The sequence below is a fragment of the Anabrus simplex genome, chromosome 1 (genome assembly GCF_040414725.1).
Source record: "Anabrus simplex isolate iqAnaSimp1 chromosome 1, ASM4041472v1, whole genome shotgun sequence".
NCBI lineage: Eukaryota > Metazoa > Arthropoda > Insecta > Orthoptera > Tettigoniidae > Anabrus > Anabrus simplex.
Window position 1 is genome coordinate 541,980,640 of NC_090265.1, and position 288,358 is coordinate 542,268,997.

At 40.6% G+C, this 288,358-nt stretch overlaps 1 protein-coding gene across 1 annotated transcript; it reads left to right on the forward strand.

The window, feature by feature from the left end:
- The first annotated feature begins 5,795 nt into the window (after window positions 1-5,795).
- LOC136869171 (trace amine-associated receptor 8c) lies at window positions 5,796-226,535 on the forward strand. The gene is made up of 8 exons (XM_068227116.1): window positions 5,796-6,014; window positions 40,121-40,246; window positions 88,397-88,513; window positions 144,679-144,696; window positions 158,436-158,729; window positions 191,240-191,368; window positions 201,103-201,228; window positions 225,837-226,535. Exons 1-8 carry the CDS (start codon window positions 5,796-5,798, stop codon window positions 226,119-226,121), a joined length of 1,314 nt encoding a protein of 437 aa, XP_068083217.1. The 3' UTR covers window positions 226,122-226,535.
- The last annotated feature ends 61,823 nt before the right edge of the window (window positions 226,536-288,358 follow it).

The following is a 288,358-nucleotide window of genomic DNA, read 5'->3' on the forward strand; positions in this document are numbered from 1 at the left end:
CTCCATGCGGTACTGGATCGTGACGTCACAGCGCGCCGCTTACGTCAGAGGCCGTTTCACTCGCCTTGCGGAAAGGCACTATTAAATATTTTTTTAATGGTAGAAAACAAGGCAACATACCACAATGTAATACGTTTACGTACTATTTCATTGGTGTACTTTTCAAAAAAAAATATTTTTGAAAATGATGCATGTTCCCAATTACTGTTTCAAAATGAAACCAAATCGTAGACACAGTTACCCTCAAAATCACAGTGCATATACAGGGACATATTACCCATGCAACTAAGCCATTAGGAAGGAAACGTTTACAGCAATACAGACCGTGACTCAAAAGGAAAGGAGGCGAATCACCAGCACTCCTGAAGAATATTATAGAGAAAGTAGAACTTAAGCCGGCTTAAGGCCCAATGTTAAAAGAGTGACTAAAACGTAATACATTAAATGCCGAGAACGGGTTTGAAAATTTAGAGTTTAAGAAACTTTAGTCACCAAATTCAAGTATAAGGGGATGATTCCGATGTTAACCACTCGTGCTCCCTTACGTTAAATTAATTTCCCAGTAGAGAATATAAATTGGACTCCGTAGACTGCTCATAAGGTCCTGCATTACAGCGAAAATGAAAAGCCTACCTATTATATTACACTGACTGACAGAGCAAATGCAACACCAACAAGGAGTGTTTCGAAAGGGATGAAAGTTGGGGAAAAAACAGAGACGGCACGGACGAATAATTGATGTTTATTTCAAACCGATATGCAGGTTACACAATGCGCACGACATCGACTCAGTAGGATGTAGGACCACCGCGAGCGGCGATGCACGCAGAAACACGTCGAGGTACAGAGTCAACAAGAGTGCGGATGGTGTCCTGAGGGATGGTTCTCCATTCTCTGTCAACCATTTGCCACAGTTGGTCGTCCGTACGAGGCTGGGGCAGAGTTTGCAAACGGCGTCCAATGAGATCCCACACGTGTTCGATTGGTGAGAGATTCGGAGAGTACGCTGGCCACGGAAGCATCTGTACACCTCGTAGAGCCTGTTGGGAGATGCGAGCAGTGTGTGGGCGGGCATTATCCTGCTGAAACAGAGCATTGGGCAGCCCCTGAAGGTACGGGAGTGCCACCGGCCGCAGCACATGCTGCACGTAGCGGTGGGCATTTAACGTGCCTTGAATACGCACTAGAGGTGACGTGGAATCATACGTAATAGCGCCCCAAACCATGATGCCGCGTTGTCTAGCGGTAGGGCGCTCCACAGTTACTGCCGGATTTGACCTTTCTCCACGCCGACGCCACACTCGTCTGCGGTGACTATCACTAACAGAACAGAAGCGTGACTCATCGGAGAACACGACGTTCCGCCATTCCCTCATCCAAGTCGCTCTAGCCCGGCACCATGCCAGGCGTGCACGTCTATGCTGTGGAGTCAATGGTAGTCTTCTGAGCGGACGCCGGGAGTACAGGCCTCCTTCAACCAATCGACGGGAAATTGTTCTGGTCGATATTGGAACAGCCAGGGTGTCTTGCACATGCTGAAGAATGGCGGTTGACGTGGCGTGCGGGGCTGCCACCGCTTGGCGGCGAATGCGCCGATCCTCGCGTGCTGACGTCACTCGGGCTGCGCCTGGACCCCTCGCACGTGCCACATGTCCCTGCGCCAACCATCTTCGTCACAGGCGCTGCACCGTGGACACATCCCTATGGGTATCGGCTGCGATTTGACGAAGCGACCAACCTGCCCTTCTCAGCCCGATCACCATACCCCTCGTAAAGTCGTCTGTCTGCTGGAAATGCCTCCGTTGACGGCGGCCTGGCATTCTTAGCTATACACGTGTCCTGTGGCACACGACAACAAGTTCTACAATGACTGTCGGCTGAGAAATCACGGTACGAAGTGGGCCATTCGCCAACGCCGTGTCCCATTTATCGTTCGCTACGTGCGCAGCACAGCGGCGCATTTCACATCATGAGCATACCTCAGTGACGTCAGTCTACCCTGCAATTGGCATAAAGTTCTGACCACTCCTTCTTGGTGTTGCATTTGCTCTGTCAGTCAGTGTATAAAGAAAACCCCAGAAATCTTCCCTGCATTTCATACGGTGGCACAATTACACATTAAGATTTATTCTGCCATACCTGTTAGTTCTTATTCTTCTTCATCAAGATGGCCATCCCTCCCTCCTTCTCTCTCCAACCTCCGTCAAGTCGCGCGCAAAATAACCGGAGCAATATCAGACAAGACGGCCCGAATGCGCTCGGCTTATACAGATCCCCAGGAGAACGTTCTAGACTATTTTAGAATCCAGAGCACTGACAGGCTAAAATCCATTCAATAATCCGAATTGGCTAGAAAATTTCCTAACTGGCATGTGATAGGCAGTCAGCATCAGAGGAGGAACCCGGGGTAGAGTTGACAACTTCGCCACATTAAAGAAAAAATCACAAAAACTAGGTTTACCATCTACAACAAATTAAATGTCTCCGTGTATTAACTGGGGCTTAGCTCTCCAGAGAACGCTCGAAAACAGATGCCAGCGCCATCTAACCACCGAAGAAACATTGTTTACAAAGTCTTAAAAGTTCTTAATCACTGTCAGAGATGGCCATAGTTGAGAAGGCGCAGAACTTAAATAGCCGGGGAAAGTGTGCCCCTAGTACAATTATTATTATTATTATTATTATTATTATTATTATTATTATTATTATTATTATTATTATTATTATTATTATTGTACCGGGCGGTACACCTCCACTCCGCTAATTTAAAATGTGCGCCTGTTGAAACTCCTCTGCTGGAGGAAGTCTGAACCTTATTGACGGTATTAATTTTCTACCTTCTCAGAAGATGTCACTACCTGTAAATTTTGGAGTTTTAGAACTGTGTCATTTTTGATGTGTTTTTGTTTCGCTTGAAGTAAGAAGTGTGAACTTTCTCTTCTAGAGGACACTACTGAAGATCTACGATAGTGCAACCTAGTGCGGAGTCAAAGAACTATTTTGTTGGAGAAAATTTAATTTCAAGAGTTTGTTCTTTGTTAAATTTCTTTCTGTCGTTGTTTAAGTTGGCAAGATTTACCCCCTTTTCCCCTTGTTATGAATGTATCCAATCCCGAAATTCTTCTATTAATTTCTGACCAATCTGGTGTATCTTCCCCCAACTTGTATCGGTTGCGGGGTCCTACCCAATAAAGAATTTGTGGGAGGGTGTTTTCTTTCCCCTAACGACTAGAACCTTCCACGAGAGGATATAAACTGCTGATTTTTGGGTCTCTGCGCCACTTCTGTTCCATCTTTCAGTGTGTTAAGTACATAGCAGGGGGCGGGAAGCGCCTCTTTCTTCGGCAGCGGTCAACAACAAGGTAATGGCCGTTTTATAACTTCTTTCTTTGCTAGCTCAGCAGTTTAACTTTCGGGGCGGGTTCTAAGCGTTCAACCATGTAACCTTTTCCTAAAATGTAACTACTCTTTTCATATATTCTCTTTTAAAGCTTCATACTGGGATAGAGAGTGCTAACCCTCTCGAGCTCCCACTCATATTGTTGTGAGGTGAACTTAGTTTTCTCAACCTATTCTTCGTTAACGTAAAACAAATTGTTCTCTTCTTAAGTCACCTCTTTAGTATGGGATTAGCCCTTGTATTAACGGCCTAGGGCCAAGTAGGTCTTAAGCAAAGTGTATTGGGAGTGCAAGTTCGCCTCCTCTCAAATTGTATTTTAGAGGTCATGCATTAACCTTCTTGTCATTTAACAGACCTCAGTAGGTTGGGTATTTTACCCCTGTGTATATGTCCTTGGAGGACAGCTTAAAAGTGGAGTTCGGAGTGGCCTATGATAGGCTTGTATTTTAAGGGGAAGTTGCCCTTTATTGAAAATTGTGTCTCTGCCTCAAGGAGGCTTTTGGGTGTAATTGGAAGCAAATGTTTCTGGCATGTTTGGGGGTTTTCGGCCCCTTTGTTGTATGGTGTTCATTGTAAGGTTGGGCTCTTTGCTCAAGAATTATGTTTCTGACTTGTGAAGCCCCAAATGGGGTACCTATGTAAATGTATTTTTCAATCGTGTTTCGGCTACTAAGTACCTGTTCTATTTGTTGTTACCTAATTTTGCAAAGAAAATATAACCTTGTTAAATTTTAAAATTAATTTCACTTTAGTAGCTTGAGACCTATTCACCACCCAGCACCTTCTTTCATGCATAACTACCACAAAAACACGGTAACAATTATTATTATTATTATTATTATTATTATTATTATTATTATTATTATTATATGACACATGGGCCCCTAGCGTGTCATATGGAAGTGGAACTCCATTTATTACATAGGTCTAAACCTCGCTAAATGCCATGATAGTTGCGGCAGTGTAAGAGAGGTAGAGTTGTTTTACACTCTTATTCTTGTTTTGTATACTGTTTGTCGGATGTGTGATTCGCGATAAGAACATTACTGTTAGTTGTGTCTTTTCATTGCCAGCTCGGAGCAGAATTCTAGATAATATACGTTTTAATTTATACTACCCATGATTATGATTTTATCCATTCAATCGTGGTCGACTCTTGGACACATTTTGGATCATGATTCGCCAGGTTCTCCGTTTCCTTCAGCTTCCTTGAGAAGATTACATTGGCATTTTGATGTCTGTTCTGATGGTGCCAAGCCAACGGATTTTTGGGTGGCCTGCTGTTCATTCACTACTTCCTGCTCCAAGTATAATAGATTATTCCAAGGAACCAAGGTGACCAAAATATGAGAGGTAATCTTTGATAATTTTGCCTTCTAGTTACATCCTTGGTCTAATGCAATCAAAGAAGGCTCTATTAGTGACTTTTGTGGTCCATCGAACGCACAGGAATTTCTCCGGCGCCGTAATCCAAAGGCATCCGGTCAGTTTCCTTTAGTATTCAGGTTTCACAAGAGCAGGTTGTGATGGGAAATAGCATAGCACTTGATATTCGTAATTTTGTTTTAATACAGATGTTGTTGCTTTGACGTACTATTTATACTATTTATTTCTTATTTTCAGGTTGTGGACTGCAGAAGGAGCATGATAAGATGAGGCCTGCTAGAAATTTACCAGAACATCTTCAACATAAAAAATATCTCCAAACTTTAAACGTAAACCTCATGAACTACGTACCCGTCCCGAGGGACTAGTATCACTGCAGTAATTAAGAGCGTTACGGTATTTGATTGGCACTGTGCCAGTGTTAAGAGGAACGTAATTAATATTTTTGTTGAAACCCACGTAGTTTTTCTTGTTTTTATTTAATGAAGACTGCAGTCATATAGGCCAAATGGGGAGCTACAGTAAATGTGTTAACTTTAGAGAGTGGATGTAATTGGTGAGAAAATAAATCATTTTCGGAAAGATATTCAGCTTACACGCAGTTTGATATCATAGTATATTATAAGTTTAACAGTAATCATTGTTCTGAATACAGTGACAAAACTGGTGTTTGATGTTTTGAAATGTGCGTGTGTGAGAAATACTTCTACTGTCTTTTTAGCGAAAACTCTTGTTCCGCATGAGTCTCCAGTTGTTGAAGAGTATTTCTTACTTAAGTTAATAGTAAAGTTGAACATGAAATAAATGTATTATAAAGCCACAATAGAATGAATTTGATATGGAACATCATGTGATAGTTCCGAAAGCAGGCTAGATAAAAGGCAACGTCATCAAATTCCATCGAAATTTCAGTACGTTTATGCTCAGTTTAGGACGAAGTATGAAGTAAACAAAGTACAAAGTGATGATAAAGGATAACTGGTGGTCTGAAGCGTGATAGGAAAAGACAATGGACCAGAAAGTGACGTGGCTCACTCCACCCCCTTTCCATAACAGCAGTTGCTCTCATCCACGATACTTATCGGAAAGTTACGTCCACACCGTGACTCTGTGGGATCTTACTCAGGCGCTGCTCATCCTTCTTCTGTCAGCGGGAATCCTGGGAGCCAATCTGTTGGTGATACTAGTCATCAACAGCCGGAGATACTCCAAGTATATTCATGCTCAGGTAAGAGTTCGTGTAATGAAAACTGTTACTCATATTTCTTTTGTGCAGACCTGCCAACTTTCAAAACCCAACCTTCAGGAGATATTTTTTGAGGTATATCCCGACATATTACGACACATTATTGATGACATAACTTTGAAGAACCTTTAACACATTATACTACTCAGTTACGTAATTTATCTTATTTTTCAATTTTTTGAATAAATAATGAAATACTTCATGTATCTGAACTTTAGAACACATTACTCTTCAATGTAACTGCCTTAGGACTCTTCATAAATTTCTGAACTAGATTTATGCTCAAAGCGCTGGCCTTGTTGAACGCGTTTTAAGGTTAATATTTTTCCATAATTACTTTTCCGGAAACTTTGATCTGAATTTAGTGTATGTCCTTGTAACTATGCTAAAAAGTAGACTCATAGTCGGTATTGCTATGTTGAAATGGTAAAATATAAAGTATTACGTTAGAGATTCTGTCACATTTAAGAACATCACCAGCTGATTGAATCTATCTTGCCAGTGCCCACAGAACATCAGTTCTCTCCAGTTACTTAAAGAACGAGAAAAACATTGAATTTTCAAAAAAATACAGGAATACTAAATCTGCTCTCAAAATCGGGAGGTAAGTCTCTACGATCAGGAGAGAGGAGGTAGGACCAATAATATGGAGTCTCCCGCTTAGACCGGGGGAGTTAGCATGTCTGTATTTTTTGTTCACTGATACCCCCAGTTTAGTCGGCTTCTTCTTCTGCTTCTTTTCTTCATGGGGCCTCTAAATATTAGGTCCTAATCCTCATTGACCTCTAAGATCTTATACTACCATGTTTTTCCTTCATTCCCACCTAGATATACCTGCTCCCTTCACAAAGCTGCCGGTTGTTATTCTTGGGTCTTCTTGGATTTTTTCTCTCTCTTCACCTGGTAGTCCTAGAGTGGAGAGTCTGATTCCACCCAGCGCCTCACATTCGAAAGGTATGTGTTCAGCTGATTCCTCTGCTTCATTGCATTTCCTACACATATTGTCTCTTATTACTCCAATTCTATGTAGGTGTTTTTTGAGATGGCAGTGTCCTGTCAACAGTCCTACTTCTCATCTTATATTTTCCCTGCTGAGTTTCAACAGTTCTTGTTTGGTCCTTTTATTAGTTCCTTTGCAGACCTGCATCCTGGCGTATTTTTCCAATTCTCCATTTGTTTCTTTTGTACCCATTTTCCTATGTAGTGTCGAGCTTGTCCATAGGAAATCCCGCATACAGGTTTTGGGCCTACAAAATCTGTTTCTGCCCCTTTTATGGCCAGTTTATCTGCCTTTTCATTTCCTTCTATACCTGCATGCCCTGGTACCCATATTATTTTGACAATGTTGTTTGTGAGAGGTTAGGAGAAGTGAATGGCAATACCAGACAAGTCTGGGTATTATCCGGACTGCTTCAAATGTTTAATGGCCGCGTGGCTGTCCGTAAAAATGAAAATGTTCTTATTCCTCTAGTTCATTTTCAGATTCTCTACAAGGCATGTTGTGATAGCTATCACTGCTGCTTGAAAACTGTAGTGTGTTTGCCCAGGCTCATCTGGATTGATCTCTCAGGTCTTCCCCCGCTGATCCCTCCTTCTGTGCCATCCTGTTTAGTTAGCTTCTGAGATATTTTCAATATCAATAATTATAAGACGTAATTCATATATAGAGCAGATGTAGGATGAAGTAGTTACGTAGAAATGAGAAGTAGAGCAGCATAGGATGGCATGGAAAGCTGCATCGATCCATTCTATGGACTGATGACCCAAACAGCAATATATATACCGGGTGGACAAATTAAATTGGCCCGGAAAGTATTTATAAGACTGACACGGAACTGACCCTTGTTAATGAAAAGGAAATGCTAAAAACCATGATTTCGATGCACCAATCAGTTGCTGTGACATGCCTGCGCGTGCGAATCTCCCGCACGCTCTGCCAGTACGGCCCTGTGTCATTACGTATGACTGAGTGTGAGGAACAGACGTTTAGTGACCACTTGAATAAAACACAAAATGATTCTCACGATAAAAAAGCAGCGCATGTTCATTGTCGAAGGACTGCCTGGCCGAGACGGTAAAGGTGTGCTCGGTTCACACGGAAGGACGTGGGTTCGATTCCAGTCAGGAAGTCGTAAAATTTAAGAAACGAGATTTCCACTTCCGGACGTGCACATGGCCCTGAGTTTCACTAAGCCTACACCAAAAATGAGTACCAGATTAATTCCTGGGGGCAAAGGCGGCCGGGCGTAGAGCTAACCACTCTACCCCACACCCCCTGCGGATGGGGGACGCACATGTAGAATACACCCGCGGTATCCCCTGCCTGTCGTAAGAGGCGACTAAAAGGGGCGACCAAGGGCTGACTGAATTAGAACCATGAAACTAATTTTGAATCGTACCATCACGCGGGGAACACCATAGGTTGCCTGTACTTGCGAGTAGTACCACTAAATTCGGTACGAAATAGGTTCGTGATTAGTAGCAGTAAAAGCCTGGCCTGGTGGATTCCAGTACCCGTGCGTCGTACCCATGTGTGCAACACCGCGGGTCTGGGCGTAGCCTGTGAGTTGTACCACTATATGAGCAGCACCGTGGGTCTGCGTTGCCTGTGATTAGTACCCACTATGTGAGGAACACCACGGGAATACCGGCGCCCGTGTTTAGTACACCTAGGTGGGGAACCTTCTCGGTTTGCGTTGACTCTGAGTTGGGCCATTGTGTGAGACAAACCATAGGTCTGCGTTACTTGTACGTATTGCAATACTTGTGAGTAGCACCATCTTTTGTGGAACACCGTGAGTCTTCGCTACTTCTGATTAATACCCCAACATAACACATACCATGGTTCTATTTTACTCGCGACATGTACCATTCTGTGGGGCCTTAGACGTGGATTTTGCACCCCCTTTAGACACCAAGCATCATTGTGCTTTATAAGTGGTTCCTTGGTCGGTAATAATGTTATTTTCGATCTGTATTGAGTCCGATCCACTGGTTTTTGTTTGTTTGTTTTGTGTTTTGTTGAGTTCCTGTCCATCCATTCATTCTTCATGCCATATTTTATTTTTATTTTGGTCAGTGGATGCCTTTGCAATTTTTGTTCTTTCATTTCGTACCATTAGGGGCCAATGACCTTCGATGTTAGGCCCCTTATAACAAGCTGCATCATCATCATCAACTCTACCCCACAAAGTGCCGAGGTTATGGATGGTGGAAGCCTTTACTTTCCACCCCTCCGGGGGCCTTCATTGCATGTGCGGAGATTGCCTTGCTTTGCTTTGCTTGTTCATTGTCGAGTATTATGTGAAGCACGATTCGTGGAAAACCTGTGCGGAACTGTTTGCGCAAGAGTTTAACACTGGAAGTGTTTCGACAAAAACTCCAGCAAAGTCTGCAGTGCAAAACTTAGTGGCAAACTCGTGCAAATCGGACTCTGTAGCGAATAAAATTGTAACTGTCCGAAAAGCGTTCGAACACCAGAAATCATTGCTCGAGTGAAGGAAAACCTGGAACGAAATCCAATGAAATCTCAACGCCGTTTACCTGTGCAAGCGGGAATTAAGACATTATCGTGTGGAAACATTATCAGAATGGTCCTACATCTGTGACCTTACAAATTTACTCTTGTGCATGCAGTAAAGCGTCCAGACGAACCTTCGCGTGTCGAGTTCTGTCCATGGTTTCTGAGTGCATTGGAGTCAGGACTTTAGGTTCCTCAGTTTTTCATTTCTTCAGATGAAGCCTGGTTCAGCCTGTCAGGATTAGTGAATTCACATGAACACTCGCCATTGTGCATCAGATAATCCACCATCAGTACGTCAAAAGGCCGCGACATAATCTCAAGATTGGTTTGTGGTGCGCTGGTTCGACGTCAACGGTGGCCATTTCCTGCATCTTCTGTGATGTTCATTAACAAGAGCAAATCTCGCGTCCGCTCTATTGTAAATATTTTCCGAGGCAGTTGTATTTTGCCCACTCGGTATATGCATGGTTTCGGTGTTCAGTCTGCAAGCTTAAGTGAACTAACTGAACGCCTCTACAATCCTATTGCAACTAGCTCTGTGACCCCATTTAGAACCACCTCTTGTCATTCTAATTCCTGACCTCTTCGCTACTTTGCATTGATTTAGTCCATTTTCACTGTCGGATTCCTTTCCTGATCCGCCCTCACTGTGTACGGGTAGCGTGCCTGCCTCTCTCCCGCAGGCCCCGGGTTCGCTTCCCGGTTAGGTCAGACAATATATCTAGATCTGAGGGCTGGTTCGAGGGACTCAGCCTACGTGATTACAGTTGAGGAGCCATCTGATGGTTAAATGACGGCCTCGGCCTAGAAAGCCAAGAATAACAGCCGAGAGGATTCGTCGTGCTGACCACATGACACCTCATAAGCTGCAGCCTTTCAGGCTGAATAGCGGTTGATTGGTAGTCCATGGCCCTTCGGGGCTGTTGTGCCATGGAGTTTTGTTTTTATGACTTTCCTGAGGGCAACACAACGTAGAGGGGATATTACCTATTTCTGGTATCTGTGGTGATTTGTAGTAAATGGTGTAATCATCATTATCATTAAATAATTAAAACTTGAGTCTAACCTTAACCACCTTGGTTTTCCTCGACTTCTCTTACCCTCCATGGCCGAGTTCGGTGTGGGTTACTGTAGTCACATCATAAAACATAGACAATGGCTGAGGAGCTTGTAAGAGATTGTGAGAGGCAGATGCCAGTTGCTATGCGATAAGAAAGGGAATATCGAACATGTTGTGTGTCATGGCCTGTTAACTTGCATTCGGAAGATGGTGAGTTCAACCCCACTGTCGGCAGCCCTGAATATGGCATCCGTGGTTTTCTATTTTCACATCAGGCAGATTCGGGGCTGTACCTTAAATGGGGCACATTCACTTCATTCCCATTCCTAACTCCTTCCTATCCCATCGTTGGCATAAGACGTATTTTTGTCAGTGGAACGCGAAAACGTAACTGTAATGAAAAAAGAAAAGACATGCCTGTTCTGTAGTGTTGAACTCAATCCTGTCTCCTTTCGGGTCTTTGAGTCTAGCAGTGGTGTAAGAAAATTTAATTAACTCAATGAACTAGACTAGTCTGTGATAATCATATTGTTTAATTTTCACAAATGATCTTTTAACATTGATTGCTAGGGTACATCTACATTGTGCACTTATCTTATGGGTCCAATATATAGCCTATAAAAATGAATGTATGTATTGTACCCTAAAGCCACGTGGGAAAATAAAATCAAGATGGGTTGGTACAGAGAGTGGCAAACTTACCTACCGTTCCTGTTCTTTTATCACTGGGCTAGGTCATCGGCGAATGCGTGTACAGTTCGATGTCTAGATCAAGTATAACCAAGGAGGATCGAAAGGTCTAACAGGACAGGAAATGATAATGTGTGAGTAAATGAAATGAAATGAAATGGCGTATGGCTTTTAGTGCCGGGAGTGTCCGATGACAGTGTGAGTAAATGAGGAACGAGATAAAATACACTAGATTTTAATAAACGAAATTATCAACAAAAAATAAAAAGAAACACGGATAACACAGATACGTACAGTACATACATACGAATTCCAGTCGTTGGCCATGAGGTGGCAACGAAACAATTAATCTACATGAAGTCCACGTGGTGATTGCTTTAGTATCTTAATTAAATTGGCGACACTTTTGAACAGGTTTTTCTCGAGAAACGCCTTGGCACTACGTTTGAAGCTTAGGATGTTAGGAACAGAAATTCTTCGCAGATCTTGTAAATTAAACCTAACATAAATTCCCTCACATACGGGATATAACTACACATAAACATAAAAATGCAGGACAATTGGTTGCCCCCAAAATAACCCTGAAGTAAATGGTGAGCCCGTTACTCATTGTCAAGGATGGGACTAGAACCCACGACCCCTAGTTAGCGTACGTGCTACGGCACTTTCTAACAAAAACACATGACAAGTCAACAAGTAAGAACAACACAAAATAGCACACAATAAAGCAACAAACACTGCAGCGCCTGAAAATAATTTACAAACCAAAGGAAACAAAACACTTCATGCTAGGCTGCGACAATGACAGCTCGTGACGAGGGGTTGGGACATCCGTATATTATATTTCTTTGTCCCTGAGTCTCCGGTTTAAATCGAGTGCACAGTTGTGGGAAAACCCCACGGGCAAAATTTTGATAACCCTCACTGTTTCGATGTTGATCACACATGCTCCTCTGCTTCGCCACTTCCTGTGAAATTTATGCTCACCGATAAGCATGCAAACACTGACCCTAAGTAGCCCACTACACAATAATAAGTTCCCACTCAACAATATAAGGCGGCATATCCTTATGTTTTAAAGCCCCGACACTGCAACTAAGTACGTTATCAAACACAAAGGAAAAAATCAACTATTTACATGACAACGAACCTAGATCTGACCTATCTAAAACACTGGCTATACATGCATTAGTCTTTATATCAACACTTGGTTGCCAAAAGGGCTTAAATAAAGATTTAAATTGAAAGCAAAATATCTGCGAAAATTGCTGTCCCTAACTCATGCCAAAACACCTATTCGACTTATCTTAATGCTGAAGACCTCATGGCCCCTCCATGCCGGACTCGGTTATTGAGTCTAGCCCATCATCAAGCCATCGTCATCCTGGATTGACAGTCCTGGTCTCAGCTCCTGGAATGGCCTCATCGTGATGCTGTCTTCTTGAATATGAGTGTTGGAAGGTCTCGGGCTATGGGCAGCTCTTGTAGCTTTCCACCGTCCTAACTGCTATTAGACACCCAGTTAATCGTCTGCAACGCACTCCGAAATTCTCCTACTCCCTCTTACTTACATTAGGGCAGAAATTAGTGCTGTATCAAGCCAAATGTACTTAGTGAATGCTCAGTGCTTAACCACACGCGAACTCATGTTAGAAATCTGACTTTTACGTCAATTCAAAGATTGTGGCCTAGCTATCCGAAATAAACGTAGCAAATGCCTCGTGTTCAACCGCACAGAATATCCGCCTTTACGTTAAGGCTAAAGTTGCGGCCGAGCTAGCCAAAATGTACTCAGTGAATGCCTAGTGCTTAACCGCTCACGAACTTAAGTTTGAAGTCTGTAACTCTTCCCGTTCTAGTTCAGGCTCTAGCTCTATCTCGAATTGCACACTGTTCGCCTGTTCATCATCTACAACGAAGTCTTTGTTCTGTTGTAAGTTCACGGCGCAGTCACCTGCTGGACTGACACACACGCGACCGCACTGAATAAAATGTTAGAATGGAATGAGCCCCTCTCCACACATCTCTCTCTATTTATTAGGACAGCCAGTGTCGCCACGCTAGAGACTTCACCAAGATACACACTTGAGTTCTTTGTGTAGCGAGTCGTTTAGTTCCCACGGTACTCGCGCAAATGTTGTATTACGAAAAACAGTGCTCATTAACATCTCAAGACACAACATGTCATTCAGTAAATTATGAGGAATATAACTGTAGTTTTAATTTCTCAAATGTCCTTCCAGGAGAGTAGATATTGCCCTGATTTCCAAACCCGTCAGGCCTGGTTCTTGCCGCTTTAATTATTAGCAGGGTGGTAGATGTAGTTCCCCGAACAGCATCCGAGTATCGCCATCCTTTACCTGCTATATTCTTTCCCGCTCACTCCCTGCGCCACGCCCGTCGCTGCGAGCTTCGCCTCCCGAAGACACTCAGCTCGACTTCGCGCCTTTCGTGAATTCAATCCTCTGACGCTATATTATTGCTGCGTTAAATATCAATTTCTGTTACCATGAACGACACGGTTCAGTATGTCTGAATGTATGTAACTGACACATGTCTTCCTAAACCACTGGAGAAAAATCATCGAAACTTGGTACACTTATATGTTACTATCTCGATACGAGCACTATAGGGGTAAGCCATCCCTAGCACCCTTAGGGGTGGGGTTCAGGGAGGCTATATAATCAATGGAAAATCGTGTCCAGTACATAGTTTTCGGTTTCGCTGAGATTAATAGTGACACTCCCGATTTTTTTGAAGTCCAAGTTAAGCCCCCTTTGGATGGAGGGTGAGGGGGAAGTGATATAAAAATTGTCGAATCCATATATTTAGGGGTAACTGAGATGATTAGTGATACTCCAGTACTGTTTAAAGTCCAACTTCATCTCCCTTTGGGGAGGGGGGCGAAGGGAGGGTGATATATAACAATAATCGAAAGTAGTGTCGAATCCATAATTTTCGGAGTTGCTGAGATGAATAGTGACGCTCAGGATTCTTTCAAAGTATAAGTTCGACCACTTTAGGGTGGGGGCGTAGAAATCTTACCTGCTATCTGGAAAAAATACTGTGGGAGCAAGACGCTCCTAGAACACCTAGAGAAGGGGGTGAAATATAATCTATATTAATAAAGGGAAGTCGGTTTGGAACGACAAAGTACTGTACTATATATACTAGCTGATGTACCCGTGCTCCGCTACGGAATTCTACATTGTATACAGAATTCTAAGTTAGGTAGTGTACACCTTGTGAGCAAGATTGTATTATATTGTATAGCTCTTAACGTTACCCTAGAAACGCGACAGGGAAGTCACCAAACGTCTTTTCTCATTTGAAGATAGGATTAGGCAATTTTCATTGTAAAGGTAGGCCCGCTTGCCTACCATCAGTCACAATCAGGTTGGGAAATTTTCATTATAATGGCAGACACTCACACTCCACCTTTTTTTACATCCTCAGAAAGACTGTCATAGTGGTTTTCGTAAGTGAAATGAACATAGGTCATTACAAAGACGTCGGTAGAAATGGCGTGATTTAAAGCAATATGAAATACTCCATCAAATGAAAAACCACACATTTTCTCACTTTTATCGAACAGTACTACGCTGCCGATCTAACAGTCCAAAGTTCCAGAGCCGGAAAGACCAAGCCGCAGACAGCCGTGATCCGTGAAAACTCTTCGCCTTTTTTCGGCGGGGGGTTGGGGGTCGAATAGTGGAGAGTCTCAGTGCAAATCTATGTCCTTTCACTAATCTGTTTCCTAGGAGTACCCGATCAGTCGGAAAAATCTCATTTCACTACACTGGCGGCGGAAAGATCTGACTAGGAGGCAAATTTTTCCTCCAAGCCAGAAGAGAAAACCCCTGTTCGCTGCTAATTTGGAATAAAATGAATGTAGAATTTAATAAAAGTGAAGAGGAAGACGCTTTTCTTAAGAAACGGCTCCTTTCAGGGTTGAATTTTGAATTATTTAGTGAATTTAGTGCTATAATTTGGAATAGGCCTATATTGTAATTCTAGACCAGGTCATACTACTATTACTAAGTGAGCCTCTGCCAAATGTGCACACTGCTCATTCAAAACAGCGCGTTAGAATAGGAATCGAATAGCTGGAATACTATGATGAACCAGTGTGTTACGTACCAGCAGTATCGTGAAATGTATGAAGCAGAGGAATGGCATGCTAAAGAAAAAAGTTTTCTACCTCCCCAGCTATTTCCCGACAATATTCAGTCAGGCTGTTTTACGTGGTATGCAACAGTCCCATCAATCGGTGTTAAGTGGCAGCATAACAAACAAAGAACATCACAACAAGCAATGGTCAATGTAATGTTATTGTTGATCAATGTTATGCGCTTTCGATATTCTAGGCCTTCACATTTAGTTTTCTTCCGACTCTGATATGCTACTCTTATCATAGTCGGTACGGTAAAACTGAATAAAACATAAATGATCGGAAATTGTATTCTCTATAACTATTGTTATGTAGTACTTTTCTATAGGACCAATAACAGAGGTAGGGTATTTAAAAATTAAATTTTAGTTGCTGTCCCTAAACTACAATTTAATCCAGGGTCAGTAAAATTGTTTATAGCTTAGGCTATAGTTTCTTCTTTCTCAACTCTATATACCGATTTTCATTAAATTCTGTTCACCCATTTTCTCGTGGCTCAGCGTTGATGCGGACTTAGCAACAAAAATCGAAATTCATGAATATCTCGGTTATCGTAACCGGTACGGTAAAAATGTATAAGACATAAATGATCGAAAATTATTTAATACTATGTAACTTTAGTTATGTAGTATTTATCAATAGGACCACTAATAATATAAATATTTGAGAATTGAATTTTAGGCCTTCCCCTAAACTACCATTTCACTCAGCGTGAATAAAATAATTTATAGCCTAGATTGTAGTGGCTCATCCCCCGACTTTACATACCGATTTTCATGAAGTTCTCTTCAGCCGTTTTCTCGTGATGCGTGTACATACATACAGACGGAAAGACAGACAGACAGAAATTACGGAAAAGTAAAAAATGCATTTCCTTGTTACTGTGGATATGACTGATACAGAAATACCATTATTTTCAAATTCTGAGCAATGTACAGACAAAACTCTTATTTTATATATATATATAGATATACTAGCGAATGTACCCGTGCTTCGCTACGGTACGCTAAATTGTATAGGGATATCGAAGTAAATTACTGTACATGCAGTGAATGAGGTTTTCTACATTGCATGTCTCTTGGCGTTATCCAAGACGGATAAACATGAGCACGTTTACTGGTCAAACCTCCATTTCGAGATCCACTACTCCTAAATAGCGCATGATATAAACAAACAGTTTTCGCCATCAGACGCCCCTTTTCTACTTCTACATGTTTGTTTCTAAACCATTTCTTCGCATCTCCCATATTTAGGGGGTAAATTGATTTTTTTTTGCTAGGAGCTTTACGTCGCACCGACACAGATAGGTCTTATGGCGACGATGGGATAGGAAAGGCCTAGGAGTTGGAAGGAAGCGGCCGTGGCCTTATTTAAGGTACAGCCCCAGCATTTGCCTGGTGTGAAAATGGGAAACCATGGAAAACCATTTTCAGGGCTACCGATAGTGGGATTCGAACCTACTATCTCCCGGATGTAAGCTCACAGCCGCGCGCCTCTACACGCACGGCCAACTCGCCCGGTTGGGGTAAATTGAATTCGAACATTTTAATAACGCGAAATTTGGGTACATTTTCAACGCTTTACATTGTTTTTTGCATACTTATGTATAAGCTAGAATCATGAAATTTGGTCTATGTGCCAATGTGCGCACCAAACTTGATGAGCCTATCTTTCATATAAGTGTGTCAAGCAATGAAATATACGTGTAAAAAAAATTACGAACAGTCCAGAAATACGGCCAAATCTTACGTATAAGGGAGAAAGATACAAGAAAATGTCATAGGACCGAAGTTGTAGATCACTCCAAATTGAACCGAGATTGCGCCATCCGTTTTATGATACGACTTACCGTTTAGCCAACAAATAACACAAAAAGAATGTGTGCAAAGTCATTAAAATTGCCACCATATTTCGATACCTTTGGGGGTAAAAGTGAAAAATTTGAACATCTTGGAATTTTTCCGTCGGTTACAGGCTAAAAGCTATAATTTCGCCAAATTTCAAGTTTCTAGCTCGTCTGGCAGATTTTGCCACCATCTTGATTTTTAATCCCACGAAACCTATAGGTTGTCCCTTTGGATAAATTATACGACTGCGTTCTTATGCTTAGCCCAAAAATGTGAAACCCCCAGCATGCCCCTTTACGGAATTTTGAGAATTTTAGATTTTTCTAGGAATTCTGGGATCATCAGCTTCTCCGGTACCAAATTTAAAATGTCTGTGGTTTCTGGAAGTGCCTCATTAATTCACGTCTATTTTCAATTTTACATATTTATATATACATCCCTCCCGACCGACTTGCTTTTATATATAAACTTGCTGATGTACCCGTGCTTCGCTACGGGATTCTCAGAAAGACTGGCTTTGTGGTTTTCCTAACTGAAGTCAATATAGGTCAGTAGGAATGCAGCGATTAAAACCAATGCTGTCACATGAAATACTCGATCAAATGAAAAACTGCACATTTTCTCACTTTTAACGAACAGCACTACGCTGCCGATCTAACAGTCCAAAGTTCCAGAGCTGGAATGACCAGGCCGCAGACAGCCGTGAACACTCCTCTGCCAATATTCCGTTAAATATGCACACTTCTCATTCCAATCAGTGCCTCAGTATGGATTGAATAGCTTGAATGCTATGATGAACCAGTGTGTTGACGTGCCAGTATTGCCGGAAAATTTATGAAACAGAGGAATGGCATGCTAAAGAAGAAAGTTACCTAATTCCACAGCTACTTCCCGCCAATATTTAGGCAGACTGTTACACTCATACGACTGGGAGAGTTGGCCGTGTGGTTACGGGCGGGCAGCTGTGAGCTTGCATCCGAGAGATAGTGGATTCAAACCCCACTGTCGGCATCCCTTAAAATGTTATTCCGTGGATTCCCATTTTCACACCAGGCAAATGCTGCGGCTGTACCTTAATTAAGGCCAAGGTTGCTTCCTTCACACTCATAGCCCTTTCCTATCCCATCATCGCCATAAGACCTAACTGTGTCTGTGCGACGTAAGACAAATTTTTAAAGAATACTCGGTACGCAGCAGTAACCCTATCTATCGGAGATGAGTGGTAACAGAAGACAAAGCACATCACAACAAACAATGGTCAATGCAATGTTAATTGTTGATCAATTGTATGAGTTTTCTATATTGTAGGACTTCACATTTAGTTTTCTTTCGACTCTGTAATATTAGGGCGTCTTATAAAATTATTTATAGCGAAGACTGTAGTTCTTTATACTCCGACTTTACATACCGATTTTCATTAAACCCCTTTTACCCATTTTCTCGTGACTCGGCGCTGATAAGGACTTAGTAACAAAAATCCAAATTCATGAATATCTCTGATCATAGCCGCTATGATAACAATGTATAATACATAAATGTTCGGAAATATAATAGTAACTAAAATGTTATGTAGTCTTTATCGATACGAACACTAATAACATAATTATTTGGGAATTAAATTTTAGGCGTCAAGGGCTGTAGCCGTGTTGAAACACCGGATCCCGTGAAATCTCCGAAGTTAAGCAAGATTGGGCGTGGTCAAGAAGTGGATGGGTTGCCACGCGCTGTTGGTGGGCGGTAAGGGAATGGAGGAGCGGAAAGGAACTGGTCACCTTACCGTACGTAAACTCTGGCTCAGGCACACCTCTGCGGAGGTTCGGACCTGCCTTCGGACAGAACACACCCTTACCTTACCTTATTTTTTTTTTTCTATGGGCTTTACGTCGCACCGACACAGATAGGTCTTATGGCGACGATGGGATAGGAAAGACCTAGGAGTTGGAAGGAAGCGGCCGTGGCCTTAATTAAGGTACAGCCCCAGCATTTGCCTGGTGTGAAAATGGGAAACCACGGAAAACCATTTTCAGGGCTGCCGATAGTGGGATTCGAACCTACTATCTCCCGGATGCAAGCTCACAACCGTGCGCCTCTACGCGCACGGCCAACTCGCCCGGTACCTTAAATTTTAGGCCTACCCCTAAACTACCATTTCAGTCAGCGTGAATAAAATGATTTATGGCCTAGATTGTAGCGACTTATTACCCGACTTTGTATACCGATTTTCATTAAATTCTCTTCAGCCGTTTCATCGTGATGCGTGTACGTACATACATACAGACAGACAGACAGACAGACAGACAGAAATTACGTAAAAGTAAAAAGTGCATTTCCTTGTTACTGTGGATACGACTGATACAGAAATACCACCATTTTTAAATTCTGAGCAATGTACAGACAAAACTCTTATTTTATATATAGAGATTAAGGTACAAAAATGAAAATAGACGTGAATTAATGAGGCACTTTCAGGCATCTTAGAAACTTAAAACATGGTACTAATGAAGCTGATGACTTCAGGAACCCTACAAAAATCGAAAATTCACAAAATCCCCTGAGGGGGCCTCGCTGGGTTCTCAAATTTGGGGCTCAGTATAATAATGCAGTCGGATATCCAAAACAATAACATATAGGTTTTATGGGCTTAAAGGTTTTCTGAATGTCCTACTTTTTAACCCCCTCCCCCAAATTAAGATGGCGGCACAATCTGCCAGACAAACTAGAAAAGTGAAATTAGGCAACCCGACGGAAATATTGCGAAATGTTTACATTTTTAATTTTTAGCCCCGAAAAATATCGAAATGTGGAGGCAATTTTCATGACGGTTCAGACCTTTTCGAGGTATTTGGTGGCTAAACGGTAAATCGTATCACAAAACTGATGTCACAATCTCGGTTCAATTTGGAGTGATCCACAACTTTGTTCCTATGATTTTTTCTCTCTCTCCCTTATACGTTAGATTTGGCTGTATTTCTCGATTGTACGTAAGTTTTTCTGCATTTCGCATGTGTATTTCATAGTTTGACGCATCAAATTTGATACACATATTCACACGACTGATGGCCATATGCGAGCCAAATTTCATGATTCTAGCTTCCACATAAGTATACGAAAAATAATGTAATATGTTACAAATTTACCCAAATTTCGCCCTATTCAAAGTTTCTAACTCAATCTCACCTATATAAATAAAGGAGATACGAGAAAATGTTATAGGACCAACCATGAAGAACGATAAAAGGAGAGTCTGATGGTGCAATCCGTTTTTCGATATGTTGTACCGGTTAGGAGCAGTAAATATCTAAATTAGGTCTGCACTTAAAAACATGCCTATTCCTATATATCACCTACCTTCTATCTACATATAAATAAATTCATATATGTTTGTTTCTATGTATGTATGTATGTATGTATGTATGTATGTATGTATGTATGTATGTATGTAATTGACACATTTTCTCCTAAACCACTGGAGCAAAATCAACGAAACTGGGTACACTCATAAGTTACTATCAGGAGACGAGCAATATGGGGTAAGCCATTCCACGCACCCTTAGGTGTAGGGGGTCAGGGGGTTACATATAAAATTAATCGAAAATGGTGTCCAGCACATAATTTTCGGTTTCGCTGAGACGAATAGTGACACTCCCGATTTTTTGAAGTCCAAGTTAAGCGCACTTCGGTATTGGAGGCGAGGGGGGAGAGACATATGAAAGTAATCGAAAATAGTGTCGAATCCATAGATTTCAGGGTCACTGAGATGAGTAGTGACACACTAGAACTTTTTAAAATCCAACTTCATCCCCCTTTGGGGTGAGGCGAGGGGGGAGTGAAGTATAAATATAATCGAAAATAGTGTCGAATCCATACTTCTCGGGGTTCCTGAGGTGAATAGTGACGCTCCGGATATTTTTAAAGTATAAGTTCGACCCCCTTTGGGGTGGGGGCGTACAAATCTTACCTACTATCTGGAAAAAATACTGTGGGGGCAAGACGCCCCCAAAACACCTAGGGAAGGGGGTGAAATATAATCTATATTAATAAATGGAAGTCGGTTTGGAATGACAAAATACTGTACTGTATATATATATATATATATACTGTATATTAAGGTATAAAAATGAAAATAGACGTGAATTAATGAGGCACTTCCAGGCATCTTAGAAACTTAAAACTTGGTACTAGAGAAGGTGATGACTTCAGAATCCCTACAAAAATCGAAAATTCTCAAAATACCCTGAGGGGGCCTCGCTGGGGGTCTCAAATTTGGGGATCAGCATGAGAACGCAGTCGGATGTCCAAAACGATAACCTATAGGTTTTGTAGGCTTAAACGTTTTCTGAAAGTCCTAATTTTTAACCCCCTCCCCCAAATTAAGATGGCGGCACAATCTGCCAGACGAGCTAGAAATGTGAAATTAGGTAAAATTATAGATTTTAGCCTGTAACCGACGGAAATATTACGAGACGTTTACATATTTCATTTTTTGCCCCGAAAAATATCGAAATATGGAGGCAATTTTGATGACGGTTCAGACCTTCTTTTCGAGGTATTTGGTGGCTAAACGGTAAATCGTATCACAAAACGGATGTCACAATCTCGGTTCAATTTGGAGTGATCTACAACTTTGACCCTATGACTTTGTCGTATCTCTATCCCTTATACGAAGTTTGGCTGTATTTCTGGATTGTACGTATATTTTGCACTTTTCATACGAATAACTGATGGTTTGAATTACTTATAGGAAAGATAGTATCATTAAATTCTACTCGAACATTGGCCCACCCAGTAGCTATATGTGAGCCAAATTCTGTTTTTTGCTGTCACATAAGTATCTGAAATGTGATGGAATGTGAAGAAACCTTACCCATATTTCTCCCTATTCAACATTTCTAATTGAATATTACCCTTAAATAGATGAGATACGAGAGTATACCATAGCAGCAACCATTTAAACCGCTAAATGTGGCGTCTTATTTTACAACCCGTTTGTCGATATGATATACGGTTTAGCATCATTTAAATTTGACATGCACATACTGTAGTTTCTTATGTCGATCTTTATTTATTCATTGAAGTCGATTTGTAGCGATCTAGAAAGGGCGTGTGTGCCATTGTAATTAGTACTTTACAAATCGGTAATGACTGTCAGCATGAGGGTGTCTGCTATTTTGATCAGTACTCCCCACTTCAACTTTTACTGGCAGTAGTAATGGGGTCCTTCTCCAACTCCTATGTACCATTGTAATGAATTATTCCCATCTCGATTTGACTGGAAGAAGGCTAGGGAGCATGGATTTTTCTCGAAACTCCTTTATCCGATGTGTTTGCCAGTAGGCAAGCGTGCCAGCCATTATAAAAATATTTACCCATCTAAAACGTGACTGACCTTAGGCATACTGGCCTGCTATTATAATGGAAATTTACCAAATCGGTGTGACTGTCAGTAAGCTGACTGGCATTAGGAAAATGTGCCTGTGATTATAATAACAGCAAAACTCAATTCTGACGGTCAGTAGGGAATGTACCTGCTATTACACTAAATGTTACTCAACTGTTATCTGTCTAGAAGTAGGCAATGGGGCCTGCCATTGCAACGAAAACTCCCCAAATCGATTGTGAACGCGCAGTAGGCAATGGGGCCTGCCATTGTAATGAAAATTCCCAACTCGATTGTGAATGGCAGTAGGCAAGTGGACCTGCCGTTATCATCACAACTCTTCAACTCGCACTTTGCATTGGAAAAAACATGTAGAGCTCCCTATGCTTTTTCTCGGATAACGCTAAGAGACATGGAATTTAAAGAAAATCTTATTCACTGCATGGACTGTAATTTACTTCGATATCCGTATGCAATACAGAATACCATAGCGAATCACGGGTATATTTACTAGTCTTTGTATAAACGAAACTGTTGGTTTATGGGTAAAAGTAAACGCTGTTCTCATAATTACCTATATAAATGAAATCGTAACGACTGTGTGTCTGTACATTGAATATTTGGTGAAATTTCCGTACAGTTATCCGTTTCAGGTATAATAATGACTGTCTGTCGTGTCTGTATGTCTGTTTGAGTTCTTATAACATAGAAACTGCGGGATATATTTCTACTAGAGCAATATTATTTCTGACACCTAAATTTACTGGGGGTTTATCCAAAAGAGAAACCATAATTATGCCCTCCCACAAAAAAAGCACATCCAAAATTAATGAAAATCTACCATCCTGAATGGAAATCAATTCCTAAAACATTTTTCTCATGTGCATCATCTCGATAGGAGGATTAATAAGGGTGATATCATTAACTGACGGTTTTTCAGCACAAGTCCCAACGGACTTAACTCAATAACTGTAAAGCGTATTTCTTATAACTTGAAAACTACTGAAGGTATTTCAACCAAACTTTATATTTAGAATCCACCTGTCCAAAGGTAGGTTTTAAATTCCCGGAAGGAACTGAGATTTTATAGGGAACCGAAACAGTGATTTTTACTCTCTCACAATAAGACCAACTAAACGGTAACTAAACGGTAAATCCTGTCACAAAACGGGTGGCACAATCTCGGTTCAATTTAGAGTGATCTACAACTTTGTTCCTATGACTTCTTGTCGTTTCTCCATCTCTTATACGTTAGATTGGTCTATATTCCTCGATTGTAGGTAAGTTTTGCAAATTTTACACACATAATTCATACATTGAAAGACTTATATGAAAGATACAATCATCAAATTCTACACGGACATTCGCCCACTCAGTAGCCATATGTGAGCCAAATCTTATGTTTGTGGCGTCACATAATTATCCGAAAAATAACGCACTGTGAGACAATCGTATCCAAATTTCACCCTATTCAACGTTTCTAACTCAATGTTACCCATGAATACATGAGATACAAGAAAATATCATACAACTAGCCATTCATACCTTTAAATACGATGTCTTATAATACAATCCGTTTGTCGATATGACCTACCGTTTAGGAGCAGTTAATCTGTAAATGAAGGTCTGCAATACTCTAAACATGTATATACTTTCGTATGTCGATCTATATATATTCACTGATGTCGATTTTTAGCGATCGAGAAAGGGTGTGCCTGCTATGGTAATCAGTACTCCCCCGAATTTTGACTGGCAGTAGTAATGGGGTCCTTTTCCAACTCCTGTGTAACTGGCATTAGTAAGGAAGGCCTACCATTGTAATGTGTGATTCCCTTCTCGATTTGACGTGCAGAGGGTATGGAAGCATGCAATTTTATTCAAAACTCGCCTACCCAATTGTGCTTGGGTGTAGGCAAGGGTGCCCGCCATTATGAACAAATGCACCCATCTAAAATTTGACTGGCATTAGGCATACTGGCCTATTTTTTAATGAAATCTCACTAACTCGGTGTGACTGGCAGTAAGGTGGCTGGCAGTAGGAAAGGTGGCCTGTCATTATGATAACAGCACAACCCAATTTTGACTGGCAGTAGGGAAGTTGCCTGACATTATAATAAACGCTCCTCAACTGTAATTCGTCTGAAAGTAGGAAAGGAAGCCTCCCATTGCAACAAAAACTCCCCAAATCGATTGTGACCGCGCAGTAGGCAATGGGGCCTGCCACTATATTATAAACTTACCAAATCGATTGTGAATGGCAGTGGGCAAGTGAGCCTGTCGTTATCATCACAACTTCGCAACTCACACTTTACAATGGAAACGGCGTATGGGGACCTGCCCATGCTGTTTCTCGAATAACGCTAAGAGAATGCAATTTTTAAAAAACATCTTATTCGCTGCATGTACAGTAATTTACTTCGATGTGTGTATACGATGTGGAATACCGTAGCGAAGCAAGGGTACATTTGCTAGTACTTAATACAAATACTTAAACACAATTAGCCGAGTAATAGAGACACCTGAATTAAGCCTCTACAGTCACGTAATAATTAATTATTGATAGTTACTACTACTACTACTGTTCGTTTCATGTTTCATTAATAGTGTCTATAGTATTTAGAAACACCGGGTTGAGTGGCTTAGACGATTCAGACGCTGGCCTTCTGATCCCAACTTGGCAGGTTCGATCCTGGCTCAGTCCGGTAGTACTTGAAGGTGCTCAAATACATCATCCTCGTATCGGTAGATTTACTGGCGCGTCAAAGTACTCCTGCAGGTCTAAAAAATCCCGGCACCTCGGCGTCTCCTGAAACCGTTAAAGTAGTTAGTGGGATGTAAAGTCAATAAAATTATTTTTTTTTTTTTTGGCTAGTTGTTTTACGTCGCACCGACACAGATAGGTCTTACGGCGACGATGGGACAGGAAAGGGCTAGGAGTGGGAAGGAAGCGGCCGTGGCCTTAATTAAGGTACAGCCCCAGCATTTGCCTGGTGGGAAAATGGGAAACCACGGAAAACCATTTTCAGGGCTGCCGACAGTGGGGTTCGAACCTACTATCTCCCGAATACTGGATACTGGCCGCACTTAAGCGACTGCAGCTATCGAGCTCGGTATTATTATTATTATTATTATTATTATTATTATTATTATTATTATTATTATTATAAAAATAAGTTTTGTTTGGCTAATGCTAGCCGGGTGCAGCCCTTTTAAGGAAGACCCTCCGATGAGAGTCGGCGGTATCTGCCATGTGTAGGTAACTGCGTGTTATTGTGGTGGGGTATAGCGTTATGTGTGGTGTGAGAGTTGCAGGGTTGTTAGGGAAAGCATAAATACCCAGCCCCGAGCCACTGGAATTAACCAATTAAGGTTAAAAATCTCCGATCAGGCCGGGAATTGAACCCAGGGCCCTCTGAACCGAAGGCCAGTACACTGACCATTCAGCCAACGAGTCGGACATTATTATTATTATTATTATTATTATTATTATTATTATTATGTAGTTAGAAACGTCTGAGGCCTACATATTCCTATCTGACATTAAATTATTTAGCAGAAGGTTTATACTATATCTATGAACACTATAGTCTATAGTTCTAGAATAAGATCCTACTTTCGACATGTCTATACCAGTTGCGGCGAACATTACATTACTTACAAAAACAAAACTAAGAATAAGAAGATATATCACGTAATCTTTGATAGACCCATAATAAAAATACACGTGATACCACGATATGAATGCGTTAGGGCAAGATTTACCTTAATGTGGACAGATGATTATTAACTGAACATAAGTGGAAATCCATTCTGCTCGTTTTTCCTTGTGTTCACAACATGACAGCTTAATGTGCTAAAGCTCCGGGACCGAGAATTAATGATACCCTCTGATGACATTGATAGATAAGACTTTCTGTACATACATATGTACAGAATTAGCCTATCACCACTCTTGTCGTCTAAAAATATTCGACTGTCAAACTATCCGAATTCCAGTTTCACAAGCCGGTTTGCTGCCTGAACGACGAGTCTCAAATATACGAATTTCCAATAGTGGTACTATTTTAAAATAACCTACATATATAATATATTATAATATACGCAAAATGATATAAAAATCTGCTAAATGGTTCATTGTTAGCACCAGCCGGGACTGCATGCCCTCTTTTGAAAACGGTAACACACAAAGATATACAACACAGGATCAGAGGACCCATGGACGGCACGAACCCGCGCAAAGGACGCATAGTCCCATTAAAAAAAAAATGCAACTGCTGCTTTGTCATATATACGATCTTATGGCCTGCAAAGTTAGGCCTAGTTTCATTTTTTATATGCAACTACTACTTTGTCACATATGCACAAGCTTAATTATTTACAATTATTTCGTGTGAACGTTGGTACAGGTTTCAGATCATTTTGATGACGTAATAGACTGTTCTCAGTTTTTAATGTTTCCAGTTTCTTCATATTTAACTGTAGATTCCTTGATTCTTTCGTCTAAAATGCAATATTTCTTTCTTTTCGATGAACCTTCGAGGTTCATATCCATCCTGCCTATTTGAAAATCAGATGTTTCAGCTTCTTTCTTCAAAGAAGATACCAACTTGTTAAAGCGGGGATGAATCAGTCGATTGAACTTAGAATTTCATTCTTCAACGGGATTTTTGTTGGGTGTCGTTTTCGGCATCAATTTCGCAGCTTAAGTGGTATTTGTGGATTGTCCAGCCGCTGGTTGACGAAGTTGTCGAAACAATTCTTCCGAATGTTCTGCCGCAGGAGCTTGACTGTGTAATGTACATGAATTCATTCTTCTTCGACTTCTGCCGGCCTGAAGAAAACCAATGTTACACATAATCTGATGCATTGCCTTACGTCTCCATTTGTTTTATATGTTTGGTAGAGGACAACATCCTGAATCGTTCTTCAAAGGTATTGCGAAAAATGGAAAAATATGCCGTTGACTTGAGCCGCTGGAAACAAGACTCAGACAGCTGAAAGAGCCGCTGCCTTTTAAAAACCAAACCCAAACCCCATGGCGCAAGAGCCCCGAAGGGCCATGGCCTACCAAGTGACCGCTGCTAAGCCGGAAGGCCTGCAGATTATGAGGTGTCGTGTGGTCAGCAGGTTGAATCCCCTCAGCCATTATTCTTGGCTTCCTACACTGGGGCCGCCATCTCACCGTCAGATAGCTCCTCAATTGTAATCACGTAGCCTGAGTGGACCTCAAACCAGCCATCACAAGCAGGTAAAAATCCCTGACCTGGCCGGGAATCGAACCCGGGGCAAGATGCAGGCACGTTAGTCCTACACCGCGCGGTCGGTGCTGCGTTTTAATTTAATATTTATTAATTGTTGCAGGATTCAATTCTGGTACTGTTTTACTGATAGCTCTGAATAATCTGATGAAAGTTTGTGATATTATTTGAAGAATTGTAAAAATGTTTTTTGCTAGTTGCTTTACGTCGCACCGACACAGATAAGTTTAATGGCGACGATGGGAGAGGAAAGGCATATGAGTGGGAAGGAAGCGGCCTTAGCCTTAATTACGGTACAGCCCCAGCATTTGCCTGGTGTGAAAATGGGAAACCACGGAAAACCATCTTCAGGGCTGCCGGCAGTGGAATTTGAACCCACTATCTCCCGGATGCAAGCTCACAGCCACGTGCCCCTGACCGCACGACCAACTCGCCCGGTGTAGAAACGTTTGGCGTTGCATTATTTCTTCGCTGGTACTTATTAAATCTGCAGGGGTCGTATAGATTTGATAACACTGATTTCTGTTAGTTTCAAAGAATTGTATCTAACACCTTCTATTAAGTTCCCAGAGTGCATTGTTACGAATAAAACATTCTTTTATCGATCTCATTCAGGATGACTAAATTAGTACACACACACATATATATTCAACCATGAATGACCATACTCCACTAAATGCTGGCTATTTACAAGTGTCTCAGAGCAGGACTATAGCTGAGCAGTCTCTACGCTATAATCCTTATTGACAGGCTTCACCGTTCCCTTTCACCTCGTATATTCAGTTCCTTCAACAGCAGCAGCATGCAGACAGGTTTGAACACATGCCTGCTGACCACTACAACATTGGCTTAACTCCAGACAGTCCGACACTCACACAGTCAACACAGACAATTCATGTGGCCGCTCCACAGACTGAACTAAACAGCGGTCACGTAACATCAACAACTCAACAGTGCTAACGACCACTACGATGATCCTTACAGCAACGTCAATAAACCCCGTTCCAACTCTATTTACACTGCTGTTCCGCACACTGACTCTGGTAAAACACCCACCACACACTCGACACTCCAGTACAACAGCACTGACGACAGCCAGCCAGCCAGCTCAAACTACTTCTCACTGTTCGCGGCTATCCTCCTTTTTATATCCTGATCATAGAATACTAGAAACTTCGGGGTTCCGCCGGAATGGGAAGGTTCTCGTTTCATGTTTCAGAAGTCGCAGGGGAAAACCAAATGAAAGTACACTAGAACGAGAAGCCTCAATGCTTATTCATCTACTCAAGGAAATACCGAACGGGGCTACGACAGCGTTGCCACGTAACGACATCTTAGGATCGATGAATCAGGAAATTTACTGCCACGGACGAGGGTGGTTGTTCTTATTGTTGTTCTTGACCCGACCACATACACCTATGTAGCAATCTGCAGTTCTCGAATACCTTGAGTCTCATTAGCTTATTCGTTTCGGCTTCATATTTCTTACGGATGATTTTACTATGATATTTGTCAATTTTGTGTTCAGATATTTTTTGCGCTGCACCTTACTAATTGCTCTGATGACGTCCATCTCATCGAGAGAGTAGTCACCGAGCTCGATAGCTGCAGTGGCTTAAGTGCGGTCAGTATCCAGTATTCGGGAGATAGTAGGTTCGAACCCCACTGTCGGCAGCCCTGAAAATGGAATTCCGTGGTTTCCCATTTTCACACCAGGCAAATGCTGGGGCTGTACCTTAATTAAGGCCACGGCCGCTTCCTTTCCACTCCTAGCCTTTTCCTGTCCCATCGTCGCCGTAAGACCTATCTGTGTCGGTGCGACGTAAAACTACTCTCTCGATTTTTTTTTGCTAGTTGTCACATTTCAAAATAGGAAAGATGTCGGGTTCCTTGGATGAGTGGTCAGCTTTTCTTTGGTACGCGGGTCTCCGGCTTCGGTTTCTGGTTGGGTCGTCGGATTGAAATCTTAATCGGTTAATTTCCTTCGTCGGATGGTCCACAAGAACTGCACCAGATTAGCAGTAGTCACACGAAGTTATTATTATTATTATTATTATTATTATTATTATTATTATTATTATTATTATTATTATTATTATTATTATTATTATTATTATTGTTACGGATTTATCCGTGGTAGTTAGAGGTGGAAGAAGGTGCTGGGATGAATAGGTCTCAATCTACGAAATTAAAGTTAATTTAAAATTTTACAAGGTTATATTTTCTTTTCAAGATCAAGAAATAACAAATATAACAGGTACTCAGTAGCCTAACAACAAATCGAGAATGTACAATTACAGAGTTACAGGATTTGGGCTCCGAGAGCCAGACACACAATTCTTGAACAGTAAGCCCAACTTTACCCGAATGCAAGATTCAACCAAGGAGCAGAAGACCCCAATCATGCTCAAGAGCACTTGCTCCCAATTACATAGTAAAAGCCTCCTCGAGGCACACAGAAACGAAATATTTTTTGGGAAGTGCAACCCGCTCTCAAAGTTCCAGCCTATCAAAGGCCACACCAAACTCAACTTTCAAGTTGACCTCCAAACACATGGAAACAGGGGTAACAATACCCAACCTACTGAGGCCTATTCATTAAAGAAACAGGAAAATTACATGGCCTCCAAAATACCAACTTGAGAGGAGGCGAAACTGCACTCCTAATACATTTCATTTAAAACCTACTTGGCACTAGGCCGTTAATGCAAGGGCTAATCCCATCCTATAGAGGTGAGATATATATAAGAAAATGATTTACATTACATTAAAAGAGAAGAAACGGTTGTGAAAATAAGTTCACCTCAAAGCAATATGAGTGGGAGCTCGAGAGGGTTAAGCACTCTCTGTCCCAATATGTAGTTTAAAGAGATAGAATTGTTTGCCAAGAGCCTATTACATTTTAGAGGAAAATTACATGGTAAAAGGTTTCGAACCCGCCCCGAGGGTTAAACTGCTGAGCTAGCAAGAAAGAAGTTATTAAAAGTCCATTACCTTATGGTTGAACTGCTGCCCGAAGAAAGAGGCGCTTCCCGCCCCCTGCTACACAATTTACACACTGATAGATATTACTGAAGTGGTGCAGAGACCCGAAAATCAGCAGTTTATATACCCTCGCGGAACATTCGAGACCTTTCATGAATGAGAACACCCGCCCGCAAGCCTTTTATTGGACGACCAAAAGATTACATGTCAGAATTGAAGAAGAAAACCAGGATTGGTGGAAAATTAATTACAGAAATTTATGATTGGCCAATTTCAAAACTGGCAGAAAGAAAGGGTTAACGTTGCCAACTTAAACACAAGCTGAAAGAAATTTAATAAGGAACAAACTTATGCATACTAAAATTCTTCAAAAAAAGTTCTTTCACTTCGCACTAGGGTGCACCGTTTTATTTCTTCAGTAGTGCCATCTAGAAGAGAATGTTCACACTTCTCACTACAGAGAAAACAAAACTAAATCGAAAAAGACACAGTTAGGAACTCTTCAAAATTTACAGAGAGCGACATCTTCTGATCACCTTTAGAATTAACATGGTTGTTAGAGTTCAGGCTTCCTCCAGTAGAGGAGTTTCAACTGGCGCAAGGTTTGAATTAGCGGCGCGGAGGTGTACCGCCCGGTACAATTATTATTATTATTATTATTATTATTATTATTATTATTATTATTATTATTATTATTATTATTATTATTATTATTATTATTATTATTATTATTATTGGGAGCATACACTGTTTTGTTAAGAAATCACTACATTGAATCTCAATTATGATGGATGGATGGACGGACGGACGGACGGACGGACGCACGGACGGAGGGATGGATGGATGGATGGATGGATGGATGGATGGATGGATGGATGGATGGATGGATGGATGGATGGATGGATGGATGGATGGATGGATGGATGGATTTATTTTTCGCGAAACTCTTATCATAATCACTTTCCTGAACGTTTTAGTAGCATAATATAGCCGAGACCATACCAAGTATTATAAAGCCTCATTAGAGTATGACCTTGGAGCGAACTGCATTGGTGTGGTTAGAAATTTCGTGATAAATTATTTTATAGAGACATAGATGGATACATTTACCACCGAGCAAGCGGCTGCGTGGTTTGCGTCACGTTGCTAGCAGCTTGCATTCGGGAGATAGTGGGTTCGGCAGCCACGACAGTGGTTTTCCGTTGTTTTCCATTTTCACATTATCCTATGTACACGAATTAAGACCACGTTCGCCTCCTTCCCACTCCTAGCCCTTTCCTATCCCGTCGTCGTCATGAAAAATGAAATGGCGTATGGCTTTTAGTTCCGGGATATGTCCGAGAACTTCGGCTCGCCAGGTGCAGGTCTTTTGATTTGACACCCGTAGGAGACCTGCGTGTCGTGATGATGATGATGAAGTGATGATGAAGACGACACATACACTAGTGGTGGGGACGGAGCGGTTCAGTTTGGAGCGAGTACTGTGACGTTATTACTCTGTTAAACTTAAGACCTATATGTCTCGGTGCGACGTAAAGCCCCTAGCAAAAAAAAAAAAAAAAAAAAAAAGAAATACCCTCCTAGAAATGGCATCCAAAATTTGTCTTTGGAACTCGAGCGCCAATTCAGTGAGCGGCCTCGTCTCCGAGACCTGAAGAAACAGTCCGTGAACTAACGGACTGATTTGAGAGGAAGTTATAAACCGAGTTGCTGACAGAACAACAGTCATATTTTTTTGTTAGTGGGTTTGCGTCGCACTGACACACTGACACACTGTCTTACGGCGACAATGGGATAGGAAAGGTCTAGGAGATGGAAGGAAGCGGCCGTGGCCTTAATTAAGGTACAGCCCCAGCATTTGCCTGGTGTAAAAATGGGGAACCACGGAAAACCATCTTCAGGACTGCCGAGAGTGGGATTCAAACCCATTATCTCCCGGATGCAAGCTCACAGCCGCGCGTCCCTAACCGCACGGCCAACTCGCTCGGTAGTCATACTTTGCATAGGGTGCAGGATTGATGTTACTTCCTTCATGATTTGCCATTCCTCGGATTTCAGGGCCTTGAGGTGCATTCAGTAGTTCATACTGAGCAAGAATAAGTTGTTCCTTAACTTCCAGCAGTCTACTTATCATATTAATATTGCTGTTCCATCTTGTAGGGCACTGTTGAATTAATCGCAATTCTTGGACGCCTGCCGCACGTTGAAAGGTTTTAAGTTTTTTATATGCCGTGTGGCTGTGCTTAAAAAATGTGACAACTCTGGTTCAAAGATTCAAGATATCTTCAATAGGAGGCGTACTTCTGACCCCGTCGTTAACCACCAAATGTGAGGTATGCGCCACACAGGGCACATGCCGTAGATTTAGCTCTTTTATTGCAGCGACCATGTTTGGTACATTGTCAGTGGTTATGGCTGGCCCTTTTTATGTTAACACCCATCGACATATGATTTCAGATAGACGATCGGCAATATTATCTGCTGAGTGATGTCCTGTCAATTGAGCTGACTCCAGACAAGCATATTTTAATGTCCCATTTGACACAAAATGTCCTGTAACTGTAATGTAGGCATCCCGACACTTGGCAGTCAGTAGTGAGAGCAACGTGTTTCGCTATGCTGAGTTCTGCCTCTTCGTCAGTTGAGGAATTAACACCTGAAAATAAGTAGCACGTGTAAAAGCAGAAACAAATATTGGATTCTTTACGTAGGTTGTGTCATATGAACAGATAATATATTGTGTTTACTTACATCTGAAAGAGTGCGGCGCGATGGAAGGTCGTAACGTGGATTTAAGTCCCAGACGAACTTCTTAAATCCTCTATCCTCTACACCCCTCAGAGACTGCCTGTCTTCCCATACAAAGGTAGTAAACCTCCTCTCCAACTAATTGTTTTCTGCACTGTCTGTTCCATACGTAGGAATGGAATTAATTTTACGATGTGTAACTGCATCTTGTACCAGGTCCTCATGTGCCCGTTTTGTGTGACGTTCCTCCACCTGTACAATAGCTATGATTGCAAATTTTACAAGTAGCGGATTTTCTACTTGGACTGTTAGTAAAATACTGCCATGCTTGGGAGAACTTTCGTGGCATTATTGCTTCTTTCTTATTACAAATATCGATTGAAAATATAGCGCAACAACTTTAAACAGAGATACATGTATCAGGAAACATACAAATAGAACGGACGGAACAACAGCACAGTGGTGTTGCGGGTGTAGCCTGGCTGGAAGGTGTACTGAAGCACCCGCAGCGCTGTACGGAGTATTCGAATTGAATCGGTGCTCCGCTGTGACGTCACGTAAACCTGAAGAACCGAGTTACTCTACAGTTCTACTCGCTCCGTCTCCACCACTAACAAACACCCAGACCCGTGCTAGGGGAATTAGCCAATTATGGTTTATTTCCCGACCCTGCCAGGAATCGACCCCGGGACCCCTGTGACCAAAGGCCAGCACGCGAACCATTTAGCCATGCAGCCGGACAACGTCGCCATAAGACCTATCTATGTCGCTGCGACGTAAAGCAAATAGTAAAAAAATATAGGTTAATTTTACCTTTATATCACAGGAAATTAATTTCCCATTAACCCCAGTCACCATTTAATTTGACAAAAATAATAAACTTTAGTGAACGGAAATATTTCATCTAAGTTCATTTTGTGTTTATACACTGCCGAAAAAAAAAAAGTACACCTGGAAAGACGACATCGATTTTGACCCGATGACGGCAGATGCTACCTGGGGGATAGTAGATGTACTCATAATTGTTTCAACGTTGTCCGCCAACAGATAGCGTAGTGACATAGCTGCCAGAGAGCCTTCTGCGTGAACCCTTTAACAGGAAATGTTTACAGCCATAGGGCTCAGTGCGATGTAAACGTGTGGACAAACAGACGCAATGGTCACGTGTACATTCTCACACCCGTAGACGAGGTTCTGGACGTCCATGCAGCACAGACGTCCGCCAAGATCGTCGTATTGTAAGGGCAGCAGTTGCAGATCGTACAGCTACCACAGCGCAGATAAGAGGGTTTGTGAGCCTAGAAGTGTCACCACGAACTGTTACCAACTGGTTACTAGCACAGGGACTACGGACACGCACATCTCTAGCCCGTCTTCCACTCACGCCACAGCATCGACGCGCACGTCTCGACTGGTGCTGCCAGATAGGGTTGGGCACTATGTCCCTGTTTCGGCACAAGGTGCCGGTGCACAGTTATGTTCCGCTGTTCCAGAACACCGAGTGTCAATTGTTCCGAAACATTCTCAAGCGAGCCGGAGACACTGACTCGTTGTCCCATCAGAAGCGCCACCATGCACTGCCCTTCGCCTACTAACTGAACTGTGCAGCGGGCGCACGGGACGCGGGACTGTAACTGCGCAGTGTAGAGAGAACTTCGAGAGGCAACATTACATGCTCCGCGCCAGTGGGAACTGGGAATGTGCCTGTACGGAACGTGCTGTGTGGTGTGTGCCTGTGTGTAGTTATGGCCATGGTCCAGCATAAAGCTGCAGGGAACGTGAACGAACAGTCGGAACACTGAAATTCGCGCCCACGTTAAAGGCTGCTTTTAGGTTAAGATTTTTCCGGTCAATATAAAATACACATAACACGGTTACAATGGCAGTGCAGGTGTTTAAAAGTAACCAATTCAAGAATATTTTCACCAGTTGAATGTATTGGCCTGTATTGTAAGTAATTAGTGAGTAATTAATATCTCGAAAATTTCCCTCAACACTTTCTCGGGGATTGACGTTAAACATTAATTTGGACTTTAAGGAAACTTTTAAGCCCAAGAAAAATATGGGTCGTCGCTTTGGAATTAAAAATATAGCTGGATGAATACATTGTTGTACTTTCGTGCTGTTAGGACGGGCGCACATTGAGAAGCAGTTGGCCGCAGAGCAGGGAAGAGCAGAGCAGAACAGCGCGAAGCTTACGAAACTGCGAAGTGGACGTGAGCGCACATTGCCACGCAGGGTCTCGTCGGTTTTCAGAAATAACATGTTTTCTTTAGACTCTGTGATACTGGGGCATCCAGTATAGAGAGGCTCTTTTTTCTTTTTCTTCAAGCATTCGCGATTTTTCTCATTTTGTTAGTCATCTTCACAATTTCCCTTGTGGTGATGGCAACGCGGTTATTAAGCTTAAGACAATCGCAATAAAAACAACCACCTTCGCCAGTTTACAAGACTGAACAATATTTCTATGTTACCGATGTTCGGCGTTCATATGGACTAAGCAAAGAATTTAATTCATGATTATTTTTTATATTTTTTACGTCGCACCGACACAGATAGGTCTTATGGCAACGATGGAATAGGAAAGGGCTAGGAATGGGAAGTAAGCGACCGAGACCTTAATTAAGGTACATCCCCCCCCCAGCATTAGCCTGGTGTGAAAATGGGAAACCACGGAAAACTATCTTCATGGTTGCCGACAGTGGGGTTCGAACCCCCTATCTCCTGAATGCAAGCTCATAGCAAGGCGATCCTAACCGCACGACCAACTTGCATGGTAAATTCATTAATAGGATCACAGTGGGGGAGAGGGAAAAATATGCATTTACAAATGTACTGCTAAATTTCCATCTAGTTGTCACAAGACATAAGATACTAAAATCAATCAACATTGACAATCTGTTGTGAACGCGTTTGCATTTATATTTGACAAGACATGATAAATGATTTTCCGTATTTATCTCTTCACATAAATGTGATGATGGATGACGGCGACGGAGTCGGCGATGATGCTCTCCATAATCAGCATTAGATCTTTGTCTTAAATTCTATATGTTGCGAGAACTTGGATCACGGATTGTTTCATAGATATGAGGATTACATTCTTTTTTTTGCTGTTTGTTTAACGTCGCACGAACATATCGAAGGTTTTCGGCGACGGAAGAAGGGTGGAAGATTGGTTAGGTAGCGGGCGTGACCTTAATTAAGGTACAGCCCCAGCATTTGCCTAGTGTGAAAATAGGAAACCACGGAAAACCATCTTCAGGGCTGCCGACAGTGGGTGTTCGAACCCACTATCTCCCGAATGCAAGCTCACAGATGCGCGACCCTAACCGCAGGGCCACTTGCTCGGTGGATTACATTTTAGGCCTTTCTCTAAACTACCTTGTTACGCAGCGTGAATAAAATGATTTATAGCCTAGACTGTAGTGCCTTATTCCCCGAATTTACATACCGATTTTCATTAAATTCTGTTCAGCCATTTTCTCACGAACATACATACATACATACATACATACATACATACATATGTACATACTGCATTGCAGTCCACATGATTCACATAGTACCTACAAAAACATGGTGAGACTGAATGGCTGTGGTAATTTTCTCCTCCATTTCTTAACTAACTGCGTGACACGTGCGCAGTAAACTGTGTTTCGAAGACTGCGCGTGGTAGGCGGAAGTAGGTGCAGAACCGGCCTGCTCTGCTCTGCTCTGCTCTGCTCTGCTCTACTCTGCTCTGTCCTGCCCTGTCTGTCAACTTGCGATGGTGCAATGATTTGTGTGGATTACAAAAATCTGCTCTGCGCTGCACTGCTTTAGCTGCTTCGCCTGCGTCCCAATGCTCTCTGCACTTGAATTCCTTCCCTCTCAACTTCCATTTACTTTCTTCAATATCTCGAAAATTTCCCTCAACACTTTCTCGGGGATTGATGTTAAAAATTAATTTGGACTTTAAGGAAACTTTTAAGTCCAAAAAAATATGGGTCATCGCTTTGGAATTAAAGATATAACTGGATGAAAAAATGTTGACACTCCAACACAGGGCGGCACACAGCCGGTATCGACAGGCAGACACAGCCAAGGCCAACTAATCTATCTAGTGCGGCCTTGGCACAGCACGTTCGGTTCAGGCACATTCCAGCTGAAGCGGAGCATGTCCTGTTGCCTCTCGAAGTTCTCTCTAGGACGCAGTTACAGTCCTGTGTCCCGTGTCTCGGCACTCTGTACCGAAACACTCCGCCTCAAGTTCCTAATGTTGCGGAACAAGTGAATGTTCCGGTCTGCCCAACCCTACTGCCAGAGGATCACTTGGAAGATGGAATGGCGGGCCGTGGTCTTCAGCGATGAAAGCAGATTCCACCTGCACTCAAGTGATGGTCGTTTGCGCGTACGACGTAGACCCGGTGAGCGCTGTCGCGTAGAGTGCATTCGTCCAAGCCACACTGGCCCCGCCCTAGGCCTAATGGTCTGTGGTGCGGTAAGCTACAATTCTCGTTCACCTTTGGCGTTCGTGTGGGGAACGCTGACCAGCGTTCTGTACGTGCATAATGTTGTAAGACCCGTTCTTTTGCCATTCTTGCAAGAGGAAGGTGATGTGTTGTTCCAACAGGATAATTCTCGCCCACACACTGCGCGTGAAACTCAACGTGTTCTGCAAGATGTGCAGCAACTTCCCTGGCCAGCAGATCTCCGGACTTGTCTCACATCGAGCACGTGTGGGATATGATAGGACGACAACTGATATGTGCGATTCGTCAACCCATAACTCTTGCAGAACTACGTGAACAGGTCGAACAAGTGTGGAATAATGTATCCAAAGTCAGTATTCGCCATGAATGGATGCCAGAATCAGCTCCTTGAATTGCCCCGCGTGGAGTATACACCACGTACTAATATGGGTGTTTCAGCATGGATCGACACCTGGTACCTCAGTACCGCTTGAGCTATTGATCTGTAAATGTAATCATTTCATGTACTCCATATGCATTGCTTCAGCAATAAACCTTGAGTGAATTGTAAACTCTAAGAGGGTGTACTATTTATTTTTCCGGCAGTGTATTTGGAAGGGAACTCGTTTCCTTGTAAATCAGATTAAAATATAATTCTCTAAACGATTAGCGTTCATTTATTACGACAAAGGAAATATAAGTAAAACGTTAGATATATTTATTTTTTGCTAGGGGCTTTACGTCGCACCGATACAGATAGGTCTTATGGCGACGATGAGATAGGAAAGGCCTAGGAGTTGGGAAGGAAGCGGCCGTGGCCTTAATTAAGGTACAGCCCCAGCATTTGCCTGGTGTGAAAATGGGAAACCACGGAAAACCATCTTCAGGGCTGCCGATGGTGGGATTCGAACCTACTATCTCCCGGATGCAAGCTCACAGCCGCGCGCCTCTACGCGCACGGCCAACTCGCCCGGTTTAGATATAATTAGCCCCCTTTGTGGTACATACAACCTAAGGTCCTTGGTGATATTCAGGTGGCCTGCAGGAGTGCCTACAGCGTGGTGCTTAATGGGGCAAGAGGTAAGATGCTACCCTACCTGTACGCCACGGGAAAGTTTCAATTAAATCGTATGCCACCATCACTATTGTTGTCAGGTTCTGTAAGACATGATACTACAATCATCATCTTGATATTTAATTAGACTACTACTAAATTATTTTCAATTTCTCCTTAATGTCGTGTAATAAAATTTCAATATGTGTAAAAGTATACTTTGTATATTCTTCTTAAATTTCTGTGATGAAACGTGAGGTCGTATGATATATCAACGTCAGGACATGTGGAGCCTTTCTAGAGTTAGAGCAAGAAGACTTAATCTGCACCCATTGTGAAGACTTTAATCAGTCAAAAGAAATAGTGATGTGATTTCTTGACAGACCAAACATAACGACCAATGTTATTTTTTGCTAGTGGCTTTACGTCGCACCGACACAGGTAGGTCTTATGGCGACGATGGGATAGGAAAGACCTAGGAGTTAGAAGGAAGTGACCGTGGCCTTAATTAAGGTACAACCCCACCATTTGCCTGGTGTGAAAATGGGAAACCACGGAAAACCATCTTCAGGGCTGCCGATGGTGGGATTTGAACCCACTACCTCCCTGTTGCAAGCTCACAGCCGCGCGCCTCTGACTGCACGGCCATCTAGCCCGGTGATCAATGTTTTATTGCCCAAAGTAATTACAGAAGTACTTACCTTAAACAGGCATAACTGGTACCGTAAAAATACGTTCGTTGTTTGAGGTCTCGACATAAAGACCTATCCCTGACGGTGCGACGTAAAACAAATTGTTAGAAAAACACAACAGCTTACTGCGTTTAGGGCATACATTCTCATAAACATCCACTACTTTTAGGTATATGGTATTAATATGCCTCTAATTCAAATTTAAACACATGTGTTTTATTATTTCCAGCCGCGATATCTTCTAACATCCCTGGCCAGCAACGATCTCGCCATTGGTCTCTTCGTGACTCCTTTCGGCTTCCTTCCAGCTGTTTACCATTGCTGGCCTTACGGAGAAATTTTCTGCCAAATACAGGTATTTATATCGTTGTTTGTACTGATAAACTCACATATCTTTTAAGATATTGATTATTTTAGGAAGAATATTTTATGTCCTCTTCCCAAGTAATGTTTCGCATAGACATATTTAATATGATTTTTGAGCTCTTTATTTCCAATCCTTGAGTGAAATGATAGTCGCAATTCCTAGACATGAAGCTACTGTTATGCACTGCGTATTGAAGATGAAATCATCATTCTTTTTTATCAGTAGTTAATTATGGCGTTGTTGATAAGAGGTAGGCCTAGACTGTTCAACTCATGATCGTTACCCCACGGGTTCGTCCAGAGCAAGGTATTTAAATACTGAAGAATAGAGAATATTGAAGCCCTAATTTGTAATTTGATAAGGACGCTTGTGTGGGCGTACTGCTATCGGACACCGGGTACAACTGAAAGACGGAAATCAAATGCATTTTAGATCAGGTGTTACTGAAGTGTGTTGAAGATACCTTGATGGAACAATTACAAATGAAGTGGTACTTAATAATATTACAGAAAACGCATGACTACTTAGAATTTTAAAGAAAAAAGAATCTGCTGGAATGGTTATATCATGATGGATATGTTCACACCATTCTAGAGAGATCAATAGAGGGAATTGTAGAGAAAAACCCAAATTTGATTATATCGTGCAGCTGAATCTCAATTGTCGTCCAAGCACATAATAAGGAAGAAAGATTTACCCGAGATAGAAACAGACAGAGAACTGGCGAAAACCATTCCTATGACTATAAAAGAGACATTTTATGGTTGCCCATATGAAAATAAGGTAAAAATAACCGCCACACAAGGTCCTGATCCTGCAATTAGACTTGACATCTTTATACACTGGGACTGTATGAATAGCTACAATTTAAACTCCAAGCGCTACATGCTCATATCATTGAGAAATGTTCTTGAGGATGACTGTCTTTCTAATTTTACATACAAAATGTACAATCATTCCAGTTAACGTTCTTGGAACATTTTATAAAAACTTTTCCATTGTATTACCATAGCTGAAAGTGATGCTGGAAACAGGAAGCCGATATACTGTATATCTGACGGAATATTACACCATGTCTTACTCAATGAACATACTGCTACCTGTAAATTTTTAACAGCTAACTCAGGTGGAAATAATCCACTTCCTGGTACAGGGTCAGGGATGAGCTGAGATGAATTTTTTACAGTATGTTTATTACGACTGATGTAGTGAAAATAATCCACATATTCCTTCAAATTAATGACAGCTCGCGTTCTGATTATCCAATAAAACATTTTCAGAACAATACGGAACTATAAACGAAGGTAATAGTGTTTTAAAGGCAACCATCTTCTTTTAACTCTAACTGGAACGAGAAAAGAGAAGAGGTCCAACACATTAAAGAAAGAAAATATTAAGAAACCGTGTGGAAATGAAAGATAGCCTATACGCCGCAACTTAATACCATTCTGGTCGAAAAAGAAACACGAGTTGGCCATGGAAGGTGAGATAGGAAACATAACGAGGAGCCAAGATCAAATAAGTGGAAGCACAGTCAGACTCAGCTACGGACTCCGTCATCACCGAACCAGGCTCCTAAATTGAGAACGCCTGGGGAACTGTGAACTGTGTAACATACTGCACATTCTAAAGATCATAGGCTTTTCGGTACTGTCGATTGTCGATTGATTCATGTTATAGGATATAATATCTGAATTATTAGCACGTTAATATGGACGTGGAAATTATATATTCCTTGGAATAATCTTGTGCGATCCCACGAAGAGAACTTTTATGGCTATGATGTCGGTAGTAGCAGCTATCACACGTGACGTTCTATGGTAGTCACCTCATTGAATTATTCCCCAACAAGGAACAGGTTTCATGTACCATGTCGTATAAGCTTTAAACTATACATTCGTCTGGCGTGTACTTACAATTAAATGAACAAACAGTTGAATACATTCCTTCTTGAAAAAATAGCCTGTTAAGTGCATTCTCTTTTTTTTTTTGCTAGGGGCTTTACGTCGCACCGACACAGATAGGTCTTATGGCGACGATGGGATAGGAAAGGCCTAGGAGTTGGAAGGAAGCGGCCGTGGCCTTAAGGTACAGCCCCAGCATTTGCCTGGTGTGAAAATGGGAAACCACGGAAAACCATTTTCAGGGCTGCCGATAGTGGGATTCGAACCTACTATCTCCCGGATGCAAGCTCACAGCCGCGCGCCTCTACGCGCACGGCCAACTCGCCCGGTAAGTGCATTCTCTAATCACCCTGTAACTTTCATCTTTTGATTGTCGCTCAGTCTACGGGTTACGAAGGGTAAAATGATCTTATATATATTTTAATCAAGGAGGGTGTTCTAATCATTGAGGGCATTGCAGAGCTACTGGAATATACACATAATTGAGGTAAAATACTACAGAACGACTCATCATCCGGAGATTTCCACTTACTCTTCTTCATCTAATTCATCTTGCTAGTTGCTTTACGTCGCACCGACACAGGTAGGTCTTATGGCGACGATGGGACAGGAAAGGGCTAGGAGTGGGAAGGAAGCGGTCGTGGCCTTAATTAAGGTACAGCCCCAGCATTTTCCTGGTGTGAAAATGGGAAACCACGGAAAACCATCTTCAGGGCTGCCGACAGTGGGGTTCGAACCTCTAATTCATCTTGGCGACATTTATATTATAATGTATTAGTTAACGAACATATAGCATACAAGCTTCAATACTGATGTCTCTGATGTCACTTTATCTCTGCGCGTTTGTATTCTGGTCATAATTTATGTAAGATGTTCAAATCCCCTGTTTCATTGATAAAACAACGGAATCATTCTTGTCCTATCTTACGACTGAATAATGCTTATCATAAATACAAGTTTTACTACTGCTACTACTACTACTACTACTACATGTCTATGAAGTGAATATTCTCCCTAAAAGGGGTTCTTTAACGTGGCCTTTACATATTATTAGGTATACTACGCACTTGCTAGAGATCTTGTTTTTATCGGCTATTACTAAAACCAAGATGTAAACCCGAAGGATAAAAAAATAAAGACTTTGGCGTGACTGAGCTGCTGCTTTCAGGAAATGACAGTAAGAACGTTAGTCCCTCTTTTTGATATTTGAAGACAAAGGATGTGTTAAAACCGATGGGGGCATACTATTATTATTATTATTATTATTATTATTATTATTACAATAATTTGCTTTATGTCACACCGGCATAGATAGGCCTTAAGGCGACGATGGGATAGGAAAGGGCTAAGACTGGGAAGGAAGTGACCGTGGCATTGATTGAGGTACAGCTCCAGCATTTGCCTGGTGTAAAAATGGGAAACCACTGAAAAGCATCTTCAGGGCTACTGATAGAGGGTATCGAACCCACGATCTGCTGAATGGAAACTAATTATTCATATTATTAGAAATTTAATATTAAAGCAAGATGAAGGTTGATGAAACCTGCCATGTAAAATAAGCAGTTTCCTAGTTCATTGCCCCCACAGTGTGATGGTCGTCCTTCCGATAATCACCGCTGTCGTCTTTGTGTGTCCTCAGTGTGCATGATGTATGGTGCTTTGATTACAGAGTGAGCGAACTAGACGGAATACAAATTGCTACAGCTAGAGGATTACACATTCTACATTATGTATTTGTGCTAAAGAGGGACCTATTTCTCAGGTACAGTACATCCCCGGCATTTCAGTATGTATGCAAACTCGGATATATCGAATAATCTAATGTTAAAGTATATCAAACCGCACTGGCATTTTCAGTGAAATTAATGTTATATATGTTGTTCCCAGCGTTTACTAACACTGAAGGATTTACTTCACATGTTAACAGAGAAAACCTTCTCTGAGTATTTACAGCAACAAATTTCCATTTATTGTCACACCAACTCAGACAGGGTTTTTTGTGACAATGTGGTAGTAGAAGGCTAGTACATAGGAGGAAGCTACTGTGGCCCAACATTTGAATGATGGGAAAAGGGAAAACCACAGAAAAGTCGTCTTTAGTGTTGCTGATTGTGGGGTTTGTACCTATCATCTCCCGAATGCAAATTAACAGCTACACGGCCTCAACCACATACCCAGCTTCTTCGGTGAAATACAACCAATTTATAGCCCTCTGAATGGTTTATGTTTTCGCTGAGTAGTGAAAGCTAGAGTGTAGAAAAGAAGCTCGAAATAAGTCGTCACATATTTCAGTTGGTTACCTAAAAATATTTAAATTACATTCCACAACTAAGGATGTATCTTCTTCTTCTTTCTTCGTTTCGGCCTGCTGTGGACCACGTTATTTCAACCGTTTGCATCCTTGAGCTTTAATTCTTCCCCAGTACTCACGCATTCTCGTTCTGTGAGCCTCCTTTCTTTCATCAGTCCACTTCTTGCCTGTTTTCAACTTTGGCCTTTCTTGGAACCTCTTGTATCCCTGGAGCTTTTTCTGGAGAGGAGCACGTTTCTGGATGTCTTCGAGTGTGATTCCTATTTCCTGAAGGTCTTTTTCAACTTCGATAAACCAGGGTCCCTTGGTTTTCTTATTAAGAAAGTAGGAAAATATCCTATTGGTCTGTCTCTGTGTGCTCATGCGTGCCATATGGCCATAAAAATTAATCCTCCTTTTCCGAATCGTGTCCGTTATCCTCTCCATATGCTGGTACAGATCGCTGGTGTGTCGTCTCCTGTACTCACCATTTTCTTTGATTGGTCCAAGAATCTTTCTCAGGATTTTTCTTTCTTTAGCTTCTAGCTTCTCCATCGGACCTCTTCTGTTCATTGCAAGGCATTCTGCTGCGTACAGTGCTTCCGGGCGTACAACCGAACAATAATGCCTAAGCTTGGCGTTGATGGACACTGATCTTTTGTTGTAGACATCCCTAGTCAGCTGATATGCCATCTCCATCTTGTTGATTCTGTACATGATTGCTTCTTTCTCAGAGTTGTTAGGTACTATCCACTCACCTAAGTACTTAAACTTTTCCACCTGCTTGATTTTTCCCTGTTCCACAATGAGCTCTCTGGGAGCTGGCTTGATGTTGGTTATAAACTCTGTTTTTTGGAAAGAGATTTGAAGGCCAGCTTTTGCTGCTTGGATTCTCAGTTGGTTAATTTGTTTTTCAGCAGTATCTAGGGAATCAGAAAAGATCGCTAGGTCATCTGCAAAAGCTAGGCAGTCTATGATAAGATCATCTTTCTTATATCCTATTCTAAGGCCATTCTCAACCTCTTCCTTGCACATCTCTTTGCGCCATTCCCGAATGATTTTCTCCAGAATAATAATAATAATAATAATAATGCCGGGCTGAGTGGCTCGTACAGTTGAGGCGCTGGCCTTCTGACCGCAACTTGGCAGGTTCTATTCTGGTTCAGGCGGTGATATTTGAAGGTGTCAGATACGTCAGTCTCATGTCGGTAGATATACTGAAACGTAAAAGAACTCCTGCGGGACTAAATTCTGGCACCTCAGTGTCTCGGAAACCTTAAAAAGCAGTTAGAGGGATGCAAAAGGCAATAATATTATAATTAAATTAATAATAATAATAATAATAATAATAATAATAATAATAATAATAATAATAATAATAATAATAGTGATACGTTGTAGTACCCGGCGCTGCCCGGCTACTATTTTGAAAGTTTACTTTTGGGATATGTATTATCTGTTCATTGTGTATGAAATGAATGTTTTACATTTCTTTATTGTGATGTTGATTGATTATTACGAAGTATTTTGTTGTTCTACAGTTATTGTTTTGTGTTTGATTTAAATTCGGATTGTATATTATTTTGTTTCGCGTCCAACTTTGTCCTTATGGTAGCCCTAACTCTCTGGGAAGTAGCTGATACTTTCAAATACATAATGCAAATAAGTGAGAACTGTACGTTGAAAGTGTGGTTGTGGATACAACACTAATCTGGGTCTTTTTGGACTTTTTTTTTACCCCTTCCTAACCCTATGACGATGGGAACTGAACTTGGACTTAAAAGGCATCCGAAGTGACACTATTCATCCCAGCGATTCCAATAACTATGGACTCGACAATAACGTAGGTCGTTTTCTATTATTTTTACAGTCCACCCTCTCTTCAACTCCCACCCCTAGGGTTGCTAGGAGTGCCTTATCTCCACAGTAATTTTTTCCAGATAGTAAGTCCTATGTATACGTACACACATGCATACAGTTTCATGCCAGCCCCGTGGTAGCTCCTTTCGGTACTTCCGGGAAGGGGCTGGTGACTCAGTCGACCTGGAATCTCCCAGCCGGCCTGTGGGGTGGGACCACCCTTTCCGTGTATTGTTCTCGTCAGCCGGTTTATCTGTGAGTTCCTTGGAGATTCAAAGGAAATGTTCTGCACGTAGTGACCGCGAAATTTCTGGGCCAAATCACGCGACCTATAAAAAGGGAGGCTTGCAGCGAACAGTTAGTGTGTGTTGGAAAAAATGCTATTTGTTTTGCGTCGCACCGACGCAGATATGTTTCATGGCGACGGTGGGAAGGAAAGGCCTAGGAATGGGAAAGAAGTGGCCGCGGCATTAATTAAGGTACAGCCCCAGCATTTGCCTGGTGTGAAAATGGGACCACGGAAAACCATCGTCAGGGCTGCCGACAGTGGGGTTCCAACCCACTATCTCCCGATTACTGGATACTGGTTGCACTTAAGCGACTGCAGCTATCGAGCTCGCTGTGTATGTTGGACTCGGAGTGACTGTTGGGCTCCGAGGTGGAGTCAGTGTGACACTCAGTGAGTTTGTGGCTGGGCTGAGGGTGACAGAAGTGTTGGCTATCGCCAGTGTCCCACCGAGGTCTGAACCAGGAGCTGTTGTTGTGGTGTCGGAGAGACCAATGTATAGATGCAGGCGACAGAACGAAAGACTACTGTGTGTTCGTGTAACGTTGTGGACTGAGGATCGGCGTGAGCCAGCGAGGAAACAAGCTATCGTGAGTGCGAGGATAAATGGGCCTGTGTTAATGTTCGCTGTTGTGATTATCGTCCTGTTGTTGAATACTGTTGGGCTGTTTAGTTGTTCACTGCATGGGACTGTGTGAACAACTGGACCATAAGTGGAGTCTAACCAACGAACAGTCGTCGTGTGTTGTATAGCCAGTTTTCAAATCCGGCTATCTACGAAAGCGGAGGTGACTGGACTTTGGCAAAGTGAAAGTAAGGATTATAGACGTTCCCAGATAGAAACCGGCCGGGACTCCCTGGTGTGTACAGTAGTAATTAGTGTGGCCATTAATAACTGGTTAGAGTTGTTTGTGTTTAAACATATGTGTGTGTGTTTATTTTTGTGTGTGTGTGTGTGTGTGTGTGTGTGCATGTATTAGGCCATCCTGAAATAAATTACAGTAATGAAACAGATGAGGTTTTATATTCGTAACAATACATACACATAGGCAATATTTGATCTTTTGATCACTCAAAGTCAACTGAACTTAGAGACCTATCAATGCTTGACGGCGCATCTTCAAGCAATTTAGTAGAGAATTTAGGAAATGAAGCAAAATGGTACAGTAAAACGGCCGGATGTACTGTACACAGCTGTTTTGGTATTTTTAAATACATAAATTATAATAATAAATAATAATAATGATAATAAAAGTATGTCCTCATCAACCAAGTTGCAGTCATCCTGAAGAGGTGGCATTTAGGCAGGCTGCATACCAATTTAGACATTCCGATTGTGGTGCTATATTATAGCAACGAAAGCAGAATTGCACTGGATGAATACCAATGTCCGAGTTAATTTAGTTTTTGTATGGTACCATGGAGTGCTCCTCCAGAGATCTGTAATATGCCGGCAAAAATGACATGAAGTATAAAAACTCATGCGTTGGGCACTGTTTATAACTGATCCACCCACACCTATTTTTATAGTACATCGTCTTCTGCTCATCTAGTTGGAAGATCCAGTACTACTCTAATAAAATAAACAGTACTTGGTCTGCATATGACGTCACCACGGCTTAGTAATCAAATTATTAGTGCACACTCCGCCTATTCCTGAACTTACATACCGAGTTTCGGGGAATTCTATTGGCTGGTTTCCATAATAAATTAAATAAATGAATAAATAAGTAAATAAATAAATGACAGACAAATAATGAAGAGAACCAACCTTTGTACAACCAATTCGAGAAGAAAACAAAGTTTGGGGGAACAATTTGAAGTGTACAGACAAAATTATATAATTTTTAAATGTGGATTGAAGTCTAACTTATGCCAGGATCCAGTATTTCCATTTCACACGTTATGCGAATTGGAACAAAGTGCTATGTAGTTAGGGGGAAAATCCATCTTGAATACAGGAAGTGTAATCTTAAGTACCATTAACAACACCGCTTGAAAGTCCCGTCATGTTCCTCAAAGTTTGAGGTTTTCTCTACTCCTCTTAATGGGCTCTGTCACAGCACATTGCGAGGAGGGAAGAGCTCCCTGACCGCTAATTTCCGCCCTCATGAACATCATTGTCCTAGTTCAGGAAAATGAATTAAGTCACTATCTGGTAACTCTGTTACGTGATCTCTACAAACTTTTGTTTGAAATTATCTCTGTGACTTCGTTGTTGTCTGGCTCCATGCTTGAATTGTCAGCGTCTCAAGCTACGGTACTCGGGTCCGGGGTTGGAATCTTAGCTTGGTCAAGGGATCTTAATCATAAGCGGGTAATTCCCTTGGCTCTAGAACTGGATGTTCATATTCTCCCCAACATTCGCACAACACACATGAAACTGCCCTCCACGACGAACATCCAGGTTCTTTTCATTGCAGCCTCCACCCACCCTCGTCAAACAGGACTAGCTAGCAAAAGTCACGTGAAGTTATCTTTATTTAATGAATTTATTAAACACAATATGTACAATCAATTTTTTCACCACTCTGTCCTTTCTGTGATTAGAGCTTGTCTGTTTACACATTCCACTAAATGGTATTTAGAGCATGTATTATTGCATTTCTTGCAGAAGCAATCCTCCTTGGGTCAATGGAATGCCTCATTCTGGCAGATCCTTCCATGAAACCCGTGGACAGCGAATCGTGTATATAGATGTCGAAGCTTGAAATACGGTCCCTTCCAAATTTCTGACTTCATTGCATCAGTCTCCATTATTTCTTGGGGTATCTCGTCGGCTTTTTTTCCCGTCTCTCCTCGATGATAGCCAATGGCCATAGCCGTGTTGAAACACCGGATCCCGTGAGATCTCCGAAGTTAAGCAACATTGGGCGTGATCAGGAATTGGATGGGTTGCCACGCGCTGTTGGTGGGGGGTAAGGGAATGGAGGAGCGGAAAGGAACTGGCCACCCTACCGCACGTAAACTCCGGCTCAGGAACACCTCTACGGAGGTTCGGACCTGCCTTCGGGCAGAATAACCCTTACCTTACCTTACCTCGATGATAGTTTTATATGCATGCGTTTCCGGCAGATCAAAAATGTGCCTTATGTCTTCCATGAAGAAGGTTTCGTGCGCTATTTTATAGGCGTAGCTATTTCTTGAGAATTTTTATATTGAGAGAGCTCTCTTAATAAATCTCGCTTTGACGCTTTCTAGCTTCCTAAGGTTGTTTACCGACAAGTAAGGCCAAATTAATTGAATACCATATGTGGCAGTCGGCATAACTTTAATTTTGAATAGTTTCATTGCTGTTGATAGGGACAGACTTTCTTTAAATGATCGAAAATGGGTCTAACTATCCTCACCTTGAACTCCTACTTCTATGACCATAAGCCATGGGTCATAAATTTTAGAAAGAATTTGAATTACAGATGCGCTATTTTCCATTCCAAAAAATATTGTTTAATCTATATATCAATTAATCATTGTTAGGGATGTCATCAAGGTGTCAGATTTCCTATCAATTGCTTACCTAACGTTTTCTTAAACGTTTTCAGAGAAATTGGAAATTTATCGAACATTTCCATTGATAAATTATTCCAATCTCTTACTTCTCGTCCTGTAGATGAATATTCGCTCCAACGTGTCCTCTTGAATTCCCACTTTATCTTCATATTATGATCCTTCCTACTTTCAAAAGCTCCGCTCAAGCTCAATGTCATTCCACGTCATATATTCATTGACAGTTCGAAACATACCACTTAGTCGAGCATCTCGTCTCCTTACTCCCGAGTCTTCTCAGCACTAAGTTTGCAACATTTTCGTAACAGTAATTCTTTGTCGGAAACCACCCGGAAAATGTCGTGCTGCTTTCATTTGGACTTTTTCCAGTTCTCGTATAAAGTTGTCCCGGTTTAGGTCCCATAAGTAGATGGTAACCATACCCTAATTAGGAGACTTATACGCCTTCTCCTTTACCTCCTTACCACAACCCCTAAATAGCCTCATAACCATGTAAAGAGATCTATAAGTTTTCGTAAAATCCCCATTAATATGTTTACCCCAGTGAAGATCATTCCTTATACTAACACCTAGGTTTTTACAGTGATCCCTATGAGGTACTATCACCCGATCAGCACAGTAATTAAAACTGAGAGGCCTTTTCCTCTTGGTGAAATTTACAACGTGGCTTTTCATCCCTTTCACCATCATACCATTGCCTGCTGTCCACCTCTATTATCTAGGTCAATATATATCGTACATCGGAACGAATAGTGATATTAGGTTACTGACATGCCCTTGAACAGACTGACTATATTGACAAAACCCTCTCGAGGTATGCTTGGCTTCACGGTAGGTGCTATTTTCGTCCGCCGATATGGTGTAGTGGTTGGTGTGATTAGCTTCCACCCCCGGAGGCCCGGGTTCGATTTCCGGCTCTGCCACGAAATTTGAAAAGTGGTACGATGGCTGGAATGGGGTTCTCTCAGCCTCGGGAGGTCAACTGAGTAGAAGTGGGTTCGATTCCCACCTCAGCCATCTTGGAAGTGGTTTTCCATGGTTTCCCACTTCTTCTCCAGGCAAATGCCGGGATGGTACCTAACTTAAGGCCACGGCCGCTTCCTTTCCTCTTCCTTGTCTATCCCTATCTTGCAAGGCCTCTGTTCAGCATAGCAGGTGAGGCCGCCTGGTCATCCTCCCCAGTTATATCCCCGGCCCAGAGTCTGAAGCTCCAGGACACTGTGCTTGAGGCGGTAGAGGTGGGATCCCTCGCTGAGTCCGAGGGGAAAACCGACCCTGGAGGGTAAACAGATAAAGAAGCAGGTGCTATTTTCGCTTGTGCTACCTGGATCACACGTTTTACTGCCAAGCTCTCTCCCAGTCGCGTCCTTCATCCTCTGAAAAGAGCTGTGAAGAGTAAGCGTTTCAACACCGTTTCCTCACGTTGTGCAAGAGTAGTTCCAACATGAATTGACGTCCTTCATTTTGGAGCGTACACAGGGTGTGTTCAAATATTATTTTATTCCTGAGAACAAAACCAGAAAACCTGTCTGTACGAATATATTATGTCCGACAAAGCCTTTGGGAGTAAGGGAGGCGTAAAACATGGCCGCTACCATACTCATATTTTTGTCGCTCGTCGTCCGTTTTGTTCACCGACGAGGCCACATTTGGACGAGCTGGCATCATACACTTGTATCTCTCTCTCTCTCTCTCTCTCTCTCTCTCTCTCTCTCTTTCACACACACACACACACACACACGCACGCACATGTACAGAGTTGAAAATCGCCATAGCACGGTTGACGCTAATCTACAACAGCGCTTTGTCTGGCTCCGTGGTTAAATGGTTAGCGTACTGGCCTCTGGTCACAGGGATCCCTGGTTCGATTCCCGGCAGGGTCGAGAATTTTAACCATAATTGGTTAATTCCCCTGGCACGGGGTTTGATCGTCTACGGCAAAAGACCTGCAGTAGGGCTCTCCGGAGGGCCATTTTTAACAGTGCTTTGGACGCAGTGTTTGGTGTGGTATTATCCATGATGAAACTCATCGACCCATACACGATATCCCGACGACTGAATAGGCCAGAGTATCTGACCTTCTTGAGGGTCACGCTACTGGAACACGAGCCCCTAGCAGTTCGCTGCGACATGTGGTTCATGCATGATGGAGCTTCAGCACACTTCAGCTTACAAGTACGCCTGTTTTTGGATAACACCTTCAACGACAATGGATCGGGCTTCGAGGTCCAGTGCATTGGCCTGCCCAATCTCCTGACCTTTATTCACGGGAAATGTGTTTTGTTCACTACTCCGGTTAACGTCATAGTCGACCTGGAACAGCGTGTGAATAACGCATTTGGAGCTGTTTGACAGGGGCCAGGTATCTTGGAGCGGCTTCACCAGCCGCTGTGGAGGTTGCTCATGGCAGACACTTTGAGCACTTCCTATGATGTGGCCAATGTACGTCCTGTAACACCGTCGCTTGTAATTCAGTAACAACGCATTACAGGGCATGTGTTCATACCGACATTTGTTCTTATTTTTGCCCAAGAATCACTCCCAGACGTTTGTTACAATTGTCTAGGTGCGTCTATATAGAAACTTGTTCATATTTGGGTCAGGTGTCTGAACGGTGGGGGTTCATCTGTAGACTCTCGAACTACCATCAGAATGCTAACGTGTAGATATGGTGTAAAAGTCCAATGGGCCTATATATTATGTAAATTTGGGGCATTTCCTAACACTTTTCCTAACTCACCCTTCTCCTAAAATATAAATTCATTTTTTTCCTCGTTCATTCCTAACATACGTTTCCTAATACAAATATCCTGATCAGTGTTCATAAATTTATGAATTCCTAAAAACTGATGTTTTGGAATATATTTTTAAGATAGCCCATTCTTCTTTTCTGTATCCGACTGTTATTTTTGTAGTTAGAGTGGTGTAAATATTGGGATGATTCCTACCACGACATTATTAAATTTATTGTGCCAAACTTTACTAACATTGTGGGCTCTGCCCGTTCTACATTGTTGCTCCGTACTGGTTCCACAGTTGTGGAGGGTACCGAAGTAGCCAGCCTTCGCTAATATTGTTGACTCTGTGTCAGTTCTGCATTGTTGCCCCGTACTGATTCCACACTTGTGGAGGGTGTCGAAGTAGCCAGTCTTCGCTAACATTGTTGGCTCTGTGTCCGCTCTGCATTGTTGCTTCAAACTTAGCGGTTTATCTCAGCTTTACGAATACCCTCCTATCGTGGCTCCAGCCTATCCATACCAGTAATCATTCTCACTAATTTCATACCTCTTGCTTTCATTTCACAAGGAAGAAACCTAAGTCCACCCAGTTTTCCCTCCCGCATAGGAAATTTGGTTTGAAATTTAACCGACGTGAAGATAACTTCACCAAGGCCATCACGATTTGAATCCCGGTTACCAAACGTTGGACTTTTGAAATGAAAAAGTCATTTCTCCGTAGTCAGGATTCCACGTAAAACGTGAGTTACCGAGGCTATGATCCCGATATCTAATCACGCGCCGGGCTGAGTGGCTCAGACGGTATAAACTACGTCGTTATGAGCCCAAGAGGGTGGGTTTCATCCCGACTCAGTCCGGCGCAATTTGAAGATTCGGACATAGGCCAGTCTCGTTTGCGTGCATATACAGTAGTGGTACGTAAAAGTACTCTTGCGGAACGAAATTCCGGCACGTCGGCGCCTTTGTAAGCCGTAAATGTCATTGCTTAGACGTAAAACATGTCACACTGTTATTAACAAACCACGTAAAACTAAAATCTTATTTTACTAATTGAGATAACGACAAAAGTGCAGCATAGTCGAACATTCTCAACTTTTACTTACTGTATTATTATTCCAGAATCATAAAATAAACTACTGTGCCCTACAGGACTCAGTGGTTCCGGCCAGGCGAATGCCGGTCTCGAACCAAGAGCACAGTAGTGAAAATACTCCCACAAACGTGAGCTTGTGCACATAGTCTTACCTGAACACACATCCTCGCACAGCAACTCAGTCAAGCACGTCTCTGCGTGTGAATAGCTATATCTGCAGTATACCGGATGTACCGGCACCATGTCTAACACCTCCAGCCATGCTAACCTGTGCAAGTCAAGGAATCAGTCTCCAGTTTAAAAACTTATGTACAAAAACCAATGAAATAAAAATCCTCTGCTACTGTAATTCCCGTGTCTGGCTAAAAGACCTAGCTAACGTGACCAATGCATAAAAGATGCCACGAACAGAAACAAACATAATACAAGGGGAAAATATAAAAATATACAACAATATCTACCGTCCAGAGTTCGAGGTCTGTGCATACCTATCCTATACAAACCATTATTTACATAACTATCGTGGCTGACGCCACCTTGAATTGTACTATTAATCTAGCCCATGCTAAAGGTAAATTGGATTTGTCTGACCTGGGAGTACCGATGACATTGTGAGGCGGCTCTCTATGGAACCTTGAAGTTTAGTTCATGTTGACAGATGACCCTGCCAACTGCAAAGTTATGTAGATCACCGGATTCATGCTGGCTGGTGAATGATTCTTCGACAGCTTCCGTGAAGGTCGTCCAGTGTCTCCTGGTATTGTGGTGAGCTCCACCTTCTTGGAGTCTCCGCGTCGATGCTCGGTTGTCTCGATAGCTGTTCCGTTGCTACAGCTTGCTGTTCTTCTCTCTCGTTCTCTGCGATGTTTCTCACGTTGTATACGTGAAGGGAAACTGTAAAAGAGACATATGTTACCAAGAGTTCTGCTACACAGTCAGTCTCCACTCACGCCCCTTTCACACGTTTTAAAGCTCCCTTTTAGAACGACGTCAAGTACATCCCTCATTCATATTTTCACCTATTGGGCCTAGATTCAGTTCTTCTATCACAGAAATATTTTTCCAAACGGCCAGAAATCATCTGAGCTATAATAATATTACGAACCTCGTTTCTAATACTTGGCCCTAAAAGCTATTCGAATTACAAGTGAGATAGTGGAGTTATTGGCAGTACATTTCCATGACAGGCAAACAAACACATGTAGTCTGAAAGATTCAACTTGATTATACAGATTATTTACTTACTTCTATTCCCAAGTAGATTGTACTGGATGTTAACAGCTCGCCGCTTAGATCTGATTCACGATGTCCTCCTGGAGTAGTATCACACTGTCGCAGTCGCGAGACAGTCAAAGAGTACCCTCTCGAGTGCTCTATCGCTACATATTTATAACACGTCTCGCGTGCCCAAGCTAAGGATTTCCCGCGATATATTCCCTCCGCCGGTCTCCTTGCAAGAAGCGCGCTAAGTACTTATCTCGCATATGCACTTTTAGTTATGTCCAAGTCGCATATCAAAATTTTGCTCATATTATGGGGGTTGCAATTTTCTTCTCAGATTAAATGCATTTCTTCTGTGCTTTATTATATAGATTAATTTCCTTTTCGCTCCAAATCTTTGTTGACACGCCACCCTTTGTAAAGGGTTTAGCGTCCTGCGTCTAAATTAACGCGCTTGGCTTGGGGTCATAAATTTGTCTTATGAGATTCCAGAGATTTCCTAATTATTTAGCTGTTCCATTCCCACGAGCACTGCACCACTCAACTTCTCCCAGGCAATAAATTAAAATACAAGGATCTCTAAGGTTATTCAGGGTGGTCTTGAAGGTACATGATACCATAGGCTAAAATCATGCCTCTATAACAATGACCGATAGGGTTCACTACTCAGATCATTTTACGCCCTTCGAAAAATGAAGGTATCGGCAAAATAAGTCGCAGGATCTCGAAGTGCGTATGAAAGACTCTTGGGGCCTTACAAACTTAATACCATCGGAATCGGAAGGGAATAAGAATTGTCCAAGGAAGGCCAGACTGCAAGTATGAAAGTGAGGATTCTGACACTACTAAGACTCAGCTTACGGAACCGTGGTCACCAGCCCACACACTCAAACCATCTGTGGGTGGGGGCAGTAGAATAACACCCACGGTACTCCCTGCCTGTCTTAAGAGGTGACTAAACGGGGCCCTAGGGGCTCTTAACATGGGAACGTGGGTTGGCGACTACTGGGTCCTTTGCTGAGTCCTGGCATTGCTTCCACTTACTTGTGCCAGGCTCCTCACTTTCATCTATCCTATCCGACCTTCCTTGGTCAACTCTTGCTATTTTCCGACCCCAACGGTATTCGGTTTGCGAATCGTAGGGAGTCTTTCATTCTCACGCCCTTCGTGGCCCTTGTCTTTATTCTCTGATTAGTCCTATGTAGAGGGTGGTTGCCTAGTTGTACTTCCTCTTAAAACAATAATCACCACCAACACCACACACTCAAGCTGGGAGCCTCTGGTCCCTTTTTAAGTCATCTCTTGTGACAGGCGGGGGATACCGTGAGTATATTTTATTGCCCCACACCCAGTGGATAATGCAACGTCATTTTCCGAAAGCAGAAGGAAAACGCTTAACTGGCCGCATCATCAAGATCAGCCTTCATTGAGATTTATAACGGAATATGTAACTTGTGAAATAAACAAATCAGATATATGTTGACATTATTATACACATAACATTATGTTCAAGTGGACCGATTCGACCGGCATTAATGTAGAGTTAATTGATAAATGGCCTGGCATCTTGCAGTCATAATTCTAAGAGCTAATATACTCAAATATTAATCCTCAATAAACTTACGAAATTTGCTTTATGCGTAAGTAGTCGTCCCATCTGGTTAGATATTATTCCCCATAAAGTTTATTGCTCGTCGTAAATGGCGTTACTCTCCATTAAGCCGTCGTTTGCTTGTGTCGTCTACAGATAGTGTAAATGTCTGTCTTATACTTCATGTAATTTACTATCCCATTACTCTCTCTAAGGTCACTAACGACACATGTAATATCCCAATTAAATTCACCCCTCCTATCATGCATGTAAGTAAATAAGTATCGGTCCCCAATTTTTCTGCCAGGGTGTGTTATTTTGCGATGTTCGTTTCTTAGAGTCAGCAGATCTGTGACGTCCAGAATATTCTGAATACGTAGGTGTAGCTTACCTTCCATAGACTTTCTAGATTATAACAATAAAGTTGCTAAGAGTGTACACTTCCTGACACCGAATGCCGGGCTGAATGGCGCATACGGTAGAGTCTGCCCAAGGTTGCAAGTTTCATCCCGGCTCAGAACTGTGGTATTTAAAGGTGTACAAATACATCGACCTGATATAAAACTGACATCTTTCTTTGATTGGACTGAATTCCAAGACATTAAGAATTATATTTAATTTGTTATAAAAGTAATAATTTTTGCACAGTGGGTAACTGTGTAGTTTGGATCACGCAGTTGTAAGTCTGCATTCGGGAGATAGTGGGTTCGAACCGAGTGTTGGCAGACCTGAAGATTGTTTTCAGTGGTTTCCCATTTTTACATCAGCTTCTTTCGCATTCCTACACCTTCCCACCGTCGCCTTAAGACCTTTCTATGCCGGTGCGACGTAAAGCAACTTCAAAAAAAAAAAAAAAATGAAAAATCTATTGTATGGAACCAGCGGGAAAATGAGGGAAGTGTTGTTTCATTTACAAAGACTGTCTATGTTCGGCAAATCGAGGAGATGCGACTCCTGCCTTGTCTCAAATTGATTAATTCTCAGCTTTAAGAATATATAGACCAGTCAAGAAAGCCAAGCAATGCAGCCGAGTAAGTGTTTCCTATTATGTGTCACTCCAATATCTGAACACTGTGTAGTTCTCCAGTCGTCTTGCCAGGTTAAGTTTCCCAATGGGCTGTATTCACAAAGTAAATTTAGGTTACTTGAATAATAATAATAATAATAATAATGTGCCAGCCCCGTGGTGTAGGGGTAGCGTGCCTCTCTCTTACCCGGAGGCCCCGGGTTCGATTCCCGGCCAGGCCAGGGATTTTTACCTGGACCTGAGGGCTGGTTCGAGGTCCACTCAGCCTACGTGATTAGAACTGAGAAGCTATCTGACGGTGAGATAGCAGCCCCGGTCTAGAAAGCCAAGAATAACGGCCGAAAGGATCCGTCGTGCTGACCACACAACACCTCGTAATCTGCAGGCCTTCGGGCTGAGCAGCGGTCGCTTGGTAGGCCAAGGCCCTTCAAGGGCTGTAGTGCCATAGGGTTTGAATAATAATAATAATAATAATAATAATAATAATAATAATAATAATAATAAATAATAATGAGACGAAGAAGAATATGGCTTTTACGTTCCACAAAAGTGGCTGCGCGATTTGGGTCACCTAGCTGTCAGCTTACATTCTGCAGAGAGAAAAATGTTGGGACTGTACCGTATTTAATGTCACTGGCACTTCCTTCCCACTCTTACCTATTTCCTATCCTGTCGTCCCCATAAGACCTGTCTGTGTCGGTGTGTCGTAAAGCAAATTGTAAAAAGTACGTCCCACTAACGATTTTACCTTTCAGCGATGCTTTCCGTATAACTTATTTCACGCAAATTAACCGACACGAGCTTATATGGTACCTATTCATCATATTGTACAGTCTTGGGTTGGAAATATTCCATTGTCTACACTGAGATGGTTTTCTTGGTTTTTCATTTCCTAGAGTGACATATTTGCTGTTTACTGGAAGAAAAAAAAAAAGAGAGTTCTGGTTATTCTGTCATCTGGTGGTGGAAGAACGGAGCAGCAAGTAACACATCGGCAACCAAAATGGAATAAAATAAAATCCTGCAGAGGTTAGCTATGGCCATACGATTATTAATTTACTGTTATTATTACTACGTCCGCCTCTGTGGTGTAGTGTTTAGTGTGATTAGCTGCCACTCCCGGAGGCCCGGCTTCGTTTCCCGGCTCTGCCACGAAATTTGAAAAGTGGTACGAGGGCTCGAACAGAGTCAACTGAGCCTCGGGTGGTCAACTGAGTAGAGGTGGGTTCGACTTCCACCTCAGCCATCCTGGAAGTGGTTTTCCGTGGTTTCCAACTTCTCTTCCAGGCAAATGACGGGATAGTCCATAACTTACGGCCACGGCCGCTTCCTTCCCTCTTCCTTGTCTATCCCTTCCAATCATCCCCCCCCCCGCAAGGCCCCTGTTCAGCATAGCAGGTGAGGCCGCCTGGGGGAGGTACTGGTCATCCTCCCCATTTGTATCCCCGACCCAGAGTCTGAAGCTCCAGGACACTGCCCTTGAGGTGGTAGAGGTGGGATCCCTCGCTCAGTCCGAGGGAAAAACCGACCCTGGAGGGTAAACAGATTAAGAAGAAGAATAAGAATAAGAAGATTACTACCAGAACATGCGGGGTTTGTTCTTCAATTTTCGGCTTCAATAACTTCCTTGCCATTCCTAGTCCCTTCTTCTCGCAGTGCTTCTATCTAACGTTAATCAGGCGCACAAGAGGAAAATACCGTATATGCTATGTGTTGCACAAGTACAAATTTTCTTGCCAACAATAGTTTTTTGAGTGTAAAACACCACCAGTAGAAATGCACCCAAAACACCCCTTCAAGCACAATCTCTCACCAAGTCCACTTTCAACCACAAGAGAAGAATATTTCTTCGCACCAGACGTTAATGATTTTCGCTGCTGGCAACATTCTCTGTCTCCCTTTGTGGATCTCTTTCCATACACAGTTATAATCGCCTCCCGAGCTAGGAGCTGTTCATGCCCTTGCTCGTGCCTGGTGACAGATCTTCATGTCTGGACAACAAATCGCCAGGAAATAAATTCTACTAACTTCCACGTTATTGCCTTGGTTTATATGAAGCTGTTCTGGGTGACGTAGATGGTAGAGCACTGGCCTTCTGATCCCAAGGCGCCCGGTTTGATTCCGGCTTAGTCTGTTGGGGTGTGAAGGTGCTCAAATCATGATCCTCCTGTCGGTTACTGGCACGTAAACGAACTCCTGCGGAACAAGATCCGAGGACTGTCAACAAAGTTAATGGAGTGTAAAATCTGCATTATTATTATTATTATTATTATTATTATTATTATTATTATTATTATTATTATTATTATTATTATTATTATTATTATTATTAACCGAGATTATAGCTGAGTGACATCTCAACAAGGCCACTTTTCGAACACGTCGGGATATAGCATACGTGGGTATTTCAAAGGGAAAGATCACGTACCTGTTGTACGGATTCCACGTTAAACTGAACGTACCGTGGCTATGTTTCCTGTATCAAGATTCGTACAATCCTGAAAGCTTGCTTTTGCTCAGAGTTCCTGTTCTCCATCCGGTTGGGAACATCGATTCCGCTGGGATATTGGATGCATAAGACGCTGAGGATATGTGCAAGACAAGAATGTCATTAGTATGAAAGTACTGGACGGTACGCTGTAGCAACTGTGTCGGAAAATTACTAAATTACAATTTAGTCCTTGTTCTGTAGACATCTGTTTGTGTGTTGAATATCTGAATGAGATCATCTCGAGTCTTCAGTGGAGAAATGGGCAATTTCTAATAGTTTATGGAATCTGGTTCACTTCTCGCACATTTTCATTTGTTCGACCTCACGTACAGTAAGTAACATATCCCTTTCCTTCAGTTTTCATACAGAGAGAGTGCTGAGTTATGAATCCTGATTTTTATGGAGTGCCGTATAATTTACGAAGTATAAGGTATAGGACAAAGCATACATTTTCAGGAATATAATACAAATGGCGACTAGAAACCACTTGACCACTGGTTTAGAGCCAGATAGTGTTATACATTGCTCCGCCTTCCGCGGTAACGCAGCATTATTAACTTCTCTACGCCTAACTTCGGCTGTAGTTACTCATTATCTGAAAAAATATAATTCTCTTTACGATCCCCATGAAATCAGCGTGAAATCAGCTGTTAATAATTATTTGGGTGGCTGAAAATCAACAATATCTTGGCCATTATGCCGAAACGATGGAATATAGATTTGTTATATTTCCACTCAGTATACAGGTACTCAACATACAGTATGTCCAATGTTAATCGTGATTAACTCAGCTTTTTGGGACCAACTAAGGAGCTGCCAGTCATGATAGCCAAGAAGAAAGCTAAGGATATCGTCACACTGAATAATCTACCGGCCACCTACAAGTCATCTTGGGAGGCCAATTGGTCGTGTGTCGAGGAATTACAACGGAGTATTCCCAGAGTCAAGTAACTGGATTACATTCGCACTCTCGACCAAACTAAACAAATATTTGTTATTAGTCTCTCACTTCAAATTCATCTCCCCAAGAAATTTAACACTGCTGTGCTGACGGTGGAAGGACCTGCGTAGTTCCACCTTCAGTAAAAGACGAAGTAACCATCGACAACTCCATTACTAATAATGAGAGAAACATATTGTTTAACGATCTCTCTAAAGCCATATAATGTACCTTCCCCTGTCCCTACTTGGCATAGCTCAGCGGAGACGCTGCGTGGTACGTTCGGAAATAAAGACGTGGATCGAAAGGTCTATCTAAACTTTACTTAAAATCATAGGAAAGGTTCTGGAATACATATTCGTAAATGAGAACTCGAAGAAATAAATGGGTGGAAAAGTTTATTACCAATAAATCCTCAAGTGAAAATAGTAATCTTTCCAAATACAATAAATTAATTGAGAGAAATATATAACAATATAACATTTGCGTCACTGATTCAAATCTAAATACGGGTTTCGAACCCAAATTACAATCATTGTGTGGAATGCGGTCATGTTATTGAATTTTGACGGGAGTACAATAAATTAAACTCCACATGGCACATACCATCGCACTGAATCCTTCCTTAACATGAAATTATAATTATAGATTCACACATCTCGGCCTGATTAAATTAATCTGAACTAGTCGTTAAACAAATACAACAAACACTTGCTTGGGACTGGAATATACCCACTAAAATACACTGAATTTACAATCACGGGGTCAACCCTGAACAAATTGGAGAGGGATAAAATCTCGCAACCTCAAAATCGGCTTGTGCTGTAATCCCCTTAAACAACGACGCACAAATAACAGCAGACAAATACACAAATTGAACAAACACGCACAAGGTAAAAGTAAATTCAGCTTGAAAAAGAACAGATATATGCATTTGATGGTATCTCCTGGGTTTAGGTCTTGAACCCAAGACCTCTTTGGCTATGGACATAAACGGTCGTGCATACAACAGCGGAGTGTTGCCAGTTAAAATTAGCAAGTCCTTATCAGCCGTGGAGAGAACGTCAAAAACTATTTTACACGTGAACAGACTAACCTTCCTTGGGCGGGATATCGGGTTTTGTGTGTACACTAGGTTCATTCATTTGTGGCTCAGTCACCCTTGACCGAGTATATACCTGCATGAAAACGTCATTGAGTCAACAGCCCATTTCTCCACACTGCTTTCGGAAACAAGACTCACCTTTCAAAACACATGTTCAGGCCGGAGGCTTTCTGACATAAGCATGCATCTTGTTACAACACACCAAATTGTGTCCCAATATTCCGAATCTAGGCCACTCATCAACCTGTACACAAAGACATATTTCTCCTCTCTCATGAGGATGGCATACCCTCTTTACGGCTCCTCATGGCTTCGTATCTAGAATACCTAGCTTTGCATCCTTCACTTGGCCTGTTCTCACATATAAGCTTCGAGAGGCTATTTTTACAAATATCTTACTGCGGTCTCACGCACATATTTCCGCACTTCATAGCGACGTGTCTATCCTTTCTAGGTTCACATCCCCTACACGGCTATGGTTTAGTCTGTCGCGAGATTATATAAAAATCCCTCTCTGAGTTACAACTGTGTCAATATCTCTCTGCTCTCGCTGCAAGCTAGAGAACATTCCCCCTGCGTAAATATGCACATACCTACGTTGTTAATTACGTCTTCTTCGATACGAGTTCCCAGTTCGAATCTCTAGAGGTAAGTTGAACTCCAACTCATTCTGAAGATTTTGACATCAACATAAAACTTGCATCATTAAGTGGCGGATAACAAATTACATTCAAAATCACCCACTAACCACTAAACTATATCATTACTATCATACCAGCTAGTGAAAAGCTAATAAAACACATGGCTAGTGCAGGCGGTCAGCTCCAAGCTAAATTTACTTAACCTACACTTGAAATAAATATGCCTATGGCATTGAAAGTTACATATTTAATATTTACATTATTGAAAAGGCCCTGAGTCAAATCTATAGCTACAAGTTATGCTTATATGCAGTTCAATTAACGTGAATCCTTCCGTCATTGCCTCAGCGCGCCGTCCAGTACATTCTAGCGCTGTGTATACTGGATCCTGAAGTCTGGCACTCGACTCTTGAGAAAGCCATTACAGATACCGTTTTCTTCGATCCTCGGCAGGTCCTGAAAACTGGATGATGAGGTGTTACACACCTCTTCACTACCTTGTATGTATTCGCATACAATGCGGCGATCTGAGTAGATACAATTGGATATATCTGCTACTTATGATATCAGCCCGACTATGAGTAGCGCCTATTACGGGTCTGATACCCAGTCACAAGTTCGTATGGCAGTTAACTCACGCGAACCGCACTAAATTGAAGAAATCGATCTAGTTACTTTATTTATCCACTCACTGTAAATGCTCGGGCGAGCTAATTTACTCCCTAAAAGCGAATTTCTAATAAATTTGTTAGAGGCACTTTGTCTAGAGATTTGATACGAACGACACGCAATATGCAACGGTCTGCCAGCAACTAGCTTCCAGCTCTTTCTTAAGCCTTCCCTTTATTGTATTGACAGTTTCCGTTGGGTTCGGTACATCCCCGCGTTCACAATATATGTTCTTTGTGTACCGGTCGCGTCTGTCCAACGGCTGTTTGAATTCAATCAAGGAAATCCTTTAGCATGCCTACCTGCCACCGGTAGGGTGCACATAGTGCTCCATAATTTCAATAAATATTTTCCAGTGTTTTACATTCGCTGAAAATAGCACTCGCGTGGAAACATCTCAAATCAGCATGATACTAGGCTTGGAGTGCTCAGATTTCGATACGCGTTGTTGCCACTATTGGCTCCACGTGACAAATTTAGACATCTTCGTCTGTTTCTCGCGATCTTCCTTCTCTTTCTCTGACTTGCTTAGGAAAGCTATCTCTGGGGTCTTCATGAGTAAGTTCAAAATAAAACTTCCTTCTCACTGGGGCTTACATGAGTAACCGCAGGGACTACAGCTTGTGCTACGGGGTTCGCCGCCCGTTGAGACACGGAGTTCGGGCTCCGCCTGGTGCTATACTCAAATATTCCTGTAACGTAAAATGGTGATATTTGGGCCGTAATATAGTGGTACGGTACAATAAGAACACAAAAAAGAATGTTGATTTCTTTAACGGATCTGGAAATATTTCAGATGGACTTTCTTATTGACTGACCCTATATATTAACACAGACTTGTAGACAATGTTGACTAAAGTACAAAATAAATGGAAGCCATTTCATAAAACGACCATACTGAGCCCTCTGTGCGGATACCGCCACCGCGGTGTAGGGGTAACGTGCTTGTTGCTTACTCGGAGGCCCCGAATTCGATTACCGTCAAGGTCAGGAAGGGCTGGTTCGGAATCCAATCAGTGTATGTGATTACAGTTGAGTAGCTATCTGACGATGGGATAGCGGCCCCGATATAGAAAGCTCGAATAACGATCGAGAGGATTCGTCGAGTCGACCACACGATACCTCCTAATCAGCAGGACTTACGGGTAGGCAGCGGTCACTTGGTAGCCAAAGACTCCTTGGAGCTTTTGTACCATGGGCTTTGTTTGGTATTACCCTCTGTAGATCAGTGATAGTGTATGGGCCTCCGGAACCCAAGATCGTCGTAGTCGGATTTTTGAAGTACAGTGATCTGCGGAGACACACTTGGTGTGTGCCTGGAAAAAGTATTTTAAACTTTGCCACAGTACGCCTAACTGAGTTTCAGTATCTTTGCCATGAATTACATTAAAGGAGAACGTTGAAACTAGCATACAGACAACCTAAATGGCTTCAAACCAATTAACTTATTGCACACAGTATCAGAGGCCGTACGATAAAGATGATGATGATGATGATAATTGTTATTAGCATGGAAGCTGTTTATTGTGCACAAGTGTACATCATGAAAGAATATCACATCTTACATTAGTAGCTGATTAAGTTTGTTCATTTTTTACATTTGGCAATATGATATCTGTCCCACGGCGGGTTGCAGAGATCACATACGCAGTCCTGTTGAGGTTCATGGAATGTTTTATTTTAACATATTCTGTGGCGGTCACCATGCACTACCAATCCCGTTGTCAAATGACGAAGGTCTTGTTTAAGTCCTGTTCATGACTGTTCTAGCATTGCATTATTATTTCTTTTTTCAGGGTTTTCCGTTGCTCACAGACGGATAAGAAGCACCTGGATTGAATGGGTGGACAAAGACTTAACTAGAGCATATAGGCTTAACACAACAAATTTTAAAATTTTACTTCTTCCTTCTTTTTCTATTTTAAAAATTGATAAATAGAAAATCTGAACGAATAAGAAAAATATTTATGAACTCGCCAGCTATAGCGATAACGGAGGAAGTCCGAAAATCAGGTACAAAATTTACAATTGTTATCAGTTTGGTTGATTTACATAGGAAAGAGCGTTAGTGCTCTTGACAGGAGCAATATTTTACAAAGAGCATTATGCTCCGATCATTTACTTTACATAGGAGTCTGCACTCCAAAAGGTACCATAGTCCAGCCTCGCAGAGGCATCAGTTATTTCATATGGCGCACTTAAGTTCTACCTGACAACCTATCGGTTGTCCTCCATTGAAGTATTTACACCAGGTTTCCCCGAGGTGGGATTATCTATTGCTCAACAGTTTATAGTTCACTCTTCCCAAAGGGAACTAACACCAGAATGAATTACCTAATAAACAGGGGCATGATTGCCCATACTAAATGGCCTTAATGAAAAAAAGAAAGGGTTGGTTGTAACTGACCACAAACAAAATGCTAGGAGGCAAAACACCTGCACTGCTTCTAGAAATAGTTAAAATCCTAAGTAGGCTTATGGCTCTAAGATAGGGAGGCTAGTCCTATACAGCACTTGGGTGACTAAATGAGAAAGGGTAATGCCAAATAAGTAAAAATACATGTACAGGTTTTGGAAACTTTAGTCACCTCATGGCAAGCTGAATGTGAACCGACAGAGGGTAATCACTCTTTGTTCTCTTATATTACATATTTCCCAGTAGGGAATAGAACAGAATCCTCAGACTTGGCGAAAATTCTACATTTAAACCCCCATATTTAGAAATTTACATTAAATGACATATCTATAAAAGTCCGCCATTTCCTTGTGTCACTGGGCCTTCCTTACGCAGGCCGCTTCCCTGCTTCCTGGTTCACGTCAATTCACCCTCCTCACACTGAAGTAATTCAGACAATACGGCTCTAAAACGCCCTGCTTTTAGAGTATTTTAAGGTGAAGCTTCCAGGCTCTTTACTGATAAGCTGGATTCCTGTACACCCCAACTCCCAATTTTAATTGGCTAGAGAAAATATTTACAAGTTTCTGATAGGTTAGTTACGATTGAAGAAGGAACCAGCTGAAATGTTGACGATACAAAAACAAAACAATCCTCAAAACATAAGATTTGCCAAACTGCAAAAAATAAACATTCCTTTATGAAATAAGTAGAGTTCATCCTGCTAGAGGGAGCAATTAACCCGATGGTAGAGACAACGAAGAGTTGAAGACCAAAGTATCGTGTAGTACACCAGTTCAAGTTTGTTTACATAGATGGCCTTATAGAAGTTGCGCAGTTTAACTGGCACGGCTATTATTATTATTATTATTATTATTATTATTATTATTATTATTATTATTATTATTATTAGGCTATTATTATTTGTTACTAGAACGTCCGGATCCATGACAGAATGGTCAGTGCCGTGGCTTTCGGTTCAGAGGTTCCTGGGTTCCATTTCAACCATGTCTGGTTGATTCCTATGGTTCAGGGACTGGCGGTTTGTGTTTCTTCATATGCATCTTTTCACACACGCACACCAAAACACACACACACATACAACACTCTACCAACTACCACAGAAACATGCTATCGTGAAGACATCCTTCCACAAAATTGTTGCCATTAGGAAGGTCATTCGGCCGTAAAACTGGGCCAAGTTCATATGGGCGCCACAACTCACATCCATACCCCCACCAAACGGCGGGAAAAGTGGTAGCAGTAGTAGAAGAAGGTGTTACTAGAACAGTCTTAGTACATTTCCCCGGAAGCCGAGCAAGGTCTTGGTCAAACGTCAGATTTCCCTGCAGGAAGTCACGTTGGTAATGGCATGGGCTGAACTGACTCCCATGCCTATTATTCCAGGCCGTAAACATTTGAAATTAAGCCTTATTGAAATAAATACGTATATTCACCTTTACGTCTACAACTTTAACTGGCAGAAAATAAAATACAATGTTATCGATGTCGAAGCGTCCACAGTATATGCATAGTGTCAGCGTCAATCATTTGATGACTTCGAGGTGAACTCATTTTCTTCTGTGCTTCCTGGTATTTTTCCTTATCTGTTGAGTTCGGCACTTAATGTGGATTGGGACCAGTTATACGGCCCGATACCTTTCCCGCCACCAATCCTATGTGAATGGATGTGTTCTTTACTGCATGTTTCTGTAGAGGTTGATATTGATGTGTCCTGTGTAATATCCGAACATAAACACTCAGTCTCCGAGCATAGCAGTTAACTATATGTAGTTAAAATTACCGGCCAGGTCAGGAATCGAATCGGGGCCCTCTGAACTGAAGACTACTACGCTGACCATTCAGCCATCTGATCTGATTACAAAAATATAAGATCTACTAACCAAATGTCACTAGCTGTTTTTTTACAACACTATGTATCAAGTTTAAATGTTTTATTGACTTCAGTGTTTATTACTTTCTTTAGAGTTCGTGTGATGAAGAGCTCCTGCCAGGAGCAGACGGAAAATAGATCATACTCAAGTTTTGATTGAAGACGAGATGATACACAAGGACGGAGCATCCACCCATCTGAAAAAGAACTTCCTCGAGACCAGTATTTTATTTCTTTAACGAATTCAGTACCTTACCAGAGGTCCGAGGTTCTTCTGAAAGACAGAGATGACACTCGTATAACATTTTTTGCTCTCTCCTAACATCAACTTTCCTTTTGGTGTCTTATATCATTACTATATTTGACCCTCCTTTATTTATCACCAAACTTCCACCACACTTCTTACTTCTCTCATTCATTCTCACTTAGTTCTTTCTATTCCTATACCTGATATCAAGTAGAACGAAAGAAGTCCTAGAAGATGAAATGTTCTGTGCTAACGTATGTAGTACTAGCAAGATACCCGTGCTTCGCTACGGTATTATAATGAAATCTATAATTGAATGCTTAACGTTGTGTATATAATCCGTCAAAATTCGTGATCTGACTCGTTTTCTGCGAGATTACGTCAAAATTCCTGCCATTTTTCAATCTTTCTTTCCAGCAATCGATTTCATACTTCCCGGGCTAGGTTCAGCTATTCCACTCGGTCAGTTGGGTCCCTAAATCTTTGCCATCTTTTCCTATAAGCATTTTTAATATGGATCAAATCGTTGAGGAGATCGGGCGCGGTGTCGTCTTGGGTGCCTTGGCGGTACTGAATCCGCGGCCGGACTGCAATCGTAGTCATTACCCGGCCAGAATCCGTTTCCAGCGCGGTCCGCACATTTTAACGGCGGTCCAAGATATTATCATCATCATTATTATTATTATTGTTACGGAGTTTTTCCGTGGTAGGTAGAGGTGAAAGAAGGTGCGGGTGTGAATAGGTCTCCAGCTACGAAAGCAAAATTAATTTAAAATTTAACAAGGTTATATTTTCTTTTCAAAAACAAGAAATAACAAGCATGGCAGGTACAAAGTAGCAAGTCAAAAAGGGTAGTTACAATATTTACAGGAATTGGGCTTCGCGCCCTGATTTTACACAGCTTGGGCAATCAGCTCAGTTTTACCCCAAACACGAGTTTTAACAGAGGGGCAGAAAACCCCATTCATACCTAGGAGCCCTTGCTCCAAATTACACAGAAAAGCCTCCACGAGGCATACAACACTTAATTTTCAAAAGAGCCACTCGCTCTCAAAATTTAAGCCTCTCCCAGGCCACACCAAACTCCACCTTCAAGTTGTCCTTACTGGACATAGACACAGGGGTAAAATACCCAACCTACTGAGGTCTATTAAATAAAAATGGGCAATTACATGACCTCTAAAATAACAATTTGAGAGGAGGCGATCTTGCACTCCTAATACACTTATTTTTAAAAACCTAATCTGGCTCTAGGCCACTAATGCAAGGGCTAATCCCATACTACCGAGGTGACTTTAGAAAAGAGCAATTTGTTTTACATTAACGAAGAATAGGTTGAGAAAATAAGTTCACCTCAAGACAATGTGAGTGGGAGCTCGAGAGGGTTAGCACTCTCTATCCCAATATGCAGCTTAAAAGAGAATAGAAGAAAAGATCGTTACATTTAGGAAAAGGTTACATGGAGGAACGCTTCGCACCCGCCCCGAGAGTTAAACTGCTGAGCTAGCAAAGAAAGAATTTATTAATCGGCCATTACCTTATTGATGACCGCTGCCGAGGAAAGAGGCGCTTCCCGCCTCCTGCTATGTACTTTATACACTGAAAGATGGAACAGAAGTGGCCCGGAGACCCTAAAATCAGCAGTTTAAATCCTCTCGCGGAAGTTTCTAGGCGTTAGGGGAATGAAAACACCCGCCCACAATTACTTTATTGGCTAGGGTACAGAAACATATCCAAGATGGGGGAAGATACATCGGATTGGTCGGAAATTACTAAAAGAAATTCGGGATTGGATAAATCTAAAACAAGGGGGAAAAGAGGGGTATACAGCCAACTTAAACAATAACAGAAAGAAATTTAGCAAGAAACAAACATTTGAAATAAAAATTTCTCCAACAAAATAGTTCTTTGACTCCGCACTAGGGTGCACTATTGTTGATCTTCAGTAGTGTCCTCTAGAAGAGAAAGTTCACACTTCTTACTTCAAGCGAAACAAAAACACATCAAAAATGACACAGTTCAAAAACTCAAAATTTTCCACGTGGTGACATCTTCTGAGAAGGTAAAGAATTAATAGCGTAGATAAAGTTCAGACTTCCTCCAGCAGAGGAGTTTCAACTGGCGCACATTTTAAATTAGCGGAGTGGAGGTGTACCGCCCGGTACAGACCTCCCCCCCCCAAAAGTTCCTCCCGGGGTGACACATGAAATTGTTTGAAAACAAGGTCCAAGTTTTGATGTAGATATGGAGATTAATTGCCAAAAAAATTTATAAGATTTTCTTAATTTGGTTTGATTTAGTTTCAAAATTTTGTTGTTGCAGATGAAGTAAAGTTTTTAAGTTTGTAGAAGTAGAATTCCGAAGATAGACTTTTAATACTTAAAAGTGATGAAAAATTTTGCAATGTCCACCAAATATTGCTGTTGAATTCCCGAGTGTAGTCATTGCTTATCGTAACTGTCCATGTAGTTGAGGTTGATGAAGTTGGATGGCCAGACCGGCCGTTGCAGCTTGCGTCCAAAGGAGGCCACTCGGACCCCTCAAGTACCCTGAGATACCGCTCGCCCGCACTATGAGGGAAGCAGAGGTGTAGAAGCACGCCGCGCCCGCGGTGAAGGTATACAGGCTGCGGGCAAGTAGTAGGTCGTGCGCCGCACATCAGCCATGGCCGGGAGGAGAGCTCCGGCTCGCCGTGCACATGTCGTCCTCGCTGGGGCCGAGGGGGCCCGTCCTCGAACCCAGTCGCGGCACAGCGCCGCGCGGCTGCGGGGGCACTGAAAAATTAAAGCTAGGCGGCAGAATTGTGTTGGACCATCATGTTTCTTTTGAGGGCACAGGCATGTAGAGAGATTGAGGGGCCAGCGGCGTGCAGATATCCATGGCATTTCATCTATGCCAGCCACTGTGTGTAATGGAGCAGGAGACGGGAGCGTGGTAATGGCCGTGGCAAGGACAGGATGGCAGTTTAACAAATCGGGGGAGGTTTCACAGAAATGCTTACATATAAAATAAAATAGAAGGAGCAGAATGCCTTAAGAGTGGAACTCAAAAAAAAAAATATAACCTTAATATTCCTATCAAATTATATGAAGCAAGTTGACACAAAATTTACACCGGTTTCACCTGGGACAGGTGAACCCTAAATAACCTCTCGGTGGCTGGATTGCTTACTAACAATGTAACCGGCGTAAGAAAATCGAGAATGATGCATGGCCCATGGAATCTGGGGGCAAGCTTGCCCGCGGGAACAAAATTCTTGACCATCATCTGGTCACCTACCTTCAAAGTGGTGGGTCTCCGTCCACGATCATACTTTTCCCTAACCTTTTCATGAGATAACTTAAGATTGGCTTTAGCCTTCTTCCAAAGATCTTTAATATTATCCGGATCTATTGTCTCGGGTAGAATGTCACTCAGAGACCAAAGGTTAGAGAGCGGCGTGTTGGGAACAAACTTGAACATCAAGGAAGCTGGAGTGAACTTATGAGATTCATGAACCGCCGAATTCAAAGCAAAAGCTAACCAATGCAGGGACGTGTCCCACCTGGAATGATCTTCATGATGATAGGCAATAAGTGCGGACCTGAGATTACGATTAACCCGTTCAGCCAGAGATGGTTGAGGGTAATAAGCAGAAGTAGTTACATGAGAGATGGATAAGTCAAAACAGAATTTACGAAATAAGTTAGATGTAAAAGCCTTCGCATTATCAGATACAATATATTGGCACGGACCAAAAGAAGCAAAAATAGAATTTAAGCAAGTAATGGTAGACTGAGCGGTAGCCAGCTTAGTCGGAAATAACCAAGAAAATCTGGTAAAACCATCTACACACACAAGGATGAACTTGTTGGCATTACCCTTTGACTGGGGGAATGGTCCTACATAATCAATATACAGGCGTTCCATGGGGCGCGACGCTTGCTGAGAAGACAAGAGGCCTACCTTGGTGGACATGGTCGGTTTACTAAGCAAACAGGATTTACAAGCCTTTACTAGTTCACGGATTTCACCGTCCATACCTTTCCAGATGAACATTTCACGAATCTTTTCACGAGTTTTAAAGATTCCAAGATGCCCTCCTAATGGGGTCTCATGATAATACTTGAAGATCATAGGTACAAGAACAGCTGGAACGACAACTTTCATCATCTTATCATGCCTCGAAGGGCAACATAGAACACCATTCCTCAGAACATAAGGGACAACGTGTTCCCCAGAACAAAGGGTTTCCATTATCGGAGCCAGCGTCGGATCTTCACGTTGGTATTTCTCGATATCCCTAAAGAGCATGGGAGCATCTGTTAGGATGGCATTAACCTTAGATAGTATGGACTCGGAAGGTGATGAACTGTCGACCGGTTCGTGGGTCTCGACGTCGTTAGAAAACATACGGCTGAGTCCATCAGCAACAACATTTTCGGTACCTCTGATATGTCTAACATCAAACTGGAAGGCAGAAATACGGATGGCCCAGCGGGCTATACGAACAGTACGACGCGGCCTACCTAAGACCCAGCTTAAGGCTTGATTATCTGTCTCCAGGTCGAATTTGACATGTTCCAAATAGAGACGGAACTTCTCTAAGGCGAATAAGACTGCCAAACCTTCGAGCTCATAGATGGAATACTTGGCTTCTTGAGCCGACAATATCCTAGACGCATAGGCGATGGGGCGCCTCCCTAGTTCAGTCTCTTGAAGAAGGACTGCAGCTACCGCTGACGACGATGCGTCGGTTTGGACAATGAATTTCTTCGAGAAATCAGGCATAGCAAGTACAGGGGCATTACAAAGAGCTAATTTAAGGTCTTCAAAAGCGGCTTGTTGAGAAGGTCCCCACTCGAATTTGATGCCTTTCCTACGAAGGAGGTTTAAGGGCGCCGCTCTATTAGCGAAGTTAGGAATAAACTTCCTGAAGAAATTCACCATACCAATGAACCTGGCGATACCTTTAATGTCCTTGGGAGGTTTAAAATCACGGATGGCCTGTGTTCTAGAATGATCGACTGCTACACCATCCGGTGACACAATATGCCCTAGGAAAGACATAGAGGGCTTAGCAAAGGCAACCTTGGACAACTTAACAGTTAACCCAGCCTTACGAAGGCGATCGAGAACTTCTCGCAGATGATCTAGATGTTCTTCAAAAGTCTCTGAAAATACGACGACATCGTCCAAGTAGTGGTATAAGTACTCAAATTTGATGTCGGAGAAGACCCTATCTAGTAGCCTAGTGAGTACAGCTGCTCCCGTGGGGAGCCCGAAAGGCACGCGGTTGTATTCGTATAAATTCCAGTCCGTGGCAAACGCTGTAAGATGTTTAGACTCTTCGGCAAGGGGAATTTGATTATAGGCCTGATTCAAGTCCAAGATAGTAAAGAACTTGGCCTTACGAAACCATGAAAAACAAGAATGAAGGTCGGGAAGGGGCACAGATTGTAACACCACCTTCCGATTGAGAGCCCTGTAATCAATGACAGGCCTGAAGCCCCCTTGGGGTTTCGGGACTAAAAAAATAGGCGAAGAATACGCTGACTTAGAGGGCCTAATAATACCGTCCTTCAACATCTGATCGATGATTTCTTTTAGAGCCTTCATTTTAGGTGGAGATAGCCTATAAGGTGGAAAACGGACAGGAATCGAATCCGTGACCTCAATTTTGTATTCAATAAGGTCAGTAACACCAAGAGTATCAGAGAACACCTCGGGAAACGACTGACACAATTTGCGAATACTATCAGCCTGCTCCTCAGGTAGATGCCTAAGGTCTAACAACATCTCATCCTGGGTAGGCGAAATAGAAGAACATGATGCAGAATTACACTTTAATAGAGGGATATTACAATTAGAGGCAAATTTGAAAGTGCAAGACCTACTCTGAAGATCGAGCACAAGACCAGTGTGAGAAATAAAGTCCGCTCCCAATATAATGGGGCAAGACAAATGCTTGGCCACAAACAATTTAACTTTCCATGTGAATTGAAAAATACGAATTTTGACATATAAGGAACCGAGAATTTCTAATGGAGAGGAATTAGCCGAAACGTATTGGATCGCCGACAAACAATAGTTAGGAAGCTTACAAACAGATTTCAATTTTGAATACCAATCAGCCGAAATAATAGAACAAACACTACCTGAATCTAAGAGAGCTGTTATAGGCTCGTTATTTAACTCAATTTTGAGAAAGGGGACCGGTGCGGGGGTATCCGCCGCAATCCTAAGACACTCTTTGGGACCTTCAAAAGATGAATTTGAAAATTGCTCGTTCCCTGAATTTACAATCTGTTTACCCGGGGCTGAGTGTCGGGAAGATGGATTAGTCGACTCAGCCGAAGCCACTAGTCACTTTTTATTATTGACATAGGTGGAATTTGCACCAGAAGTTGAGCAGGAGGGGGTGCTATTCGAATTGGGACAATTCTTGGCGATATGTGAGAAAGCCCCACATTTAAAACAGCCTTGTGATGACCCGGCTCCATTCCTTGTCCCACTTGACTTGATCAGTGGACACTTGTTGCGCAGATGGTCAGGCGACCCGCAAGCATAACATTTACGGGGATTGACTGGTCGGCGAGGTGGAGGCCGAGTATTACTAAAGGAAGGCGGGGTTTCTTTCGCGACACGCAAAGAATCGGCGTATCTAACTCCTTCCGCTGAGACGGCCAATGCTTCAAGTTCAGAGAAAGTTTGCGGGCACGCCGCGAAACACAAATATGACCTGTAGGGTGGTGAAATCCCTTCCACAATAGCTTGTACAATCTGATCCTCAGGGAAATGAAGAGCAAACACCCTAGTATAAAACTTAATGTCCTGTATGAAATCAGCCAAGTTTTCATCCAAGCGTTGTACACGGTAATAGTACTTCTGAATAAGGGAGGACCTGGCCCTAGCCGGGATGAAGTTAGCTAGCAAATGGGCATGGAAATCCTCAATAGATGATTGCTCGGCAATGGCTCTTACGATTTTATCTGAGAGAATACCAATAGCATACGGATAGATAATTTGCAAAATTTGACATGGAGAAAGAGAAAACACAAGGGCATGATCCTGAAATTCAACTAGAAATCTTAAAAAAGAAATTACATCACTGGTGGTATTAACGGAAAACTTAGAGATACCTCTGAGCAACATTGCCAATGGATGAGGCAAGCTGCTAAACCCGGGTGACATAGTAGGTAAAGGTTTCAATGGCAAGGAAGTTAATTCAGAACGGATGTTACTCAATGATGCGCGACGTTCAGATTCGTTGTCCAATGGGGCAGGGATAGTTTGAGCAGCAACGGTTATCCTATTAACTTCTCCCTTGGGAGGCGCTTCCTCACTACCTGCATTCACTGTGGTGGGTAGATCGCTTTTGGGAGGAACCTCCCCTGTTAACAATTGAGTGACCTTGCTAGATAATTCAGACATATTTTCAAGCAGCGTACTAGCTTCCTTCTTCTGAACGTCATTCAACTTTAGAGACAACAGATCGTTAACCCTATTCGAAAAATGATATAGCCTAGCTTGCACACGCTTAATTTGATTAGGAGAAGGATCATTTTCATCAAAAAACTAACTACAGAAGCTAGCCCAGTAATATTCTCCGTGATCGTGGAAAGAGAGTCGTCAATTTCTTTCTCTCCCAAATTGGGGATGGAAATGGGCAAATCTATGGACTCTCTAAGCTTGTTTATGTCTACTGCAACCGTGCCTCCAGATTGTACATTTCTAATAGTCAGATCATAGATCAACTCCTCCTTGCGCAAATAGTTAAGATGGAGAACATCGCGAGGGCAGGGCATGGTGACGGAACAATTTTGAAAAACTCAAAAAATTCCAGCAACTGGGAAAATAGTTAGAGTTCGGAACAAACAATGTTTAGCCGTCAAAAGGGGCTAAACTGAGACCCATTCAACCACGCTCTGCTACCACTTGTTACGGAGTTTTTCCGTGGTAGGTAGAGGTGAAAGAAGGTGCGGGTGTGAATAGGTCTCCAGCTACGAAAGCAAAATTAATTTAAAATTTAACAGGGTTATATTTTCTTTTCAAAAACAAGAAATAACAAGCATGGCAGGTACAAAGTAGCAAGTCAAAAAGAGTAGTTACAATATTTACAGGAATTGGGCTTCGCGCCCTGATTTTACACAGCCTGGGCAATCAGCTCAGTTTTACCCCAAACACGAGTTTTAACAGAGGGGCAGAAAACCCCATTCATACCTAGGAGCCCTTGCTCCAAATTACACAGAAAAGCCTCCATGAGGCATACAACACTTAATTTTCAAAAGAGCCACTCGCTCTCAAAATTTAAGCCTCTCCCAGGCCACACCAAACTCCACCTTCAAGTTGTCCTTACTGGACATAGACACAGGGGTAAAATACCCAACCTACTGAGGTCTATTAAATAAAAATGGGCAATTACATGACCTCTAAAATAACAATTTGAGAGGAGGCGATCTTGCACTCCTAATACACTTATTTTTAAAAACCTAATCTGGCTCTAGGCCACTAATGCAAGGGCTAATCCCATACTACCGAGGTGACTTTAGAAAAGAGCAATTTGTTTTACATTAACGAAGAATAGGTTGAGAAAATAAGTTCACCTCAAGACAATGTGAGTGGGAGCTCGAGAGGGTTAGCACTCTCTATCCCAATATGCAGCTTAAAAGAGAATAGAAGAAAAGATCGTTACATTTAGGAAAAGGTTACATGGAGGAACGCTTCGCACCCGCCCCGAGAGTTAAACTGCTGAGCTAGCAAAGAAAGAATTTATTAATCGGCCATTACCTTATTGATGACCGCTGCCGAGGAAAGAGGCGCTTCCCGCCTCCTGCTATGTACTTTATACACTGAAAGATGGAACAGAAGTGGCCCGGAGACCCTAGAATCAGCAGTTTAAATCCTCTCGCGGAAGTTTCTAGGCGTTAGGGGAATGAAAACACCCGCCCACAATTACTTTATTGGCTAGGGTACAGAAACATATCCAAGATGGGGGAAGATACATCGGATTGGTCGGAAATTACTAAAAGAAATTCGGGATTGGATAAATCTAAAACAAGGGGGAAAAGAAGGGTATACAGCCAACTTAAACAATAACAGAAAGAAATTTAGCAAGAAACAAACATTTGAAATAAAAATTTCTCCAACAAAATAGTTCTTTGACTCCGCACTAGGGTGCACTATTGTTGATCTTCAGTAGTGTCCTCTAGAAGAGAAAGTTCACACTTCTTACTTCAAGCGAAACAAAAACACATCAAAAATGACACAGTTCAAAAACTCAAAATTTTCCACGTGGTGACATCTTCTGAGAAGGTAAAGAATTAATGGCGTAGATAAAGTTCAGACTTCCTCCAGCAGAGGAGTTTCAACTGGCGCACATTTTAAATTAGCGGAGTGGAGGTGTACCGCCCGGTACAATTATTATTATTATTATTATTATTATTATTATTATTATTATTATTATTATTATTATTATTATTATTATTATTATTATTATTATTCTGGACCCCACAGCAAGATGCAAGACCGCTACTTGGCGGTAAATTACATCTGCTGCCATTGTCATTGCGTAGGCAAGTGCGCGGGTTTTCTGGCGATACGAATGATATACTTCCATGCATTATTGACCTTATTATAGAGGTGAGCAACTGCACGGTCAAGTCATTCCTATCGTTTATTTCAAATATGTTTAAATTTGTATTTATATGCCAGAAGAATCTACTGAAAACTAACTTCAAAGGAAAAGATGACTCTTGAAAACGAACCCAGGAAAGATTAAGAATGATCGGTTTATGATCAGAATAAGTACATTATGAACAGTAAAACCAATTGGTCTCAAATCATTTTTCACCCCATCGCCGTTAAGTTCATTTATTCCCTCACCCCCCCCCCCAAAAAAAAAGAAAGCGTGTTTCTTTATGTTTAAAGGAGATTCCAAATACCAATGTTCACGTCCGTTACCTTCAGTTCTGCGATATAAGTGTCCCCATAAAAATAATTCACTTTTATTTACTTCCTTTCACACTCTCCCACGCCCCCGTCTTAAGTGAATTTTCCGACAAAAAATGCTTGTTTCTTTAATAGTAAAGGATAATCTAAATACCAATTATCACGACTCTAACATTTTCAATTTTTGAGATATGTGTCCTGATAAAAGGAATTCAACTAATTTTCACCCCCGCCCCCCAAGATGATCTCCCCCCAAAAACGCGTTTTTCTTCGTTTTTAAAGAAGATCCAAATACCAATTTTCTCGTCTGTAACAACTATACTTTTTATTAGATGTAAGTATCCTCATACAATTAATTAATTTTTCAATTCTTTCACCTCCCCCCCCCCCCTTCATTGGATTTTTCGGGAATAGGTGTTTCATTACTTATTTTAAGAAGATTCCATATACCAATTTACACGTCTGCAAAATCTTTCGTTTTTTAGATAATAGTATCTGCATACAAATAATTCAAACAATTTTTCAGTTCCTCGCCCCGTTTTAAGTGGATTTCCGAAAACAAAAAATACGTATTTATTTGTTTTTAAAGGAGATTCCAAATACCAAGTTTCACGTCTGTAAAATCTTCAGTTTTTGAGATATCAGTATCCTAATTAAAAGATCCAACCCCATTTTCATTCACTTTTCCCCACCACCCAAGTGGTTTTTCAGAAAACAAAAAATATATGTTTCTTTATTTTCAATAGAGATAACAAATACCATTTTTCACTTCGGTAACATATTAAGTTTTTGATATTTATTGTAGAAATGCTCATTTTAAAATTTCACCCCCTTTTTAGTTCCCCTTAATCGGAGTTACCAAAAACAAATCACCTATGTTTCTTTACTTCTAGGAGATTCCAAATACCAATTTTTACGTCTATAACATTGTTACTTTTCTGAGATATACTGTAATACAGTCTTTCTAAAAATTTAACCCAATTTCTCACTCCTGTTTAACCCCATTAATTGTATTTTCCCAAAACAAGTAAATACGCGTTTCTTTATTTTTAAAGGAGATCCCAAATACCAATTTTCAGGTCTGTAATTTCTTCATTACTGAGATATAAGTATCCTCATTAAAGGCATTCACCCCTTTTCACCCCTTTTCACCCTTTTTCACCCCTCCTAATGGGATTTTCCGAAAACAAAATATACGTGTTTCTTTTTTTTTTAAAGTAGATTCTAAATACCAATTTGTACACCTGTAAATTTTTAAAGTTTTGAGATATAGATACACTCATTTTAAAATTGCATCCCCCTTTTCACCCCCTTAGCGAAGGAATACCCAAAAATCCTACCTTAGCGAGCACCTACATTGTACTATAAATGTATCCTCAAAATTTAATTTCTTTATGTCCAGTAGTTTAGGCTCGGCGATGATGAATCAGTCAGTCAGTCAGTCAGTCAGGACATGTTGTTTTATATATATGAATATATATATATAGAGAGAGAGATTATTTCTGCCTGGATTAAAGTGGTGACTTATGTATTACGTAGGGGCTACCTGGCCGAGGCGGTAAAGGCGTGCTCGGTTCACCCGGGAGGAAGTGGGTTCCATTTCCCGTCAGGAAGTCGAAAAATTCAAGAAACGGGATTTCCACTTCCGGATGTGCACATGATCCTGAGTTTCACTCAGCCTACACCAAAAATGAGTACCTGATTAATTCCTTGGGTCAAAGGCTGCCAGGCGTAGAGCTAACCACTCTATCCTATCAAGTGCCGAGATTACGGATAGTGAACGCCTTTACCTCCCCCTCCAAGGGCCTTCATGGCCTGTACGGAGATGGCTTTGCTTTGCTTTGCTTTGCTTTGCTTTGCTTTAGCGTATTACGAGAGACGATGGCTGAACAACAGTGAGATTTTGAAATTAGTATGGCTTCTGTAATATTTTATTTAGACCAACGAAATGTTGCACGCACCCTTTCTTCTTCTTCTTCTTCTTCTTCTTCTTCTTCTTAATCTGCTTACCCTCCTGGGTCGGTTTTTCCCTCGGACTCAGCGAGGGATCCCACCTCTACCGCCTCAAGGGCAGTGTCCTGGAGCTTCAGACTCTGGGTCGGCGATACAACTGGGGAGGATGACCAGTACCGCACTCAGGCGGCCCCACCTGCTATGCTGAAAAGGGCCTTGTGGGGGATGGGAAGATTGGAAGGGATAGATAAGGAAGATGGAAGGAAGCGGCCGTGGCCTTAAGTTAGGTACCATCCCGGCATTCGTCTGGAGGAGAAGTGTGAAACCACGGATAACCACTTCCAGGATGGCTGAGGTGGGAATCGAACCCACCTCTACTCATTTGACCTCCCGAGGCTGAGTGGACCCCGTTCCAGCCTTTTCAAATTTCGTGGCAGAGCCGGGAATCGAACCCGCGCCTAGGGGGTGGCAGCTAATCACACTAAGTACTACACCACAGAGGCGGACACGCACCCTTTCACTAAAGTTTAAAGACTGTGGTTGAACCTCTCTGACATTTTACTTGACGTTGTAACAGTTCATATAATTTTCATTAATTTCACTTTTCACACCACTCAGCTACGTTTTCAAAAACTTAGAAAATTTGTGTACATTGCTTATGACACCAATACTTAGCTAGAACAGTTTCTTTATATTTAAATTACTGTACTTGAACCCTAACAGTTTAATTATTATTACACATTTCTTTCCATAAAATTTCCACTCCATTGTCCGGCTCCATGGCTAAATGATTAGCGTTCTGGTCTTTGGTCACAGGGGTCCCGAGTTAGATTCCCGGTAGTGTCGGGAATTTTAACCATAATTGGTTAATTTCACTGGCACGGGCGCTGGGTGTATGTGTCGTCCTCATCATCAATTCATCCTCATCACGACGCGCAGGTCGCCTATGGGAGTCACACCAAAAGACCGGCATCTGGCGAGCCGAACTTGTCCTCGGACACTCCCGGCACTAAAAGCCATACGCCATTTCATTTTCCACTCCAGTTACCTAATTCATAAAGTGGGTGGCCAATTTCACTAACATCCTGTGAATAGTTCTCGAAAAAGTTATATCTATACTATGAAAAGTACAAAACTTAGAAAAACAATAACGAAGAAGAGGATCAACAGCGGAGTTTGCAGATTGTGAAGAAGAGGAAGATACAGTATTCACAATTCCCGCTTCACAAGCATTGCACTGGAAAGCTGACCTAATTGTTTCCCTCAGCAACGACAAATCTATTGTTTAAATCCCTGTAGTGTCGTTTTATTTTCTTGAACACCATACCATGCCTTGCCATCCTGAACAATCTGATTCAAATTCATTCTAAGTGAGATAAAGGTTTTAGTACTTTTTTCACAAGGAATAAATAATAAATATCAAAAACAAACTGAATACTTGGCTCCAACAAACAACCATTGCCTTCCATTACACGGACGGAAGCACGTCATTCGAATAGGCAAATATCAGACATCTTGAACCTGCTACATACCAGGCCGTCTGTCAGAATTGTTCTGAATACTGAACTCAGGAAATGTAATTTGACAGAACAGCAGGCATGGCTCCTGCAACACGTTGAGTTTTAGATTAATTAATACATTAATAATTTTAATTCAAGAATGACATGTTTGGAATTTGTCCTGGAAGCACAGACTTTATGTATAAAATATATTTGAATGCATTTTCCAATTTGTTTCTGCTATCGTCTCCCCTTAAATACCATAAACAGTATTCACATGTATAAAACAGAATAGAATACAATACTCCCATCCCCTTAGTTCCGGATCATCTGAAACTGAAGTGAGAGTAATAATTTATTGCAATTAATATTATTTTGATACAGACATGCCTTCCTAGTTACAGATAAATTTATCTCCTACAGCCTTAAACATTACATTTACACCTAATTACTATTTGCACACAATCTCTAAACTGTAGTTTAAAAAAATTGTCTTAGACATTAAAATTGTTTTATAGTCAAGGACAGGCCTTTCCAACTCGAGCACTTAGTGCTGGGGCGCACCAGAGCTGCACTCAGCAGCACCTTCCCCTCCTTCCCCAAGCAGTGGTCAGTTCATGCGTACGTAAGAGACAGTACATTCATTCTCATTCTGTGTGTGTGTGTGTGTGTCATTCTCAGTAGAATCTATTCGATAGAACAGACAGTGGAGCAGTTGGTTTCTTCTTCGTTAAAAATGTCGTTTAATCCTTCATGGGTGGATTAATATTTTGTTCTCAATACCGAAGGGAAAGCTCAGTGTTTAATTTGTCATGTCATTTTAAGCGTAAGGTCTTCAACCGTGCGACGACACTACCACAATAAACATGTTTCCACCTATGATGACATTGTTGGCGCAGCAAGAACCGAACAAATTGCTAAGTTAAAATCGGAATTGCTAAGTTCTTCAGAGATACGTAACAACTTACTCATTAGGAATTTATTGTTTTACATGCAATTTAGGAGATTTGTTTCTCGTTTTTGGTTTTGTATTATTAAGAACTGTTTAGAATTAGACTTAGATGTGCTGCGAAGAAAACACACCGGGCGATTTGGCGACGCGGTTAGGGGCGCTCATCTGTGAGTTTGCATCCGGGAGATAGTGGGTTCGAACCCCACTGTCGGCAGCGCTGAAGATGGTTTTCCGTGGTTTCCCATTTTCAAACCAAGAAAATCCTGGGACTGTTCTTTAATTAAGGCCACGGCCGCTTCCTTCCCATTCCTAGCCTTTTCTTGTCCCATCATCGCCATAAGACCTATTGCAAAAAAGAACCCACAAAGATAATTTTAATTATTTTATCTCCCTGCCCCACAGATACTTGAACCCAACACTATAAAAGGCGCAGTTCGAGCACGTTAGGGGCTATTGTTGCTCTGAAAATGGCAAAAAACAAACCAGATGTTTTCAATTCTGAATTTAAATATATGGAGAACTAGGACTTCTCTGTCTGATGCGGACTTAGAGGCTGTACTTAGAATTTCTACTGCCAAATCGATTGTACCCATTATTGGTAAATTAGTTGCCGCAAAACGATGTCAGCAATCGACTTAAACGCTAAATGTAGATTAAGGCAAGTGCAAAGTATGTACAGAATAAATTGTGTGTTTATGTGTTCACAGAACTGTCATAAATAATAATTGTTTTCATAAGCTGCGCGCTGACTTGGCGACCTGTGGTTCTGCTTCTGCCACTTCCCCTCCTTCCCGCTCCACCTCAACGGTGCTATAGCACATCACCGGGGCTGCTGTCGGGGCGGGCCGGGGCCGTGGGAGCACCTCAGTTGGAATCGCTTGGTCTAGGACAACATGTATCTTACTCTTATTATTAATTAGTGCAGGTATTTGTTTTGTTACGATTCCGAACAGATTTCTTCTTAGCTTACAATAGGCATTGTGAACTATAATATATTACCAACTAACTAGCAGGAGACTTAATTACACACACCTCACTTTTAGATTAATTACGACATTTGACACCTACAAAACCATCTGGCCAGGTCCTAAGAAAAGGAGCTCACAGAACTGTAAACAATGATGAGCTGCTCATGCATGTGTGAATGAATAAACACTCCTCTCTTTCTATCTTAGATGTGAAGCTTCCAGGGTGTGTAGAATTATTTAGTTTATCTTCCGGATTGAACCGTGTTGTTGTTTTCTGTACATTACGCACAGTTTACCGACATTTCGAACACATTGCAGTATTCTTTGTCAAGGCGACTGAAATACCCCTACCTCGGATGTATTCAAGTCGTCGCCAAACTGTGCGTAATGTACAGAAAACAACAACACGGTTCAACCCGGAAAATAAACTAACTTACTCCTCTCTTTCAATTACGGATAGCCCTGAACTGGGGAGGGAACATTTATAAGTAAATGAGTGATTGGATGATTGACTGAATTGAATGTTCTCAGCCTACAATATTCACATGTCTTGAAGGAAATGTTAACCAGGTTCTGACAATTGGTGAGGTGGGAATAGGGACCACCAGCCACCAGCCTCCTGGCGGGTTTCAAGTTGCTTCCCAGCCTTGTAGCTTTTCATCCATTATATTCTACTCACCTTGGTCAAACTTCGTTCACTTCCTAACCCGGCATCATCAAGTTAGTAAGACCTAGAAAATCTTTCATTTTCACACTTTCAATGGCCCGTTCTTGTATGTAGCCAATGTTAAACTCTTACTGCATTTTTACTGTAGAATACGTCCATCGTACAGAGTCCCTCGATAAAAAGTGTGTCCCACGAAAGTGTACATCAGAGTTCCTTCAATCATGTAAAAGCTGTAACAGCTACAGGGCGAGTCCTGCAGGGGTTGCCGTTCATCTTGTAGGCCAAGTGTCGGTAAACATGAACGTGGTGACCGTCACACCGTTCCCATATGCCTCTAGAAAACCCATCAATTTCGATAAATGGAAAATCATATTCAAAAACAACAAAACTTTCCCCATTACAGAAGCGCTTCAAATGACCTCCCTTAGCCTGTAGACAAGCGTTGTAGTGTGCGATGATGTTCTGGTCCACACTCTGCAATTCAGCTTCATGAACAAAATTCCATTCCAGTTGCTTTCTTCGTTTCTTATATGGTGCGAGGATTAATTCTGTACACTCTTATCTTTCAAGATAACCCGCAAATGGAAGTCACAAGACGTTAAATCGGAACAGCGAGCTAGAAATAAACATACTGTATACTAATTATTATTTCCCAGAAAACATGAAGAACTGCATTCATTGAATTACGAGTAGTATGTGCTGTAGTCCCATCTTGTTGAAAATATCTGATCGAACTTTCCTACACAGTCAGTTGAGGAAGAATCTCGTGTTAGAAAATAGCCTTACAATAATTCTTTTACCGCTAATAGCTCACCAAATTAGAATTTTAAAGTCGTGAAGCGGAGTTTCACGAATTATTCTTGGATTCTCACCTGACCGATATATCGATTATTTTGCAAATTTACACATCCATGCAAATAAAACCACGCCTCATCAGAAAACAGCTCTGAGTCAGGATTTAATTAACCTCTGTTGATAGACTGTAAATACAAAGAAGAATATGAAACCTCACTTTGCTGAGCCAGTTTCGGTGAAGTTTTTCGGGAAGATCGTCCAATCTTATCCTATTTCTTTTCGTTAGTTAAGACAGTAGGCTGTTCAACTCATTTTGTTTAGCACTGAACCCAGAGTATTCAATTTATTCATACTTTTCTTAATTCCATAATGTGCTAGAACTTCAGGAAATTGTTAGCGGAATTCTCTTCTCATTAACCAAGTAGATTCGTGATTCAAAAATCTACAGTGCACATAATTCCTAAGGCAAGAAACGCATTAAATCATATAACAATCTGTGTATAAGAAGCAATCACGCTCTACGGGAGCTTATCGCTGCTATATGGGTCAGACGGCTAAACAGTAGCATCGTCCACAAACCCAGACACAGCAGAGGAAATAATTGACAACGCGACTGAACCTCGCACTGTAACAAACAATGTAATACCTGACTTGGAGAGAGTAACGTCCAGAGTTTCTACATAAATAGCTTTCAAGGTCAAATTGCACAATGCCTCGCCACCACTTTACTGTGAATTTAGAGATTGGTGCATGCAGAAAATGTGGTTAAACTCGGGACGTGATTGCACGTACCGATATATTGTAGTTTATTACCTTCATTAGCCCCATACTGATAGTTCCAACAATCACAATTATAAAGCTGGATTTAACCACACAACCAATATGTATTTATTTTGATGTATTTAATACATTTTGCAGTATCGGTTTCAGCCTCTATTATAGGCCATTCTAGGTGCTGAAGAACATCGATTTGATAAAATAACATACAATGATGTTAAAACACTATACTTATTTCTAAGTTTAAACACCACCGGTACTTATTTCTAAGTTTAAATGATACAATTTGTAAAATTTCCTTCAAACTGGAGTTATAAAGGTCTGCCGGAAAAAATAACGAAACACAAAGAAGGGGTTGTGCTAGATTATTAACGAACGTTGGTAGGAGTGTTTATACATCTGAGAGATGTATTTGATTCAAATTTCCCGAAAATCGTATTAACGTGGCGCTAGTAGTGGCCTCATGACTTTGCACATCAGGTTTGTTAATACGGGCTGTACTGTGCGAGAGTGTTAGTTACCTGTGAGGTTGGACGGAGTGACTGAGATTGGGTCAAGAATTCCTTTAGGACGAAGACGCCAGTATTAACAGCTCACAGCGGTTGAACGAAGCCGTATAATACGGTTATGTGAAGGTGGATTTTCCTTCCGCGCTATTGCAGAACTACTTGGCAGGAATGTCTCCACTGTGCATGCGTGATGGCAGCAGTGGTCACAAGAAGGTACGCTCGCAAGAAGACCGGGGTCCGGACGTCCCCGTGGCACCACCGAGAGGAAGGACCGCCGTATTCGGCGTATGGCTGTGGCGCAGCGGACTGCGTCTCCAGCAGCAATTCGAGTGACAGTTGGCACCACAGTGATGCAACGAACTGTTCGAAATCGGTTACTTGAAGGACAGCTCCGAGCCAGACGCCCTGCGGCATGTATTCCACTTACCCCAAACCACCGCCGTCTGCGACTTCAGTGGTGTCAAGCGAGACCTCATTGGAGGATGGAGTGTAGGTCCGTTGTGTTTTCCTATTAAATCCGATTCTGCCTTGGTGCCAGTGATGGCCGTGTGTTGGTTAGATAGAGGTCAAGTGAGCGCTGCATCCCACCTGTCTGTGGCGTCGACACACTGGACCTATACAAAGAGTTCTGGTCTGGGGAGCAATTTCTTATGACAGCAGGAGCACTCTCGTCGTTATGTTACGCACCCTGACTGCAGATGTGTAGGTCCGTCTGCTGCTTCGACCTGTTGTGCTGCCATTCATTAGCAGCTTCCCCGGGGATGCTTCCCAACAGGATAATGCACGTCTCCATGCCGCTGATGTAACGCAACGTGCTCTACAGAGTGTCGACATGTTACCTCGGCCTACTCGATCCCCGATCTGTCCCCATTCGAGCAGGTATGGGACATCATAGGACGACTACTCCAGCGTCATCCACAAGCGGTATTTACCGTCCCTGTATTGATGGACCAAGTGCAACAGGTATGGAACTCCATCCCACAAGCTGACATCCGACATCTGTACGACGCAATGCATGCACGTTTGCATGACTGCATTCAATATGGCACATTTGCGATGGCTCTTTTCGCGCGGATATTAACGCGTAGTCTTGTATCTTTAATCAATTAATATGTTACCTCGACAAATATAGGGCCTATTGCCAAAATGTCTGCATTCTACATTCCTTATTTCGTGTTGATAGGGTTTTTTTTAGACCTTTATAACTCCAATTTGCTGCAAGTTTTACAAATTGTATAATTTAAAATTAGAAATAAGTAGTGTTTAAAATTGGAAACAAGTAGTGTTTTAACATTATTATATGTTATTTTATCAAATTAATGTTCTACAGTAACTGAAGATGGCCTATAATAGAGACTGAAACTGGTAATGCAAAATGTATTAAATACATAATAAATACAAAGTATTGATTAGGTGGGAAATCCAGCTTTATTTTGTTTGACGCACCGATATAGTAATAATATTGTGAGAAAACGTGACTAGGTGCGTGAAAAATTGAGAAATATATGAGCAGATTGAAAAATTTCCTAAATGTCCCGATATCTTAATTTAAAGTCTAAGCCTACCATAAACGGAAACAAGAAGTGAATGAGTAAGTGAGGATCGAAAAAGCCCAAAAGGTTCTGCCTTCCTCCGTCCTGGTTATGAGTCCCGGTCTATGCAATATATCCTTTGTATCATCTATTGTATCCTTTTTTATACAGTGTTTGCAGTTTACTAATTATTGTACGTATCCTCCAGCATCCTCACTCCACCACAAGCCAATAAATACGTCTTGAGATTTTTGTTTCTCAAATTTTCAGTCTCATAACATCAGTTTTAGATAAAATCCATGTTTCATTTTCACACATTAATATGGTTTTCATCACTGCTAAATTAATGTGCAATATTTCAGTACTTTCATATTGCACGTAGAAGTAATTGTATTTTATACAGTCACTGGAACTCAGCAGCGTACTGTATTTTTACTATAACTACAGCTGATTTTCTTACAAATAATTTACTTATTTTTGTCACTACTATATTGGAGCGAGCAGCGAACTGTTTAGTACAAAAGGCTCAGTACTTCTAGGTTCTGTTGCTGAACAGTTGGATGTTGACCTGGCCAAATGGTCAAAAACGCATTATTTACTTCAGGTACGGAAAAGTGCACATCATATGAATATACGGGTCACTTCTACTTGTTTCAGTCTTTACTACGCGGTGCTCTCAGTCAACAAAGTGCTGTGATCCTCATCTGTATGGCGATAGACCGCTATATGTGTATGTTACATCCAGCCCGGTACCATAGGCATTCGAGCAAGAAGGTAAGACGCACGATTCCACTTAGATCCTCCTCCGAAGGGACCGATTGTCCTAGATTTAGACCTTGTTGGCCAATAATAATAAATTTTTCTCCCAATGACCATGCAAAAAATGTGCAGGGTGAACCCGAACTCCACCCTCAAACTTTCGGAGGTTGTTCACGGATACCTTCTGAGAATGTTGGTAAAAGGGAGCAATGGTCTCCGGTGAGTCGTTACAGAGTAATAATGTTTGTTACCCCAATCATCCTTGTTTCTGTGAAAATACCTTCATGCCAGTGAAAAAACCCGTAAGATGCAATAACCGAAACGTACAACAGGAAACACAGAGTAATGCAACAACCGTCTGACGAAACACGTCCACTTTTGTCACAGTGTGTTCACTCTGTTCTCTCAGGGTATTGTTTAAAATGTCGACTACCATGATCACGGCATCATTGGCTTCTGGTAAGTTAAAGAACTCTTACGGGACAAAATTCCGAAACCTTGGCGTTTGTCAAGAACTAGCATTTATTATTGTCAGTGCAATACAGGTACAAAGCTAACTGGGGCAACAAACCAAGCGAAATACAATTACTCTGTAGCGAGCCACCGAAGACCACGGGTCCCTTATACCAATATACTCATAAGGTATCCCTGAACAACCTTCGGAAGTCTGTCGGTGGAGTTCGGCTTTAGCCTGTATAATGTAGCATAAGACAGTTCATTACCATCGGTTCACAATTTTCACGTTGTTCGCCATCATTTGGAAACCATCCGATGAAATCGTGTAAAGATAATTACCACCATTCTTCTTCTGAGCTGTGTCACAAATGTTAACTTAACCCTGTTTTACGGTTGGATGTCCTTCCTGACGCCAACCCTATATGGAGGGATGTGTTCACTATTATTTCTTAGGTGGTCGGCGGTGTGTTGTCTGAATATGATAAGGGAAGTGTTGGGATAAACTCGAACACCTAGTCCCCGAGCCTGAATAATTAATCACACGCGACTAAAATCACTGACCCGGCCGAGAATCAAACTCTGAACCTTCTAAATCGAAGGCCTCAACTCTGACAATTCAGCCAATGAGGCGGGTCCCATTCATCTCTCGTTATACTCATATCATTACTAAGTTATTTCTCTAATGAGTAAGTCCAACTCCTTGTCTGTAAACTGAACTGCTGTCCAGAGTGTCCTGGGTACGATTCTCGGCCGGGTAGGGAATTTTAACTGCGTGTGGTTAGTTCTTCTAGCTCGTTGATTGGGTGTTTGTGTTCGTCTTAATACATAAATATAACACAGCATGCTACCAACCGCTACAGAAACACGCAATAGTGGCAAGATATATGTCAGGCAGGGCATCTGGCCATAACATTGTACCAAATTTAATTCAATGTCGACCCAAGTAAACTGATAAATAAGGTCGGGGTAAAGAATAATGTTGTCCCAGATTTGTATAAGGAAATAATCTGTTGTTTCTGCTACTGTGGTCTTGCATACTTTCTAGTATTCATTCTCAGTATTTCTCTTGAATTACTGATTTATGGTTTCATGTTAGGCCCATACATCCTTGAACAGTAACCAATCAAAACTCACAAAGGTAACTCTTCTACTCCTTTACACGGTAGTGATATTAACAAGTGATTAGAATTGGACACAAACACGTTAATAATAGATAAAAGTATAATTAATTTATATAAATGATTTTATATCTGAGCAAAACAAACTATGCCACTTTCAACTTTCATTGATGGATTTAACGTTATCCAAGAGCTCAGTCATTTGTCCCATTCTGTAGTTAAAACAAACTAAATGTCTATATGTTATCATGAACAAAGCTGAAAGTTTATTTATGATTTGTGGTTATTATAGACGTACCTTGTAAATGGAAAATATCACATTTGTAAGCAAAGGTCTCGTTGAAATTGACCTAGTGAATTACCTAAGCGGTACGAGTCGGGTACCTGTGATAATATATTTCGTATGTGGTGAATTCAAACTCAACCATTGGCAGACTTGTAGATAACTGTCCACAGTTTTCATACAAATTCTGCGGATATACCTTCACTAAGGTTAGGCTGCTACCTTCCTCTGTTTCCAACCCAGCATCACCGGAAACACCTACGTGTCAACGCGACGTTCAACCACATGCAAATCAAACCGTAATGAAATGTGTTTAGTTTACCATTTCACTATCTATTTGATAGTCATTTAAAAGGACATGTCTAAATGTATTCGTCCCTGCTTAATTGTACAATGATGACGCCGGATGAAATAATCGTATGACTGTACAAAACTATAATTCCAATGTAATTTTTTCTTCTGCTCGCTTCTAGTCTCAATCCCAAATTTGTGGGGTTGGTACAAACATATGATTTCAGTATTAACCCTTAACTACTGGCGATGACATTTTGTGCATGGTTATTGATTTGAGGTCCCAGAGATTGCTGTTTAAAATCTGGGTTTGAAAATGCCAAAGTTTTAATTTCGGCCAATGAATAATTTATTTTAATGAAACACAACTTATTGCATTAGCATCAAAATAGAATGAATTTTCAAGATTGGAGTTTTTATGGTAGTAAACAAGATTCTTAAAAAAGTAATGATATTCGCAGATATTAACACACACTTACTTAATGCATAAACGCATTCTCCACATAATGAAATGTATAAAAAATACTTGGAATATTGTCCGGCTCCATGGCTAAATGGTTAGCGTGCTGGCCTTTGGCCACAGGGGTCCCGGGTTCGATTCCCGGTAGGTTCGGGAATTTTAACCTCAATTGGTTAATTTCGCTGGCACGGGGCTGGGTGTATGTGTCGTATTCATCATCATTTCATCCTCATCACGACGCGCAGGTCACCTACGGGTGTCAAATCAAAAGACCTGCATCTGGCGAGCCGAACTTGTCTTCGGACACTCCCGGCACTAAAAGCCATACGCCATTTCATTTCACTTGGAATATTAACTAATTCCAACAAAATAATCATGAATACTATCTTTCACCATATGTTTCTTTGGTTCATGCAGTTCAGGGACATTTTGTGGTGTATTAAAAAAGACCAGACTTTTACATAAATGATTCGGAGAGTTGATTTTCCTTTGTTTCGAGGTGCAAAATGGAAGCAAGTCTCTATAAAGACTCTTGAAAATTTTACATTAGGGGCAACTAAAGGTTGTAAATCGAGTTCCGATTTATGGTCTCGGTAGATATAATCTTCATCCTCATTTTCCGAGTATGATACTTATACAAAACAGTCTGCATCACTCCTGTGTGTGTCAGTTAACTGTGTTACTACCTTGGCCTGTCCTATACATACCCGAAAGACGATCCTTAAGATGTTTGTAAACATACTTGCAACTGTACCTACCCCTACCCACTAGCAAACCAGCAAGCTCCATTTGGGGGTAGTATTTAAGTTGAGGTTGTAGCACTAGTGTGGGAGCATTAGAAGTGTGTTCTAAACACTATGGCGAGCATCTAGTATGTCAGGACGTGCAGTGTTGGCATGTGAACATGTACACATTATCGCATTATGTAAAGAAAGATGGTCAACAAGGACACATGCTGGACTTGCGGATCATAAACAATGTGATGCGGTTCGAACGTGGAAGCAGTACAGGGAGACAGAAACTGATGATGACTTGCCTCAGACAGGTCGTCCAAGGGCTACGATTGCAACTGATAATCTTTACGTTCGAGTTTTATCCCTAAGAAAGCCTGAACGAAATGCCACCATGCTGATTAATGATCTTCTCGTAGCAACAAGTCACTGTGTTTCGGTTCAAACTGTGAGGAACAGGTTTGCACGAGGCACAACTTCACTCTTCACGCTCATGGCGAGATCCAGCTCTAAAAACCTAGAAACAATGGGGCGCTGTACAGATGGGCCCAACATAATGCTGAATAGTCTCTTCAGAATTGGTATAAAGTCCTGTTCACCGATGAGTGCGCATAAGTCTTTTTATTGACGATCGTCGGCAACGTATGTGGGGGCAATCTAGTTTCAGATACATTGTCCAACACGTGCAGCCAGGTGGTGGCTACCTGATGTTTGGGGATGGCATTAGGTGAGGACACCGTACGCCACACCAAGTCATGCAGGGCACTGTCACGGAATTACGATGCAGGGACATCCTCCGACCCATAGTTACACCGCATCGCCAGAATTTTGGAAGATAATTTGCCTTAAATGATGGTAATGTGCGCATTCATCGTGCGGTTCTTGTTAATAACTTCCGCCGTCATAATAAATTGAGGAAGGCTGCATATGGACGTCATGACCCACCAAACACTTTGCGAGATCTAGGCCGTTTCACCATTGAGTAGTGGGACTATTTGGACCAACATACTCTTGATGAACTAGTGGACAATATGCCAATACCAAGACGAATTCAGGTATGCACTAATGCAAGGGGACGTGTTATCTGCAATTAAAGGTACCGGTGTGTGCTCTATTCAGTAACTCAAATTAACAAAAACAAAGCTGTATTTTATAAATGATCTCGTTTGTCGTTGATTATTGGACAATATAACGCTGATATATTAGCTCTGTATGTTTCTCTTCAGTTCTTTTTAATTGGTAAAGATTCATTAATGGTCCGTGGTGATGTAAAACTTATTTGTGTAGACAGATGTATAATATATTCTTCCTTTTTCTATTTGTCTTCTGTACTCGACTTCATAACTTTTGATCCAACTTACAGTGTGACAAGACCCAACCGGTGATCTTAAAGAATTCCTACCTAAACCTAAAGTTAACATGTAAAATAACGTTAACCTGCTGCTTGGGAGTCATTACTTTCCTTATCATCAGCCAATGCTAACATAAATAATGTTGAAAATTGTATCCTACCGGGCGAGCTGGCCGTGCGCGTAGAGGCGTGCGGCTGTGAGCTTGCATCCGGGAGACAGTAGGTTCGAATCCCACTATCGGCAGCCCTGAAAATGGTTTTCCGTGGTTTCCCATTTTCACACCAGGCAAATGTTGGGGCTGTACCTTAATTAAGGCCACGGCCGCTTCCTTCCAACTCCTAGGCCTTTCCTATCCCATCGTCGCCATCAGACCTATCTGTGTCGGTGCGACGTAAAGCCCCTAGCAAAGAAAAAAAATGTATCCTTGCTTTGTTCCTTTATCTATTCACCCGTATGACTCCCAACACTATTCCACATTAATATCTTACCACTATATCAACAAAGAAAGCCTAATTTTTTTATGACACAGATACATTTACTATCCTTGCAGATAAAATATTTTTGTTATTTTAATGTTTTATTTCCTATGTGATGATATCTTTCTACATTGGAGTACGCGTGATAGCATGGGCTGTATATATTATATAACCTAATCTTAATATAAGTTGCAAAATAAAACATTTTTTTAAATTTAGCAATTCATAAACGTGTCAAAGTTTTTCTCAATTTTCTTTACGTCGCACCAACAAAGATTGGTCTTATTGCGACGATGGGATAGGCGATGGCTAGGAGTGGGAAGGAAGTAACCGCGGCATTAATTAAAATACAGGTATAGCATTTATTTGGTGTGAAAATGAGAAACTACGGAAACCATCTTCAGGTCTTCCGACATCTTCCGAATGTAAACGGATAGCTACGTGACTCAAACACTGCAGCCACGTACTCGGTACACAAATACTGTGCTCAAAATGTCTAACGGGATTTCGGGGATTAGTAATGCCAATTTTGTTTATGGTCTTCGTAATATTCTGAGTTATACTGGTATATTCTCCAATTTGGATGCAATGCATTGATTTTCTTGCGGTGAAATTTAGACTTCATGAGATATCACTATACATAAAGCTGTGTATAAGTTCCATAATTACTTTTCACTTCAATCACTTCATAATTTTTTTTCACGTAATAAAACATAGATGTCAGGTCGTGAAATGAACTTCATCATCATCATCATCATCTGTTTACCCTCCAGGTTCGGTTTTTCCCTCGGACTTAGCGAGGGATCCTACCTCTACCTCCTCAAGGGCAGTGTCCTGGAGCTTCAGACTCTTGGTCGGGGGATACAACTGGGGAGTATGATCAGTACCTCGCCCAGGCGGCCTCACCTGCTATGCTGAACAGGGGCCTTGTGGAGGGATGGGAAGATTGGAAGGGATAGGCAAGGAAGAGGGAAGGAAGCGGCCGTGGCCTTAAGTTAGGTACCATCCCGGCATTCGCCTGGAGGAGAAGTGGGAAACCACGGAAAACCACTTCCAGGATGGCTGAGGTGGGAATCGAACCCACCTCTACTCAGTTGACCTCCCGAGGCTGAGTGGACCCCGTTCCAGCCCTCGTACCACTTTTCAAATTTCGTGGCATAGCCGGGAATCGAACCCGGGCCTCCGGGGGTGGCAGCTAATCACGCTAACCACTACACCACAGAGGCGGACGTGAAATGAACTTACTTGAGTAAATCATAGTGTAGGTGATATATTTGTAGAAAATTTATACCGTAATTTTATAATAATCCCCAGTTTGTTTTCGGCTCTCCTTTCTGTTATCGTTTACATGACCCACTTTCCAGTGTTCCACATTGTTAAAGGAGGAAGATATATATATCTGCTGCATATAACTAACGCTACATTAACTTTTAATGATGATGTTATTTTTTGTGGGGTGTGGTAGGAAGCAGTATTGCTCCAGCTATAAACTTAACCTACGTGGAAATGTGTTAGTAGTCACTGTCAGAGCGAAGAGAAACAAGAGTATTTTATGACAATAATTACAGGAAATCCAATAAAATATGTAGTAAAGTCAGTTTTCCATCCTGTAACCATTATTTGTATGCGCAGACTTCCAAGTAATTTGTTTGTTTCAGGTATGTTTCATTTTATACGGCTTCCAAAGTTCAAAATTAGATTAAATCTAGTATACTCTGGACTTGCCAACATTATTAATGGAAAACTCAAAAATAACTTTCTTTAATTGGAATAATCGTTAGTGAAAGCAGACAATGATTTGCTGTGATTTAGAACGTATTTATGCGCCAACCTTCCAGTTTAACTCCTATATTAATGAATAATTAAATACTGTGTAATAAGTTGCTGAATATTGATTCTGTTCAAGTTTCACAGTTTACTGTACCACAAGAAAGCACAATAATAAGTTTTGTTTGTTTTTGGTATATATAAATGAATTCATGTCGGACACAATTTTCGAAATTTGATTAGGCCATGTGTACTCTGGAATTTCCAGGAATAGTAATGGAAAACTCTAAAGAACTACCTCACAAACTATTTTCCTTTATTGGCGTAATAGTTTATTAAAACCCAACAGATAGTGATACAAGTCTGATGTAATTCAGAATTCACTTATGTGGCTACGTTCCTTTCAACAGAGCTGGGCTGAGTAGCTCAGCTGGTAGAAACCTTAGCATTCCATGCACAAGCTGGCAGGTTGGATCCCCGCAGAATCTACTGGCACCGACCAAGTTGTCTGCGCGGTTCGTGGCGTCTAACGGTTAGCTAACGGCTGATTGTGGGTTCGAACCCCATTGAGTACGATTTTAACGTGTTTTCCCATTTTCATACGGAGTAAATACCAAGGCTGTAATCTTAATCAGGGCCTCAGTCGCAACGTTTCCAATCCTAGCCCAGTGCTGTCCAATCCTCGATATAAGATCTGTTTGAGTTGGTGAACAAAATAAACAAACAATGCGTTATTACGTTCATACGAGGAACAGAGGAACTATTTAAAGTCGGAATAATAAGTATGTACATTTTCGTGCAAGAGAGTATTTATGTCAATGAATTGAAGATTTCTGCCGCTTGCTGGGATCTTCAAAACTTTAAAAACCGAGCAAGTGGCTGTGCGGTTTGGGTCACGTAGCTATCAGCTTGCATTCGGGAGATAGTGGGTTCAAATCCCCCTGCCGGCAGCCCTGAAGATGGTTTACCGTGCTTTGCCGGGGCTGCACCCTAATTGAAGCCACGGTCGCTTCCTTCTCACTCCCAGCTCCTTCCTATCCCATCGTCACCTATCTGTGTCAGTGCGACGTAAAGCAAATTGAAACATAAGCCATAAAACTGTAGCTGAACTGAATTTGCGAAAGGGCGAAGTTCAACATTATTGAAGCATTCCTTCCAGCCTTGTACAGTGTAGATAGCATAAGCAATGGTTAATGTTTAGTGGCGAAGGTGAAGAGGTGTTAAGCATCGAGTAGACTCTTGACTATTGCTTGTGCTAATGTTTGCTTCACGTCTACAATCCCAGGTTTAATTGTCAAGAGTAGTAAAATATTGCATTAGTTGTTTATGCGGTATTCCATTCATGTAACTTAACATACATTTTTTTTTTTTTTGCTAGTTGTTTTACGTCTCACCGACACGGATAGGTCTTATGGCGACGACGGGACAGGGAAGAGCTAGGAGTTGGAAGGAAGTGGCCGTGGCCTTAATTAAGGTACAGCCCCAGCATTTGCCTGGTGTGAAAGTGGGAAACCATGGAAAACCATCTTCAGGGCTGCCGACAGTGGGGTTCGAACCTACTATCTCCCGAATACTGGATACTGGCCGCACTTAAGCGACTGCAGCTATCGAGCTCGGTAACATACATTTCAGTGAAATAAGTTCGATTAAAAATATAAAGAATGTACCTTTTTTAAATGGAACATGAATTCTTATGATGTCCAAGGAAACATGCGTGTGTTTGATATGCTCGAAATATTTTCTTGAAGTTGTTCATACAGCAAAAAAATTCGGAACTCAGACTGGAAAAGAGTAGTAGGCTCAAAATGAAGACAGTATCATAACATTTTTCGGGTCTAAGTATGTAATTATTCCAGAAGTGGGTATAACACATTCTACGTAATGATATTCTTTTCTTTAGAACCTATGAACTCTTCAGGCTGCCACTCTCCAGTCTTCTTCTCTTCCGGATTGATTTACTCAGGCAATAGAATCACTGGCCTTCTGAGCCCAAGTTGGTGGATTTGATCCCGGCTAAACTCGATGATGTTTACTCCAATATGTCAGCCTAATTTCAGTAGATTTAATGACACGTAAAAGGACTCATGCGGGGCAAAACTTCGGCACCTCGGCGTTTCCAAAATGTAACTACCTCGAGGCTCACTCAATTCATGTCGCAATAGAGACATTTCGGAAACATAAAATTATTATTATTATTATTATTATTATTATTATTATTATTATTATTATTATTATTATTATTATTAGGTTTCTCTGTGGTTGAAATCCAAACGTCATTTTGGAATTCGAATTACGAACGGGGATATTATACACATAGATAGCAACTACCGAAATATTTACGTACTGTACAAAGCAGTTAAGAAGAATGTAGTCACATTAATATGAATTCCGTTCTATCCACTGGTGTGCTTCCTAGGACAAATGAAACACTGCTCGTAATGAATCCTGTGGTTCTGTATTACTGAGAGAATATCTCCCCTCACTATTTACGACTGCAGAGACGCGTTCATTCAATCAATTAGATTCTCTAATTATTGACCTGGTTAATATTCAACAGAAGATATAGTCAATTGTCCAGCCCAGTTACAATCCAAGCTCTTTGATAAGACCAACATCAATGTATCTTTGTCGATGCTGCCATCAATTCTGCGAGAGAGAATATTTATTGAACAAGTGTACACAGTGCTAGTGACCATTATGTAAGCAGAGGAACAATGAAATACCTCCTTTATTCTAAATTAAAAAAATTATCAATAGAGAAAAAATGTCCATATAGCAAGACAATTCTATATATTTCACATTCTAATGTTGTGAATATGAGGTATTTTCAACAATATTATTGTTATTAATTATTATTATTATTATTATTATTACAACCAGCTTTACGTCGCACCGACACAGATCGGTTTTATGACGACAATGGGATAGGAAAAGCTAGGAGTGGGAAGGAAGCGACCCTGGCCTTAATTAAAGTATATCCGCAGCATTTGCCTGGTGTGAAAATGGGAAACCCCGTAACACCATTCTCAGGGCTGCCTTCAATTTTTGTCTGTTTATCTTTCTGGATGTTTGTCTCAACATCGCGGAAAAACGGCTTGGCAGAATTTCCTGAAATTCGATATCTAACCCGAAATCGGTCCCGCTGTTAGAATAAACTCTAACATTGGTAGCGTTTTCTTTGCTATATTGTCTACGCCTAGATCAGCGGGTAGATCTCTGTGGAATGCTTTCTGCTCTTCCTTACAGACGTCATATCGTTCATTTCAGGTATGTATGGATTGTACATGACTTTTTAGAACATTTTGAAGCGAACACCACCCATAATGTTGTTCACATCTAGCCGCGGGACTGATTACGTCAATGCTACGTTAGATTGTTTCTAACGACGCAACCTACGACGTCAATTTTTTTCTGTTTACATTGTAGTGACCTATGTGTAAACGTGGGATGTATATGAATGCTATGAAATCACAAGAGGAACTATTTATAAATCAGATGGAAGATGATGATGCAATTTCGATTCGTGATGGGGTCTACTCTTGACGATAGTGATGTAAGTGAAAAGAGAATATTCCGCATTCTTCTTCGGGCATTAAGATCTGAAGAGAAGAATTCACGTCTGTCAAAGACGAAGACTCCTAGCTGATTCTGTTTTCGAAAGTGATTTTTTTACATTACTTTGGGGGAGTTTTATGTATTAATGGGTTGTGTTAATTTTATAAAAAAATATGAACATGAAATTACGAAATGTTTAGTAACCGAGCGAGTTGGCCTTGCGGTTAGGGGCGCGAAGCTGTGAACTTGCATTCGGGAGATAGTGGCTTCGAATCCCGGCGTCGGCAGCCCTGAAGATGGTTTTCTGTAGTTTCGAAATTTCACACCAGGCAAATGTCGGGGCTGTAATTGTCACGGCCGCTTCCTTCATACCCCTATCCCTTTCCTGTCCCATCGTCGCTTTAAGACCTATCTGTGTCGGTGCGCCGTAAAGCTAATTGTAATAAAAGAAAATAGTATTTTTTAGAATGTGTATACTTGTATTTAATTAATTAATTAATTAATTAATTTATTTATTTATTTATTTATTTATTTATTTATTTATTTATTTATTTATTTATTTATTTATTTATTTATTTATTTATTTATTTATTTATTTATTTATTTATTTATTTATTTATTTATTTATTTATTTATTTATTTATTTATTTATTTATTTATTTACAAGTGGAGAATTCAAGGCTCTTGGCCCTCTCTTACACTTAACCGCATTCTATGCTATAGGTTAAATTGTCTATTCTTCAAATGAATAAGATGATGATTATGACACTGATGGTGATAGGGGAGAGGAGCTTTCAACAAACAATCTGCAGAAAAAAACGAGGTGTGTGAGATAACATATAATTGATAAACTCCTGTATGTAACTCCAAGACAGTGGGTAATAATGGTGATCAATCAATACTGATCTGCATTTAGGGCAGTCGCCCAGGTGGCAGATTCCCTATCTGTTGCTTTCCTAGCCTTTTTCTAAATGATTTCAAAGAAATTGGAAATTTATTGAACATCTCCCTTGGTAAGTTATTCCAATCCCTAACTCCCCTTCCTATAAATGAATATTTGCCCCAGTTTGTCCTCTTGAATTCCAACTTTATCTTCATATTGTGATCTTTCCTACTTTTATAAACGCCATTCAAACTTATTCGTCTACTAATGTCATTTCACGCCATCTCTCCGCTGACAGCTCGGAACATACCACTTAGTCGAGCAGCTCTTCTTCTTTCTCTCAGCTCTTCCCAACCCAAACATTGCAACATTTTTGTAACGCTACTCTTTTGTCGGAAATCACCCAGAACAAATCGAGCTGCTTTTCTTTGGATTTTTTCCAGTTCTTGAATCAGGTAATCCTGGTGAGGGTCCCATACACTGGAACCATACTCTAGTTGGGGTCTTACCAGAGACTTATATGCACTCTCCTTTACATCCTTACTACAACCCCTAAACACCCTCATAACCATGTGCAGAGATCTGTACCCTTTATTTACAATCTCATTTCTGTGATTACCCCAATGAAGATCTTTCCTTATATTAACACCTAGATACCTACAATGATCCCCAAAAGGAACTTTCACCCCATCAACGCAGTAATTAAAACTGAGAGGACTTTTCCTATTTGTGAAACTCACAACCTGACTTTTAACCCCGTTTATCATCATACCATTGCCTGCTGTCCATCTCACAACATTTTCGAGGTCACGTTGCAGTTGCTCACAATCTTGTAACTTATTTATCACTCTACAGAGAATAACATCATCCGCAAAAAGCCTTACCTCCGATTCCACTCCTTTACTCATATCATCTATATATATAAAATAGCTTGTCCTGACTGACTGACTGACTGACTGACTGACTGACTGACTGACTGACTGATTCATCATCGCCGAGCCAAAACTACTGGACATAATGAAATTAAATTTTGGGGATACATTCATACTAAGATGTAGGTGGTCGCTAAGAGAGGATTTTTGGATATTCCGTCGCTAAGGGGGTGAAAAGGGGGGTGAAATTTTAAAATGAGTGAATCTATATCTCAAAACTTTAAAAGCTTACAAATGTAAAAATTGGTATTTAGAATCTTCTTTAAAAATCCCAATAGGAGGGGTGTAAAAGGGTGAATAATGGGTTGAATGCCTTTAATGAGGATACATATATCTCAGAAACTGAAGATATTACAGAACTAAAAATTTGTATATGAGCTCTCCTTTAAAAATAAAGAAACCCGTATTTTTTGTTTTTGGAAAATCCAATTAATGGCGGTTAAACAGGAGTGACATATTTGGGTGAATTTTTTGAAAGACAGTATCTACAGAATATTTGAGAAACGTAGAATGTTACAGACGTAAAAAGTGATATTTGGAATCTCCTGTAAATGTAAAGAAACATAGGCGATTTGTTTTTGGAAACTCCTCTTAAGGGGAACTAAAAAGGGGGTTAAATTTTAAAATGAGAATTTATACAGCATATCTCAAGAAACTTAACATGTGACAGAAGTGAAAAATGGTATTTTTATCTCTATAAAAATAAGGAAACGTGTATTTTTAGTTTTCGGATATAGCACTTGGGTGGAGGGGGGGGGGGGTAAAAGTGACTGAAAATGTTGAATTCTTTTAACTAGGCTACTGTTATCTCAAAAATGAAGATGTTACAGACGTGAAATTTGATATTTGGAATCTGCTTTAAAAGTAAAAAAGCACGAATTCTCGGAAAATCCAATGAATGGGGAGGGGGGGGGGGTGAAAGAATTGAAAAATTAATTGACTTAATTGTATGAGAATACTTACATCTAATAAAAACTAAAGTTGCTAGGGCCTACAGACGTGAAAATTGGTATTTGGATCTCCTTTAAAGACAAAGAAAAGCCCGTTTTGTGGGAGGGGGGGGGGAGTGGATCATCTTCGGAGGCTTGAGTGAAAAGGAGTTGAATTCTTTTCATGAGGACACATAAATCAAAAACTGAAGAAGTTACAGTCGTGATAATTGGTATTTAGAAGATCCTTTACTATTAAAGAAACAAGTATTTTTTGCCGGAAAATTCACTTGAGGGGGGGGGGGGGAGGAGTGTGAAAGTGAAAAAGTGAATTATTTTAATCTGAAAACTGAAGGTAATAGACGTAAACAATGGTGTTTGGAATCTCCTTTAAACATAAAGAAACACGCCTTCTTTTAGTTTTTTGGGGGGGGCGGGGTAAATAAACATAATGGCGATGGGGTGTAAAAGGAGTTCAGACCAATTGATTTTACTGTTCATAATTTATTTATAAGGAGCCTCCGTTGCTCAGGCGGCAGCCTCTCACAGCTGGGTTCCGTGGTTCAAATCCCGGTCTCTCCATGTGACATTCGTGCTGGACAAAACGGAGGTGGGACAGGTTTTTCTCCGGGTACTCCGGTTTTCCCTGTCATCATTCATTCCAGCAACACTGTCCAATATAATTTCATTTCATTTGTCATCCATTAATCATTGCCCCAGAGGAGTGCGACAGGTTTCGGCTACCGGCACAATTCCTATTGTCGCCGCTAGATGGGGGCTTTATTCATTCCATTCCTGACCCTGTCGAATGACTGGAAACAGGCTGTAGATTTTCGATGTACTTATTCTGATCATAAACCGATCATTTCTAATCTTTCCTGGGTTCGTTTTCAAGAGCCATCTTTCCCTTCGGAGAACGTTCTTAGATTACAGTACCTTCTCCTGGCATACAAATAAAAATTTAAACACATTTGAAATAAACGGTAGGAATGAGATTGACCGTCCATTTTTTCACCTCTATAATAAGGCCAATCATGCACGGAAGTATGTCATTCGTATGGCCAGAAATACCCCACACTACGCGCGACAATGGTGCTGGTCACATTCTCAGCAATGACAATGGCAACAGATGTAATTTACCGCCAAGTAGCGGTCTTGCATCTTGCTGTTGGGTCCAGAACATCTACAATAATAATAATAATAATAATAATAATAATAATAATAATAATAATAATAATAATAATAATAATAATAATAATAATAATGTTCTGGACCGTCGTCAAATGTGCGGACCGCGCTGGAAACGGGTCCTGGACGGGTAATGACTAAGAATGCAGTCTGGCTGCGGGTTCGGAACCGCCAAGGCACCCAAGACGACACCACGCCGGATCTCTTGAAAGATTTGATCCATATTAAAAATGCTTATAGGAAAAGATGGCGAAGATTTAGGGACGGAACTGACCGGGTGGAATACTTGGACCTAGCCCGGGAAGTACGAAATCGCTTGCTGGAAAGAAAGATCAAACCGGGCGAGTTGGCCGTGCGCGTAGAGGCGCGCGGCTGTGAGCTTGCATCCGGGAGATAGTAGGTTCGAATCCCACTATCGGCAGCCCTGAAGATGGTTTTCCGTGGTTTCCCATTTTCACACCAGGCAAATGCTGGGGCTGTACCTTAATTAAGGCCACGGCCGCTTCCTTCCAACTCCTAGGCCTTTCCTATCCCACCGTCGCCATAAGACCTATCTGTGTCGGTGCGACGTAAAGCCCCTAGCAAAAAAAAAAGAAAGATCAAAAAATGGAGGGAGAATTGCCGTAATCTATTAGAAAACGAGTCAGATCGCGAATTTTGGCGGATTCTCGCAGAAAACGAGTCAGATCGCGAATTTCGGCGGATTATATATCTAAAACAATCAACATTCAATTATAAATTTCAGTATAATACCGTAGCGAAGCACGGGTATCTTGCTAGTTTATATATATAAGAAAACATAAACGTCCAATAATACTGCCTTGAGGAATTCCCCTCTTAATTATTACAGGGTCAGATAAAGCTTTGCCTACTCTAATTCTCTGAGATCTATTTTCTAGAAATACAGCAATCCATTCAGTCACTCTTTTGTCTAGTCCAATTGCACTCATTTTTGCCAGTAGTCTCCCATGATCCACCCTATCAAATGCTTTAGACAGGTCAATCGCGATACAGTCCATTTGACCTCCAGAATCCAAGATATCTGCTATATCTTGCTGGAATCCTACAAGTTGAGCTTCAGTGGAATAACCCTTCCTAAAACCGAATTGCCTTCTATCGAACCAGTTATTAATTTCACAAACATGTCTAATATAATCAGAAAGAATGCCTTCCCAAAGCTTACATACAATGCATGTCAAACTTACTGGCCTGTAATTTTCAGCTTTATGTCTATCACCCTTTCCTTTATACACCGGGGCTACAATAGCAACTCTCCATTCATCTGGTATAGCTCCTTCGACCAAACAATAATCAAATAAGTACTTCAGATATGGTACTATATCCCAACCCATTGTCTTTAGTATATCCCCAGAAATCTGATCAATTCCAGCCGCTTTTCTAGTTTTCAACTTTTGTATCTTATTGTAAATGTCATTTAATTTAAATTAAATAATTTAAAAACAAAGAAGCAAGTTATAATACCATTGGTTCTGGGGTTAGATAGGAAAATATTGATCTACGTGTCTTACAACATCTTAAAATACAAGAATGAATTTATGTAAATAATTTAGTCTGCGTCAATCATTCTCACATTCACCCATGCATTCATACTATAATAAATGGGTGTTGAAGGAAGTTATAAATAATCATAGGAAAACTAATTGCATATTTTAAAGTATATGAAAATATCGAAAGTAAACAGAATTAGTTCAGTAATTCAGTGATCAGGCCAGAAATTTTCATCAGCCGGGTGGCAGGAATGAGTAGCCTGGCGGGGAATTCTACTTAAAAAAAGAATATGATAAAATCTCAATTCATCCCCCTCAGGCTATATCATACATTAACTGCAAAATTGAACTATTTTACTGTTATCACGAACAAGACATAAGAACATGAACTGCTCGTTCATAATCATGTAACTCCTGGACTTACCACTCGGTTGTCGTGGAGTGCCATATGGATTTGTAACGTCATGCGGAATGGAGTGCTCGTATGCGATTCCATGCTAATCCATTCACCGCCTGCGAACGACACTCCGCGACAGTCAAGCTAAAGATTTAAACTCCGATGTAATTGATACAATTTTGCTGACAATAATAAAGATTATTAAATAAACAGTTTTACAGTATTTACGTTCAAAAATGTGGAGCAACCAACGAGTCAGATATGTATTAATATTATGTAACTATCATATGTCTATGTTAGCCGGGCGGTCTGTAAAACTTGTAGGGCGGTGCGCCCATTAAAAAGGTCCTAGGAAGAACACTGATTATATTTTAAAAATACCGTGTTAGGTAAAATTTATATGCACGACCTGTCGCGTGACGACAGGCCAACGGCTTGCGGGTTATGCTCAAGGATATCTAGAGACTGTTCTACGCGTCATGTTATTTCATTAGTATACAGTGGCGTAGAAAGAGGATCAAAACAGAAATTATCAAATTTCTCCGATAATATTAACTATAGACCTGCCAAAAACCTGTGCATTTGAAAGTAGCGTAAAACATAATTTCCAATCTTTTATGCTTCATACCCTTTTACCGCACGACGAGTAGTAAAGGAGATATTGATAATTATTACATTTTCACAAACTTCCAAATACTCGTATCTTAGTAAGAAGTAGTTCTATCAGTGGATAACAATATTCCTATAGGACATTTGTTTTTAGTCGTTTATGCCTGATACTAGCCTCCGTGGCTCAGACGGCAGCGCGTCGGCCTCTCACCGCTGGATACCGTGGTTCAAATCCCGGTCACTCCATGTGAGATTTGTGCTGGACAAAGCGGAGGCGGGACAGGTTTTTCTCCGGGTACTCCGGTTTTCCCTGTCATCTTTCATTCCAGCAACACTCTCCATTCTCATTTCATAGCATCTATCAGTCATTAATAAATCACTTTGGGAGTGGCGACCCCATCGTACTAATAGCCTATATCTGCTTCATTCATTCCATCCCTGACCCGGTCAATGACTGGAAAACAGGTTGTAGGTTTTTTAATGCCTGATACTGTTTTGATAATGATGATGATGCTTGTTGTTTAAAGGGGCCTAACATCGAAGGTCATCGGCCCCTGATACTGTTTTACAATACACATTATAACAATGAAGACAATAATGCATTTCGGTTGTTATTACAAAGTACACCAATGGCGAGCATCGCTGACGCAGAAACGTTATTAATTCGTCATGGTAACGAAATTGCCGGCGATGGTGGTGCTTGTTGGGATTCTTATAAGTAGAACATCCGCGTGGTCATGAGGCCGTATTGATCAGTAAGATTCCGGGATGAGTGGCTCAGACGGTTGAGGCGCTGGCCTCTGACCCCAACTTAGCAGGTTCGATCCTGGCCAAGTTCGGTGGTATTTGAAGGTGCTCATATACGTCAGCCTCGTGTCAGTAGATTTACTAGCACGTAAAAGAACTCCTGCGTGACGAAGTTCCGGCACCTCGGCGTCTCCGAAAACCGTAAAAGTTGTTAGTGGGACGTAAAGCAAGTAACATTATTATTATTATTATTATTATTATTATTATTATTATTATTATTATTATTATTATTATTATTATTAAGAAAATAAAAGGTGGCCATGGACATGAGTTGAGAACATAAGCTATCATTCAAAGAATGAGGAAGAACGGAATCATAATCGCCTGGCTAAGTAGCTCAGACTGTAGAGCGCTGGCCTTCTGATCCTAACTTGGCAGATTCGATTCTGGCTCAGTTCGGTGGTATTTGAACCAGTCAGTCCGTTGTGGCCTTATTTAAGGTACACCTACAGTGTACGCCTGGTGTTAGAATAATGTACCGCAGGCAACCACCTTCAAGGCAGACAATAGTTCGATTCGAACCAGTGGTCTCCTGAATGCAAAATTGTAGCTATAGGGCCCATACTGTTAATACACTTGACACAAAGACGTTTGCGTTGAGGAAGTTCTACCCATTCACTTCACTTAGGTCTGATGACCACACTTATCATTTGAATGGAAATTTTTTAGATTGTGTATAATCCTTAATGCAAACCACAAGGTATTAAAGATAATGTTTAGACTTACATTCGCGAATGGTCAACAGAGAATTTAAACACACATAGAACTCACTTAAATATTTAACTCGTCCGATATCACTGGTTTACAAAAAAATTCTCTATCATGAACAAAAGTAATCAATTCCAACCTACTTGAGTTCGAAGAACAAGAATATAACACCAGAAAATTTTGGTTGGTTCTTTGTTCAAAGATATGTATATATATTTACATATTTACTCGTAGGCTATACATGTACAGTATGTATGGAACTTGTCCCTATGTATTCACTCTGAACGTTTCTGTATTTTAGGTTTTCGTTTGTAATCTTCATCTGGGGTATCTCTCATGACATTCCAGCAATAGTCTGCAAGCATACAGTAGATGAGTTCCATTTGCCCTGATACCTTCTTTCCATTGCTGAAATGTCCTGATGGAAGCGCTCCCCGTGCTCATCATTCAGAGCGCCACAATTGCTTGGAAAGAAGTCGAGATATGAGTCCAAAAAGTGTATTTTGAGCGACATGTTACAGCCTAGCTCTTGGGCAGCTAAGTTTTAATTTTCAGTTCTTCGATTTTCCAAGAGACAACATTTTTGAAGGTTTCCACGCTGCTTTCTTTTTCCCTTCAATTACTCTGTTAAATGTTCTATCCGTCAATAGCTCGCGAATTTGTGGTCCAATGAAGATTCCATCTTTGATCTTTGTATCACTGAGATGTGGGAATTTCATCTTTAAATACTTGAAAGCTTCTCCTTCTCGATTCATCGCTTTCACTAAATACTTCATAAGTCAGAGGTTTTTCTGTATAAAGGTGGCAATACGATTTTATCACGGGAAACTAAGGGAGTGTACTGTATATTCTTTTTTCCCAGGTTCCATCATTTTCCTTTCATGCCAATTTCTTTGTACGTAATGTAATTTCCTGTCGCGACTATCCCACTCGCAAAGGAAGCAGCAATACTTTGTACATCGTAACTGCATTCCGAGTATGATAGCAATAACCTTCAGATCGCCACATATCTGCCATTGATAGACTTTATAATTTATTTTCTTAAGAACCAATTTTACATTTTCATAGCTCTCTTTCATATGTTCAGCGTGACCTATTGGAACAGATGGTAATGCGTTTCCGTTGTGTAGCAAAACAGTTTTCAAGCTTAACTTAGAACAGTCAATGAAAAGTATCCAGTGTACGGGATTATGTTCAAATATAAAAGATGCCATCAGACCATTTACGTAATTACAGGGAACAATATTGTTTTCCATTTCCAAGAATGGCGCGAAGTCTATTTCCGGTGTCTATATACACACTTTCAAATTTTTCTCCGGGAGATTCCACTGCTGAAGCCTGGAGGCAAGAAGTTCGACCTTGCTTTTTGGTAACTGCAAATCACGAATTAAATGATTAAGTTCTTTTTGATTAATTTTATGTGGTCTATTGGGCGAGATCGATTCTGGTGTATAATCTGGGTATTGATGTAAAGACTCAGGCTGTTGTTCGTATTCTAGGACATAATGTACCCGAGGGATAAGAACAGGCAGACCTTCTTTATGTGATACGGTCGTGTAGCCGATGTCGAAGTTGGATATGTGGTGGTCCATGTTTTCCTTTCTTGACATTCTATATTTAAGAGGTGGTACCGTACATAAACAAAAATCACTGACTTGATTTGTAGGTTCTCGCCATGTCATGGGAACTGCGTATGGCATTGACTTCACTGTTTTCTTTAACCAACAACGGAGGGTTACTGCACATGAAATACAGCAAATATTTGGTGCCCAAGGTTTATCCTCATCTATTTTGTAGTCAAAGCAGCATGCTGCCTTTATTAATGGAGTAAATGCACGTTTCTGAGAAGCAAAAGTCACTTCACCACACACATAGCACAAGTTATTTACGTGGCATCTTGAAGTGGAATTAACCTGAAATATAAACAAAATAAAGTTGGTTAAGAAAATTTAGATTGTGAATTTGTATTTTTCACCCAAGAAGATAAATAAAAGGCTTACACTTGATTTCTTAATTTACCTGTGAAAATTAAACTCCAACACAGAAAATTACTCAGAATTAAGAGCCCATAGATTCTATGAGCACAGCATTGGACATTTATATAAACAAAATACTTTGTCCAGAAACAAAACAACATATGGCATAACCAGTGTTAACAGCCTTCATTTGTAAACAAAAATTACCAACATTGCAAAACTTCCTGTTTATCAAGAAAAGGAGATCTAAGTAAATACTGTATTTTAAACATCATATTCGTTTATTTCACATCGAAATTAATAGGAATTGCCTATTTCAACTCGGATAGATTTTGAGTATAGACCAGTGTATACTTTGAACTAAGTTAATCGAGGCTCGACAAGTCGGACTGAGTAGCTTAAGTGATGGAGCTCCGGCCTGAGTTCATGTTGGAGGGTTCAATCCCGGCTAAGTCCTATGTAGTTTGAAAGTGCTCAGATACGTTAGCCTCATGTCCTTAGATTTAATGGCATGTTAAGAGATTCCCGTAGACAAAATTCTGGCACTTCCGCGTCTTCGAAAATCGTAAAAGTGTTTAGTGGAGCATAAAACTAATGGCATTAATATCATGGGCCTATTTTTAGTTATGATTACCGAAAGAAATGCAGTGAAGAAGATAATTGAAATAAAATTAGAAGGAAGACAAAGACAAATATTATAACTGACTGATTATGTAGAAGTCGTCCTGATGATCAGTTACTTGGAATTAAGGCAAGCAGACAGAAGAGAATAATGAGCATCGACCGTAAAGGAACCCAAGGGGCGAAGAGTTACAAGAAGACAAAGGATAAGAAGAAGAAGAAGAAGAAAAAAATCCATTTTGGTATATTAATAGATGCATCGCCCCTGCAAATGTGTACTATCCAAATATCTATTAACTCCTCCCTCCACGCCTGGCACATCTGGCACATACCCGTAAACCACAACGGTGTTTTCCTTTCCACAACGTTCCGCATTTACCAAAGTAACACCCAACTCAACCCAGCCCTTACTGCTTCTCTCTGCTGGCTTGGAATAAATGTGAAGAAAAAATCTATGAAGCATTGAGCGATGTTACATTAGCTGTAAAACGAAGAACGTGTCAGAAATAACCTCCATCAGTGAAATTTGCTGTGATTGGCGTAAATAAGGACAGCTTTGTTGGCCCGATGCAGTATAATTAGAGACTCGGTCTTGAAGAAGAAGGAAAAGAAGAAGTGAGTATTACCCTCCACTGATCCTTTGAGGGCAGACAAGTAACTAGTCGAGTATGTTACTAGAAACATTCAGGAGGGAAAAGGAGACGGACACTGTAGAAGGCAGGGTTGTTGGGCATTTGATTACCAACTAAATCATCGTGTCTATATGGGTCAAATTATCGCTTACAAGTGTACATATTGAGGTATTTTGCAGCGTCGTACAGAGCCACGTAAGTCACTTTTATCCGTTTACTTCGTAAGTCCGCATGATGGTGATTTTTGCCTTACGGGCCTGATCAACACAGAGCAGCCTATACTATTCACGAGGGAGAATATTTTCAACATATGGCTACAACGATAAATATTATCACTGTGAATGTTTGACTGGAACAGTAAACTTTGCTTTATCATTAAACGTATACGGATTTGACGACCAAAGCAAATATAAGTACGTTGTCATTTTCATTAAATGAAAAGAAGTCGTATTTGTTTCAAACAGAATTTAGCTGATATATTCCATTATTCTTTGACGTCTGCCAGTCAGGGCGTAAAAAAACGGATTGTTCCAAATATTACCATTGTCTATTGAAAAAAAACACCAGTTTTGTTCACTCAACACAAGATATGGAAACGTCAAGATTAATTCCATTAGATATCATCTTTGTGTTTCCAAGGTTGCAGGTTTGATTTCTGTTAAATTTGGTGGTATTTGAGGATATTTAAATACGACAATCTCTTGCCATGGGCTCCCAATATACTCATATAGGATAAAATCCCTAAACATCGGTAAGTTTTAAAATATGCAGTCACTGAAATGGTCTTGCGCAAATAAAATAACGTATCCATACCATTTTAATCGTGAAATTACCAGCATTTCGCCTCAGTTTGGCAGTGGGATTGTCTGTTGGATTGCCACACTTTCCCAAGAAGCTGTGAGCCGTGAGGAGGTGGAGAGGGCCACCTAACACAGTTCTCCTTTGCAGGACAAATTGGTGATAATGTTCTTGGGATATATGTATTTCTACTTATATAAATGCCTGCCTTTGGACTTTACATAAAAAACTAGCCGTAATTTAATTTCATCCATTGCGAATATTAAAACCAGCCAAATGCCCACTTCTTTTTAAGACGTCGTCTCCGAGCGGAGGTTGATGAACCACACGGCCAGCTCTGATCTTGACATTGCAGCACGAAAGATCTCCTCCGATATATAACAATGCCATGTGCGGATATCCTTCAACCACGAGTTTCTTCGTCTTTTACTGTGAGTTTTCCCTTCAATAATTAATTGTAGTAACTGGTATTTATCGCCTCACATAATATATCCCAAGTATCTTGTTTTTCGTTGTTTTATAACAAGCAATAGTTCTTTTTGCTTTTCCATCCGGCGAAGGACCTCAATATTCGAAACTTTCAGTATGCGTGGTATACGCAGAATACATCTGTAGAAATACCTCAATGCCTCAATTCGTTTGGGTCCAAGGTCCAACGTAAAGGAGGACAGTGAATATGTAACAGATCATTCAGATTCTCAGTGAAGCTGAGGTCTGATCGTATTATGAATTTTCTCATATCAATAAACTTTTTCTGGGCTTGTTCTATTTTGGATTTAACCTCTTCCTTAGAGTCGCATTGACTGTCCAAAATAGTGCCTAAATATCTGAAGGAGGATACTTGCTCAACCGTTTTTCTATTTATTGTGAGGGTTATTGGGTTTTTCCTTTTAGAGAATACATAACCTTGGTTTTGGAAGTGTTAATAAATAGGCCGTATTCCTCACTGCATTGAACTAGGTGTTTTATCTCGCGTTGAAGGGCAGGTAGCTCATTTGCTGTGACGACAGTGTCATCAGCATATCTAATGTTGTTCCCTCCATAATCATCCGCCAATGCTTCCTTGAAGATTTCCTCAAAATATTGAACAGAAGAGGAGATAATACACAAACTTGACGTACACCTTTTCTGATTGAAGTTGTTATTCTCTCATCAGGTGTGGGGGAATCATCCTTATCATCTTGAAAAAGAGATATGATGTATTCCTGCCATCTTTTGAGCTTCCCTTCTACACCTGAGATTATTTCATTGTTGTCATTTCCGTTGCAAACCATTAAGCTCTTTTATCTTTTTATGTAGATTGAAAAATCATGCTTCTCTTGAAGGATCTCAATTTCTTTGCGTTTGTCGGACATCCACATTTCTTTGCATTTTCTACGTATGGTTTTGTTCAATTCTTTGCTGGAGCATGTATTTGATTGTGTGGAAGTGGCACCAACACTGCTTATGTAGTCTTACTTTGCACTTTACGCACATGGTCTGGTTCCGCTATGACAATGACCGGCTCTCCTAGGTCGGCGGTTGCAGAGTAGGCTTCGGCCCACAAGTGGCCTAGGTTGGTCGGTCGGAATGCAGAGCTGTCGGACCATAGACCATAGAGTACGAGTCGCCATGTCTCTACCGTGGCTCTACGCTTCTACATTTGGGAGACGGAGAGGGGTTGGTCCTCAACGTCGGCTCTCCTGAGAATGGCCTTCCGTGGTTTTCCATTCTCCTGCACTGAGGCGAATTCCGGGACAGTTCCTAGTATAGGCAACGGACGCTAACCCCTCACCTTCTCCGAGCATCTCCTTCACCGTAACAAATATCCTGGCATGAGAGACAGCGTTGCCGTCTAGAAGGCCCACCTCCTCTTCAGGGTAGCAATTGAAAGAATTTAGTATTAGTGTCTTCTGTGGGCAGAGTCGTTCTTTTACTGATGAGTAACATCAGGAAGCAACCGCACTTTAACCAGTCCATCAGCCCTGGTTATCCGTATGAGCCATCTATCTCCGGAGAGATAAGTGTTTTGTGAAGTACCGATACCGGTGCGCTTCATTGAGCTTCTCTGTCGGTCATTATATAGCTTTATTCATTAAAGATATTTTAATATTTTAGGTGTATTTACTTAATTTGAATGAATTGTTGGTTTGACCTTAAACGTTAGAGGTGTGAAAATATTTTGGGAATGGTTTACCAAATCGAAGGCGCATTGCTCGTTGTCCAGGGTGGCACAGTGAACAATGTGATTCGGTATGTGGCAGCCTCTGGTGGTCGCCCATCCTGGTACTGACTACGCCCAATGCCCCTTCGATATGGCAATTGGACTGTACCGGTGGTATTTTCGCAGTAACTGGCACATTTATGTATTAATGTGAGAGTGCGGATGTTAAATTTTGAAAAAGCAGTATAATTCTGAATGAGCAGCGTTTTTATCGGCATCTTGCCTCCTCGGCTCCAAGAACGAGTGCTTCATTTGGTGTTTATGGCATATGAATGGCGAATTTAGAAGGGCGTGGGGTATGAAATTTAAGGAAGTGAGATTTTCTTGGTAATCTTGGAGGGTATTGTTTATCGGGAGGATTACTGTTTAGGTTTTTCAGGGACTCGGCTACTCGATCCACTGAGGGGAGTCCTGGGTTTGGACCAGCCTACCAGCGTCCATTTGTATACCAACAAATTGTACCCGCTCGTTTTCCATAAAGTCCGCAATACATCTGAACGACAATTCTTCTGAATTGACAGTAAGTTAAATCTTTTCCATTCTCACACGCTTTGCACCTACACCAAATACAAAAAGTGGGAACCACAATTTCTTTCCCATCAACCCTACCCTGAGAAAATCCACATATGTTCATCGGGCCAGTCGACATCTCGCATATACAGTGTGCAGCAAAATAAACGACACTGAAATATTGTTTACACTGCCTGACAACAAAAAATTTGAAGCACCCAGAAGGGGAGGAGTAAACGAAGTGAAACTCCGTGAGTTGAGAGGCTATGTGATGTTATTTCAGTGATTACAAAATCGAGTCAAATTTACAAAGAAGTTCGTACTACGAACCCACTTGCACCTTGCACCCCGTCAGGCCTGGATTCATGCACTGATTCGATTGGGAAGGGTATCAGAAATTCGTTGTATCCTCATATGAGGCAAGCTGGCCTAGAAGTTGTAACTCGTCCTTGATATTCTGGATACTGGCACTGGAAAAGATTTGACGTTCGAGCCGGTCGCACATATGTTCTATCGGGGAGAGATACTAGGATCCTGCTGGACACGGGAGTACCTCAACATCACCCAGACAGTTCATAGAGACACGTGCCATGTGTGCACGAGCATTGTCCTGTCGAAAACTGGCACCACTATACTGTCGCATGAGGACGCGGGATGTGCGTGACGTACCGCTGTGCCGACAGAGTTCCCCCAATCACTAGCAGCCGTCACCTGAAGCCATACCCGATTACTCACCACACCACGATGCCAGGAGTAACAACGCTTGCCTCTCCAAAACATTGAAAGAATGGGACATCTTCACAGGTTGCCGTCATACTCCTAGACGATGGTCATCCGGGATAGAGCAGAACGGCGCTTCATTTCTCAGCGCAAAGCGACGCCATTAATCAAGAGTCCATGCTTACCGGTCACGGCACCACTCCAAATGCAACGGATTGTGTTGTGGTATTAACGGCAGCCTATACATGGGACAGTAATTCCCTAGTCCAACTGCTGCTGGACTCCGACCAATGGTGCGGGATGACAAAGAATGTTGCAGGGAGTCCATTACTTGTTCTCGGATGCCAAGTGAAGATGTGAAGGGGTTACGATGTGCTTGGTGCACAATACGGCGGTCCTCCCTTGTGCTAGTCAGGCGTGGTCGACCGGAACATTGACGACGAGCATGCCTACCGTCACGTTCCCATGCTATCCATCATCGGGCCACTGTCTAATCCGACTGTCCTATAAATCCGATATTGCATGAATCGACCATCCGTCCAAATGGAGACTCACAAAGAGGCCCCTTTGAAACTCTGACTTTGCTGTTAATCCAGCGTCGCACTGGCCCGTTTACTTCGGATAAACGAGACTTACCTGTATTTCTACTAATGGACCTGGTCGTTGGCTGAATGGTCAGTATAGTCACCTTCGGTTCAGAGGGCCCCGGATTTGTTTTCTGACCGCGTTCGGAGATTTTAACCTTAAATGGTTATATACCATATCTCGGGGCTGGGATCTGTCCTCAACATTCCTGAAACTTACACACAACACTAAGGAAAGCGCAGTTCCCATACAGGTACGGCAGATGCCACCCACCCTTGTTGGAGGGTCCACCTTACAAGGGCTACACCAGGTGGACACTCCCGGTACTAAAAAGCATACGATAAATAAATTCTACTAATGAAATCAGGGTTAGCCCCACTAAAGCCTGTTCTGTTTAGGTCCACTCAATTCTGCGCATTACCCATGGAATTACTTAGTCTTCAACCACCACTTTGTTCTTAATAAATGATAATGTGTACATTAGGCATTGAGCTTACTATTGTATTGCAGAGTATTGTATAGCACCACCGTTCGCGGAATAATCCAGCCAGCTGACTCAACTTGAACCACTTTATTGTTTTAGCAGATTACGTTATTATTTGAGTAGTCCTTTCCAACACACTCACATTCACAACCCCTCGTGTCTCTCCTTGTTCATCGCTCTGTTCCTTGTTAATGGAGAAATTTTAATTACCTACACATGGACTAGCAGTGAGCTGTTAACTTAACCTTTAGCCAGTTTAAAATATAACTGTTTAATTTATTTAATACCGCCTCGTTTGATTGAACTAACCACTCTAAATCGAGTACATTCAACAAATATGGTTTGTATCACATCATGTCGATGAATAACATAAGGAACTCATCAAAAGAGTATAGAATATATGAAGTCATGATGCATCTTCATCTCTATGGCATACTTTAAGAGAGTAACTTAGATTCTTTTTAATAATCATCATCATTAGTCGGTTTGCTCATTGCTGAGCGTCAAGACCTTATAAATCATTTCTGCGTTGCAGCCTTTACGAGATGCCTCCATCCAGAGTGGTTTTCAGCTTTCCTTAACATGATCTGAAGAGCCAGTGATCTTCTTCGCCTGATCTAACCATGTATTTGCTGTTCTTCCTCGTGGTCTACTGCCTTCAGCTTTTCCTTCCAAGAGGGTCTTTTCCAAGTTCTCTCCTTCTCTTATGAAACTATAGCAAAGGAACTGGAGGTAACATTCACTCACACGGGAAGATAGATGTTTCTTGATGCTCAGTTCGTTCAGAATGGAAACATAGGTTTTTCTTTCCGTCCAGGGTGCACGAAGCATTTTCCGCCAATAATAATAATAATAATAATAATAAGAAGAAGAAGAACTGGGTCTACAAGCAGAAGATGCACAAGGCCTACATCTTTTTAGAGCAGTCATAAAGGCTTTTGGGACTTTTCCGGACGAAATACGGGCATCTGGTGCTAAATGGACAAAAGAACGTCCTGCTAAACACAGTGAGTTGATGAAGACATTGTGGATCAAGCGAAAAATGAACAAATTCCAGAATGTAAAGTGAGGCTTATCGTGGTCCCTGGTTGGACGATTAGCGAAGTTGAATAATAATAACATATTCTCCTGGAACTGCAATATCCAACACTATATGACAGTAATCAAACAGAAGTTACCCGAAAAACGTGGTGAGAGACCCAACAGTCATGAGGGACTCGTACCGATACATTGCAATGGGAATGGCTGCCAAACGCAAGAAACTATCCATCATGTTACTTCTGGATACTCGCACTCCTCAGGAAGGGAGTATAGGAACGCCACGATTCGGTTGCCAAGATTTTGCACCAAGAACTTGCCATTCAATGAAGACTGGTTCGTGAAAGACTTTCCTATTTTAAGTATAGCCCTCAAACTGTACTCGAAAATGATGAGATTAAACTGTACTGGGACAGAACAGTTATCACGGATAAGACGACTATTCACAACAGACCGCAATAAAACGTGCCGCTCTGATCGACATAGCTGTCCCGAACACCGGGAACCTCCATAAAAAGTATACTGAGAAAATCAACAAGGATACACCACTGGCCGAACATATTCAAAGAATGTGGCATTGTGAAGAGGTGATAATTTTACCAACCATCTTTGCGAGTACAGCTGCTATACCTGAAACTCTGGTGGAAGGATTGAAGAAGTTGGATCTCAACACCAAAATTTACAAGACCATGCAGTCATTGCCACGACTAGAATTGTACGGAAATTTATGGGTTTGATTTCTAGTGTAAGTAAAAATGTAGTGTAAATTAAGGTTTATTGTGCTTTGATTGCCTAAAATATGTACAGTTGCTTCAATATCATTACCACAAAAGTGTGTAAAATACATAATAATAGAAGGAGAAGAAAAAGAATAGAAGTAAAATGAACAATAATTACTGCGGTGTAAAAGAACGTTAGGTAAAGCAGTCTTTGATAGATTCCCTTCCGGTATCAAATCGTTTAAGAAGATCATTAGTGCTAGTGCATAGTGAAAAGCAAAAGCTCTAAACGACGGACACTGAATTTGTAATATTCTGCTGGATTTAGAATGTTAAACTAATAGTATTTCTCGTAATATTTTTTCTCCATGGGATTGCTTGTTGTACTCTTGTTGTTGTTGTGGGGTAATTATGTTTAACCTTATTTTATTATAACTTGTCATGTTAAGTTAGTAGTAAGCCGTAGTGTTAAGTATTGGAAATTATTAAGTTGTGTATGGAATTATATATAACGATGCTGGATTTAGAATGTTAAACTAGTAGTATTTCTTGTAATACTTTCTTTTCGTGGAACTGCTTGTTGTACTCTTGTTGTCGTTTGTTGTTGTTGTTGTTGGGTAATTATGTTAACTTTACTTTGAAATGAAATGTCGTATGGCTTTTAGTGCCGGGATATCCCAGGACGGGTTCGGCTCGCCAGGTGCAGGTCTTTCTATTTGACTCCCGTAGGCGACCTGCGCGTCGTGATGAGGATGAAATGATGATGAAAACGACACATACACCCAGCCCCCGTGGCGTAGGAATTAACCAATTAAGGTTAAAATCCCCGACCCGGCCGGGAATCGAACCCGGGACCCTCTGAAGGCCAGTACGCTGACCGTTCAGCCAACGAGTCGGACAACTTTACTTTACTATTACACCACTGTAAGTGACTATTGCCACCGGGATATTTCCCATTAGCGTTATATTTATTAATGAAATAAAAATATAAAAGTAAAGAGGGAATCTGAGTTGGGTATTATTTCTTTCACAAATTCCAGAATAAAGAATTAATCGATGTTAGTGCCACATTATGCAACGTAACAGTGTGTTCAATAGAAAGTGCCGGGAGTGTTCGAAGACATGTTCGGCTCACCAGGTGTAGGTCTTTTGATTTGAATCCCGTAGGCGACCTGCGCGTAGTGATGAAGATGACACATACACTTAGACCCCGTGCCAGGGTAATCAACCAATGGTGATTAACATTCCCGACCCTGACGGGAATCGAACCCGGGTCTTCTGTGACCAAAGGCCAGCACACTAACCATTTAGCCATGGAGTCGGACACTCTTGTGATGATATCCCTTTAATGTTCATTTAAGTCATGTAGCTGTCAACCTGCATTCTGGAGATAGTGGGTTTGTGCCCCGCTGTCAGCCGGGCTGAATGGCTCAGACGGTTAAGGCGCTGACTTTCTGACCCCAGTCGACCCTGGCTGAAATACATCAGCCCTGTGTTGGTAGATTTGCCGGCACGTAAAAGAACTCACGTGGGACAAAATTTCTACACCTCGGCGTCTCCATAAACCGTAAAAGTAGTTAGTGGGACGTAAAAAAATAACATTATTATTTACTCCACTGTTCTCAGTCCTGAATATGGTTTTCGGTGGTTTCCCATTTACATACCAGGAAAATTTTGGGGCTGTACCCTAATTAAGGCCACCGTCGCTTCCATCCCACTCCTCACCCTTTCCCATACCGTCGTCGCTGTAAGACATAACTGTGTCGGCGCGATGTAAAGCAAACAGTAAATAACAATAATAATAACAATAATAATAATAATAATAATAATAATAATAATAATAATAATTTATATACATAATGCAGTTTTCGGGGGCCGAAAACTCGCCTTCATACTTTCCCTTTAGGGCTAGGATCTGTAGGTTGCGTAAGTTAACATTAACTCACAACTAAAACAACTATTTAACAGAAATGCATACTCGAAATGATACCCCGCCTGAGACTCAAAAATGTCAATTTATTCTCCTCATTTCTTAACCAGGCTTGTAGCTAGCTATGGTAGAGCTACCCTACTACTCTGAGAAATTGTTATTGAGTATTATGTCATCGAGAACGGAATATTCTTGACAACATTTTCGGGAATATCCCACATGATGACTAACACTCGGCGAAACATAGACATAACGCGTATAATGAGCGAAAATTGAAACAGAGATTAAAAATACAGAGAATTTTACTGTATGCACATTCGTATGTAAGATCACGTGTGTGACCAAGAACAACTTTTAATACCGAACTGTCCGGTAGTTTGTCAGTCAGAAGAACCAAAACTCGCAGGATGGAATATATTTCGAAATACCTGGAACGATTAGGACTAGTGGAATATTACTAGTGAAGAGCAAACACCAGTAGATGAAATTTCACTAGACAGCGTCCGTTGTGCTTCCTTAAGGAAAGTGTGTCATCGCCGAGAAATTTTTTTACAACTGAATAATTTTCTTTCAAATAAAAAATATTTAAAATAATTAGTGCAGTCATCCTTGCAGCGTAAGTTAATACTGTGTCAAAATGTAGGATAGATAAATAAAGTGAATGAAATGGCGTATGGCTTTTAGTGCCGGGAGTGTCCGAGGACAAGTTCGGCTCGCCAGGTCTTTTGATTTGACGCTCGTAGGCGACCTGCGCATCGTGATGAGGATGAAATGATGATGAAGACGACACATACACCAAGCCCCAGTGTCAGCGAAATTAACCAATTATGGTTAAAATTCCCGACCCTGTCGGGAATCGAACACAGGACCTCTGTGACCAAAGGCCAGCACGCTAACCATTTAGCCATGGAGCCGGACAATAAAGTGAATAAGAACTCATAAAGAAATGTATCTTGTCAAAAAAAAACATATATAGGTAGGTTAGGATTATACTAAGAATATAAAGAGTACCTAGATTTAATGAGAAAGAATACTAAAAGAAATATTCCAACGAGAACAAAATATTTGAATAATAATTATAATACAGGCAAACGTAAAATTCATATATTATTGGAGAAGACGCGCTGCAAGGTAATGAAACCGAGCGAGTTGTCCGTGCTGTTAGGGGGTGCGCAGGCAGCTGAGAACTTGCATCGGAGAGAGTGGGGTCGAACACCAATGTCGGCAGCCCTGAAGATGGTGTCCCCGTGGTTTCCCATTTTCACCACCTTAAAATGTTGGGGCTGTACCTTAATTAATACCAGGGCTGTTTCCTTCCTACTGCTAGCCCTTTCGTATCCCATCGTCGCCATTAGACCTATCTGTGTCGGTGCGAGGTAAAGCAACTTGAAAAAAGCACAAGGTTGTAAAGTAAATAATATTTAAAAATTCATGAATAAGCGCTTCAGTGTTTCAATAAATTACCAAGAGCTTATGGAGGAAATCCATAAAAAGGAAACTTTTTTCAAGGCCCCATTAAAGGAGCTATGTGTCAGAACAAGACATAAAGGCACTTGGAGGAATGGAAGGTAAAGGCATACCCTCGACACTAAATGGTATAAAGTAGTTAGCTCTGAATCCAGCCGACATTGTCGTAAGGAATTAACCTTGTACTCAGATATGATATAGGCTGAGTGAACGTTATGTGGATATCGTAATTCTTATTTTTTCTACTTCCTAACGGGATATCAAAGTCACATCATTCTGGTGAACCAAGCAGGCTTTTACCACCTTTGCAGGGTACCCTCTTTTCGGGAAGGATAAATATCTATGTCTGAAACGTAACGGTCAAATCTAAAGTGGTTTTTAACCCGTTGTGAACTTGTTTTTACTGAATGTCCCTTGTTGTGAATTTTCGTTGTGTGTATTTCCTATAATACTAAATGAGTTGGTGAATAAGAAGATATTGAAGATATTAAAGAAGATATTAAAGTCATTCCTCCTCGGCACTATCAGAAATGTTTTAATATCTCAGTTCGCGTCGGTTATGTATTCACTGTTGGCTACATATTATATGGTAAGTTCACACTGCACCTGTTAACGAACATATTTGCCTTAAACCTAACATACTACTTCGTTCATGATGACTTCATCACACTGTGGAGATATTAGATTGCGATGTCAGATACAATCCTACAATTCAATCCCACACTGGATGTAGCACAACACAATAATCTGATGAGATGGCATTCACCAACGACGATCTAATTTCCTGCCCCAGGATTATGTGCTGACGGGAAGCCTTCACCAATAATTTCAAAGCTTAGGGTTCAGATATTATCATGAATGCTGTATACTGGATTATCTAACTTCACCAAGAGGTATTTTTTCCCCGGAGTTCCTATAAGCCTAATCTGTGCTTTTCTAAAATCCTGAAACAATGTAATCACTACCCTCCGGGAAAGAGATACGTACGATACCTAGGGGTGTAAAATTGATACAATCTGTAAACACTCCAGCTGAAATCAATTAGTAATTTTAAACATATTTTGCACTATTATCATAGTTATAAATAAAGAAATATTTGTTTAACAGAAATGTGAAGTCGAACAATAATGCAGTTCCTATCAATATTGCTCTGTTTGCGGAAAAGTTACTGGAAAGGTACTACATTGCTTAAACTGAGTGTAATGTGCTTTGTCCAGTGAGTTCTACAGTCTTTTAAGTAGGCCTACAGTGAATTATTACGTATTTTTAAAATAATTTTCCACAAAATATTCACATTATCGACTGTCAGACGGTTTATTTGTAGTTTAAGTTGTAAGTACCAAAGATATTTCTTTTTTCATGACTTTAGTTTCCATTAGATCTGCTTACGTAGTCAAGTTTAGTAAATATAATGAATGTAATAAGAACAAAAGAAATTGTAGTTTACAGGCAGTGTATTGATATGGGAGCCCTCAGTAAAATGTTTGGGTGCAGAAGTAATGTAAATAATCACGAATGGCATGCGTGTAAGATTGAGATGAACTAATTAAAATCTATATACAACAAGTCTTGCGTACGCTAGGCCTATGCCATTTTTCTGAGGCTCAGAACTTACCTTATGAGTGTGCTTGAGAAATTCAGATTGATTTACATTCTATAATAATCCAAAATGTATCTGAGAGATTGTTAGAATTTATTTTACCGAGCGAGCTGGCTGTGCGAAACGGGTCGCGTAGTTGCGAACTTGCATTCGGGAGATGGTGGGTTCGAATCCCTCTGTCGACAGCCCTGAAGGTGGATTTCCGTGGTTTCCCATTTTAACACCAGGCAAATGCTGGAGCTGTTCCTTAAGTAAGGCCATTGCCTTTACCTTCACATTCCTAGCCCTTTTATATCCTTCCGTCACCTAAAACCTTAGATCTGTTAATGCGACGTTAAGCCACTAGCAAAAAGAAAGAAAAAAAAAAGATAGTTTCATCCGCGAGCGGTCACGTTGTGTGTCGCACGTAAATTTTTTATCTAACACCCTTTTTTATTTAAATAATGATATAATTCTGTCTAGTTTTAATATTTTTGTATTTTAAAATGCATTAGCTATTCTAGCATTATTTATAACTTTTACTGGGTGAGTTTGCCGTGCGGTTAGGGGCGCGCAGGTGTGAGCTTGCATCTGGGAGATAGTGGGTTCGAACCACACTGTTGGCAGCCCTGAAGATGGTTTTCCGTGGTTTCCTGTTTTCACACCAGGCTGTAGCCTACCTTAAGGTCACGGCCGCTTCCTTCGCACTCCTAGGCCTTTCCTATCCCATCGTCGCGGTAAGGCCTATCTCTGTCGGTGCGACGTAAAACAAATTCAATAATATTATTATTATTATTAATAATAATAATAATAATAACAATAATAATAATAACACATTTCTTTCACACACCTTTTTATAAATAAAAGTATACACATTCTGAAAATAAATTTCTAAATGTTTCATAGAATAATAATTCATTAGATTCATAAAATTAACACATCCTATTATTGAAATAAAGTCCCAGACTAGAGTAGAAAGTCAAAATGAGGGCCTTCATTTTTGATAGTCATGAAATATTATCTTCAGATCGTAGTACCCGCAGAAGATTGTGGAATAGTCTTTTGTCACTTACTTCACTATCGCCAAAATTAGGCCCCATCAGAAATCGCACTTTCATGATCTTCTTCCATCCGATTTATAGTTAGATCTTCCTATGAGTTCAGATATACGCCCCACTTTTACACATACGTCACTTCAATGTAAACAGAAAAATGTCGACGCCGTAGGTTAGAAATAATCTAACGCCGGGCTGAGTGGCTCAGACGGTTGAGGCGCTGGTCTTCTGACCCCAACTTGGCAAGTTCGATCCTGGCTCAGTCCGGTGGTATACTCAGGTGCTCAAATACTCAGCCTCGTGTCGGTTGATTTACTGGCACGTAAAATAACTCCTGTGGAACTAAATTTCGGTACCTCAGCGTCTTCGAAAAACCTTCAAATTAGTTGGTGGGACGTAAAGCCAATAACATTACTTTTATTATTTAAATAATCTAACACAGCACTAACGTGAGAAGTCCCGCGCCTAGATGTGAACAACATATGGCTGGTGTCCACTTCAGAATGTTCTAAACAGTCACGTGCAACGACTACACCCCTGAAAATAACGACATAGCGTCTGTAAGGGAAAGAGAGAAATACCCGCTGATCTAGGCGTAGACAATATAGTAATGAAAGGACTACCAATGTTAGATTTTATCTAACAAGGGTCCGACCCCGAGAAATAATGCAATAATGCAGCCTGATAGACCATGCCCAAGCAAATTCGATCGGTACGATTATTTTATTCGAGGTGGTATAGGATGATATATTCGTCCCTTGTTTGTCGTTCAAAGGAAGAGAAGGGCATGAATGACATGGACGTAACAGACTCCTTAAACTTAGCTACACAAATAATAATAATAATAATAAACAACGGCACTCATTTGATCTGACGCGTGCGTGTTAATATCAGCATTCAGTTTTACTCCCTTAACTCTCAGAAAACCGAAACTTTGTTAGGCGATGTGTCTAATTTCTAATTATTTTCGTCGGGTAACACACCGAGTCTGGCATGTCCGGCTCCATGGCTAAATGGTTAGCGTGCTGGTCTTTGGTCACAGGGGTCCCGGGTTCGATTTCCGAAATTTTAACCATAATTGATTAATTTCGCTGGCACCGGGACTGGGTGTATTGTATCGTCTTCATCATCATTTCACCCCCATCACGACGCGCAGATCGCCTAAGGGCGTCAAATCAAAAGTCCTGCATCTGGCGAGGTGAATTTGTCTTCCGACACTCCCGGCACTAAAAGCCATACGCCATTTCATTTCACAGTCTGGCATCAAAGATCTCTTACATGCAAATATCATACGTAGTGGAGTGCTGAATTAAACATTTTTCCGCCCTGAAAAATTACCATATTTTTGCCTAATTTTAACTCGCAACTTTGCAATCTGGCGGTTAATATACTGCCATTGATCCATAAAGTGAGGCGATAAAAGTGTGTTCGACTCACCCAAAAGGATGTGTGTTCGATTTTTCGTCAGAATATTTAAACATTCAGAAACGGTATTTCCACCTTCAGACAGACACATGATGCTGAGCTTCACTCAGCCTACAACAGAAATGAGTACCAGGTTAATTCCTTTGGGCAAAATTAGCTTGACTTGTAGCTATCTACGTAGTGGCGTCTCCAGAAATGCAGGTAGTGTGAATAAAACTAAGTACATTATTATATATTTATTTTCATCTAAATTTTGCTTGGAAGTTCCTCTTTTGAAAATTACCGCTATGGACAGGTAATAGCAGTATAACAAACATTGTTTATACCTGGACATTCTCCTGATACAATACTGTACTAATATCTGCTAGATACTTTGTGAACATCCTTATGAGATGAATACAAGGATAATGAAAATGAAAATTCACAGCCTGTTTCCAGTCATTCGACTGGGTCAGGGATGGAATGAATGAAGCCTCCATCTAGCGGCCAGGATAGAAATTGTGTCGGCTGCCGAAGCCTGTCGCACTCCTCTGCGGCAATGATTAATGAATGACAGATGAAATGAAATGATATTGGAGATTGTTGCTGGGAAGGACAGGGAAAACAGGAGTACCCGGATAAAACCTATCCCGCCTCCGCTTTGTCCAGCAGAAAACTCACATAGAGTGACCGGGATTTGAACCACGCAACCCAGCGGTGAGAGGCCAGCGTGCTGCCGTCTGAGCCACAGAGGATCTAATACAAGGCTAATATAATAATAAAATCTGCATGATCTGCAATGGAAATATCCTGAATGGGTTATTATCAAAATATGTCAAATATAAGAATGGCTTTATAAGTGAACATAATGGATAATTCAACAAGGAATGACTCAAGAAGCTCATTCACGAAAATCAGAATATTCTTCCTTCAGTTCAAGAAAAATTTAACAAATTGAACTAAATCTTATTGAACACATAAAATCAAGTGTGTTCATTGTATCTAAAGTACAATTTCTGCTTCCAAAGAATTGAATTTCCAAGAAGCTTATCCTAAAGAGCTGTGACACGACTAGCTCTCACAATGCCCGGATATAGAATTGAAATATAAACCACAAATCTTAGAGAACGTCCATTTAGTTTCTTCAATCTACTTTCGTAACAATTTTCGCTCAGAGTTCATCCGACAGACGGGAAGCTGGTGATAAAAGGATAAGCGATAGCTGTTGCGAGTTCTGGAGTAATCTAACCCGAGGAAATACCAAAGAGCTCGTACTTCATCGCACTCTCAAATGAGACAGCCATTTCTAAGATGGTAGTGCTTAGGTTTTTCAGCTTTTTTTTTCTGAAATTCTCAAGCTTCATCTGTTATAAAATCTTTCAAGAGGTTAGCCTGATGTCCCGCATAAATAAATGTGACGTCTATGTCAGTACGACCGCCTCTCTGAGAAAGAGGATTTCGTTAAAATGTTACTAAGTCAGAATTAGAATATTTATAATGTATGCACGGAAAAGTAATAACGTGTGAGAATATTTTGAAGTTGAAACTGTTTCACTTCACTGATCACTAGTGAAAAGAGTTAATACTTCTGACCAGGACGACTTCTGGGGAGAATTCTTTTCCGACTTTACATCATCAAGTGTACGGTATTGTGTGAAGAAAATTACGTTTAGGAACTAGATCCAAGAGTACTATGGCAACTGATGACTCCTGCAAAGCACATCATGACAAGCCTTCAAAAGTAAAATAAAACAGTATTTTATTTGAGTATCACTCTTTTTATAGTCCGCAACAGGCATCACTCCATAGACTAACCTTACTTGCTTACTTACTGACCCATGACACTACTGCTGTTGAAGGGCCTTGACTTCCCTCACTCGTACCCCTTCCTTCTCTGTTGCCAGCCTTCTGTCTTAAAAGGCTCATATATTTCCCCACATCTTGGAATCATCTCTTCTTGGGTCTCCCCTTCTTTCTCGTTATTCATCGTTTTCCTGAAAACACTTTCTTCGCCGCCATTTTCTCATCCATTCTCTCCACAATAGCCACCCTATTCTCGCAGTTTTTATTTTAATTTCCGTAAAGTGTACCTGCTCAGTGTTTGTTCCTATCCCCCAATCACCATTTTCCTTTCTTCATAAGTACATCCCTTTCCCAAGTATTTAGGTCTGATTAATCTCCATCGTCAAACACCAACATTATGCTCTATATAGGTATACCCTAACTACGTTACAGATTTTCATTGAGGAACTTATGTCCAGAAACGTTTCGTTTGGTAGTTAGGAGCCTTTTCATACTCCATAATGAACTTTAAATATACATCACAATATTCAAATATCAGCACGGCACTAGTTACAGCAAATGTTCAAAATGTCTTTCACCAACATCAAGACATGCAACGCAGTGAATTATGACATGGAATATGTCTTTCGTTTCGTTGGTGGTATTCTGAGTTCCGCGTAGAATTTCAAGGATCACAGGGGAGAGAAGAGAGGGCCTACTATAGTGTCGTTGCACAGTGTTGCCACATTCTTACATTCCTTTCTCCTTCTCGCTGTCGTGTTCGTTCAGACCTCTGTACTCTGCTGTAGCGTGCGGCAAGATCCAACTGAGCAATGGAAGGTTTGGCAACTGCAAGCAACGCCAGGCAGGCATCAAAAATGTCCCCATGGCAACCGCAGTGGGTTCGCCCATGTTTCCTAAGCAACCGTACCTCTACTCCCTTCTGTCTAGCTAGGCAGGTAGTAACCGGACCCTCCCTGCCCTAGCTGTCAGAACGCTTCTTTCAGTATCAGGACTATAAGCGGTTAATGTGCGCTTAAAAAGGTGAAGGTTGAAAACATTCTTTGATATTAGTTTCGATAATCTGTGACGTCATAACGAGTGCTGTTGTTGTTGTTGTTGGTGGTGGTGGTGGTGGTGGTGGTGGTGGTGGTGGTGGCGGCGGCGGTGGTGGCATCCGCCAATTTTGTGTTGAAATCGAGAGTATCGTTTCACAGTATATAGCTTGTTACTGAGAAGTGCAAGATTGTTGCAAGTGATATGATTATTGCCTCGTGTAACTCTTATCATACTACCAACTTTGGTCACCACTTCCATAACGTTGCAACCAAGCCAGTCTCCATCTCGCTGTCAAAATTGTATTAAATTTGCAAAATGTCCACATGTCTTCGGTCTAAATGGAGTTAACCCAATAAATCGGCAGCAGAACTTGTCAGAAGGTACCACCAGAGCAAGAAATTGGAGACCTCTGTTCAACAGACCGTACAACCCAACATATGCACAGCGCCAGTGGATCCTCTTCATTGTTACATCTAATTCGATTTACTGTTAGAAAGACGTATTCCTTGCGGTCGAGCCACCGACATAGCCCGTCCGTAATTCGAAGAACATTTACGGGCACCTGCTTCACCTTTTCACTAATAGGCCTATTATCGTTTAACAGAGTTTATTCCATTGGTGGCATGCTTTTGTGATTGAATTGGTTCCCTCAGCTGAAATGATTATGATATGTTCACAGACGTTACCATGACAACATCACGCCCCGCATTAAGAATGTAAACTGATTTTTTCCAAAGCCCGTAACGTATTGATTTCCTATTTTCCTTCCTAATGGTATATGTGGTACAAAAAAGTGCTACAGAAAGCGATAAAGTGAAAACTCCTAACTACTAAATAGAACGTGCCGTTCATGGGTTCCTGTATGAAAATTGTTCATATTGATCCTCTCTATCATCCCTGAAATTTTGTAACATTGTCACGGGTACACCTTATAAAATATCACTGGTCTTATCAAGGTTCGCTACATCTTACATCACAGTTCACCGAGCTCGATTGCTGCAGTCGCTTAAGTGCAGCCAGTATCCAGTATTCGGGAGATAGTGGGTTCGAACCCCACTGTCGGCAGCCCTGAAGATGGTTTTCCGTGGTTTCACATTTTCACACCAGGCAAATGTTGGGGCTGTACCTTAATTAAGGCCACGGCAGCTTCCTTCCCACTCCCAGACCTTTCCTGTCCAATCGTCGCCATAAGACCTACCTGTGTCGGTGGGACGAAAAAAAAAAAAAACTAACTCACAGTTCACGCGGTTAAAGACATAAGGTGTTTATACTATATATAATGCCATTTTTTACAGACCGCTATTCTTTCCTTCATTTCCACATTCTTTTCTGTGGCCGAAGAGACTGGATATTTAAATTCGGAGACTTTCTTAATACAACTTGAGTTTTTGATAAGGTCTACAAGGAAAATGAGGATAGACGTATTTTCCTTTTGCTTTCCTCACGGTTCCAGACTGATCTTTTATATAAGTGCGACGAGCCCTGAGAAATATGTACACAACTAATCCTACTAGAGACATCTTTTAATTATTAATCATAAGGACAGTCTGCAGGAGCAATGATGCATCTATTGTCACTGATATTTAAGTCTTTTACTAAAGCCAAAGTTCAGGATGAGATCCAAAGTAACAAAAATGTTCTGGCCCATATAAGGGGATATAGTATATTACAGTCACTGTATCTCACCACAGAAGACTGCGGGTTGTTTATTTCCACACACGACTCTATGACTGTGTTGTATGGCCCATTAAAACAATTACTTTCATCACTTTGAATTTCAGTATTAGTTGTTAAATCTAATAATTCGATAAAAAGTGATATATTAAATATCCTATTGACTGAATATCTTCTTGTATATTTGAATAATCCTCGTATCATGTGTCCCAGGGTTCGTAATTAACAAAATAAATTATCTTCTTGACTGCTCATTTACAAAATGATATTTATATTATAATAAATAGATAGCAATTGGGAAATACCTCGATGGAAATGAGTCCTTACAGTAGTGTAGCGACGAAATTAAATTAAAACGTAATTACAAAACTACAACAAAAATAAAAAAACCAAACCCCATGGCACTACAGCCCTTGAAGGGGTTTGGCCTACCAAGTGACCGATGCTCAGCCCGAAGGCCTGCAGGTTGCGAAGTGTCGTGTGGTCCTCTCGGCCGTTAATCTTGGCTTTCGAGACCGCGGCCGCTATCTCACCGTCAGATGGATCCTCAATTCTAATCACGTAGACTGAGTGGACCTCGAACCAGCCCTCAGGTCCAGGTAAAAATCCCTGACCTGGCCGGGAATCGAATCCGGGGCCTCCGGGTAAGAGGCAGGCACGTACCCCTATACCACGGACAACAAAAATACAGCAAACAATTACTTCAAAACAATATCTTACAAGGAATTATACGCAAACAAGGAATTTCATGATAACAATAGAGAAGAATAAAGAAAGGAATACAGTTAAACAAGAAGGAAATACGAGGGATGAAGAAAGAAATACAGTAACATAAGAAAGGAGGAAGAAGAATAAAGAACTTCAATACAACACGAACGGAAGAATTGGAAAGAAATACAAGAAAACAATGGTGAAATGAGAATAAAGAAGCACGGTAAAACAGGAATGAAAGATGAGGTATCAAGAAAGAAATAAGTTAATTAAGCAAGAACGAAGAATAAGAAAGAAAGAAACACAGTTAAACAAGAATGAACGACGAGGGATGAAGAAAGAAACACAGTAAAATAAGAACGAAAGAAGAATAATGAGAAAGAAATATAGCAAAACAAGACCGAAAGATGTATGGACAAACAAGAACGAAACCGAATAAAGAAAGGAAAATAATTTCAACGAAAACGAAGAAGAATGACATGCAGCAAAACAATAGTGGAAGGAGAAAGGTCAATAAAGAAATACAGTACAACAAGAACGAAAAAAGAAGAATAAAGAAAGAATTACATTGAAACTGTACCGGGCGGTACACCTCCACGCCGCTAATTTAAAAATTGCGCCAGGTGAAACTCCTCTGCTGGAGGAAGTCTGAACTTTATCTACGCTGTTAATTCTTTACCTTCTCAGAAGATGTCACCACGTGGAAAATTTTGAGTTTTTGAACTGTGTCATTTTTGATGTGTTTTTGTTTCGCTTGAAGTAAGAAGTGTAAACTTTCTCTCCTAGAGGACACTACTGAAGATCAACAATAGTGCAACCTAGTGCGGAGTCAAAGAACTATTTTGTTGGAGAAAATTTAATTTCAAGAGTTTGTTTTTTGTTAAATTTCTTTCAGTCATTGTTTAAGTTGGCAATATTCACCCCTTCTTTCCCCTTGTGTTGAACCTAACCAATCCCGAATTTCTTAAATTAATTTCTATCCAATCAGATGTATCTTCCCCCAACTTGAATCTGTTGCGGGGTCCTACCCAATAAAGAGTTTGTGGGAGGGTGTTTTCTTTCCCCTAACGCCTAGAACCTTCCACGAGAGGATATAAACTGCTAATTTTTGGGTCTCTGCGCCACTTCTGTTCCATCTTTCAGTGTATTAAGTAGGCCTACATAGCAGGAGGCGGGAAGCGCCTCTTTCCTCGGCAGCGGTCAACAACAAGGTAATGGCCGATTAATAAATTCTTTCTTTGCTAGCTCAGCAGTTTAACTTTCGGGGCGGGTTCTAAGCGTTCCGCTATGTAACCTTTTCCTAAAATGTAACTTCTCTTTTCATCCATTCTCTTGTAAAGCTACATACTGGGATAGAGAGTGCTAACCCTCTCGAGCTCCCACTCACATTGTCTTGAGGTGAACTTATTTTCTCAACCAATTCTTCCGTTATGTAATGTAAATTGTTATTTTCTTAAGTCACCTCTGTAGTATGGGATTAGCCCTTGCACTAACGGCCTAAGGCCAAGTAGGTCTTAAACAAAGTGTATTAGGAGTGCAAGTTCGCCTCCCCTCAAATTGTATTTTAGAGGTCATGTATTAACCTTCTTGTCATTTAATAGACCTCAGTAGGTTGGGTATTTTACCCCTGTGTATATGTCCTTTGAGGACAGCTTAAAGGTGGAGTTTGGTGTGGCCTGGGAGAGGCTTAAATTTGAGAGCGAGTGGCTCTTTTGAAAATTGTATGTTGTATGCCTCGAGGAGGCTTTTCAGTGTAATGTGGAGCAAGGGCTCCTAGGTATGAATGGGGTTTTCTGCCCCTCTGTTAAAATTGTGTTTGGGGTAAAACTGAGCTGATTGCCCAAGAATTATGTTTCTGACTTTTGAAGCCCCAAATGGGGTACATATGTAAATGTATTTTTCAATCGTGTTTCGGCTACTAAGTACCTGTTCTATTTGTTGTTACCTAATTTTGCAAAGAAAATATAACCTTGTTAAATTTTAAAATTAATTTCACTTTAGTAGCTTGAGACCTATTCACCACCCAGCACCTTCTTTCTTGCATAACTACCACCAAAACACGGTAACAAGTGGTAGCAGAGCGTGGTTGAATGGGTCTCAATTTAGCCCCTTTTGACGGCTAGACATTGTTTAGATCCGAACTCTAACCATTTTCTCAGTTGCTGGAATTTTTTTTTTGACTTTTCAAAATTGTTCGGTCATCATGCCCGGCCCTCGCGATGTTCTCCTTCTTAACTATTTGCGCAAGGAGGAGTTGATCTATGAATTAACTATCAGAAATGTGCAATCTGGAGGCACGGTTGCAGTAGACACTAACAAGCTTAGAGAGTCCCTTGATTTGCCCATTTCCATCCCCAATTTGGGAGAGAAAGAAATTGACGATTCTCTTTCCACGATCACGGAGAATGTGACTGGGCTAGCTTCTGTAGTTAGTTTTTTTGATGAAAATGATCCGTCTCCGAATCAAATTAAGCGTGTGCAAGGTAGGCTATATCATTTTTCGAATAGGGTTAACGATCTGTTGTCTCTAAAACTGAATGATGTTCAGAGGAAGGAAGCTAGTACGCTCCTGGAAAATATTTCCGAATTATCTAGTAAGGTCACTCAATTGTTAACTGGGGAAGTTCCTCCCAAATCTGATCAACCCACCATAGTAAATGCAGGTAGTGAGGAAGCGCCTCCCAAGGGAGAAGTTAATAGAATAACCGTTGCTGCTCAAACTATCCCTGCCCCATTGGACAACGAATCTGAACGTCGTGCATCATTGAGTAACATCCGTTCTGAATTAACTTCATTACCATTGAAACCTTTACCTACTATGTCACCCGGGTTTAGCAGCTTGCCTCATCCATTGGCAATGTTGCTCAGAGGTATCTCTAAGTTTTCCGTTAATACCACCAGTGATGTAATTTCATTTTTAAGATTTCTAGTGGAATTTCAGGATCATGCCCTTGTTTTTTCTCTTTCTCCATGTCAAATCTTGCAAATTATCTATCCGTATGCTATTGGTATTCTCTCTGATAAAATAGTAAGAGCCATTGCCGAGCAATCATCTATTGAGGATTTCCATGCCCACTTGCTAGCTAACTTCATCCCTGCTAGGGCCAGGTCCTCCCTTATTCAGAAGTACTATTATCGTGTACAGCGCTTGGATGAAAACTTGGCTGATTTCATACAGGACATTAAGTTTTATACTAGGGTGTTTGCCCTTCATTTTCCTGAAGATCAGATTGTACAGGCTATTGTAGAGGGAATTTCACCTCCCTATAGGTCATATTTGTGTTTCGCGGCGTGCCCGCAAACTTTCTCGGAACTTGAAGCATTGGCCGTCTCAGCGGAAGGAGTTAGATACGCCGATTCTTTGCGTGTCGCGAAAGAACCCCCGCCTTCCTTTAGTAACACTCAGCCTCCACCTCGCCGACCAGTCAATCCCCGTAAATGTTATGCTTGCGGGTCGCCTGACCATCTGCGCGACAAGTGTCCACTGATCAAGTCAAGTGGGACAAGGAATGGAGCCGGGTCATCACAAGGCTGTTTTAAGTGTGGGGCCTTCTCACATATCGCCAAGAATTGCCCAAACTCAAATAGCACCCCCTCCTGCTCAACTTCTGGTGCAAATTCCAGCTATGCCAATAATAAAAAGTGACTAGTGACTAGTGGCTTCGGCTGAGTCGACTAATCCATCTTCCCGAGACCCAGCCCCTAGTAAACAGGTTGTAAATGCAGAGGACGATCAGCCTTCAAATTCATCTTTTGAATGCCCTAAAGAATGTCTTAGGATTGCGGCGGATACCCCCGCACCTGTTCCTTTTCTTAAGATTGAGTTAAATAACGAGCCTATAACAGCTCTCTTAGATTCAGGCAGTGTTTGTTCGATTATTTCGGCTGAATGGTATTCTAAATTGAAATCGGTTTGTAAACTTCCTGACTATGTCTCTTCTCCTGTTCAATACGTTTCGGCTAATTCATCTCCATTAGAAATTCTAGGTTCCGTACCGGTCAAAATTCGTATTTTTAAATTTACATGGAAAATTAAATTGTTTGTGGCTAAGCACTTGTCTTGCCCCATCATACTGGGAGCGGACTTTATTTCTCACACTGGTCTTGTGCTCGATCTTCAGAGTAAGTCGTGCACATTCAAATTTGCGTCCAATTGTAAAATTCCCTTGTTTAAGTGTAATTCTGTGTCATGTTCATCTATTTCGCCTACCCAGGATGAGATGTTGTTAGACCTTAGACATCTACCTGAGGAGCAGGCTGATAGTATTCGTAAATTATGTCAGTCATTTCCAGAGGTGTTCTCTGATACTCTTGGTGTTACTGACCTTATTGAATACAAAATTGAGGTCACGGATTCGATTCCTGTCCGTTTTCCACCGTATAGGCTATCTCCACCTAAAATGAAGGCTCTGAAAGAAATTATCGACCAGATGTTGAAGGATGGTATTATTAGGCCCTCTAAGTCGGCGTATTCATCGCCTATTTTTCTAGTCCCGAAACCCCAAGGAGGCTTCAGGCCTGTCATTGATTACAGGGCTCTCAATCGGAAGGTGGTGTTGCAATCTGTGCCCCTTCCTGACCTTCATTCTTGTTTTTCATGGTTTCGTAAGGCCAAGTTCTTCACTATCTTGGACTTGAATCAGGCCTATAATCAAATTCCCCTTGCCGAAGAGTCTAAACACCTTACAGCGTTTGCCACGGACTGGAATTTATACGAATACAACCGCGTGCCTTTCGGGCTCCCCACGGGGGCAGCTGTGCTCACTAGGCTACTAGATAGGGTCTTCTCCGACATCAAATTTGAGTACTTATATCACTACTTGGATGATGTCGTCGTATTTTCAGAGACTTTTGAAGAACATCTAGATCATCTGCGAGAAGTTCTCGATCGCCTTCGTAAGGCTGGGTTAACTGTTAAGTTGTCCAAGGTTGCCTTTGCTAAGCCCTCTATGTCATTCCTAGGGCATATTGTGTCACCCGATGGTGTAGCAGTCGATCATTCTAGAACACAGGCCATCCGTGATTTTAAACCTCCCAAGGACATTAAAGGTATCGCCAGGTTCATTGGTATGGTGAATTTCTTCAGAAAGTTCATTCCTAACTTTGCTAATAGAGCGGCGCCCTTAAACCTTCTTCGTAGGAAAGGCATCAAATTCGAGTGGGGACCTTCTCAACAAGCCGCTTTTGAAGATCTTAAATTAGCGCTTTGTAATGCCCCTGTCCTTGCTATGCCTGATTTCTCGAAGAACATTGTCCAAACCGACGCATCGTCGTCAGCAGTAGCTGCAGTCCTTCTTCAAGAGACTGAACTAGGGAGGCGACCCATCGCCTATGCGTCTAGGACATTGTCGGCTCAAGAAGCCAAGTATTCCATCTATGAGCTCGAAGGTTTGGCAGTCTTATTCGCCTTAGAAAAGTTCCGTCTCTATCTGGAACACGTCAAATTCGACCTGGAGACAGATAATCAAGCATTAAGCTGGGTCTTAGGTAGGCCGCGTCGTACTGGTCGTATAGCCCGTTGGGCCATCCGTATTTCTGCCTTCCAATTCAATGTCAGGCATATCAGAGGTACCGAAAATGTTGTCGCTGATGGACTCAGCCGTATGTTTTCAGATGACGTTGAGAACCATGAACAGGTCGACAGTTCATCACCTCCCGAGTCCATGCTATCTGAGGTTAATGCCATCTTAACAGATGCTCCCATGCTTTTTAGGGATATTGAGAAATACCAACGTGAAGATCCGACGCTGGCTCCGATAATGGAAACCCTTTCTTCTGGGGAACATGCTGTCCCTTATGTTCTGAGGAATGGTGTTTTATGTTGCCCTTCGAGGCATGACAAGATGATGAAAGTTGTCGTTCCAGCTGTTCTGGTACCTATGATCTTCAAGTATTATCATGAGACCCCATTAGGAGGGCATCTTGGAATCTTTAAAACCCGTGAAAAGATTCGTGAAATGTTCATCTGGAAAGGTATGGACGGCGAAATTCGTGAACTTGTAAAAGCTTGTAAATCTTGTTTGCTCAGTAAACCCACCATGTCCACCAAGGTAGGCCTTTTGTCTTCGCATCAAGCGTCGTGCCCCATGGAACGCCTGTATATCGATTATGCAGGACCCTTCCCCCAGTCAAAGGGTAATGCCAACAAGTTCATCTTTGTATGCGTAGATGGTTTTACAAGATTTTCGTGGTTATTTCCGACTAAGCTGGCTACCGCTCAGTCTACAATTACTTGCTTAAATTCTATTTTTGCTTCTTTTGGTCCGTGCCAATATATTGTATCTGATAATGCTAAGGCTTTTACATCTAATTTATTTCGTAAATTCTGTTTTGACTTATCCATCTCTCATGTAACTACTTCTGCTTATTACCCTCAACCATCTCTGGCTGAACGGGTTAATCGTAATCTCAGGTCCGCACTTATTGCCTATCATCATGAAGATCATTCCAGGTGGGACACGTCCCTGCATTGGTTAGCTTTTGCTTTGAATTCGGCGGTTCATGAAGCCCATAAATTCACTCCAGCTTCTTTGATGTTCATGTTTGTTCCCAACTCGCCGCTCTCTAACCTCTGGTCTCTGAGTGACATTCTACCCGAGACAATAGATCCGGACAACATTAAAGATCTTTGGAAGAAGGCTAAAGCCAATCTTAGAGTGTCTCATGAAAAGGTTAGGGAAAGGTATGATCGTGGACGGAGATCCACCCCTTTGAAGGTAGGTGACCAAGTTATGGTCAAGAACTTTGTTCCCGCGGGTAAGCTTGCCCCCAGATTTCATGGGCCTTGTATCATTCTCGATTTTCTTACGCCGGTTACATTGTTAGTAAGCAATCCAGCCACGGAGAGGATATTTAGGGTTCACCTGTCACAGGTGAAACCGGTGTAAATTCCGTGTTAACTTGCTTCATATTATTTTGAAAGGAATATGAAGGTTATATTTTTTTTTAAAGTTTCACTTTTAAGGCTTTCTGCCCCTTCTATAATATTTTGTTTTATATGTAAGCATTTGTGTGAAACCTCAGTAGTATAATACAGGGATTCGGCCGCCACCGCCACCTCCGGCTCCCAGTGGCCACCTCCACCTCAGCCAGTGGCCTCTTCCAGTACTGCCAACTTAACCTAACTAGCGCGACAGTACTGCCAACTTAACCTAACTAGCGCGAAATTTGAATTTGTAAACAAAGCCACGTGCTTTTTGACAGCTGTCATCGACAACAACGCATCGCTAACCTCAGTACTGCCATCTTGACGGGCCTAAACCTCAGTAGTGCCAACTTAACCTAACTAGCGTGAGGTAAACAAACCCACGTGTTTTTTGACAGCCACGTGCATTTTTGACAGCTGTCATCCGCCATCTTTGAGCACTGTGCTGCCCTCTATATCGCAGTAGCTGCAAATTCATCACCTGTCATCGGCAGTGCTGCCATCTTGACGGGTCTAAACCTTAGTGCTACCAACTTAACCTCACTAGCGTGAGATAAACAAAGCCACGTGCAGATGTCATCCACCATCTTTGAGCATCGTGCTGCCCTCTTTAGCTACTTACCTTTGAAATGTGGTACGTTATCCGCCATCTTGCATCCGAAACCTCAGTGCTGCGCTCTATGTAGTGGCGGCAAATTCCATGCGCTCTTGTTTGGAAACAAAGCCACGTGCAGCTGTCATCCACCATCTTTGAGCATCGTGCTGCCCTCTTTAGCTACTTACCTTTGAAATGTGGTACGTTATCCGCCATCTTGCATCCGAAACCTCAGTGCTGCGCTCTATGTAGTGGCGGCAAATTCCACGTGCTCTTGTTTTGGAAACAAAGCCACGTGCAGCTGTCATCCGCCATCTTTGAGCACCGTGCTGCCCTCTTTAGCTACTTACCTTTGAAATGTGGTACGTTATCCGCCATCTTGCATCCGAAACCTCAGTGCTGCGCTCTATGTAGTGGCGGCAAATTCCATGTGCTCTTGTTTGGAAACAAAGCCACGTGCAGCTGTCATCCACCATCTTTAATCACCGTGCTGCCCTCTTTAGCTACTTACCTTTGACAGTTGTCATCCGCCATCTTGCCTCGCCAACCTCAGTGCCGCACTCTATGTAGTGGCGGCTCTTGTTTGGAAACAAATTCACGTGCTTTTTTGACAGCTGTCATCCGCCATCTTTGAGCACCGTGCTGCTATCATGCGGGCAATTTCGTTAGCTGTCATCCGCCATCTTTAATCCAGAGAGAACAGTGCTGCACTCTATGTGGTGGCGGTAAATTCCATGTGCTTTACAAACCTATGTGCTTTTCTGACAGCTGTCATCCGCCATCTTTAATCACCGTGCTGCCATCTATGTGGTGGTGGTAAATTCTACACGCTTTACAAACCCATGTGCTTTTCTGACAGCTGTCATCCGCCATCTTTAATCCAGAGAGAACAGTGCTACCCGGTGGCGGCAAATTCCACGTGCTCTTGTTTGGAAACAAAGCCATGTGCAGCTGTCATCCGCCATCTTTGAGCACCGTGCTGCGAGCAATTTCGTCAGTTGTCATCCGCCATCTTTAATCTACAGAACACCGTGCTGCCCTCTTTATGGCTACTACCTTAAGCACGTAGTAGCGGGCAATTTGAAAAGTTCTGTTAGCTATCATCCGTCATCTTTGAGCGCCGTGCTGCCATCTTTAGTTGAAATGTGGTGGCGGATAATTTGAAAAATGCTTTTTTGACAGCAGCTATCTTTGAGCACCGTGCTACCCTCTATGTGGTGGCGGCAAATTCTACATGCTTTACAAACCCACGCGCAGCTGTCATCCACCATCTTACATCGCAAACCTCAGTGCTACACTCTATGTGGTAGCGGATAATTTTAAAAAGAAAAATTCTACAGCAGCCATCTCTCGACGCTAATTGCACAAGATGGTAGCTATACATGACTCCTTAAAGGTGCTCATGCAAGATGATCGCTATACATAGACTCCCTTGGGATGCTTGCGCAAGATGGCGGTTATACAAGGCTCCTTATGAGGGATGCTTGCGCGAGATGGTGGTTGCTCTTATGAGGCGGCTCAAGGATCCATGGCTAGAGACGCCCTAAGGATGCTTGCGCAAGATGGCGGATGCAAGATGGCGGCTATACATAGCTCCTTATGAGACAGCCAGTACAACATGTGATCAGAACATTGATTGATGTGTTCAGAACACAAAATAAGTAGAATCGAACATTGTACTCGATACAACATGTGATTAAAACATTGTGTGGTGTGTTCAGAACACTAATCGAACGCTGTATTAGGGGATAACTTTGTTTAGATTGAAACATAACAAGACTAGAATTGAACACTGCACATTGATTGATGTGTTCAGAACACAAAATAAGTAGAATCGAACACTGTACTCGATGTCGTTAACTTCAACATGTGATTAAAACATTGGCTGGTGTGTTCAGAACACTACATAAGTAGAATCGAACGCTGTATTAGGGGATACCTTTGTTTAGATTGAAACATAACAAGACTAGAATTGAACACTGCACTCGATGTCGGAAGATCAGATTGAAAACATAACAAGACTAGAATTGAACACTGTACATTGATTGATGTGTTCAGAACACAAAATAAGTAGAATCGAACACTGTACTCGATGTCGTTAACTTCAACATGTGATTAAAACATTGTCTGGTGTGTTTTGAACACTACATAAGTAGAATCGAACGCTGTACTCGATGTCGTTACATGTGACCCGATACAACATGTTAGGGGATACCTTTATCCTAAGAACCGAACACTGTACAACATGTTAGGGGATACCTTTGTTTAGATTGAAACTAACAAGACTAGAATCGAACACTGCACTCGATGTCGTTACATGTGATCCGATACAACATGTTAGGGGATACCTTTGTTTAGATTGAAACATAGCAAGCCTAGAATCGAACATTGTTTGATGTGTTCAGTACAACTTCAATGATTAACATACACACTGTGCACATATCGCATAGCTAAAAACACACTGTACACATATCGCATACCTAACACTTCAAATGATTTGCTTAGTACGAAAATAAAAATAAAAAATCTATACCGCGTAGCTAACTCGTTCATCACACTGCTAAGACGCTTAGTAATTGTGAATACACTCATACGAAAATCAAGAAAGCACACTGCGTAGCCAACTCGCTCGGCACGAAAAAAAATCTATACCGCGTAGCTAACTCGTTCATCACACTGCTAAGACGCTTAGTAATTGTGAATACACTCATACGAAAATCAAGAAAGCACACTGCGTAGCCAACTCGCTCGGCTCACTCGCTTAGTAATTGCAACACACACACGGATAAGAATGTTCCGAGATACTTACATGTTTTTTAAGGGGGGGTGAAAGATCATAAATTATATGTACACACATGTTGTCTCCTCCAAGTTGTAAGATGAAATAGACGCAGTAATGCGAGTTTCCACTCTAGCTGGTGAACGGAAGTAGCATGATATCTCAGCAAAAAATAAAAATACGCGTGAGCTTGCAAGTCAGACACAATGATGGATACCGCGATTCAAATCCTGGTAACTTATGCCGTCGGGAAGGGCATCCGGTGAGCATCTAGCTGTAAATCCCCGATTCTCGACAGATTCTTAATCCGAGTTCTTTGACCTCAGGAAGGGCAGCCGGTTAACAACAATTATCGAACACGCATCGCGAAGGTAGGAGTGTGCAGCGATATGCATGTTTAGACTTGCAGATTACGAAAGAAACATAACAAGACTTGAGTCTTAAAACAAATTCTTGCGATTTAAAATCTTAGTCGGGAAGGGCATCCGGCAGTAAAACAATAGTTCGTGATTTAAAATCTAAGAAGAGCATCTAGCTGAAAAACCCCCCGATTCTCGACAGATTCTTAATCCGAGTTCTTTGACGTCAGGAAGGGCAGCCGATTAACAACAATTATCGAACACGCATCGCGAAGGCAGGAGTGTGCAGCGATATGCATGTTTAGACTTGCAGATTATGAAAGAAACATAACAAGACTTGAGTCTTAAAACAAAATTCTTGCGATTTAAAATCTTAGTCGGGAAGGGCATCCGGCAGTAAAACAATAGTTCGTGATTTAAAATCTAAGAAGAGCATCTAGCTGAAAAACCCCCCGATTCTCGACAGATTCTTAATCCGAGTTCTTTGACGTCAGGAAGGGCAGCCGGTTAACAACAATTATCGAACACACATCGCGAAGGCAGGAGTGTGCAGCGATATGCATGTTTAGACTTGCAGATTACGAAAGAAACATAACAAGACTTGAGTCTTAAAACAAAATTCTTGCGATTTAAAATCTTAGTCGGGAAGGGCATCCGGCAGTAAAACAATAGTTCGTGATTTAAAATCTAAGAAGAGCATCTAGCTGAAAAACCCCCCGATTCTCGACAGATTCTTAATCCGAGTTCTTTGACGTCAGGAAGGGTAGCCGGTTAACAACAATTATCGAACACGCATCGCGAAGGCAGGAGTGTGGAGTGATATGCATGTTTAGACTTGCAGATTATGAAAGAAACATAACAAGACTTGAGTCTTAAAACAAAATTCTTGCGATTTAAAATCTTAGTCGGGAAGGGCATCCGGCAGTAAAACAATAGTTCGTGATTTAAAATCTAAGAAGAGCATCTAGCTGAAAAACCCCCCGATTCTCGACAGATTCTTAATCCGAGTTCTTTGACGTCAGGAAGGGCAGCCGGTTAACAACAATTATCGAACACGCATCGCGAAGGCAGGAGTGTGCAGCGATATGCATGTTTAGACTTGCAGATTATGAAAGAAACATAACAAGACTTGAGTCTTAAAACAAAATTCTTGCGATTTAAAATCTTAGTCGGGAAGGGCATCCGGCAGTAAACCAATAGTTCGTGATTTAAAATCTAAGAAGAGCATCTAGCTGAAAAACCCCCCGATTCTCGACAGATTCTTAATCCGAGTTCTTTGACGTCAGGAAGGGTAGCCGGTTAACAACAATTATCGAACACGCATCGCGAAGGCAGGAGTGTGCAGTGATATGCATGTTTAGACTTGCAGATTACGAAAGAAACATAACAAGACTTGAGTCTTAAAACAAAATTCTTGCGATTTAAAATCTTAGTCGGGAAGGGCATCCGGCAGTAAAACAATAGTTCGTGATTTAAAATCTAAGAAGAGCATCTAGCTGAAAAACCCCCCGATTCTCGACAGATTCTTAATCCGAGTTCTTTGACGTCAGGAAGGGCAGCCGGTTAACAACAATTATCGAACACGCATCGCGAAGCCAGGAGTGTGCAGCGATATGCATGTTTAGACTTGCAGATTACGAAAGAAACATAACAAGACTTGAGTCTTAAAACAAAATTCTTGCGATTTAAAATCTTAGTCGGGAAGGGCATCCGGCAGTAAAACAATAGTTCGTGATTTAAAATCTAAGAAGAGCATCTAGCTGAAAAACCCCCCGATTCTCGACAGATTCTTAATCCGAGTTCTTTGACGTCAGGAAGGGCAGCCGGTTAACAACAATAGCGTATGATGTAAGAGCTTAGATACTACCAGTTTTGCGTCAGGAAGGACAACTAGTCTTAAAACAAAACAGATTCTTAATCCGAGTTGTCAGGAAGGGCAACCGGTTAAAACTATAGTGTATGAGGTTAGATACTGCTAGTTTTACGTTAGGAAGGACAACTCAACAAATTCATGCGATTTAAACACATTTTATTCCCAAGAGAATCGAACCCGAGACTACCGGGTGAGAGGCATGCATACTGTAGGCTATAGGTTTGTTCTACAGTCCTTGAAGTATCGGCACAGTCATTCTGAGCGAGCAGCGGAATGCGTGTGTTAGCTGAAATTGTACACGTATCTTCCGGCTCAACCTTGAGCGAGGACACTGATAAGCGACTTGTAACTCGCGAACGTCTTCTTAGCTGAGTGTAAGCTCTTAAAACACAGTACTAATTAAGGTTGTAAAATATTCTGAAATTGTCCTCCTCTGTGGTGTGATTAGCTGCTACCCCCGGAGGTCCGAGTTCGATTCCCGGCTCTGCCACGGAATGTGTAGCATTTAGCCTATGTAAGTTCCTAACGTAAAATATCATGATTGTACGGAGAGGTTAAAACACACACAGTGCCTACTCCTATCGAAAGAACCTGCACGGTACCGGCATGTAGGCTTCTCCTGGTGAAGGAGCCTGCACATAGTTTAACGCCTCCTATCAACAGCCCTTACTTAATGCTGGCTTTTTTTTTTGCACACCCCGCCTCACACCATAGTTTTTTACGACCGGCTGCCCTTCCTGACTAGGATTTTAAATCGCAGTATACGCGATAAATTTGTTGTAGCGGGTTTTATAACTAGATATCCTGGTACCGATACATAGCCTACTCCACTGAAGAAGCCTGCACAAGGCTTATTGCCTCCATCCGACAAATGAATCAGCATCAACACTCTTGTACTCAAAAAATAATCTTCGACCGAGTTCGATTCCCGGCTCTGCCACGGAATGTGTAGCATTTAGCCTATGTAAGTTCCTAACGTAAACTATCATGATTGTACGGAGAGGTTAACACACACACAGTGCCTACTCCTATCGAAAGAACCTGCACGGTACCGGTATGTAGGCTTCTCCTGGTGAAGGAGCTTGCACATGGTTTAACGCCTCCTATCGACAGCCCTTACTTAATGCTGGCTTTTTTGCACACCCCGCCTCACACCATAGTTTTATACGACCGGCTGCCCTTCCTGACTAGGATTTTAAATCGCAGTATACGCGATAAATTTGTTGTAGCGGGTTTTATAACTAGATATCCCGGTACCGATACATAGCCTACTCCACTGAAGAAGCCTGCACAAGGCTTATTGCCTCCATCCGACAAATGAATCAGCATCAACACACTTGTACTCAAAAAATAATTTTCGAAGGAGTCTGCACAAGGTTTAACGTCCCCATCAACAGCCCTTACTTATTGCTAGCTTTTTTTTGCACACCCCGCCTCACACCATAGTTTTACGACCGGCTGCCCTTCCTGCCTAGGATTTTAAATCGATATCCCGACATAGCCTACTCCTACCGAAGAAGGCAGCTTAACGCCTCCATCCAACAAATGAATCACACTAAAACACTCTTCAATCATTCTCGCTACTTCGGATAATAGCGGGTTCGAACTGGAAGCTGTAAATGCTAGGCGTGGGACCTGTGCGAACATCATTACATGATCTAGCCGGATGCCCTTCCCGACGGCATAAGTTACCAGGATTTGAATCGCGGTATCCATCATTGTGTCTGACTTGCAAGCTCACGCGTATTTTTATTTTTTGCTGAGATATCATGCTACTTCCGTTCACCAGCTAGAGTGGAAACTCGCATGACTGCGTCTATTTCATCTTACAACTTGGAGGAGACAACATGTGTGTACATATAATTTATGATCTTTCACCCCCCTTAAAAAACATGTAAGTATCTCGGAACATTCTTATCCGTGTGTGTGTTGCAATTACTAAGCGAGTGAGCCGAGCGAGTTGGCTACGCAGTGTGCTTTCTTGATTTTCGTATGAGTGTATTCACAATTACTAAGCGTCTTAGCAGTGTGATGAACGAGTTAGCTACGCGGTATAGATTTTTTTCGTGCCGAGCGAGTTGGCTACGCAGTGTGCTTTCTTGATTTTCGTATGAGTGTATTCACAATTACTAAGCGTCTTAGCAGTGTGATGAACGAGTTAGCTACGCGGTATAGATTTTTTATTTTTATTTTCGTACTAAGCAAATCATTTGAAGTGTTAGGTATGCGATATGTGTACAGTGTGTTTTTAGCTATGCGATATGTGCACAGTGTGTATGTTAATCATTGAAGTTGTACTGAACACATCAAACAATGTTCGATTCTAGGCTTGCTATGTTTCAGTCTAAACAAAGGTATCCCCTAACATGTTGTATCGGATCACATGTAACGACATCGAGTGCAGTGTTCGATTCTAGTCTTGTTAGTTTCAATCTAAACAAAGGTATCCCCTAACATGTTGTACAGTGTTCGGTTCTTAGGATAAAGGTATCCCCTAACATGTTGTATCGGGTCACATGTAACGACATCGAGTACAGCGTTCGATTCTACTTATGTAGTGTTCAGAACACACCAGACAATGTTTTAATCACATGTTGAAGTTAACGACATCGAGTACAGTGTTCGATTCTACTTATTTTGTGTTCTGAACACATCAATCAATGTACAGTGTTCAATTCTAGTCTTGTTATGTTTTCAATCTGATCTTCCGACATCGAGTGCAGTGTTCAATTCTAGTCTTGTTATGTTTCAATCTAAACAAAGGTATCCCCTAATACAGCGTTCGATTAGTGTTCTGAACACACCACACAATGTTTTAATCACATGTTGTATCGAGTACAGTGTTCGATTCTACTTATTTTGTGTTCTGAACACATCAATCAATGTTCTGATCACATGTTGTACTGGCTGTCTCATAAGGAGCTATGTATAGCCGCCATCTTGCATCCGCCATCTTGCGCAAGCATCCTTAGGGCGTCTCTAGCCATGGATCCTTGAGCCGCCTCATAAGAGCAACCACCATCTCGCGCAAGCATCCCTCATAAGGAGCCTTGTATAACCGCCATCTTGCGCAAGCATCCCAAGGGAGTCTATGTATAGCGATCATCTTGCATGAGCACCTTTAAGGAGTCATGTATAGCTACCATCTTGTGCAATTAGCGTCGAGAGAGGACTGCTGTAGAAATTTTCTTTTTAAAATTATCCGCTACCACATAGAGTGTAGCACTGAGGTTTGCGATGTAAGATGGTGGATGACAGCTGCGCGTGGGTTTGTAAAGCATGTAGAATTTGCCGCCACCACATAGAGGGTAGCACGGTGCTCAAAGATAGCTGCTGTCAAAAAAGCATTTTTCAAATTATCCGCCACCACATTTCAACTAAAGATGGCAGCACGGCGCTCAAAGATGACGGATGATAGCTAACAGAACTTTTCAAATTGCCCGCTACTACGTGCTTAAGGTAGTAGCCATAAAGAGGGCAGCACGGTGTTCTGTAGATTAAAGATGGCGGATGACAACTGACGAAATTGCTCGCAGCACGGTGCTCAAAGATGGCGGATGACAGCTGCACATGGCTTTGTTTCCAAACAAGAGCACGTGGAATTTGCCGCCACCGGGTAGCACTGTTCTCTCTGGATTAAAGATGGCGGATGACAGCTGTCAGAAAAGCACATGGGTTTGTAAAGCGTGTAGAATTTACCACCACCACATAGATGGCAGCACGGTGATTAAAGATGGCGGATGACAGCTGTCAGAAAAGCACATAGGTTTGTAAAGCAGATGGAATTTACCGCCACCACATAGAGTGCAGCACTGTTCTCTCTGGATTAAAGATGGCCCGCATGATAGCAGCACGGTGCTCAAAGATGGCGGATGACAGCTGTCAAAAAAGCACGTGAATTTGTTTCCAAACAAGAGCCGCCACTACATAGAGTGCGGCACTGAGGTTGGCGAGGCAAGATGGCGGATGACAACTGTCAAAGGTAAGTAGCTAAAGAGGGCAGCACGGTGATTAAAGATGGTGGATGACAGCTGCACGTGGCTTTGTTTCCAAACAAGAGCACATGGAATTTGCCGCCACTACATAGAGCGCAGCACTGAGGTTTCGGATGCAAGATGGCGGATAACGTACCACATTTCAAAGGTAAGTAGCTAAAGAGGGCAGCGCGGTGCTCAAAGATGGCGGATGACAGCTGCACGTGGCTTTGTTTCCAAAACAAGAGCACGTGGAATTTGCCGCCACTACATAGAGCGCAGCACTGAGGTTTCGGATGCAAGATGGCGGATAACGTACCACATTTCAAAGGTAAGTAGCTAAAGAGGGCAGCACGATGCTCAAAGATGGTGGATGACAGCTGCACGTGGCTTTGTTTCCAAACAAGAGCGCATGGAATTTGCCGCCACTACATAGAGCGCAGCACTGAGGTTTCGGATGCAAGATGGCGGATAACGTACCACATTTCAAAGGTAAGTAGCTAAAGAGGGCAGCACGATGCTCAAAGATGGTGGATGACATCTGCACGTTGCTCTGTTTATCTCACGCTAGTGAGGTTAAGTTGGTAGCACTAAGGTTTAGACCCGTGAAGATGGCAGCACTGCCGATGACAGGTGACGAATTTTGCAGCTACTGCGATATAGAGGGCAGCACAGTGCTTTGTGGTTTAAAGATGGCGGATGACAGCTGTCAAAAAAGCACGTGGCTGTCAAAAAGCACGTGGCTTTCTTTACCTCGCGCTAGTTAGGTTAAGTTGGTATCACTAAGGTTTAGGTCCGTCAAGATGGCAGTACTGAGGTTAGCGATGCGTTGTTGTCTGTCAAAAAGCACGTGGCTTTGTTTACAAATCTGTCAAAAAGCACGTGGCTGTCAAAAAACACGTGGCTTTGTTTACCTCATGCTAGTTAGGTTAAGTTGGCACTACTGAGGTTTAGGCCCGTCAAGATGGCAGTACTGAGGTTAGCGATGCGTTGTTGTCTGTCAAAAAGCACGTGGCTTTGTTTACAAATCTGTCAAAAAGCACGTGGCTGTCAAAAAGCACGTGGCTTTGTTTATCTCGAGCTAGTTAGGTTAAGTTGGCACTACTGAGGTTTAGGCCCGTCAAGATGGCAGTACTGAGGTTAGCGATGCGTTGTTGTCGATGACAGCTGTCAAAAAGCACGTGGCTTTGTTTACAAATTCAAATTTCGCGCTAGTTAGGTTAAGTTGGCAGTACTGTCGCGCTAGTTAGGTTAAGTTGGCAGTACTGGAAGAGGCCTCTGGCTGAGGTGGAGGTGGCCACTGGGAGCCGGAGGTGGCGGTGGCGGCCGAATCCCTGTATTATACTACTAACCTCCCCCGATTTGTTAAACCGCCATCCTGTCCTTGCCTCGGCCATTACCACGCTCCCGTCTCCTGCTCCAATACACACTGTGGCTGAATTATATTAAATGCCATGGACATCTGCACGCCGCTGACCCCTCAACCTCTTCACCAAGCCTGTGCCCTCAAAAAGATGATGGTCCAACACAATTCTGCCGCCTAGCTTTAATGTTTCAGTGCCCCCGCAGCCGCGCGGCGCCGTGCAGCAACTGGGTCCGAGGACGGGCCCCCTCGGCCCCAGCGAGGGCGACGTGTGCACGGCGAGCCGGAGCTCTCCTCCCGGCCAAGGCTGATGTGCGGCGCACGACCTGCTACTTGCCCGCAGCCTGTATATGTTCACCGCGGGCGCGGCGTGCTTCAACACCTCTGCTCCCCTCATAGTGCGGGCGAGCGGTATCTCAGGGTACTTGAGGGGTCCGAGCGGCCTCCTTTGGACGCAAGCCGCAACGGCCGGACTGGCCATCCCACTTCATCACCATCTACTACATGAACAGTTACTATAAGTAATGACTACACTTGGGAATTCAACTGCAATATTTGGTGGACTTTGAAAATTTTTTTTTCCTTCACTTTCAAGTATAAAAAGTTATCTTCAGAAATTCAACTTCTACAAATATAAAGACTTTACTTCATCTGCAACAACAAAAATTTTGAAACTCAATCAAACCAAATTAAGAAATCTTATAAATGCTTCTGCAATCAATCTTCATATCCACAGCATAACTTGGACCTTGTTTCAAACAGATTTCATGTGTCACCCCTGGAGGAACTTTTGGGGGGGGGGGAGGTCTGTACCGGGCGGTACACCTCCACGCCGCTAATTTAAAAATTGCGCCAGGTGAAACTCCTCTGCTGGAGGAAGTCTGAACTTTATCTACGCTGTTAATTCTTTACCTTCTCAGAAGATGTCACCACGTGGAAAATTTTGAGTTTTTGAACTGTGTCATTTTTGATGTGTTTTTGTTTCGCTTGAAGTAAGAAGTGTAAACTTTCTCTCCTAGAGGACACTACTGAAGATCAACAATAGTGCAACCTAGTGCGGAGTCAAAGAACTATTTTGTTGGAGAAAATTTAATTTCAAGAGTTTGTTTTTTGTTAAATTTCTTTCAGTCATTGTTTAAGTTGGCAATATTCACCCCTTCTTTCCCCTTGTGTTGAACCTAACCAATCCCGAATTTCTTAAATTAATTTCTATCCAATCAGATGTATCTTCCCCCAACTTGAATCTGTTGCGGGGTCCTACCCAATAAAGAGTTTGTGGGAGGGTGTTTTCTTTCCCCTAACGCCTAGAACCTTTCACGAGAGGATATAAACTGCTAATTTTTGGGTCTCTGCGCCACTTCTGTTCCATCTTTCAGTGTATTAAGTAGGCCTACATAGCAGGAGGCGGGAAGCGCCTCTTTCCTCGGCAGCGGTCAACAACAAGGTAATGGCCGATTAATAAATTCTTTCTTTGCTAGCTCAGCAGTTTAACTTTCGGGGCGGGTTCTAAGCGTTCCGCTATGTAACCTTTTCCTAAAATGTAACTTCTATTTCATCCATTCTCTTGTAAAGCTACATACTGGGATAGAGAGTGCTAACCCTCTCGAGCTCCCACTCACATTGTCTTGAGGTGAACTTATTTTCTCAACCAATTCTTCCGTTATGTAATGTAAATTGTTATTTTCTTAAGTCACCTCTGTAGTATGGGATTAGCCCTTGCACTAACGGCCTAAGGCCAAGTAGGTCTTAAACAAAGTGTATTAGGAGTGCAAGTTCGCCTCCCCTCAAATTGTATTTTAGAGGTCATGTATTAACCTTCTTGTCATTTAATAGACCTCAGTAGGTTGGGTATTTTACCCCTGTGTATATGTCCTTTGAGGACAGCTTAAAGGTGGAGTTTGGTGTGGCCTGGGAGAGGCTTAAATTTGAGAGCGAGTGGCTCTTTTGAAAATTGTATGTTGTATGCCTCGAGGAGGCTTTTCAGTGTAATGTGGAGCAAGGGCTCCTAGGTATGAATGGGGTTTTCTGCCCCTCTGTTAAAATTGTGTTTGGGGTAAAACTGAGCTGATTGCCCAAGAATTATGTTTCTGACTTTTGAAGCCCCAAATGGGGTACCTATGTAAATGTATTTTTCAATCGTGTTTCGGCTACTAAGTACCTGTTCTATTTGTTGTTACCTAATTTTGCAAAGAAAATATAACCTTGTTAAATTTTAAAATTAATTTCACTTTAGTAGCTTGAGACCTATTCACCACCCAGCACCTTCTTTCATGCATAACTACCACCAAAACACGGTAACAGAAACAATAAACACAAAAGTACATGATGCCGTAAAATAGGGCCAAATCCACAAGTGCGACACAGCTCGCACTCGCGACCGCACAGATGTGGGAAAAGGGGGTAGAAGAAGTTAAATATTCCATTACTTGTACAGTAGTGTGGTGTAATAATTATAACACAATCACTTACAAATTCACAGATAACTTAAATATTTCCAATATCTTAACACTACGATTTATAGTACTGTGGACTTAGCGGTACAATTACTTACTTCTAACTAAAATTTGTAAATAGAACGCCATCACACAGAATTTTACGCAACGTTCATATTTCCAGTATCTCCTTTTATACACCACATCCATTATCCTCGGATATTTATAGCTGATGAAACATGACGACGGGGTTATGAAATGAATATAATTTCTTTATGTTTATTCGAGATTTCAGATTTTCAACTTTTTCATCTAATTCTGTTACCCAGTTCTTGTCTTCCTCTGGCCTACGCACTGTTATACTTTACCCGATAATTCACAGTCATTCGCCACACTATTTTATTATTTAGGAAGCCGGAGTAATTTCTTTCCAATTCCCTTAATAGAACACAATAACGTTTAAATCCTTAGATGGATTAATAGATTTCTCAATCTTTCTCATTCCTCCATGTGGTTGATCAAGATTTGATTAATGAATCTTGCATTGTTCTTAGAGCTGGTCTAAAGGGGAACGAGGAGGAGGGAAGTGAATTAAAATATCATTATGGAGGTGTATTTATCTTTTGCTTCTCATTTCAAATGGGAATAGTGTTCGAGGCATACCTGCATATCACAAGTGTGAGTTCATGTAGTGGGAATATGTCGTCGGTATCACTGAAACTAATTGTATGTCTTATTTGAGGTCTTACAATAAATGGTTGTCTTCACCGTGTCGAAGAGTAAGTAGTCAATAGCACAACTCCTAATGCAGAAATGTTATCCTACAGTACACGTTGGAGTACTTACGCCTAACTACAAAGTGCTCGATTAACATGTCTAGTCGACCATCATGTGAGCGTTATTACATACAAAAAAATGAGTTTTCATGTGCTTCTCTCCTGTGCAAACAATTGCAAGGTGTAATCTTAACGCTTTAGAAAGGTACTCACATTTAAGTGTTTTTAGTGTGATACACCAGTGACCATATTTAATTATCTACTAAAGGACGTTCTGTTACTGTATGCGATATTTCATCAAGTCTGACATATCTTAAAACGGAGAGTTGAACTGTATTATTATTATTATGATTATTATTTTTTGATTCGTTGTACCCAGCTGTGGAGCGCGTTTGAACTTATTTTGCACAATGTTTCTTCTTCTTTTCTTCCCAATATCTCTTCATTTTTTCACTGTGTTCCTTTCTGCGTGTTTCTGTTCAGCCTGTATTTTTTTCTTGTTGGTTTCTCTGCAAATTTATGTTTGTTTACTAAGCTTCTAAATTTTATTCTATCTTGAATGGTTTCGTCTTCAATACCCATTTCTTGTAGATCTTCATGAATTTCTGCTAACCAATTGTTGCGGATTTTCAGGGTTAGAGCTAGATTTAGAATTTTCTTTGTCAGCCTGTTGTTATCCATTCTGTGTAGGTGTCCGTAGAATTTTAGTCGTCTCTTTCTGATGGTATCTGTGATTTTTTCTGTGAATTGAAAAATTTCGTGTGGTTTCTTTTTCATCCAAATTCCATTTTCGAACTTTGGTCCTAGGATTTTTCTGAGAATTTTCCTCTCTTGTTTCTCAATGCTTTTCATTTGTGACCTGCCGCCAATGATCAGTGTTTCAGATGCATAAAGTGCCTCTGGTTTGATGACTGTATTGTAGTGTCGATGATTATTATTATTATTATTATTATTATTATTATTATTATTATTATTATTATTATTATATAGCACAATATATCCCTGGAAGATTTCGATCTAGAATGCTGTGATTTTTACTTATTTAATCTAACATTACAGCATTCTAGATTAAAAACTTACAGGGATACAGGAATTGAAGTAAGTGAAAGCAGAAAATAAAATAAAAAAAATTCCACTTTCTTGTGGCCGTCGTTATGCGTGGATTTGGTCTAATTTTACCACGGAATTTCCTTCCCTATTCCAATCCTATGGGGAGGGATGTATTCACCATTACGTGTTTGTGTAATTAGTGTACAGTAATACAGGCATATGATGTGTATTAAGATCACACCCAGTTCAGGAGCCAGAAAACATATTTATAGTTAAAGTCTTCGGCCCAGCCGGGATTTGAAATTGAAGCCATCTGAACCGCAGCCTACTACGCTAACTATTCAGCCAAGGAACCCTACTAGGTGAGCGCGGAATGACTTTATATATTGTATTTTTCAATACACAGTATTAAAAAAATCAGTTTGAATTATGCATCTAATTGTTCAGAGGAGATCAGGTGTTAGGAACTTTAAAAATGTTCCTTTTTCTACCATTTCCACCCTACTTACATGTCTACACATTTCTTGTTTGAAAATACAAATCTAGAGGTAACATTCACTCGCAAAGTGCACGTGGTGGCAATACAAAGCACCAACATCAAGCCACATAATATGAGTCACCGTTTGTATAAGTAGAAAGGATCTATTAAAATACCTCCTGTCGTACTGTGATACGAACAGCAGCTGTTGGAAGAGGCACGAAAAGTAAGTCTCATCGCAGTTTGCAGCGCAACCACTTGTACGCACAAAGATAGCAAACGAGAGATTTCCAGAGTTGAGAGAATCCTTTGGCTAGCATTGTATATTTTCTTTGAGATAACAACATAAATAGAGGCAGTATGAAAGGAACAGTCCACTGTGGTGATAATTGTTTTGAAAGCAAGTACAAATTTGCAACCATCCTAACCTCATAGTGCCACAATACTGTGTCTAACAGGGAACAGATTATTCGCGTTTGTTTACATCAAACGGTCAATACCTTAGAAATCTACGTGATCACCGACTGGCATAGCTACTGGCTTCTCAGCAGCAGACATTGTTCAAATTCAGTCCACTGTCTCTAGTATTCTTGAAATAAATGTCTAGTACCTCTTGTTCGAATTCCGCGTACAACTGTCGATCCTGTAGCTGTTATTACGATCTTAACAGTCAGACAAATATACAAGTTACCTTACCTGCTCACTTTTAAAAATTTGCGTCGGCAGAATAATTATATTACTGCTAATGGGCTTATCAAATAAATTTATGTGATATATATATATTGAGAGGGAGGTGGAATTATACTTTAGTTCCGAACAAATCCTTTGTAAAACATATTATGCGACATTTCAGTGGAATTCGACAATGTGATAATCCGATATGTATTTGAATATATTAAATTATTTTAACATTTTAACGTATTTAGTGCTGTTTCATGTACTAATGATGAATATCGATGCTTGTTTTAAGGGGCCTAACATCGAAGGTCATCGGCCCGTGATGGATATCAAGTAATACATAATGGATTAATATAAATGCTATAATAACATACATACTGTACCAGGAAATGCCCACACTTGAGTCTAGATTAACGAGCATGAGCAGATTTCGGAGGGCGTGTGCGGTACATTATTTGAGTTGGTACACAGAGAGGTTCCAGTTCGAGAATCATTATTAATTTTGAAGTTCTGGTTTTATTTTTTATTCATATCACCTTGATAACATTTAGCAGCCTTTAGAGATGACATTTGCTTCAAGACCCGTTAGTGATGTCCTCACCATGGAACCACGTATCCTGCTGTCTTCACCACAGAATCACGTATCGTGCTGCCAACACTACGCAACCACGTATCCCGTTGTGGCTCCCTCGACGGACGATCTCGGTGACGGAGCACCCTCACTTGTAGTTTGAAGTGTAAAGTTGTAAGTTCAAGTTCCGAAATGAAAACCAGAACTGATGAGTTAATTGTTTCACTAAGAGAATTTTAAAGTCAGGTAGTAGAAAATAAAAGTCCTTAGACGTCAATAACTAATGTTAGTTTCTTTGTGAAAAATAAATAAACTTCTAACGTCGATTTAGAAATAAATTGGTGATCACTTGTCGCCCGCAAAAGAAAAAGTATATTCTGAGAATTTGTAGGTAGAACAATAATGTATAAGTTCCTACGCGTGATCATAAATTTAACACTTGCCTATAAAGATACGAATTATTCCGAAATTAAGCCACTCGAAGTATATTATCAAACACTATTAGGAATTATTTAGGTAGCACCAGAAATAACTATGCCCTAAGCATAAAATATTTACACCAATGTCAACTCATATCTTACGATCGTAGAAAGCTTAAGCATTGTCGAAGCGTGGAAATTAGCTAAGTCTTTTAATGCGAAGATTGTATGCATAAATTCTGATCTGATCCAACAGTCGAACAGCACGGTACTGGATACTGAGTATATATATATGTGTGTGTGTGTGGGGGGGGGGGGAGGGGGTGACCCCGCTTCCCCCGCGTGGTGATCTGCACAATCTACATCGACTCCGACAGGCTGTTAATTTTTTTTTAATTTGTTTTACGTCGCACCGACACAGATAGGTCTTATGGTGACGTTCTGTTAATTCTAAGAAGAGAGAGACAGCAGGAAGGATTGGAGTAAGCAATACTGATGGAAGTATCTGCCTGTACCAATGCTCAGCTTGCTACCAGGCCAGACGAGGTGATGAGATATAGCCGTGTAATCGGGTAGGAAGGGTCAGGACAAAACCACATGTTGATGGACTTCCTCCCTGGCTGGAGACCGTGGGGTAGACCATTATTATCTCAGGTGACCTACCCTACTCCTTTCGTCTCACATGATCCCATTAGCGAAGCCCTATTATATGTACAGCTTCATTTATTGAGATATATAGCCCTTATCTTCTCACTCATGGTACCTTCTACTATTGTACCCATCAATTTTACCAGCTATCATTCTCGCTACATTCATTTCTGTTACTCCTAACTTCTGAATAAGATAGCCCGAGTTGACTCAGCTTTTATTTTACTCACGTAAGCAAAGTTGGTCTGAAAACAAACACAAGTAAAGATAGCTTCAACCGAGAGCTAACTTTTTAATATATATTTTTTACTGAATACCGTTGATGGAAGCTGCAAGCTTACTATTTTATTCACCGCAAGACTAAATTTCATTGATTTTTTCTGCGCATACAATGGCCTTATCATGTAATTCTTCTGTGAAATCACCCCACAGAAAGATGGCAGTAACAAAAATCATGGTGTTCATTTTACAATCGTTATAGAATCAACTGTGTCGAAAGGATGACAATCTGTGAGATACGAACTGCGAGCATTAAGGAGAAAAGAGAATTATGGAGGATGGGATGATATTTTCAGTTAATTTTAAATACAAAATAAACTAGTCTGGTTCAAAATTCCACGACCATTACATGGATTCTCTCATTGAGAGAGTTTTCCATACTTTTCTAAGCCCAGTTTGGATGAAGAGATTAAAGTTTATACAACTACTAGCCAAATTGTTATGAATATACAGAGATTATAAAATTATGAGTCCTCGATTAGTTGCCTTCTATTTCATGCCATTCTACTCTTTTCCCTTTCCGAATGAATAAAGTTTCTACGAGTTTCACTTGGCTACATAGTCTGGAAAGAGCTCCAACTCTCATTAACACCTGTTGAGTTACAAAAGAAATCCCCCTTTGATCAAAGAAAACAGACTCTGAGATAACATTATCTAAGGCTCATTCACTCAGTTCTTTAAAGGTAGATTGCTTGCAATTCAAACGAAACCGCGAGACAAATTTACTATGAAACAAGAGAACGAAGGACGTCTTTAAGACCATCAGAGCATATAATTGATCTTCGAGCAGCCTACTTTGTCTAATATTTCGTGTGGTTCTGGTAATACATTTTATATCCCTTTCGAAACTACATCTTAACTAGTTAACTAGTGGTACACCTGCATACTTTATCAGGTTGCTGTATGTTGTGATATAATTGAAGAAATCAAGATCTATTTTATTAGATTTATTTGGGAGATGGTGATTTGAATATCCAACGTCTGTGAAGAAAGTTTATTCATGGTTTTTCTTACACTCAGAAAAATACCTGCCCTTAGTTAAGATACAACTTTTAAGGCTTAAGCCACTTTGTCTGAATGGTGTCATCATTGAGTGTTTTCCTATGTATGGAAAGCGTAAGGTAGACTTATACTTCAACTACGTAATAGTTTGCAGTTAAACAATACGTAATGTCGGTTGCTTTAGTGACGCAGACATTATTACCGCACGAAGTGTGAAATTGCATCCCAGAAAACTTTGACCTGATTTTGACTTTGACGTGACTAACATCGTTTGCCATAAAGAACAAAGTTGCAATGATGTGTTTTAAAACATTGAACAGAGAGAATATGATAAGGCTGCCAGCGCCACATGAACGTACAGAATCATTAATGACCTAAGAATGTCTACAAGTCGAAAAATAACCAGAATTATTTTATAAGAGGAAAATATCTTGCACGATAATGTTCCTCTTCATCTGTACGTGAACATCCTGCTCTAAACAAAATTCACGTAGTAGGCATTGAATAGCAATATACTATGGGAACATTTTCCAACGAGATTTTTTACTTTGATGATATAAAACTTGCATTGCGAGGGAGAATGTATTAGATGACGATATTGTGAAGGAAATAGCAAGAAAATAGTCCAGGAATTAACTGTTCATATACTATAGTTCGGCCACTGACTGTTTAGAGCCGTGTTTAATCATGAACGGGTTAAGTTGACCTATTACAATTGATTAAAAATTATTAATCTTCAGGAAACAGGTTTCAGCATTACTAGATATACCCTTTTCATTCACATACAGTACGGAAATATCAGTTTTGAGTATGATTCGGGTATTTAATTTACGCTAAATATCCTGTTTTCAAAACTAAGTAGGCTACAAATCATTTTAGACAAAGAGCATATTCCACAAGTCTGTGCGTTGATAAATCTAGTAAGACAAATTAATTTGTGTGACAGTATCAGAATACATGCAGTACACACTCATGCTTCGTAGGGCATCTCTGAGTGTTTGTACTCACGCTGGTTTGTATCGTGAATGTATAATCATTATACCTAAAATACGTATTGTAAGTAGTGAGCTTATCTACCAAACGATTTGTATCATCTGCTGTGAAAGCTACATTCTCTAGACGCAGGAGGGAGATATAGTGCATACGCAGCTTTTATAATACATTTTACACCTTTATCTGAATCCAGACTTCGTTCCAAAGAATGTTCGATATGAACTTGGTGGATGACATCCCTTTGTTTAATGATTCCAAACACAATGACAATCAAAACAATCTAGGAAAAAGGAAGTTTCACTCAGAGGCATGCATCATCCTCTTACAGCTCGTGCAAGTTCGTTGGTGACGAGCTGGCGAATTGTGAGATAGTTTGAGGTAATTCAACTCGCTGCGCCGAATTGGAATAGAGTGGCGCGTTAGTGCGCCGGATTTCACCAGCGCCAGGTAGTACGTATGCTACAAGCTGAACCGTGTATATTTATATGACTAGGACATTAATACTTAGTGTAATACACATTGAGGTTCAAGTTTCTTCAATGTAGTAACGAACTGCATAGAGAAATTCTGTATTACAATCTATATTCTGTTACCGACTCCGCGCTAAACAGAACTTCAAGGGATTACTGGATGGGGTTTAGAAACTGCATATCTGTCTATTCCCAGAAATGACGGGGCATGAACAATTGGCCACGCTTTTGTGTACACGGGGGAAAGTTAAAATGACCTCCCCCATTCCTCTCAACATCTTGTTTGCCTGCACCCGCCCTTACAATACAAGTGACTGTATTGCCTTTCAACTTTTGTCAGACAAGCTCCTAATTAAGTCTTAAGTTCGGTGGAAGTTCTGTGATGTCATAAAAATAGAAAATCTTATTATGTGAACAATAAATTTAGCATAATCGATCGTGTGAAGAATTCGTTACCGAATGTGTACTTTAGGTACAGTGTCTTTCATAAAATTGTGTTCTCTTGTAGCCTAATACTTTACCCCAATCTTCTGTCAACCTACAGGTCATTTTCCAATTACCGCAGTTAAGCTATAACGCAGGGTAAAAAATTTTCCCTGACAACCGCAGTAAATCGAGCTTCTACTATAATTCTAGGACTCTACAAATTATTAAAATCAGTTGTATCTGGACGGATCATAATGGAAGAAGTCCGAAATTGTAATGCCTCAAAGAATATTATTTAATAAGTCTACTTTCGTGAACATATGTAACTGAAATATCTAACCCGGAATATAGTGGGTGTAACATTCTAATATTGTCATGGTATTTTAAATTTAAAATGGAAATTAAGTTATTGAAAGAATGATGATTTGTGGACAGTCTGTCTTATTGCAGGGTTGTGTGGCAGTGATCAGCCTCACTTGGGTGACGTCAGTGACTCTGTTCGCTGTGATGGTGCTGCCACGTGGTGGATACTACTTCAACTCCACGGGCTTGCTGGCCTGTGATCCGTTCTTCTCGAGAGCGAGTTTACGTATCCTGTCCTCGTGTCTCTTCTACTTCCCCACCACTATGATCCTCATGTATTGTTATGGGTCTGTTTTTCACGTAAACAAACTGCGCCTCAAGAGAGTCGTGTGTTCCGCAATGGCCCCGCCGGAGGACATTGGCACCACAGGCGTCGAGAAGGTGAGATTCAGTCTTGTTTTTTCAGTGATGTTCTGATATTCGAGCGATATTAAGCAAAATTGGTCCTTATAAAAATATTCAGTTTCCATGATACCTTTAAAAATTGTAAGCCAGACATCTTTGAAAGCAAAATTTTCTAGACCTACTTATTGTAATTTAGATTACTACTCTACATATCAAGAAACCATTGTTTAAATTCCATCCCCATACCTTATAAGTGCTACTTACCCGTAGTATCAATGTCCACATGAGTCAGATGCTGGGGCATTAACATCACGGTCACTTTCATCCCACTGCTAGCACTTTCTAACTTCTATGTTGCCGAAAGTTTGCATGTGTTTGAGCAGAGGTGCTCAGCTGGGCTCCCGTTGAGGCTAGCCCAGTGCGGCCGGGCTGGTGTGATGTAAATGCGGGCAGCTTACGTAACAAACATACGTCACAGTGAGGCGAGAGAGCGAACACATTTTGCAGGGAAGGGAGGGGGCATTGCCGTACGTTTGTGATTACGAAGCTCTCCTCCACCATTCAGCGAAATGATGATTGGGGTACAGTATTCAAAATAACGCGCTATAACACAAAAATGACCTTTTCAAGATATTCCGATTTGATTTATACTGCGCTCGATATAAACGGTCAGTTTTATTTTCGTATATTTATTCATTCAAAGAAAATTGACATCTTATAATTTTTGTGTTACAATCTACAAAGGTAATCGTACAAGTTACGATTTACAATTTCTTGAATGGGCATGACAGTATTTCCATTTAAAAAGGTAAGATTCCTGTTATTCATTAAGTAAAAGTAATATTATTACAGAATCCAATACGTTTACTGCTTGATTTTTCACATTGTTGTTGTCTTGTGTGACTTTTCCCGTTCACTAAATTTCTGAAAATAGTATTTAAAATTTAATAGGCATCCGATGGTAACAGCTAGCCTCTAAATGGCGAGAGGGAGTTTCATCACGGGCGAGGACATAGATATTTACTATCCAAGATTAAAGTACAACAACAATGTTAATGTATCTACCAAATAGATGTAGAGTATGTCTTCAAATAAATAACCTAACTGATGTTATTTCCAGTAAGCATGATTGCAGTGTTGCTCAGTTTATCAGATAATTTAAACCCAAATAACCACAAGCGACAGCTTATCCACCTTAACTCCGTATTATATTATAACTGTTTCTAAAGCACGTCTCAAAATGTAATAGTAAAAAAAAAAAAGCAAAGTCATCTCCATACAAGCCACGGAGGCCCTGGGATGGGTGGAAGGTAGAGGCTCCCATTATCTGTTAACTCGGCACGAAACGGGATAGAGTGGATAGCTCTACGTCTGGCTGCCTTTACCCCAGGAATTAACGTGGTGCTCATGTTTGGTGTAGACTGAGTGAACTTCCAAGCCATGTGCACCTCCAGAAGTGAAAATCTCGTTTCTTAAATTTTACGACTTCCTGACGGGGATTCGGACCCACGTCCTTCCGGAAGAACCGAGCACGCCTTTACCGCCTCGGCCAGGCAGCATCTAAAATTTAATGGTGATAATTGTAATTTATTACGTACTTAGTAAAATATGTGAGGCTGTAGGTTTAACGAAAACGGCAATTAACGTAAATAACTTATTTCTTACAACGCAAATTGAAAATGACGTGGATTTTCGCCCTTTTTCTTTAATTATTTTCTGTCTCCATTTCAAACTCCGGTATCGCCGCAGTGATCGAGAGTGACGGGGAGAGCTTCACTCAAGCTTCACGGCCTGTGACGTAGTCACAACGTCACAGTGGTTGAATAGTAACACGCTCATCGCCTGCCCGCTTACAGTGCTGGGCGCCCGCGGGACAGAATGCGTAGTGTGGGCACCTCTGTGTTAGAGCAATGTTACACCACAAGAAAAAAATAAAATTTAACGATGAAAAAACTCATGCTTAAATTCTCGCTAAATACCTAAGCACCAGTTTTAGAAAGGCAAATGGAGAATTCATTCGAACCTAATATAAATGCTGCATATTTGAGCCCTGATACTGAGGATGGTCTCCATAGGATACTGTGAAGTGCGGACGCTTTGTGGCTGCCAGCTCCATTGATCGACATCGCTCAAAGAACGAATAAAGTTCTGGTACAGGCGATATAGAGAAAACATGCAGGGAAATGTGATTACTATGTATTTTTGGGAAGAAATGACAAGTGCATTTTAAGATTATACCTTGTGGGACAATGTGTTAAATTTTGCTACATATAGTTATTATATGACAATTTCAGCAGATCTTTTAGCCATAATTTAAATAGATGTTATTTACCATTTCCATTACAGTGTGCGGTTTGCTCCGGAGTAACTGGTCCCGAAGACGCGGCTGGTCCAAGCGTCGACAAGGTATGAGTTCAATTATTTTACTGATATTGTATATTTTTGATGTATTGAAATTTATGAAATTTATGAATTTGATAATCACCACCAAGGTGTGTACAGAAGCAGCTATGCTTTTCAAATTGTGATTAGTGATATTTTATGAAGCTGATATCTGTAAGTAATTATGTTCTATACGACTGTCAGTTTTAGATTGCACAACTATATGGACTGATCTATTCTTCGATCTTATAACGGAGAGAGTTTTTTAAGTGCATAGTCGGAAACAACAGGACATTCACACTTCCAAGGGCTATTAGCAAGTACATACGAACAGGGAGCAGTGAATCAGAAATCATCTATCTTTTTCTTTTCAGTTATAATCATTTTGATGTAATTTTTGTGAGTCATAATTTTTTTTTGAGTGATAACGATTTATATATTTAATTATACGTTTTTTACAAGTTGTTTTACGTCGTACCGACACAGATAGGTCTTAAGGCGACGATGGGACAGGAAGTGGCTGTGGCCTTAATTAAGGTACAGCTCCATCATTTGCCTGGAGTGAAAATTGGAAACCACGGAAAACCATCTTCATGGCTGCCGACAGTGGAGTTCAAACTCACTTAAGCGACTGCCTATCGAGCTCGGTATTTAATTGTACATTCTGCTTATTCTTCATCTTATTCTTCATGTAAAGGATTAGGTCATCGCTGTCACCAGCGCGGTGGTCTCCGTGCCTGTGAAGTTTGAAAACCTGTATGTCACCTCGTTTCTCGGTACATCAGAGGTAGATCGCGAGTTGGAGTCTGGGAAAAAAATAACCGATTCACTTGACAGTGCAGCGGAAGATTTTGAAACTTCTATGTTCTAATTATTAACATGCTAAGTACTTCTGATGCCACATTCAGCCTTAGACATCGGTGGAGAACAGTCCCGCATTTACTGCTGTATGGTGGACTAATTAACCTTGAATTTGATACGTAGGTCATTTAAACGGCACCTTGTCAGTAAGCCTAAATCCCTGCAGGTAACGTCATACAATTATTGTAAAGAAATATCACTGTGGGAATACAGAAGCTTATTTGTACTACGGATCTCTTTCACAATATGCAGAGTACCGTGCCTTAAAACAACTATTTATTTTTTTGAAATTTAGAAGTGGCTTTCAAGGATGGTATCTCCTAAAGAACAACAAGATCAGAATCAATGCATTCATACCTGTAGTAAGACATTAACAATGTAACATGTGGTTACAGATCGTCTGTCTAACAGGCATTCAATTATTCTTCTAATGACCGAAATAAATTTTTATAGGCCTCCGAATTATTAGATAGAAACGTTCTTCACCTTTTAAGCAAAGTGGTTAACGTCGCACTAGCGCATCGAAGATTTTCGGCTACGCAAGGATATGAAAAGGCTAGGATTGGGAAGGTAACGTCTATAGCCTCAATTAAGGTACAGACCCAGTGTGAAAATGGGAAATCACGGAAAACCTTTTTCAAGGCTGCCGATGGTGGGATTCGAACGCACCACCTCCCGAGTGAAAGCTCACAGCTACGCGATCCTAACCGCGCGGCCAACTCTCTCGGTATTCCCTTTTATGTTTAAATCCGTAGGAACCACACTAAATCGTATCATCGCAGACCCTAACAATGCGATGAATTTCCCTGCTTTCAAATGCTTTAAAACTTTTACGGAAATGTTATCAGATCAGGGTTTGGAGATGTCTATACGTATATCAGCAAAGACTTTGTTTACATGATGCTCCTCCGATGACACCAGCTTATTAGGGACGCTACTGCTACCTTAAAAGGAGGAGTCAGTTCGTATCATGTCATAAACAGGTCCAAATAATTCAGAGAAATATCCCTCGATTTCATTCATAAATCAATCAATCAATCAATGATCTACATTTAAGACTGTCGCCCAGGTGGAAGATTTACTCAGCTCTTCCTTAAACAATGTCATTCCACGCCAATTCTCCTCCGACTGCTCGAGCAATAGTCCGGCAATTAGGATGTGACTTGTTGTTCAGAATATGTCGTACAACATTTCTCCACGAGGAGGACGAAGAAGAGGAGGAGAAGAAGGAGGAGGAGGAGGAGGAGGAGGAGGAGGGTAGGCTAGGTTAGGCTAGACTGAGTAACTCAGACGGAAGAGAGCTGGCCTTTGGAACCGAAGTCGGTGTGTTTGATCCCTGCTCAGTCTAGTGGTATTTGAATGCGCTCAAATACGTCAGCCTCGTGTCGGTAGATTTACTGGTACGTAAATGAACTACTACTGGACAAAATTCTGGCATCTCTGCGTCTTCGAAAACCGCAGAAAAGTAAAATCAATAACGTTATTACAACTTGTCTCAGTAGATTTACTGGCACGTATAAAACCTCCTTCTGGACAAAATTCCTGCATCTCAGTATCTCTGAGATCTGTTAAAGTAGTTACTGGGACTTAAAGACAATATTATTATTATTATTATTATTATTATTATTATTATTATTATTATTATTATTATTATTATTTAATAATAAATAATGTTATTTGTTTTACGTCCCACTAACTACTTTTTAAGGTCTTCGGAGACGCCGAGGTGCCGGAATTTAGTCCCGCAGGAGTTCTTTTACGTGCCAGTAAATCTACCGACACGAGGCTGTCGTATTTGAGCACCTTCAAATACCACCGGACTGAGCCAGGATTGAACCTGCCAAGTTGGGGTTAGAAGGCCAGCGCCTTAACCGTCTGAGCCACTCAGATTATTATTTATTATTATTATTATTATTATTATTATTATTATTATTATTATTATTATTATTATTGTTGTTCCGGGTATTTCGTGGAACTCAGAGCAGTAAGAAGGTGCTTAGGTGAATGGATGGACCTGGAAATGACCAGAGCATAAGTTAATGAATTAAATTTTGAAATTTGATTTCTTTCTTTTCGTTTTTATATTTTAAAATTTGATAGGTATAAAATCTGAACAAGCAGCAACAAATAACAGTTAGTGAGAATAGCTCGTCAGCTCCCACAACAACAATGACTTAAAGTCAAAAATCAGGTACAATAGAGACAATTATTGACACACTAATTTACGAGGTTGAGCAATATAGCTCTAAAAAAGTACACTTTTACAAGAGCGTGTTTGCTCCACTCATTTTCATTCTAGGAGACTGAGCTCCAGAAGTTACTACAGTCCAGCCTCGCAGAGCCACAAGCTTCTTACAAATTACGCTTCATAAACTTCAAAATAATGTGTTTTCAGTCACTTCTGCTCAGTAGTCATTTACACATTCGTCTATCAGTAATTACACTTTAAACGGAGGCACTGAGTGCCCATACTAAAAGGCCTTAATGCAAAAATGAAAGGTTGAAGACGATCGGCCATGAACAAAAGGCTAGGAGGCGAAACACTTGTACTCCATTTAGAAAACTCTTAAAATCCTAAATGGGCTTATGGCCCGAAGTTGCAGAGGCTAATCCTATACTACAGAGGGGTGACTAGATGCGAAATATTCAGTACCAAAGCAGTGTGAAGAATTTAAATGTTTACAATACCTTAGTCACCCTATACCAAGTTAAATGGGAATTAATACAGGGTGAACTCTCTTTGTTCCCTTAATTTACGTGTTTCCCAGCCGGGATTTGAACAGAATCCTCAGACTTGCCGAAAATTGACATTTAAACAGTGACTTTGGAACTTTACATTAATAAAAGACGTTTGAAACCTTTCCCTCAAGTTATCTGCCTGGGGCTATCACATGTTAAGAAATTCCTGCCATTATGTTGATTAGTTGGGCCTTCCAAAGGACGGCAGGAAACCCCTGCCTCCTTATTACGCCGCTAACACACTAGACCGGAGGGCGATGTAGAGGATGGCAATACGACCCTAAAGAGCCCAGCTTTTATAGCATCTCAGATGGGAAGATTCCAGAACTCTCTTGAGATATAATAATGTCGCTAGCGGGATACAGGAGGAAGTACAGTACCTACACGACGCCACTGAAGATGACTACCGCAGCAGTAGTCGAAACATCTGGAAGGAATGAGAGGAGTGGACCACGGCACAATAGCCCGGAAGATTTTTATTATATTGACACCGGCCGTGAAAGCCGTCATACTTTGACGTCTCTTGAGATAGGCCTGTACACACCCCGCAATTTTAATTGGCTAGAGAAATACACACACAATTCCTGATTGGTTAATGACTAAGGAAAAAGGAAGCCGTAGGAGTGTTGACAACTTTAGTACATGAAAGAAAACTAACTACAAAAACTTAAGGTTTACATACATTGAAAATTCCCTTAAAAATTCATTGTCCGCAATCCCGCCAGAGGGGGCACACAGGCCGATAGTAGAGGCATCTAATGGTTAAAGGTCCAAGTATCTTGAGTTACATTACTTCTGGATTCACCACACAAATGGCCTTCTGGAAGGCGCGCAATTCAACGGGACGGAGAAGGTGTACACCCGGTATAATAATAATAATAATAATAATAATAATAATAATAATAATCCGCAGTTCCAGTCATTCAGCTGGGTCAGGAATGGAATGAATGAAGACCCCTATCTGGCGGTGAGGATAGGAATAGTGCCGGCTGCCCGCCTCTAGGGCAATGATTAGTGCCTGGCAGATAAAATGATACTGGAAAGTGTTGCTGTAATGAAAGATGACAGGGAAAACCGGAGTACGCGGAGAAAGGCCTGTCCATCACAGTTCTCACATGGAGTGACCGGGATTTGAACCATGGAACCCAGCGGTAAGAACCGGCGGGCTACCGCCTGAGCCATAGGGGCTCTAACTAATTATTATTATTATTATTATTATTATTATTATTATTATTATTATTATTATTATAAGATAATGGCGCTTGCCATTATTGTTTTTCCTTTCTTGCTGTACATTTCACGCAATTTGTCTCTCCGCTACAACAACCCTGATTACACTACTGCTATACCATACGGTATTGGAGTACGTAACTAAGCTGTTGTGGCATAAATCATGTCACGTCTCCCTGTCTGTTCTGTTTGCTCTACTTGTTCATCATGACAGGTCCAGCGCAATAAAAGCGTATTTTAATTTTTTCATCTAAATACTTTATTTTGTATTAAACATGCAGTACGTTATTCTTTATGCAAACTGCAAACCTGTCACGATGCAATGTCAGCTATAAATAATTTCAAGTACAAGGCTCACACAGACGAGTGAATGCATAACTTTTCTCTGACTCTGTCCTTGTCACACTAGTTCAGATTCATTTTTTACAGTTAATGATCCGGTGTCTGGTATCAGACTGCGCATAAACAAGCACGTGCAGTTTTAAAGGAGAGTTAAGGAGATTTTATCTACCGACTCGAGGCTGACGTATTTGAACACCTTCAAATATCATCGGACTGAGTTATAATATATTGATAATGAGGCCATAAGAAATAATGAAACCATAAACAACAGCATAACGAGGAATCTAAATCACAGGGTTATGGCTTTCCATTCCAGTAATTTGAGCTTCATTGACTGAGATTAAAACGTGGCCACCTTGGTCAGAATCTACCTGTCAGACCTTCAAAGGAGAGGAAAGATTCCATTTGATTTTTAGATTCTCACCACTTATTTTTGCGTGTTCACTTCCGAGAAGAGAAAAATGTAATTATCACACTACCAATAACCACTACAGAACCACGCAATAATAATAATAATAATAATAATAATAATAATAATAATAATAATAATAATAATAATAATAATAATAATAATAATAATAATAATAATAATAATAATAATAATAATGGTTTTACATCCAAATAACTACTTTTACGGTTTCCTGAGACACCGAAGTGCCGTAATTTTGTCCCTCGGGAGTTCTTTCCGGTATATCTACCGACACTGGGCTCACGTACTTGAGCACCTTCAAATATCATCGGACTGAGCTAGAATCGAACCTGCCAACTTGGGCTCAGAAAGCCAGCGCCTTAACCGTCTGAGCCACTCAGCCGGGCTACTCAATAGTGAATATATTCCTCCACGTTGGGTTGGCGTCAGGAAGGGCATCCGTCCATAAAACTGGATATAATTCACAGACAGTACCGACCTGAAGCAAATGCGAAAAAGCCAGGAAGAATAAGACTTAATATTTCGTTCATCAACATATTGATTCCTTATTTTACAATTGGTTTTACGTCGCATGGGTTTTATGGCGACGACGGGATAGGAAAGGGAAGAAAGCGACCGTGGTCTTAGTTAAGGTAGAGCCCCAGAATTTGCCTGGTGTAAAAACGGGAAGTCATGGAAAACCATCTTCCGGGCTGCCGACAATGGGGTTCGAACCTATTATCTCCAAATGCAAGCTCATAGCTACGTGGCCCAAACCACGCGGCCACTTGCTCGGTTAGATTTATTATTCAAACGAGGTTCGGACTAATTTTATTTAAGATTTTTTTAAAATGAGACATGAAAGAATCAAAAGACTTTCGAGAGTGAAATCCAACATCCTGACGCCTTAAAATCAGGATCATTTACTACATAAGTTACTGTACTTTACTCCTCATAATCCACCTCTGCGACAAGACAACTGGAATGTTGGAAGTTTGCTTCTGTTCATGGTTCCTTCCAGTCCCTGTTTCAGCGTGGCTTGCTTTGTCTCGTTCATACAAACTTCGAGCGAACAAGATGAAAATATACTCATTTTAACATATACAGTGATTTGCCGTACGTCGCACGGACACAGGTAGCTCCTATAGCAGCGAATATAGTCTATAATGGAAAGTTTTTCACTTGACGGTTTTTACTCATGAATACATATTTGGTCCGCCTCTGTGGTGTAATGGTTAGGGCTGGTTTACACGGGTAGAGTAGCGAGGCGAGTAGAGTAGATAGTAGAGTAGCCACGTTACTCTACCACTGTCTGGTAGAGTTGACACTTGTGTCGTTCATACGGGAGTACAGTCTAACAGTAGAGTAGAATAGTAGCACCATGTCAAGACGCAAGCACATCGTAACGAAGAGTTTAAAGACATTTGCAAACATGTTAATGCAAGAGGTTAGTGAAGCATTAGAAGAAGCAAATGAGGAAAGAAGGGAATGGGTAAGAGGCTGGCTTAGGAGAGATACACTCGGGGCATCAACATTAATTCTGAGAGAACTTGCGACAGAGTATAAAGAAAAATACAGAAAGTGTGTGAGATCGAAGCCTCATAACTTTCAGACACTGTTAGATGCTATAACACCGCAAATTCAAAGACACAACACAGTGATGAGAAATGCAATAACACCGAGATTTAAGCTTGAGGTGACTAAAGTTCTTGGCCAATGATAATAGCCATCAGTACACTGTAAATCACGCTGGCGTAGGCCTAATTTGTAGTAGCTTCTTTGCCATAAATACCCCATTTACTGATCTATTTATATAATTCGTTTGTTCGTTGCTTGTACGGCCCAGGTGTAGAGATTAAGTTTCAAGACCTGACATTGTACTGTAAACAATAATTATTTTGGATATTCTAAACAAAATATGAAAATTATTCTATTTGTTGTGGACATTACTGTTATTGCTTAAATTTAATGGCATTGTCAAGTGATACGAGGTAGAAGATCCCTATGTATGTTATTCATATGATTAAAGTACACAGTCCTGCATCATTGTCTAACTTAAACACGTCGAGACACATGATGAACACGCTGTGTAACACTGAAACTTGAGAAACCTTCATCTAAAGGGACAATCCAGCTGACACTTGTTTATATTTGTTGTTGCATCTTCGAATTTTTTATTTCGTATTTTTTAAATCCTTCTTCCATCGAAATGAGGGAGGTCTGTTCTCCATTATAGGACAATACACCTGCATTTCTTTAACCTCCAAAGGTGCACCTCCCCTTAATATCACTGAGCTATAATGTTACGTTGTGGCTTTTAATATTCTTCTTTCTTTATTAATCTGCTCACCCTCCAGGGTTGATTTTTTCCTCGGACTCAGCGAGGGACCCACCTCTACCGCCTCAAGGGCAGTGTCCTGGAGCATGAGACATTGGATCGGGGGATACAACCGGTGAGGATGACTAGTACCTCGCCCAGGCGGTGTCACCTGCTATGCTGAACAGGGGCCCTGTTGGGGGATGGGAAGATTGGAAGAGATAGACAAGGAAGAGGGAAGGAAAAGGCCGTGGCCTTAAGTTAGGTACCATCTCGGCATTTGCCTGGAGGAGAAGCGGGAAACCACGGAAAACCACTTCCAGGATGGCTGAGGTGGGAATCGAACCCACCTCTACTGAGTTGACCTCCCGAGGCTGAGTGGACCCCGTTCCAGCCCTCGTACTACTTTTCAAATTTCGTGGCAGAGTTGGGAATCAAACCCGGGCCTCCGGGGGTGGCAGCTAATCACACTAACCACACCACAGAGGCGGACGGCTTTCAGTATTACCTTGCAAATTATACTTTACTAAACCACTTAAGAGAGGGAGTGTAGATGTCGGCGGCACCACCTCCAGACTTCTTGGATTTACGAATTTTCGTCAGTTCTTGGTTGTAGGTACATCGTATTTAAAAAAAAAATCTGTTTAAGTTCCATAAAACAGAAACCCTCTTTACCCATTTTCGTAATCAAGTCCTCTTCCGCCGCCCGTCTCATATTTTAGTTTCTGTAAATAATGCTGTTTATGTTCCATAAACATTCTTTTTTCACTGTCAGTTCTACAAATTTACATGTTTCTTCTTCCGTACACTTGATTTTTCCACCAAATAAACGCACAAAAATGCTCAGTTTACTCAGTGGAGTACTGTCAGTACACACATGGAATAGGCGAATGACGCGCCAACTGAAAAATCGAGCGTCCTCGGCCTTCTCCGCCAGCTCTCGGAGCTCGGTTCCGGTGGAGGGGGAAGAATAGTGGTAGAGTTACTTTACGACAGCAGAAACCCACTCTACTCTACTGCGTACTAGCTACTCTACTTGCTACTATGCCAGTCGTTTACACGATGCTAGTAGCTCTACTATCCACTCTACTCGCCTCGCTACTCTACCCGTGTAAACCAGCCCTTAGTGTGATTAGCTGCCACCTCCGGAGGTCGAGGTTCGATTCCCGGCTCTGCCACGAAATTTGAAAAGTGGTACGAGGCCTGGAACAGGGTCTACTCAGCCTCGGGAGGTCAGCTGAGTAGAGGGGCGTTCGATTACCACCTCAACCATCCTGGAAGAGGTTTCCCGCGGTTTCCAACTTCTCCTCCCGGCAAATGCCGGAATTGTATCTAACTTAAGGGGGGAGACCTAGATTAACACGGGGAAAATAGGCCAGTATTCATTCGATTGTTATATATGCTACAAACGTTGTTGACAAATGCTGCACATATCCCAGTATTGCCATGCTTCAGAGCAATCAGAAGCAACTTCAATAATGTCAAAATTCTAATTATAACATTTTCAAATAAAATGTTCAAAATTTCCCGCCTTTTTAAAACATATCACGGTTTCCTTCATAACCCTCTTACTGATTCACCGATAATTATGAATTTTTCAGAGTTTCCTCGCATAGTGTTGTACTACAATCTGTACCTCGTTCAGATCAATAGGATTTAAATTAGATTTTATATAACATTTTTACTTAAAAAACTATAAATATTTTCTGGTGCTCGGAATTAAAACGCGACAAAAAATCCAAATCACAGTCTATGTTAATGATTGGGGTTCATTCTGTAGGTGGAGTTTTGATACACACTTTAAAAAAGGAAAAGTACGAACATTCTTATAAACTTGGAATTTATAAGGGAAACAGTGACATATTGTTAAAAAGGCAGGACATTTTGAACATGTTATTTTAAAATATTAAAATTATTAAAATTCTGACATTATTAAAGTTGCTTCTGGTTGCCAGGAAGCATGCCAATGCTGGGATATGCGCAGCAATTGTCAACAATTGTAGCATATTTAACAATCGAATGAATATTAACCTATTTTTTTCCTTTGTTAAGCTGGGTCTTCCTTCCCTCTTCCTTGTCTATTCCTTCCAATCTTCCCATCCCCCAGCTAGGCCCCAGTTCAGCATAGCAGGTGAGGCCACCTGGGCGAGGTACTGGTCATCCTCCCCAGTTGTATCATCCGACCCAGAGTCTGAAGCTCCAGGACACTGCCCTTGAGGTGGTAGAGGTGGGATCCCTCGCTGAGTCTGAGGGAAAAACCGACCCTGGAGGGTAAACAGATAACGAAGAGGAGGAAGAAGAATACATATTTGTATAAACTATTCGCAGTTCAGATGAAGAAGTAACAAACATCATAACATCAAGTTCTTCAGTTTTGAGGTCCTTTATTTTAAGTTGAATCGATAGAGCAACCTCAGCCTTGACCAGGAAATCGTCATTCTGCTGAGAATGCTGAGCTGAGCAAGCCACACCCAACGAGATCTGCATCAAGAGTGTGTATCAAGAAACATGTATCTGATATTCAGTTCTATCGTGTGTAGCGTTATCACCGTCGGTCTCGTGTGATATCATTATGCAAGGGAGCAAGTATCTGGTCTCACGATCCGGACAAGTGACCTAGAGACAAATGAAAAGGGACACGATACACGTTTCAACAAGTATAAGCATGGTGGTTTATTTCATTTTTATTACCAGATCTAAAGTGTAATTACGATAGAAGATTTCGTGTGGCTTATTATTTGCTGCTTGAATCGAGTGGAGTGGCTGCGCGTGTTAATGCGCTACAGCTATGGATTCAAGCTCTGCATTCGGGAGACGAGTGGGTTCAAATCCCAAATTCGTCTGTCCTGAGATTAGTTTATCTCTACTTTCCCGCGTTCTCTTCCAGACAAATGCCGAGGCAGTTCCAATTCATAAGCCTCAGCTGATTCCTTTCCCCTTCTTACCCAATTTCATTCACATCATGTATTTCATCTTTATTACCTCCTCAACTGACATTACCGAGCTCGATAGCTGCAGTTGCTTAAGTGCAGCCAGTATCCGGTATTCGGGAGATAGTTGGTTCGAACCCCACTGTCTGCAGCTCTGAAGATGGTTTTCCGTGGTTTCCCATTTTCACACCAGGCAAATGCTGGGACTGTACCTCAAATAAAGCCACGGATGCTTCCTTCCCATTCCTAGCCCTTTCCTGCCCCATCGTAGCCATAAGACCTATCTGTGTCGGTGCGACCTAAAGCAACTTGCAGAAATAAAATGCAACTGAGATTAGCGAGAGGAAGGGCACCCGGCCGTAAAAGCATGCCATATAATTTCATTTCACCTCATCCCCGACCGCGCATCAGGAAACAGAACTAAGGGGCATACATACATACGCACGTTTGCTGCATGAAAGGAGCATAAGAAAAGTAGAAAACAACACAGTGAGTGACTTTCTATGCCGAGTAAAGTAGACAATGTTGTCTCACTTCCTTTCAAGCTGTACATTATATAAATATTGTTTGTCCCGATTACATCACGTTCGCATCCAGTAGAATGCATACAAATAGAATCTGGCTCCATTTCATCTAATTAACCCGTACGTTGTTCAAAGCATTCTACATTTCTTCACTTTCTCTTAATTGAATAGAACATTAATGAACGTGTTTTCACTGAATAAGAAACTTACATTATCTCGACTACCTTTGAAGTCACATCCTATTTTAATGGTTCGATGAGCTAAATTAGAAATGTAACCTTGTAATAGAAGACGGCAAGATATACAGTTTGGAAATTAATTTATTCAGCTAGTGAATTCTCGATACAATAGCCAATTTACAAACACTTTCATGATGCACAGTTAATTAGTAATAAGGATACAAGAAGTTATTTCCTTGTGCCGGACTGAGACCTGAGACGGTAAAGCGCGGGCCTTCTGAGATGACCTCGGCGGGTTCAACCGCAACTCAGTTCGATGGTACTTCAAGTTGCTCAGATCCGTCAGCCTCGTGTCGGTAGATTTACTTGCTTGTAAAATAACTTCTGTGGAAAACAATTCCGGCACCTTAGCGTCTTCGAAAACTGTAAAATTAGTACAAAAAGAACCCAGGAACATCTCGTGCCAGTAACTACATATGCCCTTGAAACCTGTACGATCAATAGTAGAGATAGTAGCAGATTCCAAGCTTCAGAAATGAAGTCCCTGAACTCAATCTTAAAGAAAACAAGAAGAGATAAGATCCGAAATGAAGAGATCCGTCGTAACACACAAGTAAAACAGTCGCTAAGGGAAAATGTAGGAACATCATGATTCAAATTGCATGGTCACGTAAAAAGGATGGATCAAATGAGAACAGCTAGAAAATGGCAAAAAAAGAGGAACTGGAAGGCAAAAGACCTAGGGTCAGACCAAGGCAACGGTGGATCACACAAATAAAGTAGGACCTGGAAGGAAGAGGAGTGGGAGAGCTCCATGTTGAGAAGGAAGGAATGTACCTGGATAGAAAAAGATAGTGTGTGCTCTTGTACCGTACCTGGGCGACTGGAGACGGTTAAATGATATTATTATTATTTTTATTATTATTATTATTATTATTATTATCATTATTATTATTATTTAATTCGGTGGAAAGTTTCCCTGGTTTTACATGTGAACATTCTTTCTTAGGATCCACTAGAACTCGTACCTTGACCGTTTAGGCGGGAACCCAGTGGGGTAAGCACTGAGCTAATCACGTCCCCGGAAGGAGTGTAACTGCTACGATTAAAATTGATATTGCTTTCGATCCTGTAAAATCCAACGTATATCCATTGATCCACGGGTTAAGATATTGTGAAGGAAGCATCTTTCAAAGCCACAGGATAATAATGGCACGGTGGATAGGAGATGGGAGCAATTGTGAATAATTGTCAGATTTTATTCACGACCTGGAAAAGAAAACAATTTTAGGTTTATGCCATTTGAATGAGAAACTGAAAGAAAACTTATCATTTTCGAAGACCCTGTTTAGCTACCTAAGAAATGAATCCGGACTGCCATAATAAATTAGGATATTAAATTAAATATTGTTAAATATTCTGAGAAAGCTCTGAGGATGATTAGCCCAGTGGCTTAGCTGCTGTCATCCCACCCGGAAGGCTGAGGTTCGAAACCTGGATGATTCACCTCAAAAATCACGGGGCGTCGGGAAGTGCATCCGACCTTCAAACTGTGGCCAAAACCAAAATGAGCCTGGGTGGTTCCAAAGACCCCAGAAATAACTGGGATAAGCTGAAGAAAGTTTCCGAGCGTAGCCGCCGCGCTGCGGCTATAAAGCAAAGCTGTGCATTCGGGAGATGTGTGGGTTCGAGCCTCACGCCCAATATCGTGAGAAGGGTTTCTGTGGTTTCACATTTTCACTTCCACGCAAATTTCGGGATAGTTCCTACTCGTACGCCACAATAGATCCCTTGCAACTCTTCACCAAAATTCATTCAGCATCATTCATTTCATCCTCATTAGCTTCTCAACTGAGGTTGGCGTCAGGAAGGACATCCGGCCGTAAAAGCTTGCCATAAAAATTCGTCTCACCTCATCCCCGACCCCGTATCAAGGAACGGGACTAAGTGGACATACGTACATATATTCCAAGGAAGCTCAGTGGAGTCTTTGCGAATATGTGAGAAGCGCGGGTTACTTTATTTTATATTCTTCTTCTTTATCTATTTACCCTCCAGGGTCGATTTTCCCCTCGGACTCAGCGAGGGATCCCACTTCAACCGCCTCAAGGGCAGTGTCCTGGAGATTCAGACTCTGGGTTGGGAATACAACTGGGGAGGATGACCAGTACCTCGTCGAAATGGCCTCACCTTCTGTGATGAACAGGGGCCTTGCGGGGGATGGGAAGAATGGGAGAGATAGACAAGGAAGAGGGAAGGAAGTGGCCGTGGCCTTAAGTTAGGTACCATCCCGGCATTTGCGTGGAGGAGAAGTGGGAAACCACGGAAAACCACTTCCAGGATGGCTGAGGTGGGAATCGAACTCACCTCTACTCTGTTGACCTCCCGAGGCTGAGTGGACCCCGTTCCAGCCCTCATAACACTTTTCAAATTTCGTGGCAGAGCCGGGAATCGAACCCGGGTCTCCGGGGATGGCAGCTAATCACATTAACCACTACACCACAGAGGCGGACACTTGATTTAATATGTTAGAAATTAATTTCATTTCTGTAAGAGCTCGTTAAAAATGTTATGTGGGCTGGATATGGCCCACATGACGCTAGTTAAATTACACTCGCCTACTGTATTTTACAACTGGGGCGTTATAGCCGATAGGTATTGTCGTTGATTTCGTACTGTCGGTTCGAATCCCGGTCAATACGTGTGGGATTTTCGGAATGAAAAGTTACGTACCTACCGAGGCCTACCTGTGGGTCGGATATCACGCAAAACAGGAGATCATGTGTGAAGTTATGTAAAGAAACAAGCTTGCTCTTTGTTTTACAACATGGATTCATAGAACGTGACTGAATCCAGGAATATTTTCTGGCCGTGCTTTAAAAAGTTAACGTATACTGTAAATAGATCTTTGTCGGAATTGGTGCTGTTCTTTAATTTTTGTCTTAGGACATCATAGAATCAACTGCATGCGTTATATGAATATCTGAAGTCTCTGATAACAAGAAACTGTTTTTTCTGCGTTGTTGTTGTTATTGTGTGTTGGTAATCAAATTCAGGATCAGGAATATAGAGAGGAACCTGCGTTCCCTGGATTTGTTAGATGGTCGGCATACAACACTGAATAAATCAACAGGACGTACTACCAGCGGTATAGTTACTGGCATTCTTCTATCGCAAAGCACTTCTGTGTCTTCCCCCCATCTCACCAATGCAGCCCTGCTTTCTTCCGCGTACTTCATCACGGACCCCGCTATCGTTCAGTAGGCAAGAGCCGATATACCGAAAGTTTATTTATTTATTTATTTATTTATTTATTTATTTATTTATTTATTTATTTATTTATTTATTTATTTATTTATTTATTTATTTATTTATTTATGTCTCTCTGTACATGGCGGGGCTCAGGCTATGAATCCTGCTATTATGCCAAACCATATAATTATGCACCTGCATAAACATAATATACTGAACATTAAAACTACTTAAAAGTTTATTATAATTTAAAGTTAACGTGAAATGTAATTTAACTGAAATTTAAAGTATCATAAAAATAATTTTAACATTTTAAAATGTTATAGTATTTACTATTATTAAAACTATATCTAGAATAATATAAACTATAATGTTCCTAAACTTACATTTACATTTCATTCATTTAACTTAATAATCGAACATTTAAGAGTAAGAGTAAATTAATCTGAATGTTGGCAGTATAGTATGAAAAAAATCAAACAAAACAGAAACAGGATACAATATATTTAGCATAGTCATTTTGCGTCCAGACAATGGAAAAAGTTTGAGCAGCATAAAGTAAAGGCAACCTCCGCACGCTCCGAATCGTGACATTTGTTGGGATATCTTCTTCAAAATGGTCGCTGAAACGGCTGTAGGGTAACTTTTCTCGTAAAATTACGCTTTTCATCAAACGAGTAACGCGTAATAGTTGCGGTTAGTAATAACAATATACTACGACGTTTGGTCCCAACGTTGACGATGGTATGTAGATTGACGTGGATATTGTCAAATGTGCTCATTTTTACGCTGCATTGTGCATCGAAGACTTTATTGAAAAACCAATCTTCAGTTTGATATTGACTGACGATCTATGGAGAAACGTCTCACCGGGCGAGTTGGCCGTGCGGTTAGGGGCGCACAGCTATGAGCTTGCATTTGTGGATAGTGGGTTCGAGCCCCACTGTCGGCAGCCATGAAGATGGTTTTCCGTGGTTTCTTATTTTACACCATGCAGATATTGGGGCTGTTCCTTAAATAAGGCCAAGGCCGCTTCCTTCCCACTCCAAGGCCTTTCATATCTCATCATCGCCGTAAGACCTATTTGCGTCGGTGCGACGTAAAGCAAATTGTAAAAAAAAAGAGAAACGTCTCGTTTACAGGTTCTTTGGGATATAAGTAAAAGAATTTCTGATGGTTATTTTGAAGGTCCTGAATTCATAAATATAACGACACAATAATGTCCTATTTCAAACATATAAAAAAAATGTTGAAAACTTTATGTTTGTAACTCAGATATAATTTAATATGGAATGATAGATGGTGTCCGCCTCTGTGGTGTAGTGGTTAACGTGATTAGCTGCCACCCCCGGAGGCCCGGGTTCGATTCCCGGCTCTGCCACGAAATTTGAAAAATGGTACGAGGGCTGGAACGGGGTCCACTCAGCCTCGGGAGGTCAACTGAGTAGAGGTGGATTCGATTCCCACCTCAGCCATCCTGGAAGTGGTTTTCGGTGGTTTCCCACTTCTCCTCCAGGCAAATGCCGAGATGGTACCTAACCTAAGGCCACGGCCGCTTCCTTCGCTCTTCCTTGCCTATCCCTTCCAATCTTCCCATCCCTCCACAAGGCCCCTGTTCAGCATAGCAGGTGAGGCCGCCTGGGCGAGGTACTGGTCATACTCCCCAGTTGTATCCCCCGACCAAGAGTCTAAAGCTCCAGGACACTGCCCTTGAGGCGGTAGAGGTGGGATCCCTCGCTAAGTCCGAGGGAAAAACCGAACCTGGAGGGTAAACAGATGATGATGATGATGATGATGATGATGATGATGATGATGATGATGATGATGATAGATGTTTTTGCTGACATAAATTACAATATTTTCCTGTGTGAAATCGTCCGCTTCTTGTTCGCAGAACGTTTTCATACAATTTACGTATGCATACTACCTGAAGCTACAGTGCGGTGATGTACTTAGAATTGTTCCTTACAAATTACACATTCATATTTCCCGAAGCATGGTACGGCGGGCGCTATTAAGCCGGGAGGCAAACGGAGCTACTACCTACCTAACAAACATTGCATTCTACTTCATGCTGCCCCTCAGACAAAACAATCGTTAATTTAAAACAAGTCATATCGTACGAAATGCTGACATTCATCTCTGCCTTACGTAAGGTTTATGTATTATCTCGCAAACACCTTGTATGTTAAGTGTTTGTGTACACTGGGTAAGTCATCGCCTTTTATGTATTAAACCTGTAATGATAATACACTGCCTGACAAAACAAAGTTAAGCACCTAGAAGGAGTGGTCCAATATTATCCCATTTCAGTATACATGCATACCATTTATGTGTGAGTAAATGATTAGATCTACATGGATATAAAATGTGTTGAACACTTACGAGGGTGCATTCGTGTTGGCACCGTCCTGTTGTTGATAAGTGGTTATCAGTCAATTGCTGTGAGTCAGACAGTTAAGTAAGACATGCAGAGAGGACTACGTACAGTACGAAGCACCTGCGATGCCTCGCAGACGCGTTAGACAGCCTATCCACCAATTGCAAGCATTTGCGAGAGGCTGCATAGAGGGACTGCATGAGGCTGATTGGTCATATCGTGCAACTGCCAGGCATGTTGACCATTCAGATGTCACAGTGGCCCGATGGTCGACTCAATGGGTACTTCAGGGCACTCAGTCACGTCGTGCAGGTTCGGGTCGACCAAGAAACACCACCCCGAGGGAAGACAATCGTATGGTGCGCCAAGCATTGCGAGGTCCCGTAACTTCGGCACTCGCCGTCCGCAAACATGTACTGGAGACTCTACAACATCCTGTGAATTCCCGCATAGTGTCTCGATGACTCGCATCCGCCGGATTGGGGTCCTATCACCGCATGAGTCGGTTGCCATTGACACCAGAACACCAACGTCTGCGTTTGAAGTGGTGCCCTGCTCGGGAGGCGTAGACAGTGGGCGAATGGCGTCGCATCATGTTCATTGATGACCGTCGTGTGCGGGTTTGGTGGTGTCCATGGCAGAGGGTAGACCCTGCACAAATTGTGGAAAGACACACAGGTGTAATCCCTGGCATCATGGTGTGGGGAGCCATAGGATATGCGTTCGAGTCACCTCTAACAGTACTTCGGCAGACTATGACGGCACAGCGATACGTCACAGACATTCTGCGTACGCACGTCTTACCCCTTATGGTATAGCACCTTGGGACATTGTCCCAACAAGATAGTGCACGTCCACACACAGCACGTGTGTCTATGGACTGCCTAGAGCATGTTGAGGTTCTCCCGTAGCTAGCAAGATCCACGGACCTCTTCATCATTGAACATGCGTGGGATGACATTGGAAGGGGTCTCCGTCCCAGTACCAACCTGCGGGATCTGGAGGGACAGCTGCAACTACTGTGGACGAACTTGCCTCAGGAGAGGATCCGAAGGTTGTCTGACACCATTCCGAACCGCATAAAGGCATGCATTGCGGCCAGGGGTTGGGGCGGACGGGTGGGGTTCGCGACACCCTACTGACCCACCTGTAACTACCAACGGCCTTGTCCCTTTCATCCCATATTGTAATCAGTTCAATAAAGGCACATGGTATTTCAGCACATGTATTTTCATTCAATTTCAACCGCTCCTTCTGGGTGCTTATTTTTTTTTTGTCAGGCAGTGCATAATTAATTTCTATTCTATAGGATTCTTTTTGGTCAGTTTCAACGTTGCGACCAAACTCAAGGGACTATGTTACTAACTTCAATTAACTGAAGGTACTCGTTTGATTAAATGCGTGATTTTACGCGAAAAAGAATCCTGCGCCGTTTTCATGACACATATTTAAGCCTTCCTACCAATTTTCATGTAATTTGGAAGATGCGGACACATAAATTATACCCTCGTCAGCACTAAGCGGTAGCATATAGAATAGATTAGCCACACTTGTCTTCAAAAATTAACGTAGTAGTCATTTTCTTTTGTGTAGTATTACTGAACAACTGAGCCACATGCTTCTGCAGAAGGGGAAATCTGTATGTATGTCGTGTACCTAGCCCGGAGGCTGGTCTGAACCTCAACTGCTTTGCCATCGGCGACCTTATGTGGCCCAGGCGTCACTGAAAGGTAAATGAGGAGCGAGGTAGTTTCCCGTTGCTTTCCTCACTGTGTCGGCGGTTGCTATTAAATCACAGGCTACCAAGCTTCCTGAAATGCCCACGCTAACCGACCTTATGAGCGATATTTTCACACCATTGTAACTGTGACTGGCTGCATTAGGAATGACATTACCAGCATCGCTCATACGTCAGTCACGTTCATTTTTTCAAAGCTAAGGATGAGACAGAGATAGGACAATGAAAGTAACAAATGTGTTCTAATCCACACCAGAAGGCATGCTGCACTGTGAACACTACGTCTCGCCAACAAAGGCATAAGGGAAATGTACTTTTCTGAAATTTTCGACTTTCTGAATCTAACGGACATTCTTTCAGGTAAGCTGAGTACGTCTTTACCGCCTCGGTTACATAGCCCCTTTTAAATGAATGTACCGCTATATTCTTTATATACGAACACATGTAATGCAGATACGCATATAAAATGTTTTTTCTTTGACAATTTTCCTATTACATGGGAAACTACAGTCACAAAAGACGGGGAGATTGACATTTTAATTGCATATTTATCTAATTCTTGACATCCTATTTGCATGCATGCATTGGCATATGGAACTGCATAGAACTTACCTTCCAAGGTCCTGTTGTGCTTAGTAGTTAGTCAACTCTACCAAATACTTCGTTAGCGTCAGCTTAACAGGGTAGAGGTTGGATCAAGGAGCAAGTTCATGTCTCTGTGCTCAAAATATAACTGACTCCCCTCAACTTCTCGGTTGATGATATTATCCTTTGGGACAGTATTTCTAACTTCGCTTATTCATTTACCTCGATTTACGAACACTTATACTGTATGCCGGGCTGAGTGGCTCAGACGGTTAAGGCGCTGGCCTTCTGACCCCAACTTGGCAGGTTCGATCCTGGCTCAGTCCGGTGGTATTTGAAGGTGCTCAAATACGACAGCCTCGTGTCGGTAGATTTACTGCCACGTAAAAGAACTCCTGCGGGACTAAATTCCGGCACCTCGTTGTCTCCGAAAACCGTAAAAGAGTAGTAGGGACGTAAAAACAAATAACATTATTATTACTTATACTGTATGTGTTTAGAAAATTGATCATCACTCCATCCTCAACATTCTTCCCTACAGGAGCGTGCTCGTATTACATAGCGCCTTAATGCATCGTGTAATATATAAATTGCTACCACATCCGACTCGTTGGTTGAATGGTCAGCGCACTGGCCTTCGGTTCAGAGGGCTCGGGGCCTGGGTGTTTGTGCAGTCCCCAACATCCCTGCAACTCACACACCACACATAACACTATCCTCTACCACAATAATAGGCAGTTACCTCCACATGATAGATGCCACCTACCCTCATCGGAGGGTCTGCCTTACAAGAAATTACACGAAATTACATTATTAATTAAATTGCTGCCACTACCATCAACAGCACACGCTAGTAGGTTTACGACCAATGTTTAAGTAGGAACGTATTTCCACCTTTTGCTGCACACGACCCTTCGTAAATTATTGCAACATCATGATCACTGATGGTAGTGTTAGCGGACCGTATCTCCGAAGATATTGGGTTTGCGATCAATGTTTATAGGACCTTTATTCCTTCGTTTGTTGCGTACTGCCTCCTCTGTGAATATTCGAACTTTTTTCAAAGACATCCTGCAGAGTATGCATCGGAACGGCATCCGGTCATACATTTCGACAAAATAAGCTTGTACTGCAAATCCTAACAATTGGTAAAGTCCAAGAAAAAGAAGAATAAAATTAAATTGTAGGAAGTGTGCTATTTTTTCATTCGTTTGTTTCGTAATTTTTAAGGTATATATCCGTTTCCGGTCAATTCACAACCATATCCATAGTTTATAGCTTTCGTATTTGGATTACCGGTACGTGAACGAATCGTATCCCAGACATTTTTTCACTGCCATTTTTGTGACAAACGTAAGATAATAATTGCTTTTACTCAAATAAAGGCTAAGATAGGCGGTGAATTAAGAAATACTGTCGTTACTAGAGAAATATCTATACGTACTTACGGGCTGTAGACAGGACTCCCTTATGTTCATGTTTTATTCCGCTGCTTGCGCCGTCTTTTGTTTCTTTCTTGACGTCCAGGACTAGCACCGACGAATGAGAGTGCTATGTCTGTGAATTCTCATCATCTTTGTCCATATGATGAGCGCGGGCAGTTCAGTCAGCAAAATAGCATGCTCCCTGGACCAATAAATATATTACTCTTTTGGTGAAAGAAACATAGCATAATCCCTGGACCAATAAATATATCACTTAATGAATGAGTTAGGGCACCAAACAAATTAGCAACATGAAGAAAACGACACCTAATTAATTCAAACAATTTCAGTGAGCAAAGACATCCCACACGAAAGTGTTAGACAAACAAAACACATACGGAAGCGCTGCAACGTAGCAGAAAAAATAGTTCTAAGGTAGTAATGTAACCATATTATTCTTTACAAGTAAAATATTTCGTAGTATATCTTAATTTACCGAAAATTTTACACTTTATTTCAGTAAGATCAATTATTATCTTCCATTTCGCACAAAATTGCAGTGGAATTTCGTGGATACGATTCGTTCACGTAACCATCTACCTGTCTAGGAGCCCATTTTTAAAGGCACATATGATTTCAAAATCGCCTTCTGGACTAGAGTATAGAGGAGAAGCATAACTAGTTGTTTGTCTGTCTGTTAGGTCATCAGCCCAGAGGCTGGTTGGATCCTCAAGTAGTACCACCAAAGGCTATGCAGTTATAGGAAAACCACAAGAACCAATGGCAGAGCCCAAATGCGGCATAGTAGGCAAGATGAGGAGTGAGGTAGTTTGCCATTGCTTTCCTCACTGGACCAGAAGGTGCTACTGCAGCACGACTGCTCCTATGAGCAACATCTTTTATAACACTCAGACACTAGTTGTGCTCCAAATGTCATTACTCAGCACCACCCATACCCCAGCAGCTTCCATATTGTCACAGCCATGGATGAGACTGGGACTTCGGTGGAAGCTACACTTTGCTCTGACTTGTGACAAGAGATGGATACAAAAATACTGCATCCATCAAGAAATGGCAATAGGCCGTGTTTTTTATATGCTAGATGCATCGTATCCTCGGTTGAACTGAAAGAATGTTGATTTGATTCCCCGTCAGGAAGTCCAAAATATTAGAAACTAATTCTTCACTTCTAGAGAACACTAAGCCTACACGAAAAATGATTTCCGTTTTAATTCCTGGGGGCAAAGTGGACTGAGAACTTTTTCCTACTAAGTGCCAAAGTTACGAATAGTGCAAGTCGTAATTTTGGAATCTTCCTAGGGCCTTCATAGCCTGCATGGAGATGCATTTGCTTTAGATTTTTTCTACTATATTGCTAATTTTATGTAAAAACTATAAAATCTATAAAATCTACCCTGAGTGACTGGCTCTCTCGCAGAACATATCTCACCGTGGTAATCACGCGACTTCATATTCATCATAATTTATGTAAAACCGCGGTCCATACTTGAGTAGCAACCTAGAGAGGCATGAACCAGCTATTCTGCACTATATTCTATTTATCTGTGTGTCAGAAAACAGGATATGAAATGTTGTTTGTCACGAGCTTCTTCAAGCAGCCTACTGTTTTAACGGTGCACCACCTACCTGGGATGCTCTAAAGGTATAGCCATTTTATCTAACTTGTGTCGAAATCTATCCCTTCCCATTATATAATATTATTATTATTATTACGAATGATTTTTACTTTCTGAAAAGGAGGTGGGCCAAAGTTGTTACTTCTCAGAGTATGCTAATGTTAAATAATTAAATAAACAGTTATTGTGGGATGATGTGCCACATGTTCTATCTCTTCCATACTAACAAGAGGTGATCGTATAGTAAATGAACACACCTATGGGCTTCAGATGTATGTGATTTATGTGATGTGTATCGAAATGACGAAATTGTATTAATTGTTTCCAGTTCCTTGCGATAGACCTCAAATATTTTTTTCCGACATACCAACCCGGACAGTATTAGTTTCTCGAAGCCTTAGGATTCCTTCGACATCGATATCGTCCTACTTACCATCATCATCATAACAACAACCTTTTGAAATATCCAAATTCCATTTATTATCCAACCACTAAAACAGTTGCAGATCAGTGTGTCTTCTCCCTACACCACGGGTGAACGGGGATCGAAGACCATAGTCATAAGAGTGTTATATTTTTTACACTGGCTGAATAGTGAACCTAGAGAAAATAAGTTTTTGAAAGAATACATGAAAACATCTGACAATTTCTCTCGCCAATAACTTGTCTGACTGGTAGCCAAGTTTAAGGCTTTATACATGTTATAGATCACAGTGGTCGTTTTTGTAGGTAGAAGAAAAAGAGTAACTTTCTTTCAAAATATTTCAACTGTTACGTGACGGAGCAAGAACTTTCAGCAAAGTTACCGTTGTGTCACTAAATATCTCCTTTGGTAACAGAAAACTGAAAAGTACAGCTATGAAAAGTATTTCTGTAACACACTTCATTTTCAACATTTCTATAGACCTACATTGTTCATTTAGTTACGTGGGATATGTATAACTTACTCTCATCACTTACCTTCGTATCTCAGTGCAACATGTCACTCTGAAAATACTAAAATAGTAGTTATTTTAATTGGGCTAACACCCTAATAATAAGAGGCACAAGCTCTGACACAGGGCCAGGAAAGGAAAAATACAGTTCTTACTAACACAAGTACCCGAGGCTGAGGTTGACTTCATCCCGAACATAATATCTGAAATAATATTAAAATAAGAATCTTTGAGAGAAGGGAAAGCGGCCAAGTCTGTATTTGTAGTTTACGTATAAATATATTTATACTCAAAATTCCAATAATATCCCACCTACTCGGATGTAATTCTGGTACGAATTTATGTTCGAATGGAGAAAAGTTGTTTCTTTATTTCTTTCTTTTTAAATATGTTACGTTATAGAAATGATATATATAATTTACAACTCTTAAATGAGATACACCGTTATTCCGAATATGTGAATTTCGTATATTCTCACCATGAGGTGATAATGATGATGATTATGATGATTTTATTTTCTTAGGCTAACGTTCGTTCTAAACGGCAGATCTCTCTCTCTCTGCGTATCTGCTCCCAACATCATGGGTTCAATTCTGGTTAAGTCTGATGATGTTTTCAGAATGCTTAAATGCGACAAGTCCGTGTTGTCACTTCCAGCAAGTTCTGTGGGACAGAATTATTACGCTACGATGATTAAATTTGTAGCTTAATAATTGAAAATAACAAATAACGTTATTAATTATCCAATCACTGATGGTCTTAACAGACGTTGGGGTATTGGAATATCGTCTAACAGAAGTTCTTTAGCACCTAGAAACCAACGACTGAGTGTTGACGTATATAAGCATACTTAAATATCACTAATCTCAGATGAGATCGAATCGAAGCTACTAACTTAAGAGCAGAATGACGTTGAGTGCCTGTGTATGCTACTAAGGTCGTCGGTGCGCGCGCAGACACACCCATACACACAAGCACACGTACATGCATTGAGAGTCAACTACAATTCAGAACAGTAACAGAACGATCCTACCTAAAATGTTGTGCCTGCTGTACACCATCAACTTTTCCTTTTGGTTCAATACTTTACAAGAAAAATGGTCAAATCTTGTCAACCCTTGTCAAAGATTATTGAACATTGATGACGGTTTGACAAGATTTGAAAAGATTTGGCACGAATTGATAAAATTTTAACATGGAGGAAAGGCAAACAGCAGTTGTGGTTCATGGAATAGCAGTGGGATACATTCTTAAAAGGAAGAGAAACGCGCAATGAACCATAACGTACATGCGGAAATATTAGTGCGATTATCTTCAACATAATTTTTGCAATGTATTTACAGTAGTAAAATAATCTACAGAGATTATGGTATATTGCATTTACTCACATTAATTGAATAAAAATGATAGCAATGCAACGGAAATTCATATCTTATTAGATAAAAACATATTATGAATATATTAATGATAATAATAATAATAATATGAGATGATCGTCATAAATCAAACATTGCCGATAGTGTTTACTTTTAGGTTACATGCGGTAATAAACACAAGCTGCCCACTTCCTTGAGATAATTGTCTTGCAATCTCCTCATACGCTGCCATTTTATTAATTTAATTGTAGTACTCTACGGAGGCCAGTGAATATAGGCAGGACGTGGCTCATACTTAGAAATTAATGCACACACATCATCTCTAGGTCATGAAGACGGAGCCATTTTTGTTGTTTTTGTTCTGGTTCCCGGCCAGTTAATACGTGAATTCCATTGGTCAAATATGTCGAGCATCTGGCAATTCCTTGATCGATTTGAACATGTTCTAATTCAAGACTTCCCAAGTACTGCAAGTAATTTGACACGTAAACTTGCGAAGTATTTAAAATTCTTATGAAGTCTTGTGAAGTATTGAATTTGACAAAACTTTGATCGTGTACAACTTTAGGCTTTATATATGAATGATTACAATAACTGGCTAGTGGTTATAAGTTTTAAGTATCTATGAAGAGAAGTCAAAAGTTGAAATGTCCAATTTGCTATTATTAGTTCGAATTCTTCCAAATGACAATATTCCTAAACTTTTTAATAAAATAAAAAGGTAAATGGCAAATACAAGTAATTATATGTTCGAACATACAGTCCATGATCTACCTAAATGTTATATGTTTTACATATTGAGTTTTGGTAGAAATATTTTGTCTTGCTAATACATGGTATGTTTGTCTATCTCATTTTAAGTTTCCTTTGTTGGCCAGGACTTCTGTGGGTGTACAGTTTTACTATTCGATATTGCAGTACGAATAAAAGTGAATGTTTACGTGGCATGTGGAAGCCACAGGACGAGGATCAGAGCAAACTGCATCTTGTTTGCGCAAGAAAATAATGTCCATGCCTAAGACTGTCACACATCTCATAACTTTGATACTTGTGGCGCACAGAACTGCAAAATTAATATGGCAGGCATTATCTATCATATTCTTCAAAGGCATCCTTCTCTAAAAATAACTTTGCATGCCCTGTGCTAGAGAACGTGCCAATGAAAGTTTCTGAGATGGGACATAATTTTTTTAAAGTTATTCTCATTTGCTAACACAAAGACTTAGTAAACGGACAAAAGATACCAAGGCAGTACTGTGATATATATGAATACATACCAAGTGGGTACGATATAAAGTATTTGCAGTTGAATTTAATTACATTTATACTCCATATCTAAGATTTTGGACCTAAAGTGGAATAAACGAAGGAGATTGTCAAATCCGTCCTCATTTCCAAAAGTTATTCGGGCTAATTTACGATCAGCCAACAGAAGAAAAATGGCCTTCTGTCACTGTTGTAACTCGTCAGTCCAGAGAGTCATTATGTATATCAGAATGTAGTCACTAGCCATTGTACAATAGACCATCTTCCATGATCTGATACTTCATCATCGGAAGAAGAGAGCCATATCAGTGTATCTCAATCAATGTCAGAATACTAGAAAAGTATAGCACAAGAGCTACTTTCATGAAAAAATATTAGAGGTTCTGCAGTGCGAAATACTTAGTAACAGAGGAGGAAAAGAAATTTTAGCGGTGATTATTATTTTGTTACTGATTCATTTCCGATTTTATTTCTTTGTAACTTGATATTTCAAATTTATTGCAGACCTTAAAGAGGCGAAGTTTATAAATACAGTCCTTCAAGTATCTACATAAAATGAACTGTCTTCCAACCTATATACTGTATGCCATTCTCAAAGCTCCTGCAGTTTAATGCCACTAAATTCAGGTGTGTATTTACTATGCCATTAAAAATTCAATTTCATATCCTGAAGAATGTTAACATTCGACATATGAACTGCAGGATTTTCGCCACAGATATATTGTCAGAATTTGAAATGGTGGGGTAAAATTAATAACGAGATTTTAAGGATGCTTGTTATTTTCTACTGTATTGTGGCTGTACCTAATAGTTCACATTCAACCGACTCGTATATTTTACTACTACTGCCAAACAATAATCCCTTAACAGACAAATATTCTAAACAAATGTTGTGATATCAGCCATGATATGGGATACACTGCTCCCAAATATCTTCCTTCTTAGAACCGATATCAATAACTCGGTCGATGTCACTTAGGAAACGCACGGTCGGTTTGTTTGTGACTGCTTCTTTTGTCACTTTTCTTCATCCTGACGAGGTCGTGGGTACGAATTATTTCGCACATGTGGCTTGGACCAATATTGTTGGCAGATCCCCTTCCTAACGCCAACCATATATAGAGGATGTGGGCCTATTCACTATTCCGTGCTTCTTTGGTGGTTCTGTTGTGATGTGTTGTGTTGTGTCAGGAAGAAGTTTCGCTGAGTATTTATGTGATTTCATTTCCTACCTGTCTGGCTCCATGGCTAAATTGTTAGCGTACTGGCCTTTGGTCACAGGGGTCCCGGGTTCGATTCTCGGCTGGGTCGGGAATTTTAACCATCATTGGTTAATTTCTCTGGCACCGGGGCTGGGTGTATGTGTTATCATCATCATCATCATTTCATCCTCATCACGATGCGCAGATCGCCTACGGGCGTCGAATCGAAAGACGTGCACCTGGCGAACCGAACATGTCCTCGGACACTCCCGACACTAAAAGCCATAAGCCATAAGCCATTTCATTGCATTTCCTACCTGAAGAATGGGGCGTGTCACTCTATGGTCAGGAGATGGGCTGGGTTTAGAGTTATGATGGAAAGAGGAATTGGGGAGGAAGAAATTGTGAATTTCTTAGTGATGGGGGATGATTTGGTTAAGATATTACTTCTTTTCTTTTCGTTTTCAGTATTTCTTTTGCCTTCGCTGACTAATTAAAACACCATTTTTACATATTATTAAAGTTGGTGCATACATCAATCAGTATATCAATCAGTTACGTGATCTGCATTTAGGGCAGTCATCCAGGGGTGGTAGATTCCATAGCAGTTGTTTACCTAGTTCTTTATTAAATAATTTCCAGGAATATGTAATTTTATCGAATGTCTCCCTTGATAAATTATTCCAATCCCCAGCTCTCTTCATATATACAAATATTTGTCCCAATACGTCCTCTTTAATGAAAATTTATTTTCATATTGTGACTTTTCTTACTTTTAAAAATACTCCTCAAATTTCATTGTCTACTGATGTCATTCTACGGCATCTCTTCACTAATAGCTCGGAACATACCGCTTAGTCGAGCAGCTCGTCTCCTTTCTCCCAAATCTCCCCACTCCAAACTTTGTAACATTTTTATAACCCTAATCTTTTGTTCGAAATCCAAAGCAAACCAAACCCCATGGCACTACAACCCTTGGATGGCTTTAGCCTACCAAGTGACCGCTACTCAGCCCGAAGGTCTGCATATTACGAGGTGTCGTGTGGCCAGCACGACGAATCCTCTCGGCCGTTATTCTTGGCTTTCTACACCGGGGCCGCTATCTCACCGTCAGATAGCTCCTCAGTTCTAATCACGTAGGCTGAGTGTACCTCGAGCCAGCCCTCAGGTCAAGGTAAAAATCCCTGACCTGTTCGGGAATCGAACCCGGGATCTCCGGGTAAGAGGCAGGTACGCTACCCGTACACCACGGGCCCGGCTTTGTTGGAAATCACCCAGAAAAAATCGAGCTGCTTTTCTTCGATACACACTATCATACAAGATTTCAAATACGATTCACTGAAATGCAGGTTTACAGTTTTATGGAGTGTATATTTACAAAATTACATATTAATGGAGACTCATATTTAAGGTGCCAAGTAGTAAAATCAAGATGCTGATTATAAAGCGTCACCTGGGGATGACATTTCTGAGACTGGGGGTTAAGTGAAGGTGCGGTAAAAGTGAGTAGGTGGTGTAGTGAACAACGGGGATTTAGATCTTAATTATATTGGTTACGACGATGATCTGAGGGATGTGTCGTTGGAATAAGGTGATGATGTAGGTATCTAGTTTGGAGATGGCATGACCGCGATAGAGCACGTTCTTGGATGACTTGCAACGATATAATACTAATTCCACAAAAAATAGACAGTAAATTTCTTCGTTGACTTCAACATCCGTTTCATTTAATGTGGAAGTAATGTGTGATTTCACTTGGTGTTGACTGTTTTATTTATTTCATTGAAGGGTTTCCTTAGAAACAGGTATCACATTCATACCTTCAATTGGCAGTCTCACCACAGTGTAGAGGACAGTAGTAAGATGTGCTGTAGCATTTACCAGTCTTATTAAACCACTGATATATTAGAAAAGAGTTTGAGAGCATTTGTGCGATGAAGTAAACATTAAATCCTATTTGCTCACCTGTTAAGGGAATATTTAATTTTCTGACCTAGCTTGTTACTCAAAATTTCATTCATTAATCATTATCCTAAATATCATTCAATTCGTTGTCTGAAGACGAACTTCTTATTTAATGAGGACGATGATAATAATAATATGTCTGTAAATATAACGCAAGGCTTACGTACAGGGTATAAAAAGCCGTGTATTCATTCCCAAACGTGGCAAAGTGGAAGGAAGCATTTTTTTTGCAGACAGCATGAGGTCAAGCGGTGGATGGCCGTGAAGTCGGGAGTGCTGTGTCGTACAAAACGTATTAGTTCATAGGGGAGCGCCATTCTGCGACCATCCTGTAGACAGCTAGAGAAGATGCTCAAGGCAAGGACCATTAACCTACTAAGAGAGCAGACGGGGAGAAACCATGGACTAGCGCACTATTTAATGAATCCCGGGGTTTTCGTGTATTGAGTCAATTGTGACCACAATCTTCTCTCTTACATCAGTCTTCTTTCATGTGTACATATAGAAAATGGCTCTGTTCAGTGGAATAACGTGATTTATACGTCGCAGTTTCGCCTACTTTACCACTACCTTCAGAACAAAACACACGAAGCCCATCTAATTCTTTAACTGCGTCCTTCTCTGCCACCATGTGTAATTTATACGTATCTTTATTAAACACCATACAATATACGAGATTTCCAACATTTGGTGTTAATTATTTTGAATCATAACTAATTCCAGTTTCATGATTCTCTTCGTCTTTTGCAGATTAGTTTCAGAGGAATTACTGTTTTCACTGTCCATGAGCAGTATTTACTATGATAACCTTTTTGATAATCACCTTCTAAACGTTTACATTCATTCGTGTTTTCATATGCTTGTTGTTTTCAGTTGGTAGCTCAGGAAAGAAGGCTGAGTACCAACACATCCCGCACGATGGCAGCCATGTCGCTGGGTTTCATCGTCATGGTGACGCCATGGACCATACAAGAAGTGGTAGCAGCCTGCACTGGAACGAAGGTACACTATACAATTACTAGTTATTGTCGTACCGGCGTTGAAGTTTTTTATCTAATATTATAGTATCCAGTCGAGTACGATGACCACTCACTAAAACTGACACTTAAACTTCGGTCGTGAAGCTCATAGCGTCCACAGCGATTATGTATCGCTCTGTATCTTAAATAATAATAATAATAATAATATAATAATAATAATAATAACAAGCCAAAATCAGGTACAACGAATCACAAGTTTTAAGAGATCATTACAAGAACTGGGCTTCGAGCCCCAAGTTTATAATTCCTGAGCTCCCTCCCAGCTTTTAACCTCAAGCCTCCCAGAGGCACTTTTCAAACACAAGAAAGAGCTCAGACGCTCTCAATTTTTCAAGCCTACTAAAGGCAATACCAGACTATTACACAAAATGCCATCAAGGCACCAATTACATCAAATGAAACGGGGGTATCTCGTACCCAACCTACTGGGCCTTAGTGGAAAAGAACAGATTAATTAAATGGCCCAAAATACAAAGATGAATAGAGGCGTTACTTGTACTCCTACATGAAACCTTCTAAAACCTAAGGGGCACTAGGCCGACTTAAAAGGGGCTATTCCCAAACTAGGGAGGTGACTCGTATAAAAAAATTAATACGTTAAAAGTAGAAAATCGGTTATGAAAACGTAGTCACCTCAAATCAAATTGAAGGGGAGCTCGAGAGGGTAAAGCACTCTCTATCCCCGATTTACAGTTAAAGTAATAAGAAACTTTTACATAAGCCGGCACTAAGTTCCATTTTTCGAAAGGTAAGTTACATTGAAAAGGTTTCGGACCTTCCCCGAGGGCTAAACTGCTGAGCTAGCAAGAAATAAAGATGTTAAAAAGGTCATTACCTTGTAGAAGAGCTGCTGGCGGATGAAAGAGGCGCTTCCCGCCTCCTGCTATACTTCCATACACTAAGCTAGATGTTGTACGAGTGGCCGAGAGCCAGGAAAATCAGCAGTTTTTATACTCTCGGGGAAGATTCGAGACCTTTCGTGAATGATTAAGACACACCCACAGTCGTTTATTGGGTAGCTTACAGTTACACATCAACATTGGGGAAGAAAGACGCCATTGGCTGAAAATTAATGACAAAAATTTACGATTGGGTAATTTCAAAACTGACGGAAAGAAAGATTAATATTGCCAACCCACAAATGAAAGAACAACATTTAGTAAAGAACAAACTTATGAATACAAAATATCTTTAAGAAAAGTTCCTTCACTTCGCACCAGGGTGCATGATCATAGTTCTTGGTAGAGACATCTGTGAGAGAATGTCCACACTTCTTGATAATTAGTAAACAAAAACAATTCGAAATTAACTCAGTGACATCTTCTGATAAACGGTTGAATTAATTCAGTTTCAAAGTTCAAAGTTTTAGCTGTAGAGGAGTACTTTAAGGCGGAAAATTCAAATGTGCGGCGTATAGGTGTACCAACCGGTACAGACCTCCGCCCCCAAATGTCCTTCCAAGGGGTGACACAGAAGAATGTTGAAGAAAATTATTTTCCAAAACCAAAGTCCAAGTTTTGTTTAACCCAACATTAATCATCACTTGAAGAAAATTTTTGCTTCCTTGCCAATAGATTTGTTGAATTACATGGAAGAAACATTAACAGATGGAAAAGTCTCTTAACATTGAATAGAAGAAGAATTTTGAAGAAAGAAATTTTTTAAAGTCTTTATTTATTTATTTATTAATTTTTTTTTGGATGACTAGATGAATTCCAGACTTAGAGTGACTTTCTTGTTGTATACGGCCAAATACATGTTGCTAATTTGACGGCCAGACCAGTCGCCGCTGCCAATGTCCAGTCGAGGTCGCCCGGACCCCTCAAGTACCCTGAGATAAACCTCTCCCGCTACTATGAGAGGGGTAGTCGTGCTGAAGGATGCCGCAGAGGCGAAGTGTGTTTACAGACCCGAGATAAGCTGGCGGATGGTGCGCCGCACATCAGCCTTGGCCGGGAGATAGACTCCGGCGCGCCGTACACCGGAGGACATCACTGGAGTGGAGTGGGCCCATACCCCAACCCGGTGGCGGTAAGGAGACGAAGGGCTGCGGGGCACTGAAACAATGAAATCTCGGCGGCAGAATTGCTGTTGGTAACTTGTGCTTTAGGGTACGATCTTGTTGGTGAGCCTGAAGGGCCAGCGGCGTGGACTTTTTTTTTAAAGCCACTAGTATGGTTTAGCAGAAGACGGGAGCTTGGTAATGGCCGTAAGGGAAAGGACAGCAGAGTAACAGGAGAGGAAGGTCGTACATATTTATACCGAGCAGATGAGAAAAAAAGGGCAGAAGGCCTAACATTTATAGAAAATATAACCTTTACACCGTTGCAAGACACAGATGGCAAGTTAACAATTACATTACACAGGTTTCACCTGAGACAGGTGAACCCTGAAGATCCTCTCGGTGGCTTGATTGCTCACTAATAATGTTACCGGAGTTATGAAATCCAAAACGGTGCACGGCCCATGAAATCTGGGGGCAAGCTTGCCCGCGGGAACAAAGTTTTTGACCATAACTTGGTCTCCTACCTTTAAATTGGTGGGCCTCCGTCCACGATCATATCTTTCCCTAACCTTTTCATGAGAAATTTTAAAATTGGCCTTAGCCTTCTTCCATAGATCTCTAATATTCTCTGGATCTATTGTCTCAGGTAAAATATCACTAAGAGACCAAAGGTTAGAGAGCGGCCTGTTGCGTACAAACTTAAACATCAGAGAAGCTGGAGTGAACGTATGAGATTCATGAACCGCCGAATTCAACGTGAAGGCTAACCAATGCAGGGACGTGTCCCACCTGCAGTGATCGTCATGATGATAGGCAATTACAGCCGATCTCAGATTACGATTGACCCGTTCAGCCAGAGATGGTTGAGGATAGTACGCCGAGGTTGTTACATGTGAGATGGATAAATCAAAACAGAATTTACGGAAGAGATTGGAGGTGAAAACCTTAGCGTTGTCAGAAACAATATATTGACACGGACCAAAAGAAGCAAAGATGGAATTTAAACAAGAAATCGTGGACTGAGCTGTAACCAGCTTAGTCGGAAACAACCAGGAAAATCTTGTGAAACCATCTACACACACCAGAATGAATTTGTTGGCATTCCCCTTTGATTGGTGGGAGGGTCCTACGTAGTCGATATAGAGGCGTTCCATGGGCGCGACGCTTGATGAGAAGACAATAGCCCTAGTTTAGTGCACATGGTAGGTTTACTAAGCCAACAAGTTTTACAAGCTTTTACCAATTCCCGAATTTCACAGTCCATACCTTTCCAAATGAACATTTCTCGGATCTTTTCTCGAGTTTTGAAGATGCCTAATGGGGTCTCATGGTAGTACTTGAGGATCATAGGTACAAGGACAGCTGGAACCACAACTTTCAACTTCTTACCATGTCCCGACGGGCAACATAAAACACCATTCCTCAATACGTAAGGGAGGACATGATACCCAGAAGAAAGGGTTTCCATAATAGGAGCCAGCACTGGGTCTTCACTTTGATATTTTTCAATATCCCTAAATAGCATGGGAGCATCAGTTAGAATGGCATTTACACCAGGAGGTATGGACTCGGGAAGTGAAGAACTGTCTTCCTGTTCAAAGGTCTCCACATCCTTGGAAAACATACGGCTTAGTCCGTCAGCCACAACATTTACAGTTCCTCTAATATGCCTAACATCAAATTGGAAGGCAGAAATTCTGATGGCCCAGTGGGCTATACGACCAGTACGACGTGGCCTAGCTAAGACTCAACTTAAGGCTTGGTTATCTGTCTCCAAGTCGAACTTGACATGTTCCAGATAGAGGCGGAACTTTTCTAGTGCAAACAAGACTGCCAAACCTTCAAGTTCATAAATGGAATACTTGGATTCTTGAGCCGATAAAGTCCTAGATGCATAGGCTATGGGTCGCCTCCCTAGTTCAGTCTCTTGAAGAAGGACTGCAGCCACCGCCGACGACGACGCGTCCGTTTGGAAGATGAATTTCTTTGAGAAATCGGGCATAGCAAGGACCGGGGCGTTACAAAGCGCTAATTTGAGGCCTTCGAAAGCGGCTTGTTGAGAAGGTCCCCACTCAAATTTGACGCCTTTCCTACGGAGTAAGTTCAAGGGCGCCGCTCCATTAGCGAAGTTAGGAATAAATTTCCAGAAGAAATTCACCATGCCAATGAATCTGGCAATACCTTTGATGATCTTGGGAGGTTTGAAATCACGGTTGGCCTGTGTTCTAGAATGATCCACTGCGACACCATCGGGCGACATGATATGCCCTAGAAATGACATGGAAGGCTTAGCGAAAGCGACCTTAGACAACTTCATAGTTAACCCTGCCTTACGAAGGCGATTAAGGACCTCTTTTAGATGATCTAGATGATCTTCAAAGGTCTCAGAAAATACGACGACATCATCAAGATAATGGTATAAGTACTCAAATTTGATGTCGGAGAAGACCCTGTCTAGCAGTCCTGTAAGCACAGCCGCTCCCGTGGGGAGCCCGAAAGGCACGCGGTTGTACTCATACAAGTTCCAATCCGTGGCAAACGCTGTAGGGTGTTTGGATTCTTCAGCCAGCGGGATCTGATTATACGCCTGATTAAGGTCTGAGATGGTGAAGAACTTAGCTTTTCGAAACCATGAAAAACAAGAGTAAAGGTCGGGAAGGGGCACAGATTGTAACACCCCCTTCCGATTTAAAGCCCTATAGTCAATCACAGGCCTGAAGCCACCTTGGGTTTCGGAACTAGAAAAATAGGTGATGAATACGCCGACGTAGAGGGTCGAATAATACCATCTTTTAACATCTGATCTATGATCTCTTTCAGAGCCTTTTATTTTAGGTGGAGATAACCTATAAGGAGGAAATCGGACAGGAATCGAATCCGTAACCTCAATCTTGTATTCGATGAGGTCAGTAACACCAAGAGTTTCAGAGAAAAAATCTGGAAACGACTGACACAGCTTACGAATACTCTCAGCCTGCTCCTCAGGTAGATGTCTAAGGTCTAACAACATCTCATCCTGGGTAGGCGAAACAGATGAACATGATACAGAACTACATTTAAGTAAGGGGATTTTGAAATTACTAGCAAATTTGAAAGTGCACGACTTGTTCTGAATGTCGAGCACTAGACCGGTGTGAGACATGAAATCCACTCCCAATATAATGGGGCAAGACAAGTGCTTAGCCACAAACAGTTTAACTTTCCAAGTAAATGTAGCAATTCTAATTTTGGCATACAGAAAACCTAAAATTTCCAATGGAGAAGTGCTAGCCGAAATGCATTGAACCGAAGACGAACAAAAATCGGAAAATTTACAAACAGATTTTAATTTGGAATACCATTCAGCTGAAATAATGGAGCACACACTCCCAGAATCTAATAGAGCGGTGACGGGTTCATTATTAAATTCAATTTTGAGAAATGGTACGGGAGCGGGTGAATCCACCGCAATCCTAAGACATTCTTTGGGGCCTTCAAATGATAAATTAGAATACTGACTTATCCGTGAAATTTCGTCGGATTTACCAGGGGCTGAGCCTGAAGAAGGTGGGCACGCCGACTCAGCCGATGCCGCTAGTCACTTTTGATTATTTGCTTTGCTGGAAGGTGCACCAGATGTTGAGCAGGAGGGAGTGCTATTAGAATTCGGACAATTCTTGGCAATATGGGAGAAAGCGTCACATTTAAAGCAGCCTTGGGATGACCCTGCTCCATTCTTTGTCCCGCTTAATTTAATCAATGGACACTTATTCCGAAGATGGTCTCTAGACACGCAAGCATAACATTTGCGGGTTGCGATGGTTCGGCGAGGTGGAGGCCGAAGATTACTTAAAGAAGGAGGGGGCTCCCTCGCTACACGTAGTGTGTCAGCATATCTAACTCCCTCGGCTGAGACAGCCATAGCTTCTAATTCGGCAAAAGTCTCCGGACGCGACGCAAAACACAAGTATGACCTATAGGATAGTGAAATTCTTTCCACAATGGCGTGATCTTCAGGGAAATGTAGAGCAAATACCCTAGTGTAAAATGTAATGTCTTGGATGAAGTCGGCAAGATTTTCATCCAGTCGCTGTACTCTATAATAGTACTTCTGTATTAGAGAGGACCTTGCCCTAGCCGGAATGAAATTAGCTAACAAATGGGCGTGGAAGTCTTCGATGGAGGATTGATCAGCTATGGCTCTTACAATTTTGTCAGAGAGGACACCACTGGAATAGGGATAAATAATCTGCAGAATTTGACACGGAGAAAGAGAAAATTCAAGAGCGTGATCTTGGAACTCAACTAAAAACTTTAGGAATGAAATAACATCACTGGTGGAGTTAACAGAAAACTTCGAAATACCCCTGAGCAACATTGCTAATGGATGAGGCAAACTACTGAACCCGGGTGACATAGTAGGTAACGGCCTAGGGGGTGGAGAAGCTGTTTCAGAGGGTGCATTATTTAACACAAATGGAGGGATGGATGTACGACGACCTGACTCGGTTTCCAATGGGGCAGATGTTTGTTGAGTTGCCGCGGATTTTCTACCTCCTTCACCCGTGGGAAAGTCCTCCTCGCTAACTAAGTTTACCAGAGTGGGTTGGTCGGTTTTGGGGGTAGCCGACCCAGATAACAGTTGGCTAACCTTACTGGACAATTTAAAAAGGTTTTCGAGAAGAGCACTAGCCTCCTTCCCTTAAATGTCATTTAAGAGACAATAGATCAGTAAATGAAATGAAATGGCGTATGGATTTTAGTGCCGGGAGTGTCCGAGGACATGTTCGGCTCGCCAGGTGCAGGTCTTTCGATTTGACATCCGTAGGTGACCTGTGCGTCGTGATGAGGATGAAAATGATGATGAAGACGAAACATACACCCAGCCCCAGTGCCAGTGAAATTAACCAATGATGGTTAAAATTCCCGACCCTGCCGGGAATCGAACCCGGGACCCCTGTGACCAAAGGCCAGCACGCTAACCATTTAGCTATGGAGCCGGACAATAGATCAGTAACCCTATTGTAAAAGTGGAACAATCCAGCTTGTACACGTTTAAGTTGATATGGGGATGGATCACCTACTTCAAAAAAACTAACTACAGATGCTAGCTCAGTAGTATTGTCGGTGATCGTGGAGAGAGCTTCGTCAATCTCTTTCTCCCTCAAGGTGGGGATACTAATCGGCAAATCAAGAGAATCTTTAAGCTTAGTGGTATCGGCTGCAACCGTGCCTCCAGATTGAACATTTCTAATAGGTAATTCATAAATTAATTCCTCCTTGCGCAAATAGCCGGGATGGAGAACATCGCGAGGGCCGGAAATGATGAGAAAAGATTGACAAATTTAGATACTAAGAAAGAAAATTCCAGCGACAGAGAAATTGGTTAGAATTCAAAACAAAAGCAATGTTTAGCCGTCAAAAGGGGCAAAATTGAGACCCATTCAACCACGCTCTGCTACCACTTGTTGCGGAGTTATCCGTGGAAGGCAGAGGTGAAAGAAGGTGCGGGTGGGAATGGGTCTAAGTACAAAGCTGAAAGATTAATTAAAATTTCAATAAAGGTTATATTTTCAGAACTTAACAATTTTCATGTAGACTTTCAAAATTCAACAAGTAGCAAATCAACAACAAGCCAAAATCAGGTACAACGAATCACAAGTTTTAGGAGATCATTACAAGAACTGGGCTTCGAGCCCCAAGTTTATAATTCCTGAGCTCTCAGCTCACAACCACAAATTACCAAAGGGCAGAAAACCCCTAATTCAAGGAGCACTTGCTCCCAGCTTTTAACCTCAAGCCTCCCAGAGGCACTTTTCAAACACAAGAAAGAGCTGAGCCGCTCTCAATTTTTCAAGCCTATTAAAGGCAATACCAGACTATTACACAAAATGCCATCAAGGCACCAATTACATCAAATGAAACGGGGGTATCTCGTACCCAACCTACTGGGCCTTAGTGGAAAAGAACAGATTAATTAAATGGCCCAAAATACAAAGATGAATGGAAGCGTTACTTGCACTCCTACATGAAACCTTCTAAAACCTAAGGGACACTAGGCCGATTTAACAGGGTCTATTCCCAAACTAGGGAGGTGACTCGTATATAAAAATTAATACGTTAAAAGTAGAAAATCGGTTATGAAAACGTAGTCACCTCAAATCAAAGTGAAGGGGAGCTCGAGAGGGTAAAGCACTCTCTATCCCCGATTTACAGTTAAAGTAATAAGAAACTTTTACATAAGCCGGCACTAAGTTACATTTTTCGAAAGGTAGGTTACATTGAAATGGTTTCGGACCTTCCCCGAGGGCTAAACTGCTGAGCTAGCAAGAAATAAAGATGTTAAAAAGGCCATTACCTTGTAGAAGAGCTGCTGGCGGATGAAAGAGGCGCTTCCCGCCTCCTGCTATACTTCCATACACTAAGCTAGATGTTGTACGAGTGGCCGAGAGCCAGGAAAATCAGCAGTTTTTATACTCTCGGGGAAGATTCGAGACATTTCATGAATGATTAAGACACACCCACAGTCGTTTATTGGGTAGCTTACAGTTACACATCAACATTGGGGAAGAAAGACGCCATTGGCTGAAAATTAATGACAAAAATTTACGATTGGGTAATTTCAAAACTGGCGGAAAGAAAGATTAATATTGCCAACCCACAAATGAAAGAACAACATTTAGTAAAGAACAAACTTATGAATACAATATATCTTTAAGAAAAGTTCCTTCACTTCGCACCAGGGTGCATGATCATAGTTTTTGGTAGAGACATCTGTGAGAGTCCACACTTCTTGATAATTAGTAAACAAAAACAATTCGAAATTAACTCAGTGACATCTTCTGATAAACGGTTAAATTAATTCAGTTTCAAAGTTCAGAGTTTCAGCTGTAGAGGAGTATTTTAAGGCGGAAAATTCAAATGTGCGGCTTATAGTTGTAACAGCCGGTACAATAATAATAATAATAATAATAATAATAATAATAATAATAATAATAATTACATGAGGAATTCAATCAGGGCTACCATCCTCTTCTACATAATTTAGAATACTGGATACTCCAGCATACGGCCGATCTCTTTCCACAGCAGAACAAAACTCTAACTCGATAAGCTACTTTGTACGCCATGTTATGTACATATCTGGTGAATTAGTATTCCAGTGATTATCAAGCTGTTGCTAATTGTTCCATACTCGATCATCGTAACAAAGTGTGATTGGGTTTCGGTATAATTAGCATCTAATATTTCTAAGACGATTTTCATGAGATTATTCTCTTCTCGAAGCCATTCATTTAGAGACTGTTCATCCATAATTCCTCTTAATTTTATCAGAAATTTTGAGCATGTAAAGTGTGATATCTCAGTAAATTAGTGTGTAGCTTATCACAATAACAATTCTTGAGAATCGCATCTACTAATTCACTTGGCAAAAGTTAATAAAATTCAGGAGTCGAATTTGATTTCATCCTACGTGCTAGGCCTACTTCTTTGTTTGAGATAACTATCAGTCTCACCCAGTGCAATTAGCGTAGCTGATGTTCATGTTGTTCTCGAATTCTGAAATGTAACAACAAAACCAAAGGAACAAGTTATGCAGTACTAACCTTCAAAATAGTGATTCATTGTAAAGTTCAGGTGCAGATTTTAAGTATCAATTGTGCCCATATAATCAAATATTGAAATGAACAACGTTCGAAATTTCTTTTCAGATACCGCCTTTCATCGACTTTCTAGTGACGTGGCTTGCTCTCAGCAACAGCTTCTGGAACCCGTTCCTCTACTGGCTGCTGAACAACCATTTCCGCCGAATTAGCAAGGAAATATTACTATCCAAGGTAATCGTATTGGCTTCGCACATCACTTCAGTTGTTAAATAGACTAGGTGTGACATATTTGATAAACTTTGCAAGTTGAAGTCTAGATATTTCGAATGCGTTAGTAATCATTTTAAAGTACTTTTTAAGAGGATACTCTTATTCCCGTATGAATACTTCAATTAATATGATGATAATGATGATGATAATAAAAATAAAAATAATAATAATTTTAGTCGTTTTGCGTTCCCTTATATTCTGCGCTTTGCGGAGACGCTAGGGTACCGGAAATTATGTTCCAAAAGAGTTCTTTTACGTACAGCTAAACTGAACGATCTACCGATTTTTCATTAATAATGCTACTTTTATACAAAAATATTTGACATGAGGTAGTAATAGGTCCTACCGATACTGAATAATATTTAAATTAATACAAATACGTGACGAGTTTAGTTTAAGTAAGGTTTCAGTACAGGTATAAATACAGGAAAACACAATAATTATATCATGAGTGACAATCTTTCTCTATATATTAGACATCTTCCAAAGGTTTATGTGTGAAACTTATAAAATGCGATAGAATAAGAATAAAAATAAGAATAAGAATAAGAATAACCGGGCGAGTTGGCCGTGCGCGTAGAGGCGCGTGGCTGTGAGCTTGCATCCGGGAGATAGTAGGTTCGAATCCCACTATCGGCAGCCCTGAGGATGGTTTTCCGTGGTTTCCCATTTTCACACCAGGCAAATGCTGGGGCTGTACCTTAATTAAGGCCACGGCCGCTTCCTTCCAACTCCTAGGCCTTTCCCATCCCATCGTCGCCATAAGACCTATCTGTGTCGGTGCGACGTAAAGCCCCTAGCAAAAAAAAAGAATAAGAATAAGAATTCACAGCAGGCAAATCCTGAGGCTGTACCTTAATTAAGGCCACTGCCGCTTCCTTCCAACTCCTAGGCCTTCCGTATCCAATCGTCGCCATAAGACCTATCTGTATCGGTGCAACATAAAGCCCCTAGCATAAAAAGAATAATAAGAATTGTTCCGGGGTTTCCGTGTTCACAGAGGAATAGGAAGCGCCTGGGTTGAATGGCTGGACAGGGGATTACTTAGACCAACTTTGGTATAACAAATTTGGAAATTTTATTTCTTTCCTTACTTAAAATTGAGGGATAGAAAAGTGTTCAAAGTGTTCATACACGGTTGACACATAGTGGGCTTATCAATTGCTCCACAGTAATATTAATCACTGTTCCCAAAGGGAACCAAAACGAAGACACAGTTACCCTAAGAATAGTTAACGTTACAAAAGGGCATAATTACCCATACTACAATGCCTTAATGATAAAAATAAAATGTTATACAATTTCTAGAAGGACGAGAACCTAAGTGGACGTAAGTCCCATTGACACAGAGGCTAATCCAGTACTAAAAAGGGTGACTAAAGGAGGAACATTTAAAGCCGGGAAGGGCTGAAAAGTTAACAACGAGCTCGTCAGCTCTAACAATGCCTTGGACTTAGAAGTCCTAAATCAGGTACAAATCACATTGGGATAAACACCCAGTCGTTAAATTACTTATGAAAGAGCATAATTGCTCCTCACAGGTACAATATTGTGAAAGAGCAAGGTTTGCTCCGAGCAGATGCACTTCATAGGAGTATCAGCAAAAAAATAAGAGTCTAGCCTCGAACAAGCAACCAGTTTTTTTTGTCACACTTAAATTACACCGGGGAACACATCGGGTTACCGCACTTCAAAGTGTTCATACACGGTTGCCCCATGGTGGGCTTATCAATTGTTAGACAATAATATTAACCGCTGTTCCCAAAGGGAACCAAAACGAAGACACAGTTACCCTCAGAATAGTTAACGATACAAAGGGGTATAATTACCCATACTACAAGGCCTTAAGGAAAAAAAAGGAAAAGGTTTCACAGTAGCAGGCCATCAACAAACGGCAAGGAGGCGAAATACGAGAACTCCTTATAGAACCTACAGTAAGTGGGGATAGGCCCAATGATACAGATTCTAATCCCATACTAAAAGGGTGACTAAAGGAGGAACATTTAAAGCCGAGACAAAATTTACAAAATTTAGAGGTGGAAAACTTTAGTTATCCAATTCAAAGGTTGAAGGGGAGACGACTGAGGGTCACCACTCGCGTTCCCTTACATTAAATATTTCCCAGTAGGGAATAGAACTAGAGTCCAAAAACTTCGCAGAAGGTCCTACATTTAAACCACCAAAATACAAAATTACATTAAGAAACAGCTGAAACCTTCCACTCGAACTAGCCGCAGGCACGACCACGTGTTTAGGTAAATTCTACCATTACCCTGGATCTTCTTCAAGCAGGCAACGCCCCTGCCTCCCTAGCCCTGTATGGCCTCCGTCAAGTCGCACTCTCAAGCACTGGAGCAATTCAGACAAGACGGCCCTAAAGTGCCCTGCTTATATAGTTTCATAGGGGAAAGTTCCATTTGAGCTACACTATCCTGATAGGCTGAATTTCCGTACACACCCCCGGGTGTGATTAGCTAGAGAACATACTTCCAAGCATATGATAGGTAGATTACAATAGAAAAGGAACCAGCTGAAGTCTTGGCAACTTCAGTACATTAAAAAAATCGTAACAGAAATGTATAGCAAATCCAAAAATAAACATTTCTCTGTCCATTAGTTTAGCTTTAGTCCAGCGGGTATCATTAGTAAATAGATGGTAGAGCCATCGTACCATGGAAGAAGAAAGTTTTGGTAGTTTAAAAGTTCATGTCCGTTGGCATAGATAGCCTTAGAGAAGGCGCGCAGTTTAATTAGCAGGAGAAGTTGTGCCCGTGGTAAATAATAATAATAATAATAATAATAATAATAATAATAATAATAATAATAATAATAATAATAATAACTTATCCTGACTGACTGACTGACTGACTGACTGACTGATTCATCATCCCCGAGTCAAAACTACTGGACATAAAGAAATGAAATTTTGGGCATACATTCATATTACAATGTAGGTACTTACTAAGGGAGGAATTTTTACATATTCCTTCACTAAGGAGGTGAAAAGGGGGGTGAATTTTTGAAATAAGTGTATCTCTATCACAAAATCTGAACAATTTAAAGACATGAAAATTGTTATTTGGAATCTTACTTAAAAATAAAGAAACACATATTATTTTGTTTACGGAAAATCCTGTTATGGGGGTGAACAAGGTGAAAAAGGGGCTAATGCCTTTTATGTGGATACATATATGTAAAAAACTGAAGATGTTACAGTAGTGAAAATTGGTATTTTTAATGATTTGTTTCATGAAAATCCACTTAAGGGGAAGTGTTAAAGGAGGAAAAGTTTAGAAATGAGCATATATACAGTATATATAAAAAATTTAACACGTTACAGACGTGAAAATTGGTTTTTGTCTTTAAAATATAAAAGTAACATGCATTTGTTTGTTTTCGAAGAAACGCTTCAGTGGGCGAGGGAGGACTGAAAAAGGGGTTGAATTCTTTTCATGTGGATACTTTTATTTCAAAAACTGAAGATTTAACAGACATGAAAATAGGTATTTGAATCACTTTTAAAAATAAACACGTTTTTTTTGTTTTCGGAAAATCCACTTAAGGGGGTGGGGTGGGTGAGGAGAAGTGAAATAAGTTGAATTTTTACTATGTGTATACTTATATATCAAATACTGAAGATGTTCTAGACGTGAAAATTGGTATTTGGAATCTCCTCTAAGAATAAGGAAACACGTATATTTTGTTTTCAGAAAAATCCTCTTAAGGCGGCGAAAAAAGTTGAGAAAGAGGTTGAATACCTTTTTGATGATACTTATATCTCAAAACCTGAAGATGTTACAGCTGTGAAATGTTTTATTTGGAATCTCCTTTAAAAATAAACACGCATTTTTTTTTTTTTTTTTTTTTTTTTTGCTTTTGGAAAACATACTTAAGAGGGACGTTCGAAGAGGACTGACAAAGGGAGTGTATTTTTAAAATGAGTAGGGCCTATATATCAAGAACGAACCAAACATGTTACAGACCTAATTTTCTTTTCGGAAATATCACTTGGAGGGGGCTAGAAAAGGACTGAAAGAGGGGTTGAATTATTTTTATTATAATACTGCTATCTCAACATTTGAAGATTTGAAGATATGACGTGAAAATTGGTATTTGGAATCTCCTTTAAAAATAAAGAAACACGTTTTTTGTTTTTTCGTAAAATGTACTGAAGAGGCTGTGAAAAGAACTGGAAAGGGGTTGCATTCTTTTTATGAGGATACTTATATCTCAAAAACTGAAGATGTTACAGACATGAACAATTTTTTTGGATTCTACTTTAATAATAAAGAAACAGGGTTTTTTTGTTTTTTCGTAAAATTCACTAAAGAGGGTGTGAAAAGAACTGGAAAGGGGTTGCATTTTTTTATGAGGATGCTTATATCTCAAAAACTGAAGATGTTACAGACATGAAAATTTTATTTGGAATCTACTTTAGAAATAAAGAAATTCGCGTTCATTTGTTTTTGGAAAATCCAATTAAGAGTGGATAAATGAATTGAAAAATTAGTTTAATTCTTTGTATGAGGATACTTATATCACAAGAACGAAGGATGATACGGACATGAAAATTGGTATTTGGAGGAATCTCCTTAAAAATAAACACGCATTTTTGTTGGGGGCGGGGAGGGAATCAACTTAAGAGGGGTGTAAAAGTAATTGAATTCTTTCCATGAGAATACAAATAAAAAGTGGATGTAAAACAATACTTCCCTAAGGGTTTTTGACTGGGGAATGACGAATGATGACAAAAATATACCTTTACAAGAAACCGTTTGAATTACGAAGTTAAAATATCAAATGACATCCTAGGTGTTAAATAACAGAAGGTTTTAAACAAATTTAACCGCTCAGAGAGTTAAATTGGGGTTAAGGTCCGAAAAAAAAATTAATTCCTTCCTCCGAAAATGTTTAACGTACAAAGACAAAATTCCACTGGATTCCATTTGAACTCTCCAAAAGGTAAAACTTTGAATAAAAACCTTCATTTTAAATCCGTAGCGAAGCACGGGCATCTTGCTAGTATTAATAATAATAGACTAACTATGATAATGTGCGAGATTTGAGATACAGAGAAACTCGCATATTACTTCACTTCCAGCCTTGATACAATCTCTTTGTTTTAAAAATCCTAGGTGTGAAATAGGAAATATTTTTAAACGTTCCACCGCTAAAGTGTCAAATGAGGTTAGGTTCGTAAAAGAAAGTATTCATCCCTATAAAACCGTTTGGCGTACAAAGTTGTAATTTTACGAGAAGTCTTCTTTTATGTCCTAGGTGTAAAATACCGTATATTTCAAACCATTTCTCCCCTAAGAGGTTTAGATGGTAATTGACTCTCAAAAACATAATATCCTTTCTTCCAAAACCGTTTCAGGCACGAACATTTTTATGAAGGGTTGTCGTCTATATACTGGATGCTAATAAATGTTTCAATACAATCTACAATCACCCCTTCCTCTATTACTGTTCGACGTACTAAATCAAAATTTCACAGGTCGGTCGCTTTTACGTCCAAGATGTTAAATCAGATGTGGTTTCAAACATTCAAATGCTTCCGTACGGGGTTCAAGTGAGTGGTAGATTATAAAATATATAACCATTCCCCCAAAACCGCTTGACGTACGAACTGAGGACGTATTTTACAGGCTCAGCTGACAGTGGACTCTCCAAAATGTAAAACTTTGAATAATAACTTCCATTTTAAAGCCGTAGCGAAGCACAAGTATCTTGCTAGTATTAATGATAATAATGATAATAATAATAATAATAATAATAATAATAATAATAATAATAATAATAATAATAATAATAATAATGTTATTGGTTTTACGTCCCACTAACTACTTTTACGGTTTTCGGAGACGCCGAGGTGCCGGAACTTAGTTCCGCCGGAGTTCTTTTACGTGCCAGTAAATCTACCGACGTGAGGCTGACGTATTTGAGCACCTTCAAATACCACCGGACTGAGCCAGGATCGAACCTGCCAAGTTGGAGTTAGAAAGCCAGCGCCTCAACCGTCTGAGCCACTCAGCCCGGCAAATAATAGACCAACTATGATAATCTGCGATATTCGAGATAGAATGAAACTCCCATATTGTTTGATTTCCAGCCTTTATACAATATATTTGTTCTAAAAATGTTTATAAATCATGCCGAGGCGCGTAGTCTCCATTAAATAAGATATTTTCTCGAAAGCCCTCCAAATTAGGGCAGAGAAAGAACTAGATCTACTGTACAACTAGGAGACTATCAAGGACCGTTTAGGATAGAACGTCCGTGTGTTGTATACATGAATCTTAAATCCACTCTCTCATATCTGAAGCCTAGGATTAAGCGATTCGTGGTAATCTTCATCAATATTAAGAGGGCCTACGAACTGCATGATGGAAACACCTCAATCAAAATTCTGAAGGAATTGGGTTTGGACAATAAAGCAAGGGCGATCATTTAACACACCCTGATGATTATCAAAATTCTTCCAACCATGACACAATATCTTTATAAGAAAAGGTGATAAAGGAGACGTTAATAACCACCGAGACGTGTCACAACTCTCAGTTAAATAAGCGATTCTCCCGAAATCTCTCCAAATTAGGGCAGGGAAACAACTTTATCTGAAACTAGGAGACTATCATGGAGGGCTTAGTATAGAACGTCTATGTGTTAACTATATCATGAAACTTATATCCACTCTTTCATATCTGAAGCCTAGGAAGAATAAATTCGTGGTAATATTCGCCAAGTTTATGAAGGTCTGATCAAATTATCTTAATCAAAATTCTGAAAGAATTGCATTTGGACAATAAAACAAAGGTGATCATCCAATACACCCTGATGAATATCACATCCAAAGTGTAATACTGAGGAGAAATTTCAGACGCCTTACTTAGGCAGGGAAATGGGCTCTCTTCTTCTCTTGCACTGTGTGCTTGAGAAAGCAATCCATTAGTAGCACAAATACCTTAGTAAAAAAGGTATTGTATACGAAGTTAAACTGTCTGTAAAAGTAAGAACATGGCAATCGACTGGCCAGCATTCGCAAATGTTCTTACAATTTTTCCGATTCCATTGGCACAGTTGCAAAGCAAATCAACCAACTGAAAGCACAAGCAACAAAGGTCGATCTCCAGATCTCCTTTGAGGGAAAGGCATTCATACCGAACATCAATCTGCTGCCCAGAAAGCTAGCGGTGGAGCGCGGGATAATAAATCGGGGAGAGAAGTTCAAATGTTTTTGTTTGTTTGTTTTGCAAGTGGCTTTACGTCACACCGACACAGACAGGATTTATAGCGACGATGGCATAGGAAAGGGCTAGGAGTGGGAAGGAAGCGGCCCTGGCCTTAATAAAGCTACAGCCCCACCATTTGCCTGGTGTGAAAATGGGAAACCACGGAAGACCATCTTCATGGTTGCCGACAGTGGGATTCAAACCCACTACCTCCCGAATGCAATCTCACAGCTGCACGCTCCTAACCGCACAGCCAACTCGCCCGGTAGTTCAATTGTCTAGGAGAGTGTATAGAGCCCAATATGTGTGGAAACAATCTTCGTATCCAGTATCAACATGGTGGAAATGGCATACCAACTAACCAAGGGCGTCTTCAATGCCAAGCTCAGACACGACTGTGCAGAGGCCTTGTACACGACAGAATGCCTTGCAATAATAAGAAAGATTTGGTATAAAAACTAGAAGCCAAGCAAAGGAAGATCTTGAGGGAAGTCTTGGGTCGGTTCAAAGAAAATGGTGAGTGCAGAAAAAGGCACATTCGTGACGTATATTCACTCGAGGAATAGATAACAGACGCCATTCGAAAAAGGAGTATCACTTCCTGTGGTCACCTGGCATAAATAAGTTGAGGGAGACTGTCCAATCCGATCTATGCCTAGGTCAAATGAACCTGGTTCGCGAAGTGGACTTACAAGAAGTGAGGCTCACACGTGATAACATGTTGAAACATGATCCACTCCGAATGAAACTTGGAGGACACCGTGGTTTCTACGGCAGGCAAAAAAAGACAAGAAGTGTATCAAAGATAGAAAAAACACTCACCGAATATCATGGAAGAAATCGGTTGAAATTGTGAAATACGTTGTAAATAAATAGATAAATAAATAAATAAATAAATAAGAAGAAATGGGAAGCCAAGTGATTTTTAGTACCTAATTGATAAATATACATTTTAAAAGCTATTTCATCAATCAAATAACCATAACTCCTCTTGAAGTAAGTTGTCATATCCCTACCCATAAATTCCGCTCTGCTCGTTATTAGGACGATTGTAATCTGATCACACATTAACCAGTTACTGCACGACACTGACCTTTGTTGACGGACACAAGGGCGCAATTATCGTGGTGTTCTGTGTTCATGTTGAGATAGCAGTTACGTTCTCTGACAAACCACTTTGAACTATAATTTCGTTGCATAAATATGAGCTACATGCACTGCTGAGCGATCCTGGATAGATGATGAACTTAATTTCTGTACCAGCGCTCTCATATCATGTACTGTCACCAACTTCTGTGATGACCTAGAGTCTATTCGTATTCAAAGCATGGACGGAAAGCTACAGTTGCAAATCGAATAACATTAGCAGACCGAGCTCGATAGCTGCAGTCGCTTAAGTGCGACCAGTGTCCAGTATTCGGGAGATAGTGGCTTCGAACCCCACTGTCGGCAGCTCTGAAGATGGTTTTTCGTGGTTCCCCATGTTCATACCTGGCAAATGCTGGGGCTGTACCTTAGTTAAGGCCACGGCTGCTTCCTTCCTACTCCTAGCCCCTTCCTGTCTCATCGTCGGTGCGACGTAAAGCAATTTGAAAAAGAAAAAAAAAACATTAGCAGAGATGCAGAGATATCAACCTTCTAATGTGATTGTCCATAGCGGCATAATTTGTTACATACAAGGGAGGGTTACCTTAAACCAATAAACGCTTGAAATATCATTCATTCCGCCTGACACTATTATTGTCATATTTTGTAGTAAAAAATTACGAGAGGACATTCTTCTTCTTCTTATTTTCTTCATGGGGCCTCCAAATATTAGTTCCTAATTAGCGTCGACCTCTCACACCTTTTGCTACCATGTTTCTCCTTCATTCCCACCTAGATATACCTGCTCCCTTCACAAAGCTGCAGGTTGTTCTTAATTCGGTCGAGAGGACCTTGCATTGCCCTTCGATGCAACCGTATTCTTCGTGCATTTTTAAATTTTACAAAGCTGGGGCTCTACCTTAATTAAGACTCCGGTCTTTTCCTTCCCGATCCTATACCTTTCCTATCCCATCGTCATCGTTAAGCAAATTGTAAAATATAACACATGACGTGGACAATCATTGCGTCCTCCATCTTCTTATTTTTCTACCGCTTTTTCCAACACCTGTGGGGTCGCGGGTGTGAACTGTGTCGCCCATGTGGACTTAGCCCTGTTTTACGGCCGGATGCCCTTCCTGACACCAATCCTATATGGAGGGATGTAATCACTATTGCGTGTTTCTGTGGTGGTTGGTAGTGTAGTGTGTTGTCTGAATATGAAGAGGAAAGTGTCGGAACAAACACAAACACCCAGTCCCCGGGCCAGAAGAATTAAACAGAGGGATTAAAATCTCCGACCCGGCCGAAAATCGAACCCGAGACACTCTGAACCGAAGACCTCAACGCTGACCATTCAGCCAATGAGTCGGACTCATTGCGCCCTCCATGTCTAATTGAAAAATTACAGTTGCATTTTTCACAAAACTCGTGCTTTGGTGCATTCAATGATCCTATACATGTACACTCTTCTATATACTGCTCTTGCTATTCCTAATTCACTGCAGATCGTTTTTGCCCACAGTCACTCGGCTCTTCATAATGTTTTCGTTTACACATCATCCTGCTTTTTTTATTTAATGTTCTCCTTCACATTAGACAGCATAAATTCGCACCGAAAGCAGTCAGTGCAGGCAACTCTTTACTAAATCACGGGTAATAGAATAGAAACTGAACGCATATGGTGGGAATTTGCATTCATCAAACTGTTTGTCAATATTTAGATTGATGCTTTCACGGCCATGTATTGTAGACACGATAAACCAAGCGTTTGGACTTTTGCAGTGTCAAGAAATCAAGGTGAAATTCTTAACGTTTCGCAGAGAACTTCTGAAGACAGTCTCGACTGTTCACGAAGAAGACTTCTCCAATCTTCTTCTTCTTCTGGAAATTTATGGGAGGACTTCTCCAATAATGAAGGTTTGAATTAAATAATGCTTTACCGTTGGTCTATACACGGGCAACTTGATGCGTTGAAGCGCAGCTAGGGATCCAGTCTGCCGTGCTGTATGGTAAGTGGTACTCTAATTCGTCACCAGATGGCTGACTATTAGCATTCCAACTGGGAGCTGACGACACCATCTAAGCTCCAATGACGGCCGACTGGATCCCTCGCTGGGCTCCTTGGAGCTAGCTAGAGCGACACATCAAGTCGGCCGTGGAGCTAGCTAGAGCGACGCATCAAGTCGGCCGTGGTCCAATTAAGATGTTCCTTTTTATACTGTACTAGCTGATGTACCCGTGCTTCGCTACGGGATTCTCAGAAAGAATGACTTTGTGGTTTTCCTAACCTGAGATCAACATAGGTCATTACAAAAACGTAAGTATGAATGTAGCGATTAAAAGCAATGCTATCATATAAAATACTCGATCAAATGGAAAGCCCCACGTTTTATCACTTTTAACGAACAGTGCGGCGGTTAGATTGCGGTGCTAATCTAATAGTCCAAAGTTCCAGAGCTGGGATGACCAGGCCGCAGATTGCCATGAACACTCATCTGCCATTATTACGCTAAATATGCACACTGTTCATTCCAATCAGTGCCTCAGAGTAGGGAATGAATAGCCCGAATGCTATGATGATCCAGTGTGTTACGTACCAGTAGTATCAGAAAATTTATAAACCAGGGGAATGGCATGCTAAAGAAGAAAGTTATCTAACTCCCCAGCTACTTCCCATCAATATTCAGACAGGCTGTTACACTCTGTACGACTGGGCGAGTTGACCGTGTGGTTAGCGCTGCGCAGCTGTGAGCTTGCATCCGAGAGATAGTGGATTCGAACCCCATTGTCGGCAGAGCTGAAGATGGTATTCCGTGGTTTCCCACTTTCACACCAGTCAAATGCTGGGCCTGTACCTTAATTAAGGCCTAAGTCACTCCTAGCCCTTTCCTATCCCATCGTCGCCATAAAACCTATCTATATCGGTGCAACGTAAATCGAATAAAAATACTCTGTACGCAGCAGTAATCCTATCTACCGGAGATGAGGGGCAACAGAAGACACAAAGCACATCACGACAAACAATGGTCAATGTAATGTTATTGTTGATCAATGTTATGAGCTTTCTATATTGTAGGCCTTCACATTTAGTTTTCTTTCGACTCTGTGATTTGTAAAATATTTTATACCATAAACTGTAGTTTCTTATTCTCCGACTTTACATACCGATTTTCATTAAATACTGTTTACCCATTTTCTCGTTACTCGGCGCTGATATGGACTTAATAACAAAAATCCAAATTCATGAATATCTTTGTGATCATAGCCAGTACGGTAACAATGCATAAGACATGAATAATATGAAATTTAATACTATATTACCTTAGTTATGTAGCATTCATCGATTACACCTCTAATAAGAAATATTTGATAATTACATTTTAGGCCTTCCCCTAAACTACCATTTTACTCAGCGTGAATAAAATAATGTACAGCCTAGACTATAGCGACTTATTTCCTGACTTTGCATACCGATTTTCATCAAGATAGGACTACTAATAACAACAATGTTTGAGAATTAAATTTTAGGCCTTCCCCTAAACTACCATTTTTCTCAGCGTGAATACAATTATTGACAGCCTAGATTATAGCAACTTATTCCCCAACTTTGCATACCCATTTTCTTTAAAATACGACCAATAATAACATAAATAGTTGAGAATTCAATTTTAGGCCTTCCCCTAAACTACCATTTCACTCAGCGTGAGTAAAATGATTTATAGCCTAGATTGTAGAGGTTCATCCTCCGACTTCACATACCGATTTTCATTAGACCACTAATAACATAAATAGTTGAGAATTCAATTTTAGGCCTTCCCCTAAACTACCATTTCACTCAGCGTGAGCAAAATGATTTATAGCCTAGATTGTAGAGGCTCATCCCCCGACTTCACATACCGATTTTCATTAAATTCTCTTCAACCGTTTTCTCGTGATGCGTGTACAGACAGACAGACAGACAGACAGACAGACAGACAGACAGACAGACAGACAGACAGACAGACAGACAGACAGACAGACAGACAGACAGACAGACAGACATTACGGAAAAGTAAAAAATGCATTTTATTGTTACTATGGACATGACCGATACAGAAATACCATTATTTTCAAATTCTGAGCAATGTACAGACAAAACTCTTATTTTATGTATATAGATGTCGGTTGCGAAGTAACCGCAAGGTTTTCAGACGAATCATGGGGCGGGGGGAGCGAATGAGGTAGATGAAATAAATATAAATAATCAAATAAAGTGCAACGAAAGACTAACAGGATAGAAGAATAGATCAGAGCTCCCTCCATAACATCCCTCTGTAAACAAATAGATATTGCTTTCCTGAGAAAATCCCTCGCGGGTAACATTCATATAAACCCTTTCAACCGCTTACAGCTGAACTATCGTTCCGCTCAATGAGGTCGAGGTGTGTCCTTTTTCCCTCCATTTGCAAGAACAGCATCATATCAAAGCGGCTTCTTTAATCGTGCTGCTCGGCTGTGGAATGAACTCCCACCACAGATAAAAGAACTACCTCCAGAGAAATTTTGTAAAGTGGTAAAAAGGATGTATATATAAGGAAACTTTCTGTACATAATATAATTTTTCTGCTGTGTGAATTTTCAGTATGAATGAGAGGACGGATGAAAGTTTATGTGATCCCGAGTGAATGAGACTGTACTGTATGTGGGTATGAGTGAGCTGGCCTAGCTAAAGTATATTTGGGGATAAGAGAGAGAGAGAGAGAGAGAGGTAGAGTGCGTGTGTGTTTGTGTGTGTGTGTGTTGAATTACTTGAATGTTGACCATGTCTTGTGAGTAGTATGTAAATATGCCTGTAAATACGGGAACTGTATAGAAGCACACTATGTAGAATGTAATTGTATATTTGAATATTGTAATTTTAAGTGGTGATGGAGGCACTTTCATGTATGTGGGGCTATGCCCTTTCTCCATTCACCATCCATAAATTGTACCTGCAGTTAGTGGAAAATAATAATAATAATAATAATAATAATAATAATAATAATAATAGCCCAGTAATTCAACTTGATTTACTGTTTCCATTTCCACCACGGTGCTGAACCCACTTTGAATAACATAAACACCCCAAATTGTTTAGTGTTGATTCTGCGATTGGAATTAACTTTCCATAGGATCAAGTTCTCTGCGAAACGTAAAGTATTTCAACTTGTTTTCTTGATTTTGCAAAAGCCCGAAAGCTTATTACTGTATCATGTTTGACTTCAGTTTTGTCTACTTTTTGGTCTATAACGTCTTTATATACATGAATTTTTTTCTTCTAAACTTCTTTTTCTTTACTTTTACTTTTACCCTCCAATAACACCCGTTATTAACTCATCGACGCACGTAATGGCATGAAGTCCCTAAAAGTTATCAAGAGTAACATTTTACTTACTGTTGTTAATAGGCGTGTGCTATGCTTCTTCTCCTACCACTCATCTCCAGTTCCATAAAATCCAACCCGTCAAGGACGAGTGCAACTGACAATTAATAATAATAATAATAATAATAATAATAATAATAATAATTCCGGGATGAGTAGCTCGTACGGTAGAGCGCTGGCCTTCTAACTCTAACTAGGCAGGTTCGATCCTGGCCCAGTCCGGTCGTATTTGAATGTGCTCGAATACGTCAGCCCCGTAGGTAAATTTATTGGTACGTAAAAGAACTCCTGCGTGACAAAATTCCGGCACCTCTGCGTCTCCGAAAACAATAAAAGCAGTTAGTGGGTCATATAATCAATAACATCTATCTATATAAATAAATTGCGTTTGTTTTGTTTGACAATTTTTCATATATTTGTCCGTTTTACGTCAACTCAGGACCGAATCGGTGGTTTTTATTTTTCGTGTCTGTTTATCTGTTTGTTGCAACATCACGGCGAAACGGATGAATAGATATCGACCAAACGTCATATTTGGAGTATACGCGTTCCAGTGAACCTTTCGATATGCGTATAATTTAGAAATATTTGAATAGACGGGGGATTCATAGGAAAACCAGAACAGTTTTCCTCCATTTTCTCTTATACTATTGATTTTATATAAAATCCGTGGACTTCATTTGAAACGTCTCTTTATTATAAACAACTTTTGTTTTGTTCATAATTTAACTTACTCTTCAAATGACGGAGACATTTACTATTTTCTAAGGGTATCATGCTTTGCATTGAGGGACCGACAGGCTGACAACGAACCTACAGGTTACCATGGCAACGTCGCTGACTGCTTGCTAGCAGGGATGTAGCGTATTGCTATTTTCGTCATCATTCCTATAAACTCGTAGTTGTTCCTCGGGTAGAAAGCGAGAAAGACGTCAATCGGATATTCTGCCGGATATTGGCGGAATATTGTTGGAGATTATAACTGTCCTCCGATAGCTTAAGTAATAACACCCTGAGTCATCTTCTTATCTGTTTACCTAAGAATCCCTGCGCCTAAATTTCTCCTCAGTTACTGCTTTCTTATATCCTTAACTCATACAATTACAATTTATTGAGGGACATTTGATTTTCCAATACATCCGTTTGGTATTCAAATATTTATCCTATCCGGCTGTACTCAGTTTTAATCCTATTTTCTATTAATTTCAACTGTCTTAACTAAATCACTTTCTTCCTTAATTTTCCCGCATGTATGCGAGTGCTAATCTCGAAACCTGGACATTATTTTCTTTGAGAAAAAATTTCAAGCTGTTCAAATGTATAACTTTTGGCCCCGGAAAATATCGAAATATAGATGCATTTTTATGACGGCGCAGACCTTCGTTTCTGGATAATTGGTGGCTAAACGGTAAGTCGTATTACAAAACAGATAGCACAATCACCGTTCTACTGTTGACACGATTGTTGATACGTTAGATAGCGCTGCACTTCTGCACAGGTGAAAAGTTATTTGTTGCCTAATGGCAACAGTATGCAGTAGAGGGTTAATAATAATAATAATAATAATAATAATAATAATAATAATAATAATAATAATAATAGACACATCGAAATGAAAATCCATACCCACCTCTATAGTCTTGAGAGTCGCCCAATTACAGTATAGAACATGGGTTGAACAAAATGATCTGTACTTCAGTTACCTCTTTGAGGCCAACGGAAAGGCCCTCTCGATGGTCCGTTTTAACCTCTCAGGTTAGGAAATAAATGATTTCCTCCTCTTCCTCTGTAACATGTGAGACCCTTTTAATAAATAATGTTTAGAGATAGTGGGTTCGAACGCCGCTATCGGCAGGCCTGAAGATGGTTTTCTGTGGTTTTCCATGCTTACACCAGGCAAATGCTGGGCTGTACAATACCGTGTCTGTACCGTGTAGATATGCATCATTCATATGTGAGCTTTTATGGTTTCGATTCATAGATATTTCTACTGTGTGCAGTGCTAAAATTAACCTGGTAATTCAACTTGATTAATTGTTTCCATTTCCATCAGGGAGTTGAAACCACTTTGAATAACATAAACCCCCAAATTGTTTCGTGTTGATTCTGTGGTGGGAATTAACTTCCCATTGGGTCAGCCTGATTGGTCTCATTGTTAATTGGATCACTATTGCACTCATTGTTAGAGGCTCCGAAATTTTTCCGTCGTAAATTTTGTGCGCGTGAAGGCTTAACCTATATTACTGCGGCTTAAAATGTGTACTGCATAAAATATTCATTCAAACTGTGATGTTTGCTAACGATAACTGTTAGCCGAGAGTCGACCTCGTTGAGGTAAACATGTCGCATGAGCTGCGATGTTGTAAATAAATTACTGAGTCTCGTGGTCAGAGGAAAATCGCTATGAGATGACATACTCTTAGTTACACAAGCGCTCTTTACAACTGATGTATGATACGTTAGACACGAAAGATTCCCTATCATAATCTCACGGCGAGAAAAATCTGATTAAACCGGCTACTACTGAAATTCGGGTTTAAATTCACATGCTAGATTCCTAGAACGAAGAACAGTCCGTGGTACACGTGCCTTCTTTGGTCCAGAGGTTGATTGGATCCTCAAATAGCAGCACCGGAGGTGCTATAATGAGACTGCAAAGCATGGTAGAGAGCGATATAGTTTGCGTATGCTTTTTTCTTTGGGTCAGAAAAATATTGCAGCACGACTGACACTTTGTGTACCACCTTCCACAACACCTGGACTCACCAGTAGTGCTCCGAAAGTCATAACTCAGCACCACCCATTTAAAAATGTACAGGTGAAGCAAGTCCACCACATTCTTCACTTAGAAAACCAAAGTACATCCGGTAATGTATATCTCGGCCAACAGACCCCCCGTTACTCTGGATTAGAAGTGGTCATTTGGAAAACTACTGTGGCGAAACGGTATGTCGTATCAACAAACGACGTTTTGTCGTATCACCATCGGGTATATTGGTTTAGAAACTTAGGTTAGTCCGATATTTTTGTGCAGTTTCCGCATATTCCTATTGTTTTTCCTTATTTACAAAAAAGTTAGAATAATGGAATTTGGCTTGCGAATGGCCCACGGACGTGTCAATGAGCCTGCCGAATTCCATGATTCTATCAGTCTTATCAGTGTATCAAACAGAAAAGTGATTTAAGGGAAATGTTCAAAATATCTTCACATTTATTGCCGAATGTGTTGTCCGTTTCGCGATACGACTTACCGCTTAGCCACAAATTACATCATAACGATGGTCTACACCGTCAGGAAAATTGCCTCCACATTTCGAAAAGTTAAACATTGAAACCTTTTGGAATTTCTGTCTCTTGCAGGTCAAGAGCTATGAATTTGCAAATTTTCAATTATCTAGTGCACAAGGAAGTTTGTCAGATATTATGTTTTAGGGGGAGGAGCAAAATGTAAAATTTGAAATTTTTAATTTTTCCTTAAGTTACACCCTGATAGCTATCTGTTCACAGAATTTCCAGTTTCCAGCTCATCTGGAAGTGGATAAACATTAATGGCAGTGATTGAGTGAGTGAGTCAGCCAGTCAGCCTTCTGGCTTTATATAATAGAAATAAGATAGCGGAAGCATGTGCGCGCATGATATTACAGACTGGAATTTGGAAATTTACTGCAGCGAAACGGTACATGGTATCGACAAACAGATTGCATCATCAGACGGCTCTTTGTGGCGTACATGTTTGGTCCCAAGATATTTTATAGTATGTCGCCCATTTATACCAAAGATAAAGGTAAATGTTTCGATCTAGGCCAAATTTCGTATGTTTTTAACAACTTGAGAAATTATTTTACCAACCTATCATACAGCTATATCTTAAAACTTGGAAGTCGTATGGACGATGAAACAACCTATAATCGTTTTGGTTCTTTGATGTTTTGTCATGTCTCTATCGGCCGCATATTAGATTTCTTTGGAAACTTAGTTTATGCGCAAATTGCAGTACAGTTTCCGCATATTTCGATTACCCATAACTGCATGGCAGCTCATCAGTTGAACTTAAGCAAGCAGAGACAGTGGATGTGCTGATCGGTTAGAGTCGAGACATGGCCATTTCAGTGGAACAATATCGAGCAGTAATTGGAAGATGGCAGATGAGTATGATTAGAAAAGTAATAAGGAGAATGGAGAGCAAAGGCGATATGAAAAGTATGAGGGAATTAGCACTGGTGGCAGCAGGGGTGGTAGTTCTACTAATCTACTGACTGGAATTGAATCCAGACCCTGATCCAGGTGGTGTCATCGATTGGGTTGAAAGTGAAGCAATTAAGGAGGTGGTTAAAGAAGATTGCCGAATGGACCAAGTTAAGGACATGAGAAGAGAATAATCAAAGGAGATAAAAGATATAAAGAGGCGCATTTAAGAAAAAATGAGTGAGACAACGTCTAAGGTGAAAAGTAATGCGGAAGAAAAAGTGCTACTGCGGAAGGAGGTGAAAGATTTGGTAAGAGGGGCGGACTAAGATGAAGAAAGATGAAGCAATTAGTAGTCAGGAACGTACGAGGAAATGTATCACAGTGTCCAAGAGAGAACGAAAGAGAATAAATTGGATTTAATGTATAAGGTGGTGGAGGTGATTCAAAATAAAATGAAGATTAACTTCAGTGAAGTGGACGATCTTGTACTGTTACCAGAAAATATTGAATCGGCGATAATACAAGTTAACACTTTAAAGGAGGTAGCAATGAAAACCGGGCTGCAGATATCATTTGAAAAGACACATTTCATGACTATCATTAAAGGATCTCCAAGATGCATAGTAACAACAAACAATGATAAATAAAGTTGTTAAATTCAAATACCTTGGTGAGATAATACAAGCTAATGGGCTTGATAAAGAAGCAAACCGCGAGAGAGCCAGAAAAATGGAGCTTGCATTCCACCTTACAAAAAACACATACAACAAGAAAGCGATCTCTATTAGGATAAAACTACGCCACTATCAGGCAGTAATTCAACCAGAGTGCTTGTATGCTTCAGAATACCTGGGATTAACAACCAGGAAAGACATTGAAGAAAATGAGAATAAGGAAAGAAAGATTTTAAGAAAAATCCTCCGTCCAAGAAATGTACTGACTCGTATTGATTACGCAGTAACAAAGAAATATATAAAACATGCAGTAGGAATTCAGATATCATTCTAAAGCGAAGAGTTAAATTTTTTTGGACATATTTCAAGAATGCCTGATGACAGACTTGCTAAGAAAATCTTTAACCACTGAATTATGAGGCATGGAGAAAGGAAGGGATGCTCTAAATCAGATAACTAGTAAATTTAGTAAAACGTTGATGCGGCCTCCCGAGTGCACAACTAACATGCGGTGCGACAGTAATTTGTGGGGAGTATATGGAAGTGGAAATTGTGAAGAGATTACTTAATTACTAGATGAGATTGAGGAGAGGAGAAGGGGCATATTGCTACAAGCTCCTTATCAGCAACAGCTCAAAAGTATGTATAGGGAGAGCTGGTTGGTGAAGGTCAAAACGAATGTGGAAAGGCTGCGACTAGGATACATATGGTACGAGGATTGGGATAAAAGGGTAAGGAGGTGTTGGAGAATTATAATAAACAGGGTAAAGGATATCCAAATGCAAGGTCAGGCGGAGGAATGTCGCAGGAGAGCGACCCTATGTTTAATAGGATAAGCGAAGCAACAAGGATAAGTATTATTAATGTAGTGATAGAGCTGCGAGAAGATGTTTATTATGATTGATGTTGGGCTTGTACAAGAACAAGGGCTGGATCCGGAGAAAGGACAATAACTTGTGTATACTGTATGGTGATGTGAGGGAAGATCTGAATTTGTTATCAATATGTAAAGAAACGCAAAATATGAGAGGAGAAATATTGAGTGAGAGTCAGAAGGAATTGTTAAACCAGCCTAGTAATTAACAGAACATTATTAGGTGGGTGGTAAAAGAGTGGAAAAGAGTAGGTAATTTAATTTTGTATTTATGTCCCGCAAGGAAATTATATATAAATAAAATAAAGGTAATGGACATGTGATTAATACGCAAGAGACACTTGGACAAAGAGGGGAGTTATCGTGTGTGAGTACTGCGGTTGTGTTAGTGCAATGATTAAATTATGTTTAATGGTAGTGTACGTAGTTTTGCTTTGTGTCGTAAGATATTTTGTGTTGTTGTTCGATATTTTAGGTTCCGGGTAAATAATGTAAGATGAAATATAGGGCACTGAGGCTCAGCAAGCATACGGGAGGGAAGTTGGTCGAATCAGCAAACAGTCTTACATAACGGCAGAGATCTGCGTGTATGACAGTGAGGCAGGTCAGGTCAAGGAACATGCAGCCTTGTCAAGAATCAGTGAAATATGATTCAAGGACGGAGTGATGCATTGTTCTAGGCCGTAGCTTGCGTCTAGAGTTTGATGACAAGACACGCTGATTCAACCAGGCTTGACATGTATAAAACCTTTTGTCGTTTGGAGTTTGCCGTTAGAATACAATTCAGTCTTGCAACCATTAACCAATTATTCATTCAGTCCAAATGCATTCATTAATTTATTCAGTTCATTCATATGTCTGTTGTAAAAAGATAACTCCGTACAGACTGGCAATAAATAAATGATATATGGCAGCTGGAGTAATGAAATTTGGTTTGCACATGGCCAATGGCCGTTCCAAGGAGCGTGCTGAATTTCGTGCTACTATCTTATAAGTGTGTGAATCACTAAAATAATATGTGGAAAATAAACCAAATTAACCAAAAATGAGAAAATGAAGCTTAATATAAGATAGAAGGGGTGGAGATACGACAAAAAGTCATAGGATCAAAGTTGTAGATCTCTTCATTTTAGGGACTGAAAGTGCAGTCCGTTTGTTGATAGCAGTTACCGTTTAGCCACAAAATACCTCGAAATGGAGGTCTGCACTATCATTCAATTTGGCTGAATATTTCGATATTTTTTGGGCGTAAATTATTAAATATTTGAGAATCTTGCAAAATCTCCGTCGGTTACTGGCTAAAGGCTATAATTTCATAAAATTTTATTTTTCTAGCGCACTGGATTATTGCGTCTGATATTTTGTTTAGGGGGTTTAAATGAAAAATTTGAACTTCTTTGGAATTTTTCCTTAGGTTACACCCTAATAGCTATTGGTTTGCCGAATTTCAAGTTTCTAGCTCATCTGGAAGTGGATAAACATTAATGTCGGTGAGTCAGCCTGTTAGCATTGTGGCTTTATATAATAGAGAAATTATTTATTTCCCATTTCGTCTTAAACACACCTTTTCATACTTACACAACATACCACATTACCAACCACCGCAGATATACGCAGACATACGGTTGACGTCAGGAAGGGCCGTAAAACGGTGTCAAGTACACTAGTGCAATTCAGTTCGCACCCGCGACCCAACCATGGTGTGAGAAATATGTCAGCCAAAGATGAAAGTCACTCTCGTGGGATACAGTTGGATTAATCCCTAATACATTCACGGTATCTCCCACCCGTTTTAAGAGGTAAGTAATAGAGGTTACCTCCAGGAGACCTCTCAACTTGTGAGATTAGGTTGATAACCATGGGATCACTAACTGAATCTGTCATTGTTTCCAGCTTCTTCTGCTAGCCTCCTCACTTTCATCTTCCCTATCTTGGTCTTTCTTGATCAGAACTTTCAATAAAAGTTGTTTGTTTTACATTCCACTAACTACTTTTATGGTTTTCGGAGACGCCGAAGTGCCGGAATTTTGTCTCAAAGGAGTTCTTTTACGTTCCGGTAAATCTACCGACACGGAGATGATGTATTTGAGCACCTTCAAATCCACCGAACTGAGCCACGATCGAACCTGCCAACTTGGGCTCAGAAAGGCAGCGCCGTAACCGTCTGAGCCACTCAGCCCGCCCACATATTCACCTGCAAGAACTTTGAAAATAAGGGTGACAGCAAACATAATCAAAGTAACAGTATTAAGGGAGGCCTTTTGTCAGTGCCTCTCCGGACTGTGTACAGAGGAAGGAAATAGGCAGCTTATCTCCTAAAAGGAACTTATATCCCACTCGGGACCACGTCCTAGCAGAGTTAAGTCCTACTTGTCACTCGTTTCATGAAGCAGCACATCCTCATGGGTTTTGGAGGCTAACGGAGTAAGTCTTCCTTTCTTCCATGGTAATCCACTGGCCGTCACCACTACTGTGATGTTCAAGTCCTCTCTGATGCTATAAAGGAGAACGTGAAAGTATTGTCTCTTCAAGCTTTGCCCTACCAAAACCTACGAGCTTAATAATATCCAATCCTTTAGAATTAAAAGGACTTTAATGAAAACACATGAATATGCCTCACGTAGAAGTTTAATTCACTTGAAAACAAATCATTTCTCCACATTTAATAGCCGGAGATCATTAGCACCTGACCATCCCCTCTAAGCCTACTGCTTAAGGATATGAGCCAGGAGGAAACATTTGTGTGGGAGGAGAAAATATCTGAGAGCTGGTTCGAGCTTCACTCAGCCTACGTGTGAACAATTCAGGAGCTATCTAACGGTGAGATAGCTACCCCAGTCTAGAAACCCAAGAACAACGTCCGAGAGGATTCGTTACGCTGACCACACATAACTTTCAACAGGCCTTTGTACCGAACAGCGGTCGCTTGATAGGCCAAGACTCTTCAGAGCTGTAGCACCATGGGGTTCGTTAAACTACAATAATAATAATTTTTTTTTTTTTTTTTTTTGCTACTTGCTTTACGTCGCACCGACACAGATAGGTCTTGTGGCGACGATGGGACAGGGAAGGGCTAGGAGTGGGAAGAAATCGGGCGTGGCCTTAATTAAGGTACAGCCCCAGCATTTGCCTGGTGTGAAAATGGGAAACCACGGAAAACCATTTTCAGGGCTGCCGACAGTGGGGTTCGAACCTACTATCTCCCGAATACTGGGCACTGGCCGCACTTAAGCGACTTAATAATAATAATAATAATAATAATAATAATAATAATAATAATAATAATAATAATAATAATAATAATAATAAGCCCCCTTTATTTATGCACGTTCAGAATGACATGAAAACTAGTACCTCAATATGTTACTTCATTATATCTTGCAGAACCTTGCAACATACATTACATAGTAAGACTCAAGAAATTCCAAAAAATTAGTAGTCCATTCTCTTTGTAGGCCTACAGGTCAGGCTATGCCATAGTTATGTCTAATGGAGTTATTTCAAGATCAAATGCCAGTAGAATGCATAAAATGCAAATTGAAATTTCAGGACACATGACACAAAAACGGCAGGTTCAGTAAGTAGAGACAAAGCATAACTGTGCAGCAGGTGGCCTACAGTTTACGTTGGCGAAAACATGGCTATATCTGAAACTTTATTTTATTATTCTCTTCGAAATTATAAATCTAAAATAAGAATAGAAATGATTTAAAAAATAAATTAAGCTATTAGCCGATGTGTTCCAGATGTACTTCTAAATTTTAAGAAATCTGCTTATTCACTCAGTAATTTATACTTCACTAATAATGAAAGTCAGTGGTAGTCCAGTATTATAAGAATGAGATCGGTAGTGGAAATTTTTCGACTTTTGGTTCTCGTCATTAAACAGGACATTATTTCATATATTTCATTATGATAGTCCGGATGGATTTTATCTTCCATGGTGTAGAATTTCTCTTGAAATTTTCCATCGACGAAGATCGGGAATATTCTTCTTACAGTGGGGGATGTTATTGCTATTTAAGGAGCCTCCGTGGCTCAGGTGGCAGCGCGCCGGCCTCTCACCGCTGGGTTCCGTGGTTCAAATTCCGGTCATCCTATGTGAGCCTTGTGCTGGACTAAGCGGAGGCGGGACACGTATTTCTCCGGGTACTCCGGTTTTCCCTGTCATCTTTCATTCCAGGGACACTCTCCAATATCAGTTCATCTGTCAGTCATTAATTATTGCCCCAGAGGAGTGCGACAGGCTTCGGCAGCCGGCACAATTCCTATATTCGCCGCTAGATGGGGCTTCATTCATTCCATTTCGACTCAATGACTGGAAACAGGCTGAGGATTTTTCATTGCTATAAAAGTCCAGAGGTCCAGTTGGAGATTTAAAAATATATTTCTGATTTTCTCTTTCATCAGTCGAATAGGAGCGGGAAACACACTGTTACGGTTGTCATTCATTTAGCTTCGTACTTTGTCTTCTGCCGCCTCTGTGGTGTAGTGGTTAGCGTGATTAGCTGCCACCCCCGGAGGTCCGGGTTCGATTCCCGGCTCTGCCACGAAATTTGAAAAGTGGTACGAGGGCTGGAACGGGGTCCACTCAGCCTCGGGAGGTCAACTGAGTAGAGGTGGATTCGATTCCCACCTCAGTCATCCTCGAAGTGGTTTTCCGTGGTTTCCCACTTCACCTCCCGGCGAATGCCGGGATGGTACCTAACTTAAGGCCACGGCCGCTTCCTTCCCTCTTCCTTGCCTATCCCTTCCAATCTTCCCATCCCCCTACAAGGCCCCAGTTCAGCATAGCAGGTGAGGCCGCCTGGGCGAGGTACTTGTCATCCTCTCCAGTTGTATCCCCCGACCCAATGTCTCACGCTCCTGGACACTACTCTTGAGGCGGTAGAGATGGGATCCCTCGCTGAGTCCGAGGGAAAAGCCGAACCTGGAGGGTAAACAGATGATGATGATGATGATGATGATGATGATGACTTTGTCTTCTCTGTTTTAGTGTATATTCCGCACAAAATTTGCACAACTCACGTATTATTCAGTTTCTGACTCAAAACATGTACATTAGAAACGAGTAAATGTAAAATAATTCAAGTTTTTTTTTCTGTTTGTTGTAGGTATTCTGTCGACGTAAAGGAGGGCTGACGGCGAAGGCTCGGTGCTGCAGTACTAGCAGCAGCGGCTTGGCAACTCACCAGATGACTGCGGGAAGGAGTGACTTTGAGGGGCTGAGTGAGAAGTACTGGGGTGAGATCTTGGAGAGAACTGTCTCATCCAACAGTCTTCAGACTCTACAGAGAGTATATGGTCATCCTTATCCCATTCCTCCCCCACCAGCGCGACCGAACGGCACTATCATTGGTGATATGAGGTTGTTCGAGACAGGAAATATGGACCTCTGATATTAGCCCTCAAGCTGTGGTGTACACGGATATCAGAGTGGATTTGTGGATTAGTTACACTCATTCCCCTGGACTCTATAAACTGCACGGTTACTTTTGTTGTACTTCTGTGCCATTACTGAACACTTCCGCTGGAGTGCCATGCATCAAGAAATGAGAACTCTTTTAACACTAGCAAAATGCTCATCAGACGTTTATCTATAATAATATCTATTATCAGAGGGAGAAGAAACTGCGTACTCCAGTTCACTAACTATAAATATTCCTGAATGAAAATGTGACTCTTAAGAATGGCAGCGCTAATTCATCTGTCGACAAATTCATGAACGTTTCTTTGGGAGAGATGAGAAATTATACTTATGATTAGACTTTCTACTCATTGCAGATTGCTCTGGATGCCATCATTACGTTATCGATATCCTTACAAAAGGACAGTCTTTTTGCGGACATATTGCTGAAGCCCTTGTTCCTCTGTAACGCGAAGAGGAGGGGTGAGCCACAGTTGAATTGGTATCAGGCTAATCTGTGAGGCCCTATCTTTCCGTCAAAAGCAAAACAATAAATCTGTACTTAGAAAATTTAGATACATGCTGTTTTAAATTATACTGCGTAGCAAGTTACTGAAGAGTACAATAGAGGTTTTTCAACAAAGCTCACCTTGACAACAAAATATAATGATTAATTTCTGCCAAGGTAAGTTTTCTCTCATGATGTCGCCTTCACATGTCTTTATGTGAAACACTCATGCTCAATATGCGTATTGACCAGCTTCACTTCCAGCCACCACTCGTCCTGATGTAGAACCGGATCACAGGCTAGTGGATAGAGCCCTATTCCGGTATGCATAGGCCCTACTCCCGGACAGTAGTTCATATCGTTCTATTTTTCTGTTCATATATTTTTGTACGTTTTCAAAAATGAATAATTTTTTTACAAGTCAATTCTTTAAAACAGGAAGATGAATTAGAAATCAAGCAAGAAAAAATATAGGGAGATAGTGGATTCGAACTCCACTGCCGGCAGCCCTGAAGATAATAATCCCAAGTTGAAGAATGGACAATCGCCTCTCCCCATATGGTTTTCGTCTGAACATCAGGAAGACGGAATACCTGGAAACTATTTCAAGTGGTGGCACCATCGAAGTCAGCGGTGAGAGGTACCTGGGACTGTGTTTTAATTAATTTTGTCGGCTGAACACCGAATATGTCGCCGAGCTGAGTTGGGCAGACAGTATAAGCGCTGACCTTCTGATCTGAAAGAGATGGGTTCAATCCTAACCTAGTCCAGTGCTCTTCAAAGGTTCTCAGATATGCCAGCTTCGTGTCGCTAGATTTATTGGACATAAAGAAACTCCCACCGCAAAAAATTCCCACTCATTGGCGTCTACGGAAATCTAAAAGTAGTACTAAATGCGCCACCAGAGATCTTCTAATAGCCTACACAGACCTATTTTCTCCTTTAGAAATCTAGTACCTCTATTGCATTTGAACCTGCAGCCTTTAGAGTTCGACACTCTCACAATGATCAACAGAGGGAGATGGATAATTGCGACTAAAGGGATTTTCATCTGTTTTCTTTTAAAAATTAATTCCTGTATTATTTCTTCTTTTATTTGATTTTATTTGAATTTAAATTAATATAGTAACATTAGTGATTTCACATTTGCTGAAGGAATAAAAACGAAACCATTGAAATTATTTTAAAATCTGCATATTGGGATTGTTTGAAATGGACGAAATATTCATATTATCGCTATCAATTTCTACAAGCGCCTAACTGTCATGTATGAATGCTCTGTTTACTTGCTTAATTTCTAGTTCATATTCTTGTATTAACGACTTTAATTAATTTACAAATTAATTACGCAAATAGGGTAGCTTTCTTCTCCGATATTTATTACACTCTGTTCATTTTGTTAATACCGTTTCTTACGAAGAAAATAAATATTGAAGTCCTGATTCGTTCTAAAGTGAAATAATTGTAACAAAGATTATAGATTCTCAGTGAAAATTGGCAGGAAATAAAATGATAGAGGCAAAATTTCTTACAATATGAAAAAAAAGGATGCAGTGCTACACCTTAAGTAAGCTGTTATGGCACTGAAAATAAAGAAGTAATGATCAGCGATTCAATAAATATTTTAACAGTTGTATAGTTCGATGAAGAATCAAAACCACTAGGACATCATTACACATTTTGAATGAATTGGTCAGGATTCTAACTAGGTCTATTGTGGTGAGAAGCCAGTGACCATCTCGCTTAACTATTACATCAGGAAAGTTTGCTTTACCCATTTAATGGAGCGTTTCTATTTCATAAAACTGTTTTATAAATGGATTATATCCAATAAAGAGCTGTACCTTCATTAAGTTACATTAGTCGATAATGTGAATGAAGAACACTTACTGTTACCCTGTTGTCTCTAAAGTATTCGTTATGTTTACGAAAGTTTAACTGTTAAATGAAGTCATGCTCATTTCTGGCTTTGTGATCAGATGTATGTTCTCAAAGATCACTTTATTTTGCTGTTGTTTACCCCTTATGTAGAATTCATCACCTGGATCCTTTGGAAGAGAGTTTTCATACAAAAACCAACTGACCACAATACGACGAAAGAAATAGGTAACAGATGAATATAAATAAACTGATAAATGTACTGTATTCCACTAGATATAAGGCCCAGCTGTGACTGTAGGTGTTAACACATTTAAGAGTCCGTCCAGCAACATTAAAGATAGTATTGTTAATATTTAAATCCCTGTCAGTCTAGTATTACTGGAACTGTAGTCCTGGATGTTTTGTTGACATACATAATTGAAAATTAAAGTGAAATATTTTCCTACTTCTGACATTTTTAGATTTGTATCAGAGATTCATGCCCCATTTTGTAGCCAGTACATGGCAATATGATTATGGATCCTATTTTGTGGCTTACAAGTGTGTTGTGAGATAAGCAGAGTTCATTTTGTGGGGTTATGGCCATGAATGTGAATAATTAACGAGTGCTATATCAGGTCTGTGTTATCAGTTTGTCAGCGTATTACAGCATTTCCAAATGGACAACAAGAATTTTTTAAAATCTGTTTCTCTAGAAATAGGAAAATGGTAGGAGAATATCCGAAGTGGCGAGAAATATAAGTACCTTTCGTCGGTTTCTGGGTAAGTATATAACCAAAGCTTTGATGACCAACATTGTGGTGATAACAGAAGGTTTCAGATCACGTATGGCGTAATTCTGTCGTATTTCAAGTTACAGACGTTTGACCGAATATGCTTCCGACATACTGAATGGATCGTAGTCTCCGATGTCCTCGAGTGCCAGTGTAGTCAGTTGTCTAACAGGGCAAGAACGAGATAGAACCTTGGCAGTACATTTATTTTCAAGTTTAAAGGCTTCATTTGAGTGAGATTCTGTCACTTCAGTGATGTTTTTTTTAGTGTGTCTGATGATGCATTGAGGGTCGGTGGAACGAGAATAATTGACGTGATTGTCTTTAAACCGTGTGACACGAATTGCTTCATTTTCGACCCGACATCAAATTCGAGACCTACATACGACAACCTCACAAAGTACAATAGGTGAAAAGAAGAAGGGAAGCACGTGCCTATCAAACTGCTGGTCACAAGGATGAGACGCTTCGGTTTACGTAATGAAACCATCATTAACTGAGGTATCCACTAACTAAAAGCTTCATCACCCATCTTATGACGTCACATCTATTCCGCTAGGTAGATACCCAACAGCAGAACAATTGCTATGTATTAATTTAATCTTAAAAGTTTAGCAGTATGTACGTGTATTAAAATCAGTGCATTCCTTGTCGTTTTTCAGAGGTCTGTTACGGAGTGCCTGATTAGTATTCTTCATCATGCTGCACAGCTTCAAGTTTTTGAGAAAGAACAGTTAACGACAGGAGGTAGGTAACTGCTATAATTTTGCACCCTGCTTTGAGCTAAATTCTAACTAGTACATCTCGGATCCTATTCACAATAGACTAATGACATTTTCACCACATTAATTTATAATGTTCTTAACTGTTGTTATACATTTTAAAGATCATAATGGAATTAGTTCACATGCAATGGATTTTTTTGAAAATATATAAAATTTGAGTTCTCAGATATTCAGGTGCACTTTTCTCTGCAAGTCTTTGAGATATAATTGTTATTTTTTATATGTGAACTCTTGAAACAACCCTCAAGGTGTTGAACGAAATTCTGTATCATTTAAATTGAAACTATTTCGATTATTTACAGTAAATTAATGTTAGCAAACTTTTATGCGAAATAAATTAAATAGATTAAGGTATTTTGATAAATAATAGGTCGTTTGAAAAATAACATTTTCTTTAGTATATCACATATATATAATGCAAAAGTTTAGTACATGTAGATTTGTAATTTTATGAAAATAATGTACCTAAAGAGAAGCATGCGTGAAAAGAAATTAATTTTATGTATTTTCAAAGAAATCTGTTGCAGGTGAACTAATTGTGTCAGTATTTTTAAAATACATAATAACAATTTGTAGCACGCTACGTGTATGTGGTGAAAATTTTATTAGTTTTCTACGAATAGGAGCTCAGTTGTATTAGTTTGAATTTTGCCCAAAACAGGCTGCAAAGTGATTGAAATGACCTACCTTCTGTCCTTAAACTTTAATTAAACATTAACCTTAACGTGTTTGTGAGTTCCATCGACTGTGGAGTTTACCATCACTTTTTTCAAAGACTCAGTAAGTGCAGATAGCAAGGACTATTCTTCTCAAGTGTCTGGGAGAGAGCGGACCGTTGAAGATACCAAACTCAGCTTTCAGACAAACATCAGGAAGTCAGTAGTGATCCAATTAGAGAAACTTTTCATAAGAGGAAATACAATCTTAAATAAATGTTAAATGATTATAAATTATAGTGCAGTAAAAATACAACAGATGCCAACAGGAAATATAGATACGTAGAAGTTCTAGTTGCAGAGGTTTTAGAGTTACATGACGTAAGTTCAGCTATTTTGGTATTGAAGAGAGAGGGCATTTCAGCTCTCCTTAAGAAGTTAAGACAACATTTAGCCCATTTGGTAGTACTGACAAGAAAGAGAATGAAAATATAAACTTTCATACAGAAAATTAGGCCCATATCCGTACATCAAAATGGTGTCTTTTCTTCCGTATGGTTTCAACATTTACCTAACTAACAGCTGACCCCACCCAGCCATTACTGCTTCACTCTATGAATGGCTTGAGATAAATCCGGAGACACAAATATGTAATAGTAATAATGTTATTGGCTTTGCGCCCCTCTAACTACATTCTTTTTGCGGAGAGGCCATGATCAGGAGTTTTTTTTTTTTGAGCATCTTCGAATACCACCGGTCTGAGCCAGGATTGAACCTGCAGGTTGAGATCAGAAGACCAGCGCTCTACCGTCTGAGCCACTCAGCTCAGCGAAACAAGCATGAGCCAGTGAACTATGTTATGTTGAGTGCGAAATGATGAGTGGGTCAAAAATTGCCTCGCTTGATATAATTTGCTAAGGATATAGAAAATGAGGAGACAGGACTAGTGTAATGTAATACGATTAGGGACTCGAAGGAGAGGTAAGTAACTGGCCAATCATGTTGCTAGAACCGTGCAAAATGGAAAGGAGATTAACACTAGAGAAGGTGGAGCTCTTAGACATTACGTTACAAAACTGAATCGCCTTTTCTACATGGGCCACATTTTTTGCTTGCGAGTGTACCTTACCGCTTGACCAGGAGTTTGCTGTACAAGGCAAAAAGGTGAGATTTTGATTATGATAAAATATTATTCCGTTTATATGGACGTGTGTCAGAAAGTGACTGGGAATACTCAACGGGCAGTTGAATAAGAATTTTTTCGAATTAATTGAGGTAGGGAATAAATTCACTAAACTCTCGATGAACAGCTTCAAGGTGTTACAAGGCACATTCTCTATGAGAATTATAATAATGGTTTAACTAAGTACGGGCTTCTCAGTGATGAAATCTCCAGACAAAAGGGTTAGAATCATAAGTATTAATACGTTCCACGTGCTGCATACATTCTGTTCTTATACAATAACCTAAAATATGATATATTTAGCTAAATATTAGTATAAGAATACACATTATAGTCTGAATGTACTTCACTATGCACATGTAATGTCCTCTAAATGCATACAGTACGTCAATGAAGAATTTTTTGATTCTTGAACGATGAGAGTCATTAGTCAATAGTTAAAACAATAATAAAAATTACAGGTGTGTGACCTGACTAATCCATAATGAGGTATTAATGAACATTTTCCGTTCACAAATGTTATCTTGGGGAGTTATATAAAGGAATAAATACAGTTAATAATGCTACTTGTAGTAATAATAACCATCATCATCGAGAGAGAAAAGAGAAGGCAGTGATAAGAACAATGTCGAGTAATTTATGTTTCCTTCAATAAAATAAAATTAGTTATGAGGTAAGCTTGAAGTATCTGGCTCGGGAGTTAAGTGTTTGTTGTCTTAATACACACCTTCTCATCTACATATTATACACCACACTACCAATCACCATAGAAATACGCAGTAATGATAGATAGGTTTGGCCTCAGGTAGGGCATCCGGCTGTAAAACTTCACAAGTGATGACCTCAATAAATTGTTAACAGGCCCGGAATAGGAATAAGCTTGAAGTAAGTATAATATAAGAACCGTGCAGAAAGTACAGTTGTATAACCTCCCGTTACTTGCTTTGTACATTCCAGAAGGAAGTTTATTATTTCTTTTTATGGGAAAATGGAAAATCTCTTCCTTTCTTATACCAATTTTATACAATAGTAAAACAATGAATGTGATAGGCACGTCGTTTATTCAGTAATGTGTCCATACAGGCCATGAAGGAGTGGAAGGTAAAGGCTCCCACTATTCGTAACCTTGGTTCTACGTGTTATAAACTGTTTAGCGGTATGCCGGCTGCTTTTGCTCCCAGGAATTAACCTGCTACTCATTTGATTGGTGTAGGCTGAGTGAACCTCAAGGCCACGTGCACTTCCAGAAGTGGAAATCTCGTTTCTTAAATGTTTTGACTTCTTGGCGTGGAATGGAACCCACGTCCTTGCGGCTGAACTGGCTAGGCTAGGCAGCTCGTATTCCTATCAAACATAATATTAGTTGTTGTCCTTCTTATGACCATGCAATACTACCTACAACAGAATTTTTTTCAAATTTCCGTTGTCCTCCATCCCACAGATGTCAGATTCTAGGCATTTCTTGTCTTAAACTTTGTTTATCTTGAAGCGATTCCTTATCTGTTACTATAAATGACCGCAGTACTAGTATGCAGTGATGATCTATGCCCGTGGTTAATAGCACGTGCGACCTACTATAATTCATTACCCAGGTGTGTCTGCAGGTATCCACCGCAGGTTACGTCCAGAATGTCTATGACAATGCGTCAGTTAATCTATTATGCTAGTCGAATTCTATTCATGGCCGTTTAAACAGCTGTTGCATTGCTCAAGTATTTAGATGTATAATAAAACAACTATGTCGTAGGGCTTCGATACAGTCTGCAATTTTAGAACTGAATAACTGGTAATGTTGTGTTTAATATTGTTATTCAGAGACCTGTGTCAGAATAGCAATGAAGAAAGTTATTATTTTGAAATTTATGCAAATATTATTTTAAAAATGTTGGTGTAAATTGAGTCCCTTTGTTACGAGAATGAGCGGACGCATATCACTTAGTTATTTTAAACAGTAAATTACATTATATAAGCAATTTATTTAGGCGTAAATTCCATCAAATGTTATACTGTACAAGTTCAACCTTGTATATTTTTCTGTATTTGTCAAGAATGAACTCCCTCCGCCCCTAGAAAGAAGCTTTATTTTCCCAAAATGAACGCACGTAAATTGAACTTTTAAAGATTATGTTTTACATGAATGCATGGTTTGCTTGATGCAGACTTATATGAAGGGTAGCAATAGCTTTAATTAATGTTTGGATAGAAACTGAGCTTTTATAAAACATACCCACTCAAGAGATATGAAGGATTATTTTCAAATGATAGTTATCTAGTTGGCGTAGATTTATTATTTACTGAATAATGAATGATTGCGTACACTTAGGATCAGTAGAGAGGCGATGTTGCCGAGATATCAGCATCAAACCAAAACATAGTCCGGGTTTCAGCCGGCAAAGATTTTTCTGTGATTGTTCCTCTCAAGCCGGTCTTAGGCCGCGTGCAGATTTACAAACGCCTCCTCGCAAAACCCATTTAAATTCGCCCGCGAAGCGATCAGATTGGCTAACTTAGCATGTGATAAAATGACAACGTTGAATGACCAACCCTCTAACACGGTTCAAGTTGTTTCTGACCAGCCTGTATATAGACCAGGGCCTCTCAGGGTGCATGCGCGTGGTGCATGCACTGTACACGGTGCAAAAGACGACTTCGCTTGGTTGACCAGAGTACAGACCCCCACTCCTCGATTTGGAGCAATAGCGCTGTCTCTCTCTTTCCCCACGCCTGTCTCGCTCGCTCCGCCTGTCTCCCTCTCCCCCACTTGCGCCGTAGCGCTCCAAATCCTGGCTGAGTTGAGCCGAGTATAGCCGAGTAGAGCCGAGCATAGCCGAGTAGCCCAGAGACGAAGCGTTGATCCGAGCCATACCGAGCGGCACCGATGCACAGTGCACGGAGCTCTTGCGCCTCGCTCTGCACGCGTGAGATTTTGGGCGTTTGAGAGGCCCTGATATAGACTGATCAAATGAGAAGGATCGCGATATGCAATTTGAAAAATATCCTAAGGAAATTGGAAGATTAGCAAAACTGATAAAATTGTATAAAATATGCGACAGAAATGGGGCCTCCACACTCTGCGTGCAACTGAAGTGTCTTCAGGATCTAAAACAACTTGTGCCGTCTAGCTGAGTCTGACGGGGGTTCGGCTGTGTTGCAGATTTGAACTCTTCTGACTCGGAGATTTGGTTCTTTGTATTATCTCACTACTTTCTACTGAAATAACACACAGTTTTGTATACGCGACAGGTGTTAGTTACCATCTTCGGGTGCCTCAATCGAGAGAGAGGTAGCCCGCCTGAAAGTTTGGGTGTTGAACGTTAATGCAGTTAGTAACAGAGAACCAAGTGGTTGCTTGCATTGCAAGGTCGCTCTTGCCACTACCTGTCAGCTCAGTCTGCTGATTTACAGTTTCGCAAGGCTGGAGGTGACAGTGGACATAAGTGATTCCTTAGCACTCTATTCTCAAATCAAGACATACTTCGAGGGCTAAGGGTTCAAATCTCGGCCTCGATTCTTAGCGGTATTGGGAATTTTATCTGGAGGAACACATTAATTTTTAAATCTCTTACCCAATCTGAATGGATGAGGTAGCCCCCCCCCCGTGCCCCCGTGACTCTACAAATTGTGGGGAATCTGAAGAAAGTTCAACAGAGATTCTGTTCGGTCTACTTGAAAGGATGTGAATTCGATCCCTATCGGGATATCTGAGAGACATACGGCTCTGCGTCTTATACAGCCTTCAACAGAAATTAATACCAGGTTAATTTTTTAATGCTAAGATGGCTGGTTGAGGGATCTTTCCAGTGTAACCTCTTGGGTATAGTGCAGTAGAGTGATCTAATTTCGTGAAGTGCAGGCCCGCCTGATTGTTTGTAGGTGAAATGAGGGTAGAGTGACTATTTCACGAGTAAGTAACTGGAGAACAAAACGATGTAAAAAAGATAATTGTATTGTTTCCTATTATAACTAAGCACAACGACACAGCTGTTGAGTTCAATACATAGACACTACCTCCTCCAGGATTCTTGACTTGATTTGTGCAAAGAACTATTTGTAGGTATCATTCAGGTACCAGCAGTTGTGTGTTATACGAAATCTGGTTTATAACCGCTATGGTGACCTTGAAAACTGAATAAGAAGCAAAAATACTACAGTCAGGATAGCTAATGATATTTACATCTGAAATGTCGTCAGACTCGTTGGCTAAATGGTCAGCGTACTGGCCTTCGGTTCAGAGAGTCCCGAGTTCAATTCCCGGCCTGGTCGGTGATTTTAACCTTCATTGGTTAATTCCAGTGGCCTGGCGGCTGGGTGTTTGTTCTGTCCCCAACATCCCTGCAACTCACACAACACACATAACACTATCCTCCACCACATTAACACGCAGTTACCTACACATGGCAGATGTCGCCCACCCTCGTCGGAGGGTCTACCTTACAAGGGCTGCACTCGGCTAGAAATAGCCACACGAAATTATTATTTATTATCACAAATCTCTAGCGTTACTCATTTCTTGTGTCGTAAAAGCACTCAGCTATAAAATTATGTTACGCGTGAGAAAAATCTAACGTGTAATTTGGCATATCTTTTTCCATGGTTGCGGACATACGATTAATGTATAAAATCTGCATAAGTCTATGGTAATGAGATTAAAGTGACAAGGATTAATGGTCAACTCATTGAAAACTACAGGGTCATCAGCCTAAAAAACAGACCTAAGAAAAACATAGGGTAATGCTGAAGGTGACGTTGAGACCTAGCAGCTTACCCCAGGCTTCTCTAAACACAATTTCGAATTTAGGGTGATTAGTCTTGTAACATTTTTATTGATACTATTAGTTATTCTTCAAGCCTACTTGATGGCTATTGTTACGATATTAGGTCTACATCGTCTAACACCGTGGTTAATCGGCTGAAGCCGCTGTTGGTATTCGTAGAAATCATTTTTACAGGCGGTCAGAGTAGGAGAGGTGATTGTATATAATTTCTAATCACCAGATTGTCCGCTAAAAGCCTGGATTCATTTCTAAACCTCTCTGCAGTGGAGCTATGGAGTAAAGTTGTTCACGACAATTCGTTAAGGCTTGAGCGGACTCTCTGGAGTAAAAATGAAATGGCGTATGGCTTTTAGTGCCGGGAGTGTCCGAGAACAAGTTCGCCTCGCCAGATGCAGGTCTCTTGATTTGACTCCCGTAGGCGACCTGCGCGTCGTGATGAGGATGAAATGATGAATACGACATATACACCCAGCTCCCGTGCCAGCAAAATTAACCAATTATAGTTAAAATTCCCGAACCTGCCGGTAATCGAACCCGGGACCCCTGAGACCAAAGGCCAGCACGCTAACCATTTAGCCATGGAGCCGAACTCTCTGGTGTGATTCGACAGGAATAACCTATGTTCCGGCACCTTTCACCCTCTCCCTACCTGAAAATGAAAATCATCAGCCTATTCCCAGTCATTCGACCGAGCCAGGAATGGGATGAATGAAGCTAGTAATTGTGCCGGCTGCCGAATCCTGTCGCACTGTTCTGGGGGCAATGATTAATGACTGGCAGATGAAATGAAACGATTTTGGACAGTATTGCTGGAATGAAAGGTGACAGGAAAAAACGGAGTATCTGGAGAAATCCTGCCCTGCCTCCGCTCTGTCCAGTACAAATCTCACATGGAGTGACCGGGATTTGAACCACGGAAGCCAGCGGAGAGAGTCCGGGGCGCTACCGCCTGAGCAAAGGAAGCTCTTCTCTCCCTACGTCATTATCATTATTTTACATTCAAACATATATGAGCTTCAGATGGAAATACCTGCACCAGGTGAACCGATATAGAGATTTTATGGCAGTCTACGATAAGACTGAGAGGTTGCCTGTAGTAGCAGCTCTTAGTAACACTAGAGGGCAAAATCCAAGAAGGCCCAATAAGAACAACCTTCAGCTTTGTGAAGGGAGCAGGTATATCTAGGTGGGAATGAAGTAAAAACATGGTAGCAAAAGATCTTAGAGGTCGACGCTAATTAGGACTAATATTTAGAAACCCCATGAAGAAAAGAAGAAGAAGAAGAAGAAGGAGAATACTAGAGGGTGAGTACATAGTACATAGCCTATAGGTCACCTGACAGTTATACATTTAAGTCATTCATAATTTACTACTATAAACAACAGGGTAGTTCAGTTTATCTACGAAAAAGTAAGATGGCAGATCGAATCCCGTATGAAGAGTGAATATAACGAATGGGTGTGAAGAGAATCATTTTACGAAAATTTCAGCAGAACAAGGGGTAGAAAGAAATTACGTTTGCATTGGCGTTCAGTGTTCTTCCCTCCCACCCCACCACCCGCCTCAATATACGTCATTTCTATCTTTAGTTTTATTTTTTCCTGGAAACCGCTATATGATTGAAGTTTCTTCTTAAGAGGGTTCTGCTTCTGAATATCCTCATGAGTGATCCTCACGTCTTGCAGATTTTTCTCTTCTTTAGTGAACCAGGCACTCTAGCATGACCTCACTAGGCCAACTCTTGTTCTATTCTACTTATATTGAGTTGTCACTCTCTTTTTCTTGTGCACTCTCACGCCCCTTAACTGATCTTATTCTAGGACTTTTGACCTGAACGTTAATACCCCTAAAATTCTTGTATCAATGTGTCGGTGCCCAAGGCAAATGCCAGTACACATCACGTTAATATTCGTTTATTCGAAATCGTTTGTAGACATGTTCTTGAATTATTATTCATATTGATATATAGTCTCAAACACGGCGTTTGGTAAAATATCAAGAATTCGATGTATTTTAGTCAGCTTTAATCCCTTTTATAAACACGTTTTCAAGTTACAATAATTTAATTTATCACCTATATTTTTAATTAACATGTGTGTTTTTGATGTGATATATAGAGCAGAAGGAAAGAAGGATGGCTAATACACAAGATGGGCGCTATATATTGGTCTTATGGGAATAGCTGACTCAGGGGACATAAGATGGCTACTAACCTGACCACGTATATGATCATTCATACTTATAGTCTTACAACTTGTAACCCAGGACCTCTATTCCATAGTCTCTAAATAGGGAAACGGGGTTCCAGTTTCTGGTTGGGTTGCTGATTGTAACTATTTCTGGTTAACTCTTCTTACTCGGGAACAGGGATGTTGGGGCTAAAGAGTAGGATGGCTGCTATACATCGGCACACATGTGGATGGACTGGATAGTCCTCGTTTGTGGACCTAGGGAGGAGGAGGAGCCAAATTCAAGGTTATTATTAGTAGCATATATTAAAGAATGGTTTTTAATATATTTTTATTATTCATTTCATGTTGTATTTACTTAATGCAATCGATTCGAAATTCACACTGAAAGCAGTAATATACATTTCTTTGGATACTTCGTATTTCATTCTTTTTCTGATTGCCTTAGAGGAATGGTAAAGTTCTAGCGCAAAGGTAAGTGAGCTGGCTACTAGACCAATAATGAGGAAATAGAAGGCTGTCTGGAGGTGGGCCACGTACAGTGGGTGAGGGTCATCGTGATTACTGAGCGCCACAGTAGGGGCGAACTCCCCTGTGAGCCGAGACTCGTGTAAAGCATCGTTTCTCCATTTGAACCGCAGACCACTTTCCACGATTCTCTGGATAAGACGATTAAACCGTGGCAAGAGGGGTGAGTACCTCGGTACCATGAATACTGAAAACTGAGGGAAGACACACTCCTTCATGGCATGCAGCTGTGGGAAGCCTTCCTTGACATATTCCTTTCTATTAGCAAAATAAAGCGCTGCGTGCTCATCAACCATGGCCGACATATTACCATATATTAACATCTGACGTGGATAATCTTCAATGTCATCATATTCCAAAAACTTCGATTTTAGCTTCTGTACAATACCATAATCGTTGTTATGCTTTAAGAGAACAGCTACAGAAGGGTATACAAATATTCCAAGACCAGAATCATCTAGCTGTTCTAAAGTATCAATATCGGGAAGATATTTCGGAACAGCCAAGTAGCTGATGAGACAACCTTGAAATGAATTTGTTATAATTAAACTGAACAGCACCCAAAATGAGAAAAGTAATCGCTCAGGTCTAGCGTTGGGAGAAGGAATACTGACAGAAATAAATGACACAGAAGTCTGAAACCAGACATGAAATAAGCTGTCTTTCATTTCAGAATCACGAGTATATGCTACACCTAATTTAATGAAATACCAGAAGATAGCAAGTAGAGGAATGCTGATAAAAATGAACAACCAAGTAAGTTTCGAAAATGGCAAGAATATGTGGAGATAAAGAGGTAAAAGTTTGGCTTTTGGTACTAATATACACATATCAGCCTTATCGTGGGGATATGTAAATTCTACTTTATCTAACCAGTCTACCTTGTAATACCTAGAATTGAAACCTATCTCTGCTTTAGAATAAGCTATGTCTGCAGCAGCACCAATAAAAGTCCCATTTTCATGCCTCATTCCGAAGCTATCCTCAGTAGACTGGAATATTTTGGGAGTGGCTTGCATGCTTTCAATTACCAACTCCATAATATAACCGTCAGCACCTTTATAGTGTAAGTTCCCCTCGTTGTCCTTGTACGGAACAATTTCGTACGTAAAGTTAAACACCGAAACTAGTAGAGGGTACCCTTGAAGATTATTGATATTTTCAAAGAACCCTTCTTCTTTAAATGGAATTCTGACTTCCTCGACCTGTATTTGTGGTATTGTGTGATTAGGAGCAGGTTTTAAACTATATTTGTAAACAGACATCGCTGATTTAAAACGTGCAATTCTTGGTATCATGGTCGGTTCTGTTGAGTTGCTAGGTACCACAATGAATGGGTTATATACATGTCCAGCAATACAATAACGAAACATAAGTCTTAAATTAAAGAACACTCCAGGAGATGGAGTAACAATAAACACTCTCGTGTGTGCATTCCAAACTGGAAAGGACTGAATTTTGTATATAAGTTGAGAAAAGTTAGTTTTCTCAAACTGTTTCACTAAGATGATGACGTTATAATGATGACTTCCACTTAATAGTTGACCTTGCCTTCTGTAGAAGTTGTCTTTTATTCTGCTGGCGTTCAGTATTAGAACACCTCCAAGGTAGTGCTGGTGTATGTTCTGGAGGACAAGTTTCGCTATGACATCCTCGGCTGTGTCGAAGATTACTACAAGTGTATGACGATCATTGTAGTAGCATTTGTCTAGAAGGTAAGCCACATTATTTGCGAACTGCTGATGAAGTGGATTTTCCCACGTAGGCTGAGCTGAGATAATCTTCAAAAATACCAACATGCCTAACAACGACACCAGGATCATTGTAGACGCGTTGGATCCACCTGTATCGAAAAGAAAGAAGATATATTTCAGTATTTACAGAGTGAATCACTAAAAACACCACCTCAAATAGTTCCAGATCCGTTAATGATACCGACATGCTGTTTTCACTTTGTTCAATATCAATCAATACTGATCTGCATTTAGGGCAGTCGCCCAGGTGGCAGATTCCTTATCTTTTGCTTTCCTAGCCTTTTCCTAAATGATTTCAAAGAAATTGGAAATTTATTGAACATCTCCCTTGGTAAGTTATTCCAATCCCTAACTCCCCTTCCTATAAATGAATATTTGCCCCAGTTTGTCTTCTTGAATTCCAACTTTATCTTCACATTGTGATCTTTACTACTTTTATAAACGCCATTCAAACTTATTCGTCTACTAATGTCATTCCACGCCATCTCTCCGCTGACAGCTCGGAACATGCCACTTAGTCGAGCAGCTCTTCTTCTTTCTCTCAATTCTTCCCAACCCAAACATTGCAACATTTTTGTAACGCTACTCTTTTGTCGGAAATCACCCAGAACAAATCGAGCTGCTTTTCTTTGGATTTTTTTCCAGTTCTTGAATCAGGTAATCCTCGTGAGGGTCCCATACACTGGAACCATACTCTAGTTGGGGTCTTACCAGAGACTTATATGCACTCTCCTTTACATCCTTACATCCTTACTACAACCCCTAAAGTTATAGGGGGCCAGTATCCAGTAATCGGGAGATAGTGGGTTCGAGCCCCACTGTCGGCAGCCCTGAAGATGGTTTTCCGTGGTTTCCCATTTTCACACCAGGCAAATGCCGGGGCTGTACCTTAATTAAGGCCACGGCCGCTTCCTTCCACTTCCTAGGCCTCTCCTGTCCCATCGTCGCCATAAGACCTATCTGTGTCGGTGCGACGTAAAGCAAATAGCAAAAAAAAAAAAAAAAAAAAAAATTATAGGGATCGTAAAATCGTAATACTTTCTTTATACACACGTAGATATTCTAAAAAGAAGTATACAATTTTCTCTTCCAGCACAGGAGTATTAATAAGGAAAATTCAGCGGTGTATTATTTTCAGCGTGCAATCATTTCTCTGGAAACTAAACTCTTTCAAACTTGCTCAAGTGTTGGACGTTACTTAGCAGCAAGATGTCATTGCGGGTAGGTATGAGTCACACACAAAACGGGAATCCTACTTTAATTTACAACTTGTTTAGATACATAAAAACAGCGATAATAAGTCAGGGGAATCCGTTTGGTATTGCGTTAAAAGTAAATTGTGTGCCGGGAAACTGAGCAAGTAGTGCGTTCGATTCAGTTGGAGTGGCTGTAAATGCGTTGCATCATCATTGGACATGAGCACAGTTCGATGCAGTCTTCATTCTAATCGGAAAGGGGGAGGGAGTCATAAAACCTGTTCTATATTGATTTACACGGAACGTGAAAGCAACAGAAGCGTTATTCGTTCTGTTGTGAAATTGTGGCAGCATGGAAATATTCGAAGTGTTTAAGAATTCCTGTTAGAGAAACGGAGTATGCAGACTGTTTACATAGTGGAATTGAAGGATGCATCGCATCTGAGTTATCTCTAACAACGACCGAAGTTTAAAATAGTATAGTTTGGAACACAGATTTTCTCCCAAAGGAGTGGCTGCATGTTGAAAGAAAGTACACCACTGCATTTAGCTAATTTAACACTACTGTGATGGCGGAGAAAACCTGTATATTTTTAAAGAAAATATCCACCTTCGTAGGGTAATGATTAGCGCTATTAGCTAGCGTCCTCGGACGCCCGGCTTCGATTGCCGGTACCGGCAGACATTTAAAATTGCCGGAGAAGTAGCGTGTCATTAGAAAGTGACATGCAGCTCACCTCTGTTGGAGGTGTGCCTGAAAATAGTTTCACCACCTCAAGGAATACGGTGACCCGAATTCACTTTCCTTCATTTAAGAAAACGAACGTGGTAGTGATATCCTCTTAACAAATGGAGTATGTTGTTTTACTAGTTCCTTAATAGCATTTAATAATATGAAAACATAATGTCAATATCTTTTACGGTCTCGAGATACTTGAGGTGGACTTTCTTATCGACTCGTTTTGTCTGGGTATTAAAGATGCAGACCATCCCAAGAAAGGACGACCTACCTGAAGAGAGGAAATTTACTCATATCAAACATAGATATGCGTATTTAGAAACGTGCTTTTAAAGACTTATTCGTATAACGTGAAAACTAGACAGAAGGAGAATAGAAGATTTTGAAATACGGTATTACAGAGCAATGTTGAAGGTGAGGAGGGTACACTGGATCATAATATTTCCTGTCTCCTGTACTTCAGGAGTGTCTGTCCAAAAGGTGCTACTTCCACTTCAAAAATGTTTAGTGTTTCGTCCACATGCAACGCAGTAGTTGAATATTATCGAATATCATGAGCAATTCAGACCAGAAATATGTAATTCCTTAAAATTAGTACCATACCCGATAATGTGTACGTTCCATGTGACTTTTATTATACGTTTTCTTGTGTTTTTCCGCAACTTTCTTAGGGTGGAAATGGCGCCTTTTGAACTAACACTTCAGTTGTTCCTTGCAGATCTGAAACATACATATTGTAATTGTTAAATATAATTTTATCTCCTTTCATCTCTTTAAATGTTACTATTATTAAAAACCATTCTTAGTGAGCATCTATAATTTAAGGGAAACCGAAGTACTAAATGGAATGACCGTAAGCTTCGTCCCATATCAAAATAAATGCATATGAAAATATTTTCAGTATATTTTACCACCCACATAATTTGAAACATATTCTCTTAAATGCGTATTACAAATTAAATTTTAAAATGACGTTTGCCGAGCTTGGTAGCTTACGCGGTAGAGCGCTGGCCTTCTGAGGTCAAATTGGCGGGTTCGATCCGGGCCCAGTACGGTGGTATTTAAAGGTGTTCAAATACGTGAGCCTCGTGTCGGTAGATTTATTGGCACGTTAAAGAACTCCTTCGGGGAAAAATTTCGGCACCTGAGAGTCTCCGGAAACCACAAAAATAGTTAGGGGACATAAAACCAATAACATTATTTATTATTATAAGTGACCTTTTAACGTATTATAACTTGAATTATTACAATTTATGTTATATGATGAATTTTTTGGAACGTTTAAAATGAACATGTTTAAAGTGTACACTTAAACATTGTTTTATAAAAAAATTGAAACAAAATCGTTGTAATTTATGATGGTTTAATCATAAGGTAGTATGAATGGAATGTCTAGGCCTACTAATTTCATAGCTTCAAGGTTTGGTAAATTATTAAACACTAACAAAAAGTTCGATATGATGTTAATAAAAGTAAAATTCACCCTCAGCGTAGTGAAATCCTCGCATTCAGCTAGTGAAATATATACATGTTTATTTTTAATGTCCTTGCCACCTTTTTCTAAATAGAAAACGATTTGTACTGTTTGCACATACATGTGTAGGTAACTGATGCGTCACTCTCTTCACGTGCTCGTCTCTCAGCCCTAGACTCTGACTTAATAATTTCAAGTCTGACAAAGACCGGTATACAGTGATGCTCTACTTCATTAATAACCTTTTCGCCTTTAAATTTCACTTTTCCGGCACACGATTTACTATTTACTAGGACTTGTTATCGCGCTTTTTATATATCTAAACCTGTTGTAAATTAAAGTGGACTTCCCGTTTTGATCTGTCACGTATTCCATGGTGCGCACTATTCGGCAATACTAAGGAAAATGACTCTGCTCCTCCCGCTGCCCAGTTAACCTTTTTCATCGCACGCCCGACTAAATTCGGAAGTCAGCAGATTTCCCACTGTTCCAATCACGAGTTAACTGGGATTTCAAATTTTGCGATCTCCTCCAGTCTCGAGTTTAGACTGACTCTGCAGTTCCATTGTGGTACCATCTGGTAGTGCCTTATGAATACAACAATCGATTCGATTTATGAATTAACAGTATTGTTACGATAATATTGGCATGTGGCCTCTGAAGAGGCCTGGTGCAGGTCTTACGAGTTGAATCTGTATAGGCGACCTGCGCATATATGAGGAGGGGACCCTACCTATTATGAACTATAATGACGAAGACGACACATGCACCCAGCCCCCGGCCGGGAATGGAACCTGGGACCCCTGGACTGAAGGCCAGCAACGCTAACCATTTAGCTATAGAGCCGGACATTCTTACGTTAATTATATGCCTTGAGTTCAATGCCGATGGCTGTCTTCTGCCTTCCTCCATGCCTCCGCTTAGGTGCAATGAAAGTGTGAAGGAGAATGATATTTTAGATATTGTCGGGGATATGATAAGTCTGACTTTTTGTATGGATAGTGAAGACAAGCTTGCAGTGATTGAATCTGTGGAAAGTGATCTCACATTTGATCATTTCCGATGAAAGAGTTGAGAGACAACTTTTACTAATATTTTCCTTCCATGATATTTAGAAACTTTGAAAATGTTTTTTAAACTAGCCTATTTCAACTATAGTCCGTACACCCAGAAAAACTAGGGATGAACATTCATAAGGGTGAAGAAAACTTGGTGCTGAAAATATTAAGAGGATTGATGAATCATAGGCATTTTGTTGCGACGGAGAAGGTTGGTTTTCTTGTTGACCCATCCACTTTCGCCAATAGGGGTACCTGCACTTCACGGATATTTTGAGAATCATAAGTTTATGTATTTCAACTACATATTTCTTGAGAGTATTTTTATGCTGTTTCCTGTCAATTTCCTGTTCGGATATTTTGATACTGCACCCAAACTAGACTACCGAGTGATGATCCAAACAGAAACAACTATCTAGAATGTCACCTTGCACTATATTGCGAATGACTTGTATTTACTGAATTCTAGATATATTTTTGACACCTTACTTATCTACTTTCGAGACAAACATTCTAACCTCTTCAACATGACAAACATTGTATATTCTCGCCTTTCAAACAAGTATAATTTAGCAAAGGACCTTCTAGACCTATCATACTCTAACAAATAATTCTGATGACATACTAGAGTGATTTACAAATGCCGATCTCTACCTAATAAGGTTCTTGCAACAGCTTGAACGTTGAATTTCGCGTGAACTGTGCTATAGAGTCACCACTGGTGTAAGAAATACTGGCATTTTAGGTTATTGTCACCTCATGGAGATTGCCCTAGAACGAACTCAAGCAGCAAATTGCTCTGGAATGAACTTAAGCAGCAAGTCTCTGAACATATTTGTCCAAATAGCAACTTAACGTTAACAGTGTAGGGGTAGCAAACCTAATCTCAGCAGGAGACCCTCAGTTCGATTCCCGGTTTGATCAAGAATTTTAATCCTAGACCAAGGGCTGGAAAGAGTATAAATCACCTTCGTAACACAACTAAGGCTGTTGATATGACATGCAACGAACCCGGTCAAAAACAATAAGTGAGGATGTCGCCACATTGATCCAGTTCTAGCGCTCAGTTAGGGATTAAAATCCCTGGCTGAGCCGGGAATAGAATCGCGAACCTTTCACGTAAGAAAGTAGACATGCTAACCCTAGGAAAATAAACTGGCAAGAAGAAGAAGAAATAATAATGATATTTACGCATCAACATTTAGTTCAACTATGAAGCATAGTTGCTTTCTTCCTCAAGATTACAACAACGAATAGTGGTGCACTGTGATGTCATTCACATTTGCTTGAATGTAAGAGATCAGTAAATTTATCAACACGTTATAGAACTCTTCTTCAGGACTAAATTCCGACCCTGCGAATTCTCCTGAAATCTGTAGTAAATGAAGTGGTGTTAAACATATAGCATATTATTATTATTTATTATTCTTAACACACATACCTTCTACTAGTCTCTTAGACATCCTAGTATCACATTTCTTATGACGAATACAGATCACGACTACGTGTTATGTTCTCGTCTAGCTCTGGCGGCCCCGGTCTGATGAGTGAACTTAGTGGATGTTTGCTCTCAAAGCCAGTGCGTGGTGCTGGCGTTTGCTTATCTTCAGCTATCCATCACTGTAAGGAATAATGGCTACTCCTTTGTTCAAATATGTGATGGCACTTGATAAATATTGTAGATAAAAGACTTAATTCCTACTGCGTGCTCACTAATAGTACCATCGTAGCAAATTAAACTGCATCCCTTATGTAATAACTGTCTAGTACAGCCAGGTTACTCGCAGAGAACGCAGTTACTTTAAACGTACTGTAAGGTATTGTTAACAAAACACCAGGCGCTATGATGGCTACATCTGCACGAACGCGATCACATTTTTAGATAACTCTACTTTACCGCTGATGGCACTTAATATATTAAAGCACTCAGTGCACTTTGTTTCAATCATTTTAAAGATAAAGTCAGCGATAAATGCCTATTACTAATGGAATGGATTGTATTACACAACAACAGTAATAATAATAATATAAATCAACGTGAATGCAACAGAAATCTCAGGAGCTATAATTTATCGGCATTATGAACAACATCTCAGACTACTTCTTCTTGTACCATATGCTCATTAGATTTCGGCTGTCATCAGGGCGATCTGGTTCTTGTTATCAGCAACTCAGAAAAGAGTGGGGGTACTGAACCCATGCAGTACCGTTCTTGTAGATTACGTAGCCAATATATTCTTCTTCCCCCGCTTCTTCTTCCTTCAATTTTACCTTGTAGGATAAGCCTCAAGGAGTCTATACTTATCATTTCGAATTATATGGTCAAGGTACTTAAGTTTCTTCTTTTTGCTGTTGGGCACGACCTCTAGCTCGTTGTTCAGGATTAAGTACTTCCTTGTAACGCATTCTGTCAACCCGTGATATTCTGAGCAGACGTCGGTAGCACCACATCTCAAAGAATCGAGATTTCTTGATGCTGTTGCTTGCTTATGCCTATCGATTAAAGGGGCCTAACATCTAGGTCATCGGCCCCTAATGGTACGAAATGAGACGAAATGAAATGACAAATTAAAAACCCAAAACCCTTCACTGACCACAATTCAAAACGTGAGGGCGAAGAATGAATGGATGGATGGATATGTATTTAAAACGATCAGTGGAACCGACCCACAGTGTCTCACATGCACAGAAGCTGGCGTAAAACAATAGTATTACTGACCAAGGGGCTGCTTCTATAGCACGATACTGAGTCGATGATGCTTGTAGTCGAAAGGAGTCCAAAATCCAAGTTATCGGCCCCTAATAATGGTAGTTATCGCTAGAAAAGTAGAACCATGGTATTTGTCATGTTGCGGTACTAATCAAGAGTAGCGTAAACTCGCGGTATTCCACACACAGATAATGCAATTCGCACATGTATTAGAGACCTACTGTGTTTCGCACATTGCGGCGCCATTGACAGGCAACGCAAACCTTTGGTGTTCATCACCTAAGTGTACTAACCACAGGGACTTGTACTATCCCGTGGTGTTCCTCATAGAGTGGGTTCTAATCACAGGCAAGCCAGAACCATGGGTTCCAACATCCCATGGTGTTGCTCATATAGTGCTACTCATCACAAGTACTGTAAAAGCCGTCGCGCTCTCGTTTGCTACCAATCACAAACCTATTTGGTACCTAACATAGTGGTACTTACGCGCAAGGAAAAGCGACCCAGGGTGTTCCCCGCGTGGTGGTACTAATTACAAGCAGTTACATGGTTCTAATACAATCATCCCTTGGTCGCTCCTTTTAGTCGCCTCTTACGACAGGCAGGGGATACCGTGGGTGTATTCTTCGTCTGCGTCCCCCACCCACTTGGGGTTGTGTGTTTGGTCCGCGAGAGGTATTTTATTTCCCTCAAGTCCGCCGGCAAGCCAGTTAGGACCCCCCTATCCACCACCTGGGACGCGCCACGTGGGAGTATCACCTCTCCCCCTCCTATGCCAGCGTAGTAGGTTCGTGGGAGGTTTTTTGGTGGTGTTCTCTGTTAGGATTCAAGTCTCGGCACCATAAAGTAAGACAGAAAATACATAACACGGAAGTGAACTGAGACGGAGATTGATCTTAAAGCCCCTGTTGCAGGTAAGTTTGCTTATTCTCTTGAATGCAGTCCTTGCCTGTTCAATCCGGGACCTCATTTCAGCAGCTTTGTTCCAGCTGTGATCAAGTACGCTGCCGAGATACTTAACAGCGTTCGTCTGGCTCCAGTGATGTGCCAGCTATTGTCAAGTTAACATGTTGAATGACATGTTTACTTACGACGATTACACATTCAAGAAAAGGTAACGAGTTGGCCGTGCGATTAGGGGCGTGCAGCTATGAGCTTGCTTTCGGGAGATAGTGGGTTCGAACCCCACTGCTGGCAACCCTGAAGGTGGTTTCCCGTATTTTCCGAATTTCACACCAGGCACAATGCTGGGGCTTTACTTTAATTAAGGACAGGGACGCTTCCTTCCCACTCCTAGCTCTTTCCTATCCCATCGTCGCTGTGAGACTTATCTGTGTCGGTGCGACGTAAAGCCATTTGTAAAAAAAAAAAAAAGAACTTTCAGGGAAAGGGGAGCGGTCACATTCTTAGAATGAATAATGGTACACTGACCGAAATAATTATTAATCTTGCCCTCTCACTGAAAGACAACATTTTTTGGACTCTTCTCAATTATCTGGGGTCGGGGTAGAGTTTTATTGAAGTATGCTCTTTCTGGTGCAAACCTACATGGAGAGATGTATGTGTATCTACGGTGGTTAGTAGTGCAGTACGTTGTATTTAAATGAAGGTATGTATTGAGGAATTAATCATGGGAGGTTAAAATGCTCGACTTGAACGGAAATCGAACCCAGGGCCGTCCGAACCGAAGGGACTACACTGGCCAGTTAGCCAAGGAGCTGGTCGAAAGACAAGAACAATTGACTAATTCAAATTGAAAGAGACTTCTATTACATGTGAAACTGTGCAGAACAGATCTATATTCAGAATAATAGTCGACAGTCACCAATTTGCATAGAAAACAGAACGAGATTTCCTCGTCTTTCAGGTCACATAGCTGTGTGCTTCCATTCGGGAGGTAGTTAGTTCAAACCCCACGATCGGCAGCTGTGAAAGTGGTTTTCCGAGGTTTCTTCATTTTCACTCAAGGCAAATGTAGGGCTGTACTTTAATTAAGGCCATGACCGCTACCTTCCCAATTCTAGCCCTCTTCCGTCCTTGCGTCGCCGGAAAACTTAGATGTTAAACCATTTACAAAATGATTTGCGGAAAATAACAAAGCAAACATATCAGCTAAATTTCTATCGTGCTCCTCTGTCAGGCATAACGATGTAAAAAAAAAGAGAAAGTAATGTTATTGATCTTACGTCTCACTAATTGCCTTTGCGAGTTTCGGAGACGCCAAGGAGCAGCGATTTTTGCTATGCAGGAGTTCCTTAACGAGCATGTAAGTCTGACGACAGGAGGCCGTCGTAGTTGAACACCTTCAAATAGCACCGGCCTGATTCGGCATCGAACCTACCAATTTGCAGAATGAAGCTAGTATGTTTGCCTTGCCTTTGAACATCGTCAGCTGTTCTGTCGAACGAACACACTCTTACAAGTCCATGTTTTCCTTGGTGGGTTATTTATTTACTAACTGTTTCCGGAGATGATATCTCGAAGACTATTTCATTCTAAAGACTTGCTGCAAAAATCCCTATTTTATCATCAAACTTACTTGCTTACAGAGTAGGTTATTTTCATGAAGTTACTTAGGTTTTCATAATAAACATGGATATATTTTACTGAGAGGCTGCCTAATCGAGGCGGTAAAGACGTGCTTGGTTCACCCGGAAGGACGTGGGTTCGATTCCCCGTCAGGAGGTCGAAATATTTAAGAAACGATATTTCCACTTCCGGATGAGCACATGGCTTATTAGAAGTTCACTCAGTCTACACCAAACACGAGTACCAGGTTAATTCCTGGGGTAAAGGCAGCCGGACGTAGAGCTGACCACTCTACCCCGTTCAGTGCCGAGGTTACAGATAATGGAAGCCTCTACCTTCCACCCATCCCAGGGCCTTCATGGCTTGTACGGAGATGACTTTGCTTTGTTTTTATATTATTTAGTGTCTTTTACTTCCTCCAAGCGTCTAAGACGGACACACAGAAACTATTATTATGAGCTATCTATCGGAGTTAGTCATATTGTATGCTTCCATTTAGCTTTCTTTTTACGTCAAGCTAACATCTAACGAATATTTCCTTACCGTTTTTGCTCCACTTGTAACTTTTTGGAGATTCCAGATCTTCAAAAAGTATTGAAACGCATTTTTTCGACTTGCACTATATTTTCTTTCTTTACATGCGCCTCTTTTAAGTTACATTTATAGTATACAGCCCAGCACGTACCGTAAGTCAAGAGTACACCTAAGCGCAGAGCGAACTCGATTTATATAACTACATCTTTCTTCCGAGTTACGTTAGAACGAAGGACAGAGCTTCTACCGTCTGAGCCACTCAGCACGGCAATAATATTAATAAACAGGTGACCCCGATCCATGGCGGTTTGTTAAATTACTGTAAATGGCCAAATTAATATTTAGCACAATATTATATACATTATTTATATACTATATATTTATTTATCGCAGAATAGTCTGAAGTTGATGAGAAATTAATCAGAAGTGGTCAGCAAGTGTGTTGCATACAACGGAGGAAGGCTGCATGCTGGTCAAAATACGATTTAATTAGAAGAGTAAACAACAGAAAATATACTAAAAATATCAAATTATACTAATCTGTGCGTGTGTAGCTTATTGACAGGGAATAATATTTTCTTATGGTAAGCAATGTTGAAGAAACCAGTATACAGTTAATACAAAATACGAAGCCGCGCTCGCAGAAGAGCATGAATAGAATGAAGATAAGCATCTGAATCAACTAGAGCTGTGTGCCTTGCCTTCGAACATGGTCAGTTGTTTTGTCGATTGAATGCACTCCCACAATTCCGCCTACTCGTTCCTGGGTGATTTATTTGCTAAGTGTTCTCGAGATGATATCTCGAAGACTGTTCATTCTAAATACTTCCTATAAACCTCACTTTATCACCGTCATTACTCACAAACAGAGAAGGTTACTTTCATGAAAAGTCTTAAGTTTTAATAATAATAATAATAATAATAATAATAATAATAATAATCGAAGTAGCTATTTTATGCCTCCGAGCATATATTATATTATATTATATTATATTATATTATATTATATTATATTATATTATATTATATTATATCCGACTCGTGGGCTGAATGGTCAGCATACTGGCCTTCGGTTCAGAGGGTCCCGCGTTCGATTCCCGGCCGGTTCGGGGATTGTAACCTCCATTGGTTAAATCCAGTGGCTCGGGGACTGGGTGTCTGTGCTGTCCCCAACATTCCTGCAACTCACACACCTCACATAACACTATCCTCCACCATAATAACACGCAGTTACCTACACATGGCACACGGATTTTTTAATATATTATATTATATTATATTATGAAATACACACGTTTTATTAGAACTCTTAAGGCTATACGAAATAATCGAATTATCCAAAAATCCTCTTATCATACACATGCATTACAGTGTTAAATAAAAGCAGTAAAACAAAATTACCAACATATAGGCCTACACAAAATAATTTACCCCAGAGGAACTTATCTCAAAATCTGCAGTACTTTGTGCGTACCGAGCTCGATAGCTGTAGTCGCTTAAGTGCGGCCAGTATCCAGTATTCGGGAGATAGAGTAGGTTCGAATCCCACTGTCGGCAGCCCTGAAGATGGTTTTCCATGGTTTCCCATTTTCACACCAGGCAAATGCTGGGGCTGTACCTTAATTAAGGCCACGGCCGCTTCCTTCCCACTCCTAGCCCTTTCCTGTCCCATCGTCGCCATAAGAACTCTCTGTGTCGGTGCGACGTAAAGCAACTAGCAAAAAAAAAAAAAAAAAAAAAAGAACTTTGTGCGTGACCCTTACTCTGCAATGTGAAATCAATTCCACACACAATTGAAAACCACCAGTAAATGAAAAACTGTTTGTCTAAAGCTAAATGGAGAAGAGATAGGGAGTGTGGTGTATTTCATCTTCTTAGGAGCCAAAATCAGTCAAAGTGGAGATTGCAGATTTCGCTTGGACGTATCGCTATGATGACTATGTCCCCGATCTGGAAGATTTTGGCTGCCAAGTACAGTTTATTCAATGCGATTATATTCCCACTGTTCAGGTATGGATGTGAGATCTGGGCGCTGAAATAGGCAGACAAAAGTAAGATAGACGCTTTTGAGTTTTGGTTTTGGCGAATGATCTTACAAATACCATGGACTGCAAAAATCATCGATAAGGCAGTTTTAGAGCGCATCAAGCCCCGTATGTCATTGGTTGGTAAGATTATGAAGCTGAGACTAGCTTACTTTGGCCAGGTTATGCGATCAGACGCACAGGAAAGAGCAGTTATGCTAGGAATGATCAGCAGTACAAGAAAACCAAGTCGCTAGAGGACTCATTGGTTAGACACCATTAAAACAGACGCCACCCTCACCCTGGAACAACTAAAGGAGGCAGTGTGGAACAGGACAACTTGGAGAGCGCTAATTCATAGAATCGCCGATGGTCAGATTCGATTGAACGGATAACATCATCAAATGAAAAAAAATTAAATGCCATTTATACACACAAACTCATAAACGTCAGAATATTCAGTTCCTTATAAAGGTTTCCTGTTTCCTCCTAGTAGAATCTTTATTTTTAATGTAGGCTGATAATACATGTTGTGGCTACTCCGACCACTACTCTTATACCTTCATATCTTCCACATAATATAAATAACATTTGTTTGAGCGCCAGTTGCTTTTTTAAGAAAAACAACAAAATTCGGTAGAGCATACCTCTTATATCAATTATCTCAAGGCGTGAGGTGATAAACTCACATATCTGGCAATATACAGGGATATGGATCAGGACAATATTAAATTACTGTTGCATTTCCACAATTGAGGATTGTACATGGAACTGGAATCACTTATTATAATTAAAAATAAAACTGAGTTTATGACTAAATTTACGTCACAATGAACAATCATTTACGTCTTTTAATTTAACAAAAATATATCGTGAGATTTGCGGTACAAAGAAAAGGAAAATTTAATCTAAACAAAAAAAGCTATTGGCATGAACTTGAAGTGAGATGTGATATCGCCGCTGATTACACTCTTCTTCATGTTATGAATGCATAACATGTCTGATGATTTAATTACCTGTTGTCTGCATACACCGCTGTTGAACTTGAAATTCTTGGGAAAACCTGTGAGCTGAAGTCGGGAGCCGTCTGTTGTTATCTTCTTATATAACAAGGAGTTGGCCTACATACCATGTACGCGTGTAGGGAGCTCCAATGTAATTACGTCCACTCAATATATTATAAGAGATTTGAAAATATTATGGAGACATCTTGTGAAGTCCATCCTCACAAGAAGATGATTTTTCTTTATCAGCATAGTACCCGTCTCTGTTCGGATACAAGCACCACTTGTAGACTTCCTCGACGATTACCTCTTCAAACACAACTCTTAGCTCTGACCATCACACTAAGACCACTTCTTCCATTTGATACATCTGACTGTTACTTATGATCTGCACGATATCAACTGCTTATGAACTTAGTAAGAACAGAATACCTCTCCCCACCGTCGCCTTGACTTTATATAACCTCGCGATGACGACTCATCTCCCCACTCACTGTTCATCCCTTCCACTTCCACATACAGTAGCTGGCGAATACTGACACTTGGTCGCAATCACGTGTCCACGCACTGATGTCATCAGTCATGTGTCGTCTAAGCGTACCCAAGCGGTCCAAGAATGACTATACCGAATGCGTCACCGGGAAATCTCCTTGTACACAACATTCCCAGTTAAACATAGCCTCGATTGCAAAATACTATGCCAGCTCATCTAGCCAAAGTTACAAGCCACAGCATGACAATATGAAACCAACAAATCTCACTTACTACAATACAGAATAATTACAAACATATTCACTTAACCTATGATTAAATACAATAATATACGCGATACCTAGTTATTACAGTCTAAATGATGAGAAACAGAATATATAAAATCTAATGAATCAGGTTAATAATAATAATAATAATAATAATAATAATAATAAATACAGAATGGAGTCTGTAACCCTGTTGTACGGTTACAGAACGCCTCCCTCATGAAATAATCGATTAAATGAATCGATTGATTCATGAAATATCTACACAATCACCTGAAATCGAGTACACCATAGATACATGTATAAAAATGCCCTTTACAAATTTGGTACATAGTATCATCCATCTGGATGTTCGTTGTTACACATATAAAACATTTATCAATTATCATTTTCACTTTGATTATACAGTATTATTTACATACAGATTACATTTCTTTCTCACTTCTGTCGTTTCAAACGTTCATTGAGTGTTCAAAAGTAGTTCTCGAAGACAGTCCATTATATACACTGTCTCCAAGCACTGGAGTTTATTGCACTGCCGTGCCTCACTTATTATTACAACACACGCTAATTTCACTGAAGTCCTGTTCGCAATGCCAGCTTCATAAAACATGGTGAATTAACATAATAATGAAACTTAATCAACAAACTCACATGATATATTTCTTAAGATTTCTTATATTGTATGTGCCTACGATATTTCCTTCCTTGTCTTCTAATGAATAAGCACATTTCCCAATCCGTTTCACTACGGTGAAGTATCCCTGATATCACAAGAAAAACTTAGAAAATTGACCAGCTTCTGCTGATGACGGGAGTGGCACTCTGAGTAAAACCTTGTCACCAAGCTCAAATTCATCCAATATAATCCTACAAAAGTTATCATGCACAATCTTACCGTGTTATCCTTCTTAGGTATAATAACAAGTGGATTAAAATTAGGACTACATGATGGTTCAATTATATTATAATCTAGCATAATGTCAATCTGCTCTTCAACAGCGCTAGCGTATTTTAACGGAATGGGATATTTCGGTCCTACAAAAGTTGAATTATCAATAACATTAAATTTGTGTTCGTAAAGATGTGTTCTACCAGGCCGGTCACTAAAAACATCACTATGTGATATCAATAATTCACACAATTCGTCCTTCTGACTTTCCGCTAAATTACATTTCTCCACTGTCTCATACAATTCATCTCTAGAATCTCTCTGTATGGACACATGGCAGACATCAATATTTTTCCTAATATTAGGAATTTCACAAGATCCTTCCGTACTAGAACACACTTTATTCGCACTAATTTCTGACAAAACATCATATGGTAAACTGACTTCCCTGCTACTCTTTCCCCAAATAAGATTGACATTACACAGATCAAAATTTAATTTAGCCTTGTGACACGTTAACCAGTCGGTACCTAAAATAACGGCATAAACTAAATTAGGCACTACTAAGCATGGTTGGAAAATACATTCTCCACTTATGCTAATGGGGACAGCTATTTGTTTATTCACTCTTTGAGACTTGTTTCCAACAGCTGTTACGATGAACGTATTCCTCACTGGAATTTCCGCTACCTCATACTTCTCTCTTAAAACTTCCTCATACAGCTTGGAATTTACACATGACTTCTCACTACCAGAGTCCAACAAAATCTTAACTTTTCTGCCCCATATCAGCAGTTCAATCGTCGGTGTAACAGTAACACTACTTAAATTATCCTCATTACTTAATATAAGATCACTTAACAAATCTTGCCTTATATCTAAATTTAAATTACACTTATAAAATTTATTGTCTACGATTAAGTCGTCACTTAAAATATTTGAATTATTGCTACTTAGGTCACAATTATGTTCACTTACAACTATAGGCTGGTCGACATTGACATACTTATCTACCTTATACGTGAACTCACCATTTACGGACTGTCTCAGTGACCTGTTTATACAGTCCGTTGCGCGTTTAAAGTACTTGGTTCGGTTACGACTTGTTGGTTACACACCTCAGTCGGCCTCCCCTGTTGCCTATTTCCTCTAGCGTCATTATTATTATTATTATGGCCTGTATTCTCCCGCCTCCCAGCTTCTGGTTGATTACCATAATCACGCCTCCCAGTCCTGAAATTTTCCGAACTATTCTGATAATTTCTCTCCCTGTGGAAATTATTATTAGGTCTCTCCTGATATTCTCTTCTGTAGTTACGATTATTCATAGTCCTGTCCTGACTATCAGATTGGTTACCCCTTCCTTCTACATTCCTATTTAGTGTTCTACTATTATTCAAGCTACTACCTAAAGCATCAAAACTTTCCAACAAAATCTCCATTTCCTTAATAGTCTCCACTCTTTGCATACAAACAGCTTCTCTTATTCTATCGGGATAGTGCTTAGCCATAAGTCTAACTATATCAGCCTCAGGTCCAATACATTCTAAATTTCTCCACACCAACACATGAGCCAAAAAGTATTCAGTCATTCTAACACCCTCGTTAGAATTATACCTGCCAAACATTACTCTCTCTCTCTCTCTACTCTGAACACCTTCACTCCAAAATTTAGCCATGAATTTCTCCTTAAATTCAGTTAGACTAGACATCGAGCTTTTATATACTTGAAACCAAGACTTAGTTTCTCCTACGAAAGCATTAGATAAGATCTCCAATACAGTTTCCCAGCTAATAATATTGTCTCTTAATTGAACAGCAAATTTCTTCTCTACTACTCTCATAAATTCCATCGGGTTGAATTCTTTCCCAGAAAACTTAGGTAAATCATGATCTCTGGTGATTAAACCATTATTTACAATTATTTCACGTACATTCTTACTATCACGCACTTCTTGCTGGAGTACTCTCTGGCAACTCAGAAATTTTTCTTCCACTGTTTCCTCAGCCCTTTCTTGAATTTTTCTTAATTCCTCTTGCAACTTTTCTTCCGATTCTCTCACCTTCTGTGATAATGATTTTTGTTCACTCTCTAGATCACCTACTTCTCCAAGTTTTCTTTCCACATGTTCTACCCTACTAATACATTTCCTAGTTTCTTGCCCCACTGTATTGGTTATCTTTTCAAACCTTTCTTCTACTAACTCATGGATTTCTCCTTTATTAGCCTCGATCTTGGCGCCTAATTCATCAATCTGTTTGATGCATGTTTCACTAATTTGCTCTATTTCCGCATGGAGATTGCTCCGACCCAATTCCATCTCAGCTCTGATGTCACTACACTCCTTATTTACTTTACTTTCTAAATTATTAATTTGCTTACTTATTTCTAACACCTTATGATCTATCTTATTACTAACATCATCAATCTTCTTATTAATACTATTTATGGCATTACTCTGAGCTTCAATTTTTTCACTAATGACCGCTTCAATTTTCTCACTCATAATATTATTCTGAGATTCAATTTTCTCACTCATAATATTATTCTGAGATTCAATTTTCTCACTCATAATATTATTCTGAGATTCAATTTTCTCACTAATGACCGTTTCAATTTTCTCACTCATAGCATTATTCTGCTCAGTCATTTTGGACATCAGCAAATTAAATAAACCCAGGTCAATCACCCCTTTACTTTGATCTTGCGTGACAGCGTTTTCCTCAGTTTCTACTATTTTCTGACTTTCAGCAGGTCCCACCTTAGTCACCAACTTCCTATTTATGTTACCACCTTGGATTTCCTTGGACACAATAACCTCAGCCTCATCACCTGACTGCATATTGCTATCCTTGTCCATCTTCGGTTTCCTACTAATTTTTCGCGATCTCAAAGCTATTTCCCCTTGCAATTCCTCTGACATTCCCCTTAAATAAAAACTTCAACAAAATGACCTTCCTAACATTACTCGGTGAATTTAACATGTGCGTACTCATTAGAAGAACTGATCCATGTATATTGCCATTCAGAAACACTTTTTCTGAACCTTTCGAGTCCCACGTTGCTGGCGACACGTTGTGGCTACTCCGACCACTACTCTTATACCTTCATATCTTCCACATAATATAAATAACATTTGTTTGAGCGCCAGTTGCTTTTTTAAGAAAAACAACAAAATTCGGTAGAGCATACCTCTTATATCAATTATCTCAAGGCGTGAGGTGATAAACTCACATATCTGGCAATATACAGGGATATGGATCAGGACAATATTAAATTACTGTTGCATTTCCACAATTGAGGATTGTACATGGAACTGGAATCACTTATTATAATTAAAAATAAAACTGAGTTTATGACTAAATTTACGTCACAATGAACAATCATTTACGTCTTTTAATTTAACAAAAGAAATATATCGTGAGATTTGCGGTACAAAGAAAAGGAAAATTTAATCTAAACAAAAAAAGCTATTGGCATGAACTTGAAGTGAGATGTGATATCGCCGCTGATTACACTCTTCTTCATGTTATGAATGCATAACATGTCTGATGATTTAATTACCTGTTGTCTGCATACACCGCTGTTGAACTTGAAATTCTTGGGAAAACCTGTGAGCTGAAGTCGGGAGCCGTCTGTTGTTATCTTCTTATATAACAAGGAGTTGGCCTACATACCATGTACGCGTGTAGGGAGCTCCAATGTAATTACGTCCACTCAATATATTATAAGAGATTTGAAAATATTATGGAGACATCTTGTGAAGTCCATCCTCACAAGAAGATGATGTTTCTTTATCAGCATAGTACCCGTCTCTGTTCGGATACAAGCACCACTTGTAGACTTCCTCGACGATTACCTCTTCAAACACAACTCTTAGCTCTGACCATCACACTAAGACCACTTCTTCCATTTGATACATCTGACTGTTACTTATGATCTGCACGATATCAACTGCTTATGAACTTAGTAAGAACAGAATACCTCTCCCCACCGTCGCCTTGACTTTATATAACCTCGCGATGACGACTCATCTCCCCACTCACTGTTCATCCCTTCCACTTCCACATACAGTAGCTGGCGAATACTGACACTTGGTCGCAATCACGTGTCCACGCACTGATGTCATCAGTCATGTGTCGTCTAAGCGTACCCAAGCGGTCCAAGAATGACTATACCGAATGCGTCACCGGGAAATCTCCTTGTACACAACATTCCCAGTTAAACATAGCCTCGATTGCAAAATACTATGCCAGCTCATCTAGCCAAAGTTACAAGCCACAGCATGACAATATGAAACCAACAAATCTCACTTACTACAATACAGAATAATTACAAACATATTCACTTAACCTATGATTAAATACAATAATATACGCGATACCTAGTTATTACAGTCTAAATGATGAGAAACAGAATATATAAAATCTAATGAATCAGGTTAATAATAATAATAATAATAATAGTAATAATAAATACAGAATGGAGTCTGTAACCCTGTTGTACGGTTACAATGTATTCAGTAGTACGTCATAGATTTTAGCAATGCCTTATTTCTTCCGCACACCTCTTTCAACTTCTGTTAGAACTTCTACTACATGCGTGGCACGCTTAGATATTGCGAGCAACATGTACAGAAGTGTTACAACTTAAGAACAAAGGGTTTGTTCGCTAACTTCATTACATTAATGAAGATGTTCACAAATTGTTTGTTCTTACGGTTCAATTGCTAGTGGGAGAGGGGGGCTGAAGAACGCACTGTATGTGTAAAATTTACTGTACCTGCACACAGAAGACGTGCATCATCCAACACAAATGAGGAGAAGGTGAAGGCTAAATACCTGCAAGCCACAGCTTTCTTTTCCCTGCGGCTATCTCTGAATAAATGTAAACCCATGGAGATTATGAACAGTCGAATATATTATTTTATTTGCTATCGGTTCAGCTCTAGAAATTATTAGAACTACTTATGAACTTCATAAATATTACTGACATTGGAATCCAAGAAAATGTGCTGTATTAGCGAAATACTGCCTTCGAATAAATTATTCAATAAACGGATCGAAAATTCGTATTACATGTGGTTTAGTAGCATGATTTTACATAAGCAATTCAATGCGAATATAGGCTACTTCTGTTCGAATTACCCAATAATTCAAATTATTCACGCTCGAAATACAAAAGAGTCAACTTCAATGCATTATATTATTATCTACATTTATTTGGTGGTACTCTGTGTGCCCAAAATATAACGCCATAGAAGTTGCACCGTGACCTCTACCCGTATGAATAACGTGTTTTCTTTTATAATGCCCGATGTCACATTGATGTATGGTATCCGGACTTTTGCGGTCAATGAGATAAACTTGTGCCCACTCACAGAAATTCCCCAGTTGTCACAGGACATTTGCGGTCACTGCAGCAGGGGGTGGGCCTCAATAGTTTAATCGCGGAATATCCCCGCTAACCTGCCTGCTCTCCCGCTCGCTCCTTGCAGATCAACTTTTTTTCTCTCGCGGGCATTAATTAGAGACCGATACCTTCAGACACAAACATAATTCTATATCTAAACTTCCTGGTGTAATTATTTACTGTTGTGTGCTGTAATTGATTTGACAGTTTCTAATAAGGGAAAGTCAACTTGAAATCGTCACCTGGGTGTGTCTGAAGGAGAAGAACAAGTCATGTCATGTTTTGATAACATACAATTCTGTAGATGATATATAAATATATTCTATTTCCTATCCGGCCTCTCCTGGTCATCCCTTGTTCTCTTCCGACCCCCACGGTACGATGTTTACCAAGCCCAGGCAGTCATATTTTCACGTCCTTCGAGGCTTTTCCCTTCTCTTTCCCTAAAAGAGAGTCGGATCTATTCGACTTTTTCTCTGGTTAGTTTTAAGGGAGGATGGTGGCACCGTTCTACTTTCTTACAAACACAGTAATCACCACCATCATGAAAAGGTCCCGTGGCTACCACGATATAAACATTCCCGCAGATATACAAGCTCGTATATTTTACTTTTAAACTCTAATACAACACAAAGTGAATTTTTATATACAAACATCAGAGACTAATTCAAAAAATAAGTTCCCTATTTATTTATCGAGGAATAATGAAAGGTAGGTCAGGGTATGGAACACTGTTTTATTCCGCACCAGTTCTTCATTTTTAGAAAAACTAAAGTTAATCCATCGTTAATTAATTAAAAATTAATTAAACATTATTTATTTATTTATTTATTTATTTATTTATTTACTAACATGTAACCGCGGCTTTGCCCGCGTTTATTAATTCAACTGTTTTATGTAATAAAAACTATTTTTTTCCCTATAGAGTTTCCGGTTGAACTGTGTTAGTGTCCTTCCAAATGGAGCTAAGATGTATAGTGCGTTTGCCTTTCCAACTCTTGAACAAATGAAATGAATGACATGATATATGATAGTAAGATTGAAGAGTATGAAACCCGGCACCGGCACATAGCCCACTCCTCTCGAATAGCTCAAAACTTTGTCCCCATCCAACGGACGAATCACCATCAACAGCGTCTTATGCCCTCACACTATTTAAGATCAAAAACGGCTTCTTACGCCATGGACGTAAAATGGCTCCTTGAATTGTGTTCTATACCTACCTTATGTACGTTGCCTAGCGACAGTTCCCTATGCATATTATAATCTTGGCGACAGCACTACACGTTTTCCGATGGTTTTTCGTTCATAACTCACCAACAAAAGTGAAAATAAAAATTCCGGCTTCGAGGTGCATTTGGACCTACTTCCATCTACTTATGTTCAAAATTTCAGATCCCTGCGTGCTGTAGATTTTGCTAGGCATCGCGCACAGACAGACAAACACTTTTATATATATATATAGATTTATTTACGGTAGTCTAATGTCACTTTAACATATTTTTCGGACAAAAGGGATGGGAAAGTATTAGAAATGCCGAACTCAGTGGCTCACACAGTTCAGGCGCTGGCCTTCTGGCCCCAGCTTGGCAGGTTCGATCCTGCCAACCCACGTTTCGAAGTTGTGAGCCCCCGGAGACCCATTTAGTCACTTCTTACAACAGGCAGGGGATACCGTGGATGTATTCTTTGTCTGTGTCCCCCACCCACAGGGGGTCAAAACCTCCAAAATCTAGTACATGCAATAATTTGGTCGACAGTAAATTATAGGTTTTAAAATGATGATTAGCATCATACTTTATCCAGGCTTTGGACTGGTATAATGATTGTATTAAAATCATTTTGGCGTGTTTAAAATCAGCTGCAACTAAGCTTCGTCAATTATTTTTGTCGGCTTTAGGTAAGCGTCGTTATAATTTTGTCCCTTTGTACATACCTATTTGCATTAGGAATACCTCAAGCAGCAAAAGTATTACGCAAGATTTTCTATGTAAGAAATTGCCTTCAAGCAGGACCTGATGTCACTAGTTTCTTCATATTTGATAAGAGTTCTTTCAATCCTGTCATCTTTCTGCGTCTTCCTCCTCTTACCTTCAAAATTGAGCTGCAGTTTCAGGTACATGCAGTTCGTCGCTTCTGCTTCCTTCTTTAAACAAACCACAAAATCGTCGAATCGAGGATGCGGATTTCCAACTAAAGAGTTGATCTTGTGATGCCATCCCTCTACAGCATTTGTTGTTCGATGTCACTTTTTGTAATAGCTCCACATAGCGATTGGTTTCTCGCTGTTTTCAAGTCATACGTGTAGAAAATAGTCGAAGGAGCCAGTAAGGTTTACTGTAGAAGGAGCCTGAGAATGTATCACCAACCATCCCTTACTGACGTCATCTGGCTTCAAAAATGCCAGAGTAGTGCACATTCGGATGTGGAGACGTATATCTTCGTTCTCCTTGTAGTCGCTCGTCGGGCCAAGTTCCTGTACTTTTCTCCGCAGACATTGCTTCATGTTAAAAAGCAGCCATGTAACTCGGCTGACGGAAATACTTCTCGTAGGGCTGATATCGTAGCTCCTTCGAAGTCAATAGTGATTTTCTTAGGATTCTATTAGGGAACCGCTTCCAAGATAAGGTAAAAGAAACGACTATAAGTTTCCTAATTTTTGTTAGGCAGAAACGCAAAGACGACTGGATAAACGTTGCTTTCATCACTCCGGCCTCCAAGGTCTGCGTGAATGGTGTATATCTGGGCAAACTGTTTGCTGCAACTCTCGAACGTGCCATCCATAAAAAAAAAAATGCGCATAATGCCGAAGATTTTCTCTACCTTTTTCGGCACTAAAATTATAATTCTTTCTCCTATGCCGTCATCAGCCAAACGAAACGGGCTGCTATTATTCATCCTTAACGCCTCTTCATTAAGAATTATCTGAGCACTTGTTTTTGCATGACTTCGTTGCCGATGCATTGTTCTTTTTAAAGTTTCTTGAGCTGGCATGTAAGTGACAAAGTCGTACCCCTGTTATACACTTGCACTTAAATCTGAGATAGTGGAGCCACTTCTTCTCTCGCTCCCTTCTTTCCCTCTTGAACCTGCTTTTTCACTGTGAAGGCCGCTTCTTCAGGTGGTCCATGCTGATGAACGACTGTATGAAGCATTTCTTCGCCTCTTGTCCTCAGCCGTCCTTTACACTTGTTCTTCTCCTTCAGACACACACAGGTGACGTTAACAGATTGTACTTTCTGTACATATAACGTTTGTAAAGTGCACAACGGTTTGCCTGATTGATAACTGTCAACTCCATTACAGCACACAATAGTAAATATAGTACTCACACCAGGAAGTTTCGGTATAGAATGGTGTTTGTAGCTGAAAGTATCAATCTCTAAATAATGCCCGCGAGAGAAAAATGTTGATCGGCAAGGAGCGAGCAGGTGTTCAGGCACGTTAGCGGGGATACCCCGAGATTAAGCTGATGAGGCCCACCCCCTGCTGCACTGACCGCAAATGTCCTGTGACAACTGGAGAAATTCTGCGAGTGGGCACAAGTTTATCTCAGTGACCGCAATTTGTCCGGCAACCTGATGTATTGGGTGAAATGTGAGAAGAGCATGTGTTAAATGTGGAATATTTATGGACTTGACGGCACCAATCAGCAAAGTTTGAAGCGTGTTTCAAAAGATCATGTTAGGCCTTGCACAGCACTGCCATGTTACAGGGTTATTACATAACTTACAATCACGTTAAAACACACACAAACACACGCACACACAGAACATTAATATCAATAATAGTAATATTACATTTTCATTATAGACTACTAAAATTTTTTTAAACGTAAAGTATACAATTGCCTCCTCAATCCTGGATTTCCAACTAGTGCTGTAGTCTCATTTCTGACCTTACTTAGCTTGAAATTATGAAAAACTGAAATGAAACATTGGTACATTGGTCTCCCTATGTTTCTCTTACCCTCCATGACGCTCTTAGATAATACAATTTCCTCTTTCATTCGTCACCCAAGAACCCACCACCAAAGCCGGTCATACATACAGCTTCATGCATCAATTTTATTCCTAACTTAGCCTTCATTTCCTTATTTCGAGCGTCTTCCTTCCATTGCTCCCATCCGTTTTTACCAGCAAGCATTCTTGCTACTTTCATGGTTACTGCATCCGGTCTATGAATGTATGTTACAATCGCCTAACAACAGAGCGATGTACCGGTATAACACAATTTCGCCTGGGAGCTCATTTATTTTAGATCGTGTCCTTCTCCATGGTTAAACGGGCTTTGGCCCCGGGTTCGATTCCCGTCAGGGGCGGGAATTTTAACCATTATTGGTTAATTCCGCTGGCACAGGGGCTGGTTGTATGTGTCGTCTTCGTCATCATTTTATTCTCATCACGGCGCACAGGTCGCCTACTGGTGTCAAATCGAGAAACCTGCGTCTAGCGAGCCGAACTTGCCCTCCAGGAACGTAAAACCATACGCCATTTCATTTCACTGTTTATCATAACTGTGTGCTTACTGTATTAGCTCTTTGCCACATTTTCATTCGATTTCACGTGTTATACTGCCATCCTCGGGGAAATCATATCCTATTCACGTGAAATGTTCCTCCTGTTCCATTTTCCTACTTGACATTCTTTTTAACTTACGCCACTTTAGTTTTCTGTCATCATCATATTCTGAAGGGTAAGCCTGCAGCTCCAGGAGTCTATCTTGAGCCAGTCCTTTCAACTAAGCGTATGTCTTGTAGTACATCCTCAGATGCAGGCTCTTGAAGTATGCCACTGTGGGCTGTCCTCTTCCTGGTGAGAAAGAAAAAGGAACTTTAGTCTTGGAAACGCTAATTTTCATATTAAGCCTATGTCTACTGCAGGGCCTCTCAAACGCCCAAAATCTCACGCGTGCAGATAGAGGCGCAAGAGCTCCGTGCACTGTGCATCGCTGCCGCTCGGCATGGCTCGGATCAACGCTTCGTCTCTGGGCTACTCGGCTAAGCTCGGCTCAACTCGCCTATGCTCGGCTCAAGTCAGCCTGGATTTGGAGCACTACGGCGCAAGTGGGGCACAGGGAGACAGGCGGAGCGAGCGAGACAGGCGTGAGGAAAGAGAGAGTAAGCGTTATTGCTCCAAATCGAGGAGTGGGGGTCTGCACTCTGGTCAACCAAGCCAAGTCGTCTCTTGCACCGTGCACAGTGCATGCACCACGCGCATGCACCCTGAGAGGCCCTGGTCTACTGTATTTCTTTCCAAGCTTCAGTACGTTTTAAGCATCCAAGCAGTTTGTGGTAGGGTTAAGGTAAGACCGAATGCCCTATGTCGCCAATGTTAATTTTGTATAATTTATGTTCTTTTTTCTCAGAAACTGCTGAAGATAAATGCATGAAATGTTTACAGTATATTCTTTAACTCTTACTAAGTACTGAGATCTACAATCGGAACTGTGGTTCAATAAATGTAGGAGTAATTAATTTTTGTAAGGATATATTCCAATTTAAAAAAATCATGAATGAGGCATAACTCTCAAAGTATTAGTCGCAATGAGCTAATTGTAGGTATCCAGCTGCACTGTAAACACATTAAGTACCTGTCAAAATTTCATGATTATACATTGTATAGTTTTGAAGGAAAAGGAACATTTATTGAGATTTTTTTTAGTTTCAAGGAAATCAACTCCAAAGTTGAAGAGTGAAGAAAGTATCTTAAAAGTTACCCTAGACGTTTTCCTAGACCAATTAGAAGCATCCAGTACCATAATCTGACTCGTCACTGGCTAATCTGCTCCTTTTTTCTTCTTTCTTGTTTCTTTTGTTGCCCGATTTGCCGCAAATTCTGCTTTTTGCACCCTTAACCTGTCAAGCACTTTCAATCCAGATGCTGTATGCTTTCCTATTACTACTCCCAGTTCTTTAAGAACCTGAATTCTGCCTGAATTCCCATGATTTAAGGTTATTACAGCATCTGAGAACCCTAACCTTTATGCATTTTATCCCACAAACCCTGGTCCAGATGATAGTATTAAAAAACTGAAAGAATATTGAAACCACAACAAGGATTCAATAAACATATAACTTTATCGCCAATTATTTGTTTGTAAACAACAGTAGGCAGACATCTTAGAGCGCAACAGTACAGCCAACTTCCGGAACTTTAAAATGAGCCACATCACAGCCTTCTAGGTCAAGAAGTTCCTGAAATATCAATGACTATACCAATCGGTGCAACATGACATGAAAATCCATGCAGTGCAGGTGTAAATTTAAAAATTAATTAAAAAATACTTCTAGGACGAATTTCTATATAAATTATACACCAAAATGATCGTTAAAGTTCAAATTGTAACATAAGTCAATAAACAAAAATAGTTTTGTTTTCAAATTTTGGCGTTCTGTCTTACGTTAAGTAATGGGGAGTGGAATTGTTCCTCCGGAAAACCAGCCAATAGATGGCATTTTAGGAGGTCAGTGTTCATTCGTCTGTCACCCTTTCTTACCGTTAAACTGAATAACTATCAGTACCGGGCAGAGCCATGAATGTAATAATTATATTTTCCTTATTTGGAAAGTAAGTACATACAAATCGTAATCATTATTTTGTGTAAGAATCAGCTACCGCCACAGCACTCATTGTTAATTTCTGCTTCGTTCCTAACTACGTGGTTTTTTTCAGGCTTTGCGGGTTGTTTAATTTATCAAGTGGTTCGAGGTTTTCCCATAAATGACGTTAGTTAATGAATAATGCGAGTAGATTTGGTGGTTCACAGGAATTGGAATGAAGGTCGTCTTAGTGTACCGACTATGTAAAGAAGCAGGTGAAGAAAAATTTGCAAGTTTTATGAAGCGTTGCGTGGTGCAGTAATCTGGGTCAACAGCAAAAGCAGTAAAGTGTTAATGAGCGATTTCAATGCCATGCGATGATTCGAAATAGAGCCGAAGAGTATGAGGAGATAATGGGTAACAGTGTGGAAGATAAGGTAATTAACTGAAGCGGAAAGTGTTCACTGGCCTTCGTGCTAGCATAGAATGAGCAGTTGCTAATTCATCATTCTATTATATAAAATGATATTTACCGACATTTGTGGGACCGTTACATATGGAAAGAAGGGGTACCAGTTACATAATATAATAATAAAAATAACGATAAGAAAGTTGCTTTGGTTATATTTTCATGTTCTGGAATACTAGATGTGATAGTCTATTGTAACTGTACCATATTTCGTGAAGATCTTTCCGAAGAAACCGCGCCTCTTCTAATAAACGCGAAAGGGTTGAATTAAACGTCGTTGGTATTATGCTGTTGAAGAAGTACCCAGATTCCTCACTAGATGGCTCAACATGCTCAGTGATACACGGAGTAGTAGTCATAAGTGCCACGTTGTACTTAAGTCTGATATTTCCCATGCCGTAGGTTTGGTTAACATCCTAAAGAAAGTAACCATAAGGCTAATAAGGTGACAATTTTACAAAGAACAAAAATAAATACACGTACAATGAAAATTTTCGAGCGAGGCAGTGTTGGAGACAACGGCTGTACGTTTTGACGTAGTGTGTGTACCGCGTGATAAGTATCACCGAAATAAAGAACCTAATCATTATGGATTTGACATGGTGTTGTAGACATTTTATTTCTTAATTATACGTTCGCGACAACTGTACAGGAGCCTCTTGATCACCAAGGTGATCACCATCCACATCCATGAATTCCAAACTATTTTCCATCACTGGAGAAATGGAAGTGCTCGACTGGGACTCCAGTAGCACGGAACTCGCCTCGGGACGCTAGGCCGCCGTTACTTTGAGACGCCCCCGATAAAAATTTTGACACTCGGCATTGGTTAGGCTTTCATTTTTGGAATTCTCACAAACGATTTCATCCTGTTAAATGCAGTTTTGTCTATATGTTGCAACTTTTCGCAAAATATATATATTTGTATGACTTCTTCGCACCACAATTTTCTCAAATGTTCACTGTTTAATTCATTGTAGAATTGACTGAGATGACTAACTAGGCAAATTTCATTCCGTATCCTAGAGGGGTGCGGCCGGGCTCTCAGAAGATGACATGCTTTTTCAGGCCAGGGAAAGATGATGAGGAGAAGAATGAGGCAAAAATAGTGTGTGGTATATAAAAGGTTCTGTACAGGCATCACCTTAGTGCAGGAGAATGGAAAATTACGGAAAATCATTTTCAGGGTAGCGGACGGTGGGGACTAGCTTGTATCCGTCTCCCGAATGTAGAGATGTAGAGCCACGGTAGAGCCGTCACCACTAGCCCTCTGCTCCGTATATCGGTCGGAATAACGAGTTGTAGAACGACGGACAAGTCTTGACAACCCCGTCTGTGCACCCGCCAACAGTTGTGATGAATCAAATAGCATCTTACACGACATCTTACCATGCTGGAGTCCAGAGCTAAATAAATTCTTAACTGCACGGAACGGTTATTTTAGTGCCTTCCGATGGCGGTGTTATTGCCTTACTAAGGTGAGACTATTGGTGTTGTGTACAGTCGCACATACAAAAACAATGAGCGCATTGTACTGTATGTTCCTCACAATTATTATCGAAATATCATTCACATCGCAGGTAGACACAATCACTGTGGGTACCCAACTAAATGAACAGTAGTTGTGGTGGTGGTGATTATTTTTCTAAGAGGAAATACAACAAGGCAATTAAACGCTAATCAGAGAGAATAATATGAAGTGGTCCAACACTTCGGAACATGAAGGTATCGCTCGAAGGAAGACAAGAGCCACGAAGGGAATGAAAATAAAAGACGCCCTAGGCCTCGAATGCTCTAATACCGTCGTGATCGGAAAAAGAACAAGAGTTGACCAAGGGAGGTTGGATAGGATAGGTGAAAGTGAGGGTCCCGGCACAAGTGACTGGAAGGACTCAACTAAGGGCCCCGTGCTCGCCAATACATTCTCCCAAGTTAAGAGTCCCTGTGACTCCTTTAGACGCCTTTTGCGACATGCAGGAGATACCGTGGATGTCATTCTACACAGGAGAAATTAACAGCAGCCTCAATTAACGTGTGAGGAAAGAAAAAGTTACATAGCCTATGCAGCATGCACTGAGGATCTCGGGAAGAAGTATGAGATTTAAAAAATGGGAAGTCACAGGGTTTATGATTGGTGCTAGTGGAAAAATCCTAAAGGAGACGCTGATCCTCCTAAGAATAAGATAAATCCCGGACATCATCATCCAGACCAAAAAAATCGTTGGCGAATTTTAGACCTGAAACACTGTGTATTGGAATTTTTTCAATAAAATCCGAAAGAGAAAATCCATCTGATGATTGACAATTTTAATTTTGAAATTTAACTCAAACCCTCTAAATATTTACAATCTAGGGGTGGTGGACGGGGAAAGGGCAAGCCCCACATGCACGGAAGAATGTATGTTTACATAAACTCTACTGATTATTTACATATGTATAGACAATTTTAAATTTACGTATTTATACTCCAAACATTGCACTTTTAGAATATTAACTGATTAGGAGGCCGATCATTTCGATTCCCTAGTATAGGGACGGATATCAGGTGGATTCTCTCTCTATAGTTTCAGTTGTTTGTGAGAAAAGTGTACCTGCGAGGATCTTATACAGTACCATGAGTTTATTTATTTTTTTTTTTTCAAATGACTGTACATTGGTCCTTCCTCAACGTTCATGTTTTTGTAACGCTCACCGGGCCAATTACGGTTCCGAAGCTATGGATGTATTTTACGTCAAAAGCAGACAAGGAAAGTTAATTGTGACACCTAAAGAAAACAACTGGGATGGAATCACATTCGACGAATGCCGAGTCTTACGACTCCACTTCCGGACCCTAAAATGTATAACGAACTCATCTGGTAGACACCCAACAAACAACTCCTCCTCCTCCTAGCATACAAAACTTCCCCATATTGTGCGGATTGCTCATACTTATTCCTACTAGTACTATTATAGCTATGGTATTGTTCAGTATCCAGTTTTCTTACAGGAACGTTATACTAAAATCAGGGCAATGTGCACTAATTCACTTTATTCTTCACCCGTGAGTACTTGCAAAATAAGCTTCAATGAAACATTATACAACTATTTGTTACAATTCATTTGTCTTTTGTCACCAGTTATTGTTCTTTTAAAAATACCTGATTCTATTATTTGGGCGCACAGTGATATATTTTGCGATATGCCAGGCCCAGTGACTTTATAGTTAAGCGCTGGCTTTCTGATCCCAAATTGGTGAGTACAATCAAGACTCAGTCTAGTGGTATTTGAAGGTGTCCATATATATCGGCCTAGGGGTAGATTTACTCTGGTACGTAAAACAACCCCTGCAGAATAAGATTCCGACACCTTGCTGTCTCCGAAACCAGTAGTCTTTGCCGGGACGTAAGACTTGTAACAACAGAATTATTATACATTTTCGAGTAAAAACCCATTTGCCGGGCTGAGTATCTTAGGTGGTAGAGCGCTGGCCTTTTGAGCGTAGCTTGAAAGATTCGATTCTGGCTCAGTCCGGTGGTATTTGAAGGTACTTGAATACGTCATCCTCTTGTTGTTAGATTTACTGGCACGTGAATGAACTCCTGCGGGACAAAATTCTAGCAACTCTGCGTCTCCGAAAAAACCATAAAAATGTAGTTAGCGGGACGTAAAATACTATTATTAGCAACCCATTTGCGTTGCGGATTTTTGCCAAGAAGAATATTTTTTCTAAAATTCATCACTGCTGAATAATAATTTTCCTCGTGTTATATCCTTTTCGTTTTTTTTTATCACTTAGTTCAGTGCCTCCGGAATATTTCAACTAAAATAATGATCTCATTGCCCTGAGCGGACGCAGAACATATTCAACCCACCGTACTTTCCGCTCTATTGGGAGAAGAAAGTTCTCCCGTCACGTGTTGAGAGTTTTAATTAGGTAATATTAGGTACTCTCAGGAAACTCTAGCACGCTGGGACTCCCTCTGTTGGCAGATGATGGATTGTTGCACTGCCTTCCCAGGATAACGATTTGACATTTTCTATCATTTATGGCTGTCAACGAGATATGCGCCACGCCTTATATTACAGTTCTGGGCGCATCAGTTTCGTACAAAGATTTGACGAAACAGAGCTGCTCAGGCTGTGCAGATCATGTACCTTTGAATTTTGCAGTCGGGAAATGATGAGTTCGAATCACAATGTTGGAAGCCCTGAAGATATTTTCGTCGGAAGCCCTGAAGATATTTTCACGCAGTTTCCTATTTCGTGAGCAAATAAATGCTGGGGATGTACGGTAATTAATAATCACTACCGTTTTATCCTGGAATATTCGTATCTTAACTTCGCCAGAAACCTACATTTGCCAAATACCTAGTTAATAAGAGAAATGTTTGATTAATCATAATAAATCCCACGATCATCAGGTAATATAGGAAATGTATTAGCAAGAAGTTGACGTTTATACTTTTCTGGACGAATCTCACCAGGCGCATTATAACAATGGGCAGTTGCGTCTAAGGATATTAGTTTATACTAGTTTACGGAAGTCTTACTGTTGGCTTGCATAACAGGATTTATCATATCAGCTAACTTCTCAAATGGTCTCAAAAAGCTACTAAATATCGCTCCAAAACTCAGTCCATAATTAAAATACTTGAACTGACTGTGAATTGGACACTAGGCCTTCAGCTAACAGGTAGATATATAACCGTAACGCCACGGAGTTGGTATTATAGTTAACTTTATATTATAATTATTTTTGGTCATTAATTTTGTCATTGCTAGCTGCAAAGTGACAAAACATGAGGTCAATGGGGTAATAGTGAACGATTTACATAATTATAAACGACGTTTTTTGTACAATTACTACTTTTGGCACTATTGCAACCCTATGGGCGTCAAAAGTTTGTCGTTTTGTTATTGAAACATAACTGTATTGCTAAGCGACTAACACTTTCATTATTATTCTCTTACATGTGATTTTCATTCTTAGTACGTGAAGACCCCTAAGCCCGCCTGGTGGCCATGATCGTTAAGGCGCCTGACAAAGAGGTTAGCCGGTTCGAGTCCCGTTTCTCGAAAAAATTTCACCATCAGAATGTTGGCCGGCAGGGTAGGGGAGGTGATGGTATACAATTTCTAATCACTAGATAGCGTATCAAAAGCCTGGATTAAATTCCAAACCTCTCCACAGTGCTCATATGGAGTGAGAGCATATGACGCTGTTGATGGTGATTCGTCCGTCGGATGGAGACGTTAAGTCTTGAGCAGACCCCTTGGTGTTCTTCGACAGGAGTAGGCTATGTGCCGGCACCGGGTTTCACCCTCTCTCTACTATCATATATCACGTCATTCATTTTATCTCATTAACTCCTCTGATGAGGTTGACGTCAGGAAGTGCATCCGGTCATAAAAACCAGCCACGACAGATTCAACTCACCTCCCCATAACGAAACGGGACAAGGGTTGGACAAACAAACAGTACGTGAAGACTCCTAGCCTAAAAACGATTCCTTAGTCTTCCGGAAACGTTCCGTCTCATACTAGCTAAAAATAATAATAATAATAATAATAATAATAATAATAATAATAATAATAATAATAATAATAATAATAATAATAATAATAATCTATCTATATATATATATATATATAAATTATGAAAACTAAAGCCAGTCAGTCCGGCCATTCTATCCGGTCGATTTCCTTCATTTTTTAACTGAAAGATATTCATGCACAGATTTGTCATCAGGTACTATAAATCACTTAACTTCCTCCTTCCTCAAATTATTTGATTTTTCAAATTTTGTCTTTTTGAAGCAATCATATCTTTGGTTCTAATTGAGGTACGGAGTTCGTTTTGGCCTAAGAACACTCAGTGGATAAAGCTCTTTCATTTCAGCTCTTACCTATTCAAATTGTTTGATTTTAAGGAAAGTTATGAGTGCACATTCAATTTGACGTCTCATTTCTTCAACATTTTTCTCATTGAAGCAACCATATCTTTCGTTCTAATTGAGGTACGCAGTTCGTTTTGATCTAAAAACACTCCGTGGATCAAGCGCTTTCACGTGAGGTAATAACTACTTAAATTGGTAGATTCTGAGAAAAGTTATGAGTATATTTGTCTCCATGATGAAGATCTTTGAAGGACTTTTTAACAGTTCGGCGCGTAGTGTTGTTCCAAGGAACGTTTAATTCAATTTCTTTATGTGATATATTTTCAAGTGTTTTGTTGACATAATATTACATTCTATTACCACAGCAGATCATGTGCTTTATTTCATTAACTCGAAATTTTGCAAATACGTCCGTGAGGATAGTAACGAACAACACCATACTTTGTACATTGCGGGCGGAGCCAGCGGGAAACTGCTAGTATATATTAAAAGAGTTTACATGCAGCCATGTTTGATTACTGCCTATAAAGCCAGATCCCTGCAAGATGCTCTTCGATTTTCTAATCTTTCCCAGCTTCCAAATATATTCGAACAGATGGCAGAGCGTCCCTAATAAATTACATGCTGCTAAAAGAAAAGAGTATTAATGCTCTAAGGTACAAACAGACCCCATAATGACGTACACCTTAGACTTTATCTGGGAACATCTATCGAAGGTTAAACCAAGCTACAATAGAAATAATGAAGACTATGTATCTCTGCCTGGCAGAAAACGCTTCTTAGAGACTAACCTACGAACTCACTCAAGACAACCGTTCTATATAGAACTGCGATTAAAAATACCATTGCCTTCTATGACACAATACCAAGCTTTACATCAAGAACTGCGGAAAAAAAAAAAAGCGAAATGGATAGATTTTTTCCAAACAGACGGCATGATGACGTCAGAATTGAATTTTGACTACCAACTGCGACATACCATAAGACGCTTCTTATAAAATATTCATAAAACCATTGGAAATGGCAGGCAAAGCAATATAACTACGACAGGCATATCAAGACGATTATCTGACCTGCGGAGCAGCGCGGGTCCGCTAATAATAATAATAATAATAATAATAATAATAATATATTCTTTTACGTGGCTATTACAGTCGGATGCAGTCCTTTTAAGTCAGATCCTCCACGTCAGCCGTATACGAGTGTTTTTGTGGTGGAGGATATTGTTGTATGTATGTGGTGTATGTTGTAGGAATTTTAGAGACAGGATTAAACACCCAGTCTCCAAGCCAAGTGAATTAATCGTTTTCAATTAAAATACCACGAGCCATCCGGAAATCGAACTCCCTCTTAAAAAGTATTTGTAAATTCCAAGTGTGCCTTTACTCAGGGAACTTGCATTCCCTATTGAAGTGTTACTTTCCATTTCCGTTTTCTTAATTCCTTCCTTCTTTCTTTCTCTAAACCCATTAATTTAATGCAATACGGTTTGTTATCTGCTTCTTTACATATGATTTGTCAAGAGAGGCTGTTAATCAAGTTGTTTTGTCCCTTAAACGAACGAGAACCATTACCATTATCGATCAATCGAAATACTCCACCTTATAGTGGATATCAGGGCCCTCTGCTGGAAAGCTATTTACAGTAATGCCTACCTGAAATACAATCGTGCTCTGCCCGTTTATCTACAAATTATTTCTTATTTACTTCAAACCTGGTTCCGTATCCACCTGTTTTAATTGCATACTAAATAGACATTTCATTGATACTCGCTGATTCGCCGATTTCTTTCAAGGTCTTGAAATTACTAGCAGGAATAAATGGTAAGGTACTAGAAATGCAAGTGCTTAGAATATGAAGATACTTAGTTCGAATGAATGAGTCACATGAGTTATTCATAACACAGCTCACACTGACTTTTAAGGGGAAGTTAGTTCTATGCTCGCTTTAAATTGCGCACTTGTTCTTTAAACTAGCTGCTGATTTAATGAAGAGAATTTGATTTCTTTTTACCGACGCAACGTATTCAAAACAGAAAAGAGGAAAAGCTCTTCGACGTACATTCAGTTAGTTAAAGCGTGTTTGTTCAAAATGTAAGCCATTCAAGGATAAAAATATGCTCTGTTGTCATACTGAGGTAAACACTCACATACAGCTTCAGAGAATACTTCACTACAGTTTCTTTTTAATCCACATTTACATATTATTCACAGCTGAAAGAAAATCCCAGTAAATGACTTACTCCATTATTTGTGCAATGAATTGGCTTTTACCAAATATGGACTGAGAGACCATACATGTATTATGGTCCTTAAGAAATCTGAACCATTCAAGAAAGAATAGATTTGAATGTTCATATTTTTTTGTATGACTTCAATAACGTGAAAGCAAGAAACGTCCTCAGCTTGACGTCGCTAACGTTTGCACTTGTGGGATATTCGAGACCTAACAAGGTGAGATAGTGTAAGGACTGGGCGACTGGGAAGTGTGAAAGGATCAAAAAATTGCATTTTTGGTTTTTTATTTTATTAAATTCTCCTAAGTTTTCTGAACAAGATGATATGCATTTTAATATAGTTTTGTACATATTAAGTTGTTAAAAATATATTTGAAAGGACTGCACATCTCTGTAAGTTGAGGCATGCCCCGCCCCTTTGCACTCTGATCTTCATTTCTCCTTCCCCGGTGGTGATAACATTTTCTAGTAAATTTTGTTGAATTTGTTTTTATTTTGGCTAGTCTGCTGTGGTCTGGGCATGCGCTGCCACGTCTTCTTTTGTTTTTCGTTGTGTTTGTATGAGTAAACAAGTTGGTCCATTTGAAGTTATAAAAGTTATTTTGTTGCACGTTGGTTTCATCTTCACACTATAAGTGGTGTTATAAAATAGTGATAATGCCTAGAGTAGGTAGTGTGTACAAAAAACGTAAATTCCAAGGGAATAAATAAACAAATTGCGAACCTCTAGTTCATTCTAACCTGCAAGAACAAAGTAGTCAAAGTGATAATCTAGGCCTAAATATTCCAAACTGTTCGAGTAGGAAATTGACATATTTGGGTGAAGAAGTTGTTGACAGTGATTCTGTAAATAGTACTGGTAAGGGTAATATTATTGTTAATGTACAGTTATTATCAGAATTTATTAGCAATAACACCTATTGTAAATACTGTAAATGTGAAGACTCTTTGTTTATTACTGAAGATACCAGTGTTAGGAAAGGACTTTCTTCTAAACTGGTAATTATTGTCATAACTGTAACATAAATAAATCAACTAGGACTTCAGGAAAAACTTCAGATAGATATTATAATATAAATTTAAGAATAGTGTATGGCATGCACTGCAAAGGCAAAGGGTAGAAAGCTTCAGAGAGCCTCTGTGCAATGTTAGAGTTACCGCCTCCATCTAAGAAATTTAGTAATTACTATGGGATTTTAAAGAAACATCTGCATGAAGTGAGTAATGAAACAATGAGAACTGCAGCAACAGAAGCTATCCAAGAAAACAATGGTGATAGTGACATTACTGTGGGATTAATGGGACATGGCAGACGAGAGGCCACACCTCCCCTCATGGAGTAGTTGCTGTCACATCTAGTGACACAGGTAAGGTATTGGACTTTGAAATTCTCACAAAGTACTGCAGATGGTGCAGGTTAAACATCAAGGACTATAAATGTGTAAAGAACTCTGAACGCTCGAGTGGGGGCATGGAAGCAGCTGGTGCTAAAGTACTCTTCCTTCGATCAGTTGATGAGAGAGGAATGCGGTATGTGAATTACCTAGGAGATGGGGATTCTAAAGGATATAAGTTAGTCAGCGAAGCACAGCCTTATGGCCCTAGTATAAGTATAGAGAAACTTTAATGTGTAGGGCATGTGCAGAAAAGAATGGGTGCCAGACTTAGGAGACTAAAAAATGACTTGAAGGGTAAAGTATTGCGTGACAAAAAATAAATAGGTGGTGCTGGTATGTTAACTTATTCAAAATAGACTTGATTCAGACTTACTATGGGTTAGCTTTCAGGAGAAATACCCACACTGTGAAGGATATGAGGTCAGCTGTGTGGGCAGTATTTTTACATAAGGTATCTACTGACTCATACCCACATCTGTTGTGTCCCAAAGGTGAGGAGTCATGTTGTGATTTCCAGAAAGCTTTAGCAGGTGGTATTAGTTATCAGCACAAACACTCACTTCCTAGTGCTGCGATAGAAGCCATGAGACCTATTTTCAGAGACCTCAGTGAAGAGTAACTTTTAAAAAATGTCTTCATGGGCAGACTCAAAATGTAAATGCAAGTTTTAATAATTGTGTGTGGGAACACCTACCCAAAACTGTTTTTGTAGAGTACAGTGCAATAGTTATTGGTGTATGTGATTCTGTTATCACATTCAATGAGGGTGCAATGGGGGAATTAAAGTTTTGAAGGCAATAGGCATAAAACCAGGTCATAACATCACAACAGACCCAGCATTTGCCTGGTGTGATAATGGGAAACCACGGTAGACCATCTTCAGGCTGCCGACAGTTGGGTTCGAACCTACTATCTCCCGAATACTGGATACTGGCCGCACTTAAGCGTTTACTTAAAAAAATTTGATTAGGAGTAATGAATGCATGAACACACAGAGAACAGGCTTTGAAAAACTACTGAAAAATAATTAATATAAGCCATTGAAAACTTAATGTTTAAATGGATGAAATACCAAGATGCGCATCGCTCTGCTTGGAACTCTTCCCGGTTCCCTTAAATGAAAAAACAAGGATCGCTTAAATTGCAAAGGACAGCGTAGAGTAGAAGACCTCTTACTCAGAATGATATAGGCCTACAGCTATCGAGCTCGGTAGCTCATTTAAAGCAGGGATCATACTGGCGTAGTAAATTCTGACAAAATCTACGAAATACACCAAGCATCGCACGTTCCTCATCAGATGCTGCTATTATACTGGCGAGAAGTGTATCTGGGTCGGTTACTGGTAACACGTACTCATGGCTATTGATGCCAACATGAAGACATCCAGATGAGTCAAATGAAGGGAGTGGATTGATAATGCAATACTGGATCACTTCTTCCGACTTAACGCGATTTAGAACGTCCCGTACTGCACGAGCAAAGTGTGCAGGTGCTCCGTCTAGTTTCATCCGTATCTGAGTACGGAGATTAGTGTTACATCCTCTAACAGTTAAGGGAGACTACCGTACAAACAGACGCGGTATGTCAGCGCATTGAAACGTGCTGGCAGGAGGTATGGTCTGACCAACGGATCCCCGATAATACCGTATTGGCCCATATATTCACTGTGGACCTATGTTGGTCGTCGTGTTCAAATACGGCGTGGCAATTGTGTTGCACCAAGCCATGGCTGTTACAATTAAACAAAACCATCTCTACTGAACTGTGCTTTATCTGTGAACGACGCGTAGCCCAGTTTGTTCTATGGCTAGTGGACCGTTGTGCACTTGTCCTGGGAAATATTCCACTGTCAAAACCTGAACTCGTTGGTGATGATAGGGGAGAAGCTGTATGTCATGAAAGAAACGCCACGCACTACTTTAGGAAATTTGCATATTATTAGTACGTTTCTGTGACAAATCTGTCTCCCTGAGATGACTGTGAATATTTTGAAACGTACGGGGCTATGGACGGCTTTTTTTGCAATGTTCGCGCTATAGGCGTAGAGCGCTTGATGTGAATTACCAGTGCTTCTTCCATAGACGAAATTCATGTCTTAGTGTTCTGCAAACCTATGCCTGTGTTCGACCATGTTTCTCCTTCACGGATATCATATAAACAGCAATTATTAGCTATTACCTTTCACGCACTGCCGTAGTTTACTACCAATGCAGTACGGCACTGCAATCAACCCACTGGTCGCTAGAAGCGCGAATGGCAGGTTGATGTGCCCGGATCTTACGTCACATGTACTAGCGTTCAGTATGATAACGAAAGCTGTAGCATCATTAGTGAATGTCTGAAACCTACACCCATTGAGAAGGTCCAACTTTTAGCTGGTATTGCTCCCGGTGAGATTCGTAGGGAGTAGCAGCTGACAAAGAAAGGCTCCAGTCATCTTCTTCAGAAGCACATCCTCTCTATGGATACCACCCAGCCACACAAAGGCTAAAATCTAGAAAAAAGTTTTCTCTGTACATCAGTTAACCTTGAGGGGAAAGCAGAGAATGCTAGATTCACAATGTGGAAAGAAAGAATCCACCACCTATCCAACTGGATACAGCCGAAGGAAAGTCTTCCATGTGGTCACCAGGAGAAGTGGACAGTATGGAAAGCCCTTAACAGACTCCGTACAGAAGTCGGCAGAACAAAAGTAAATTTGCGGAAGTGGGGCTTCTCAAGTGATTCATCACTTTGTGATTGCGGAGAGCAGCAGATGATCCAACATCTATGTCAGTGTGTTTTATGTCCTTCAATGTGCACTATGAAAGACTTGATTGCAGCCTCCCCCAACGCTATTGACGTCGCCCAATAGGGATGTATCACGCAAACCTTGTCCGCTAGGCAGCGTAATGGTAGTACCCGGTATGCGCTTTCCGCTGCTCGACTGTTTTACATGAGACTCATATGGAGTATTCCTACATTTGCGATCATCGAAACGAAACTTTTGCTTTAAATGCATTAAAATGGAGTTACCATATTCTGCTAATGTTTTAAACAAGACGGGAAATGGTATAGGTGCAATGATGATTGCGGATTTGGAAGCAGAGTTGAAGAAAAGGGGCGAAAAAATATCCGGAAAAATGCAAGAGTTGATTGAAAGGTACCAGTAAGGAATAAATGCAGCAACTCCTTCTTTTAGCGTTTTTGTTAAGATTGAATTCTTAAAGTACAAATAGCATTTTGAAAACATTCCTAATACGGTATTTTTTCTTTTCTTTGCCGGTTATAGGCGTACATAAGGCACGACATTGGTGTGACAGCAGTGCCTGGGGCTACATCCAGTACGACTGAACTTCATTTACGTGTAGCGCACGAGTTTCAGGATTATTGTTTCGGACCATAAGACAAATACCGGTATAAAAATTTCAAATTTGGAAGTAATGTTCAGGAAGTCTGAAATTGATGGTGCTCCAGTGTCAAATAATAGGTCACTGTGTGATTCAGGTTCCGTACCGCACACGGTGTTATGGCTGTTGTTCTACTTCTATATCTTCTTGCTCTGCGAGTTATTTCCAAGGTACCGGTGCCATACCATGACAATATCGAAGGTACAGCGTTCTACTTAAGTCTTCGTCTTTCGCCTAAAATTATTGAAATAGGTCATATCAACTTTTCAGAATGTTCTACCTTATTATAAAATTATTTCTTAATTAGTACTAATTAGCTTACTTGCCAGTTTCAGTAATAACATAATCTTCAACTATAAAATGTTTCGTGCAGACTTTGATATTAGGAGTCACTCCTAGGTCCTGCCTACGAATCGCATGCAACCACTTTTTACGGATAGCATCTTGCTTAGGAAACTGATGGTATGAATACGGTCGACCTTGATTTTGGGACATTGGGACACAGCAATAGTCAGGCATCACAATTTTCTTGTCATCTTTGTTGTCGTAACGATATATTAAATCTTTAATTTTAGCATTTAACTAGGTAACTTCCATTAAAAACACATACAAACAAATGACGATCGACAAGCGCATACCGGGTACTACACGTGAGACATCTATCGGTAGTGTTTCAGTACATCCCTATACTGGGCAAGCATCATCTAGCTCTCGAATATTGTTGCTCTATCTGTGATTGTATAATAGACTTGTATATTTGTATAGTAGGAATGTAGATATCTTGTTGCTTTTTGTTAAATATCTGTAAGTAAAGTTGATACTTCTGACACGAATAAAGAATAAAGAAGACATATTGCCCGTTTTGATCCAACCCAGGGATCCATTACACCGTATTCGTACCTCCAGCGGAGTTTACTTCACGGATCTGATACGCGCATTGTATGTGGTGGATGACAGTTCGAAACACTTTTGTATATAACGTTCGGTAATCAGTATGTATTTTTTTTAAAATTAGTTTTACGTCGCACCGACACAGATAGGTCTTATGGCGACTATGGAATAGAAAAGGCCTAGGAGTGGGAAGGAAACGGCCGTGCCTGGTGTGAAATTGGGAAAACACGGAAAACCATCTTCAGGTCTGCCAACAGTGGGGTTCGAATCCACTATCTCCCGGATGCAAGCTCACACCTGCACGCCCCTAACCGCACGGCCAACTCGCCAGGTCGGTGTGTAACTTCATCGTGGATACAAACGACTGTCATCTCAATGCTTGTTAGTCCTGTTTTGTTTAGAGGTGTAGAGCACATTGGAAAATAAATAAATAAATATCTTCTTTATATCGTTCCTGACATTCCTAGTCTTGCCCTGACGTCGGGTTTTCTTTCCAGACTGACGCTCCTATTCGAATATTGTTTTATACACATGTTCAGAAATGGAGTCCCGATATAAACAAAGCATGGTATCCCCCTCCTCCTCGCTTAACGCATTGCTGCAGATAGACAGCCACAAGACTTTGTTGTGATTGAAATGGGCACAGTGGCGGATGTACAGGAATACACACACTGTGCCGTAAGTTCTATTATACCTGTTGAATCCCTTCCCCTCCTTTTCTGTACTGGAGTGACCTTCAACATCACCCCATCACTCCCTCCTCTCCTTTTAAGAACTGGAGTGGGGTAGAATTGATTCTTTACGTTGGGACACCATTTCTGTGCATGAGTGTACGTCGAACCCTCCGTGCGCTACTGAGGTTCCTGGACTATCCTTTTTAATCATCCGGTATAATATTGATCAAGAAGCTCGGATGAGTGTTTATGTTAATTGCAATGATTTTGTCTACGCCTGCAGATGTAACTTCAATGCTTACGCTAATGTAACCCTTTCATTTGCACCATGTTCTCTGCCTGGCTGTAAACTGACCTTTAGGAGCTGAAACTTTTCACTTGGGGTTTTGAAGTCCAGAGGCAAGTTTCATTACCACGTTTCACTCCAGCTAATGCTCATTACAGCGCGGTGGCAGAATTGCTTTATTTGGCACATAAAAGCAACGATAAACTTTGTGTTGGTCACAACAAAATACAATCTCCTGTGTCCTTTGTGATCATACGTGCGTAACAGATTCTTTCAGGGAAGTCAAACGCTTTAATACGCTTGAAGGACTTTCACAATTCATTCCATTCTCAGCAACGCCGCAATCATTTTGATCTATGCTAGGTGCCACGCGGTATTTTAAATAGCGTTGTGTCTATTTCGTTTTGTGACGAAAATTAGTCTTTATTCGTTCACTTTGGCGTTCGTGTGCGGAAAAGTGTTTCTACCTGCTAGCATCCCTCAAATAATATTTTGAAAAGCTAGACTCTATTTGATCCCGTTCATTTTGGAAGGACCGAGCTCGATAGCTGCAGTCGCTTAAGTGCGGCCAGTATCTAGTAATCGGGAGATAGTAGGTTCGAGCCCCGCTGTCGGCAGCCCTGAAGATGGTTTTCCGTGGTTTCCCATTTTCACACCAGGCAAATGCCGGGGCTGTACCTTAATTAAGGCCACGGCCGCTTCCTTCCACTTCCTAGACCTTTCCTATCCCATCGTCGCCATAAGACCTATCTGTATCGGTGCGACATAAAGCAAATAGCAAAAAAAAAAAAAAAAAAAAAAAATCGTTTTGGAAGGCATTCTTGTTCCATCGCGGGAAATACAGAAATGTTTCTGCATTGTTCAAAATGTGTCTTTGTATTGTTCGATTCCTTGTTCTGAAGGCTAACGGAATGAGTTTAACAGTGAAATATGATTCTTTCACCATATGTAATAATAATAATAATAATAATAATAATAATAATAATAATAATAATTGCAATTTAAAGAATTTCATGAGAAATACATGTATATTGACTTAAATTAATGAAAACCAGACCAGAACGTTTACAAGAGATTTATTATCGAAATATTGAAGAGCAAGGAAGCTCGTAGAACTAGAGATATAATAGGATAATCTTCAGAGAAATGGAAATAATTACAGTATACATCTTACGAATGTTAAGCACGAATTCATGTTACATTTTAGTGCAGTGGCATACTTTTGCAAGATACTTTCTAAACAGTGTTAGATTCAGTTGACTGGCACAATTGAAACACAATGAGTGGAAGATATTCGAAAATAAATTATCATCTCACATCATCTATTTAGTTGAATACCGAGAACGTTGTTCACTTCTCCAATGAGATATATTTCCTAAACACATTTATTTTGTAATGTTCCAACGCACGATCCGAAAGCAAGAAAATACTACCGGGCGAGTTGGCCGTGCTTTTAGGGCAGCGCAGCTGTGAGATTGCATCTGGAAGATAGTGGGTTCGAACCCCAATGTCGGCAGCACCTGAAGATGATTTCCCATTTCCACATCAGGCTAATGCTGGGGCTGGACCTTAATTAAAGCCACGGCCGCTTCTTTCCCATTCCTAGGCCTTTCCTATCCCATCGTCGCCATAAGAGCTATCTGTGTCGGTGCGACGTAAAGCAAATAGTAAAAAAGTAATACTGGAACAAATGTAATATTTTCTCCTTTTTTAAACATTTTTAGTATTTTCAGGTCGAATAATGTGTACAAATTTTCCATATTAACTGAAAACTGACAGAAGTGTACATCAATATCTTGGAGGTGTGACGCAGGATGTGCAGATGAAATGTTCCCCTCAATATACCGTAATTGCTTCTAGCACAGTACTTGAATATTGGGATTTTCTTGAAGAAAGATTTCACTCCAGATTTTTCTGAAAGATTCAGTACATACAAGAAATCTGTATGCTTCCAGGTCATGAGGACGCCCTGGAGAGTAGAATAGGGTGTTGAGCTCTATATCCAACTAGCTTCACCCTCTGGAACCAACCTAACTCTTATCTGGTGTAGGCAAGGGAAATTACTGTTTCATTAGTCGATAAATCAGGTCTCTAGACAGGTCAAAGAAATGTTATAAATGACTTAAGCGCTCCTGAGAATCGGAGCTTTGTGTGGGCGTGGTAGTAAAAGACTCCTAGAGACTCGGCTAGGAAAGATAGGAAATGAGACTGCAGGCTTTCGTCAACGTACAATCAGTAACACTCGTATTACCTTCAGTAATGAACGATGATCATGTGTGGCAGTTCTCATCTCGTCAGTGAAAAGGGAACGTATTCTACTCTAAAGTAAGACTGGGATTGTAGGTCTCAAGTTCAGTTCTCCAATTCTGAATTCCCGGCGCTTTAAAGCGAGGTTAATATTGAAAGAAAATAGCGATTTGCCGATAAAGATAATTCTTCGACAGTTAATACTTCCCAGGTGGTTCTCTGCTGATACTACTGCATGTGAAGACGACGTTTTTCAAGTGTTCATGGCAGAAAACGTAGAGGTAGAAAACATATCCCTGGATTATGAACAAGAGAACTGTTGGAACTTGGAACTGTTCACACTTGTCCGACAAACAAAGGGTTCTCTTTAGCAGGTCGGATCGTCTAGAACTGGTCTACTGTAATGTAGGTCTCTCTCCAACTGTAAAATCTGGACGGCCAAAATGACATACAAATTCGGTACGCCACCCATTTTGCTCCTAAAATCAGAAACATGCATCTATAGCTCGGCTGTAAATGAAAATATTGGTCCTCATTTCATGATCGAAACATACCCTCGTCGTATCTAACCATCAATATTAAATCCATTATCATTCTTTTGTAGTGAATACTAGTGATTGTTCTACGTGATTGGTGACGTAAAATAAAATGTGTAATTGCGGTAAGATAGTGTTTACTATTAACGTTATTATTATTATTATTATTATTATTATTATTATTATTATTATTATTATTATTATTATTATTATTATTATTTCCTTACAACAAATTAGAGTAATTTTCATTGTAGAAAATAGAGCTTTGCTGTACCTTGATTCACTTTTAGCAAAAAATACATACACATTTCTGAAAAGGAACATCCTTGGGCATTACGGATGACCACAAGGGTTTAGAAGAAATTTGGCACATATATAAATATTGAAATGCTTAAAATTGCATTCTTTATTTATAATTTATTAATATTATACTTCAAAATGTGCCATAAACATTTTAATTTTTGAAAATGCCATCTCCATTTATAATGATGTCAAGTTCCTTCAGGATGGCTATTACATGCTTGAAAGCTATTCCCTGAGATCCAAATAGAAGACCTTTGACTATCAATTGCTTAGTGTTCAGGTTTTCTCTGTTACTGAAATGAGATATACTTGGATTGTAGATAGCCTCCTCCTCGTCGTCAACGCGAACTGCCTGCTGCTTGCCCTGTGTCTCTCGAACAGATGGGTCTAAAATGAATCCTCGTCTTTCTTTCCTATTTATGCAGACTATATCAATTCGACGATTACTGTCATCCTCTGAAACACAGTTCCCCTCCTCATAAACTTCCCTGTGCAATTTTTGTAGTGGTGTGGTTATTGAAGTGTGCACTGTATGGTTGATGTGGCTATTGAAGTGTGCACTGTATGGTTGATGTGGCTATTGAAGTGTGCACTCAATGGTGGCGAGTGTTTTCGACAACTCATCCTTAGAATATTTCCGTAGCACATGACCCTGGCTCACACATAATGTTGTATATTGACTCCGTCCAGGTCCCTGAAATGTTACAGGACATCTACAGTAGATGGAATTAACTCATTCAAAACACAATAAGTCTTTTCTACTGTTCACCCAAGAAACGTTGTTCATAAACTTCACTTTATGAGACAGTTTGCACCATGCTTCGTAAAATCGCTCCGGACGTGTCGTCATTTGAGTGGAATGTCTCGACATCCCAGTATATTTTCCTTTCGTTGAAGATTTTATCAGATGGTCAAATGGTCATAATCAAGTCGGAGCAGCCTTAGCACCGCCCTCACATTCCTGGGTGCATATATCACCTCATAGGCCTACATAATATGAAAAAATCAGAAATAAATGTATTCAATTAAATATTCTGCCTCAGACTTCACAGTAACACTGATTTTTTAAATAGTCCCTGCCCACTAGACATGCTCACTGTAAAAATGACTTAACATTTTCCTTAACACTTATTATGAACCATTATCATATTTCTGTGTAGATGTGCAGATGGAAAGACAGGGCCTCTCTGCTAGGCAATGTCGGTTGGCGACCATGAGGCCACAACTAGGTCTCGGGTTGCGTCCACTTTGCCAGACTCCTCATTTGCATCTTTCATATCTGAGATCCCTCAGCCAGCTTTTCTTATCTTCCTATCCCAGTTTGCAAGTCCAAAGGACACTCATTTTTACGCCTTCGTGGCCCTTCCTGCTGTCGATACATTCATGTCCCCAAGTTTGAGAAATCTGGCCTCTTTCGCGCTTGATTTCTGATTCGAGTTAAGAGGGAGCGGTTGGTTAGTTGAGCTCCCCTTTAAAATAGTAATCACCACGAACCCTGTCTGAATGGTCAACATCTTGGCCTTCAGCCTTCATGGCTCGGTTATCGGCCAGGTTGCGGGATTTTAATTCCCTTGGTTTGGGGACTGGGTGTTATGCCCTCCTTAATATTTATACCTCCCACACTCTACATACAACACTATACTCCAGCGCACTATCACGCAGCTTCCTATACACCACAGACGCCACCCACACTCGTCGTAGAGTCTACCGTACGACGACAGCGACAGGCTAGCAATAACCACACAAACTTCATCTTCTTCTTATTATTATCATTAATCCGCCTGGTGGTCATGGTCGTTAATGCGTCAAGTCCATGTGGTCTGACACCGAGGTTATCCGGTTTGAGTCTCGTTGGTCGAAAACATTTTCACCGTCAGAATGTTGGCTGGCAGGTTCGGAGAGGTCGTGGTATACAATTTCTATTCGCTAGATTGCGTGCCAAACGCCTGGATCAATTCCAAACTTCACCGCAGTGTTCATATGGAGTGAGGTATGCAATAGTGTTTTGTCCGTCCG

What these genes read in the sequence shown, in the direction of transcription:
- LOC136869171 (XM_068227116.1), top strand. Translation starts at nt 5,796, where the DNA reads ATGGACCAGAAAGTGACGTGGCTCACTCCACCCCCTTTCCATAACAGC. An exon ending in GCACCACAGGCGTCGAGAAG is followed by an intron (nt 158,730 to 191,239) that starts GTGAGATTCAGT and finishes TGTTGTTTTCAG; the next exon opens with TTGGTAGCTCAGGAAAGAAG. An exon ending in AGGAAATATTACTATCCAAG is followed by an intron (nt 201,229 to 225,836) that starts GTAATCGTATTG and finishes TGTTTGTTGTAG; the next exon opens with GTATTCTGTCGACGTAAAGG.